Genomic DNA, 284,491 nt, shown 5'->3' on the forward strand with positions numbered 1-284,491 from the left:
TAAGAAAAACCCTTGCATTAGTAGGTGTGTCGAAACTTTTGACTGATACTGTACTTAAGTAGTTTCAGTTGAAGTCGAAAGTTTACACACACCTTAGCCAAATACATGTAAACTCAGTTTTTCACAATTCTTGACATTTAATCCTAGTAAAAATTCCCTGTTTTAGGTCATAGCCACTCTCCCGCGCCGAACAAGTATTAAAAGTATAAATAATTTTGAATTCAATTTAAGATGGTGCTGATAGAGATGGCAGCTTCGCTTATAGTCCTTAGGCAACTGTGCACTATTTTGTGTTATTTATTTGTTATTTCTCATTGTTAGCCCAGAAAACCTTAAGTGTAATTACATACAGCCGGGAAGAACTATTGGATATCAGAGAGACGTCAATTTACCAGCAGTGCGACCAGGAATACGACTTTCCCAAAGCAAATCCTTTGTCTGCACTTCCCAGGGCATTTATAATGATTCCAGAGGCCGCCCCAAAACAACGCCGTCGGAAGAGAGGGTGCCGGAGCGGTCTTCTAGTGAGGCTTCGGATGTGCACACACCACACACGGCTTCTGAGTATACTACTCGCTAATGTACAGTCCCTAGTTAACGAAGTTGACAGAATTAGGTCAAGAGTTGATTTCCAAAGAGATATCCGGGATTGTAACATACTCTGTTTCACGGAGACATGGCTAGCTGGGCACATGCTGTCGGAGTCCATACGGCCAACGGGATTTTCAGTGGGTGGGGGTGGGGGTGTATGTTTCATGATTAACGACTCATGGTGTAATTGTATCAACACAAGAACTCAAGTAATTTTGTTCACGTGACCTAGAATTCCTCACAAACAAATGCTGACCGTATTATCTCCCAAGAGAACTCCCCTCGGTTATCGTCACAGCCGTGTAGATCCCCCTGCAAGTGAATACCAAGACGGCCATCAAGGAACTTCACTGGACTTTATGCAAACTGGAAACCATATATCCTGAGGCTGCATTTATTGTAGCTGGGAATTTTAACAAAGCTAATCTGAGAACAAGGCTACCTACATTTTATCAGCATATCGATTGCAGTACACGAGCGAGTAACACACTCGACCACTGCTACTCTAACTTCCACGGCACATACAAGGCCCTACCCCGCCCTCCTTCTAGCAAATATGACCATGACTCCATCTTGTTGCTCCCCTCCTATAGGCAGAAACTAAAATAGGAAGTGCCCGTGCTTAGGTCTATCCAATGCTGGTCTGACCAATCAGATTCCACGCTACCAGATTGCTTTGATCACGTGGACTGGGATATGTTCCGGGTAGCCTAGACAATAACATTGACGTATACACTGACTTGGTGAGCGAGTTTACAAGGAGATGTTGTACCCACTGTGACTATTAAAACCTTCCCTAACCAGAAACCGTGGATTGATGGCAGCATTCATGCAAAACTGAAAGCACTTACCACCGCATTTAATCATGGCAAGGCAACTGGAAACATGACCGAATACAGTGTAGCTATTCCCTCCATAAGGCAAGCAAAGTGTCATTCAGCGGCTAAAATATCTACTTTGTGCATGACACAAATCATTTTTCCAACAATTGTTTACAGACAGATTATTTCACTTATAACTCACTGTATCACAATTCCAGTGGGTCAGAAGTTTACATACACTAAGTTGACTGCATTTAAACAGCTTGGAATATTCTAGAAAATTATGGCTTTAGAAGCTTCTGATAGGCTAATTTCATGGACTTACCTTCAAACTCAGTGTCTCTTTGCTTGGCATCATGGGAAAATCGAAAGAAATCAGCCAAGACCTCAGAATGTTTTTGTAGACCTCCACAAGTCTGGTTCATCCTTGGGAGCAATTTCCAAACACCTGAAGGTACCACGTTCATCTGTACAAACAAAAGTATAAACACCATGGGACCATGCAGCATCATAACGCTCAGGAAGGAGAAGCTTACTTTAATGCGAAAAGTGCAAATCAATCCCAGAACAACAGCAAAGGACCTTGTAAAGATGCTGGAGGAAATGGGTACAAAAGTATCTATATCCACAGTAAAATGAGTCCTATATCGACATAACCTGAAAGGCCGCTCAGCAAGGTAGAAGCCACTGCTCCAAAACCGCCATAACAAAGCCAGACTACGGTTTGCAATTGCACATGGAGGCAAAGATCATACTTTTTAGAGAAATATCCTCTGGTCTGATTAAAATGTTTGGTCATAATGACCATCGTTACGTTTGGAGGAAAAAGGGGGATGCTTGCAAGCTGAAGAACACCATCCCAACAGTGAAGCACGGGGGTGGCAGCATCATGTTGTGGGGCTGCTTTGCTGCAGGAGGGACTGGTGCACTTCACAAAATTGATGGCATTATCAGAAAGGAAAATTATGTGGATATATTGAAGCAACATCTCTAGACATCAGTCAGGAAGTTTAAAAAAACATGTGCGAGCAAGGAGGCCTACAAACCTGACTCAGTTACACCAGCTCTGTCAGGAGGAATGGGCCAAAATTCAACTCATTGTTGGAAGCTTGTGGAAGTCTACCCAAAATTTGACCCAGAGCCCCTCAGCCCAGAGGTGCCAGAGCCCCTCAGCCCAGAGCTGCCAGAGCTTCCGCCCCTCTGTCCCGAGCTGCCAGAGCTTCCGCCCCTCTGTCCCGAGCTGCCAGAGCTTCCGCCCCTCTATCCCGAGCTGCCAGAGCTTCCGCCCCTCTGTCCCGAGCTGCCAGAGCTTCCGCCCCTCTGTCCCGAGCTGCCCCTCTGTCCCGAGCTTCCGCCCCTCTGTCCCAAGCTTCCGCCCCTCTGTCCCGAGCTGCCCCTCTGGCCCGAGCAGCCCCTCAATCCAGTGGGGTCATTTAGAAGGGTCGCCGTGGTTAGGAGGCCACGGAAGCGGACAAGGTGGTGGACTAAGACTATGGTGAAGTGGGGGCCACGTCCAGCACCAGAGCCGCCACCGCGGACAGATGCCCACCCAGACCCTCCCCAATAGGTTCAGGTTTTGCGGCCGGAGTCCGCACCTTGGGGGGGTGGGGGGGTGGGGGGTGGGGGGGGGGGGTACTGTCACACCCTGACCATAGTTTGCTTTGTATGTTTCTATGTTTTGTTTGGTCAGGGTGTGATCTGAGTGGGCATTCTATGTTACATGTCTAGTTTGTCTATTTCTATGTTTGGCCTGATATGGTTCTCAATCAAAGGCAGGTGTTAGTCAGTCTCTGATTGGGAACCATATTTAGGTAGCCTGTTTAATGTTGGGTTTTGTGGGTGATTGTTCCTGTCTCTGTGTTTGCACCAGATAGGGCTGTTTTGGTTTTTCACATTTCTTGTTTTGTTAGTCTATTCATGTATAGTTTCTTTATTAAAGAACCATGAATAATAACCACGCTGTGTTTTGGTCCGCCTCTCCTTTGACTCAAGAAAACCGTTACAGACCCACTGGAAATGTGATTAAGTAAATAAAAGCTTAAATATATCATTCTCTCTACTATTATTCTGACATTTCACATTCTTAAAATAAAGGGGTGATCCTAACTGACCTAAGACAGGGACTTTTTACTAGGATTAAATGTCAGGAATTGTGAAAAACTGAGTTTAACTGTATTTGACTACGTTGTATGTAAACTTCTGACTTCAACTGTATGTGGCAGGGTCTACAGAATATCACGGATTACAAAAAGAAAACCAGCCCCATTGCAGACATCAACATCTCCCAGACTAATTAAACAACTTCTTTGCGTGCTTTGAGGACAATACAGTGCCACCAACACGGCCCGCTACCAAAGACAGTGGGCTCTCCTTCTCCGTGGCCGACGTGAATAAAACATTTAAACATGTTAACCCATGCAGGGCTGCCGGCCCAGACGGCATCCCTAGCCGCGTCCCCAGAGCATGCGCAGACCAGCTGGCTGGTGTGTTTACGGACATATTCAATCAATCCCTATCCCAGTCTGCTGTCCCCACATGCTTCAAGATGGCCATCATTGTTCCTGTTCCCAAGAAAGCTAAGGTACCTGAACTAAATTACTATTGCCTCGCAGCACTCACTTCTGTCATCATGAAGTGCTTTGTGAGACTAGTCAAGGATCATATCACCTTCACTCTACCTGTTACCATAGACCCACTTCAATTTGCTTACCGCCCCAATAGGTCCACAGACGATGCAATCAGCATCACACTACACACTGTCCTATCCCATCTGGACAAGAGGAATACCTATGTAAGAATGCTGTTCATTGACTACAGCTCAGCATTCAACACCATAGTACCCTCAACTCATCATTAAGCTTGAGACTCTGGCTCTCGACCCCGCCCTGTGCATTTGGGTCCTGGACTTCCTGATGGGCCACCTCCATGTGGTGAAGGTAGGAAACAACATCTTCACTCCGCTGATCCTCAACACTGGGGCCCCACAAGGGTGCGTTCTCAGCCCTCTACTGTACTCCCTGTTCACCCACGACTGCGTGGCCATGCACACCTCCAACTCAATCATCAAGTTTGCAGACGACACTGCAGTGGCAGACTTGATTACTAACAACAACGAGACAGCCTACAGGGAGGAGGTGAGGGCACTCAGAGTGTGGTGTCAGGAAAATATCCTCGCACTCAATATCAGCAAAACAAAAGAGATGATCATGGACTTCAGGAAAAAGCAAAGGGAGCACCCCCCTATCCACATCAAGTGGAGAAGGTGGAAAGTTTTAAGTTCCTCTGTGTACATATCATCGACAAACTGAAATGGTCCACGAACAAACAGTGTGGTGAAGAAGGCGCAACAGCGCCTCTTCAACCTCAGGAGGCCGAAAAAATGGGGCTTGTCACCGCAAACCCTCACCAACTTTTACAGGTGCACAATTGAGAGCATCCTATCGGGCTGTGTCACCACTTGGTACGGCAACTGCACCCCCCCACAACCCCAAGGCTCTCCAGAGGGTGGTGCGGTCTGCACAACGCATCACCGGGGGCAAACTACCTGTCCTCCAGGACACCTGCAACACCTGATGTCACAGGAAGGCAAAAAAGATAGTCAAGGACAATAACCACCCGAGCCACTACCTGTTCACCCCGTTTCCATCCAGAAGGTGAGGTCAGCACAGATGCATCAGAGCTGGGGCAGAGAGATTGAAAAATGGCTATCTCAAGGCCATCAGATTGTTAAACAGCCACCACTAGCACAGAGAGGCGGCTGCCTACCTACAGACTTGATGTCATTGGCCACTTTAATAAATGGAACACTAGTCACTTGAATAATGCCACTTTAAGAATGTTTACATATCTCGCATTACTCATCTCATATGTATATACTGTATCCTTCACTATCTATTGCATCTTAGCTGCTCTGTCACTGCTCATCCATATATTTTATACTGACATATTCTCATCCCATTCCTTTACTACATTGTGTGTATTAGGTTTTGTTGTGGAATTTGTTAGATATTAGGTTTTGTTGTGGAATTATTAGATATTACCTGTTTGGTACTGCTGCACTGTTGGATCTAGAAGCATAAACATTTCACTACACTCGCAATAACATCTGCTAACCATGTGTATGTGACCAATACAATTTGATTTGAATAGCCTGAATCCACAGAGCTCTTCTTGCAGGCTCTATTTCCCTACTTGGGAACATTGTGAACCGTAGGTCAGGATTTCTGACCTGGTTACATGTACATTGAACAACACAGTAGCTTTTCGGCATGTTTAGTTATTTCTGTATAACTATTAACCATTGTAAAAGAGTTGGCTCTTTTACAATTGGGGTCAATAAGAAAGAAAATGTGTTTAGTGGGTGTGGTTGAGGAGAATTCCTTATTACGTGATTCTCGAGTATACTGTGCATTATAGGGAAATAATAAATAATAATAAAATACATGTTTTGTCATACCTGTGGTATACGGTCTGATATACAGCCAATCAGCATTCAGGGCTCGAACCACCCAGTTTATAATCTATTCTACCTAGGATTTGTTTATATCATTTGATTGTGGCATTTAAATAGGTTGGTTTTGTTGTGTAGTCTTTCTTTTACACTGTTTTCATAAACAACGCTGTCTTCAGCGAGCAACCCTCATTTCTTCCTCAGTGGTCAGTTGCCGAGTGAGTATTTTTGTCCTTGAGCTCCCATTGGACACATTCGATGTCAATTTGATGAGGAATGTTTTCAAGAATGGAGCCGCAACGTAACATCTGCAAACTGTGAAGGTGCCGTGTTGATTTAGACATAACAGTTTACATTGATAAGGAATCGTGAAGAACTGGTCGTAAAAATGGTATGTAAACATCAACATATTAGATTTCACGGCGACATTTGATTGCCATGGTTATTTTGATGTGTAGTGGTGCGTTTTCCCGTATGAGAACGAGCTATCAGCCTATGGCTACAATATCTGTTCACTGTAAATTAACACTGAAATTCGTGATGCGAGTGCGATTTTATCATTCTAATATTCATGTTGCATCAATGAAAACATTATTTGTTGTTGAACAAGTCATTCCAATTTACAGTGGAATCATAACACTATCATCACTCTACATTTTTGACATACTTGTATTTTCTGATTTATGTTTCTCTATTTCTGTTTTATATCCGTTTTTAGTATGGTTTTGTCAATCACGCCTTGGAACTACTTGTATTACGAAATTATGGCGAAGACGTGTGGGAAGACATCAAGTGAGTTCAAAGATGTGTTTTGTATTTGTGATTGACACAGGGCATTTGCATACCATAATTCAAAGCAGAAAGTGAAAATAAAAACTAAATGTGGCCATGTTGCAAAATGCAAAACAAGGAATCAGCAGGTATGTTCAGTAGATAGATATGTTAGTAACACATTAAATTGCTCATATAACTGTGTGAAGCAGCATTGTAGTAACACACTTTACACACATGAACGCATAGATTTTGTATTGTAGATATGTGGTAGGAGAGTACCTTAGTGGCTTGAGGGCAGACAATGTGTTGTGAAAAGTGTTATGAAATGTACGATTTTAAATTGTAGATAACTGCCTTAATGTTACTTAATAAATACAAATTACACTACTGCTTAAGTAATTACCATGTAATAACAATTGCTTACTTTACATTGTTACTTTACATTTTAATTTAAGTTATTACAATTTAATTGTGTTTACTACATTGTCTTGACCACAACTTTATGTAACCTACCAATATGACATGGATAATAATGCAAAAATATGTAAATTAACCATATTATAGTTTTGAAATAACAATAATCTCCCCCTATTGCTAGACAGAGTGTATAACGAATGGCCATGTCATGACCAGCAGATATAGTGGGCCTATCTAACTTATACCATGTGACCATAAATCACCATAAATCACCAGCAAACATAAAAGAAAACTATATATATAATTCATCAATTCATTATTAAATGACACCACTATTATGGGAAGGCGAGCCATATTTTTACTCATCATTTCATTTTCATTAGCTTTCTAATATTGGTGATAAAGGGAGGTTGTTGCATTATGATAACAAAGTGCTCAAATATTTGGCAAGATCCACGTTTATTTTTCTTCCTCAGTCTTTGCTGTTCCAGGACCCAGACTTTCATCCCATCCTATGCTATAAGAACAGAGGCACAGCTGCCTCTCCAAAAAAAACGTGTTTTGAGGATTCTGGTCATTTTTATCGCCCAAAAACATTGTGCTGCAATATTTCTCAACCTTATCTTGGCTGACGTAATTCAACATTATTACATGCGTAAATATTCAAGCTAGGTTTTATTTTCAGATCTTGCATCTCAGAGCAATTGAAAAATTCATTCTTATTTTCACTACATTTTTATGTTTGTTCAGCAGATCACATGCTCAGAGAAAGTGGTTGCTAGCCAGCACAGCAAATCAGTATTGTTTTCTCAGATCAACTCGGTAATCAGGTCAAATAGACCTCATTAGGATATATAACAGGCTTATTTATTAGCATGCCAAATACATTTTCTCATTGTAACTTCTAAATATAGATAATCCTACGATGCAGTTAGTGCTCAAAGGTAGATTAAGGGTACTGCAACATTCATGAAGGTGTCATGACTGTTTTCATAACGTTGTTATGAATGCCTTATGTATACCCCCATAAAGTAAAGTGATACTGATTGTTTTTGATTGGACCAAATAAGTGTAGCTATCACTTTACTGAAGGACCCTTATGTATGATTCATTTAAGGCTTTTATAACAGCTATTTAAGATGTTATAACATCAGCCATAGGCATAAACAACGGCATACAATGTTATGAAGCTAGTTTTAATGGATACTACAGAGGACAAGCGAATATGTTGTCGTATGCTCTTGTCAACTGCCTCTTTATTACATAGGTAATAATCACATGTTAATATGATATCTAATAATTGCATTTTCTTCTTTCCTGTTATCAGGAGGGAGGCTCAACTCGATGTAGAGGGTCAGTTCCTTGTCAGAATCATATATGAAGATGCCAAAACATATGACCTTGTTGCAGCTGCAAGCAAAGTTCTCAGTATGTTTTTTAATCATGTTTTGAAATGCAAGATGCTTTACTTGAACCAGTTTATTCCTAACATAATTGTATGGCATCACTTTAAAATATGCTACCCTTTATAAAGGGTAACTTATTTTAAAGTGTTACCAATGGGACTGAGATGGTGTATTTTTTATCTTGCAGAGATTGATGCAGGGTGTATCCTACAGATGTTTGGGAAGATGTTTTTTGAGTTTTGCCAAGAATCAGGGTATGACACCATCCTGCGTGTTTTAGGCTCCAATGTCCGTGAATTCTTGCAGGTAAGCACTCCAGTTCCCTTCTTAATCTTTCTTTAATTAACAGATACTCATGTAAAACAATGTCCTCTTCAATGTCATGAATGCTTCAACGTAAGTTAAATATGACCTATATTTCAATTGTACAGTGCCGAAACAATTCTGTGACCGACCCCTCGTCTTTGAATATGGGGGAGTTGACCATGTAATTCAAATAGGACAGTGGCAGTTTGATTTGCCAAGACTGAACCCTCTGTTTACAAATACAAAATGTAGGGCTTCACTTTGGGTTGAAACAGAGATAAAGGAGTGAGGACTGGAGTTATGCAACCTTGTTCTAAAGGCCTGCTTTAGGCCTGCCTTGCCTGCTCCCAGATCAGTTTATGCTGTGTAGCCAACTCCTATGGTGTTTGGTATGACAATGACCACAGGAGTTGGAAGTATAACACAAACTGATATGGGACCAGTCTAAATGGAATCTTAATGGAGAGAAACTCCTATTTCAATCATTTATTCAACCCCCATACAGAATCTGGATGCCCTCCACGACCACCTAGGTACCATCTACCCTGGGATGAGGGCTCCGTCCTTCCGCTGCACAGACGCGGAGAAGGGCAACAATCTGATCCTGCACTACTACTCGGAGAGGGAGGGGCTCCAGGACATTGTGATCGGCATCATCAAGACGGTGGCCCAACAGATCCACGGCACAGAAATAGAAATGAAGGTGTGCTGTTTAAAATAAAATAATTGTAACGGCTTTCTTCCGTCGAAGGAGAGTCGGACCAAAATGCAGCGTGGTTAGTTCGATACATCTTTAATAAGAAAAAACACGAACAATACAAAAACAAGAAACGGAACGTGAAAACCTATACAGCCTATCTGGTGAAATACAAACACACTGAGACAGGAACAATCACCCACAAAATACACAGTGAAACCCAGGCTACCTAAATATGGTTCCCAATCAGAGACAACGAGAATCACCTGACTCTGATTGAGAACCGCCTCAGGCAGCCAAGCCTACTCTAGACACCCCTACTCAGCCGCAATACCTACTAAACCCCAATACAAAAACACACCACAACATAAACCCATGTCACACCCTGGCCTGACCAAATATATAACGAAAACACAAAATACTAAGACCAAGGCGTGACAATAATAACTATTATTACTTAAAAGGATTGGACCCTTTAAAAAAAAAAAGCCTAAAATGACATCTTGATGCCATTTGAAAGGAAACACTTTGAAGTTTGTAGAAATGTGAAATTAATGTAGAGACAAGCAGGGGTTCAAACTGTAGAAGCCATTTCCTACTTTTGAATTAAAAAATAGATTTTATCAAACAAAACTATGCTACATTTTATCTCTGGGACCCTCAGGATGACAAATCAGCATAAGATTACTGAATGTAAGTACATTATTTACCTTCAGAGGTGAATGTATAAAACCAGTTGCTGTGATACAAGTTTGTTGTTGTGCACTCTTCTCAAACAATAGCATTGTTTTACTTTAATAGCTACTGTAAATTGGGTAGTGCAGTTATATTAACAAGAATGTAAGCTTTCTGGCCATATAAGACATGTCTATGTCCTGGAAAGTTTGCGGTTACTTACGTCTTTCTAGTTAGCAACAACTGTCCCGGTATAGGGACACCAATCTCGTAGATCCTTAAGAAATTAAAGGGATAGTTCGGGATTTTGGCAATGAGGCCCCTTATCTACTTCCCCAGAGTCAGATGAACTCGTGGATACCATTTATATGTCTCTGTATTCAGTATGAAGGAAGTTAGAGGTGGTTTCGCGAGCCAATGCTAACTACTGCTAGACCTAACTCGGGCACTGTTTTTTGTGTGCCTTGGAAGTTATTTGGATTCTGTGCTGCTTGGGGTTCTTACCTTCAGTCCAAAATGGGACAGTGGCCGACTTTCAAATGCCCCTCTCCATTCAGGAGTTGTTTGGGTCTGAGCAACTTCTAGTGTTGGTCACTCAGTGGGCAGTTTTTGATCTGAGATGCTGGTGGGTCTCTGTTGACTTGGGTCAGATGTCTATGAAAGGGGCAGAATGTTAGTACACTCAGAAGGTGACGTAATACAACTACCAAATAGCTAGTAGTTATAGTGTAAGATACGGTATTTTAAAGTGTCTAACCATTATTAGACTGATATAAGCGTCATGATAGTTTTAAAGCTAGGAATATGTGAATAAGTTATGTACCTTCTTTATAGCATAGTAGTCCATCCAGCAAACACCAGGTGGAATTAGTATATACCATTGGTATAGACTTGGATAGTCCTTTCAAAAATCTTGTCTCTGAGCACATAGGTTACCTCCTCATTTTCAGAGAAAGCCAACTATACTTTCAATCCTAATCATATCGCAGAGATAGGTGTCCGTATGTATTTTTTATCTCCCAAGCTCGGCGTAAAATTAAATGGGGGAGCTGAATTGACAGACCCTGCAAATATGACACCATATTTTCTGGAAGTGTTATTCATTGTTGCCGCGGTAACCGTGTGCGTCAAGCCATTGACGTCAGTGTATAGACTAAAAAGGACTTGTTGTGGCCAGGCAGTAACCCTCACAAGAACATCACTGTGTTTAAAACCATCACACCTTAGATCACCTTAGATATTTACATAAAGACATACAGTATTTCGATGGCTATGCGTTTACCAATCACCCACCGGTATCTCTTACATTATCTCTTGCCATAATGGGTGGACTGGCGTACATTTTGAGTGTCCCCATAAAGTAAAGCAGGATATAAACACAGGAAGCATAGCATGCACTCATTCTAATTTTATGTTTGCACCTTCCTCCCTTTTATGAAATCCATTCTTCCTTCACCAGGTGATCCAGCACAAGAGTGAGGAGTGTGACCACATCAAGTTCCTGATCGAGGAGAAGGACTCGGAGGAGGAGGCCTTCTATGAGGATCTGGACGGCTTCGAGGAGAACGGCACGCAGGAGACCCGGATCAGCCCCTACACCTTCTGCAAGGCCTTTCCCTTTCACCTCATGTTCGACAGGAACCTGATGCTTACTCAGTGCGGCAACGCTATCTTCCGTGTGCTGCCGCAGGTTTATGTCTATTTATCTATAGGACATTGAGATTTTATGTGTGTAAATAACTACTCTTATACTGCATTATGACTGCATTATAACTCAGTAGGAGTGTGTTTATAATGCACTGTAGATATGGGCTTCACAGGTAGCCTGCAATTGTAATGCAAATATGTGGTTATAATCTATTGTAAGACTTGGCACAAATATGTATGACCCCTTATGAAGTGTTTTGCTGTTGTATTCCTTAGCTCCAGCCAGGCATCTGTAACCTGCCCTCCGTGTTCTCTCTGGTGCGTCCACACATAGACTTCAGCTTCCAAGGCATGCTCTCCCACATCAACACTGTCTTCGTTCTGCGAAGCAAGGTATGCCAAGAATACTCACTACTGAAACTTTTTGCATTTTAATTTAATGTTAAAATTCCATCACAAAAAAAATAGAGGAACTAGATAGAAAACTACATTTATATTTTCTGTGTGTCCTGGCTGCTTGTGTGTCCATGCGTGTGTATCTGTGTGTGTCTCTGCCTGTGTGTGTGTGTGTGTAAATTATGTCTTTCCAGGAGGGCCTCTTGAACGTGGAGACTTCGGAGAACGAGGACGAGCTGACTGGTGCTGAGATCAGCTGCCTGAGGCTGAAGGGACAGATGATCTACCTGCCCGAGGCGGAGAACATCCTCTTCCTCTGTTCTCCCAGGTTCTGCTGCTGTGATGTTAGACAAAAACAATGTGCTGTTCTAGGCTGCGTTCCAAATGGGCACATAAAGCTCTAGTCAGAAGTTGTGCACTATGTAGGGAATAAGATTCCATGTGCCCTGGTCAAAAGTAGTGGACTGTGTCAGGAATAGGGTGCCATTTGGGATGTAGTCCTAGACTTGGGGTGGATGGCTGGGCTGGATGGATGTCTCTTGGTTGGTGTGTGAAACCTAAATTGGATTCAAAACCACAGCTACTGTAGTGCAGCAGATGGTCTGGTCTTAAGGGGCCAATCTACAGTGGAAACAAAAGTCTAACCCCGCCTTTGCTTTGGTAAAAAGCTGAGGTATGGATCTAAAAATGTAACTACTCTCAGATTCAGACAGAGCTATGGCTGCAATGACTGACCATCCATTATATAAAAATTATAGTTTTAACTATGTTTTGAGACTATACAGTGTTTTTTTTACATTTACAATGTTTAATAACATTGGAGTAAAACAAGGTTCTATTTGGGTTCTGACAGGGTGTCACAGTTGAACTAAGCTCATTAGGATTTTAAGTGATATTCAAGAATAAGTGTATACATGCATACATGCATACATTCATACATACATACATACATACATACATACATACATACATACATACATACATACATACATGCATGCATACATACATACATACATACATACATACATACATACATACATACATACATACATACATACATACATACATACATACATACATACATACATACATACATACATACACACATACACACATGCATACATACAGTTGAAGTCGGAAGTTTACATACACCTTAGCCACAAGTTAGCCCATTCCTCCTGACAGAGCTGGTGTAACGGAGTCGAGTTTGTAGGCCTATTTGCTCGCACATGGTTTTTCAGTTCTGCCATCATATTTTGTATAGGATTGAGGTCAGGGCTTTGTGATGGCCACTGCAATACCTTGACTTTGTTGTCCTTAAGTCAATTTGCCCCAAGTATGCTTGGGGTCATTGTCCATTTGGAAGACCCATTTGCGACCAAGCTTTAACTTCCTGACTGATGTCTTGATGTTTGCTTCAATATATTCACATCATTTTCCTTTCTCATGATGGCATATATTTTGTGAAGTGAACCAGTCCCTCCTGCAGCAAAGCAGCCACACAACATGATGCTACCACCCACGTGCTTCACTGTTGGGATGGTGTTCATCGGCTTGCAAGCCTCCCCCTGTTTCCTCCAAACATAACGATGGTCATTATGGCCAAACAGTTCTATTTCTTTTCATCAGACCAGAGGACTGAAAAGGACGATCTTTGTCCTCATGTGCAGTTGCAAGCCGTAGTCTGGCTTTTTTATGGCGGTTTTGGAGCAGTGGCTTCTTCCTTGCTGAGCGGCCTTTCAGGTTATAGGACTTGTTTTATTGTGGATATAGATCATTTTGTACCTGCTTCCTCCAGCATCTTCATAAGGTCATTTGCTGTTGTTCTGGGAATGATTTTCACTTTTCTCACCAAAGTACGTTCATCTCTAGGAGGCAGATCGCGTCTCCTCCCTGAGTGTTATGACAGCTGGGTGGTCCCATGATGTTTATACTTGCGTATTATTGTTTGTACAGATGAACGGGGTACATTCAGGCATTTGGAAATTGCGCCCAAGGATGAACCAAACTTGTGGAAGTCTACAATTTTTGTTCTGAGGTCTTGGCTGATTTATTTAGATTTTCCCATGATGTCAAGCAAAGAGGCACTGAGTTTGAAGGTAGGCCTTGAAATACATCCACAGGTACACCTCCAATTGACTCAAATTATGTCAATTAGCCTAACAAAAGCTTCTAAAGCCATAACATAATTTTCTGGAATTTTCCAAGCTGTTTAAAGGCACAGTCAACTTAGTGTATGTTAGTGTATAACTAGTGTATAATTAGTGTATAACTTCTGACCCACTGGAATTGTGATACAGCGATTTATAAGTGAAATAATCTGTCTGTAAACAATTGTTGGAAAAATGACTTGTCATGCACAAAGTAGATGTTCTAACCGACTCGCCAAAACTATAGTTTGTTAACAAGAAATATGTAGAGTGGTTGAAAAGGACTCCAACCTAAGTGTATGTAAACGTCTGATTTCAACTGTATATAGTCATTAGTTGGATGTAGCAGCTACAGATTGTTAAAGGGACAATCTTTGGTAACACTTTACTTAAATCATCCATTTATATGTTGTCTTATAACCAGGCTTATGTCTCAAACTGTCCGTTACTGTATTTAGTTAACACATTTTCTGGTTGTAAAAGGCCTGTGGGTAGTAGTCATGTATACCATTTCTAGTCCCAGAAGTGACTAAAAAGTGTAATTAGGATAACATGAGTCATATAGTCAGTATTTTCCAAAAATAAAATGTCAGAGGGTTGGGTTTGATTTTAAGTTATGCCCACAAACATGTGGGTATTGGTTTGTAAATTTTCTCTTGGAATGCACACTGACCATGGTAAAGTTTGTTAGATGTTGGCTCTCTTTATGGGGCTAGTTAGGTACCGTCAATAAAGTGACATCATGTATATGGGACAATATGTTCACATTGCAATAGTTCCACATTTTAGTGACATAAAAACCTCAAACCAACTATAAATTGTATGAATTCATGTAAAATATTGAAAGCATTTAATAAGAAAACTAAAAGGTGTGCAACATGAAAATATTGTCCCATGCCAACCAAAAGCATAAATCAAATCAAAATCAAATCAAATGTATTTATATAGCCCTTCGTACATCAGCTGATATCTCAAAGTGCTATACAGAAACCCAGCCTAAAACCCCAAACAGCAAGCAATGCAGGTGTAGAAGCATAACCCTCCTGCATTCATAAGAGGACAAGCCTTTATGATGTCTTTATGTATAACATTTTCAACGGACCCAAATTACTTATTTAGTCAATTTATCACAACTCTGGAGAAGACTTTGAACTGTCTGCATCTGGGTAACAAAAGTTTATTACAAAAACATGGGGCAGGCAAACAACCGGTCAAGGGCAGGCAGAGGTCAGTAATCCAGAGCAGTACGAAAGGTACAGAACGGCAGGCAGTCTCATGGTCAGGGCAGGCAGAATGGACAAAACTAGAGGATAAAAAACGGTAAAAACGCTGGCAGGCTTGACAAGGCGAACTGGCAACAGACAAACAGAGAACACAGGTATAAATACACTGGGGATAATGGGGAGGATGGGCGACACCTGGAGGGGGTGGAGACGAGCACAAAGACAGGTGAAACAGATCAGGTTGTGACGCAATCATTATAAGATGATCGTTATTAGTTTTTATAAGAGGGGCATACATGCTAATCATAATGCATTATGTTGTCCCTACTGAAAACAGCCCCTGTTGAGTTGTGTTCAACCACTGTTCAGTCTCTGATGCGTCACCAACACTGTGTTCAGTGTGATGAACCTGGATGACCTGACGCGGAGAGGCCTTTACCTGAGTGACATCCCGCTGCACGATGCCACACGTGACCTGGTGCTGCTGGGAGAACAGTTCCGTGAGGAGTACAAGCTGACTCAGGAACTGGAGATCCTAACTGACCGTCTGCAGCACACCCTTCGGGCCCTGGAGGATGAGAAGAAGAAGACGGACAGGTTCGTAGAGACTCCCAACCCATCGCCCTCACTGTTTGATAGACCTCCTTCACCCATTTACTTTGTTTGTTTTAATGTAATGGGATGGTCCACTCCAAATAGACTTTCAGCAGTGTTGGAGTCTTTGGTGTAGCTTTCTAAACTCCTGATATGCTCAGTAGTGCGGATTGCCTCAGAAGGAACATGTACCGCTCTTCCATTGAAAATCAGAAAAGGGGTGGCTTCCCTTGATCCTTGACCCTCATGAACATTAACATATTTTTATAAAATATACTACACTACATTATACCTCATGTAATGTCAATAACTCAGTCTTTCTATTTTATTGCAATATGCCAATGAATGTGTGAGGTACAACTCATATCAAATATCAGTCAAAAGTTAGGACGCCCACTCATTCAAGGGTTTTTCTTTATTTTCACTATTTTCTACATTGTCGAATAATAGTGAAGACATCAAAACTATGAAATAACACAGTATGGAATCATGTAGTTTACCAAAAAGTGTTTAAGGTTCTTCAAAGTAGCCACCCTTTGCCTTGATGACAGCTTTGCACACACTTGGAATTCTCTCAACCAGCTTCATGAGGTCATCACCCAGAATGCATTTCAATTAACAGGTGTGCCTTGTTAAAAGTTCATTTGTGGAATTTCTTTCCTTCTTAATGAGTTTTAGACAATCACTTGTGTTGTGACAGGGTAGGGGTGGTATACAGAAGATAGCCCTATTTGGTAAGACCAAGTCCATATTAGAAGGCAAAAACAGCTCAAATAAGCAAAGAGAAATGACAGTCCATCACTTCTTTAAGACATGAAGGTCAGTCAATCCGGAAAATGTCAAGAACTTTGAAAGTTTCTTTAAGTGCAGTCGTAAAAACCATAAAGCGCTATGATGAAATTGGCTCTCAAGAGGACCACCACAGGAAAGGAAGACCCAGAGTTACCTCTGCTGGGGAGGATACATTCATTTGAGTTATCTGCGCCTCAGATTGCAGCCCGAATAAATGCTTCAGCATTCAAGTAACATCTCAACATCAACTGTTCAGAGAAGACTGCGTGAATCAGGCCTTAAAGGTCAAATTGCTGCAAAGAAACCAGTACTAAAGGACACCAATAATAATAAGTGATTTGCTTGGGCCAAGAAACAATGGACATTAGACTGGTGGAAATCTGTCCTTTGATCGGAGTCCAAATTTGAGATTTTTGGTTCCAACCACTGTCTTTTTGAGACACAGAGTAGGTGAACGGATGATCTCCGCATGCGTGGTTCCCACCATAAAGCATGGAGGTGGGGGTGCTTTGCTGGTGACACTGTCAGATTTATTTGGAATTCAAGGTACAATTAACCTGCATGGCTACCACAGGATTCTGCAGCGATACGCCATCCCATCTGGTTTGCACTTAGTCCGACTATCATTTGTTTTTCAATAGGACAATGACCCAAAACACACCTCCAGGCTGTGTAAGGGCTATTTGACCAAGAAGTCTTGTCATCTACAAGACCCTGCTAGGTAAAGTCCCCCCTTATCTCAGCTCGCTGGTCACCATAGCATCACCCACCTGTAGCACGCGCTCCAGCAGGTATATCTCTCTGGTCACCCCCAAAACCAATTCTTTCTTTGGCCGCCTCTCCTTCCAGTTCTCTGCTGCCAATGACTGGAACAAACTACAAACATCCCTGAAACTGGAAACACTTATCTCCCTCACCAGCTGTCAGAGCAGCTCACAGATTACTGCACCTGTACATAGCCCACCTATAATTTAGCCCAAACCTCTTTCCCTACTGTATTTATTTTGCTCCTTTGCACCCCATTATTTTTATTTCTACTTTGCACATTCTTCCACTGCAAATCTACCATTTCAGTGTTTTACTTGCTATATTGTATTTACTTTGCCACCATGGCCTTTTTTGCCTTTAACTCCCTTATCTCACCTCATTTGCTCACATCGTATATAGACTTGTTTCTACTGTATTATTGACTGTATGTTTGTTTTTGTCACGATCGTCGTAGTAAGGAGACCAAGGCGCAGCGTGATATGAATACATGTTCTATATTTAATGAAGAAAGAACACTGAAACAAACTTACAAAACAACATGACACGATATAATCTAAATGTGCAGACACAGGCAACTAGACATAGACATAGATAATAAACCACGAAATACCCAAAGAAGATGGCTGCCTAAATATGGTTCCCAATCAGAGATAAACAGCTGCCTCTAATTGAGAACCAATCTAGGCAACCATAGACCTACATAAACACCTAGATGGTAAACAATCCCATAAACCTTCAAAACCTCTAGACAGTCCAAAACACATACATCACCCATGTCACACCCTAACCTAACCAAAATATATAAAGAAAACAAAGAATACTCAGGTCAGGGCGTGACAGTTTTACTCCATGTGTAACTCTGTGTCGTTGTATGTGTCGAACTGCTTTGCTTTATCTTGGCCAGGTCGCAATTGTAAATGAGAACTTGTTCTCAACTTGCCTACCTGGTTAAAAAAAATAAGGAGAGTGATGGAATGCTGCATCAGAACCTGGCCTCCACAATCACCCGACCTCAACCCAATTGAGATGGTTTGGGATGAGTTGGACCAAAGAGTGAAGGAAAAGCAGCCAACAAGTGCTCAGCATGTGTGAACTCCAAGACGGTTGGAAAAGCATTCCAGGTGAAGTTGGTTGAGAGAATGCCAAGTGTGTGCAAAGCTGTCAAAGGCAAATGGTGGCTACTTTGAAGAACCAAAAATATCTTGATTTGTTAACACTTTTTTGGTTACAACATGATTGCATGTTTTATTTCATAGTTTGTCCTCACTATTATTGTACAATGTAAATAAAAAATGTTTAATGAGTAGGTGTTCAAACATTTGACTGATACTGTATGTAAAATCCGAAGTCCAATTTTATCAAGCATTTAGGTTAAAAAAAATGTACCCTTCTCGGATCTTGAAATTGAATCCATAATTCTAATCTGACAATGACAGAATCCGGTCATAATAAAAATAATAATAAATCAATACGTATCCGAGGTGGACCAGATTCGACCCAATATGTCAGAATGGAGGGAGAATCGAATCCAAATTGGATAATGCCTATCGGACTCAAATGGATCCGAAAGAAATTCATTATTGATGTGCAAGCCAGTAGAATTGTTTTGACTTGTCTGGCAGGTAGTGAATGTTAACATATATCTAAAATAATTGAGTTATGGTGTACACAAGAACTTAGTATTTTCATAAATAACATCCCTAATTTAAAATGTCAAACACAAGCGAAGGGGTGTGTGACGAAGACGCACTATAGGAGCTTCTCTCTCCAGAATGCGCTTTCTGCTCCTGCCCGTTCATGCTCATTCATTGTTTCATTGTGTGAATTGTTTGTCCCCTTGTTAATGTTTATTTTGCTTGAGCACGCATAGAAGTACCTGGGCTGACGTGCACTAATATAGGCCTATAAAAAAAGTTCCCATTTGGGAATGTCTGCTAGCATTTTTGTTGTTGTCATGACCTCACACAACAGAGTTTTACATCCATTTCGAATGACAATAGTTCCCCACTGTATTTGAAAAATCTTTCTAACACTCTCCTTCCCGATAGGCCTAAGTAACCACTGCACCTCGGTGTGCTATAGCAACATATTGCTGATGCCATATCTCCAGAGGAACGTCATAAAATAAGGCTACCTGAACACACCTACCGTGCGCAAAATCCAGCATTTTCTATTCTGAGCTCATTGGTGTGGGAAACCGTGAGAGCCCAGTTGAAACAATGTTGCAAGTTTGCTATGGCAGGAGTTCAAGCCAGACCAAGAGGCAGACATGCAGAGCACTAACTGCAATGCATAGCAAACATGATTTATGGAGGATATTTATTTTCCTCAGGATATGTTCTTCAAATATAATTTTACGATCTGGTCGGTATATCATATTTTCAGACAGATCCAAGGTCCGTGGCCACCAAGCATGATCCAATCTCAGTGGGTTAACTGCCTGTTCAGGGGCAGAACGACAGATTTGTACCTTGTCAGCTCAGGGGTTTGAACTTGCAACCTTCCGGTTACTAGTCCACCGCTCTAACCACTAGGCTACCCTGCCGCCCCAAGTTGAGATACTGGGGTGCAAAGGAGCAAGATAAATAAATAAATACAGTATGGGGATGAGGTAGATTGGATGGGCTATTTATAGATGAGCTATGTACAGGTGCAGTGATCTGTGAGCTGCTCTGACAGCTGGTGCTTAAAGCTTGTGGAGGAGGTAAGAGTCTTAGTGATTTTTGCAGTTCGTTCCAGTTATTGGCAGCAGAGAACTGGAAGGAGAGGCGGCCAAAGGAAGAATTGGCTTTGGGGGTGACCAGTGAGATATACCTGCTGGAGCGCGTGCTGCTATTGTGACCAGTGAGCTGAGTTAAGGCGGGGATTTACCTAGCAGAGACTTGTAGATGACCTGGAGCCAGTGGGTTTGGCAACGAGTATGAAGCGAGGGCGCCAAATTCAAAACAACAGAAATTCCACAATTAAAATTCCTCAAACATACATGTATCTAATACCGTTTTAAAGGTAGTCTTGTTGTTAATCCCACCACAGTGTCCGATTTCAAATATGCTTTTCAGCGAAAGCACCACAAACGATTATGTTAGGTCACCACGAAACCACAATAAAAACAGCAATTTTTCCAGCCAAAGAGAGGAGTCACAAAAAGCACAAATAGAGCTAAAATGAATCACTAACCTTTGATGATCTTCATCTGATGACACTCATAGGACTTCATGTTACACAATACACAATATATGTTTTGTTTGATAAAGTTCATATTTATATCCAAAAATCTCACTTTACATTGGCGCGTTATGTTCAGTAATGTTTTGCTTCCAAATCATCCGGTGATTTTGCAGAGAGCCACATCAATTTACAGAAATACTCATAATAAATGTTGATGAAAATACAAGTGTTATGCATGGATTAAAGATATACTTCTCCTTAATGCAACCGCTGTGTCAGATTTCAAAAAAGCTTTCAGCGAAAGCACACCATGGAATAATCTTGAGTACAGCACTCAGCCACCAAAACAACCATACAGATACCAGCCATGTTGTGGAGTCAACAGAAGTCAGAAATAGCATTATAAATATTCACTTACCTTTGATGATCTTCATCGGAATGCACTCCCAGGAATCCCAGTTTTATCATATATTTTCAATAATACTCCATCCGGACAATTCCTTTGTCTTTAGAAATTAAAGGGAACGCAGCTCACTCTCACGTCCGCACGCTTGATTTAGCTCATGGCATTCTGCCAGACCCCTTAGTCAAACAGCGCTTATTCGCTCCCCCTTCACAGTAGAAGCCTGAAACAAGGTTCTAAAGACTGTTGACATCTAATGGAAGCCTTAGGAAGAGCAGTCGAACCAAATTTACAATGTATCTTGGATAGGCCATTTCTTGAAAATCTACAAACCTCAGATTTCCCACTTCCTGGTGGATTATTTCTCAGGTTTTTGCCTGCCATATTAGTTATGTTATACCCACAGACATCATTCAAACAGTTTTAGAAACGTCAGTGTGTTTTCTATCCAAATCTAATAATAATATGCATATCTTAGCATCTGGGCCTGAGTAGCAGGCCGTTTACTCTGGGCACCTTATTCATCCAAGCTACTCAATACTGTCCCCCAGCCCAAAGAAGTTAATGCTCCGCCTGTCTGCCTCTCTCCATCTGGCTTGAGATTTTGGTATAGCAAACTTGGAACATTGTTTCAACTGGGTGGTCACCGTTTCCCACACCAATGAGCTCAGAACAGATACAGCTGTATTTGCTCAAGGGAGCTGTGTTCAGGTAGCCTATTTTATGACGTTTCCTCTGGAGATGTGATACACACTGGAAACTATTGAGTGTGAATGACAAACTGGCGGCCTACCACACCTTGTTCAAAGGCACTTAAATCTTTTGTCTTGCCCATTCTGAATGTCACAAATACACAATCCATGTCTCAATTATCCTTATTTAACCTGTCTCCTCCCCTTCATCTAGACCAGCTATTCCCAAACTGGGGTACGTGCAATGCCGTACGCCAAATAAAAATGTGATTCACATTTTCAAACAGTCCATTTAGATTTTCTAAATGATTCACTGCCAAAAATAAAATTAGGCGCTAACATGTCTGACAATGAATGGGCAACATAAACCAAATTGAAACTGATAATTGTGCATGATTTCAACTGAATGATGAGGATGAAGAAGGTGATATTCCTCTGTCCTGCACGCTCACCCAGAAAAACACTTTGTTACCACTCATCAGTGTTACTTACTAAAACTGTTATTACACTAAGGTTTTAATTCTAAGATAAACTTAGACTACAATTAGGGTGTGGAAATGTTAAGATTATTTTGCTCTTACTGTAGTACTGTAGCCTACTCCTGACCGGTCATGTTGTACAGTGCCCGAGTCTAAGACACTGCATTGCAGTGCAAACTGCATTGCTACAGATGCTGGTTGAAAACCTGTGTCGGACGCAACAGGGAGACCCATGAGGCGACGGTAGGCTTTTGGTTTCTCTCCCTCTAAAAACAGTAATAATTCTAAATAACAAACAGGCTTTATTTACAAATTAGTAACAATGTCTCACCTCAAGAATGGGCTTTTTCCTCGCTCACTTTAGGTTATTTGAAAATGAAATCTCAAAATATATTTTTAAACAAGCCATAGAAAGTTGTTTGCAATTTCAGTTTTAGTCCACCAGAAAGATAGAACAAATATGGTGAACTCAAATATGCTAATTGATTAAAAATATCTATTGGAACCTTTAACAAGTGGAAACGGGAAGAAGTATTATTATTAACCCTGTTTTTCGCAGGCTGTGAATTCTGCAAACGTTTCTAGGATGGGCTATTAGCAGGACTATATATTGGTCATATTGATCATGGCTCTCGAGTGGCATAGTGGTCTAGGGCACTGCATCGCAGTTCAAGAGGCATCACTACAGTCCCTGGTTTGAATCCAGGCTGTATCACATCCAACTATGATTGGGAGTCCCATAGGGAGGCACGTTGTTGTTATTATTATTATTTTTTTTATTATATATAAAAAAAACATACATATTCTCAAAGATCAGATTTGCCCTAATGACAAATCCCCCTTGGATATTATATTTAGAATCCTCCAATCCTCTAAATGTAATTTATTTCACTGAATCTCCTTTGGGGTATTGGTTAGACTACAACAAGGGTGTGGAAATGTTATGCTCTTAGTACTGTAGCCTACTACCGACCGTCACGTACATATTTTCTGTTCCATCCTAACGGAAACCCAGAGGGTTTCATTTTTCTTGGAATAGAAACATCATAATATTAATCAAATTAAGCTCAATTTCTTAAAATCAATCCCATATACTATGTTCTTACAAAAAAAAATGTTTTAAGTTCTCTTGTACAGCCAATATTGAAGGCTACCAAATGCTTCTCAAAGATGCACTCTGGTGGTCAAACTAGCACTAACTAGCATTAATGTTAACAATGGCTGACAATTAAATAACGTGCCATAGAATTCTGCGGCAGTATGACGCAACTTTTAAAGCAAGAACCACTGTATGTGCAAAAGTTCTATCTCTCAACTTGATGAAACCTTCACTCTTGCGCATACATTTATTTAGAAACAAGCGAGAATTAAGATGACTTAAGAGTAGTAAGACCTGTATAAAAGCAACAGATAACATTAATAAGTGGCTAGAAGCGTATTTTTGGGTGGCTACCAAGTGGCAAGGACAGGCAAGCGCCATACTATTGTGGAGGACTTAATTCTTCCTGCTATGGCTGGGATAATGCTGGGGGAAAAGGCAAAAAAAAAACGATACAGACAATACCTTCATCAAACAACACTTTCACGACGCACGTTTTGAAACAATTACTGCCTCGCATACAAGCCAGTAAATTATATGCATTACAGCTGGATGTGTCAACAGATGTGGCACAGCTCCTGGTATATATATGTTACGTTTATGGGGGAGTCAATTAAGGGGGAGTCAATTAAGACATCCTCTTTGCAAACCAGGACAACAGGAGAGGATATTTTTAAAGTACTGGACAGGTCAAGATGTGTTGGTATTTGTACTGATTGCGCAAAAGCCATGACAGGGAGACATAGTGGAGTGGTAAAGCACATGCAAGCGGTTGCTCCCGACGCCACTTGGGTACACTGCAGCATCCACCGAGAGGCTCTTGCTGCCAAGGCAATGCCTGACAGCTTGAAAGATATTTTGGACACTAGTGAAAGTGGTTCACTTTGTTAAAGGCCCCTGAACTCTCGTGTATTTTCTACATTATGCAATGATATGGGTAGCGACCATGTAACACTTTTACAACATACAGAAGTGCGTTGGTTATCAAGGGGCAAAGTATTGACACGTTGTTTTTTAAATTGAGAGACCAGCTTAAAGTTCTTTTACTGACCATAATTTTCATTTGTCTGACCGCTTGCATAATTACAAGTTTAACACACGACTGGCCTATCTGGGTGACGTTTTTTTGCGCCTGAATGATCTGAATCTAGGATTACAGGGACTCTCCGCCACTACAGTGGGGTAAAAAAGTATTTAGTCACCCGCCAATTGTGCAAGTTCTCCCACTTAAAAAGATGAGAGAGACCTGTAATTTTCATCATATGTACACTTCAACTATGACAGACAAAAAAAAAAATTAAATCCAGAAAATCACATTGTAGGATTTTTAATGAATTTATTTGCAAATTATAAGTATTTGGTCAATAACAAAAGTTTATCTCAATACTTTGTTAAATACCCTTTGTTGGCAATGACAGAGGTCAAACGTTTTCTGTAAGTCTTCATAAGGTTTTCACACACTGTTGCTGGTATTTTGGCCCATTCCTCCATGCAGATCTCCTCTAGAGCAGTGATGTTTTGGGGCTGTTGCTGGGCAACACAGACTTTCAACTCCCTCCAAAGATTTTCTATGGGGTTGAGATCTGAAGACTGGCTAGGCCACTCCAGCACCTTGAAATGTTTCTTACGAAGCCACTCCTTCGTTGCCCGGGCGGTGTGTTTGGGATCGTTGTCATGCTGAAAGACCCAGCCATGTTTCATCCTCAATGCCCTTTCTGATGGAAGGAGGTTTTCACTCAAAATCTCACGATACATGGCCGCATTCATTCTTTCCTTTATACGGATCAGTCGTCCTGGTCCCTTTGCAGAAAAACAGTCCCAAAGCATGATATTTCCATCTCCAAGCTTCACAGTAGGTATAGTGTTCTTTGGATGCAACTCAACATTCTTTGTCCTCCAAACACGACGAGTTGAGTTTTTACCAAAACATTATATTTTGGTTTGATCTGACCATATGACATTCTCCCAATCTTCTTCTGGATCATCCAAATGCTCTCTAGCAAACTTCAGACGGGCCTGGACATGTACTGGCTTAAGCAGGGGGACATGTCTGGCACTGCAGGATTTGAGTCCTTGGCGGCGTAGTGTGTTACTGATGGTAGGCTTTGTTACTTTGGTCCCAGCTCTCTGCAGGTCATTCACTAGGTCTCCCGTGTGGTTCTGGGATTTTTGCTCACCGTTCTTGTGATCATTTTGACCCCACGGGGTGAGATCTTGCGTGGAGCCCCTAATCGAGGGAGATTATCAGTGGTCTTGTATATCTTCCATTTCCTAATAATTTGTCCCACAGTTGATTTCTTCAAAACAAGCTGCTTACCTATTGCACATTCAGCCTTCCCAGCCTGGTGCAGGTCTACAAGTTTGTTTCTGGTGTCCTTTGACAGCTCTTTGGTCTTGGCCATAGTGGAGTTTGGAGTGTGACTGTTTGAGGTTGTGGACAGGTGTCTTTTATACTGATAACAAGTTCAAACAGGTGCCATTAATACAGGTAACGAGTGGAGGACAGAGGAGCCTCTTAAAGAAGAAGTTACAGGTCTGTGAGAGCCAGAAATCTTGCTTGTTTGTAGGTGACCAAATACTTATTTTCCACCATAATTTGCAAATAAATTAATAAAAAATCCTACAATGTGATTTTCTGGATTCTTTTTCCTCATTTTGTCTGTCATAGTTGAAGTGTACCTATGATGAAAATTACAGGCCTCTCTCATCTTTTTAAGTGGGAGAACTTGCACAATTGGTGGCTGACTAAATACTTTTTTGCCCCACTGTATATTCAATGTGCAGGACAAAATTGAGGCTGTGATTAAGAAGTTGGCCAACAAATTGGTGGAACAAACTCCCTCACGACGCCAGGACAGCGGAGTCAATCACCACCTTCCGGAGACACCTGAAACCCCACCTCTTTAAGGAATACCTAGGATAGGATAAAGTAATCCCTCTCACCCCCCCTCCCCCTGAAAAGATTTAGATGCACTACTGTTCCACTGGAGGTCATAAGGTGAATGCACCAATTTGTAAGTCGCTCTGGATAAGAGCGTCTGCTAAATGACTTAAATGTAAATGTAAAATGTAAGTTGGAGTTCTTCTGTTTGCATTAATAAGGACAACACACAGGTCCTTCCATCATTGTATGATTTTTGTGTGTGCAAATGAACAAGTTTACGGACAATGTCAAATGTGATATAGCGAAGCACCTGAGGGAGCTGGGTGACCAGGTACTTTCCCGAAACGGATGACGCAAACAACTGGATTCGTTATCCTTTCATGCCCTGCCTCCAATTCACTTACCGATATCTGAACAAGAGAGCCTCGAAATCGAAATTGCAACAAGCAGTTCTGTGAAAATTCTATTTAAAATCAGAAGCCACTGCCAGATTTCTGGATTGGGCTGCGCTCAGAATTTCCTGCCTTGGCAAATCGTGTTGTTAAGACACAGATGCCCTTTGCAACCACGTACCTGTGTGAGAGTGGATTCCTGGCCCTCACTAGCATGAATACAAAATACAGGAACAGACTGTGTGTGGAAAGTGATTTAAGACTGAGACTCTCTCGTACAACACAGCAGAGATATGTGCTTCCATTCAAGCACACCCTTCTCATTAACCTGAGGTGAGTTACTCAGTTTGATGAATAAATAAGGTTTTATATGTAAGATGGCTAAATAAAGAGAAAAATGATTGATTATTATTATTTGTGCCCTGGTCCTATAAGAGCTCTTTGTCACTTCCCACGAGCCGGGTTGTAACACTCACTCATTTTTTTGTTTAATAAATGTTTCGTATAGTGTGTGTGGCAAGCTTACAATGATGGCAAAAAACATTTGAGTGCACTGACCCTGGTGCTAGAGGGGGTACGCAGCTGGAGGTTTAATGTTTGAAGGGGTACGGGACTATAGAAAAGTTTGGGAACCACTGATCTAGACTGATTGAAGTGGATTTAACAAGTGACCTCAATAAGGGATCATAGCTTTCACCTGGTCAGTCTGTCATGGAAAGAGGAAACAGAATGTTTTGTACACTCAGTGTATAAGCCAGTTAGCAGACACTTTTATCCAAAATTATTTACAGTCATGCATGCATTTACCTATGGATGGCTCTGGGAATCAATCCCACAATCCTGGCATTGCAAATGCCATCCTCTGCCAACTGAGCCATACAGGACCACACTCAGTATCTTTTGGTGAAAAAAATGGGAATAAAAACATCTCCAGAAGACAAAATAATCTATACGAGACGTTTTCTTTTCACTTTTCTTTAGATTGCTCTACTCAGTCCTGCCACCGTCAGTGGCCAATGAGTTGCGCCACAAGCGTCCAGTCCCGGCCAAACGCTACGACAATGTGACCATACTCTTCAGCGGCATTGTGGGATTCAATGCCTTCTGCAGCAAACACGCGTCAGCCGAGGGTGCCATCAAGATAGTCAACCTGCTCAACGACGTCTACACCCGATTTGACATCCTGACCGACTCGAGAAAGAACCCCTACGTGTACAAGGTTTGAAGGGATATTTTGTTTTTCTCTACTCTTATTTACAGATCAAATTAAAACATTGACACGTGCAACAGTCAGATGCACCATTGTTTGAATACTCCTTTCTGATTGGCTTGAAGGGCATTCTAGAGCATGCATTATTTAAGTAATAATGCCCTCAAAGCCGGTGTTTGGAGGATATATTGGCACGTACCAATATATCCTCAAACACAGGCTTCTAGGGCATTATCATTTAACATTAACATTTAAGTCATTTAGCAGACGCTCTTATCCAGAGCGACTTACAAATTGGTGCATTCACCTTATGACATCCAGTGGAACAGTAGTGCATCTAAATCTTTTAAGGGGGGTGTGTGAGAGGGATTACTTTATCCTATCCTAGGTATTCCTTAAAGAGGTGGGGTTTCAGGTGTCTCCGGAAGGTGGTGATTGACTCCGCTGTCCTGGCGTCGTGAGGGAGTTTGTTCCACCATTGGGGGGCCAGAGCAGCGAACAGTTTTGACTGGGCTGAGCGGGAACTGTACTTCCTCAGTGGTAGGGAGGCGAGCAGGCCAGAGGTGGATGAACGCAGTGCCCTTGTTTGGGTGTAGGGCCTGATCAGAGCCTGGAGGTACTGAGGTGCCGTTCCCCTCACAGCTCCGTAGGCAAGCACCATGGTCTTGTAGCGGATGCGAGCTTCAACTGGAAGCCAGTGGAGAGAGCGGAGGAGCGGGGTGACGTGAGAGAACTTGGGAAGGTTGAACACCAGACGGGCTGCGGCGTTCTGGATGAGTTGTAGGGGTTTAATGGCACAGGCAGGGAGCCCAGCCAACAGCGAGTTGCAGTAATCCAGACGGGAGATGACGAGTGCCTGGATTAGGACCTGCGCCGCTTCCTGTGTGAGGCAGGGTCGTACTCTGCGGATGTTGTAGAGCATGAACCTACAGGAACGGGCCACCGCCTTGATGTTAGTTGAGAACGACAGGGTGTTGTCCAGGATCACGCCAAGGTTCTTAGCGCTCTGGGAGGAGGACACAATGGAGTTGTCAACCGTGATGGCGAGATCATGGAACGGGCAGTCCTTCCCCGGGAGGAAGAGCAGCTCCGTCTTGCCGAGGTTCAGCTTGAGGTGGTGATCCGTCATCCACACTGATATGTCTGCCAGACATGCAGAGATGCGATTCGCCACCTGATCATCAGAAGGGGAAAGGAGAAGATTAATTGTGTGTCGTCTGCATAGCAATGATAGGAGAGACCATGTGAGGTTATGACAGAGCCAAGTGACTTGGTGTATAGCGAGAATAGGAGAGGGCCTAGAACAGAGCCCTGGGGGACACCAGTGGTGAGAGCACGTGGTGTGGAGACGGATTCTCGCCACGCCACCTGGTAGGAGCGACCTGTCAGGTAGGACGCAATCCAAGCGCGGGCCGCGCCGGAGATGCCCAACTCGGAGAGGGTGGAGAGGAGGATCTGATGGTTCACAGTATCGAAGGCAGCCGATAGGTCTAGAAGGATGAGAGCAGAGGAGAGAGAGTTAGCGGGAGAGCTGGCCAAGGACGGCACGTTCAAGAGTTTTGGAGAGAAAAGAAAGAAGGGATACTGGTCTGTAGTTGTTGACATCGGAGGGATCGAGTGTAGGTTTTTTCAGAAGGGGTGCAACTCTCGCTCTCTTGAAGACGGAAGGGACGTAGCCAGCGGTCAGGGATGAGTTGATGAGCGAGGTGAGGTAAGGGAGAAGGTCTCCGGAAATGGTCTGGAGAAGAGAGGAGGGGATAGGGTCAAGCGGGCAGGTTGTTGGGCGGCCGGCCGTCACAAGACGCGAGATTTCATCTGGAGAGAGGGGGGAGAAAGAGGTCAGAGCACAGGGTAGGGCAGTGTGAGCAGAACCAGCGGTGTCGTTTGACTTAGCAAACGAGGATCGGATGTCGTCGACCTTCTTTTCAAAATGGTTGACGAAGTCATCTGCAGAGAGGGAGGAGGGGGGGGGAGGGGGAGGAGGATTCAGGAGGGAGGAGAAGGTTGCAAAGAGCTTCCTAGGGTTATCACTTTTATACAACGGGTTAGCAACATAATGAAAATGTCAATCATTATTTGAATAAGTTATTTGATTAATTTATTAATACCATTTCATCCTTCTATAAGATATAGTCCCGACCACAAATCTAGGTTTGCTATCCAAGCCGGCTGCCAGAGATGCAACCCAGTCGTTCAGTCTTTTTGTTCTGTCTATGGACCCGACCCAGTCATTAGTTCTAAATGTTCCATTGTCATACTGGCTGGCAACGTTCTTATCCCTTGCTTGCTAGCTAGCCAACTACAGCTAACTTACAGTCACGTCAAACACTGCAGCCAGAATAACAGCAGCAGCGGCATTTGCATTTGTTTAAGCTGTTTTCTAGTGAAATGTATTTGGACACATCCATAACAATGAGCTAATGAGGTGTGACTTCACCCGGCATAGAAAATATGCTCTCGTTCAGAGGAGCTGAACAACGAAGCTGGAAAGACTGCAAACTAGCTGCACTTCGATTAGTTTGACCTTTTTTGAATTGAAATGTCTTTGTATATATCCATAAAAATGATGCCAGCTGATTCATGATTTCAACAGGCTGAGAAACGCTGCCTGCCTTTGTCTCGTCCCGACACGTTCATTACTATGGGATAGTAGGAGATCGAATTTGAATATTGAAAGAATGTTGCAAATGTCGGAGACATATACAACAAGGTTTATACAAATCTCCGCTGTTAAAAACTAAATGTTATTCTAAAAGAAATGTGAGAATGCTTTTTATAGTGGAGATCAAGTTTATAATGTTGGGGGGGTGGGTTGAAACAGAATTTTGCATTACTGCTATTGGCCAATAGAAACACATTTAATAACAGATTCACTACATGGAACAACAAACAGTCCCCCAAAAATCTAAATTAAGTTTGTTCTGAAGTGTCTGTCCTATATCTGAAATAGCAGGAAACTATTTAAAAAAAACATTTGACATGCATTTATACCCTTATTTTAAGCACTAAACCATCTCTATATATGCTACCATATACAGTTGAAATCGGAAGTTTACATACACTTAGGATAGAGTCATTAACTTGTTTTTCAACCACTCCACACATTTCTTGTTTTTTATTTATTTATTTGATTTTATTTCACCTTTATTTAACCAGGTAGGCAAGTTGAGAACAAGTTCTCATTTACAATTCCGACCTGGGCAAGATAAAGCAAAGCAGTTCGACACATACAACGACACAGAGTTACACATGGAGTAAAACAAACATACAGTCAATAATACAGTAGAAACAAGTCTATATACGATGTGAGCAAATGAGGTGAGATAAGGGAGGTAAAGGCAAAAAAAAGGCCATGGTGGCAAAGTAAATACAAAATAGCAAGTAAAACACTGGAATGGTAGATTTGCAGTGGAAGAATGTGCAAAGTAGAAATAAAAATAATGGGGTGCAAAGGAGCAAAATAAATACAGTAGGGAAAGAGGTAGTTGTTTGGGCTAAATTATAGGTGGGCTATGTACAGGTGCAGTAATCTGTGAGCTGCTCTGACAGATGGTGCTTAAAGCTAGTGAGGGAGATAAGTGTTTCCAGTTTCAGAGATTTTTGTAGTTTGTTCCAGTCATTGGCAGCAGAGAACTGGAAGGAGAGGCGGCCAAAGAAAGAATTGGTTTTGGGGGTGACCAGAGAGATATACCTGCTGGAGCGCGTGCTACAGGTGGGAGATGCTATGGTGACCAGCGAGCTGAGATAAGGGGGGACTTTACCTAGCAGGGTCTTGTAGATGACATGGCATTGTAGTGGGTTTGGCGACGAGTATGAAGCGAGGTTCAGCCAACGAGAGCGTACAGGTCGCAATGGTGGGTAATATATGGGGCTTTGGTGACAAAACGGATGGCACTGTGATAGACTGCATCCAATTTGTTGAGTAGGGTATTGGAGGCTATTTTGTAAATGACATCGCCGAAGTCGAGGATTGACTGGATGGTCAGTTTTACAAGGGTATGTTTGGCAGCATGAGTGAAGGATGCTTTGTTGCGAAATAGGAAGCCAATTCTAGATTTAACTTTGGATTGGAGATGTTTGATGTGGGTCTGGAAGGAGAGTTTACAGTCTAACCAGACACCTAGGTATTTGTAGTTGTCCACGTATTCTAAGTCAGAGCCGTCCAGAGTAGTAATGTTGGACAGGCGGGCAGGTGCAGGCAGCGATCGGTTGAAGAGCATGCATTTAGTTTTAAATACTAGTTTTACTAGTATTTAAGAGCAATTGGAAGCCACGGAAGGAGAGTTGTATTGCATTTAAGCTTTCCTGGAGGGTTGTTAACACAGTGTCCAAAGAAGGGCCAGAAGTATACAGAATGGTGTTGTCTGCGTAGAGGTGGATCAGAGACTCACCAGCAGCAAGAGCGACATCATTGATGTATACAGAGAAGAGAGTCGGTCCAAGAATTGAACCCTGTGGCACCCCCATAGAGACTGTCAGAGGTACGGATAGCAGACCCTCCGATTTGACACACTGAACTCTATCAGAGAAGTAGTTGGTGAACCAGGCGAGGCAATCATTTGAGAAACCAAGGCTGTCGAGTCTGCCTATGAGGATGTGGTGATTGACAGATTCGAAAGCCTTGGCCAGATCAATGAATAAGGCTGCACAGTAATGTTTCTTATCGATGGCGGTTAAGATATCGTTTAGGACCTTGAGCGTGGCTGAGATGCACCCATGACCAGCTCTGAAACCAGATGGCATAGCAGAGAGGGTATGGTGAGATTCAAAATGCTCGGTAATCTGTTTCTTGACTTGGTTTTCGAAAACCTTAGAAAGGCAGGGTAGGATAGATATAGGACTCTAGCAGTTTGGGTCAAGAGTCCCCCCCCCCCTTGAAGAGGGGGATGACCGCATCTATGGGAATCTCAGACGACACGAAAGAGAGGTTGAACAGGCTAGTAATAGGGGTGGCAACAATTTCGGCAGATCATTTTTAGAAAGAAAGAGTCCAGATTGTCTAGCCCGGCTGATTTGTAGGGGTCCAGATTTTGCAGCTCTTTCAGAACATAAGCTGACTGGTTTTGGGAGAAATGGGGAAGGCTTGGGGGAGTTGCTGTGGGGGGTGCCGTGCTGTTGCCCGGGGTAGGGGTAGCCAGGTGGAAAGCATGGCCAGCCGTAGAAAAATGCTTATTGAAATTCTCAATTATAGTGGATTTATCAGTGGTGACAAGTGTTACCTATCTTCAGTGCAGTGGGCAGCTGGGAGGAGGTGTTCTTTTTCTCCATGGGCTTTACAGTGTCCCATAACTTTTTTGAGTTAGTGTTGCAGGAGACAAATTTCTGCTTGAAAAAGTTAGCCTTGGCTTTTCTAACTGACTGTGTATAATGGTTTCTAGCTTCCCTGAAAAGCTGCATATCACGGGGGCTGTTCGATGCTAATGCAGAACGCCATAGGATGTTTTTGTGTTGGTTAAGGGCAGTCAGGTCTGGGGAGAACCAAGGGCTATATCTGTTCCTGGTTCTAAATTTCTTGAATGGGGCATGCTTATTTAAGATAGTTAGGAAGGCATTTTGATTTTATTTTAAAGCATCCTCTACTGACGGGATGAGATCAATATCCTTCCAGGATACCCCGGCCAGGTCGATTAGAAAGGCCTGCTCGCTGAAGTGTTTCAGGGAGCGTTTGACAGTGATGAGTGGAGGTCGTTTGACCGCTGACCCATTACGGATGCAGGCAATGAGGCAGTGATCGCTGAGATCTTGGTTGAAGACAGCAGAATTGTATTTAGAGCGCAAGTTGGTTAGGATGATCTATGATCTATGAGGGTGCCCGTGTTTACGGCTTTGGGGAGGTACCTGGTAGGTTCATTGATCATTTGTGTGAGATTGAGGTCATCAAGCTTAGATTGTAGGATGGCTGGGGTGTTAAGCATGTTCCAGTTTAGGTCGCCTAGCAGCACAAGCTCTGAAGATAGATGGGGTGAAATAAGTTCACATATGGTGTCCAGAGCACAGCTGGGGGCAGAGGGTGGTCTATAGCAGGCAGGAACGGTGAGATACTTGTTTTTAGAGAGGTGGATTTTTAAAAGTAGAGTTCAAATTGTTTGGGTACAGACCTGGATAGTAGGACAGAACTCTGCAGGCTATCTTTGCAGTGGATTGCAACACCGCCCCCTTTGGCAGTTCTATCTTGTCTGAAAATGTTGTAGTTTGGGATGAAAATGTAAAAATTTTTGGGTGGTCTTCCTAAGCTAGGATTCAGACACAGCTAGAACATCCGGGTTGGCAGAGTGTGCTAAAGCAGTGAATAAAACAAATTTAGGGAGGAGGCTTCTAATGTTAACATGCATGAAACCAAGGCTATTACGGTTACAGAAGTCATCAAAAGCCCCACCCCTTGCTCCTTTAATAGATAATCAATTCAAACTTTTTTGAATGTCGTATTGTCACAAGTGTGATGCACTGTAAAATAGATTCATTTGGATGTTTCTCTATTCAATAGCCTCACTGGTTAAACTTGTTATCGAGCAAGATTTTATATTCGTCATCACTAGGGCACTTTAGGCTTTCAGACAAGAATGCACTTTAAGAAGTCAAATTGCACTATCATGACAATTTTTGCTCTGTACTTGTAGTATCTTAAGAGGCTTCTTAGATTGACGCCGGACATGTAAGTACGTTTAAGTATTTAATGGTAACTTAGAATAACATTCCCTAATACACCTGGCGTAAGCTACTGGGGGTTCTCTCAAGCATGGTTATATGGCAGACAGAAAACGGCTACCGATAGCAGAACGCAAAACCCGTCTTGAGTCAATACTGCCATCTATTTGTAAACAAATATACCAGGTTACTACATTCGACTCTTTAAAGCTAATAACACAATTCCTTTCTGAGCTAAAGCTGCCAATTTTCTCATAACAAATCACATGCTATTTTTACATGTTTTCCCGAACATGATCTCCCTTAGGATCTGAAATAGTCTGGCGGACGTCTCTCTAATAGAGTGTCTCTGAGGTGGTGTAGCTAGTGTCACCAGCACTTCACCCCTTGATTGTGAAAAAGTCATTTTGTGGAGACTTCACAGGAGGAGGTTGTCCCGGATTGGTGGGCTCAGGAAGTTGAGCCTTGGTCTGTTTGTCCAACTGCAACTCTAGGGAACGTTCCAATGTTCTGTCCTGCTCGTTTCAGCATTGATCCATGTCCACGGATGGAACTGGAATTCGAGCTCGGATCTGATCCACGTGTCTTCTTAGTCTTTGTCCACTTCCGATGATCCTCACAATCCTCAATTGTAGCTGGAATCCATTTAGGACCAAACCCATAGTTTCTTGTGTAGACAGGTGAGAAGTTTGTTCTCTGTCATGTTTCTATTTTTGATTCCATTGCTTTTGTTGTATTTTCACTTTTAGGTCTGGCCTGGTGAGATAAAAGGTTGACCGTAACCTCCTTGACATTTCTGCAGGTGACAACCCAGTTGTAGCTTGAGTGATCCTGTAGCTAAACACGAATCTTGACACCTTTCAATGCTGCCCCCTTGCATCTTCCTCATCCCCTCCTTCAAGGTCTGAAACGCACGTTCTGCTAATCCGTTTGAAGATGGGTGAAAAGGGCTGACGTTACATGCTGAATTCCATTTTGTTTCATGAAACAGTGCTTGTGAAACAAGTAGCGTTGTCGCTAACCAACATGAGGCAATCCCATGACACTGAAGCTTTGTCTCAACTTCTCAACCGTAGCCTGTGATGTCGACGTGTTCATGGGGTAGACATCCATCCACTTTGATTCTTATTCAATCAGCACAAGAAACATTTTTCCTAGGAAAGGTCCAGCGTAGTCCACATGTAATCATGTCCATGGTTTTTCTGGCCATTTCCATGGATGTAATGGCGCGGTGGAGGAGGGTGACTTCCTGTTACTCTGACAATCTGCACACCGGCTAACCTCATTTTCCACATCCTGGACCACCTTTGGCCACCAGACGTAGGACCTCGCTAGGCCTTTCATTCTCAACATACCTGAAAGCGACTGGTGCAACAACTTCAGTAGCATACCCCACTCTTGTGGTGGCATAACTATTCTTGATGCCCACAGAACACACCCATCTCAAATACTCAAGGCCAAGCGGCGAGCGTAGTAAGGCATGATCTGAGGCTCTGTCACGTTAGGCCATCCTTTCAGGATAAATTCATGCACTTGTGATAACTTCACATCCTTTGAAGTCCATTTCCTGATTTGTGCTGTGTTCACGGTTGGATCTTCTAACACGTTGATCATCAAGACTTGGTCATTTTCTCCTTCCTGAGCGACGCTTTCTGGAATAGGCAGCCTACTCAGAGCATCAGCATTCCCATGCTTTCTACTTGGCTTGTAAATTATTCTGTACTCGTAGGCCCTGAGCCACACAGCCCAATGTTGAACTCTTGGAGAGACCATTTGTGGTACTGGCTTTTGTTCATGGAACAGAGAGATCAGAGGCTTATGGTCAATCACAATAGTGAATGTTGTCCCGTATAAGTACTTGTCCCGTATAAGTACTTGTGGGATCTCTGTATTCTGAATATGACAGCCAGTCCTTCCTCTACTCCCAGCTGGGAGTATTTTTTCTCCGCTGGCGACAATGTTATTGACATGAACCTGATTGGTGCAGAGAAACCTTTCTCCATCCAGTGTGATAGCTCCGCACCCACACCATACAATGAGTCGTCACACGATAAGATCTCTGTCTGCTGAGTAGTGCACCAGCACTTCTGCTGATTGCAGTAATACCTTTGACTTTGCAAAAGCTTCTTCCTGTATTTCTGACCATTTCCAGGCCACATCCTTCCATAACAGTTGATTCAGTGGAGCTATAGAGGGTAGAGAGGTTAGGGAGGAAGCGATTGTAATAGCTCAGTAAGCCTAGATAGGCTTTCAGCTCCGTAACGCTTGTCAGAGCTGGAGCTTCCATGACAGCCCTCACTTTAACTTTGACTGTGTGTAACCCCTTGGCGTCCACCTTGTGACCCAGGTACTGCACTTCATCAGCTAACAGTGTACACTTGCTCCTCTTCAGCCGGAGAACAGCCTCCTCCATCCTCAAAACTTCACCCAAGTTACTGAGATGCTCCTCCTACGTGACAAGAATGTTGAGGTAAACTGCTACCTTGGGTATCTCCTGCAGAACTTCCTCCATGGTTCTTGGGAAGATAGCTGGTGCGGAAGCCCCCCCCCCCCCCCCGAAAAGGTAAACGTTTATAGGTAAACATCCCTCTGTGGGTGTTTATGGTGACACTTCATCCATTAGCACTTGCTGATATGTGTGACTCGTGTCCAGTTGTGAACTGTTGCCCTCCGGTTAACATTGAAAGCAAATCCTCCACTTTGGGTATAGGTTACTGCTCCAGTGATGACACTATTTAGTCTGCTTGTAATCACCGCATAATCTGATTGAACCATCTGGTTTGAGTATGGGAACAACTCGTGCTGCCCACGCAGAAATTGACAGGAATAATTATATCCTCTGCTACAGTAAGTGTCTGTCAATTTCCACATCCATTTTAGGCTTCATGGCATATGGAACTGATCTTGGCCTATAGAATCTGGGAGTAGCATCTGCAGCAACATGAATGGTAGCTTGGACAACTTTCAATATCCATAGCTCTTCTTTGAAAACACACTCATGATTTGAAAGCACCTGAAGCAGTGTCAATGTCTCTGTGGTGACATGTTTGATTTCATCCCAGTTCAATTGTATTTCCTCAAACCACTCTCACTAGTTCGCTGGAGCCAGTACCTTCCACTAGTAAGAGGCAGACTTTTATTTTGTCCATGATATTCCACTCGAACACGCACGAGCGGTGTGGGTTAAAATTAAATAACATGTATGTTTAAATTTATTTTGCAAAGCTCATGCACGTGACGCGAGTGGTGTAGTCAGCCTGTAATGCACCTAGAGTAAACTACCTGAGGCTTTCTCAAGCATGGTTATATATGATAGTGGAAAGCAAACCCCTGTCATGAGTCAATGCCTCCATCTATTGGTAAACATAAATATACCAGGTTACTACAGTACAGAAAGGGCTTCATCTTGACAACTTGACTATTGACATACACACTTGAGGATTGCATTAACAGTGGACTCACTAAAATATTACAATAATGAGTGTAGTATTATTTTAAGCACCTCACATTCCTTTAACACAAATACACACAAATACCCTCTAACATACTGTTTGCCAAAATAAGGAAACACCAACATAAAGTGTTTTAAAAGGGTGTTGGGCCGCCACGAGTTGCCAAACAGCTTCAATGCACTTTGGCATAGATTCTACATGTGTCTGGAATTCTATTGGGGGGGATGCGACACTATTCTTCCATGAGAAATTCCATGATTTGATGGTGGTGGGAAACGCTGTCTCAGGCACCACTCCAAAATCTCCCATACGTGGTTTATTGGTTTGAGAGATATATATACAGTGCCTTCAGAAAGTATTCACACCCCTTAACCTTTTCCACACTTTGTTGTCTTACAGCCTGAATTTGAATTGGATTCGATTTAGATTTTTTTGTCACTGGCCTGCACGCAATACCCCATAATGTCAAGGTGAAATTATGTTTTTTGAACTTTTTTACAAATGAATTAAAAATGAAAAGCTGAAATGTCTTGCGTAAGTATTCAACTCATTTGTAAAGGCAAGCCTAAATAAGTTCAGGAGTAAACATTTACTTAGCAAGTCACATAAGTTGCATGGACTCACTAAGTGTGCAATAATAGTGTTTTAATTTTGAATGACTGCCTCGTCTCTGTAGCCCAGACATACAATTATCTGTAAGGTCCCTCAGTCGAGCAGTGAATTTCAGCCACAAAGTCCAGGGCCTCTCAATGCCTCTCAAAGATGGGGACCTATTGGTAGATGGGTAAAACATAAAGCAGACATTGAATATTCCTTTGAGTTATTAATTATACATTAGATGGTGTATCAATACACCCAGTCTACAAAAATACACACGTCCTTCCTAACCTCGCTGGTATTTCACAATGACGCCAATGGTTATTTTAAAACAGTTAGAGATTAATGATTGTGATATGAGAACTGAGGATGGATCAACAGCATTGTAGTTACCTCACAGTACTAACCTAAATGACAGAGTGAAAAGAAGGAAGCCTGTACAGATTAAAAAATATTCCAATATATGCATCCTGTTTGCAACAAGGCACTTAAGTAGTACTTCTAAAAATGTGGCAAAGAAATGAACTTTTTGTCCTGAATACAGAGTGGTTATCTTTGGTGCAAATCCGGCACAACACATCACTGTGTACCAGTCTTTATATTTTCAAGCATGGTGGTGGCTGCATCATGTTATGGGTATCCTTGTCATTGTCTGCCATGTTCTACCAACTGAACCCATTCCAAAGACTAGCACAGTTCTGAGATCAGATAGTTCTAGTTCCTCAATGTTTTTTATTGAGTTACATGAACTTGAAATAGTCTATCCGACTCTCATTCCATCGCTTACGGCCATACCAGCCTGAATAAGGACTGGGCAGTTTTTCATGATAAACAATAAATGGAATGGAGCTGAACACAGGCAAAATCACTCTCCTTCTTGGTCAAATAGCCCTTACACAGCCTGGAGGTGTGTTGGGTGATTGTCCTGTTGAAAACAAATGATAGCCCCACTAAGCGCAAATGATGGTTAAGTGTGCCTTGAATTCTAAATAAATCACAGACCAGTGTCACGAGCAAAGCAACCCCACACATCACACTTGCTCCTTGCTTCACGGTGGAAACCACAGATGCGGAGATCATCCGTTCACCTACTCTGCGTCTCACACAGATACGGCGGATGGAACCAAACGTTTTACATTTGGACTCATCAGACCAAAGGACAAATTTCCACTGGTCTAATGTCCACTGCTTGTGTTTCTTGGCCCAAGCAAGTCTCTTCTTCTTATTGGTGTCCTTTTAGTCGTGGTTTCTTTGCAGCAATTCAACCATTAAGGCCTGATTCACGTGGTCTCCTCTGAATAGTTGATGTTGATAAGAGTCTGTTACTTGAACTCTGTGACGCATTTATTTGGGCTGCAATCTGAGGCTGGTAACTCTAATGAACTTAACTTCTGCAGCAGAGGTAACTCTGGGTCTTCCTTTCCTGTGGCAGTCCTCTTGAGAGCCAGTTTCATCAGAGAGCTTGATGGTTTTTGCGACTGCACTTGAAGAAACTTTCAAAGTTCTTGACATTGTCCGTATTGACGGACCTTCATGTCTTAAAGCAATGATGGCCTGTCGTTTCTCTTTGCTTATTTGAGCTTTTCTTGCTATAATATGGACTTGGTCTTTTACCAAAAAGGGCTATCTTCTGTATACCCCCCCCCCCCTACCTTGTCACAACACAACTGATTGGCTCAAACACATTAAGAAGGAAAGAAGTTCCACAAATGAACTTTTAACAAGGCACACCTGTTCATTGAAAGGTGACTACTGGAATGAAGCTGGTTGAGAGAATGCCAAGAGTGTGCAACGCTGTCATCAAGGCAAAGGGTGGCTATTTGAAGAATCTCAAATATAAAATATATTTGGATTTGTTTAACACTTTCTTTGGTTATTACATGATTTCATAGAAAATAGTAAAAAATGAAGAATAAAACTGGAAGGAGTAGGTGTGTCCAAAGTTTTGACTGGTACAGTATGTATGTATGTATGTATGTATGTATGTATGTATGTATGTATGTATGTATGTATGTTTGTATGTATGTACACACAGTGCATTCAGAAAGTATTCAGACCACTTTTTTTTACACATTTTGCTATGTTAGCCTTATTCTAAAATGGATTAAATCATTTTATTCATCAATCTACACACCATACCCCATAATGACAAAGCAAAAACACGTTTTTAGAAATTCTTGCAAATGTTTGAAACATAAAAAACAGATACCTTATTTAGATAAGTATTCATACCCTTTGCTATGAGACTCAAATTGAGCATAGGTGCATCCTGTTACCATTGATCATCCTTGAGATGTTTCTCAAACTTGGAGTGGAGTCCGCCTGTGGTAAATTCAAATGGTTGGACATGATTTGGAAAGACACACACACCTGTCTATATACGGTCCCGCAGTTGACAGTGCATGTCAGAGCAAAAACCAAGCCATGAATTGTCCATAGAGGTCTGAGACAGGATTGTGTCGAGGCACAGATCTGGTGGGGGAAAAAAAATTGCAATTGGGGGAGAAGGGCCTTGGTCAGGGAGGTGACCAAGAACCCTATGGTCACTCTGAAAGAGCTCCAGTTTCTCTTTGGAGATGGGAGAACCTTCCTGAAGGACAACCATCTCTGCAGCACTCCACCAATAAGACCTTTATGGTAGTGGCCAGACTGAAGCCACTCCTCAGTAAAAGGCACATGACAGCCCGCTTGGAGTTTTCCAAAAGGCACCTGAAGGACTCTCAGATTCTCTGATCTGATGAAACCAAGATTGAACGCTTTGGCCTGAACGCCAAGCATCACGTCTGGAGAAAACCTTCCACCATCCCTATGGTGAAGAATAGTGGTTGCAGCATCATGCCCTGGGGATGTTTTTCAGCAGGAGGGACCGGGAGACTACTCAGGATCGAGCGAAAGATGAACAGAGAAAAGCACAGGGAGATCCTTGATGAAAGCCTGCTCCAGAGTACTCAGGACCTCAGACTGGGGTTAATGTTCACCTTCCAAAGGGACAATGGCCCTAAGCACACAGCCAAGACAACGCAGGAGTGGCTTCAGGACAAGTCTCTGAATGTCATTGAGTAGTCCAGCCAGAGCCCGGACTTGAATCCAATTGAACATCTCTCGAAACACCTGAAAATAGCTGTCCAACGATGCTCCCCCATCCAACCTGACAGAGCTTGAGAGGATCTGCAGAGAAGAATGGAAGAAACTCCCCAAATACAGGTGTGCCAAGCGTGTAGCGTTATACCCAAGAAGACTTGAGGTTGTAATCACTGCTAAAGGTGCTTCAACAAAGTCCTGAGTAAAGGGGCTGAATACTTATTTCCGTATTTTTTATTTTTTATGCTTTTGTCATTATGCGGTATTGTGTGTAGATTGATAAAAACATGTATTTAATCAATTTTAGAATAAGGCTGTAACGTAACAAAATGTGGAAAAAGTCAAGGGGTTTGAATACTTTCCAAATGCAATGTATACAGTACCAGTAAAAAGTTTGGACACCTACTCATTCCAGGATTATAAATTATTTTTAAGCTATTTTCTACATTGTAGAATAATAGTGAAGACATCAAAACTATGAAATAACACATGGGAATCATGTAGTAACTACGTCACGTAGCCTAGTAGTTAGAGTTTTGGGCCAGTAACTGAAAGGTTGCTGGATTGAATCCCTGAGCTGACAAGGTAAAAATAGGTTGTTCTTCCCCTGAACAAGGCAGTTAACCCACTGTTCCCCGGTAGGCTGTCATTGCAAATAAGAATTTGTTAACTGACTTCCTTTTTAATTTAAATCATAGTTTTGATGTCTTCACTATTATTCTATAATGTAGAAAATAGTATAAATTAAAACCCTTGAATGAGTAGGTGTATCCAAACTTGAGTGTGTGTGTGTGTGTGTGTGTGTATATATAAAACACACACACGCTTTAACCCCCTATGCTTCTTTGAGATCTCTCTTTCATTGTCACTGAGATGTATTATTCCAACCATGGTAGCCAGAATAATGGGTAGCTAGGCATTCTATACATGACCCTAAGCATGACCCTAAGGATGTTTTAATTGCTTAATTTAGTCAGGAACCACACTTGTGTGGAAGCACTTCCTTTCAATATACAGGTACTATGTATCATTTACTCAAGTGTTTCCTGTATATCCCAACCTGTATATCCCAATGGATTGGTTAGAGATTTATTTTATGGTTTGTGGCCCCAAGTGGCACTTTATAGTTTGATGAACCATTGAAAGCCAAAGATCCTTTTCATCATAAGGATTTAAAGGGGAAATAATATTGTGTGATATCAAGATCTGCATCTACCTATAGATGGAAACAGTGAGTGATATAAAGTATTACAAATGACAGTTTTCTAGACCTCACGTCCCTTTAACATATAACGACTTACGTCACACAGTATTTTCTGATATAATGTTCTGCCTAGCGACCAAAAGATCTCTCTTTCTACAGGTGGAGACAGTGGGTGATAAGTACATGACGGTCAGTGGGCTGCCAGAACCATGTACCCACCACGCTCAGTCTATCTGCCACCTGGCCCTGGACATGATGGAAATTGCTGGACAGGTCAAAGTGGATGAAGAACCAGTACAGGTGAGGATGGGATATGTTTCCTTTTTCCAACATTTTTACCAGTATCAATTGAGAAAGGCAGCAAATGTGAAATGCTGGTGCTGGCTGAACCATTTCATCAGCCTTGTCTAGAAACAACCCCTAGGCCCTAGACGAGAACAACCCCTAGGCCCTAGCTCAAGGGCCACATGGGGATTTCAAAATTCAACTGAGGGCCACAGTTTTTGGGGGACCAATTTGTTTGTTAAAATCAATTTTGGTGCCAGAAAAAGGTTTTATTTCAAAGTATACAGTGCCTTCAGAAAGTATTCAGACTCCTTGACTTTTTCCTCATTTATTAGGTTACAGCCTTATTCTAAAATTGATTAAATCATTTTTTCCCCTAATCAATCTACACACAATACCACATAAAGACAAAGCAAAAACAGGGATTTTAGAAATGTTTGCAAATTAAAAACAGAAATAGCACATTTGGAATTTTTCCTATTTTGTTGCCTTACAACATGGAATTAAAATTGATTTTGGGGGGGTTTGTATCATTTGATATACACAACATACCTACCATTTTGAAGATGCAAAATATTTTTATTGTGAAACAAACAAGAAATGAGACAAAAAAACGAACACTTGACCGTGCATAACTATTCACCCCCCCCAAAGTCAATACTTTGTAGAGCCACCTTTTGCAGCAATTACAGCTGCAAGTCTCTTGGTGTATGTCTCTATAAGCTTGGCACATCTAGCCACTGGGATTTTTGCCCATTCTTCAAGGCAAAACATCTCCAGTGCCTTTAAGTTGACCGAATACAAATATGACCGAATACAAACAGTGTAGCTATTCCCTCCGCAAGGCAATCAAACAAGCTAAGCGTCAGTATAGAGACAAAGTAGAGTCGCAATTCAACGGCTCAGATACAAGAGGTATGTGGGGCGGCAGCGTAGCCTAGTGGTTAGAGCGTTGGACTAGTAACCGGAAGGTTGCGAGTTCAAACCCCCGAGCTGACAAAGTACAAATCTGTCGTTCTGCCCCTGAACAGGCAGTTAACCCACTGTTCCCAGGCCGTCATTGAAAATAAGAATGTGTTCTTAACTGACTTGCCTGGTTAAATAAAGGTAAAATTAAAAATTAAATGTGGCAGGGTCTACAGTCAATCACGGATTACAAAAAGAAAACCAGCCCCGTCACGGACCAGGATGTCTTGCTCCCAGGCAGACTAAATCACTTTTTTGCCCGCTTTGAGGACAATACAGTGCCACCGACACGGCCCGCTACCAAACCCTGCGGTTTGAGTGAGTAAAACATTTAAACGTGTTAACCCTCGCAAAGCTGCCGGCCCAGACGGCATCTCTAGCCATGTGCTCGGAGCATGCGCAAACCAGCTGACTGGTGTGTTTACGGGCATATTCAATCAATCCTTATCCCAGTCTGCTGTTCCCACATGCTTCAAGAGGGCCACAATTGTTAGAGCGTTGGACTTAACTGAAAGGTTGCAAGATCGAATCCCCAAGCAGATTAGGTAAAAATCTGTCGTTCTGACCCTGAACAAGGCAGTTAACCCACTGTTCCTAGGCCGTCATTGAAAATAAGAATTTGTTCTTAACTGACAACTGACTTGCCTAGTTATATAAAGGTTAAAAAAAAAAAATCCTGTTCCCAAGAAAGTTAAGGTAACTGAGCTAAATTACTATCGCCTCCCCGTCGCTCTCACTTCCGTCATCATTAAATGTTTTTGAGAGACTAGTCAAGGACCATGTCACCTGACACCCTAGACCCACTCCAATTTGCTTACCACCCCAATAGGTCCACAGACGACGCAATCACACTGCACACTGCCCTAACCCATCTGGACGAGAGGGATACTTATGTAAGAATGCTGTTCATCGACTACAGCTCAGTATTTAACACCATAGTACCCTCAACTCGTCATTAAGCTGGGTCTCGACCCTGGATTGTGCATCTGGGTACTGGAATTCCTGACGGGCCACCCCCAGGTGGTGAGGGTAGGAAACATCTCCATCCCACTGATCATCAACACTGGGGCCGCACAAGGGTGGCGGAAGGGACTTCTTTAAGCAATGGCTTTTTTCTGGCCACTCTTCCGTAAAGCCCAGCTCTGTGGAGTGTACTGTTTAAAGTGGTCCTATGGACAGATACTCCGATCTCCCCTGTGGAGCTTTGCAGCCTCTTCAAGGTTATCTTTGGTCACTTTGTTGGCTCTCTGATTGATGCCCTCCTTGCCTGGTCCGTGAGTTTTGGTGGGCGGCCCTCTCTTGGCATGTTTGTTGTGGTGCCAAATTCATTCAATTTTTTTATAATGGATTTAATGGTGCCCCGTGGGATGTTCAAAGTTTCTGATATTTTTTTATATCTCAACCCTGATCTGTACTTCTCCACAACTTTGTCCCTGACCTGTTTGGAGAGCTCCTTGGTCTTCATGGTGCCGCTTGCTTGGTGGTGACCCTTGCTTAGTGTTGTTGCAGACTCTTGGGGCCTTTCAGAACAGGTGTGTATATATATACTGCTATCATGTGACAGATCATATGACACTTAGATTGCACACAGGTGGACTTTATTTAACTAATTATGTGACTTTTTATGTGACCAGATCTTATTTAAACAAGTTATTGTTTTCTTTTCACTTCTCCAATTTGGACTATTTTGTGTATGTCCGTTACATAAAATCCAAATTAAAATCCATTTCAATTACAGGTTGTAATGCAGCAAAATAGGGAAAAAGCCAAGGGGGATGAATACTTTTGCAAGGCACTGTATATTTGGGAGTGTCTCCCATTCTTTCTGCAGATCCTCTCAAGCTTTGTCAAGTTGGATGGAGAGTGTTGCTGCACAGCTATTTTCTGGTCTCTCCAGAGCTGTTTGATCGGGTTCAATCCAGACTCTTGCAGGGCCACTTAAGGACATTCAGAGACTTGTCCCGAGCCCACTCCTGCATTGTCTAGGCTGTGTGTTTAGGGTCGTTGTCCTGTTGAAAGGTGAACCTTCTCCCCAGTCTGAGGTCCTGAGTGCTCTATAGCAGGTTTTCATCAAGGATCTCTCTGCACTTTGCTTCGTTCATCTTTCCCTCGATCCTGCCTAGTATCCCAGTCCCTTCCGCCAAAAACATCCCCACAACATGATGCTGCCACCACCATGCATCACGATAGGGATGGTTCTAGGTTTCCTCCAGACGTGACTCTTGGCATTCAGGCCAAAGAGTTCAATTTTGGTTTCTTCAGACCAAAGAATCTTGTTTCTCATGGTCTGTGAGTCTTTAGGTGCCTTTTGGCAAAATCCAAGCGGGTTGTTATGTGCCTTTTACTGAGGAGTGGCTTCCGTCTTGCCACTAACATAAAGGCCTGATAGGTGAATTGCTGCAGAGATGGTTGTCCTTCAGGAAGGTTCTCCCATCTCCACAGAGGAGCTCTGTCAGAGGGACCATAGGGTTCTTGGTCACCTCCATGACCAAGGCCCTTCTCCCCCGATTGCCCAGTTTGGCTGGGCGGCTAGCTCTAGGAAGAGTCTTGGTGTTTCCAAACTTCTTCCATTGAAGAATGATGGAGGCCACTGTGTTCTTGGGGACCTTCAATGCGGCAGAATTTTTTTCTTACCCTTCCCCAGATCTGTTCCTCGACACAATCCTGTTTCTGACCTCTACGGACAATTCCTTCGACCTCAACGCTTGGTTTTTGCTCTGACATGCACTGTCAACTGCGGGACCTCGTACAGACAGGTGTTCTTTTTCAAAATTAAGTCCAATCAATTGAATTTACCACAGGTGGACTCCTATTAAGTTGTAGAAACATCTCAAGGATGATCAATGCAAACAGGATGGACCTGAGCTCAATTTCGAGTCTCATAGCATATGGTCTGAATACTTATGTAAATAAGGTCATTTTAAAAATGTGTAATACATTTGTAAAAACCTGTTTTTGCTTTGACCTTATGAGGTATTGTGTGTAGATTTCTGAGGACTTAAAGAAATCAATTTTGAAAGAAAATGTGGAAAAAGTCAAGGGTATGAATACTTTCCGAAGGCCCTGTATGTTAGAATTTTACTTATTCTACTTGGGAAGGCAGATAAAGTATATCTTTTTAAATTTTATTTACCAAGAACAAACAACACTTTGCATGTGAACACTATGAATCCTAAATCATTACGCCACATTCTTGACATATGTCACTTTGTTTTGAGCCGACTTCGCCGTGGGCTTTTTATTTTATTTGTATTTTTTCTCCTTTATTTAACCAGGTAGGCTAGTTGAGAACAAGTTCTCATTTGCAACTGCGACCTGGCCAAGATAAAGCGTAGCAATTCGACACATACAACAACACAGAGTTACACGTGGAATAAACAAAACATACAGTCTATAATACAGTAGAACAAAAGAAAACAAAAGTCTATATACAGTGAGTGCAAATGAGGTAAGTTAAGGAAATAAATAGGCCATGGTGGCGAAGTAATTACAATATAGCAATTAAACACTGGAATGGTAGATCGGCAGAAGATGAATGTGCAGGTAGAGATACTGGGGTGCAAAGGAGCAAAATAAATAAATAAATAAATACCAGTAGGTAGAGATAGATGGGCTGTTTACAGATAGGCTAAGTACAGGTGCAGTGATCTGTAAACTGCTCTGACAGCTGGTGCTTAAAGCTAGTGAGGGAGATGTGAGTCTCCAGCTTCAGAGATTTTTGCAATTCGTTCCTGTCATGGGCAGCAGAGAACTGGAAGGAAAGACGACCAAAGGAGGAATTGGCTTTGGGGGTGACCAGTGAGATATACCTTTTGGAGCGCATGCTACGAGTGGGTGCTGCTATGGTGACCAGTGAGCTGAGATAAGGCGGGGCTTTACCTAGCAGAGACTTGTAGATAACCTGTAGCCAGTGGGTTTGGCGACGAGTATGAAGCGAGGGCCAACCAACGAGAGCGTACAGGTCGCAATGGTGGGTAGTGTATGGGGCGTTGGTGACAAAACGGATGGCACTGTGATAGACTGCATCCAGTTTGTTGAGTAGAGTGTTGGAGGCTATTTTATAGATGACATCACCGAAGTCGAGGATTGGTAGGATGGTCAGTTTTACGAGGGTATGTTTGGCAGCATGAGTGAAGGATGCTTTGCTGTAATGTAGGAAGCCGATTCTAGATTTAATTTTGGATTGGAGATGCTTAATGTGAGTCTAGAAGGAGAGTTTACAGTCTAACCAGACACCCAGGTATTTGTAGTTGTCCACGTATTCTAAGTCAGAGCCGTCCAGAGTAGTGATGCTGGACGGGCGAGCCGGTGTGGGCAGCGATCGATTGAAAAGCATGCATTTAGTTTTACTTGCGTTTAAGAGCAGTTGGAGGCCACGGAAGGAGAGTTTTTATGGCATTGAAGCTCTGGAGATTAGTTAACACAGTGTCCAAGGAGGGGCCAGAAGTATACCGAATGGTGTCATCTGCGTAGAGGTGGATCAGAGAATCACCAGCAGCAAGAGCAACATCACTGATGTATACAGAAAAGAGAGTCGGCCCGAGAATTTAACCCTGTGGCACACCCATAGAGACTGTCAGAGGTCCAGACAACAGGCCCTCCGATTTGACACACTGAACTCTATCAGAGAAGTCGTTGGTAAACCAGGCGAGGCAATCATAGCCATGTGGGTAGCCATGTGGAAAGCATGGCCAGCCGTAGAGAAATGCTTATTGAAATTCTCAATTATAGTGGATTTATCGGTGGTGACAGTGTTTTCTAGCCTCTGAGCAGTGGGCAGCTGGGAGGAGGTGCTCTTATTCTCCATGGACAGTGTCCCAGAACATTTTTGAGTTAGTACTACAGGATGCAAATTTCAGTTTGAAAAAGCTTGCCTTAGCTTTTCTAACTGCCTGTGTATATTTGTTCCTAACTTCCCTGAAAAGTTGCATATCAAGGGGGCTATTCGATGCTAATGCAGAACGCCACAGGATGTTTTTGTGCTGGTCAAGGGCAGACAGGTCTGGTGTTAACCAAGGACTATATCTATTCCTAGTTCTACATTTTAAAGAATAGCCAGGCATCATCTACTGACGGAATGAGGTCAATGTCGGCCAGGTCGATTAGAAAGGCCTGCTCGCAGAAGTGTTTCAGGGAGCGTTTGACAGTGATGCGGGGTGGTCGTTTGTTCGCAGACCCATTACGGATGCAGGCAATGAGGCAGTGATCACTGAGATCTTGATTGAAAACAGCAGAGGTGTATTTACTGGGTTGTACCTGGTAGGTTCATTGATAATTTGTGTGAGATTGAGGGCATCATGCTTAGTTTGTAGGATGGCTGGGGTGTTAAGCATGTCCCAGTTTAGGTCACCTAGTAGCACGAGCTCAGAAGAAAGATGGGGGGGGGCAATCAGTTCACATATAGTATCGAGGGCACAGCTGGGGGCAGAGGGAGATCTATAGCAAGCGGCAACAGTGAGAGACTTGTTTCTGGAAAGGTGAATTTTTAGAAGTAGAAGCTCAAGTTGTTTGGGTACAGACTTCGAAAGTAATACAGAACGCTGCAGGCTATCTTTGCAGTAGATTGCAACACCGCCCCCTTTGGCAGTTCTATCTTGGTGGAAAACGTTATAGTTAGCAATGGAGATTTCAGGGTTTTTGGTGGTTTTCCTGAGCCAGGATTCAGACACGGCTAAGACATCTGGGTTGGCAGAGTGTGCTAAAGCAGTGAGTAAAACACACTTAGGGAGTAGGCTTCTAATGTTAACATGCATGAAACCAAGGCTTTTACGTTTACAGATGTCAACAAATGAGAGCACCTGGGGGGTGGGAGTGGAGCTAGGCACTGCAGGACCTGGATTAACCTCCACATCACCAGAAGAACAGAGGAGAAGTAGGATAAGGGTACGGCTAAAGACTATACGAACTGGCCGTCTAGCACGTTCAGAACAGAGAGTAAAAGGAGCAGGTTTCTGGGCACGATAGCATAGATTCAAGGCATAGTGTACAGACAAAGGTAAGGTAGAATGTGAGTACATTGGAGGTAAACCTAGGCATTGAGTGATGAAGAGAGAGATATAGTCTCTAGAGATGTTTAAACTAGGTGATGTCATCGCATATGTAGGAGGTGGAACAACATCGTTGGTTGAGGCATATTGAGCAGGGCTAGAGGCTCTACAGTGAAATAAGACAGTAATCACTAACCAGGACAGTAATGGACAAGGCATATTGATATTAGAGAGAGGCATGTGTAGCCAAGTGAACATATGGGTCCAGTGAGTGGTTGGGCTGGCTGGGGACACGGCGATTCAGACAGTTAGCAGGCTAACAAGCTAACAGTTAGTAGGCCGGAGCTAAACAAGCTAGCAGCTAGTAGACCAGGGCAAGCTAGCAGTTAGCAGGCCGGGTTAGCAAGCAAGCAGTTAGCAAGGGCTAGCAGTTAGCAGACCGGGCAGGCAAGCTTGCAGTTAGCAGACCGGGTTAGCAAGCAAGCAGTTAGCAGGGGCTAGAAAGTTAGCCTTTGGGGGGGGGGTGTTGCGATGGGGGTAAGTCTGTTTTTGCCTCTTCGTGCGGTGACGTCGATAGACCAGTCGTGGAATTAGTAGGGTTCCAAGTAGCTCTAGGTAGCTAGCATGCCGATATTGTAGCCCTGGAGTAGGCTTCGGTGGTAGCACAGGAGCCCTGGCCGGGCTAGCTTCAAGTTAAATAGGTGCTTGCTCTGGGATGGAAAGCCAAGAGTAGTCATCCGGGATTGCGGTTAGCTAGTAGTGAAGATCCAGATAAAAATGTTCAGTTTGCGGTAGGAATCCGGGGATAAAAATAACAGGTCCGTTATGCTCTGGTTAGAGTCACGTTGTTCGAACTGGCGAGAGCTTTCCGAGCTGAAGGTTAGCTGATGACCGCTGGCAATGGTTTGCTGACTGATATCTGGTAGTTAGCTGGCTAGCTTCAGTTGAGAGATTCCAGATCCGAAGTAAATAGAAATACTTTAGGGAAAAAAAGCAGATCCACGCCACATTGGGTGAGGCGGGTTGCAGGAGAGTATTTAGATGATGAGGTTTAGCTAAATATTTTAAAGGATATGCGACTAAAAATATGTAAAACTATATATACAAGGGACATGACAGGACAAATACGTCTGACTGCTATGCCATCTTAGATTAACATCTTGGCCTGGGAGGCCACCTGGTTTTCAAAGCAATCACTTTTCTCCCGGTGCAATCTCCACCCACCCGGGCCAGCTTAATTGAATTCCCTCATTGTAATGTTGCTGTAGCCCTCAGTTACAGGAATAGGCATATAGGTGGTTGATAGAGCACATGAGGGTCACATCCCAATTCTCTTATGGTGTGCACTTGCCAACTCCTCATCATGGGAGTTAGCAAGTACACACTTCGGGCAAAGGGAGGAGAATCGGGACCCAACTCAACAACATGACAGCAACAAGTCCAACTCATTTGAGTACTGCCTATGAGAAGAAAGGGTGCTCCACACACGGTCTGTTCACATAGTGTCTTTGGGTGGCACAATCACTGCCAAGTAATGACTTGTAATGACTTGCAAACATACAGTATGCTGTATCTACCTCTGTGCTTGCAACCTCTGCCTCCTATCTATCCAAGTAGTAGTACCTAATATGGGATACTTACTTGTACATATTCTACATTAGCCCTTGTTCCACTTTGTTCATCTGTTCCATTACATTACACATAAGAGTAATTGGACAAATGCGTCTTCTGTACCGGGGGAGTTTTGTTAAGAGCCCCGACGCTCGGTCTGAACATTAACATGCATCACTTGCGGTACGGTTTTGGAAGCATAAGGACATTATCTTTCATATCAGCAAAAGATAATTTTCAAAAAACAAAAGGGTAAATTGATACACACCTTTTATAGGGCTAGGGTTAGTGTTCTCACACGGCAACATCTCCATGTTACAGCACGTGTTTACGGAAGAAGCAAGACAGAGGGACAACCTATCTAGCATCCTCCGAACACCTGTGTGTAATCGTAGAACCGCACCAGAAACGTGTTGTCACTGAAAATTACTGTTGACTGTACCTGTGATAGTCGGTTAAAACAGTGTAAAGTAACTATATTTAGCATTTGGGAAATTATTTTGATGTGATATGAAAGTTAAGGGCCTTATCTTTCTAGAACCGTATCGGAATTGATCATCCTTTTGTTCAGATGGAGTATAAGGCTGTTTTGGCTGCCAGAGCCCAGTACTAATGAAAATAACATACAATAACATACATGAGCTGAATATAACAAACATGAGCAGCTAAAGTATTTGGACAATCAAATCAAATGTATTTATATAGCCCTTCGTACATCAGCTGATATCTCAAAGTGCTGTACAGAAACCCAGCCTAAAACCCCAAACAGCAAGCAATGCAGGTGTTGAAGCACGTTGGCTAGGAAAAACTCCATAGAAAGGCCAAAACCTAGGAAGAAACCTAGAGAGGAACCAGGCTATGAGGGGTGGCCAGTCCTCTTCTGGCTGTGCCGGGTGGAGATTATAACAGAACATGGCCACGATGTTCAAATGTTCATAGATGACCAGCATGGTCAAATAATAGGTCTGGGACAGGTAGCACGTCCGGTGAACAGGTCAGGATTCCATAGCCGCAGGCAGAACAGTTGAAACTGGAGCAGCAGCACGGCCAGTTGGACTGGGGACAGCAAGGAGTCATCATGCCAGGTAGTCCTGAGGCATGGTTCTATGGCTCAGGTCCTCCAAGAGAGAAAGAAAGAGAGAATTAGAGAGATACTTAAATTCTTAAATTCGCACAGGACACCGGATAAGACAGGAGAATTACTCCAAATATAACAAACTGACACTAGCCCCCCGGCACATAAACTACTGCAGCATAAATACTGGAGGCTGAGACAGGAGGGGTCAGGAGACACTGTGGCCCCATCCGATGATACCCCCAGGCAGGGCCAACAGGAAGCATATAACCCCACCCACTTTGCCAAAGCACAGCCCCCACACCACTAGAGGGATATCTTCAACCACCAACTTACCATCCTGAGACAAGGCTGAGTACAGCCCACAAAGATCTCCGCCACGGCACAACCCAAGGGGGGGGCGCCAACCCAGACAGGAAGATCACATCAGTGACTCAACCCACTCAAGTGACGCACCCCTCTTAGGGACGGCATGAAAGAGCGCCAGTAAGCCAGTGACTCAGCCCCTGTAATAGGGTTAGAGGCAGAGAATCCCAGTGGAAAGAGGGGAACCGGCCAGTCAGAGACAGCAAGGGCGGTTCGTTGCTCCAGAGCCTTTCCGTCCACCTTCACACTCCTGGGCCAGACTACTCTCAATCATATGACCCACTGAAGAGATGAGTCTTCAGTAAAGACTTAAAGGTTGAGACCGCGTTTGCGTCTCTCACATGGGTAGGCAGACCATTCCATAAAAATGGAGCTCTATAGGAGAAAGCCCTGCCTCCAGCTGTTTGCTTAGAAATTCTAGGAACAATTAGGAGGCCTGCGTCTTGTGACCGTAGCGTACGTGTAGGTATGTACGGCAGGACCAAATCAGAGAGATAGGTAGGAGCAAGCCCATGTAATGCTTTGTAGGTTAGCAGTAAAACCTTGAAATCAGCCCTTGCCTTGACAGGAAGCCAGTGTAGGGAGGCTAGTACTGGAGTAATATGATCCAATTTTTTGGTTCTAGTCAGGATTCTAACAGCCGTATTTAGCACTAACTGAAGTTTATTTAGTGCTTTATCCGGGTAGCCGGAAAGTAGAGCATTGCAGTAGTCTAACCTAGAAGTAACAAAAGCATGGGTTAATTTTTCTGCATAATTTTTGGAAAGTTTCTGATTTTTGCAATGTTACGTAGATGGAAAAAAGCTGTCCTTGAAACAGTCTTGATATGTTCGTCAAAAGAGAGATCAGGGTCCAGAGTAACGCCGAGGTCCTTCACAGTTTTTTTTGATAGGACTGTACACCCATTAAGAGTAATTGTCAGATTCAACAGAAGATCTCTTTGTTTCTTGGGACCTAGAACAAGCAACTCTGTTTTGTCCGAGTTTAAAAGTAGAAAGTTTGCAGCCATCCACTTCCTTATGTCTGAAACACAGGCTTCTAGCGAGGGCAATTTTGGGGCTTCACCATGACAGTGAGAAATATTTTATTTTTTGGGCTCTGTACTCCAGCACTTTGGATTTAAATGATACAATGACTATGAGGTTAAAGTGCAGACTGATAGCTTTAATGTGAGGGTAATTTCATTCATAATGGGTGAACCGTTTAGCAATTACTGCACTTTTTGTATATATTGCCTCCATTTCATGGGACCAAAAGTATTGGGATAACTTCAATTATGTGTATTAAAGTAGTTCCAAGTTTTCTTTTTTTTTTCATATTCCTAGCACGCAATGATTACATCAAGCTTGTGACTCTACAAACTTGTTGAATATATTTGCTGTTTGTTTTGGTTGTGTTTCAGATTATTTTGTGCTCAATAGAATTGAATGGTAAATTATGTATTGTCATTTTGGAGTCACTTTCATTGTAAATAATAATAGAATAGGTTTCTAAACACTTTCTAAGCACACATTAATGTGGATGCTACCATGATTATGGATAGTCCTGAATGAATCATAATGATGAGTGAGAAAGTTAGATGCAAAAAGATCATACCCCTAAGACATACAATCCTCTCACCATTACAATAACAGGGGGGATAGTTTTTATTGGGTGGTATGATATTTGTGCGTCTAATTTTCTCAGTCATCATTATTCACCATTCAGGATTATCTGTAATCATGGTAGCATCCACATTAATGCAGACGTGTTTAGAAATATATTATATTATTTACAATGAAAGTCTCTCAAGAATTAGACAAATTAATTACACACAAAATACCAACAAAATCATCTGAAACACAACTAAAACAAAAACAGCAAATGCATCCAATAAATTAGTAGTCACAAGCTTGATATAGTCATGAATATGGGACTACATACTTAACTTTTGACTACTTTAATACACATACAGTACCAGTCAAAAGCTTGGAAATACCTATTCATTCAAGGGAGATGTTGCCGTGTGAGAACACTAACCCTTTTCTACATTGTAGAATAATAGTGAAGGCATCAAAACTATGAAATAACACAAATGGAATCATGTAGTAACCAAAAAAGTTTTAAACAATTCAAAATATATTTTATAATTGAGATTCTTAAAAGTAGCCACCCTTTGCCTTGATGACAGCTTTGCACACTGTCCACACTTTTGATTGATAGTGTATACAGTGTAAGTGAATCTGTCACAATACATTTGGTCCCCTAAAAGTGTGAGATATGCCCTCCCCCCCAAATTGTATTTTATTTTTATATTATACATGTGATGTTATACTATATAGTCTGAGGACATGTTTTCAGATGATTCCCTTGTTTACCGTTGTTGACACATACCGTTGTTGATCCCCATAGTGTAACTTTAATGCATCATAGCTTGCTAGCTATCTGTGGTAGAAAATAAATAACAATGATAGATATCCAGCTAATTGTTTCAATGCATCCAGCTAATTGTTTCAATGCATCCAGCTAATTGTTTCAATGCATCCAGCTAATTGTTTCAATGCATCCAGCTAATTGTTTCAATGCATCCAGCTAATTGTTTCAATGCATCCAGCTAATTGTTTCAATGCATCCAGCTAATTGTTTCAACAATAAAGCCACTTACAGAACAAATGTACAATGGTGGAAGTAGTACAATGAGAAAACAATCATTTCTGGGGGGCCTTTACCATGGTACTGGTGCAAATACCATGGTATCTTCCTGGTAGTGACCAAAAAAACATGATAGTACCATGATATTTTTTTCATTGTACTAACATGGTAGGAAAATACAATGGTATTTGCACCAGTGCCATGGTATTTCCCCTCATGGTAGTGACCAAAAAAACATGCTTATTTTTTCATTGTATTAGCTAGTATGGTACAAAAATTAACAATGTTAGTACAATGGAGAAAACAAATGTAGTGCACTCTCTTCAACGTTGGGACCTGAATAGGTCATGGTGAGAAGAATGCATGTATTCTGAAACCTTGAAGATTTAAAATAATAATTTTTTCTGGAGCTTCTTTCTTCAATACAGTTTTCAGTTTACTCTCTCATTCAACTGACTATGCTACTCTTGTGCATTTTTTAAGTAGCCAACATACTGTACCAAAAAAATATTTGTAAAATGGTATTATCATCTTATAAATACATTTTCATTTAATTCTCCACATATTCCTAAAAACAAGTTACAATGTTTCCCTTTATTTACACTCTGTGTGAACATTAATTGTCGCCATGACGGCAGGTAGCCTAGTGCTTATAGCATTGGGCCAGTAACCGAAAGGTTGCTTGAGCAAATCCCTGAGCTGACAAGGTAAAAATCTGTCGTTCTGCCCCTGAACAAGGCAGTTAACCCACTGTTCCTAGGCCATCATTGTAAATAAGAATTTGTTCTTAACTGACTTGCCTAGTTAAATCAAAATAAATAAAAAAGACTACGACAGGCTGTCTTGACTGGCCCTAACTTTAGCTGACGTTAGCGTCTATGCTAATGGTAATTTTATACATTTATTAAACTATAAAAACATTATAAAAATAACAATTATATCATTACACTCCGCTTAACTTGGTGTTTCATATCCTATGCTTTATAACTCGCTCACCGTGATGATAATGTTTAAAATAATTTGTTTATCTGGTGCTTCTCTCTTCAGTTTTCTGTTTGCTTTCTCATTCAACTGACTCACTGACTAGGTAGGCTAGCACGAGAGTGCGTGAAGCAACCAATAGAGCGGGCCGAAACAAGCTACAGTTGTCAGCGCTACAGTTGTAATGTGGAAATGTGCAAGTTTGTAGATGCATGTCTATGTTTGGTTTTGTTAGTCCTGTTAATAAGAACGTGAGATAAGTAAATGGTAAGGCAAGATACTTGATATCACAAATTATAAACCCAGGAAATATAATCATATTTCATTCACGAAATATGTGTCATATTACATTAAACAAATTATAATAATATTGAGATATATTGTCTCTTATTTAATCATCTCTATTTTATCGTCCCGTCTCAGAAATGAGTGAATGATTTGTTTTACCCCCTAGTATTTTTAAGCATCAAGTATTTGTCAACTCTTCTTCAAAAAAGCCACTGTCAACGTAAGACATTGTAAGAGTTGTAACTTTGATGTTAAACAGCAGACTTTTATCAGACTTTTATCATCTATCATGTTCTCTCTTTTCATGAGCTCATCTGCATAGGCACACAGAGCCAGTGCCACTTTTAAACAGTGTAAAGACTTATTTGTGAAATGAAATGGATCTTTGCGCAATAAGGGGTGGAAGGGGCTGGCACAGCCATATAAATATACTAATATACTCAGACCATGGCAAATTGACTAACACACGCAATTCCTAATTCTATGGGCACAGTCCCATCAGGGCCGGATGACCTAACGGGCACGCAGGGCAGATAGCATTTGAACACATCAGTTTAGGGCCCCTGGAAGTCGGGGCCCCCCCAGAGAGCATTAGAACACGTCATTAGCCATGGCAAAATGTCTGGAATTGCAGGAAATTATCTTTTAAAACTGCAGAATATGTATAGAATGACATTAGCTATACAACTACAAATTATTCTCTGCATCATAGCAAGTGTGTAGAATTAGCTCCTCCCTCAAAAAACATTTGCCCACTAAAAGTAGGTGCCCCGAGGCCCCAGATGTGGTAGCCTGGCCCTGAGTCCCATAGAGCTGTGGAGAACTATAAAGATCCTGAGAAAGCTTGACCTTGTAACACCTCCAAACTAATGTGCCAAAAACATGTTCACAGTTGTTCAACCTGATCACATTTAGACACATTGCAGAGATGTTAAAAACAACAACACTGCAGCAGATACATTGTTAAACATTCCATGACCAAGGACTAGTCATCTCGTCTCTGGTGTTTATCCATGTCTTTGTGGAACACATCAACCCTGTCTATTGTTTAACATTGGCTTAACATTTGGTTACAAAGATGTAAATGTCATGGTGGGTGTTTCGGCCTCGTATGTATACAGTACCTTTACTATAGACAGTCGGCTCCAAAATGGTTAGCTATATGGAAGTTATGATGGTAGGAATGTTGTGTGAATTATCTGATGCATACTGGGTTATTACATGGCAGGTGATCAGCCACTGAAAAGTCTAAACAGCTTGATGTGGTCAATAGATTCATGTACACTGTTCAGCATGTGCCAATATTATGGGAATCCCGCTCTACCTTTAGTATGTTTCATACTTTATTAGACAGACTTAAAACAGATGCTGGGACACAGGCAGGTAGTCATATGTATGACATTGAGTTTAAGCTGTCGTCCCTCCACACAAATGCAGATGGATTATCCAGACTGCCGTGTACAAGAGGGAGACAAAGGAGTGTGGATGCAATGGACATTTTCCATACCGCTCAGCTCGAGGCACTACCGGTCACAAGCACAGTTATCAAACAGGAGACAAGGAAAGATGTGACCTTGTCAAAAGTGTACACTTACACCATGTCAGGATGGCCAGCTACTGGCAGAAAGGAGCTGACTCCGTATTTCCAGCGGAGAAACTAAATTACAACGTACCAAGGATGTTTGATGTGGGGAATGAGAGTCATGATACCCCAGAAATGCCAACATCAGGTTTTGCAGCAACTACATGAAGGTCATGTTGGAATTGTCAAAATGAAGCTGCTCGCAATGAGCCAACTCTAGTAGCCCGGTCTGGACCAACAGATAGAAAACATGGTGAAGAACTGTAGCGGATGTTTGGAAACCCTTCACATGCCTGCTCCTGTCCCAGTCCACCCATGGGAATGGCCCACAGAGCCATGGCAGAGAATTCATGTGGACTACGCTGGTCCTTTTGAAAAGCACGTGTTCCTGTTTATAGTTGATGCCCATTCCAAATGGCCAGAGGTGTTTTGCACTGACTCCTCCAACTCAGCTCAGATGATAGAGTGTCTCAGAACTACGTTTGCACGCTTCGAATTGCCACTGCAGCTGGTAAGTGACAACGAACAAGCTTTTGTAAGTGATGAGTTAACAAGATTCATGTCAGTAAATGGAATCAAACACTCAACCTCAGCTCCGTACCACCCTGCCACCAATGGGCTGGCAGAACGCTTTGTGCAAACCCTAAAGCAAGGACTCCGTGCAGCAAAACGAGACGAAGGGACTTTGCAAACAAAACTGGCCAAGTACCTGGCCTCCTACCAAAATACCCCACATGCCACGACAAATGAAAGTCCAGCCGCACTGATGTTCGGGAGGCCTCTCCCCACACAGCTGGACATCATGAAGTCAAACAGGCGCAATGAAGTGCCGAACAAACAAGCCAAGATGCTCTCCCGTGGCCGGGAGCGCCATCTCCAAACAGGACAGGAAGTGATGGTGCGAGACTACAGAATGGGACCCAGACCTTACCAGGTTCAAGTGAGCCCAGACATAATGTGGCGGCGTCACATTAACCAAATGCATTCCACAGAAAACAGCACAACAATCGAGAGAGAACAGGCACAGAGAGCTCCTGAGAGTGACACATAGGGAACTGTAGAGGATGGTGGGGCAGTAAAGAGACCCCAGGCTGAAAGAAGGGAACGTGTTGATGAAGGTGCTGCTATAGCAGAAGCTATAATGGATCAAGCACACACTGAGGATGTTCAGGAGCCTCCAGACAATCCTAGGCGCTACCCAGAACGAAGGCACCGTCCACCAGACAGACTGGACTTATAAACAAACAAACAAAAATGAACTCTTCAAATCAAAAGATGCAAAATAACTACAACGAGTTCTGGGAAATGATGTGGTTTGGTAAAAGTAACTCTGATTGTATAAGAGAAGGAATGTTATGTTCTGTTAATTACTGATGTCACCTTTAAGAATGGAGCAAGACCATACAGGATCTTAAAGACCAGGTTTGCGTCTAAAGCTATCCAGACTAAATAAATGATGTTTATAAATTATATGACAATGGAGGTAACTGTTTGGTTTCTTATCAAAATTATTAAGTGTTTGTTTGTGGAATGATTAAATTGGTTTCAGACTAGTAGCTCCTGCTTGTGACCAGCATGTGAGGCAATATCTCAGATGTGAGAAGATCATAGCATGCATATATAGTTTGGTGGCCTCCAGAGGAAGGAAAGGTCTTATAAACCTAAAGTTGGATAATCCAAACCTAACCGTTATTCTGCCCTTGAATTGCGTTCCCATGCAAAACTAGACAGATAGCTAACAACTAAGTATTCAATAAAACTCCCAAGGCGTGACTTTTCTTGAATTAATATATTGAAAACATTTATGTTGTGAAAAAACAAATATTTTCAGAGGCTGAAGTGTGACAAGAAATAACTGCACTGAAAGACCTGCACCGTAGCGTTGTTTTTAGCTGCTTCTATGCGTGCAGAACGAATCATCCCCATTAACAAGAACAGCTCATTGGGAAGAATCAATGGATTTCTTAGAGAAGTACATACAAACATACAAACTTGTCGATATTTAAATGGAGGCAAGAATTAGTCATCCATTTAGAAACATGTACCATAGCTTCAGTTAACTTGTTAACAACCAATTGTTTATTTTTTGAGTATACATACAGAACTGTATTGTCTGCATACATCTGCATGTTAACTTGTGGGCAAGCAAGTGGGAGATAGATGGTAAACAGAAGGGGGCCTAATATTGACCCTTGTGGGACCCCAATGTTATAGTAAAGAGAGTCCGACTAAGTGTCCCCCAAACGAACCCTTTGACTTTGTTTGTCAGATGGGAATACATCCAACCAATGACTTCAGGTGGACACATTAAGGGAGGATAGTTTGGATAGGAGGACCTCATGATTCACAGTATCAAAGGCCCTTTTAAGATCCAAAAAGACTGCACTGACTTCACCACCTATGTCCAGTTTAGATTTAATGCACTCCATAAAATAGCAATTGGCTGTTTCAGTAGAATGGTTAGTTCTGAATCCAAATTGCATTTGATGTATGGAGTTGCCCTGAATGAGGTGATCAGTCAGATGACCAGCCATCCATCTTTCAGCTACTTTTGATAGCACTGGAAGAATGCTTATAGGTCTGTAATTTTCCACCAGTGTTGGGTCACCAGCTTTTAAAACAGGTGTCACTGCAGCAGACTTCCACGCATTGGGGAAGAACCCATATTTGATGGACAGATTAACTAGATGTACATTGGGGGCAATCAGAGAATATTTTTGTCTCTTCAGGAATACATTGTCTAGACCAAATACATATTTTGTTCTAGAGCTCCTGAAGAAGCTAATAATACTGTCCACTGCTGACGCTGACATTTCGGGAATTCTGAATATTGGTTTATTATTATCTATGGGAGTGATAACTGTGACCTTGGTTGAAAATCTTTTAGCCAGTTTGAGTCAGGTTGAAATAATCTGATCTGAGTTTTTTCCTGCAAGTTCTGTTTCCCCAGTTTATATTGAAATCGCTCTTGAAGATAATCTCCTTCTTATGATCACATTCTTTAAGCATGGCATTTAGATGGTCTTAAAACAAGATATCAGATGTTGATGGTCGATATAATCCAATAATAGTGAGAGACATTCCCGAGGAAGACATTCAGCCCCATACATTCAATGTCATTGGCATGTTTCCATATGATACGATTGCATTTAAAGTTATCTTTCATATACATAAGCAATCCACCCTGTCTGCCCTCTCCCCTGTCCCTCCTGAATATGAAATGTCCAGGGACATTAAAGTCAGAAATAGGAGAATATTTCTTCAGCCATGTCTCAGAGAAACAGAAAAAAATCTAGATTAGAGTCGTTCAATAAATGTTTTACCTGTTCACTCTTAGAAATAATTCTACGAATATTCAGAAGACCTCCCAATATTCCTCTAGGCTTGGAACGAGGGTCCCAGAGCATTTTAGCCCGATTAACAGTTTGAAAAAGTTTCATAGTACAATGTTTTCAAAAAAAAAAGCCATGTTAGTGACAGAGGTTATGCTCACATACACAGAATGTCCTTCTCTGAACCAGATAATATAGGTTGCTCAAATATACATTATTTCAATCCTTCATCAATGATTTCGGTCTGGATGGCTAATTAGCGGGACTTTTCTCTACTTCTCTACATCCTCCATATCAACCTTTTTATCTGCAGGTGACCTAACTCCAGACTCTGATGGGGAGCTTGGTACCCTGGGCCGCTTGGGTGTATGTTGATTCCGGATTGTTTGAATGAAGGCCAGCATTGATGTTTGGCTGCCTTCTATTGTACTCCCCAAAGAGTTGCGCTGTCTTCGGGGTCCCTTATTAACCTCAAGATTTTCTATTGGGTCATGATTGTCACTGGTCTCAGTAGCTACTTTCCCAGCTTAATTTTTTTTAGCAATTTTCCTTATTTTTCTCGGAATGAGAGGTCACTGTTGCAGACTCTGGCTCACCAGGTACCAACTCCAATGTTCCATTCACTCAGTCTTTCTCCTTGGGAGACGAGGAATTATCTTCTTCAACCTCAGTCTCACTGAGATCAGTCATTCAGCTGAGATATGTGATCCGTCTGCCCTACTCATGGGGACAGGATTGTTGTCCTGCACATAGTGTTACTTACTCGACCGTGGCTCTATATGGGAAACCCTGTTTTCTTGAGCATCCTCTTCTCTCCCTAGATAACCATTGGGATCCACACAGGAGAGGTGGTAACTGGGGTCATAGGTCAAAGGATGCCCCGCTACTGCCTGTTTGGAAATACTGTCAACCTCACCAGTCGAACAGAAACCACAGGAGAGAAGGGAAGAATCAACATTTCAGAATATACTTACAGGTAAGGAAAATAACGGCTTTATTTAGATGAATGAGACATTGCTGTGAAGTGCTGAACCATCCTTTGTAAGATTGTGCATGGCATGTTATATTACTGTTGCTGACACCTGTATGTGTGTGTCTTGGGGGTTGGGCTAAAGGGGGAAAAAACACCTTCTTTTGAAGCAGCCTTTGGGAACAACATATTGTTGAATTCTGTGAAAATGTGGGAAATACATTTTGATTTCAGGTGTTTGCAGTCAGCAGAGAATGCTGACCCCCAGTTTTGTTTGGAGTACCGAGGACCCATCACCATGAAAGGCAAGAAGGAGCCCATGAATGTGTACTTTCTGTCGCGCAAAAGTACTGAAAGCATAGCTTGATCATAAAAGCATTCCCCTTTCCCCAGTGGGCAAAATGCATAAAGGTGTAATTTTGGGGTTCTACTTTGGTTTTATGGGTTGAAGAGATGTCAGATAATGTCAAGAAGATGTCATTTTCTGGTCGCTAAAAAGAGATGTTAAAAAACGTTTTACAATCAGCATAAAACCGGACCATGACGTACACCTGAACAGTTTTGCTCACTGGGTCACTTGTCAGTTTCAAGAAGCTGAAGACATAACAATTTTACCATCTAGAAATATACCTTGTTCTCTCCTTCACCAACAGTTATTCTTATTGTTGGTATGTACAGTTGAAGTTGGAAGTTTACATACACTTAGGTTGGAGTAATTAAAACTAGTTTTTCAACCAGTCCACACATTTCTTGTTAACAAACTATAGTTTTGGCAAGTCAGTTAGTACATCTACTTTGTGTATGACACAAGTAAATTTTCCAACAATTGTTTACAGACAGATTATTTCACTTATAATTCACTGTATCACAATTCCAGTGGGTCAGAAGTTGACATACACTACGTTGACTGTGCCTTTAAACAGCTTGGAAAATTCCAGAAAATGATGGCTTTATAAGCTTCTGATAGGCCAATTGACATCATTTGAGTCAATTGGAGGTGTACCTGTGGATGTATTTCAAGTCCTACCTTCAAACGCAGTGCCTCTTTGCTTGACATCATGGGAAAATCCAAATAAATCAGCCAATCAGAAAAAATGTAGATATCCACAAATCTGGTTCATCCTTGGGAGCAATTTCCAAATGCCTGTACAAACAATAGTACTCAAGTATAAACACCATGAGACATTCTGTCTCCTAGAGATGACTATCGTTATGTTTGGAGGAAAAAGGGGAAGGCTTGCAAGCCGATGAACACCATCCCAACTCTGAAGCACGGGGTGGCAGCATCATGTTGTGGGGGTGCTTTGCTGCAGGAGGGACTGGTGTACTTCACAAACTAAATGGCATCATGAGGTAGGAAAATTATGTGGATATATTGAAGCAACATCTCAAGACATCAGTTAAAGTTAAAGCGTGGTCACAAATGGGTCTTATAAATGGACAATGACCCCAAGCATACTTCCAAAGTTGTGGCAAAATGGCTTAAGGACAACAAAGTCAAGGTATTGGAGTGGTCATCACAAAGCCCTGACCTCAACCCTGTAGAAAAAGCGTGTGTGAGCAAGGAGGCCTACAAACCTGACTCAGTTACACCAGCTCTGTCCGTCTTAGGAGGAATGGGCCAAAATTCACCCACTTTATTGTGGGAAGCTTGTTAAACAATTTAAAGGCAATGCTACCAAAACCTAATTGAGTGTATGTAAACTTCTGACCCACTGGGAATGTGATGAAAGAAATAAAAGCTGAAATAAATCATTCTCTCTACTATTATTCTGACATTTCACATTCTTAAAATAAAGTGGTGATCCTAACTGACCTAAGACAGGGGATTTTTAATAGGATTAAATGTCAGGAATTGTGAAAAACTGAGTTTAAATCCATTTGGCTAAGGTGTATGTAAACTTCCAACTTCAACTGTATGTTTGTTTCAAGTGACAAATGAGGTACATTCATAGGTTTAATTTAGTGTGATATGACACAGATGAAGAACCTTTTTTATGGATATACTGTAGGTACGGGCAGGTATTGAAATACAATGTCATGTATTTTTTTTCTCTATCCATTCCAGCATTTGAAGTAGTATTTTACACTCAAAGTATTCTGTTTTCTATGTATTTATTGACTGATGTTGTATCTGTGCACTGATTGTATTTGTTATTTTCATTTGTGGTGTAACATACATGTATAGGCCAAAATGTATAGGCCAAATCATAATCTCAGCTGTGAATTCCATATTCTGTAGGACACACTGAACTTTTGGTATTATGTATTAAACACATTAAATATTTCACTTAACCGTCCAAATACATTTTAACACCAATATGCAGTGTAGTTGTGAACTACATGTAGTTCAACAAGTAATTCAACTACATTTTGCAGTAGCTTGGTGGTAGTTGAACTAAATTAAAATCTAGGTAGTGTTTTCAGTAGTTAATGACATTCTTTGCCATGTAGTGGTGTAGCTAACTGCTAGAAGTAAACACTACTCTTTTTGCAAAAATAAAATAAAATATGGGGGAGGTAGGCAAACATTTACTTTCTTTTTCGGACCTCAGACCTGCCTAATTCTCACTTGAAACATAGTTTTTGTGTTTAATAGGCTAAATTACATACTCTGTTAACATATGACCCCAATGTGATCTGTTTTTGCAATTTGTAATCTATGACATTTCAGACTTGCGTATCGTAATTTTCACGATTTGGATGTAGAAAACTACTTTTTCAAAGTGACTTGAGCTCCCGAGTGGCGCAACGGTCTAAGGCACTGCATCTCAGTGCTAGAGGCTTCATTACAGACCTTGGTTTGATTCCAGGCTGTGCCACAACTGGCTGTGATTGGGAGTCCCATAGGCGGCGCACAATTGGCTCGGGTTTGGCTGGGGTAGGCCATCATTGTAAATAAGAATTTGTTCTTATCTGACTTGCCTCGTTAAAAATAAAAGTTAAGTACTAGATTTGTGCTAGATGTGTGCTCCTAGATTTTTCTCAAGGGTAGATTTAGTGTAGCTTAACTTCTTCCAGTGTGAAGTAATTGGTAGCTTGGTAAACTACTGTCTATTTTCAGAGTAGCTTCACTAACACTGTCAATATGTTGTTCTGTAAGTGTAACATTTATTTTGAACAACACTCACCCAAAAAATCTTGTTAATGTGAAAGTGCGTCACAACGTGGATACTATTGTGCAGGAGAAGACTATTGTTTTTACACAAATTAATTCACTGTTTGTTTCATTTATGATTTTTGTTGAATAAAAAGAGGCTACCAGAGCTGTGGTATTGTTTATTTGAGCAGAGGAATTAGAAAACAGTTCACGCATTTTGAACAAAGTCACTGTTTGCAACTGAAATAGTCAACCTTGCAGAAGCAGAGGAAGTCATTCTTGGTTAATGCGCTCTCAAGTGGCCAGTTGTAGAACTGTTGATACTGACAGATCAGAGCCTTGGCAAGGCTCCATAGCTTTAATTTGTGTTCTGTTGAAATAACAGAGTACACAAAGGAAATAAATGTTTAGCACCATGTGTCCTACGCTCCCTCCCACCCACCCACCTTCCCAAATGGTCCTCAATGATTTTAGTTTCTTCCTATCCCAGTATTGAGGTACACATCATATAGATATCTCAATCATTCAATCAAATGTATTTATAAAGCCCTTCTTACATCAGCTGATGTCACAAAGTGTTGTACAGAAACCCAGCCTAAAACCCCAAACAGCAAGCAATGCAGGTCTAGAAGCACGGTGGCTAGGAAAAGCTACCTAGAAAGGCTAGAACCTAGGAAGAAACCTAGAGAGGAACCAGGCTATAAGGGGTGGCCTGTCCTCTTCTGGCTGTGCCGGGTGGAGATTATAACAGAACATGGCCAAGATGTTCAAATGCTCATAGATGACCAGCAGGGTCAAATATCTACACTACCTTCAACAGTGAAGAGGCGACTCTGGGATGGCCTTCTAGGCAGAGTTGCAAAGAAAAAGCCATATCTCAGACGGGCTAATAAAAATAAAAGATTAAGAGGGGCAAAAGAACACAGACACTGGACCGAGGAACTCTGCCTACAAGGCCAGCATCCCGGAGTCGCCTCTTCACTGTTGACGTTGAGACCGGTGTTTTGCGGGTACTGTTTAATGAGGCTGCCAGTTGAGGATTTGTGAGGTGTCTGTTTCTCAAACTAGACACTCAACTGTACTTGTCCTCTTGCTCAGTTGTGCACCGGGGCCTCCCACTCCTCTTTATATTCTGGTTAGAGCCAGTTTGCGCTGCTCTGTGAAGGGAGTAGTACACAGTGTGGTAAAAGATCTTCAGTTTCTTGGCAATTTCTCGCATGGAATAGCCTTCATTTCTCAGAACAAGAATAGACTGACGAGTTTCAGAAGAAAGGTCTTTGTTTCTGGCCATTTTGAGCCTGTAATCGAACCCACAAATGCTGATGCTCCAGATACTCAACTAGTCTAAAGAAGGCCAGTTTTATTGCTAACATAATTACAAAAGGGTTTTCTAATGATCAATTAGCCTTTTAAAATGATCAGCTTGGATTAGCTAACACAACGTGCCATTGGAATAGGGAGTGATGGTTGCTGATAATGGGCCTCTGTATGCCTATGTAGATATTCCATAAAAAATTGTCCGTTTCCAGCTAAAATACTCAATTACAACATTAACAATGTCTACACTGTATTTCTGATCAATTTGATGGACAGAAAATGTGCTTTTCTTTCAAAAAGAAGGACATTTCTAAGTGACCCCAAACCTTTGAACGATAGTGTACACACGTCAATACAAATGAAAACTCAGGTACGTAATCAATCAGACAACAACATAAATTAAAGCTTGCCATGTCCTATAAAATAAATCAAATAAAATGTTATTGGTCACGTACACACATTCGGCAGATGTTATCGCGGGCGTAGTGAAATGCTTATGTCTCTAGCTCCAACAGTGCTGTCACGTGTGCTCCCTCTCCGGCCTCTAGGTCACCAGGCTGCTCATTCGGGCGCACACGTCACCAGTGTTACGCGCATAATGACACTCGCCTGGAATCCATCACCTCCGTGATTACCTGCCCTTTATATGTCACTCCCTTTGGTTTCTTCCCCAGTCGTCATTGTTCCTGTTTCATGTCGGTGCGTTGTTTGTGTCTCTTGTTTTGTTCATTTATTAATGAAATGTATTCACTCCCTGAACTTGCTTCCCGACTCTCAGCGTACATCGTTACAAGTGCAGTAATACCTAACAATACACACAAATTCCCAAAATGATCAAAACAATTATGAGGATGTGGATTTGCCTATTGTGCAGTTGATTATCTCCAAAGTGAGACTTTGTAACATGCTATTAACCCATTGACTGTAAGATGGTGGGTTTCGCCTTTTCCGGTGTTCCATGTTTCTGGCAATCAGACACACATATCCCAGGCATTTGATTCTGCCTTTTCTATTCCTGAACTACCAGAATTGTCCCAAAGATAGCTATCAGTGGGTCATGATTTATACAGTAAATGCCTGTGTTATATGGGATAGTGCATAAAAAATACCATCCAAATAGTCTGCTGTATGTGCAAACCAAAATATATGTTCATGAGTTGCAGCAGTATGCTGGCATCTTCCACATTAAGGGGTCAACTTGGGAGTAGAATTTAGCCAGTTTGGCATTAGTATAATGACTTCTTTGTATCACTTTGAAGTGTGTATGAACTTCCCTGGTACAGTGCATTCGGAAAGTATTTAGACCCCTTTTGTTACGTTTTAACCTTATTCTACAATCTTGGCACACCTGTATATGTGAAGTTTCTCCCAATCTTCTCTGCAGACCCTCTCAAGCTCTGTCAGGTCGGAATGAGGGAGCGTCACTGCACAGCTATTTTCAGGTCTCTCCAGAGATGTTTATTTGGGTTCAAGTCCAGGCTCTCGCTGGGCCACTCAAGGACATTCAGAGACTTGTCCAGAAGCCACTCCTGCATTGTCTTGGCTGTGTGCTTAGGGTCATTGTCCTGTTGGAAGGTAAATCATCACCCCAGTCTGAGGTCCTGAGCGCTCTGGAGCAGGTTTTCATCAAGGATCTCTTTGTACTTTGCTCCGTTCATCTTTCCCTCGATCCTGACTAGTCTCCTAGTCCCTGCGGCTGAAAAACATCCCCACTGCATGATGCTACCACCACCATGCTTCACCGTAGGGATGGTGCCAGGTTTACTCCAGACGTGACACTTGGCATTCTGGCCAAAGAGTTCAGTCTTGGTTTCATCAGACCAGAGAATCTTGTTTCTCATGGTCTGAGAGTCCTTTAGGTGCCTTTTGCCAAGTTCCAAGTGGGCTGTCATGTGCCTTTTACTGAGGAGTGGCTTCCGTCTGGCCACTCTACTATAAAGACCTGATTTGTTGAGTGCTGCAGAGATGGTTGTCCTTCTGGAAGGTTCTTCCATCTCCACAGAGGAACTCTGAAGCTCTGTCAGAATGTCACCTCCCTGACCAAGGCCCTTCTCCCCCGATTTCTCACTTCCTAGAGCAGCTAGCTCTAGGAAGAGTCTTAGTGGTTCCAAACTTCTTCCATTTAAGACCAGTATCCCTTCTTTCTTTTCTCTCCAAAACTCTTGAACGTGCCGTCCTTGGCCAGCTCTCCCGCTATCTCTCTCAGAATGACCTTCTTGATCCAAATCAGTCAGGTTTCAAGACTAGTCATTCAACTGAGACTGCTCTTCTCTGTATCACGGAGGCGCTCCGCACTGCTAAAGCTAACTCTCTCTCCTCTGCTCTCATCCTTCTAGACCTATCGGCTGCCTTCGATACTGTGAACCATCAGATCCTCCTCTCCACCCTCTCCGAGTTGGGCATCTCCGGCGCGGCCCACGCTTGGATTGCGTCCTACCTGACAGGTCGCTCCTACCAGGTGGCGTGGCGAGAATCCGTCTCCTCACCACGTGCTCTCACCACTGGTGTCCCCAGGGCTCTGTTCTAGGCCCTCTCCTATTCTCGCTATACACCAAGTCACTTGGCTCTGTCATAACCTCACATGGTCTCTCCTATCATTGCTATGCAGACGACACACAATTAATCTTCTCCTTTCCCCCTTCTGACGACCAGGTGGCGAATCGCATCTCTGCATGTCTGGCAGACATATCAGTGTGGATGACGGATCATCACCTCAAGCTGAACCTCGGCAAGACGGAGCTGCTCTTCCTCCCGGGGAAGGACTGCCCGTTCCATGATCTCGCCATCACGGTTGACAACTCCATTGTGTCCTCGTCCCAGAGCGCTAAGAACCTTGGCGTGATCCTGGACAACACCCTGTCGTTCTCAAATAACATCAAGGCGGTGGCCCGTTCCTGTAGGTTCATGCTCTACAACATCCGCAGAGTACGACCCTGCCTCACACAGGAAGCGGCGCAGGTCCTAATCCAGGCACTTGTCATCTCCCGTCTGGATTACTGCAACTCACTGTTGGCTGGGCTCCCTGCCTGTGCCATTAAACCCCTACAACTCATCCAGAACGCCGCAGCCCGTCTGGTGTTCAACCTTCCCAAGTTCTCTCACGTCACCCCGCTCCTCCGCTCTCTCCACTGGCTTCCAGTTGAAGCTCGCATCCGCTACAAGACCATGGTGCTTGCCTACGGAGCTGTGAGGGGAACGGCACCTCAGTACCTCCAGGCTCTGATCAGGCCCTACACCCAAACAAGGGCACTGCGTTCATCCACCTCTGGCCTGCTCGCCTCCCTACCACTGAGGAAGTACAGTTCCCGCTCAGCCCAGTCAAAACTGTTCGCTGCTCTGGCCCCCCAATGGTGGAACAAACTCCCTCACGACGCCAGGACAGCGGAGTCAATCACCACCTTCCGGAGACACCTGAAACCCCACCTCTTTAAGGAATACCTAGGATAGGATAAAGTAATCCTTCTCACCCCCCTTAAAAGACCTAGATGCACTATTGTAAAGTGGCTGTTCCACTGGATGTCATAAGGTGAAAGCACCAATTTGTAAGTCGCTCTGGATAAGAGCGTCTGCTAAATGACTTAAATGTAAATGTAAATGTAAAATGTAAATGTAAGAATGAAGGAGGCCACTGTGTGTTTGGGATCCTTCAATGCTGAAGACATTTTTTGGTACCCTTCCCCAGATCTCGACACAATCCTGTCTCGGAACTCTACAGACAATTCCTTCGACCTCATGGCTTGTTTTTTGCTCTGACATGCACTGTCAACTGTGAGATCTTATATAGACAGGTGTGTCCCTTTCCAAATCCAATGTCCAATCAATTGAATTTACCACAGGTGGACTCCAATCAAGCTGTAGAAACATTTCAAGGTTGATCGGTGGAAACAGGATGTACCTGAGCTCAATTTTGAGTCTCACAGTAAAGGGTCTGAACTTATGTAATTAAGTTATTTTTTTATTTTATTTTTTTTCGGTGCAATTTTTTAAATAAATACTTATTTCGCTTTGTTATTACGGGTTATTGTGTGTAGATTGATGAGGAAGTCATGTACCTTTCAAAGGGTCTGAATACTTTCCGAATGCACAGGGAGGCCTTTATGAAATGAGTCACATATTTTTGCCCTCCTGATGTGTGACTCAGGTTGTGACCCTGAAGTTGAGTCTCTGGTGTTATCCATCAGCACCAAAGATAACCCGAGGGGTCTCTCAGTCTGTCATATTGCTTAGCCTTTAGATAAGCAACACCAAATAGGATGGCAGATATTATACTTTTATAGTGTAACTCAGGCCATGATTTAATCCGATCTTTCCTTGTCAACAATTAACCTTTAAGGCAACGTTCCCGCGTTTGCAGAGACAAAATTCACTGTCAATTCTGCATATGTTGGCTCAATCGGAAATTACCTTTCAAATTGTGCATTGTTGAAAAAGCGCAATCGGATCGGTCTTAGTATTTTCTCCATTCACCATCTCCTGTAACTGATATATGTCAATAAGCAACTAAATTAAATAAAAAAATAGTAAAATGTTTTAAACCAGATGTGCACATTTATCAGCTTTACAAACATTCATATGAAGTATTATTATGTTTCAATGTTTCAATTCCCTTTTAATGTGCTGTGATTCACAATTTATAAAAGCACTCACACTTCTGAGTTATCTCGTTGCAGGTTTTCATGGGAATAATTCGATAACTTCAAAGAAAATAAAAACCAGCACGCTGTTCTTGCTAGTGTGACTTATTTATTCAAGCTTAGACTACGTGGCGTACTCTTGGCCTTTCTTCTGAGCTTTTTATGTGTCGCGCTCAAATGCAATTGGATGCTTGATATCGAAATCATTATTAAAATGATTTACACATAATCAATATGGCCTTTCCATATTGATGCCTATCACTACTACTGAGTATAATGCTGTTAATGATTAACCTCCCACATCTACGTTGTTGAGTAATGTTCCGTTGATTGATTGCATCACCACAGCTAAAATAGAAAGGTATCTTCCAAAAACAGCTTCTTTGAGGTGTATGTAAAGGTCATGTGAAGTTTGCTCATTTCAAACGGTGTCCATGTCTGCATATTGTACAGTACTCGTTAATTCATTCATTTCGAGACTTCTGGACTAAATCAGTGTGTACCATGGTGAATATGGTACAATTCTGTATTGGAAAGAACCTGACATACTGTAGGTAGCATACAAGTTTGAAATGGTGAGAGACAGGGAATCATTTTTCTATCTATTAACCTATATTTTCATTTTAAAGAAAGCTACACAAATTTGTAGAAATGGACAGTAGAAACACAGCAACCCAGTGCCACACAAACATCAATCTATTCATTACAGCCAATGTTCTCCTACACGTCAGATTATTTCCCCATTGGCTCTTATTGTGGCAGACCACCTAAACTGAGGGCATCTTAACAGGAAAGATCATCTGCTATTCTCCTATAGGACAGTACAGACGCCACAAGAGGTAATCTGTTAGGGTCTACACTATCCCTGTGCAATATTAACTGACAGCTACAAAGGTCATCATTTCTAGGTGAAGTAGTGGGAAGATTATTAAGGTTAAAGTCTTAATAGAACCAAACTTTATCAGAGATGCAGATGATTAAAAAAAGATTTTCACTGAGGTCAATGTCTATGGGTTATATTTCAGTATGATAACCACTTAGCGGAGGTAGCTAAATTGTGGTTATCTGTACATTAATGTTATGACCCCTTTCACATACAACAAGATCCATTGAGAAAGCATTTTAGTTATATAGAGTCATCATATATTTAGTCCATGGACTAATAGGGACATTTGATCTGCAGGCAGGATGACACAGCAAACTACATACAATCCAAACCAAAGAGACAATATAAACTATACATCATGTAAAATAAATAAACAATATATATATACAGCACATTGCTATTGAATAAATATACATGATTAGGAAGAAATAGTAAAAATATCAAATTAAATAATTTGAGGTGATTGGTTTAAGGTTTACTTGATTGAAAAAACACATTTATAAAGGTGTTTAAATGTAGTTTATGAACTGTTATTTATTAGTTTATGGATGAAATACTTATACATTCATGTTTTAAGTGTAACCAAAATATCTGGTCACAATGTGGTCACAGTGGACTGATAAAAGACACATTTTAATGCCAAGTGTAGGTATGGCAAATTTTGATCAGATTATGGTGATTGGATCATCTTGATTGGATGACGACAACCACACACGTGAGCACCAGGTGCAAACAGGGCTTTAGTTTGTACGTGGCCATGAATCTCATCCAACTCCAGATAGAGTTGATGTGAGTAGTGGGAAGGAATGAACTCATCAATCTTTCACCTACATTCTTGTGCTGTCCATTTCCTGAAAAGTTTCCATTGTGGAGATACAAGGTTTTCTTACAAATAAACAACAGACGCCAGCTGAGTGAATTAGTCTCTCTTTAAAATGTCTGTCTTTCAAATATCATCTGGTGGGTGATGACACAGTGGCCATTTTTGCACCAGGAAGTTCACCACACAACAGCTAACAAACACAAAAATGCAATACACATGTTTATTACCACTCCCAAAATAAGAACTGCTTTAGTATTCAATTTGTGTGATTGTTAGATGAGTGGTGAACTTTCTGGTGCAAAAATGACTGCAGTGGCATCACCCACCAGATGAGATTTGAAAGAGAGTAATGTGAAAGTGGCTGCAGCAGGGAGCAAGGTGGGGGGGGATACTGTGATAAGATCCAGAGGCCCATTGTGAGGCCCCTTTTTTTTAAGGTATCTGTGACCAACAGATGCATATCTGTATTCCCAGCCATGTGAAATCCATAGATTAGGGTCTAATGAGTTTATTTAACTGATTCCTTCATATGAACGGTCATTCAGTAAAATCTTTGAAATTGTTTAAAGTTGCGTTTATATTTCTGTTCAGTTGTCACAGCCGTCGAAAGAAGTAGACCAAAGTGCAGCGTTGTGAGCGTACATTTTCCTTTTATTTAAAATGTTGCCAACAAACATAGAAACAACCGTGAAGCTTACAGGGCTATAGTGCCACTAACAAAAGTCAACTACCAACACTGAAAGGAGGAGGGAAAAAAGGGCTACCTAAGTATGATTCCCAATCAGAGACAAAGATAGACAGCTGTCCCTGATTGAGAACCATACCCGGCCAAAACATAGAAATAAAGAAACATAGAAAACAAAACATAGAATGCCCACCCCACATCACACCCTGACCTAACCAAATAGAGAAACATAGTGACATCAGTATATAATGACAAACATATAACCAAAGAAAAAATGATATGACTAGTTTCTGAAAGTTAGTCCCACACATTTTCAATTTTCAATTGCTCACTTCTCACTTTAGACCCCTTTCAGCACAAATAACCAACAGACCCTAAAGGTGTGTGAGAGAGAGTAGGAGAGAGAGAGAGAGAGAGACAGAGAGAGAGAGAGAGAGACAGAGAGAGAGAGAGAGAGAGAGAGAGAGTGTCACGTTCTGACCTTAATTTCCTTTGTTTTGTATTTATTTAGTATGGTCAGGGCGTGAGTTGGGTGGGTTGTCTATGTTTGTTTTTCTAGGTTTTGGGAATTTCTATGTTTCGGCCTAATATGGTTCTCAATCAGAGGCAGGTGTCATTAGTTGTCTCTGATTGAGAATCATACTTAGGTAGCCTGGGTTTTCACTGTGTGTTTGTGGGTGATTGTTTCCGTGTCTGTGTTTGTTCGCCACAAGGTACTGTTTCGGTTTTGTTCACGTTTATTGTTTTGTATTCATTGAGTGTTCAGTTCATGTTTTTAAATAAACAACCATGGACACTTACCACGCCGCATCTTGGTCCGATCCTTGCTACACCTCCTCTTCAGACGAAGAGGAGGAAAACCCTTACAGAGAGAGAGAGAACGGGGCAGGGGAGGGGCAATATCTCCTAAAGAGAGCGAGAAAAAATGGGGTTAGGAGACACATCATTTTAACTAATATTTGATGTTTGTTTTTCAGAGGCTGTGATCAGACGATTCCAAGGTACCACCAAGGGGCAGCTTGGGACCGTAATACATTGTTAAATTGCTGAGCTCCGCTACTACCACTACTACACTACACTACTACTACTACTTGTCTACTACTACTACTTGTCTACTACTACTACTACTTGTCTACTACCACTACTATGTGTCTACTATTACTACTTGTCTACTACTACGTGTCTACTACTACTACTACGTGTCTACTACTACTACTTGTCTACTACTACCACTACTACTATTACTACTTGTCTACTACTACTTGTAGTAGGAGTAGGAGCAACAGCAGTACTGCTCTACTAAATAGATGGAAAACAGTGACCCATTGTTTATAACAAAGGAACTATCCTGTACATCCAAAGCACAGTACTTGTAAACAGATTATCTGCGACCACAAATAACTATGTGATAGTAAAGGGCAAAGAATGTCAGAACAATGCCCTTGCATATTGTATGATCATTAACGGAACTCCCATTATACCCAGTCACAGCTTTTGGAACTACACAGTGGGAGATCATGACTTGTGTAGCCTTGAGGAAATATGAGCTTTACACAGCCACATCAGCATATGAGATAAGAGCGATAAGAGAGTGAGCTAACACGGGACATGGTTTAAAAGGCCAGGTGGTAGGCTAAGGCAGGTCACTCCTTAGAGTAGAGCCAGTCCAACCCTTCCAGCAACCATGACCTACAACGGCACTTGGAAAGTAGACCGCAGCGAGAACTATGAGAAATTCATGGAGCAGATGGGTAAGAGATTGATCGTTTTTTGAAAATTTGTTTTGGGGGAAAGACTTTTGGGCACAAATGGCACAAATGCATTTGAAAGCAAAGACAAGTAGGCCTACAAAATGTATACATAAACAGGCATACAAAGTGCATTTAAGAAATAATGCAAATAATGTCAATTCACGTTTTGTACCACAGGCAAATTCAGTGTTTGTATAAAAGCTATTTTTAATGCATTAAATGCCTTTAGATTAGAGGACTGTGTGTGCACCTTGCACCTAAGGCACTGTCAAATGAATGCATCATCTCTAGCCAGGCGCTGCACTGTAGTACATGCAGATGAAATATCTTGTATAGTTGTTTGCGCATGGTTCAATGAGATTTGGTGTTGGACACATGGATTGTGTGTCTGTTCACAGAAGTCAACATGGTCAAGAGGAAGCTGGCCGCTCACGATAACCTCAAGATCATCCTTGAACAAACTGGAGACAAGTTTGTCGTGAAGGAGTCCAGTACTTTCCGCACGCTGGATTTGGAATTTACCCTGGGAGTCACCTTTGAGTATGCCCTTGCAGATGGGACAATGATATCAGTAAGCAATGCATTTATACAGTATTATATAGTATTATATTATTGCTGCCATACAGACAATAGCTGTGGAAGAGCCTAGGCATAGTTGTTATGTTGATGCATAGTGTATTCCCAGGATAATAAATTAGTAACAATATAATTGAATGGGTGCATACCACAATTCCACATATTTTATTCCTATCTGTTATTTCCAATAACAAACGTTTATTGCATTATTTTTCTGTGCTCAAAAGCTATTGAGAAGCTATTCAGTACTTGATAATGAATTGCAAAGTACAAGGCAATTATTCTTACTCAATGAAACAGTACAGTACCATTGGCTATGTTCCAATGTGTCCACACTAGGATACCGGTTAGAACACATTCACAATCCATTTATTTATTGTGTACAGTATACTACTGTGCATATAAAGTATAACCACAGACCTGATGAAGTATAAAACCTTTCAGCAACTAGATGAATATGATATAATCTTTTGAGATGTGCAACATGACTGCAACAACAATTACCTGGAATGTTGCCACTTGATTCTTGGACCATTATCATGATGAATTATTTGACCTTTCACCCCTCAGGGTTCATGGGGCATGGAAGGAGACATGATGAAAGGTACATTCACCAGAAAGGACAATGGAAAGGTGCTGACAACTACTAGAGCCATTGTTGGAGAGGAACTTGTACAGGTTAGTTACTCTCTCTGGAAAATGTTTTACACACCCTTAATGAAAACCTCCATAAAACTTATTTACACTTTTGAAGAAGAAAACAAGCAGCGGACCTTGGCCAAAGTACAAATCAAATGCTTGAAATTACCCATCTTGATTTACCTTTGAGTTTGCAGTGTTGGGACTATTCTATTGGTTCAATTGTACATGGAAACCAAATCAAGTGCAGCATTTGACAGAAGTGTTTGTCATGGATATGAATTTGAACCAGGTCTGGTTGTAAGATATTTTTGTTGTCATAAAATATATATATATATATATATATATATATATATATATATATATATATATATATATATATATACTCTTCCTCCAACAGAGTTACAGCTACGATGGAGTCGAAGCCCAGAGATTTTTCAAGAGGGGTTAGAGGAAACCGATCAACCAATCCAACCGCTAAGAACAAGAAGCGTTACCTTCAAATCCAGAATGATACCATTGTGACACTGAACATTTTACAACCTTTCCTAAGCCATTGGACCACTTCAGGTCTTTGTAACACCAACATAATTATTAGCTGTACAAAAGTAACTATTTGTAATAGAAATGTATAAAGCATGTTTGATTTGCACTTCAAATTTTGATATTTTAAGAAGTAAACACGTTTTAAAATTATTTATGGAGTCATTTTCTGAATTTCTCAATGTGCACATAATGTATACAGATATTTATGAATATTCACGATTTAGATGAGTACAAGCACAGTACTGCAATACGTTATTGCCAATGACTGACTCACTGTTGGCAATCATCAATGGAAATCAAGTGACTTCATAAACCAGATGCATACAAAACACGTTTAGTGATTGCATAATTTTAAGTTTATTAAACAATGAATAAGTATAAATGCATAGGCATCTCCAAAAATATAAAGTGTGCACAGTCAGCTCTACTGTACATGTTTCTTTTTAAATGGAACCTGTTCAACTTTCTCATGAAAAAAAAAAAATGCAAAGGCACTCCAGATACAACAGCAGAGCAATATATACGAAGTCCATACTCCCAAAAATAGCCCGTGAGAAGCAAGACTTACGTAAATGAATAATAAACTGTATAATACATGAATCATTTAATGTAAAGCATTGAAATAACCAACTTTACAACAAGCAAATAAAAACACTACCAGTGAGAACTGGGGACACATTTTCATGTTGAGCTACATTCAAAAATATAAATGGGGATTCATACAGTATTTCAACAGCCCAGGAACATTAGTGAACAAATACTATGACGTTTTATTGGAAGGTCCCAGTTTGTTGAGTCTTACCCCAAATTATTTGAAAGCAAAAATGTCAATAATCATTTTACCATTACAAAATGTTTATTTTACTAGAAGTAATGGCAAAACCGTGAATTTCAAAGCAGCATGCATTTAAATGACAGTACACAATTGGATTATGAGTCAAATAAATAGCATAATCCAGAAAGAAAAATAAATGTTGTTTTGCTAACTGAAAAATGACAGCCAAGATGCTAAGTATTCAATAGCTTTTTTCTCGTTAAGATTTTTGCCCATAGACGCTGCACTACATTTTATGCCGATGAGTCAACATGTAGGACCTGAAACGTGAACAATTCTAATATCAAGAATATTGACTTGCATTGAATTTGTGCCATACATGCTAAAAAGTTTGGAGACAGTGGCCAGTTAAACAAAACCAAAGCATGGATTGCTGTCTTACCTTGTCCATAGACTGCATAGACCAACATGTAATTTTGTAATTACTATCCCTGTAAATTATTTTTCTGAAAGTACCAGGGTACTCTGGGACATGGGGCAAGATTCAGACTCAAGTTTTGTTAATGCTTCTGCCCAACCATGCAATTGCTGTATATGTTCTTTGCACATATTGCAAATGGATAGAGGAACATTGCAATTAAAATAAATCATTATGTTAATATTTTTTTTTGGGGGGGGGGTTATCATTTAATTTACACAACATGCCTACCACTTTGAAAATACAACATATTTGTTATTGTGAAACAAACACGAAATGAGACAGAAAAATTGAAAACTTGAGTGAGCATAACTATTCACCTCCCCAAAGTCAATTCTTTGGGGGGGTGAAAAAAAAAGTTGAACCTCCGTCCCTGTCTCAAATCTCTGGAGGACTGAGACAGGTTTCTCTCAAGAATTTCCCTGTATTTAGCGCCATCCATCATTCCTTCAATTCTGACCAGTTTCCCAGTTCCTGCCGATGAAAAACATCCCCACAGCATGATGCTGCCACCACCATGCTTCACTGTGGGGATAGGATTCTCGGGGTGATGAGAGGTGTTGGGTTTGTGCCAGACATAGCGTTTTCCTTGATGGCCAAAAAGCTTAGTTTTAGTCTCATCTGACCAGCGTACCTTCTTCCATGTGTTCGGGGAGTCTCCCACATGCCTTTTGGCGAACACCAAATGTGTTTGCTTATTTTTTTCTTTAATGGCTTTTTCTTCTTCTGGCCACTCTTTCGTAAAGCCCAGCCCTGTGGAGTGTACGGCTTAAAGTGGTCCTATGGACAGATACTCCAATCTCCCCTGTGGAGCTTTGCAGTTCCTTCTGGGTTATCTTTGGTCTCTTTGTTGCCTCTCTGACAAATGCTCTCCTTGCCTGGCCCATGATTTTTGTGGGCGGTCCTCTTGGCAGGTTTGTTGTGGTGCCATAATCTTTCCAATTTTTAATAATGAATTTAATGGTGCTCCGTGGGATGTTCAATGTTTCGTATATTTTTTTATAACCCAACCCTGATCTGCACTTCTCCACAATGTTGTCCCTAACCTGTTTGGAGAGCTCCTTGGTCTTTATGGTGCTGCTTGCTTGGTGGTGCCCCTTGCTTAGTGGTGTTGCGAACTCTGGGGCCTTTCAGAACAGGCGTAGAAATATATATATATATATACACACTGAGATCATGCGACAGATCATGTGGCACTTAAATAAAGTTCACCTGTAGACAGTTTAACTAATTATGTGACTTCTGAAGGTAATTGGTTGCACCAGATCTTATTTAGGAGCTTCATAGCAAAGGGGGTGAATACATACGCACGCACCACTTTTCCGTTTTTTTATTTTTTGAAACAAGTAATTATTTTCATTTCACTTCACCAATTTGAACTATTTTGTGTATGTCCATTACATGAAATACAAATAAAAATATATTTAAATTATAGTTTGTTATGCAACAAAATAGGAAAAACGCCAAGGGGATGAATGCTTTTGCAAGGCACTGTACGTATCCCCAGTTAACCGCAAGTGGTTTTGTCCATTGATGACTTAAATACCATAAAACCACGATGTAGCTCTGTTGCAATTTTTTTTTATAACAGGCAATGGAGTTGAGATATCTGGAATGTGCCATTTTCCTCTCACAAAGAAGCCTGCTTGAGCAAACGACCTATAACATTTTCAATATGTAATGGCAAGTGATCCAAGGCAATGTCCAAATGCTGCAAAATTGCAACATAAATCATGAGCTGCAGTGTTCAGAAATCCCCATGGATAAAGTACCATCCCACCTATATAAAATAAGCAAAAGTGTCACTCTGTGAGAAGACAATGTCACCCATAAAGTGTTAAACTATGAAGTGTTAAAGGTTCAATGCAGCCACTCAATATCAACTAGTTTCTGTGATTGTTCTCAATTAAAATGGTCAAAAAGAAACAAAAATAGCTTGTTAGGATATAGTAATTTCTCAAGCAAGAAATTTCCTAGGACTGTCTGGAAGTGTTTGACTGGGGAGGGGAAAACTACAAAATGATGTTTCTGCTGTTAATGGCATAGAGATTTGGAACTCTCTTTCTTATTGGTCTAAAAACTAATTTACCGCATGGGGACGTCACCATGGAAGGCCAAAACTCCCTCTCACCAAAACTTTGAGAAATTTCAAACAGCTCAAAACAGCTCTTACACTACAATTATCACAATTTTACAGTATTATTCCAACCTCATAGTTTGGAAATATATATAGAACACAGGAAAAATCTAGACTACACTGGGCCTTTTATCACCAAAACTGAAGCCATTTACCTAATACGTAGGCGGGTAGCCTAGTGGTTAGAGCATTGGTCCAGTAACCAAAAGGTTGCTGGATCGAGTCCCCGAGCTGACAAGGTACAAATCTGTCATTCTGCCCCTGTACAAGGCAGTTAACCCACTGTTCTCCAGTAGGCTGAATTTGTTCTTAACTGACTTTTTAAAAAATGTTCCTATTTTCCAATCACAATGTGAAATATCAAAATGATGTATGTAAATAAATAAAAACATGAAAATAAGTAGAAGTTATGGTTCCTAGTTTTTGACAGGAAATGACCCGACTTATACAATGAAAACGGTATAAAATGAATTCTAATGTGAATGATATTTGTTTGGCTTCATTCAAAAACATCTAGAGGACAACTTGCTATCATCTTTATCAAAATTGTAATAAATTGCACCTTAAATTGCAACACTATGGGTGTCATTGACAAAAACATATTGACACAATCATGCTCGCATAGTGTCCCACACCTTGGCCCGGAATGAATCTGATCGCAGGTTATAGGCATTGACAAAAACATATTGACACCATCATGCTTGCATACATTAGTATTCCACACCTTGGGACACTGATAATTTTCAGATTGAGACAACATTATCAGCACTTACCGTGAATAGGATCTCCGTGAATGTGGGGAACATTGCCTTTAAAAGCTACAATATCTATAACCCGTGATCATATTGAATCCCTACCGTTATCTTCACTGAATAAAAAAATAATAATAATGACAACTTAAAGGTTATTTTCACTGTTTTCAGACTCTATTTATTCCACTTACTCTGAAAGTAGTCTACAGAGCCAGATAAACTGTCACCCACAGCTTTGATTTGTTTAAATAGCCACTACTAACAATGGAAGTGATAGGGGCAAGCTCACCATGTTCAACATTGCACGACAAAATCAACTCAAATACCTTCAAATCAGTGGTGTGAAGGTGAATGGCAAGGCACTGGAGTGACAAACCACCTTTGTTGTCTTTGCCTGGCTGGTTCCCTCTCTCCACTGGTATTCTCTTTGACCCAATTACTGGGGCTAAGTCACTGACTTCCCATGCCGTCCCTAGGAGGGGTCTAGCTTTTTTCACTATACTCGACGTCATCTTTGTGTCCGTTTTTGCACCCCTTGGGCTCGTGCGGGGGGGGGGGGGGGGGGGGGATATTTTTGGGCTATACTCCGCCTTGTCTCAGGGTAGAAAGTCAGTGGTTTGTTTATATCCCTCTGGTGGTGTGGGGGCTTTGGTAAAGTGGGTGGGGTTATATCCTGCCTCGTTGGCCCTGTCCGGGGGTATCGTCGGATAGGGCCACAGTGTCCCCCGACCCCCCCGTCTCAGTCTCCAGTATCTATGCTGCAATAGTCTATGTGCCGGGGGCTAGGGTCAGTCTGTCCTATCTGGTGTAATTCTCCTGTCTTATCAGGTGTCCTGTGTGATTTTAAGTATGCTCCCTCTAATTCTCCAATCTCTCTCTCGCTTTCTCCCCTCCCAGAGAACCTGAGCCCTAGGACCATGCCTCAGAACTAACTGACCTGGCGACTCCTGGCTGTCCCCATCCCCAGTCCACCTGGTTGTGCTGCTGATCAAGTTTCTGCTGTTCTGCCTGGAACCCTGACCTGTTTACCGAACCGGTTACCTTATGCCGGATCTACTCTTTCAACAATCTCGACCTGTGAATGCTCGGGCATGAAAAGCCAACTGACATTTACTCCTGAGGTGCTGACCTGTTGCATCCTCTATAATCACTGTGATTAATTTTTGACCCTGCTGGTTATCTATGAACTTTTTAACATCTTGAAGAACAATCTGGCCTTAACGGCCATGTATTCTTATAATCTCCACCCGGCACATTCAGAAGAGCACTGGCCACCCCTCAAAGCCTGGTTCCTCTCTATGTTTCTTCCTAGGTTCATGCTTTTACATCAGCATTGCTTGCTTTTGGGGTTTTAGGCTGGGGTTCTGTATACACACTTTGTGACATCTGCTGATGTAAAAAGGGCTTTATAAATACACTGCTCAAAAAAATAAAGGGAACACTAAAATAACACATCCTAGATCTGAATGAATGAAATATTCTTATTAAATACTTTTTTTCTTTACATAGTTGAATGTGCTGACAACAAAATCAAACAAAAATGATTAAAGTGGAGAACCACACTACAGGCTGATCCAACTTTGATGTAATGTCCTTAAAACAAGTCAAAATGAGGCTCAGTAGTGTGTGTGGCCTCCACGTGCCTGTATGACCTCCCTACAACGCCTGGGCATGCTCCTGATGAGGTGGCGGATGGTCTCCTGAGGGATCTCCTCCCAGACCTGGACTAAAGCATCCGCCAACTCCTGGACAGTCTGTGGTGCAATGTGGCGTTGTTGGATGGAGCGAGACATGATGTCCCAGATGTGCTCAATTGGATTCAGGTCTGGGGAACGGGCGGGCCAGTCCATAGCATCAATGCCTTCCTCTTGCAGGAACTGCTGACACACTCCAGCCACATGAGGTCTAGCATTGTCTTGCATTAGGAGGAACCCAGGGCCAACCGCACCAGCATATGGTCTCACAAGGGATCTCATCTCGGTACCTAATGGCAGTCAGGCTACCTCTGGCGAGCACATGGAGGGCTGTGCGGCCCCCCAATGAAATGCCACCCCACACCATGACTGACCCACCACCAAACCAGTCATGCTGGAGGATGTTGCAGGCAGCAAAACGTTCTCCACGGCGTCTCCAGACTCTGTCACATGTGCTCAGTGTGAACCTGCTTTCATCTGTGAAGAGCACAGGGCGCTAGTGGCGAATTTGCCAATCTTGGTGTTCTCTGGCAAATGCCAAACGTCCTGCACGGTGTTGGGCTGTAAGCACAACCCGCCACCTGTGGACGTTGGGCCCTCATACCACCCTCATGGAGTCTGTTTCTGATCATATGAGCAGACACATGCACATTTGTGGCCTGCTGGAGGTCATTTTGCAGGGCTCTGGCAGTGCTCCTCCTGCTCCTCCTTGCACAAAGGCGGAGGTAGCGGTCCTGCTGCTGGGTTGTTGCCCTCCTACGGCCTCCTCCATGTCTCCTGATGTACTGGCTTGTCCCCTGGTAGTGCCTCCATGCTCTGGACACTACGCTGACAGACCCAGCAAACCTTCTTGCCACAGCTCGCATTGCCATCCTGGATGAGCTGCACTACCTGAGCCACTTGTGTGGGTTGTAGACTCCGTCTCATGCTACCACTAGAGTGAAAGCACCGCCACCATTCAAAAGTGACCAAAACATCAGCCAGGAAGCATAGGAACTGAGAAGTGGTCTGTGGTCACCACCTGCAGAACCACTCCTTTATTGGGGGTGTCTTGCTAATTGCCTATAATTCACACCTGTTGTCTATTCCATTTGCACAACAGCATGTGAAATTTATTGTCAATCAGTGTTGCTTCCTAAGTGGACAGTTTGATTTCACAGAAGTTTGATTGACTTGGAGTTACATTGTGTTGTTTAAGTGTTCCCTTAATTTTTTAGAGCAGTGGATAATTGATTGATTGATTACTTAGAGGTGATTTTGCCACAGATTCTGAACATAGTGAGCTTTCCCCTATCATTCCTTTTACTTTTTGGTTGGCAGTGGCTAAAGTTGGTCAAGTTAGCAGTGGTTGAAATAAATGTCTCTCCATGCATATACTTTTTATGTCTCTCATGGCCTATAAAGTACATGCATGGTACTGTACGTGGAAAAATTGAGGCAGGTCCCCAAAAAATTGAAGATATAATTGAAGTAGACCCAATAACATAAACCAATTGGAATTTGGATGTCGGTTGGATACAAATGTAAAGTATGCCATGCGCATGCTCATACTGTACACATCACTATTGTTACCTCTTTATAAGTCCTCATGCAGGTTGGCTAACATTGTAACAGTTGTCTATTCAGCAGGATAACAAGTATGCAAACACAATGTTAGTGTTTGTATTCTGAGATTGCTGAATTTGGTGCTCATATTCGGAAATAAAATTTGTGTTGGCCACACAATCAGGGATGCACATTACCTTAAACCAAAAGATACACCTCTTGATCCCAGAGGTCAATGTCACACTGTAGCAAGTGTATATTCAACAGGTTATCATTATATTTGACTGTAATATGCCTTGGACTGCCCTTTCCAACTTCCAACTCATCTATCAACATACATAAACATTTTTCTCTCTGACAGTGGACTATCAAACTGTATCTTACTTCAAAATACATATAAGTACTTCTGTAACCCACAGTGCATCAGTGATTTGGCATTTGACACTGATTTCAATTGAAGTTCTAGGAGCAACACCTTTCCAGTCAGCAGACTCTTTGGCATCCAGTTCAATAGATTATTTTCCATGGACATCAGACCTATGAGTAAGAAGAGGATAGTAGATTACTATGATATAGATCATACTGTATGTGTACGCCATGAATACGCCATGAGTACATTTCCAAGAAAGAAATGCCATTTAGCAGACACTTTTATCCAAAGCATACATAAATTGTTTATGGGTTATTTGCCTTGCTCAGGAGTAGAACGACAGATTTTTAGCTTGGCAGCTCGGGGATTTGTCCAGCAACCATTCGTTACTGGCCCAACGCTCTAACCACTAGGCCCACTGTCCTGTGTTCAAAGCACAATGCTCTACCAGCTAAGCTACAGAGGCCCACATTACCAATGTGCTATAGAGCTTGTTACTAAAAACATTTCTTGTCCTTATACACTTCTTGTACTGCAGACCTGGGTAAAATTTATAATGTAAAATATTTTCAAATACATGGGAGTTTCATTTCATTTGGTTGAGTACAATGAAACCAACACAACAGTAAAAGAAGTGCACCACGCAAACTAAATATTTCTGATTAAAATATATTTTAAAGTATTCAACCTATGTATTTGACCCAAGTCTGGTTTATTGGTTGTGCATTTTTCAGCTCTTGTTTTTGCTTGTTTAAGTTGACATTTTAGTCATTTAGCAGCCACCTTTATCCAGAGCAGCTTAGTTAGTGCATTTCTTAAAGGCCCAATGCAGCTGTTAATTTATCAATATCAAATCGTTTCTGGGTAACAATTAAGTACCTTACTGTAATAGATTTCCATTAAGATGGGAAACAATTGCTTTTTAGTATAAAAAAAAACTTCTGAAACTAAAAATCTGCTCGGTCTGGGAGTGGTCTGAGTGGGGAGGGGGAAACTGAAAACTGGCTGTCACTGGCACAGAGGTTTGGGACTTTCTTTGTTATTTGTCAATTAATCAATTTACCGCATGGTGATGTCACCATGGAAAGCCGAAACTCCCGCCCATGCAAACCTGCTGATAATACGGTAATGTGTAGATTGTATTTTCAACCAGCAACTATCAGATACAGTGCGGGTAGTCTGTGCGGGTAGGCTAGTCTACATGATGAGATTATTATATATAAGAGCGAGAATATTTGTATTTGTCAAATGGCAGTCAAACATCGATCATCATGTCACCAGCATAAGACCTTCGATATATATCGGAAAGGAGCATCAAGATCAATGTGTACTTTCACCACCATGTGAAGTTCATCATCACTTATCACCTGTAGCCTAATGAACTTCATGGTTTTCCAAGCCATAGTGGGAGGACCACACACCATATCATCGCGTGACTCCAAGTTTACTTCCATATGATGGCTATTATATCAATACATGTCTATAAAGGCGTTTCCACCACCATTTCTCGCATGATACATTTTACAGACAAAAAAATGCCCAGGTCGAACAAACTGTCACACCCTGACCATAGTTTGCTTTGTATGTTTCTATGTTTTGTTTGGTCAGGGTGTGATCTGAGTGGGCATTCTATGTTACATGTCTAGTTTGTCTATTTCTATGTTTGGCCTGATATGGTTCTCAATCAGAGGCAGGTGTTAGTCATGGTCTCTGATTGGGAACCATATTTAGGTAGCCTGTTTGGTGTTGGGTTTTGGTGGGTGATTGTTCCTGTCTCTGTGTTTGCACCAGATAGGGCTGTTTTGGGTTTTCACAGTTCTTGTTTTGTTAGTTTGTTCATGTGTAGAGTCTTTATTAAAGAACCATGAATAGAAACCACGCTGCATTTTGGTCCGCCTCTCCTTCGACACAAGAAAACCGTTACACAAACAAATGATCTATCGGCATTTATAAAATTGTATTGAAACGGTTTCCATCACAGCTGGCATGTTTTTAAAATAATACGCTATCACTTTAGTCGCATAAAAATGGTTACTGTCAGCAAATATTTCCTCAATAAGTAGCAAAGTCAGTGCATGTCCTGAGTGGTGGTATTGAACAGCTTAAATCCTGGTATATAGATGAATATATATATTTTTACTGCATTAAATTAAAATAAGAAATGCCGTGCATTATCATCTCCAGGGAAATTAAATGATTTGGTGTCTGGCCTTCTCTCACTGATTTTGACTCAGGCGAGTGCAGCATGCCGTGCAGTAATGCTTGTACAAAATAAACTGCATCTGTATTCATAGAAGGACCTGGTAGCGGAGCCATTAAAAAAAGTGCTGAAAAGAGGAACTGTGTATCACTTACCAGGTAATACCATCACAAATAGCCACGCTCATCCAGTGCTTTGGCTGTCACTGGGTTCCATTTTGCAGTGGGCTTATTGCTGTTATGGCCTGTTTTCGAGGAAAAAAATAAAACAATATAGATGAAGATGAACTCAATGCAAAAACACACATGACATTTTATTTTATTTTTTTTATTTTTTTTACAGATGACGTCAAAGCAAATTTTGGGCAGATGCCAGCATTTAAAATATTTGGATGCTTTAATATTTATGCTTTATTACAGTTGTAATTTTACTGTTGAGACCACTTGTACAGTATGAGGAGAACATGTCGTTTTGGAACAGTGTACTGTACATGAATGTCCGTAGGTGTTTTTACAAGCCGCTGTGACTATACAAGCTTACCTGCATCAGGTCGGGTTTTGGGTGGGTCTAGCATGGAGTGTGTGTTTGCGGGGTGCAGGTGGTGGCTGGGATGTTCTCGGGGCTCCGTCGGTGCTCGCGGCACGATAGCCGAGAGTAGGAGGGGTCGCTGGTGATGGTACTTAAGTCTGTATGTGTCCGTCATGCAATTGTCCACGCTGAAGTACGTGGTGAGGGAAACCCCTTGGGCTGCCGCTGACTCGGCTCCAGGTGGCCTGCAGATGGGCAGCCTCTCCTCACTTTCGCCCGACGACGGGTTACTCCTCTCTGGGTCCGAGCCCGACTTGGAGCTGGCACCCGACGAGGGCATCTGCAGAGGGCCATTGGATTCCGACCTCCGGTTGGGGCTGGGGGTATGTGAGGCCGAGGTGGGCCGGACGCTGGGCCGGGGGCTGGTCTGGGAGGGCTCCTGGAGTAGCCTGGGATGGAAGCAGTGGCGGCCAACATCCCCCTGGTGAGGGGAAGCTCGCTGGGCGGCTTTGGGGTGAGGCAGTGGTGGCGTGATGGGCTGATGTTGGGATGAGGGCTCTTCCAGTTCGATAAGGGGGGGTTGGTGGAAGGCCAGGTGGTGGGGGGGACAGGGCAACTCGGACAGAAGGGGCTTGCTGTTGTTGGAGCGGTAGGCACTGTCCTCTGGTTCTGAGAGATTCCCAGTCAGGTTGTCGGAGCTGTTCCACTCCGAGCTGCTGGGTTCACCCAAGCGCCGCAGGGCGGGGCTATCGCCATGGTGACCACCTCTGTTGTTGTTACTCATCTCTGGCGATTCCATCATGTGACTGCTCCTGTTGTCTGAGGAGCTAGCGTCCCTCTCTAGACCAGCTCCTTTCTTAGAACTACAGGGGCTGTATCTACATTTCTGTCTGTAGAATAGAACACAATATACTTTCTAAATGCACAAAATATGGATGTACACATTGACAATTAACGACATTAAACATATCAACATAACATTACCTTGAACTTGGACTACTTTTCAGGAGATGTGAAACTTGATGGTCACAATTCTTTCCCTGAGTTGTCAGTTGATGTTTACCTAGAAGAAAAATAGACAAAGCTGAAATTAACACACTCACTGCTTAGGACAAAATGAAAATGAAACCCCAAAATGATGCAATCACCAACATTTTATGGAGTTATTTATTTACATTATTTATAAAGTATGGATAGTTTTTCCCCACGATAAATCTTGATATTTTGTCCAGAAGGGAAAAGTAATACAACTTGGGGGTGATTCCATTGAATAAATGACATCAACAGTTAATCAGGTCTATTTATTCATGATTTATAAATTAGGAATAAGTATTTGACATTTTCATTTAAACCACCATTTTCTTAGAGACACAAAGAAAATAACACCTAATCGCAGAGAAGAGAAAAAAACAAACATTAGAGAAGGGGAAAGAAAGAAAGAAAGAAAGAAAGAAAGAAAGAAGAGAGAGGGATGGACAAGCAGGTCGACACAGACACAGAGACAGAGAGAGAGAGAAAGAGAGCAAGAGAAATAGGGAAGGGCCTATCTTCAGGGAGATAGCCTATTTGTCTCACTGTGCCAGTGAGTTGGGGGAGTAAAAGCAGTTCTGTTTTTCTGACGCACGATGGCACCACAGGGTTGATCTCCACCGCCATTGACCCTGCTGCTGGATTGACCAATCGGCAGACGGTCAGCACAGCAGGAGGCAGTATTGCATGCTAAATGCATCCACTTTAAAAATAGAAGCGTAATTTTTTTTCCTTCCTGCCACTGAGGTCCATGCAAGGATAAAAGCTGTGGGAGTCGGTTTGGCTCTAGATTCACACAGGTTGACTGTAGAAGGAAGCATTGCTATAAGTTAACATATTCAGGTGAAGGGATAAAACATGTTCAACTCTATGCTCTTGTATAAAACTATGAAAGAGTGTTTGCAGCCAACACTCGATCACATGAAAATTTTAAAAAGGGGCCAGCACTTGATTCAGTTGCAATAAAAGCTTTGAATAGCTTAGCTTTTATATATTTTATGGGGAACATATCCTACTGGAGCACACAGCGCTCTACACACAAGCTAACATATTAACAACAATGACTAAGGTGGAAACAGTCAAGTCCAGCTGCGGCATCTGAACAAGCATTTGGGGATTACTGTCAGATTAATGAATGTGGAGGGGCTTAATGGGTGAACAGGTTAAATCAACTTTTTGGCATTCTAGAGACCAACAGTCAACCAGCGCACAATCCAAATTGACATTCTGTGTACATTTATTCACTCATACGGTGTTTAAAATGTTTATTTTTATGTGATAAAATGTCCTCTTTAGCCTCTGAACACTTGACAAAAATGCCATACTCTGGCCCCTCAAATACACATAAGATACAATGGCATAGAATATCATATTTTTCATCAAATACACATAGGATCAAATGTGAATAGAAGGTCATCTTTTCCCTCAAATTCACATAGGATTTGTGCATCCTGTCAAAAGATGTTGCGAGCACAGAATCTACAAATCTAGAATATAGCTATCAAGGCAGAGCGCAACAAACTCCCACTAGGAAACAAAGTCAATAGGGTCGAGTTTAGGCAAGGTTTAATAAGATCTCCCTCTCAACATGACAACAACAAATTATCAAGTCAGGATGTTACTGTATTTTTATATTTTGCCTACCCTCATTCTCAGTGTGGAAAATAGTCAGAGACCTACAGTACAACACAACACATATCCTACTGTACACTACACATGTCTGATAGATTTTGACGTGTTACTTACAGTACTGCTATTTACAGTAGCAACAGTAGGCCATTTGTTAGCTTGGCTCAAAATCTATTTCCACACTAGGTTTATTTAGCGTTTTCTTCTCGGATATCGTCATGTATTTTAAATAGCTAGTGCAGATTAGAACATAAGAGATTTGAAGGGCTTGATTTTGCATGACTCACCAGGGCTCTGACAATCATGACAAAGGTCCTTTGCGTTTAGGGCCTATTGCCCCCATATTCAGTTGGCCATAATCTAGCACCATTAAGTCAGGGGATCAAAATGAACAGTCCCTTAATCTGATTTTCCTTCTTTTTTAAAGCCTATGTTTCCCTGAAACGTTGGTATGGGGGAGGGCAAGATAATACTGGTATCTCTCTTTTCAAAACACTGAGGATTTTGTCGTTGCTCGGATGTATATACAAAGTCGTCTTATAATACAGTTTTATCAAGGGTTGCACTATGATAGTGTGATGGAAATTAAGTATAACATTTCCATCACAATAGATAGAAGATACATTACGTACTGTATTGATTTAGAACTATTACTATGATTTTGCAGGTATAACGCTAAACCTTTGTAAGAATAACACAATTTTTCAAGTGTTCTGAGAGATTTGGTGTTATGAACTCTTTAGGGACAGTTTGACATATGAAAAAAATACATTGCACTCCCTCCCCCTCAAATCAAAAATAATGATTTACCACCATAAATAACAATAACTGTAGCAACCCTGTGTTTATAAACGTGGATATCAACTTCAGAAAGTTGAGGGTTTGCCGACCACCACGGACGGACAGGCTCACTCTCCCTGCCTGTATCATTACACTACGACCAGAGCCGGCTGCAGACAACGATCAGCTAGGGGGAAATCGTATTTTCCACATGTTGATGCTATATTTATAATTATATAAAATATATGCAATTCATTTTCCATCAACAGGTTTCTTGCGCCAATGCACCACACACAACCAATAAGCAACATATAACTGCATACTGATTACCGACTTTGAGCGCTTATCATCATAGTTTGAGTCTTCAACACCAGAACCAAGAAGAGTATGTCAGTCTGGACAAAACAGAAATTACATCCCTCCCTACTCAGTATTGAAGGCTTGGTTTGACAATCTCCAAATGTCATGAAACCTTTGTGTGTTTTGTAACAGAAGTCTCTTTATATTAATCGAATGGCTGTCAATCAAGGAACCTACCAGGTACAACCCTAAATCTGTCAACTTGGGCACCCTCAAAGATATCATCCTGACCAACTTGCCCTCTAAATACATCTCTGCTGTCTTCAACTAGGATCTCACCGATCACTGCCTGCGTCCGTAAGGGGCCCTCGGTCAAACGACCACCCCTCATCACTGTCAACACTCCCTAAAACACTTCTGCAAGCAGGCTGTTACAGCAGCAAAAACGGGACCAACTCCATATTAATGCCTATGATTTTGGAATGAGATGTTTGATGAGCAGGTGTCCACATACCTTTGATCATGTAGTGTAACATTCTGAGAACCATGTTTCTTAAGAGGGAATTTAAGTACTTCAGCGTAACGTTTCCTAAAGGTTTCCTCATGGTTCTATTTAAAGTAATGTTCTCAGAATGTTCAGAGAACATTAAGAAACAACGTTCTTCTGTGTGAATTTCAGTACTCCAGGATAATGTTTTCTGCAGGTTTCCTCATGGTTCTATATGAAGTCATGTTTTCAGAACATTAAGAAAACTTTCCATAAAAAACACAAGAAAGTATTACTAACGTTCAAAGAGCGTTCTAAGAATGTAATTTAAAAATAGATGCAGTGCCTTATTTAGGGCTTGTTTCCTTTGAAATGGGGTCTGTTTGAATTGACTAAAATGAACAGCTTGGTATGAGTAAAAAAAACAAACAATGCATGCTAGCTCCATCCTGGTGGAAAAGTGGACTACTTCCATGGATAGAGAACATAAGGAAATGAATATAATGTGTACCATCTGTGCTTGGAGTTCAAAACAGCAGTGTTATTAAACGTCTTATTGAAACATGTTCTCAGATCATTATTTAATGAGCTTCAAATCATCTATAATTGCTGTTCTCACAACGTTAATAAAAACTCCAAGGAAAACTTTCAGGGAACCATAGTAAAACATTCTCAGAATCTCCCTGCAAGCTAAAAATGTAAGTTCCCAGAACAGGCAAAATATTAACTTCCGTTCTCTGAACGTTAATAAAACTTTCAGATTTACCAGTCAGGAAATGTATGGATTAGTCCCAAGAACCAATGGGAAACTAAAAATGTAATGTCCCCCAACCTCCAAGGAACCAAATGTGCTAGCTATAGGTATATTAACGTGTGGTGTAGTACCCGTGTGGAAAAGCGTAGTGCATAAGTGAAGTGCCAAAACACCTAGATAGGGAGGGCACATGCAAACAGATGAGGAAATTGGCTATATGGAAGACATGAAAACCTGCAAAATGGTGAATGTAAATCAGGGGAAAAAATGTACTACCCTCCCCTTTGCCCCCCCCCCCCCAAAAAAAAAACACAACCCTCCCCAAAACAAAACAAAAGTTAGACAACCTTCCCGTTTTGGAGCAGCCCTCCCACCCTAGTACATTTTCAAACTGTCCTTTAGAGAGAACATGACTCCGTTTCAGTTTAAACTACAAACAATGAACCTTCACTAAACATACTGTACTACAGCTGTAGGATATTAATGGACTAGTATTGTCGCAGCAAAAATAATCCTGCAGCATGTTGCGTGATCGGTGGTTAGGCTATATTAGTGGTTAGGCTATTAGCCGGCCAAAATTAGGCTTCATGAAAAGTGAAGTACTGTTAATATAACCATGTGTTTTTGCATGTTTTCAGCGAATTTATGTAAATCATGAAATCCATCTGCATTTCCCACTGTGCAGAAAAATTCTCAGTTACAAAAGAGTGATCAAATTAAGATCATACATCTGTACAACTTATATATTAAACACACATGCTCGAAAGCGTAGAACATCCACTTACCTGGATGCAAAGGGGAGCGTATCGCATCAGGTTTTGAATCGCACCTGTTTGGGTGAAGCTGACCCCTGCAAAAAAAAGAAAAGAAGATTTAAACTCGGAAACAACTCTGCCAAAATGGACTTCATAGAGTAAGATCATTGTGTTTCACCCAAGAGACTAAGTTTATGATGGACATTGTGGTACAACTATCCTTGTGTGACATTTAAAGTGTTAAATTCATTGTATTATTGTCTGGAAACACATGGGTCCCCTGAAAAGACAAAACATCTATATAAACAAATATAAGGCAAGTTTATTAGGTGTCAACACATGAACTCGAATTAAACTTAACAACATTACAGTCACTTAATACAAGATTTCAATGTAAACAAAGTCCACCTTTGTGAATGCACACCTGGCATTAATCTATGCTCCTAGATTTTAGCTCAGCAGGCTAAAGCCCGGTCTCTAGAGCTGGGTTTAAACCCCAGTCTGCCATCATACCTCTGAGACTGCACCTCTGGTGTCAACCGCTGCTCCTTCCCGGCAAAGCTGTCCACCCCTGGCGAGTCAGGGTTGGTGGAGCCGCTGCTCAGCCGGTCGCTGCTCTCGTATCCCGACTCAGTTCTCTGGATGGTCCAGGTGTCGCTGCGCAACAGGGCTTTGGCCCTGCCCTTGGCCCTACTCCCGCTGCTTCCATCCCCTCCACCGCCCTGGTCGCCGTGCCCACTTGCCCTGCCCTCCGATTCGAGGGAGCTGTGGCTCTCTGTCTCCTGCCGCTGCTCGTCCTCGTAAATTGTCATCAAGCACTTCTGCTGCTTGCACTCTTCCCTCATCCTGAGACGGTCCCGTTCCCGCTCTTTATCCTTTTCCCGCTCTGTTTCCCAGTCCCGGTTGTCCTGTTCGCTGCCATGCGGGATCTCCTGATAGGAGGTTTTAGCGAGCCGGGGGCTACCACCACCACCATAGTGCTGCTGTTGTTGTCGCCGTTCAAGGTCGTTCAAGACACTGTCCACATTCAGAACTTCCCGGATTGGCCTCCAGGAGGGTTTGGCTTTGTTATGGCCCGCTCCCAACCTGCTGCCCTTATCCCACGCGTCCTGGCTGCTGTCGTGTTCTTGGTGACCAGGGGAGGTTTCCTGTCTCCAACTGTGTCCACCAAGGGCACCGGATTGAGAGCGTGGGTCTGGGTCCTGGGAAGCTCTGCTCTGGTGGGAGGATGACAACTTGTCGGCCCGGGCTCCACTGCCGCCTCGCAACCTCTGGTCAGCGTGCTGCCTCAGCCCGCCCTCAGGCGGGGATCTGGCATAGGACATATCTAAACAGGAAGTGACATACAGATGTAGGATCTTAATGTGTGCCAGTTTGCAACAGCAGGACAATAATCCTGCAGCAACATGAAATGTGAATTATTATGTGGATTATAATTAATGGACATTTTTGTAGGGGTTGATACATTAGGGCAGATCAAGTCTGAAATTTCAAAGTGGAAATTACAAACTTTAGAAATTCTAAACCTCAAATACACTACACATTTACATTTTCCTAGATTGCTCGAAAGTTCTCCTGCAACAGGTTGATCAAATTAAGATCCTACATATGTAAGAAACAGCATTTTTCTTTTAGTGTGCCAAGCATGCATATTGTACTTGTGTAGCATCGTAAAATGTATTTAGGCCTACAATCTACGTATAAACTTATTCTAGGTGGTTTTTAAATATATTTCTCAGGATTGGATAAATGTTGAACAATGAATGGCTCGATTGAGAGAAGAAAATCTCCTGCACTTGGTCCAAGGTTTATATCGTAAAAGTTGAAGATATTTGATATAGGATACAATGCCTTCCAACATCGTCCAGATATTCCAAAAGACAATATTACATAATCTTTCTCTGAATATTCTGTTTTAGGTGGAATTTTGGGTCGAAAAATCTGATTGGAGAGGGCACTTTTGGGACAAATGTCACATGGTCTTCTGGGAAACACTGGCAAAATGCAAAGCACATTGTTTAGCTTTATCAGAAAACTTACCTCTGAACTGAAAATGTAAGAATAATAAAGTATGCTAAAATTTAGAAAAGCAGGTCACACAAATAAAAAAAACCTAGGATTAGAACTACACAAAAAAACTGAAGCACTCTAGAACCAATTATTTCCATCTTACATGGTCTATTTGCCCTGAGACAACTTTATCTGTGTAGAACAGATGGTATGCTATTTTCTTGGAGATTGGCCAGTCCTGTAAAACATTTCCTGACTCCATATTGCTACCCTTAGTTTGCCCTTTGGTTTGGGGCCACATCTAAAAAAACAATGCACCAAAACATTATCCAAGTGACCCTTCAGGCAATCTATTGGATGTGCACCGCATCATATCACATTATAGTCAATACTATTTGTGTCTATAAACAGTGTCAAAAATCATCCAACCAATCTTGAGAAGAAAACCCTTGTATCTTAATAATCTACAATCAGGTTAACACAGTCAAGTATACATTGATTTTGGTTGTAGCACTGGTTGGTTGAATAGTTCACTCATCACACACAACATTAAGTTTGTGGTAGTCAATGACAAGTAACTGCCTCTGATTCAATGAATAGTAATTTCAATTTTTGTACAAGTTATTTCTATCTGCCACTGTAAGCTAAAACTGTTTTGACAAAAAGAGTATGGACACAATATACTGGTTCTTACACATGTCATCAGCGCTTGTCATGGTTTTTCAAGGTACCCCTCAAAGTACAGTAAAATGTTACCTTATGAGTATAACAATCACTGTAGTGCACGTTACCTTTGTGTGGATCTGGTTTTCGACGCCCTCTTTCGGCCTCCTTCTTTATCCCCTCTACAACCCTCTGGGAAGTCTCCTTGGAAGGAACCCGGGATTTGTTGGGACTACAAGGTGGGCCTTTCACTATGGATATCAGGATTGGGATAACACATGAGTTACAACACAAGCTCATTTGATTTGATTTATTTTACAATTTAAAAACACAATTCAACCATACGATGTGGATACAATGCATTTAAAATCATATAATATAACACAAAAAATGTTTTATTAGGTTTTGAGTTTTAAAAAAAAATCTTAGTTGTCTTCCTCTGCCAAAATCCAAGTCTGTGTCATGTTCTGTACAGCACCCCGAAGTACAACGTTTTGAAATGGAAAACGAAAATGAGGTTCAATATGTTTCAAAGCATTTTCTACAGTTCTGTGCCTACTGGCCTCAACCCGGATCTTACCTCTTTTGTAGCCTGAGGTGGAGGGTGGAAATAGCATCTGCTTATAGGGCCCCTGGTTGGAGCGGAATGGGCCTGCATTCTCCCGGATGGCATCCAACTTCTTCATCCCTGCTGCAGAAGCAGAACATCAGATAGGCAGTCAGTGAGATGAGGTGAGAGCTAATGGCCACATTCCAGGCTGACAACATTTCAGATGCATGCCAGATCTCAGAACGCTTGGATGGGTGTTTAACATGTCAGCTATCCACATCATATGATATAGCAATTTGATGCTTAACTGCGCAGTGAATGATGTGGCACACAACCATTTGTTGTTGTAATGCAACATCTGCAATGCAGTTGGTCTGGAACGCAAACTATGTGTATGAATGCCTTTGTTCAAGCCCTACACTAACCCAGCTGATTGACTTTCTCAACCATTAGCAGAATAAAGTATGTTAAAGTAGGACTAGAATAAAATCCTGCAGTGGTGGCCAACTGCACAGGAGGAGAGCTGGCCACAGCTGCTGTAAGCTAAAATGCAACATTGGACAATGCATTTAAAAAAACAGTATAACAAAGTTGCACTTTTTCCACAAGTGTTTTCCTTTGGTTGTTTTTCTACGACACATGACATGACCCAGCTCAGTAGTTGGCCTGTCACAAAACTGTGTCTATCCTTGCCAAGGTGTTCTGCCTCACTAAAACAGCAACTGGCATTAGTTTACTCCATTTTTGGTAGCATCTAGCCAGCCCATGTTGCATACCAATTCTCTACCCTGCTGCTTTGTGTGTACGCATTTTCACTTGCCTTCACGGGTTTAAAAGGAGAAGACTGGTGCAAAGAATACGGTGGATGATCCCATGGCTCTGGAGCCACATCAGGCCTTCAAAATGCTTTCTTGTAAGGCCCAGACTAATATCTGATTCCTATTGGAATTAGGCCCTCTGTAAGGGTGTTTAACTGGCGGCAGAGAAGTCAGACGCAGGAGAGAAATAACTGTGTTTCCAACGGCGCATTTTTTTTTTTTTTTAAACCCACCGGAAAACATAATAATAAAAATCAATGGGTAACATAACCCGACGCACACCAGTACAGACGTACACATACACTTACAATAAACAATCACCGGCAAGGAAATGAGGGAAAACAGAGGGTAAAATACACAACATGTAATTGATGGGATTGGAACCAGGTGTGATGGAAGACAAGACAAAAACCAATGGAAAATGAAAAATGGATCAACGATTGTCACACTCTGACCATTATTTGAGTTGTTTGTTTCTATGTTTTGTTTGGTCAGGGTGTGATATGAGTGGGCATTCTATGTTACATGTCTAGTTAGTCTGTTTCTATGTTTTTTGGCCTGATATTGTTCTCAATCAGTGGCAGGTGTTTGTCGTTGTCTCTGATTGGGAACCATACCAGGTTTTTCGTTATCCATTAACTATGCATTCACACCACTCTGCGCGTTGGTCTCCTCCATACGACGATCGTGACAGCGATGGCTAGAAGGTCGGTGACGTCGACCGCCGAACACTGCCCGAACAAGGAGAGGGAACAACTTCGGCGGAAGTCGTGACACCCTCAAAATAATTTTCTTGCTTTTGGAATCAACGCACGTGCACAATTAGGTAAATTATTTCATAAGCTTTTTAGATCATGCTTTTAAATGCACGGGGAGGAGCGTCCACTTTGTGAGTGCACACTTCTGGAGAAAAGTAGAGAATTCGGACACCTAACCAGTGTTACAGCATACCAGCTACTCTTCATCAGTAGTCATCAAATCAAATGTTATTGGTCACATAAACATGTATAGCAGATGTTATTGCGGGAGTAGTGAAATGCATGCGTGACTACAGTATATAGGGCAACCAGTGAGGTTTGATTGTCCCATCACTCCCAAATCATTTTTGCTTTACTTTGTCACAGGTGCAGCAATATGACTGAAAAATTGCAGTCTTTGTTTACTTTACAAAATTAGCCAAATATGGCATGGTAACAGTGTATTTATATTAGATTGGATTTCAACATGAAACATGTATTTATGTAGTCTGTGGCGAGCCCACAATTTACGTTTTCCTGACCAGACAATCTGCAAATCGGGAAAAGGTTATTCTCAGACAAGAGCACTGCTAAGGCAGGTTAACAATGTCTAAAAAAAACTATCAACAGCATTGATAATCTGGCCAATACTGCCCAAAAGCATCCTCACAAATATCTGTCCTTATATAAACCAATAATCCACATCAAACAATAACGCAACACAATTACTTACGCTTATCCACATAACAATACAAATCAAATCCCATTCCAAAAGAGATGACCGGATACAACGCCCAGGCTAAAAGGTCCGTTTCAAAGGGCAGGGCACCATTTCCGAAAGCAAACGCACATTAGAGAATGGGAACAAACGCGGGATGGGAGATCACGGGAGTGGAGATCACGGGAGGGAGTGAAAGCTACCAAGCGCACTTGACCCGGGGAGCAGGGATAGCAGGGAGAGCAGGGATTAGGCAGGGAGGCGGGCGGTAATCTGCATGTCACAGAGGCATCGTCCTCGTATCAAGTTCAACTCTGCACACGACAAGGGAGGACAATCGCAACGCCCATCGCTCCGCCAGGGGAGTGCTTTTAAAAACAATGCCAGGCGCCATCACATTAAAAGGATGTTTTTTTCTCGATGACAGTGTTCGTTGTGTACTGTAGGCCTCTGTATTACGCATGTAGTGGAAGCAGAATAGTACATATTCTCTTTCCACAGCTACAATATTTGAGGGAAAATGTATTGTGGGTGTTGGATGTGTGATCTAGATAGAACCTTGTGTATGGGCAAGGCCATTTAGGAAAGACACTGAGCTAGCCACAGGACAATTGTGAAACAAAGTCTTACAATGCCTTATGATCACATCAAATGCCTTAAGTAAAGTTTTACCAACATTTTTGCACCAGGTTAGTTAAGTGAATGTTTAACGACCCTTCACCTACCACGCCCCACACCTCCCATAAAGGTCTGCTACACTGGAAACTTACATTTTGTCTGAACGTGAGACACTCATTAATTTCAATATAACCTAGAACCTACAAAACTTTGCATAAAATGATGCTCTAGTTCTATTTTCAAGAATTTGAAGTGCGGCACAAGGCCAAAAACTCTTTATAAAGTGGCTCACACTCTGCTCACGATGGGAAAAGTAACGAGTCCAGTGTAGCAGCTAAAAACCAACTGTTTTTGTGACGACTCATTGTGACACACATGTAAACCAACCGTTAAGGTTTCGTCTTACCTGGCACTTCCCCGTTGGCGTGGGCTTTGAAGCGGGGACACATAATCGTTTGTCTTGGCGCATCCTCGCTGGAGACTGGGGTCCCCTCCAGGTTAGTGTAGAACAGGAGCAGTGGCTGGAAATGTCCCCGGATGCATTTAGAGGCCACGTCTTTCCACTTGGATCCGATCTAAGAAGAACACAAAAATAACGTAAAAGTGAAAAGAATGTTTTAATGTGAGACTAAACGCTAGCAACTAGTATGTTGACGTTGTTATTTTCTTCTTTAATGTGAAGTACAGAGAATTTGCTGCGCATTTCTACGTGTGGTGATTCCAGATGAAACATGGTCTAGTGTCGTGTTTTTGATGGTGAGGCATAGACCTTGCATAACTGTCAGCTTAACGATGGATAGTTCAAGTAACATGTTAAAATGGCTTCCGTCTTTTGTGAACCTCTCCATTTTGCTTTCATGTTTCATCATTACAATTTGGCAGAGCTCTTGGGAGAGCATTGAGTTGATTGCTGAGCTTTTAAAATGTTTTGTTTTTATTTAACAAGGCATGTCAGTTAAGAACAAATCTTATTGCACCGCCCTATGGGACTCCCGATCACGGCCGGTCGTGATACAGCCCGAGATTGAACCCGGGTCTGTAGTGACGACTCTAGCGCTGCGATACAGTGCGCCACTCAGGAGCCAAAGGATAGATCAAAGGATAGCCCAGCTGTTAAAAGGAAAGCATTGCTTTTACGGCTCCTGTCAAAAGAGTAATATTGAGTAATAATAACCTACTTTCTTTTATTCATTAAACACAGATTATGTTTACCGGTCGGCAATGTTAAAGGAACATTAAACTCAGATGTTTTTGGACCTCAAATGTAGTCTAACAACAAGATGAATCCACGTCCCACGCCTTGGATTGTGGCAATCTGTATGCCAACACCAAATTAATGGAAAAGATAAGCACCGAATAAGATCTGGATATGATTTGGTCCTTAATGTTCCGATTCATTTGATGTGGCTGGATCTACTGAATTGATGGCCTGGGACTTATCTCCACATAAGAACACTTTTGAGGTGGTTTTCAAAGTTTTGACAAGAATTCTGCAACATCTGCACAAATAGATCATCTATGAGATATTAGAAGCATTTTTCTCAATTCATTTGAAACAGACACCAACACGTTCATTTGAACACTCACCTCTTTCACGGTGGCGTCATCAAAAAATATCCATTTTGAGGACTTGCTGTGATAAGCGAACGCAGAGTAATGTTTGCTGGAGAAACAAATCATTCCCACGAGATGTAACTCACTCCTTTTGGCGTTCTCATCAGTGACCCGGTTGAACAGCTGAAATATGACATACATGAAAGATGGCATACCGATGATCAATTAGGATAGGACTCTTCAACCAACATTGACATTTGCTTAATACTCAAGCAACGCTAATACGTATGCCAGATCTCACAAGACCTTGATAGGATTTAGCCAGACTGGAATGTGAACATAATCATTGGACAATCATGTTGTCTCTTTGAGTGTGAGCCATTTCCCATTTGAAATGTGTGTTCATAATCTTGTTCTTTGATCATACTTCATAATATGTGGCCCTAAATAACTATGCATTTAAATGGTAGTTACAAAGGCAGGTACAGTGTAATTACAATTACATATTGCTGCATACTACTAACAATTGTTATACCTGATTGTGGCAAGGATTTACGAATAATATCAAGGTCACATTTTACAATAAGTGTCCTTAATATATACAGTATGTATTTACATGGTACTTACATAGGCAGGTGCAGTCAGTGTAATTACACCTAAAGTTCCACTATACATGTAATTACACAGTAATAACTGTAGTAACATTGTAGTGCTGTCAGCTTTTTCATATTTTGTAATATCTCACATACATGCAAACGTTTGATTTAGAGTTTTTTGTTTTCTTTCATGATAAGATCTTTTAAGTTTTTAAGTCTTTTAAGATTTTTAAGTTGTTTTCCTCAAAATGGAGGCGTAGCTACTTTATTTTAGCGGTTAAAAGGGGAAACAGGAAATCTTACAGATGAAACTGTATATACTGTATCATGTATACTGAAGATTTGCCTCTGGGGTGCGTTTAAAACCAAAAGGGTCCACTGAAATGGGATAAAAAAAAACTGTGCAGAAATGACATAAAATGGACACCCACGTAAGAGTAAAACATATTCTAAAATGAAGGACTGTGTGGTTGAATGTGATTGGGGTGCTGTGTGATTCAGTTGGTAGATCATGGCACTTGCAATGCCTGGGGTTTGTGGGTATCGATTGGCAATGGGGCCACCCATACAAAAATGTGTGCTGCATGACTAAGTTGCTTTGGATAATAGTCTGCTAAATGATATATATATATATATATATATATATATATATATATATATATATATATATAGTTAGTATTATTGTTGTTATCTTACTCTGTATTATTATTAAAATAAATGGATTAATATTACATAATCATGTATATGAACCATACAGTCAACCCTCAAGCCAAATTTGAGGTAAACAATTAGCGACTAAACTTCCATTGTGCATCTTTAACTCTTACCCCCGAGAGGTTGAGATGTGGACCCAGTGACCTCACCACGTCCTCTGTAAGGTCAGACTGCTCTGCGTCCCACACAAAGCCAATGGTGACGATCTCTGGGCGGTTCATGAGAACCCGACGGATCTTGATGCTCTGGCCACAGTTGCTCTGCAAAGACGATGAGAAACGATCATCCAGGAGAGATAATTAAAAGCAGAAATCTACATATAAATCTATGTATTTTATTCCAGAAACCTTGTGAACTTTGCCATAAAACATGTTGCAACATATAGGAATCATACATTATAATATATACAGAACTATAGTAGTCCTTTATAATAACTCCACGGAATAAAGCATTTATAATGTTTAGTAAATAGTTTATTAATTTATTAATGATTACTCCCACATTTGTAAATGTTAGTAACCTAGTGAGTCATACATTTATGAACAACTTCTAAAGTATTTAATAATGATGTATAAGATTCTTTAATATAAGTCCTCATAAACCATCTACTAATCATTAGTTAAGTATTTTTTTGCAGCCTCATCTAAAGTGTGGGCTATATATACTTTATAAATGTTTTGAGTGACCAGTGTAATTTATCACAGGATATGCTATTGGTAGATATTCCAACGGTAACTCCTTAAGGTATCAAAATGGCCGATAGAATAGATCAATGGTTAAACAATAAGCACACAACACAGAGGATCCTTAAGAAATATATTGATTTTTTTTCTTCGAAAACACTCAAACTGTTGTAATACTGTGATGTGTATCTTCATACAAAGTCTATGCTGAGAAAAATAAGGAAAATGCTAATATATGCACATACAGTGCCTTTGGAAAGTATTCACTGCCCTTGACTTTTTCCACAATTTGTTACGTTACAGCCTTATTCTAAAATTGATTAAATATATTTAAAAAATCCTCAGCAATATAGACACAATACCTCATAATGACAAAGCGAGAACACGTTTAGAATTGTTTGTAAATGTTTTAAAAATAAAAAACAGAAATACCTTATTTACATAAGTATTCAGACCCTTCGCCATGAGATTCAAATTGAGCTCAGGTGCATCCTGTTTCCATTGATCATCCTTGAGATGTTTCTACAACTTAATTGGAGTCCACCTGTGGTAAACTCAATTGATTGGACATGATTTTGAAAGGCACACACCTGTCTGTATAAGGTCCCACAGTTGACAGTGCATGTCCGAGCACGACAAAACGTGGAGTGCCAGGAAACAGCCCTTAGCCGTGGTACATTGGCCATACATCACAAACCCCCTGAGGTGTGCCTTATTGCTATAATAAACCCGTTACTAATGTAATTAGAGCAGTAAAAATACATGTTTTGTCATACCCATGGTATACAGTCTGATATACCATGTCAGCCAATCACCACTCAGGGCTCGAACCACCCAGTTTATAATGATTAATAAACTATTTACTCATCCTTTATAATTATTATTTACACGTTGTTAGTTATTCTTAATGTTGTTAATATGAAAAATGTAATACAACTTTCATTACATAAAATACAAAATAGCTTTAATATCTATCTTTAATAATCCAGCGTGATAAGATTTTTTGATCCAGGAACAGTAGAAAGGGTTAATGGAACAAAGCACTTGCACCAGGGCTGACGCACATTGAAGTGGTAGACCGGTGCTAGCCAATCGAGATGAGAGAGCAACAGTGGATAAGCCTTAACTGCTATTTATATCCCTAACACTAGTCTGGCTGACTCTCCTTCAGGCCTGTTCCATCATAAAGTCACAAAGCAGAATGCAGTGAGTAGAAATCAGCTCGATGCGGGTTTGAATTAAATACTGTCTGGATCTGCATTCACTTGCTTTGGGATACTGCAGGTACAGTAACTATAATATATTGTTCTGATGGTCATACGTTAATGTTCAGTTCAATAAAACAGTATTGTAGTATTTACAGAGTAACATTTATGTGAAGATGTGTCCTATTGTTAATCAATCACAGAATGTTTTTGATACTGATAGAATAGCTGGTAGAATCCATTCATCGCTAGATCCTTTCTGTATTCAGAAGATGGACAGTGATTTATAAACAAATAACATCATGAACATTGCTACAGTTATGGACTTTCACAGTTCAAAAAGCACAATCTCCGTCCACTACATAATTGACTAACAGAGTGATTTGATTGGACAAGGAGTTCTATTTTGGTCAAAGATTACATAAAAAATCCATTGGAGTCATGTACTGCTAGAAGCTGGGATGACGGCACATTGCACTCACATTGTTCAGCACCAACTTTCTGGCTGCATTAGATAACAGCATGGCCACATGTCTATCAAAACCAAATACATCACATTGGATATTAGACATCAAACTGTGGTTCATAATGAAAATGAGCAACATACCGGACAGTTACGTAGGTCATCGATGGTGTTTGCCGCCTGCAGCAATTCCCCGAACATGTCCGACCGAATCCTGTCGTTCTGCCCCAAGACGCGGTCCACCTGTTGGCTGGGACACAGAGGGGCCGGGATATGAGGGGTGTCCTTCTGCACTGTAAATCACATAAGCCTTATCCAAACCTAACAGAAAGTGTATGTTGTGATCGCTTAGCAGGCTAGCACGGTCACACTTTACAGCACAGTTACAGTAAAGTTATTACACTGTACTGACACACTGTACTTACCCACAAGTTATACAGTTATAATCGCATTGTAGCGTAAAGTCTTACCTACCCCTAGCACATTATGCAGTTGTGGGACGACCAACTAGAGCAGTAGGTCTATCTACAACTAGCTGTGCGTACACACCTGGTACAAGGCATTCACATAGGTTATTGCCTTATAGTTATCATAGAATGATGCCTATGCACTGTAATATAAAATGTTGCTAAGTCAAATCAAATGTTTATTTTGAAGACCCCCTCATGGACACACAGTAGAGGGAGTGTAGATTTTCATGGATAACAAAGGAAATCCTTCCACCTCACAGAACTTGAGGTACGAACAAATGTCATTTTCCGGAGAAAGTATAAAAGATCAGTGAAGAATCCAGCTACGAACTAGTCCGTTTGTCACAACTTGGGAAGCTCATGGGAGACGGTGTGGCCACATTACCATAACGCTGTTTATATAATAGCCTCAGATATGAGGTTTACATCTAATTGTTGTATGAGATGAATGAGTGAATATTATACTGTTTGTATAATTGTGTAATATGATTGTGGACTGTTTAATGAAGAAAAATACAATTCCCTTTTGATTTGAACTAAATCAGAGGCCCGCCCCGTAGCCCAGTTAGGGTCAGACATCCTGGGACAGACCCTTTTCTGCCATTCCGAATAAAACCCAACTTTGAGAAATGATCAGCAGACCGAGCTTACCTCAATTACGAGATGGCTAAAGGTTGCAGACCATGTTTTTCTCCATTAGGAAGAGGACAAAGGTTGTAGACCATTGCTGAATCTTTGAACCATACCACGTGGTTAAACTCTTAAGACTATTAATACCGACCGAATGAGAACAAGTCTTTGATATTAATTACTAGTCTGCAGCTAGAAATTCGGTATCATTGAACGCGAAGAACGACAACCGCCGAAACATCCATTCTATAACGAATGTCACTCTGAACAATCCCCTCTAACCACAACCGAGAGAGGGAGAGAGACGGACTATTCTACAAAAGACACAAACTTTTCACCAGCGGTCAAGACGACACACTGAGAGTAAATATATATATTGATTGCAGTTGTTCCCGAATGAGTGAGCGTTCATGTGTAAACGATTAGCATTTCAATAATTATGACTCTGTAGTGACTTCTTAGTCAACCCCCACTTCCCCTTTGGTCTAACAAGCCGCCATGCCAGTTTAGCCCACTAGGGCACATCTTCCTATCATTACATTTACCTTGTTTGTTTGTTTGTTTATGCATTTCACATAGAAACAGACTAACTAGACATGCAACATAGAATGCTCTCTCATATCACACCCTGACCAAACAAAACATAGAAACAAACAACTCAAATAATGGTCAGAGTGTGACACCGATTTCAAATAGGCTTTACAGCGAAAGCACCACAAATGATTATGTTAGGTCACCAAGCCAAAGAAACTCTGCCATTTTTCCAGCCAAAGAGAGGAGTCACAAAAAGCACAAATAGAGATAAAATGAATCACTAACCTTTGATGATCGTCATCAGATGACACTCATAGGACTTCATGTTACACAATACATGTATGTTTTGTTTGATAAAGTTCATATGTATATAAAACAATCTGAGTTTACATTGGCGCGTTACGTTCACTAGTTCCAAAAACATCCAGTGATTTTGCATAGCCACATCGATTGAACAGAAATACTCATCATAAATGTAGATGATAGTACAAGGTATACACATGGAATTATAGATATACCTCTCCTTAATGCAACCGATGTCTTTACGGAAAAAGCAAACCATGCAAAAATCTGAGACGGCGCTCAGAAAATAAATACAATTTTCCGCCATGTTGGAGTTAACAGAAACCAGAAATCACATTATAAATATTCCCTTACCTTTGATGATCTTCATCAGAATGCACTCCCAGGAATCCTAGTTCCACAATAAATGCTTGATTTGTTCGATAATGTCCATTATTTATGTCCAAGTAGCTACTTTTGTTAGCGCGTTAGGTACACATATCCAAACGCTCGCGCAGGTCCCGTATAACTTCGGACAAAAACTTCAAAAAGTTATATTACAGGTCAAATAAACACTTCAAACTAAGTATAGAATCAATTTTTAGGGTGTTGTTATCATAAATCTTCAATAAAGTTCCAACCGGAGAATTCCTTTGTGCCTAGAGAAGCAATGGAACGCAGGTCGATATCATATGGAATGCGCATGACCAGGAAATGGCTCTCTGCCAGTAACCTGACTCATTCAGCTCTTATTCAAGCCCACAACACAGTAGAAGCCCCATTCAAGTTTCTAAAGACGGGTGACATCTAGTGGAAGACCTAGGAAGTGCAACTTCATCCATATCCCACTGTGAGTTCAATAGGGCCTGGGTTGAAAATCAACCAACCTCAGATTTCTCACTTGCTGTTTTGATTTCTTCTCAGGTTTTTGCCTGCCATATGAGTTCTGTTATACTCACAGACATCATTCAAACAGTTTTAGAAACTTCAGAGTGTTTTCTATCCAATACTAATAATGATATGCATATATTAGCAACTGAGACTGAGGAGCAGGCCGTTTACTCTGGGCACCTTTCATCCAAGCTACTGCCCCTGCAGCCATAAGAAGTTAAATCCACTTCAATCAGCGTAGATGAAGGGGAGGGGGGGACAGGTTAAGTAATGATTTTTAAGCCATGAGGAAATTGAGACATGAATTGTGTATGTGTGCCATTCAGATGGAGAATGGGCAAGACAAAATATTTAAGTGCCTTTGAACGAGGTATGGTAGTAGTTGCCAGGCACATCTGTTTGAGTGTGTCAAGAACTGAAATGCTGCTGGGTTTTCCACACTCAACAGTGTCCCGTCTGTATCAAGAATGGTCCACCACCCAAAGGATATCCATGCAACTTGACACAATTGTGGGATGCATTGGAGTCAACATGGGCCAGCATCCCTGTGGACCGCTTTCGACACCTTGTTGTCCATGCCCTGACAAATTGAGGCTGTCGATGTGCATGGGGTATGAGGTCATTTAAGTAGATGCACTATATATACAAAAGTATGTGAACACCTCTTCAAATTACTGGATTCGGCTATTTCAGCCACACCTGTTGCTGACAGGCGTAGAAAGTCGAGCACACTGCCATGCAATCTCCATAGACAAACATTGTCAGTACTGGTCTTACTGAAGAGCTTAGTGACTTTCAACATGGTACCGTCATAGGATGTCACCTTTCCAGCAAGTCACTTAGTCAAATTTCTGCCCTGCTAGAGCTGCCCCGTTCAACTGTAGGTGCTGCTATTGTGAAGTGGAAAAGTCTAGGAGCAACAACGGCTCAGCCGCAGTGTTAGGTCACACAAGCTCACAGAACGGGACCGCCGATTACTGAAGCACATAGCTACCAAGTTCCAAACTGCCTCTGGAAGCAACGGATGCTCAAGAACTGTTCGCCGGGAGCTTCATGAAATGGGTTCCCATGGCCGAGCAGCCTAAGATCACTATGCGCAATGTCAAGTGTCGGCTGGAATGGTGTATATGTCACACCCTGACCATAGTTTGCTTTGTATGTTTCTATGTTTTGTTTGGTCAGGGTGTGATCTGAGTGGGCATTCTATGTTGTGTGTCTAGTTTGTCTGTTTCTGTGTTTGGCCTGATATGGTTCTCAATCAGTGTTAGTCATTGTCTCTGATTGGGAACCATATTTAGGTAGCCTGTTTGGTGTTGGGTTTTGTGGGTGATTGTCTCCTGTGTCAGTGTTTGTGCCACACGGGACTGTTTCGGGTTTACACGTTTGTTGTTTTTGTAGTTTATGCATGTATAGTTTTCTTATTAAAAACAAACATGAATTTCAACCACGCTGCATTTTGGTCCTCCTCTCCTTCGACGGAGGAATCCCGTTACAGTATAGCTCGCCACCATTGGACTCTGGAGCATTGGAAATGTGTTCCCTGGAGCAATGCTTCACCATCTGGCATTCCAAATGACAAATTTGGGTTTGGCGGATGCCAGGAGAACGCTACCTGCCCCAATGCACTGTGTCAATTGTAAAGTTTGGTGGAGAAGGAATAATGGTTGTGGATGTTTTTCATGGTTCGGGCTGGGCCCCTTATTTCATACAATGACATTCTAGACCTGGCCTGGGCAATTATTTTCCATGGAGGGCCACATTAGAATATATCATTGCAGACCAGAATAATTTTACAGAATTATACATCATGTATATATATATGACTGTGTTGACAGATATATCTACTGTAAATCACGTCCAGATATGCTACTTATTTAACTTATTTAACTTTAATAAATAATAATAATAATAATAAACCATAAATAAATCACATACATGCTCCTTTTGGTAGGTATTTTCATTATTAAACATGCAATGAACTACACGGAGGGAAAAGTACACTGTGCATTCAGCACCACGGATAGAACTCTTGTTAACGGGTTGCACAATAACACAAGAGAGAGAGAGCGAGAGAGCTCAACATTACATTTAAATTACTCAATCAGTGTGAGGAGTGAAGAGTGAAGTCCCTGATGGGCATTGACTAGACGTCGCAATGCGCAGAATTGCTGAGAGGTGAGAGTCAGTAAGAGATGATCTGTCCCTTGACATCACATCAAATCGTTATTAGTCACATGCGCCGAATACAACAGGTGTAGACCTTACAGTGAAATGCTTACTTATGAACCCCTAACCAACAATGCAGTTAAAAAATATGGATAAGAATAAGAAATAAAAGTAACAAATAATTAAAGAGCAGTGGTAAAATAACAATAGCGAGACTATATACAGAGGGTACCGGTACAGAGTCAATATGCGGGGGTACCGGTTAGTTGAGGTAATATGTACATGTAGACAGAGTTATTAAAGTGACTATGAACACGTAATAACAACCGAGAGAGGCAGTGGTGTAAAAGAGAGAGGGGCCGGGGGGTTGCAACGCAAATAGTCTGGGCAGCCATTTCATTAGGTGTTCAGGAGTCTTATGGTTTGGGGGTAGAAGCTGTTTAGAAGCCTCTTGGACCTAGACTTGGCGCTCCGGTACCACTTGCCGTGCAGTAGCAGAGAGAACAGTCTATGACTAGCGTGGCTGGAGTCTTTGACAATTTTTACGCTGAGCTGTAGTCAATGAATAGCATTCTCACATAGGTGTTCCTTTTGTCCAGGTGGGAAAGGGCAGTGTGGAGTGCAATTGAGATTGCATCATCTGTGAATCTGTTGGGGTGGTATGCAAATTAGAGTGAGTCTAGGGTTTCTGGGATAATGGTGTTGATGTGAGACATGACCAACCTTTCAAAGCACTTCATGGCTACAGACGTGAGTGCTACGGGTTGGTAGTCATTTAGGCAGGTTACCTTAGTGTTCTTGGACACAGGCACTATGGTGATCTGCTTGGTATTACAGACTCGGACAGGGAGAGGTTGAAAATGTCAGTGAAGACACTTGCTAGTTGATCAGTGCATGCTCACATTACACGTCCTGGTAATCTGTCCGTTGACCTGTTTATAGGTCTTACTCACATCGACTGCGGAGAGCGTCATCACACAGTCTTCCGGAACAGCTGGTGCTCTCATGCACATTTCAGTGTTATTTGCCTCGAAGCAAGCATAGAAGTAGTTTAGCTCTTCTGGTAGGCTCATGTCACTGGGCAGCTCTCGGCTGTGCTTCACTTTGTAGTCAGTTAGGGCTTTCAAGCCCTGCCACAACCGACGAGCGTCAGAGCCAGTGTAGTACAATTCGATCTTGGTCCTGTATTGACGCTTTGCCTGTATGATGGTTCATCGGAGGGCATAGCGGTATTTCTTATAAGCTTCCAGGTTAGAGTCCCGCTCCTTGAAAGCGGAAGCTCTAGCCTTTAGCTCAGTGCGGATGTTGCCTGTAAACCATGGCTTCTGGTTGGGGTATGTATGTACGGTCACTGTGGGGATGGTGTCATCGTTGCACTTATTGATGAAGCCAATGACTTATGTGGTGTACTCCTCAATGCCATCGGAGGAAATCCATTAACATATTCCAGTCTGTGCTAGCAACACAGTCCTGTAGCTTAGCATCTGCTTCATCTGACCACTTTTTTATTGATCTAGTCACTGGTGCTTCCTGCTTTAATTTTTGCTTGTAAGCAGGAATCAGGAGGATAGAATTATGGTAAGATTTGCCAAATGGAAGGTGAGGGAGAGCTTTGTATGCATCTCTGTGTGTGGAGTAAAGGTGGTCTAGAGTTTTTTTTCCTCTGGTTGCACATTTAACATGCTGATAGAAATTTGGTAAAACTGATTTAAGTTTCCCTGCATTAAAGTCCCCGGCCACTAGGAGTGCCACCTCTGGGTGAGCGTTTTCTTATTTTCTTATACAGCTCATTCAATGGTGGCTTAGTGCCAGCTTCTGACTGTGGTGGTTTGTAAACAGCTACAAAAAATACAGATAAACTCTCTAGGTAGATAGTGTGGTCTACAGCTTATCATGAGATACTCTACCTCGAGCAACAGCTCGATACTTCCTTAGATATTGTGCACCGGCTGTTATTTACAAAAATACATAGTCCGCCGCACCCTTGTCTAACCAGATGCCGCTGTTCTATCCTGCCGATGTGGCGTATAACCAGCCTGCTGTATGTTGATAGGGTCGTCGTTCAGCCACGACTCCGTGAAGCATAAGGTATTACAGTTTTGACTTGTTATACTTCATCACTAAAAATGTCTGTACACATACATAGGTTGATCCAAACAGTACATACATCTTCTGAGCATGACTCCTAATCTTTGGAGTTTTGTTTTCATCGAGATATGCATATAACCTCGTCAGTCACATTGTTTTGAATAGTTCTCTAATCACTGCATCAGCCTGAAAATTGATAAGCTCAAGTTGCATGTCAGTGGGAGTGTTATCCACATTGGAAATGAAAGGAGAGGAAACCAACTGCATGTCACTTTCCAACACTTCGAAATCCTCAAAACGACAAGATAACTCACTGTTCAAAGCACGCAGTAGCGATGTATTCTTCTCCCGCTGGTCATCTGATAGGGAACAGACTAGTAGTGTCGGAAGGTGGGTGAGATTGTTGGCTTCTATTTGGCGGGTTGGGAGGACTAATTTTCGCTTGAAGGCTTTGATACATCTGATGTGAAAAAAAGGGCCTTCGCTTGTAGTTTGGAATTCAGTTTGTTCATGACGGCCACGATGTCCACGGTGAAGGCAAAATCAGCCAACCATTTTTATCTTGCAGTTGAGGGATATCCACATATTTTTCTGCTAAATGACTTAAATGTAAATGTAAAATTTTCCTTTCATTTGCAAAAACTTCAGGTCCCACACCCTTTAAGCACCTTCCCCAAACTCAGCCATCTCAGGTTTGTGTTGTAGGGGAGATCTGCATGATCCGACTGTCTCTTCCAACAGTGACAAGAACTGCCTGTGGTTTTAACGATTTTGCTCTTCTGAAGTTTAGTGACTGTATCCACCTTAGTGACTGTATCCACAACATGGCTCATTTTCAGAACACATTTACAGAGCACCTCCTGATGAATAATGCAATACAGGAAAATAATTTTCTGATCTGGGTTCAGCTTAGCTACTTGATCTTGTATCCTTTTCAAAATGCCAATGTTTTTCCCTGTCAAGTTTGGGCACCCATCAGTGGTCACACTGGAAAACTTTTCAGAACTCAGTCCCGGCTTTGCCACACTTATTAACCTCCTCCAAAAAATCTTCCCCTGTGTTTGTGCTCTTCATTGACTGCACTGAAGCAAGCTCCTCTGTAATTTAAAAGTCTGGGGTTATGCCTCATAAGAATATCAACTGCTCTCATCCACGGCAAAGGAGAAATAGGTGCCAATTCATACCCCTGCAACTGTTGTTCCATATTCTTTGTGATGTCCTCAACACGCCATATCGTCTTGACAGAGAAACATTTTCAAACAGCTCTTTCTTGTCGGGGCAAAGTATTGCTGCAGAGTCAATTAAACATTATTTAATAAATTCACCCTAGGCTAAATGGCTTGCTATGCTTAGAAATTTTGTGAGACGGTACATACTGAAGCTAGTTCAATTACGTTGTTTGCTGAATGCAGTTTTGTGAAATCCTTGCTGCTTTTGCAACTGAGAAAGCAACTCTTTCGATGCACTTGCCCTCTGCTCAGAAGACATATTCCTATATTTCTCTGCATGCTTCGTCTGGAAGTGTCAGAACAAATTGTGGTCTTTCAAGACAGCGATGCTCTCTTTGCACACTAAGCACACAGCTTTCCCTTGATACCTCAATAAAGAAATATTTTGATGTCGACTCTTGCTGGAGGTGTTCATTCATTGTCTACTTTCCTTTTTTTTAATCTTTGAAAAACACATTTTGGGCAATTTATAGCTAGCTACTATTTGTAACTGTGACGTGTGTGTCAGAATGTTAGTCACTGTCTGTCCTCGTGCAGTTGTTAATTATACGAGCCTTCAAAATAAATGTCCCACAAGCGGTGGGAGTTAAATCATTAAACAAAGGTGGGTATTCATTTGGGCTTTTAATTTGAATAACAAATACGTTTTTCAAAGCTTTACTATCGCAAATTCTTTATGTGATCTGAGCATTATTCCACGGGCCATATTGAATCAGGTCGCGGGCCCGGGCCGGCCTTTGCCCTGTTCTAGATGATTCTGTGCTTCCAATTTTGTGGCAAAGGGAAAGCCCTTTCCTGTTTCAGCATTTCAATACTCCAGTACATGCAGTACATGCAGGCAAGAGCGTAGGTAAAATGTATTCAATAGGATTGGTTGCTGGGAAAGTTTAACCGAAAACTATTTTTGCATTCGTTTCCAAATATATTTTTAAATCATTTGTCATATAGTTTTGCTCTCGCTTTAAAATGATACGTTATAGGGTTTTGCTTTTGATGTCTTATTTTTCTTTACAATTCTATACATTTTGCTTTCAATTGTTTGGTTTTTGATTTCAACATTCATTGTTTCACCCGTTCTCGAAAATGTAATGTTTACATTCTCAACTTTATTTTTCATGTTCACGATTTATTTTATTTTGAATTCAATACATATGGCGTGAAATTGACCCCATACACAACCCTCCCCCTCTCATCTTACCCGAAGCTGCCGTCCGATCTTGACGATGCATGGAAAAGCCAGCAAGGTTTATATTATCCAAGTTCTTGTTCAGTCATGACTTCAACAAACATAGGATATTACAGTTCTTCAGGTTCCGTTGATAGGAGAGTCTCGAACGGAGCTCGTCCAGTTTGTTCTCTAGTGATTGTACGTTCGCCAACAAAACATTGGACAATCGCCTCTTTCGAGTCCCGGGGATCAGGGCCTGGTCTGGGGTAACATAACGTCCAGAAATGCCGACTCGTTGAAGTAGAAATCTTCATCTAAATTGAGGTTAGTGATGGCTGTTCTGATGTCCAGAAGCTGTTTTCGGTCACAGGAAATGATGGTGGAAATAAGTTAAGATCAGCGTAAAAAAACACAATATCAGGAGCCCGTAAGACGGCAGCTATCCACTTCAGCGCCATCTCACCAGAAAATCCCCTTTTGGCTTAGAACAAAGATTTAGTTCTGTTTGTCAAGTTTCTTAGAGGAAGTACTTACCATAGGGCTGTGGTGGAGACATAATGCACTAGCTCTGTGAAAGGAAGGGGGTCCGAGGAGGCGCCACAACTACGACATACAAACTGCAGGGGGAGAAAATCAAAGTTGCATTTCAAATTAAAATAACAGAATAACTAACAGAAAGTTGAAATTGGAAATCCGATGATATGTGTATAGGCCTTATCAGATTGGCTTTCGGGTCAAATATATTTTGGCAAAATCGAATTTATGCTGTATGTATGCTTTTATTTATGCATGTATATGTCTTTCTTAGGTGGCGCAAGAATTCCCCTACGGGGACAGGAAAGATCTATTGAATTGACTTGGTTTTACAATCTTTTTGTTGTTAGTATGTCACTATTGGGTAACACTTTACTTAGGGCATAAAAGATTTAGATGCACTATTGTAAAGTGGCTGTTCCACTGGATGTCATAAGGTGAATGCACCAATTTGTAAGTCGCTCTGGATAAGAGCGTCTGCTAAATGACTTAAATGTAAATGTAAATGTTGTTACAAGCATGTATAAGTCCTTAGAAATGCTTTAGAAATGAACTTATAAAATGGTACGTCTTTTTATATGGAAATGTATCAAATGGCTGAACATGGCTGTTTCATTATAAGATGATAACACATTATAAACACTTCATAGATACTGATGGCTTATAATGCATTATGAACGTATCATGATGCATTATACCTGTATCCCTTAAGTAGAGTGTTATACCCACTAGTCTATATGTCTCTCTTTTTCCCTCTTTCTAATCAACAGTGGATGAAATAAATCACATTACCTGTTCATAAAGTATCATGGCAAACTTCTGGTGGGTAATGCAGGACTTGGATGTGCAGGTCTCATTTGCCGTGTCAGAAACTATGTGCAGGTGAATCCTCTCCAGAATGTTCTCCTTGTGCACCAAGAATGAAACAAAGTGAGGTCAGACATCTGAAGTCACTGTTTTCCATGACATCTTTAGCATCTGTAGCCCAAACTATCCTGATACACATATCTGTGAGTCGAAACATAACAGTGTACACTGAGTGTACAAAACGTTAAGAACACCTTTCTAATATTGAGTTGCACTTGTAGTCCACGCCTCCAATTTGTCGGAGCATGGACTATAAGGTGTCGAAAGCATTCCACAGATGTGATGGTCCATGTTGACTCCAATGCTTCCACAGTTGTGTCAAGTTGGCTGGATGTCCTTTGGGTGGTGGACCATTCTTGATACACACAGCAAAGTGTTGAGCATGAAAAACCCAGCAGCGTTGCACTCAAACCGGTGTGCCTGGCACCTACTACCATACCCCGTTGAAAGGCACTTTAATCTTTTGTCTTTGTCATTCACCCTCTGAATGGCACACATCTGTCTATAATAAAGCACAGCTCTGCCATCTTAACAACACTATCAACAAGGCAGGTCCTACAGGCCCTAGTTTTGTCACACCTGGACTACTGTTCAGTCGTATGGTCAGGTGCCACAAAGAGGGACTTTGGCTCAGAACAGGGCAGCACGGCTGGCCCTTAAATGTACACGGTGAGCTAACATTAATGATATGCATGTCAATCTCTCCTGGCTCAAAGTGGGGGAAAGATTGACTTCATCACTACTTATTTTTGTAAGAGGTGTTGACAAGCTGAATGCACCGAGTTGTTTAAACTACTAGCACAAAGCTCGGACACCGATGCATATCCCACGAGAAGTCTCTTCACAATTCCAGAACAGATTGGGAGGTGCACAGTACTACATAAAGCCATGACTACATGGAACTCTATTCCACATCAGGTAACTGATGCAAGCAGTAGAATCTAATTTTTAAAACACATAAAAGAAAACATTTTATGGAACAGCGGGTAGTGTGAAGAGACACACATATACAGACAAACGTATATGCACACAGGCACGAGCACACACACGCCACACACGTACATTGTAATATTGTTGTATGCGTTATATATACCCCTTTGCAGCAGCTAATGGGGTTCCCTAACAAATACAAATACATACACAATCCATGTCTCAATTGTCTCAAGGTTTAAAAATCCTTCTTTAACCTGTCTCCTCCCCTTTATCTACACTGATTGAAGTGGTGACATCAATAAGGGATCATAGCTTTCACCTGGATTCACCTGGTCCGTCTATGTCATGGAAAGACAAAATCAAATGCTCAAAATTATAAACAGATTTTTACAGCACATGAGAAATGTAGTCTTGTCTTACCCTGGCGTCTTCCTTACTTCCATTTTGGTTGAATAGGGTTATTATGGTCTTCAGCTACTGTAAGATGGTACCATTGGACAGCGCTAGGAGAATCCCCAAATACCTCAGTTGAAGGTATAACCTCGTGTGTGCTAAGCAGAAAATACCATCTGACCTCCTAGCTTCTGTTCCTTTAGCTCAGTGTTTCCCAAACCTCTCCTTAAAGTACTCCCAGCCGTTTCCACTTATTTGATTTATTCCAGAACTAGCACAGCTGACTTAACTGGTTAAGTGACTAGATGAATCAGGTGTATTTGTACTGGGTTAGGGTTGCAAAATTACTTTTGGGAAAGTTACTGGAATTTTGCAAATTTAAGGGGTACCAACGGGGAGTTTTGGGAACTGCTTTAGTTCAATTAAAAAGGCTGATTTAACATCTTGATCGCTAAAAAAGAAAGTGCTACGGTTCTAGACTTACAAAGCACTCTGCAGCGTCGTCCATGTGGCCAAGTTGGAAACGCTGCTCGTCCTTAAAGGTTTCTGCGAGGGCGTGACGCAGGCTATCCGAAGGCAATGCTCGCTCTTGGCTTTCCTGGAACTGGCTGAAAATACTCTGCAGGGGGAAAAAGCGTTGTAGAGAATTGAGGGGAGGGGGGTACTGTAAGTTGCCTTAATGATCAGGTCTCTAAGAGCTGGTTTCCTGAACCCAGATTCAGCTCAGTCCTGGACTAAAAAGAATGTTCAATGCAGTCCAGGATTAGACTTAATTCTAGGTCCAGGAACTCTGCCCACTGGAGACAGACGTATATTCCACGTTGATTCAACATTATTTAATTGAAATGACGTGGAAACAATATTGATTCAACCAGTGTGTTTAAAAGATCTTCAAATATCAATGGCTATTTTTGTTTAAATAGAAACTAAATAACTATTCTAATTTTTTCATGAGTGGAACGGTGAACTTGGACATCTTGTGAATCTCTTGAATAAGTAATTAAACTAGGTGTAAGATGTACAGTATTGTGATGATGATATTATATACAAACCTTTAAAGCGCAAAAAATGCAGGCATCCCCTAGACAAAAATGACCAGGAAGCTGTCTCAAACTCCTCCTGAAAATGTCCAACTGCCATAACACCTGTTCAGGTGAAATGACAGCATTGCACTGATCATATTCAAATCACAGGTATATGTGTATTAATCCAACAACATCTATTAACATCATATTTTAGTCCTACATTACGTTCTACATGAAAAGTAGAACTAAATCCTACATAGAAAAAAGCATGGACATCTTAATTTTAGTAGTAATCTTGCCCCTTAGATTATTTCCTACGGAAGGCTATGTTTACACTATTGCATAAACCTGCATATTGACAAGTTTTAGCACTCACCTGTACGGCACTGTTGAGGAAGCAGCTATTCTGGCCTGGTTCGTTCAGCAGGCCTTTGGTTAGAGCCAGAGACAACATGCTCCCAGGCTGATAGGATTTCCCCAGACCCCCACCACCACCAACAGCTCCAGGCTTTTTGAAGAGCTTGACCCATGCCAGAGAGTTAGAGGCTGCCACTGGGGAGAGAGCAGTCACCAGCTGTTGTTATGCTCTAATGGGAATTGGATATACAAATGTGGCTCCTGGACCAGAAGTTTAAGACTGCTGTTATGAGATATATCCATAGAGAACACTAATCATACAATACAATACCTTGTTTTACCAGGTAAGTTGACTGAAAACACATTCTCATTTACAGCAATGACCTGGGGAATAGTTACAGGAGAGAGGAGGGGGGATGAATGAGCCAATTGTAAGCTGGGGATGATTAGGTGACCGTGATGGTATGAGGGCCAGATTGGGAATTTACTGTACATCCTGAGGGGTAAGTCCTTATGTGTCCATGCACATCTTAGAGAGTGAATAGCACTTGGCCACTGGTTATGATCAGACATTGGGTTAGGTAGGATTTAGTGACTTGTGTGATGGGAGCTGTTGTTTACCTTCTCCGGAGAGTGGGGGAGGTTTGCCAAAGCTGGACATACTGGGAAGAGGGAGCTAGCAAGCCATGGGACCAATCCATGACATCCCTGCCTCGCACTTCCAAAAAGATCCATTGAAGTCATTCCCAGGCTCATCCATAGGGAAGCTTTTGAATGGCACTATTGGACATTGAATGACAATGGGACCAAGTCTAAAGAGAGAAAAAGAGATGGGACAAATCATTGGCTTTAAATAAAACTTTGGGCAACGACGGCACAATCAGCACAAACCGTCATTCTGTTACCAAACTTTGCACTGTGGGGATTGTTAAAAGTATTAAATGTGCATTTAGTTGTATGGTTTAACTTTGCAATCATTGGTTTTTGTTTGACATACATTTTAAAGTGAGTTGCCCTACTGCTTTCAAAGGTTGATAAAATTCAATACCAGTGAGTTACCACTTAAGTTAACATGTATCTAACTTGAATATTTTCCGTGTGTGCATTTTCAAATCGATTTTTTGGAACATATTAGGGGCAGATACAAATTAACAGTTGAAATAGTTTTTCAATAAAACACATCATAGTTCAAGCCAATTGTCAACACTATATGTGATACAGTTTCCTGAGTTCCCATGGCACCTGACTGGTGCTTGTTCCCCCTCTGGCCCCCCATAAAAATACATCTTAAAATTGCCCCTGCTATTATGTTGCGTTTACTGCCATTGTTTTATCCCATGCCTTCATACATTGTTTATGACTTTCTCAAAGTCTTATGATTTTAATTTGCATACACCTAAATAGAATCTAGATGATGATTGTTATATAAGTGACCATAGAGACTAGGCCTACGGTTGCAATAGCTTCTCTGTGTTGTGATTGCCTTGAGCTGGGTGGACAACGTTACAATCGTATAGGCTACTTGGGCACAGATTCAACAGCCAGTTTACAGGCATTTGCTGCTTTTCAAGTCACGGGTTGTCACAGCACTGAAAAATACAGTACCCCCTGGCATTTCATCACATTATTTAATCACATTAGGACTGTGTGAAAGTCTGGATACTCCCCATACCAAAACAGCACATATAGCTAGCTAACTAGGCCAATGAGGCTCCCTGCAGGGTTGGGGTCAATTTGAATGGAAGTCAGTCGATTCTGGAAGTAAACTGACATTCCAATCCAATAATTGAAAAAAGGGCATCTATTTACAATGACTTCTCAATAAACTGAAAAGTAGAAGGTACACTACATGACCAGAAGTAGGTGGACACCTGCTCATCGAACATCATGGGCATCAATATGGAGTTGGTGCCGCCTTTGCTACTATAACAGCCTCCACTCTTCTGGAAAGGCTTTCCAATAGATGTTGGAACATTGCTGCGGGGGACTTGCTTCCATTCAGCCACAAGATAATTAGTGAGGTCGGGCACTGATGTTGGGCGATAAGGTCTGGCTCGCAGTCAATATGGAGTTGGTGCCCCCTTTGCTACTATAACAGCCTCCGCTCTTCTGGAAAGGCTTTCCAATAGATGTTGGAACATTGCTGCGGGGGACTTGCTTCCATTCAGCCACAAGATAATTAGTGAGGTCGGGCATTGATGTTGGGCGATAAGGTCTGGCTCGCAGTCAGCATTCCAATTCAACCCAAAGGTGTTCGGTGTGGTTGAGGTCAGGGCTCTGTGCAGGCCAGTCAAGTTCTTCCACACCAATCTCAACAAAACATTTCTGTATGGACCTCGCTTTGTGCACAGGGGCATTGTCATACTAAAATGGGAAAGGGCCCTCCCCAAACTGTTGCCAAAAAGTTGGAAGCACAGGATCGTCTAGAACGTCATTGTATGCTGTAGCCTTAAGATTTCCCTTCACTGGAACTAAGGGGTCTAGCCCGAACCATGAAAAACAAACTTTACAGTTGGCACTATGCATTCAGGCAGGTAGCGTTCTCCTGGCCAGATGGTGAAGCGTGATTCATCACTCCAGAGAACGCATTTCCACTGCTCCAGAGTCCAATGGCTATACACCACTCATGCGCATGGTGATCTTAGGTTATGTGCGGCTGCTCGGCCATGGAAACCCATTTCATGAAGCTCCCGACGAACAGTTCTTGTGCTGACGTTGCTTCCAGAGGCAATTTGGAACTCGGTAGTGAGTGTTGCAACCGAGGACAGACGATTTTTAAACGCATCAGCACTCGGAGGGCCCATTCTGTGAGCTTGTGTGGGTACCACTTTTCTGCTGAGCCGTTGTTGCTCCTAGATGTTTCCTCTTCACAATAACAGCAATTACAGTTGACCGAGGCAGCTCTAGCAGGGCAGAAATTCGACGAACTGACTTGTTGGAAAGGTGGTTGTCAGGATTTGGCCAGGGTTGTTCCGGTTTTTGGTCACTAGATGCCCCCATTGTGCCTTTTGACCTTTTGTTTTCCCTTGATCCCCATTATTATTTGCACCTGTGCCTCGTTTCCCCTGATTGTATTTAAACCCTTTGTTTTCCTCAGTCCTTTGCTCTGTGTTTGTATGTAAGCACCCAGCCCTAGTACTCTGTGAACTCTTGTTGATCCCGGTGGACTCTCTTGTGGAATTCTGTTTTTTGTTCTTGTTTGTTTGTTTTTGAGTATTTTTTGAGGCTTTTTGTGCTATACCTTCCACCTTGTGGATTTACCTTTTTGTCTTGGAGGATTACCTTTGTTCTTGTGGAATTCCTTTTGAAGTTGTGGAGTTACATGTTTTCCTGAAGAACTTCATTTTTTACTTCATTAAATACATCGTCTCAAGTACTGCTGTGTCTGCCTCATCTTCTGGGTTCTGCCAACTATTCGTGGCTCAGTTGGTTAATTGACTGTTTCTCACTCCGGAGACCCGGGTTCGTAACCGGGTCCTGACAGAAACACAGAGCCAAAAAATTAACCCAGAGGCAGCCAGTTCCCAGGACCTTGTTGCCAGGCTGTTCCACCACCAGGAGCCTGTCCAACGCCACGAAGCTGCCCTGGTTCAGCAAGAGGCCTTAATGGCTAGACATTCTCATCTTCTGTCGGAGATGCTGACTTCCATAAAGCAGATATCTGATCGACTTACCTCGGCAACAGTTCCCGTCCCAGTACCTCAGATTCACGTACCCATGGCAGTTAACCCTCTGGCTGAACCTCGTCTTCCACCTCCCCAACGGTTCTCAGGTGATCCAAGTGCTTGTAAAGGTTTTGGAAGGCCTTCTGCCAACTCATGGGTGCTTCTGCCAGTCTATCTTCAGGGTACCATCCGGAGTCCAACGGCCAAACAGAGAGGATGAATCAAGAGCTGGAAGCCACCCTCCGATGTATGACTCGTAACAACCCGTCCACATGGTCGTCCTTCATTGTTTGGGCCGAATACGCGCACAACACCTTGCGCTCCTCCTCCACTGGTATGTCCCCGCACGAGTGTCAGTTTGGCTATGCCCCTCCATTGTTCCCGGACCAGGAGGCAGAAGTCAGAGTGCCTTCAGCCTTGAAGTTCGTCAGACGCTGTCGGCTTATGTGGAGGAAGACCCGTTTTAATCTTATGCGTTCCTCACAGAGGTACCAACAACAAGCCAACAGACGTCGCCGTCCCGGGCCTACCCTGCGCCCCGGCCAGAGAGTCTGGCTCTCCACAAGAGACTTACCACTACGGGTGGAGTCTCGCAAGCTGTCCCAAAATACATCGGTCCCTTTAAGGTTGCCAGGAGAGTTAACCCAGTTTCTTATCGCCTACACTTACCCAGATCCCTTAAAATTAATCCCACATTTCACATTTCCTTATTAAAACCTGTTGTTTTTCTCCCCTTGTCCCGGCAGACAGACCTCCCCCTCCGCCTCGTGTCATTGGAGGCCAGCCGGCTTATACCGTCCATCGGATACTGGATTCCCGCCGGGTGCAGCGGTCCTGGCAGTATCTGGTGGACTGGGAAGGCTACGGTCCCGAGGAGCGCTCCTGGGTTCCTGCCAAAGACATACTGGACCCTGACCTCATTCGTCAGTTCAGGGCTCTCCACCCTGAGAGAGCTGGTAGGAACGTCAGGAGCCGTTCTAGGGGGGGATTCTGTCAGGATTTGGCCAGGGTTGTTCCGGTTTTTGGTCACTAGATGCCCCCATTGTGCCTTTTGACCTTTTGTTTTCCCTTGATCCCCATTATTATTTGCACCTGTGCCTCGTTTCCCCTGATTGTATTTAAACCCTTTGTTTTCCTCAGTCCTTTGCTCTGTGTTTGTATGTTAGCACCCAGCCCTAGTACTCTGTGAACTCTTGTTGATCCCGGTGGACTCTCTTGTGGAATTCCGTTTTTTGTTCTTGTTTGTTTTTGAGTATTTTTTGAGGCTTTTTGTGCTATACCTTCCACCTTGTGGATTTACCTTTTTGTCTTGGAGGATTACCTTTGTTCTTGTGGAATTCCTTTTGAAGTTGTGGAGTTACATGTTTTCCTGAAGAACTTCATTTTTTACTTCATTAAATACATCGTCTCAAGTACTGCTGTGTCTGCCTCATCTTCTGGGTTCTGCCAACTATTCGTGGCTCAGTTGGTTAAGTGACTGTTTCTCACTCCGAGACCCGGGTTCGTAACCGGGTCCTGACAGTGGTATCCTATGACGGTACCAGGTTGAAAGTCACTGAGCTCTTCAGTAAGGCCATTCTACTGCCAAAGTTTGTCTATGGGGATTGCATCGCTGTCTGCTATCTGTCAGCAACAGGTGTGGCTGAAATACCTGAATTGACTAATTTGAAGGGGTGTCCACATACTTTTGTATATATAGTGTATATATTTCAAAATGTTTTCAATGTTTTTATGTTTTATTTAAATCACTTTCGGAATTGACTGCCTTCAATTCAAATGGACCAAAACCCGGTTTCTCTGCACCCTGAAACATTACAGACAGGACAGGTTACTGATATTGTTGCTGAGCTGTGATGCTGCTGAGTCATGATGCTTTCCTGGAATCCACAGAATTAATTCCATATGAAGTAGGATTAGGCATCAACCCAAGTAATATACCTGATATCCTACTGGTAGGTAAAACCAGAAGCACATTATAAAGCATCAGGTTACTCTTATAGGAGTGTAATAACACTGTAATTACAATTGATTCTATATTGAACTCCATCTCTATCCCTGCGTGATTGTAAAGCATTACTAAAACAATATGTTATTACGATGTTATTGTAGTAAGTACAGTAATACACAGGTATAATTGCAAATTAAAGCAAAGTGTTACTGGTAAAACTTTTCTCATACTCTTCTCTAAGACTTGGCTATGCGCTACTGTACATAACACATAATAGTTTATATTCTATAATATTTGCTGGGTCCAAACGGCCACAATTTCCTTGAAAGATGGTTATTCTCCTCCTGTCTGACAATATAAAGTTGAAGTTGGAATTTACATTTAAACTCAACTGACATTTAATCCTAGTAAAAAGTCCCTGTCTTAGGTCAATTAGGATCCCAACTTTATTTTAAGAATGTGAAATGTCAGAATAATAGTAGAGAGAATGATTTATTTCAGCTTTTATTTACTCGCATTCCCAGTGGGTCAGAAGTTTACATACACTCAATTGGTATTTGGTAGCATTGCCTTTAAATTGTTTAACTTGCGTCAAACGTTTCGGCTAGCCTTCCACAAGCTTCCCACAGTAAGTTGGGTGAATTTTGGCCCATTCCTCCTGACAGAGCTAGTGTAACTGAGTCAGGTTTGTAGGCCTCCTTTCAGTTCTGCCCACACATTTTATATAGGTTTGAGGTCCAGGCTTTGTGATGGCCACTCCAATACCTTGACTTTGTTGTCATTAAGCCATTTTGCCACAACTTTGGAAGTATGCTTGGGGTCATTGTCCATTTGGAAGACGCATTTGCAGCCACGCACCCCCACAACAAGTTGCTGCCACCCCCGTGCTTCACTGTTGGGATGGTGTTCTTCAGCTTACAAGCCTCCCCCTTTTTCCTCCAAACATAACGATGGTCATTTTGGCCAAACAGATCTATTTTTGTTTCATCAGACCAGAGGACATTTCTCCAAAATTAACGATATTTGTCCCCATGTGCAGTTGAAAACCGTAGTCTGGATTTTTTTATTGCGGTTTTGGAGCAGTGGCTTCTTTCTTGCTGAGCGGTCTTTCAAGTTATGTCGATATAGGACTCGTTTTACTGTGGATATAGACACTTTTGTACCTGTTTCCTCCAGCATCTTCACAAGGTGCTTTGCTGTTGTTCTGGGATTGATTTGCACTTTTTGCACCAAAGTACGTTCATCTCTAGGAGACAGAACGCGTCTCCTTCCTGATCGTTATGACAGCTGTTTGGTCCCATGGTGTTTATACTTGCGTACCATTGTTTGTACAGATAAACGTGGTACCTTCAGGCATTTGGAAATTGCTCCCAAGGATGAACCAGACTTGTGGAGGTCTATTTTATTCTGAAGTCTTGGCTGATTTCTTTTGATTTTCCCATGATGTCAAGCAAAGAGGCACTGAGTTTGAAGGTAGGCCTTGAAATACATCCACAGGTACACCTCCAACTGACTCAAATGATGTCAATTAGCCTATCAGAAGCTTCTAAAGCCATGACATCATTTTCTGGAATTTGACTGTGCCTTTTGTTTAAAGGCACAGTCAACTTAGTGTATGTAAACTTCTGACCCACTGGAATTGTGATACAGTGAATTATAAGTGAAATAATCTGTCTGTAAACAGTCGTTTGAAAAATTACTTGTGTCAAGCACAAAGTAGATGTCCTAACCAACTTGCCAAAATTATAGTTTGTTAACAAGAAATTTGTGGAGTGGTTGAAAAACAAGTTTTAATGACTCCAACCTAAGTGTATGTAAACTTCCGACTTCAACTGTAGTCAGATCTCAGATGTGCCATGGAAACAATGAGCAGGAAGTAGTGTAACTCCCATTAATACTGTACCTGTGTCCCAAATGGCACCCTATATTCCCTTTGAAGTGCTCTACTTTTGACCAGGACCCATAGGGCACTATATGGGGATTAGGGTGCCATTTGGGATGCAACCAATACCTCCTGATAATGGTAATGTGTTAAACAAGAAGCCCTGTATTAAGACAAGTAAATCCCAACCCAAAGTGCTCTACAAACCTACTTCAGAGATCATACAAGAGCCAGAAGCAATAGCTCCATCTTTCCATCTGATTAGTGGGTGGAATTCTAGCCACATTGCCTCATAACTACATAGATGTAGGGGCTAGATGATGTTTGTTTCTGGATAGGGCTGCTGCTTGGTTTTAAAAAGCTATAGTCTTGTCCAGAAACAACCTGTTAGGCAGATCTGAATGGTTTGGATAAGAATAAGCAACATGACAGAACATCCCACCTACCGATACATTCATTTATGTTATGCGTGAAATGAGATGGGTTTTCGGTGAACTATCCTTTCACATTCTGTTTGCCATCACGAACTTCAGCATAATATCTGACTGCACCTGTAGCTGACCCATGTTTGTCATTACTTCTACTATTTGCAAGTGAGATGTTTTTGCTTGAAACAATCACATATTTACAAAATGTACAAAATGTTTACTGTATACACTGCCTTCAATTCGAATTGAGCCCACACCTGGTATCCAGGCAATTGTATCCAGCCCACGTTGTGACCAAAAAGTGGTATACATATAAACCTGAATAATCACAAGCAAACATGAACAAATATGATTACATTTGCTTATCTGCACACGTGGTGTATTCTTAAAATAGAAAAAGGATCCGTATCATAGCCCTATAATTATAACCTAAAACTTCATATGATTTAATTTAGCCTATAATTCGCCATCCACTGTATTATTCTAAATAGCGAGGGGTTTACACGAACATGAGGGGTATTTTCTACCATGCATAGGGCTACTTCAGATGCCATTGCATATCGTGCAATTTACACCTGTTAGGACGCATATGCGTGTTATGGGGGAACGGAGTTATTTACCGCAACTCGCATCACTGCATCAAAGGAAAAACATACCCGTTAGATAAAAATGTTATAACACACATGCAATACTCACTGTATCTCGTCGATAATATTTGGCCGATATAAAATATCTCCCAAAACAGCTAGGCTGTCAACATTAGATTCCCACAAGTTGTCACCTACAAACCGTTGAAGCAAAAATTACTGCAATAGACTACCCGGACTCGCTCGTGGATAATGTCAGGCAGTACTGGTGGATGGAATCTGTGGGCAAATGCAGTATTAAGGTCTGCATAGCTACAATAAATTGCAACGCCAGTGCAGTGATACAATGCCAACCGGCATTTTAACCGTCATACCCGAATACGTTTTGTCTATTGTCTTATTCTAGCCTGATAATGTCCTTGCTGTTTTTACGTTTTCGGTTCAATAGCGGAAATAATTTCTGGAAATAAATCCAGTAGTGGTCTATGCATGAATGTCATCCGCAGATTAGTGATGCTTCGAGAGTAGCGAGGTCAAAATCCGCCCCGAGTGTACAGTAGCCTACTGCAATTCACAAAGAGATATCTCGGCCGCATGGGTGCACTTGATGGCAAATCGCTTGTCTCGCAGAGCAGACACAAGCATTCGGCGTTTGGTTTGTCCCATTTGAGGTGAGAGTAGAACTCACATGACTCTCAAAAACACTGTTTCGCTATCAGGCTGACTGCAGCATGTAACGTTGTAATTGTCGAGGCTTTCTATATTAAGCTTTGATGTTTGCAATTATCAAATACAATTATCTAAAGACCATTTTCCTCGAGATAAAAACATTCAGGGGGGAAATAAAGTCCATGTCTATAGCTAGGAGACAGATTTGCATGCGAATATTCTAAAATACGCATAAATAATATGCACACTTGTTGATAAAAGTTCAATGTGCTTCCATCACATTTTCACCTCTACATATAGTTTTGTCACAAAACTGTTGCATAAAATAGCAAATGCGCCTACTCTGGCCTTGGCATTTGCGCTCTAGCCAACAGTTTACAAATACAGTGCAGGTAGACTATGCGGGATGGCTAGTCTACATGATCAGATTATTATGGATAAAAGCGAGAATATTTTATTTGTCGAATGGCAGTCAAGCATCGATCATAATGTCACCAGAATAAGACCCTCGGTATTTTATTGGATAGCAGGATCACACTCATCACGTGCACTTTCCTGTGAAGTTCGTCACATTTTATTTCATCTGTAGCCTAATGAACTGCATGGTTTCCCAAGGTGGTAGTGGGAGGACCACACACCATATCATCATGACTCCAAATGTACTTTTATATATGATGGTTATTATACCAATATTTACCCATAAAGACGTTTCCACCGCCATTTCCAGCATAATTAATTGTACCTACACAAAAATATCCCATGTCTAATGAGCAAAAACTTCCTGTTTTTGTCAAAGCTGTCATTATTTTTTTTTAAAATAAGATATGACTTTATTTGCATTAAAACTGTGGATGAAAACGTGCTTAGTATCTAGGATTTCATTCAATTGGCAACAGATTTTCATGCTAATATTCAAAATTTTTCCCACCAGTGGTGTATTTCCACCAAACTGACTTGTTGAGGATAAAAATCAGTGCGTGATGACGTAGTGAACACAACATGTATTATTTAGCTTTAGTTCTCAACTCTATCGATTGTCACAAAAACAAAAAAATTACATTTTTTTTTAAGGATAAATATTTTTTTGCAGTGTTATTTTTTGTTGTTGCTGCTTTAGTTGAGAAATTAGAGCGAGAGAGACAGATTCAATCCTGTGTTGACCAGTCAATAGAGTAGACCAACCTCCAGCACTCCTAAACAATACAATTAAATTGAATAAAATGGCATATGCAGGCCCATGGCCTATATTTCAGTCCCCTATCCACAACTCAGGAAGCACCGTTGCATTTGTTGTGACTAGTACGCCTATGCTAATTTCCCACAAAAATGCACGGTGCAGGACCACTGATCGGGAACATGTCTTCCTTCCCATTAGATCTTGAAACGTGGCAGATGTAAAGGCAGAACCATTGTCTGACTCTGACACAATTATATTTGACAGGCTCTCAAGTTGAAATCAATGTTTGAAATGTTTAAAACGATTTCTAGACCAAATTTTGTAAATCTCTTTATGTGCATTTTCCCCTCATTTTTAAGCTTCTTGTTCAGCCTTGGGAGGCAAGGGAGAGGAGCTCTTGTCCAACTTTTGATCGTTTCAAGTATTGATTTGTGTTCGAAAGTATTTCTTATTAAATGAGATCTACGGAAGCTGTAGTGATATCATACCATCATGAAATACAATCAATGTTCAATATTTTTCTGGGTATAGCTAAACGAATGAATGGAATCCAATGGGATGCTAATATTAGCAATATGCTGACATGACCTACTGAAACAGCTGATTCCATGGACTCCTTTTGAGAAGAAAACCCATGAAGGAATTGCCACAATAACCACGTTTCCATCCACAGTTTTTATGGTAGTAAAGTCATATCGCATAAGAACAAATTACAACAGCTGTGATGGAAACAGGAAGTCTCGGTGTAATTTTATAAGTGCTGACAGATCATTTGGTTGTTCAACATGGTGGGATCTTTTTGTGTCGGTAAAATGTTGGTGCAAACTCCTTTATGCGTAAATTTTGATATAATAACAATCATACGAAAATAAATTTTGAGTCACACAATGATATGATGTCTGGGCCTCACACTACGACTTGGGAAGCTACACAGTTTATTAGGCTACAGATTAAATAAATTATGATGAACTTCATAGGATGGTGAAAGTGCACAGTGATGAGCTTGATGCTGTTTTCCAATAAATATTGAAGGTCTTATTCTGGTGACATGATGATGATCGATGCTTGACTGCCACTTGACAAATCAAAATATACTCACTCTTATCCATAATAATCTCATCATGTAGACTAGCCAGCCTGCACAGCATACCCACACCGCATATGCGAGCTGTTGGCTAGAGCACGGGTGCCAAGACCAGAGGAGGCACATTAGCTATTTAATGCAACAGTTTGTGACAAAACTATTGGTGGAGTTGAAAATGCAATGGAAAATGACCTTCTGCATTTAATGCTAACAACATTGCAATGGATAAAGCTATTTGCTAATTCAACCCAATCCAACTCTCCAGGTGTCACCTATCTTCCCCATTATCGCCGGCATATTTATACCTGTGTTCTCTGTTTGTCTGTTGCCAGTTCTTCTTGTTTGTCAAGTCAACCAGCGTTTTTGTGTCTCAGCGCCTGCTTTTTCCAGTCTCTCTTTTTCTTGGCCTCCTGGTTTTGACCATTGCCTGTCCTGACTCTGAGCCCGCCTGCTTGACCACTCTGCCTGCCCGTGAGCCTGCCTGCCGACCTGTACCTTTGCCCCATTATTAAACCATTGTTAATTCGACATTGTCTGCATCTGGGTCTTACCTTAATACCTGATTTTGTGTGTGTGTGTGTGTGTGTGTGTGTGTGTGTGTGTGTGTGTGTGTGTGTGTGTGTGTGTGTGTGTGTGTGTGTGTGTGTGTGTGTGTGTGTGTGTGTGTGTGTGTGTGTGTGTGTGTGTGTGTGTGTGTGTGTGTGTGTGTTGATCAGACATCATCAACTGTTGTTGGTGTATGGTTGTTGGTCTGTAGTTGGTCATACAGTTCCTGGGTAGTACCCTGAACTAACTAAGAATTGTCCTATCTTTAAAAAAAAAAAATGAATTCAGGGAATTGGTACGAAGTCAGTGAAACTATTTTCCGATTCAATTTGGTATGTGTTGGTTCTTTAATGTTAGCATACTGTAACTCGGTATTGTTTTTTCTTCCGATAGGTACAGTACATATGACGTTGCTTAAGCAATACTTTCATAATGAATGATGTATTGTTACTAATTAACAAATAGCATGTACACTGTAGCCCACTTACTTTCTTTTAATCTGCAGGAATTGTGTGTTTCAAGTCAAAGTACTGTACATAACAAGTTCATTTGTTCCACATATCCAAGCCACACATTGATTTACATAAGCCAATTAATTATACAATGTCATGAAAAGAGATATACATTTTTATTTGCACATCGATAAGCCCATTCTAAAAGATTAATCGGCAACATGTCTACATAATTAATGACAAAGATACTTTTGTATCTGATATCCAATATAAGCCAAAAGATGTATTGAAGTTTCAATGTATTACTCATATTTTTTCTCTTAGACATTTCAATAACATTTCTGCCATGTGTGCTATTTATTTACACGTTATTCTCTGAATAGACAATGCAAAACTAACCATCAGTATCATTACTCATGCAAATGGCACAGAATTGAAACAGGACAGCAGGGAACCCCTATTTGAAACCATCAGTTCGTCGTCGGTTGCACATATTCAATAATCATGATTTAGGCTTCAGCTCCGACTCCTATATCACAGATCAGGCAGTAAGGTTAGAGGTACCAGCAGTGGATCTTGTTGGACCGGTGCTCTCTTGTCTTTCCAGGAATTTATGGGTCATTTAAAGGTCATCTAGAGGTCATCGGACTCAGGGATGGGCATAGGTTCCAGAGGCACGGTGATGCCGTCGGTTATCCATCCCTGGGCGACCCTGTTGAAGGTGGGCCGTTTCACCCCTGGGTCCTGGAGCTCAGAGTAGTTGGGGAGGTTCAGGTCGATCTCGGGGAGCTTGAACGTGATCCCACTGCTCTGGGGGGCTTTGTCGAAACCACCAAACGGTGTGGCCACCCTGGAAATCAGATGTAGAGATACAAGAGTGAATGCAAAATCAAAATGAAGATCTTTAAAGATGTGACGGTTGCATAGAATATAGAAAGCTGGCTTTTTATGGAGCGTTACAGGAGTGCATCCATGTAACAGTGAATCTGAACTGTTTTATAAGAAAACCATTTAATTCCATTGAAATGTTTGCAATATCAATGTCATTATAAGTACTGAGGATCTGATCTACTGAGAGTACTATCCCAACCTTGAAATTTGCATACTTAACTCAAAGTCTGCCATTGAGAGAAGTGCATGGCTGATGCAGTATGTTCAAGTAGCTCGGGAATCTTTGGCTTAAGTTGTTGAATAGCAGTTGTCTGAAAACTCTCCTCAGAACACTTCACCTGTTAAAGCTCTTGTATTCAGGAGCCTCTGGTCTGGGTTCAGGGACAGGCATCCTGATATTGAGGGTCTCGGCCAGGTTGGGGTCGTTAATGATAGCCTGCTCCCACGGGGAGTGGTAGCACTTGGGTATTGCTGTAGAGTTGAACGTCTCTGCAGGGACATCCTTCAAGGGGCCTCCATATCCTGAGATACATGCCAAGAAGATATGATCATAAGACCAACAGTGCAGTGTATAGACACTCACTTATCCTATCAACACATTAGTATATCTGTGCGGTTGGACTTTAGTGCGATACATGATTACTGGCAATTTCTTGCTTGTCGTCCTTGCACAAGAAATGTGAAAAAGTACTAGGGCATTGAGCCTGTATTTTGTCCAGACCAGGGTTCCCCAACTAGCGTCCCGCCAAGTTTTTTTGTGTTGAATTTTCATTGCTGGACATAAAAGACTCTACAAACACCAGGAAATCAGCTCCAAGTGATTGTAATTTTAGAAATCTGTTCCCAAGTATTCCCAAGCATTATAGAGAGGCATGGGATCATATACAAATGTAAGCAAGGCTGGAATGATTATGTTTTAGTCAAACATTATATCTGTTTGGGGTTCGTGCAGTCAATTTGCAGTCCACAAATGATTTGTAATTCTGTTCCGGCCCCCCGACCATCCACTCCAGGAAAAAAAATCAGCTCACGGCTGAATCTAGTTGATGATCCCTGATGTAGACAGAGCAAGGTAACAAACACGACACTTTAGTCATTCCGTTGTTCCCACCTGTTCCTCCATGCTAATTTCATCAAGACATAACACAATTTTTTTTAAACATTTTTGTTTAGTATTACCTGTTTTTTATTGCTTGTAAAACAAAATAGGTGTCAAAGTGACTGTGGCGGTGCTGTTTTATAAATAGCCACTATAATCTAATAATAGTATAAACTAGAGCAGTGAAAACGGTGATGTAGACGCAACACTTGCAGATTGAGACAATTTGGTCCATCATTAGCTCATGTCTTAAAATAGTGCACACCATAAGTGTGCGTTCATCCTTTGTGTGAAAAGCGGGTTGGTCCAGTTGATATGGGTTGACACCATGCTTGGTCACATCAGATTCTATAAGAGTGTTCTGTTTGTATCTCCTGCTGACAATTTAATGCAGGGAAAGGAAATGCTTCTCATGTATCCTGCTTAAAGGCCAGAGGTCTGCTGAGTCACTATGGGGAATTAGACTGGTCCTTAGAGGTAACATGAACATCCTAAATAGGGCCTTAAAAATGCATTCACAACCCCTTCATAAGCAGTACATAAGCAGTTCATAAATGTTCATGTCAACAATTGTAAGAAACAGCATACATATCAATTTCTAGTTGTTGAAAAGTGACATTTACTTATGAATGCAGTATGCATGAGTTATGAATGTGTTATGAAGTCCTTATGTAGGATCCCTTCAAGTGAAGCGTTACTCATGCTTAACACTACGTAATAATGAAATAAAGATATTTTAATAAGCCCTTATTATTCCCTTAAACTATATTATTCCGCCTTATAAGCATTCATAGATTTTGAATATTGATGTGGTAGCTACATACCTGGTGCAATGCTTTCTGGATTTGAAGGGTTTCCTGGGGCGGGTGTGTAAGGAAGTGTTTTTGATCCCTCTGTGTTGTCGGCACTGTCTACATTCTCAGCTAGCAGATCCCTCTGGAAAAAAATGGAAAGTATTTTGTTATCAGCAAAGCTTTACCCTTTTGCTTAGTTCTGAACCTATCTAATTTATTCATTTGGGGATTAGCTGCAATGAATTGTTCACTTTGAGTAAATGAGACCCACTAGGTAAATGGGTAGATCGATCACAGGTTTTACGACCATGTTAACTTAGCACACTGAGCTAAAGCTTGGGCATAACATCAAAGCAGGATCAGCTACCACCAAAATGCCCATCAAAAAACTTGAAATAGCAACTAATGCATGTTTGTTTGCAATGTTGAGAATTGATGTGCAATGTTGAGAACATGGCACTTTATGTGCAATGTTGCTCAATTTGAACAGTTGCCAAAAGTAAAAACAGTCATTTGCAACCAGATCCCACCATGCTTGAAAATATGAAGAGTGGTACTCAGTGAGGTTTTGTGTTCGATTTTCCCCAAAACATAATACTTTGTATTCAGGACATAAGTTAAACTGCAACAAAAATTGGCTAAGAAATGAACTTTAAGCGCTTTATTGCAAGCAGAATGCATGTTTTGGAATATTTTTATTCTGTGTAGGCTTTCTTCTTTTCATTCTGTCATTTAGGTTAGCATTGTGGAGTAAATACAATGTTGTTTATCCATCCATTCTCCTATCACAGCCATTAAACTCTGTAACTGTCTTAGTCACCATTGGCTCATGGTGAAATACCTGAGAAGTTTCCTTCCTCTCTGCGACTGAGTTAGGAAGGACACCTGTATCTTTGTAGTGACTGGGTGTATTGATACACCACCCAAAGTGTAATTAATAACTGTACCATGCTCAAAGGATAGTCATTTTCTGCTTTTTTTTCTCTCTCTTTTTTTTTTACCCATCTGCCAATGTTGCCAAGCATTGGAAAACTTCCCTGGTCTTTGTGGTTGAATCTGTGGTTGAAATTCACTGCTCGACTGAGAGACCTTACAGATAATGTATGTGTAGGGTACAGAGATGAGGAGATGAGGTAGTCATTCAAAAGTCATGTTAAACACTATTATTACACAGAGAGTGAGTCCAGGCAACTTATTATGACTTGCTAAACTTATTTGAATGAAGGGGATGAATAATTATTGACTCAAGACATTTCACCTTTTCATTTTTTATTAATTTGTAAAAATGTCTAAAAACATTTCCCGAATTAACTCAAGAATATATCAGAATATATCGTTATCCTACCAGTCATCCATTAGTTATTATTATTACCCCATATCAGTCTCATTCTGAACAACGTTGACTTCAAATCTGCACGAACCCTAGTCGAAAATGATGATTCAGCGATACACATATTTTTTACTAATATTTACTAACTAACTAAATAATCACACAGAATTACATAAACACAAACACAGGATAGAGTGTATGTTGATTACTAACATAATGCAATGAAAAGTCCCTAGTGGACTAACCTGATATGACGGCTTGTTACACAATGGCGAGGGGGTGGGCACAGATAATAAACAAGACCCTGCCTGTCACAGCTTTTTCTGCTCCAGTCTCACAGCGGTGGAACAAGCGTCCCGCAACACTATCCATCTGACCCGTCTATCAAAGATGGCTGGTGTGGCATAACCCAGATGTATGATATTGGTAGTGAATGTGAGTTGTGAGGTGTGTTTGTATTTTGTGGTTGTATAAGTCTCCATATTTGCATCCACTTATTGTTGGTCTTTGGGATAAGAGCGTTTAGGTTGCTGAATTACACAAATGTACATGTAAAAGTCCTTACACTCAGCTGCGCGTTTGCCTCATTTTGGATCCTTTCAAACGTGTATTTCTCTGATCTTCGCTGGCGCATTTTGAAAAGACGAGAGCCTCTGTTGGATTGCAGTGACAACTCCTCCAGCATGATGTCTTTGGGAGTGCTAACCTTTATCCCCAGGTCCATGGTGTCCCCTGGAAAATAATTCAAACAAGTTCCAGTAGATGCCCATGACTGACTTTACATTGAAGGTAGACTCAGCAATGTGACATCATCTAACACAGTAGGGCAACTTCCTGTTTACAGATATAAATAACAACATCATTTAAATCTGTCCAAAACCGCCACTATTGGTTCTTTGCAATTTGTGCCATCCTTTGAGATACTGTATACCCATATTAGGATGAGCTAATAGTGCAGTATTGGCAGTCGGATTTTGTTATTGGGCATTGTAAACCGGATGTTTTCCAGCTGTATAATGATGTCATATATGGTGATCTCATGAGTCTACTGCTCTAAATTAAAGCAACCGTGACCTTCAAGATTCCCCCAAGACTGTATTTTTATGTCTTTGTTGCACAAAATATAGCGTCTCCCCAAATATATACAGTATATATATTTTTTCTGACACTCTCCCTAAGACATAATGTACATAGCATGCATTTTTAATAATTTATGATTACAGCGAGACCTTTATCAGAGGAAAGGTTCATTGACATTATTATTCTGATATCATCTGAAGGGATAATATCAATGACATAGCGTAACTTCAAAATGCTTTCTGCTGAGCAATTAGCATACCTAAATCAAATGAACGTAGCTTCAAACCAAGCTGTATAGTAAGCATCACAATATGATAAAAGGTTGCACGTGTTTAATAATAATTGGTTGCCTCAATATACAGTATACTGCAATAGTTAATTCTTCATTGTATGGTTATTAAACAAAATTGTGCGTTGAGTTGATTTTGGTATGCTCTTTGGACAATGCAACCACAGCCTTGTGAATTTCCATTCATTTGCACTCAACAGTGCTAACGCTACTTGCTATTTGCGGCTCTAGAAAGTCTAGGTGAATTTTGTGAATTTTCAACACCCCGATTGAGACAAATGCAGTCTTACAATTTTGTATGTATTATTTCTTATTGAATTCAATTTGTATGATGTTATTGTTCCTATTACTTGTTGAAGGCTGAACATGATGCTGCTTCAATGAGCTATACCCAGACAGAATGTACTTCAGCTGTCGCAAACCCCCAGTCCCCTAAATTGCTACGCGCAGTTGTCCAACTCTGTCCTGCACAACTCTGCCCTGCACAACTCCCCACCTCACCCGCCCCAAAATAGCAGTTTCAAAAGGACAACGACAGAAGGATTTGTTGCCATAGGTAGTAAAACATCCCCATTAGCTTTAAATGGAAACCGTTAGAGAAACGGCCCTGACATGTTCAATGAATGACTGCCCTCCGCCAGAAGAAGTTTGATTCTCTTTGATGTTGAGGCTGTCGTTGAGCCCCGGCCCAGATCATACAATTGGCACAGTGGACCTCTCGAGACATAGCCTCTGCATGCACCTTCCTCTCTCCAGCTGGCATTGTACAGAATTGCGACATTTTGGCTTTGGGAAGGGTGGCACACGATTTTCCCCTGGGAACTGGAAACACATAAAGGACACAGGATGTACACTCTGTTCTACCCCAGCGGAAAATCTTTTCAAATTGTGGTGTTGATATGAACTGAACATTAGAGAGCCAACATACTGTACTTCTATAAATAAAATAAGATTACTGTTAGTGAGGGTTTGTGGTAAAGAGTTATTGCTCACATGGCACATGCAACACTGGTTGACCTATCGGATAACTACTGCATGCTGTTTAGACCGCATTATGATATTCCATTAATGTCCTGTGAGAAAACAGTCATAAAATATTATGATGGCCTTCATATGTCAGGTTTATGATAGCATTAGCTTGGCATTATGGCATTTAATTCAAGGACAGGGTTTCTGTCAACCCCAAACCAAAACATTACATCTCACTCATATAACTCAGATTGGCAGGTGTAATTCCTTGTTTGCGCTTGAAGAGCAAAGTCAACACTTACTTTAAAATAACCTTGTAACGAATGCTAGATGATGTGCATTAAGGTGTCACATGGCATTCAGCGTTGGGAATCATCAGTGTTGGGTGAGGGGTGAACATTGCGTCCCAGGGTTGACAAAAATGTAAAAAATCATTCGGCATGATGGCATTTGACAAAATAAAATTAAAAAATTTGGCACGATGGCATTTGAAAAAAAAAAATAATTCTGTGACAAATATAACAGCCTAGTTACCCTAAATCTAATTCCAGAAGTCCTAAAAAATCACAACTTAACTGTAAAAAATGTTTTTACTCTGCACATTTATTTTCTTTGCAAACAAATGAAACAAAACAGCAATGCCCTTTTGTATTCACATCCCAACTTTCACTACAGCTCTCAATGTTTCCCCAGCATGTTCATATCCTTTCCTATTTGCATTTTCCATGTTTACAGACATGTTGTACAAAATGTTTTACTCTCAATGTTATGACTAAAATGTACATCATTTATAGTGCTTTAATTGTTTACAATTAAAAATAACATTTGGAACATGAGAAATATAATGAGAACCTGAAAGACAATATTGAACACAATGTTCATAATCTCAGCTCTTAATAAAACATAGAAACATTATTTCAGAGTGACTATGGTAGAACCTAACAGTTGTATTTATTTTGTAGCTTCTTGTTAAGTTTTCGTAAAAAAATAAAAAAGTTTGTTAGTAATGGATTTGAGATATTGATTAATGCAAAGTTAATATGACTGAATACATCAGAAAGTAGCATAATCAGAGTTACTCGTTGTGAATGGTCAAAGCACAAAACATTGACACTATTATTTTGCCATACCTCGGAATCACAACTGCACACCTTGATGGGACTTGTCCATACCTGTGTGTGTGTGTCCTGTCTGTCTTGTCTTTCAAACAAACTGGATCCTTGATTGGAAGGCAAGGAGGCTCAGGGGTCGACCTAGGTAGTTTCGATCCAACCTGAACTTCACACTCCCAGCCACTGAAGCCAATCTGTTGGGGGGTGTGTCTCTGTGTCTGTTGTCAATGGAATGTAGCTTACATCAATAGGCTAAATTTAGCAGGCCAAACACTCAAAACCACTCACAAAGCAATGGGGACGTGGGGAGGATATCAGAGAGAGAGAGAGATTGGGGCACCCGAACTGTGCCACCGGGCCCACACTGAGGGAGGGCTCTCCCCTCATGAGCACTTGTGTTTCCTGGAGCCTAGGAATGTCTAGGGAAGACATGACTCTGGAAGTGGTGTTGGAGGGCCGGTTGGAGGCACTCTTTCCTCTGGTCTAAAAAAATATTTACAGTACCAGGCAAAAGGGGTTTTCTTTATTTCTTTCTATTTTCTACAGTGTAGAATAATAGTGAAGACCTCAAAACTATGAAATAACACATGTGAAATCATGTAGTAACCAGAAAAGTGTTAAACAAATCAACAGATATTATATATTTTAGATTCTTCGAAGTAGCCATCCTTTGCCTTGATGATAGCTTTGCACACTCTTGGCATTCTCTCAACCAACTTCATGAGGAATGCTTTTCAAACAGTCTTGAAGGAGTTCCCACATGCTGAGTACTTGTTGGCTGCTTTTCCTTCACTCCGCGGTCCAACACATCCCAAACCATCTCAATTGGGTTGAGGTCAGGTGATTGTGGAGGCCAGGTCATCTGACGCAGCACTCCATCACTCTCCTTCTTGGTCAAATAGCCCTTACAAAGCCTGGAGGTGTGTTTGGTCTTGTCCTCTTGAAAAACAAATGATTGTCCCAACCAGATGGGATAGTCTATCTCTGCAGAATGCTGTGGTAGCCATGCTGGTTAAGTTTATTCTAAATAAATCACTGACAGTGTCACCAGCAAAACACCCGCACACCAAGCACCCCCACACCATGCTTCACGGTGGGAACCATACATGCAAAGATAATCCGTTCACCTACTCTGCGTCGCACAAAGACACGGCGGTTGGAACCAAAAATCTCAAATTTGGACTCATCAGAGCAAAGGACAAATTTCCAAAGGTCTAATATCCATTGCTCATGTTTCTTGGCCCAAGCAAGTCTCTTCTTCTTATTGGCGTTTTTTAGTAGTGTTTTTTTTTCCCACCAATTTGACCATGAAGGCCTGTCTCCTCTGAACAGTTGATGTTGAGATGTGTCTGTCACTTGAACTCTGTGAAGCATTTATTTGGGCTGCAATCTGAGCCGGGTAACTCTAATGAGCGTATCCTCTGCAGCAGAGGTCTTCCCTTCCTGTGGTAGTCCTCTTGAGAGCCAGTTTCATTATAGCGCTTGATGGTTTTCGCGACTGAAATTTTCCGGATTGACTGACCTTCATGTTTTAAAGTAATGGTGGACTGTCTTTTGTCTTTGCTTATTTGAGCTGTTCTTGCCATAATATGGACTTTGTCTTTGTCACGACTTCTACCGAAGTCGATGCCTCTCCTTGTTCGGGCGATGCTCGGCAGTCTTTGTGTGGCATTGTTAATTCTGTTTCATGTTATGCGCACGTTAATCTGTTGCGCTGGGTTATGTTAACCCAAATTGTTATTTCGTGTTTATTTTGCCATGTGCTTTTGGTTCCCTAAATAAAAGGCTCCGTTGGCTACCCAATATCTGCTCTCCTGCACCTGACTCCCTTACAGGCATTTACGCATACCTGACAGAATACCACACCCATTATGGAGTCAGCAGAAGCAGGTACCTATGGTAGGGGAGTTGATGAGCACGTCCAGGAGCACACAGCTTTGATTCACCATCTCGGCACTGCCATGTACCGCGTCTGTCACACTAGGGTGGGCATTCTAACCAAAATAGAATAAAAAGCCTCTCTATGGTCAGGGCGTGACAGAATGCTCCATCAGTCTTCCAAGCCTCTGTAGATGAGATTTTCAGGGACCTGCACGGGCAGAGTGTAGTGGTGTATATACAACTTGCAGACTTGTTTACGTGTTGCTGTGCGTTTTGTTGCCAACCTTACTTTGCTACCTGACAACTTAAGGTTTTTACTTTTTAATTACCGTTTATATTTTGTTTTTCCCTCACTCAACTTTTTTTCGTAAAACTTTTTCACTCCGGACGCTTTATCTGGACATGGTTCGTCAGGACTTGCAGCAGCCGAAGCTAAGTAGTAACATTAAATGATGCCTTCTAATTGCAGTCGCTGTACTCATAATATACAGGAGAACGATCGCCTTACTGTGAGGATAGCTGTGCTGCAAGCCCAGCTTCAGACGCAATCGTTAGGCAAGGGTAATTTGGTCCCGATTTAGTCCTGTCGTACATACCTACACGCGGTCACAAGACGCAAGCCTCCCAATTGTCCCTAGAATTTCTAAGCAAACAGCTGGAGGCAGGGCTTTCTCCAAAAGTGCTCCATTTTTATGGAATCGTCTGCCTACCCATGTGATAGACGCAGACTCGGTCTCAACCTTTAAGTCTTTACTGAAGACTCATCTCTTCAGTGGGTCATATGATTGAGTGTAGTCTGGCCCAGGAGTGTTAAGGTGAACGGAAAGGCTCTGGAGCAAGGAACCTCCCTTGCTGTCTCTGCCTGGCCGGTTCCCCTCTCTCCACTGGGATTCTCTGCCTCTAACCTTATTACAGCGGCTGAGTCACTGGCTTACTGGTGCTCTTTCATGCCGTCCCTAGGAGAAGTGCGTCACTTGAGTGAGTTGAGTCACTGACGTGATCTTCCTGTCTGGGTTGGCGCTCCTCCTTGGGTTGTGCCGTGGCGAGATCTTTGTGGGCTATACTTGGCCTTGTCTCAGGATGGTAAGTTGGTGGCTGTAGATGTCCCTCTAGTGGTGTGGGGGCTGTGCTTTGGCAAAGTGGGTGGGGTTATATCCTTCCTGTTTGGCCCTGTCCGGGGGTATCATCGGGTGGGGCCACAGTGTCTCCTGACCCCTCTTGTCTCAGCCTCCAGTATTTATGCTGCAGTAGTTTGTGTCGGGGGGCTAGGGTCAGTTTGTTATATCTGGAGTACTTCTCCTGTCTTATCCGGTGTCCTGTGTGAATTTAAGTATGCTCTCTCTAATTCTCTCTTTCTCTCTTTCTTTCTTTCTCTCTCTCGGAGGACCTGAGCCCTAGGACCATGCCTCAGGACTACCTGGCATGATGATTCCTTGCTGTCCCCAGTCCACCTGGCCATGCTGCTGCTCCAGTTTCAACTGTTCTGCCTGCAGCTATGGAACCCTGACCTGTTCCCCGCGTGGGCTACCTGTCCCAGACCATCTGTTTTCAACTCTCTAGAGACAGCAGGAGCGGTAGAGATACTCTTAATGATCGGGCTATGAAAAGCCAACTGACATTTACTCCTGAGGTGCTGAGTTGTTGCACCCTCGACAACTACTGTGATTATTATTATTTGACCATGCTGGTCATCTATGAACATTTGAACATCTTGGCCATGTTCTGTTATAATCTCCATCCTGCACAGCCAGATGAGGACTGGCCACCCCTCATAGCCTGCTTCCTCTCTAGGTTTCTTCCTAGGTTTTGGCCTTTCTAGAGTTTTCCCTAGCCACCATGCTTCTACATCTGCATTGCTTGCTGTTTGGGGTTTTAGGCTGGATTTCTGTACAGCACACCTCCGCTCCCCCTACCTCGGGCTTCCAGTGGGGAGACCTGAGGTCAACCTACCCCCTGCCCCCCTCCCCATCTCGTACTTCTGAGTGGGAGAGCTTCCCAGGCAGTAGCCTGCTTAGCTCACAAACTAGAATCAGGGCACCCACTCCGACAAGGTTAATTGACCCACTGTCCCACACGTTGACATGATATCATTGACATGACGTGCAAATGAGCGATAGAAAACTGATCGTACAAACTTCACCATCCCAAATTATTTTGTGTGGACACTTATACCTAAACCCATTACATTTCATTTACATTTAAGTCATTTAGCAGACGCTCTTATCCAGAGCGACTTACAAATTGGTGCATTCACCTTATGACATCCAGTGGAACAGTAGTGCATCTAAATCTTTTAAGGGGGGGAGAGGGATTACTTTAAAGAGGTGGGGTTTCAGGTGTCTCCGGAAGGTGGTGATTGACTCCGCTGTCCTGGCGTCGTGAGGGAGTTTGTTCCACCATTGGGGGCCAGAGCAGCGAACAGTTTTGACTGGGCTGAGCGGGAACTGTACTTCCTCAGTGGTAGGGAGGCGAGCAGGCCAGAGGTGGATGAACGCAGTGCCCTTGTTTGGGTGTAGGGCCTGATCAGAGCCTGGAGGTACTGAGGTGCCGTTCCCCTCACAGCTCCGTAGGCAAGCACCATGGTCTTGTAGCGGATGCGAGCTTCAACTGGAAGCCAGTGGAGAGAGCGGAGGAGCGGGGTGACGTGAGAGAACTTGGGAAGGTTGAACACCAGACGGGCTGCGGCGTTCTGGATGAGTTGTAGGGGTTTAATGGCACAGGCAGGGAGCCCAGCCAACAGCGAGTTGCAGTAATCCAGACGGGAGATGACAAGTGCCTGGATTAGGACCTGCTCCGCTTCCTGTGTGAGGCAGGGTCGTACTCTGCGGATGTTGTAGAGCATGAACCTACAGGAACGGGCCACCGCCTTGATGTTAGTTGAGAACGACAGGGTGTTGTCCAGGATCACGCCAAGGTTCTTAGCGCTCTGGGAGGAGGACACAATGGAGTTGTCAACCGTGATGGCGAGATCATGGAACGGGCAGTCCTTCCCGGGAGGAAGAGCAGCTCCGTCTTGCCGAGGTTCAGCTTGAGGTGGTGATCCGTCATCCACACTGATATGTCTGCCAGACATGCAGAGATGCGATTCGCCACCTGGTCATCAGAAGGGGGAAAGGAGAAGATTAATTGTGTGTTGTCTGCATAGCAATGATAGGAGACCATGTGAGGTTATGACAGAGCCAAGTGACTTGGTGTATAGCGAGAATAGGAGAGGGCCTAGAACAGAGCCCTGGGGGACACCAGTGGTGAGAGCACGTGGTGTGGAGACGGATTCTCGCCACGCCACCTGGTAGGAGCGACCTGTCAGGTAGGACGCAATCCAAGCGTGGGCCGCGCCGGAGATGCCCAACTCGGAGAGGGTGGAGAGGAGGATCTGATGGTTCACAGTATCGAAGGCAACCGATAGGTCTAGAAGGATGAGAGCAGAGGAGAGAGAGTTAGCTTTAGCAGTGCGGAGCGCCTCCGTGATACAGAGAAGAGCAGTCTCAGTTGAATGACTAGTCTTGAAACCTGACTGATATGGATCAAGAAGGTCATTCTGAGAGAGATAGCGGGAGAGCTGGCCAAGGACGGCACGTTCAAGAGTTTTGGAGAGAAAAGAAAGAAGGGATACTGGTCTGTAGTTGTTGACATCGGAGGGATCGAGTGTAGGTTTTTTCAGAAGGGGTGCAACTCTCGCTCTCTTGAAGACGGAAGGGACGTAGCCAGCGGTCAGGGATGAGTTGATGAGCGAGGTGAGGTAAGGGAGAAGGTCTCCGGAAATGGTCTGGAGAAGAGAGGAGGGGATAAGCGGGCAGGTTGTTGGGCGGCCGGCCGTCACAAGACGCGAGATTTCATCTGGAGAGAGAGGGGAGAAAGAGGTCAGAGCACAGGGTAGGGCAGTGTGAGCAGAACCAGCGGTGTCGTTTGACTTAGCAAACGAGGATCGGATGTCGTCGACCTTCTTTTCAAAATGGTTGACGAAGTCATCTGCAGAGAGGGAGGAGGGGGAGGGGAGGAGGATTCAGGAGGGAGGAGAAGGTGGCAAAGAGCTTCCTAGGGTTAGAGGCAGATGCTTGGAATTTAGAGTGGTAGAAAGTGGCTTTAGCAGCAGAGAGAGAAGAGGAAAATGTAGAGAGGAGGGAGTGAAAGGATGCCAGGTCCGCAGGGAGGCGAGTTTTCCTCCATTTCCGCTCGGCTGCCCGGAGCCCTGTTCTGTGAGCTCGCAATGAGTCGTCGAGCCACGGAGCGGGAGGGGAGGACCGAGCCGGCCTGGAGGATAGGGGACATAGAGAGTCAAAGGATGCAGAAAGGGAGGAGAGGAGGGTTGAGGAGGCAGAATCAGGAGATAGGTTGGAGAAGGTTTGAGCAGAGGGAAGAGATGATAGGATGGAAGAGGAGAGAGTAGCGGGGGAGAGAGAGCGAAGGTTGGGACGGCGCGATACCATCCGAGTAGGGGCAGTGTGGGAAGTGTTGGATGAGAGCGAGAGGGAAAAGGATACAAGGTAGTGGTCGGAGACTTGGAGGGGAGTTGCAATGAGGTTAGTGGAAGAACAGCATCTAGTAAAGATGAGGTCGAGCGTATTTCCTGCCTTGTGAGTAGGGGGAAGGTGAGAGGGTGAGGTCAAAAGAGGAGAGGAGTGGAAAGAAGGAGGCAGAGAGGAATGAGTCAAAGGTAGACGTGGGGAGGTTAAAGTCGCCCAGAACTGTGAGAGGTGAGCCGTCCTCAGGAAAGGAGCTTATCAAGGCATCAAGCTCATTGATGAACTCTCCGAGGGAACCTGGAGGGCGATAAATGATAAGGATGTTAAGCTTGAAAGGGCTGGTAACTGTGACAGCATGGAATTCAAAGGAGGCGATAGACAGATGGGTAAGGGGAGAAAGAGAGAATGACCACTTGGGAGAGATGAGGATCCCGGTGCCACCACCCTGCTGACCAGAAGCTCTCGGGGTGTGCGAGAACACGTGGGCAGACGAAGAGAGAGCAGTAGGAGTAGCAGTGTTGTCTGTGGTGATCCATGTTTCCGTCAGTGCCAAGAAGTCGAGGGACTGGAGGGAGGCATAGGCTGAGATTAACTCTGCCTTGTTGGCCGCAGATCGGCAGTTCCAGAGGCTACCGGAGACCTGGAACTCCACGTGGGTCGTGCGCGCTGGGACCACCAGATTAGGGTGGCCGCGGCCACGCGGTGTGGAGCGTTTGTATGGTCTGTGCAGAGAGGAGAGAACAGGGATAGACAGACACATAGTTGACAGGCTACACAAGAGGCTACGCTAATGCAAAGGAGATTGGAATGACAAGTGGACTACACGTCTCGAGTGTTCAGAAAGTTAAGCTTACGTAGCAAGAATCTTATTGACTAAAATGATTAAAATGATACAGTACTGCTGAAGTAGGCTAGCTGGCAGAGGCTGCGTTGTTGACTATGTAGGCTAGCTGGCAGTGGCTGCGTTGTTGACACTACACTAATCAAGTCGTTCCGTTGAGTGTAATGGTTTCTACTGTGCTGCTATTCGGGGCTAGCTGGCTAGCTAGCAGTGATGATTACGTTACGTTGCGTTAAAAGAACGACAATAGCTGGCTAGCTAACCTAGGAAATCGCTCTAGACTACACAATTATCTTTGATACAAAGACGGCTATGTAGCTAGCTACGATCAAACAAATCAAGCCGTTGTACTGTAATGAAATGAAATGAAAAATGTGATACTACCTGTGGAGCGAAGCGAAATGCGACCGGGTTGTTGAGTGCGGAAGTTCTGTTCGGTAGACGTTGGCTAGCTGTTGGCTAGCTAGCAGTGTCTCCTACGTTAAGGACGACAAATAGCTGGCTAGCTAACCTCGGTAAATTAAGATAACCACTCTAAACCTACACACTCTAAACTACACAATTATCTTGGATACGAAGACAGCAAAGACAACTATGTAGCTAGCTAACACTACACTAATCAAGTCGTTCAGTTGAGTGTAATAGTTGTGCTGCTAATCGGTAGACGGTGGACGTTAGCTAGCTGGCTAGCTGCAGGGCAGATAGCAGTGTAGACTGCGTTAGGACGACAAAATACGATAATTACGCAATTATCTATGATACAAAGACGGCTATGTAGCTAGCTAAGAAGAAATTGCTAAGATTAGACAAATCAAACCGTTGTACTATAATGAAATGTAATGAAATGTAATACTACCTGCGGACCGAGTGCGGATGCGAACGCTCGCTCCAACCCGGAAGTTCACCCGGCACCAACCCGGAAACCCCCGGCACTTATACCTAAACCCATGTCGCCTATACCTAAATCTCCCAATGCCTTATGCCATAGTTTTAACATCTCAATTGTCAGTAGAAACCACATTTGTTTAAGCATGTCAGCCATATCAGCTATGTTTTTTTTAAAGGCAGCATATGAGGCTGAATGAACTGTTTTGCTGCCAGACAAGGCTCCGCTGATAGCCAGGTGTAGCGGTTGTAACGATTCACTCCAAGATGTTGAAAAAAGGTTTGTGTAGACCATTTGTCACCATTAGAGTGCAATTCATGTATTGTTTAGTGTTGTGTTGTGTAGTGTAGTGGCTTTGCTGGCATGCATCTAAAAAAAATTGGGGAGTTTTCCCAACCAAGATTTACATGTTAAAATCGCCACTGTAGAGAAACCTATTTTTAACACTGTATTGTAGCAACCAAGCAAACAACTTAGCGGGAGTAATGTTACAGAAATGACTGTATGTTCATGGGGCTTCTAAGATAAGTGCTGTCAGGATTAGAGGTTGACCAATTATGATTTTTTAATGCCGATACCGATACTGATTATTGGAGGACCAAAAAAAGCCGATACCGATTAATTGGACGATTTTTAAAATGTATTTGTAATAATTACAATGACAACAATACTGAGTGAACAATAAAAATCCATTTAAAATAAAATAAATAATGAAACATTTTCAATTTGGTGTAAATAATGCAGTAACAAAGTGTTGGAGAAGAAAGTAAAAGTGCAATAAGTGCCATGTAAAAAAGCTAACATTTTAGTTCCTTGCTCAGAACATGAGAACATATGAAAGCTGGTGGTTCCTTTTAACATGAGATTTCAATATTCCAAGGTAAGTGGTTTTAGGTTGTAGTTAATATAGTATTTATAGGACTATTTCTCTCTATTCCATTTGTATTTCATATACCTTTGACTATTCTTATAGGCACTTTAGTATTGCCAGTGTAACAGTATAGCTTCCGTCCCTCTCCTCGCCCCTACCTGGGCTCGAACCAGGAACACATCGACAACAGCCACCCTCAAAGCAGCGTTACCAATGCAGAGCAAGGGGAACAAGTACTCCAAGTCTCAGAGCGAGTGACGTTTGAAACGCTATTAGCGCGCACCCCGCTAACTAGCTAACCATTTCACATCGGTTACACCAGCCTAATCTCAGGGGTTGATTGGCTTGAAGTCATAAACAGCTCAATGCTTGAAGCACAGTGAAGAGCTGCTGGCAAAACGCACGGAAGTGCTGTTTGAATGAATGCTTACGAGCCTGCTGCTGCCTACCACCGCTCAGTCAGACTGCTCTATCAAATATCAAATCATAGACTTAACTATAACATAATAACACACAGAAATACGAGCCTTTGGTCATTAATATGGTCGAATCCGGAAACGATCATTTTGAAAACAAAACGTTTATTATTATCGCATATACCCTGACTCTGCGTGCAATGAACACAAGAGAAGTGACACAATTTCACCTGGTCAATATTGCCTGCTAACCTGGATTTCTTTAAGCTAAATATGCAGGTTTAAAAATATATACTTCTGTGTATTGATTTTAAGAAAGGCATTGGTGTTTATGGTTAGGTACACGTTGGAGCAATGACAGTCCTTTTTCCACGAATGCGCACCGCATCGATTATATGCTATGTAGGAAATGCTAGCTAAACTAGTAATGTCATCAACCATGTGTAGTTAACTAGTGATTATGATTGATTGATTGATGGTTTTTATAAGATAAGTTTAATGCTAGCTAGCAACTTACCTTGGCTTCTTACTGCATTCGCGTAACAGGCAGGCAGCTCGTGGAGTGCAATGTAAAGCAGGTGGTTAGAGCATTGGACTAGTTAACTGTAAGGTTGCAAGATTGAATCCCGAGCTGACAAGGTAAAAATATGTCGTTCTGCCCCTGAACAGGGTATTTAACCCACCGTTCCTAGGCCGTCATTGAAAATAAGAACGTGTTCTTAACTGACTTGCCTAGTTAAATAAAGGTGTAAAAAAATATATATATATATATATATATATTTATTTATTTTTATGAAGACTTGAAATCGGCCCTAATTAATCGGCCATTCCGATTAATCGGTCGACCTCTAGTCAAGATACTAAATAATTTATCTTCATAGTGCTGCCAAGAAACAAACTTACTGCTTGAATTGTCTAACTACTTCTGAAATGATTGGTTCTTCTTATGTTATTCAATCCTAATACAGACTTGTTGTCAGCTATCGGGGAGATTTGTGTCAATAGATTTTAATATTAAAACATTCAGTGTAAAAATGAAACTACAAAAGTACACTGAACAAAAATATAAACGCAACATGTAAAGTGCTGGTTCCATGTTTCATGAGCTGAAATAAAAGATCCCAGAAATGTTCCGCACGTACAAAAATCATATTGATCTCAAATTGTGTGCACTAATTTGTTTACATCGCTGTTAGTGAGCATTTTAGCCTCAAAATAATCCATCCACAGGTGTGGCATATCAAAAAGCTGATTAAACAACATGATCATTACGCAGGTTCACCTTGTGCTGGGGACAATAAAAGGCCACTCTAAAATGTGCAGTTTTGTCACACAACACAATGCCACAGATCTCTCAAGTTTTGGGGGAGCGTGCAATTGGCATGCTGACTGCAGGAATGTCCACCAGAGCTGTTGCCAGAGAATTATATGTTTATTTCTCTACCATAAGCTGCCTCCAAAGTTGGTCTTTCTGTCTGTAATAAAGCCCTTTTGTGGTGAAAAACTCATTCTGATTGGTGGGCCTATGGGTGGGCCTATGCCCTCCCAGGCCCAGTCACGTGAAATCCATAGATTAGGGCCTAATTTATTTATTTAAATAGACACATTTCCTTATATGAACTGTCCCTGAAAAATCTTTGAAATTGATGCATGTTGCGTTTATATGTTTTATCACTATAGAATTAAATGGTTAGGGTGTCATTTGGCTCTCTTCACACCTAACAAAAATGTATGACAGTGAGACTCAGTTTTTAGATTTTTCTCATATTTAAAATTGTAACTTTCTCTTTTCGACATCATTTACGTTTTCACATACAATTTTATTTTAGTATGAATCGTCTACCACTGTTCATCTCCCACTAGTCATCTCCCAATAGCTCAGTCTGTGATTATGTAACCATCACTTTGGTTACTATTCCCTGGATGGACCTGTGGAGATGCTTAGTGACAGATGTCAAAGCAATAACCTGACATGTTAGCAAAACAAACACTTTAGCTGCAGTGAAGTGTACACTTTATAAAAGTACTCTCTCTACTAACTCTCCACATTCCACTCCATTTCTATACATGTATCTAATATATTCATAGAGTTGTTATTGGTATTCAGCAATTGTTTGTTTCTCAACGAATTCAGCATACCAAACATTTTGAATGGATAAAAAAAAGTCCAATATGTAAGAAACATTTCACAAATCCTGCATATCTTACATACATGTTCATTAAATAAAACGTCAGAGGCCCGGCGTACTCGACAACGTGAACGTTTTATTGGAAGAGTGCAATATTTATCTTCAGTGCTTCAACAAATTAACAACACAATCAAGTGGTAGAAGTGACAATATCTTCAACGCATTCACAGTCCATATTATATGAAAGTGTAACACATTTCACATGCCTTTCACAGAAGTGCCAAACCAATCACAGGAACTTCAACCTCTTCAATGGCGTGGTCTTGAATATAGTGTGTGACTATGTTTTGCAAACTGACTGAATTATATGAATAAAAACACTGTTCATTTGATATATTTCAGCAATAAAATCAGACATTTGAATGATTATTTTAAGACATTTCTAAGTTTCCTTAATTTTCATAGTAACATAAGGGATTGTCTGAACGTGAACATGAATATTGATTGTTTTCATCAGCATGTGCACTTGGTACTTGCTATCTAACCTGCTACACATGCTATTGTGCATATTACACAAACCATCAAGGAACCCTAGCAATACATTTGAAATACAATTCACTGTATTTCTATTTTAGATGCTTACATCACATACTGTTACAGTACTCAATCAATTGTTCAATTTAGTTTTCATACTATGTGGAAAATAAAACATGTAAGGTTCATATAGGTTCAACACATCTAACTTTCCTTTCCCGGCCATCGGTCATTTTCTCACTCATCACCTTGCACACCTCTTACTTTTAGAGGTAAATCAATGTAAAAACACATGCAAATAAATAATAGGCCTATCATGTATCCATTTCTACAAATGCATAAAACTTGTTTTGAATTTGAACTTTTCTGGTACAGAACATCCAATGGAACATACATTAGAACATATTATACATGTGTGTGAATGCACTTCACTGATCAGAATTATAGTAGAGAATGAGATACTAATTATTTGCCCCCCTGTGGCCACGGGACAGTACTTTTTCCCAGAAACGAAAACCTTTAAAGCTAGAATCCACAGTGGTGAAACTGCCACGTCCGTTTGCAATATTGCAACAACTACATTAACACTGTTTTTGCGTTCATGACACTATACCCCTCTTAAAAAAAGGAAACACTACATTGATTCAATTGTTAATTATAATATGCTGGCCCTATTGATTACATATGTACATCCAATTACATTTTCTACGTTTGTTCTTACAGTGTTTTTTTGCAGTGCAGTGTTTTCTTGTGTATGTCATCTAGCTGAGGATGTACAGATAGCTGTGCGAGATTACCTTCTCATAGTTGTGCGTGGCAAGGTAGCGTAGAGGGACTGACACGGGTGGCCTGGGCCTCGACCCATATGTCCAACGGTAGCACTCACCCATGACCACAGAGGCTGGGCCTGTCTGAAGGGAGGCCCGTAAACAGGGGCAGAGGTCAAACTCATAGACCTAGTATGCATTGCTGGGGGTGGAGCATGATAGTAACCACCACTGACACTGGGGGCGTCCAATGACACCTTGCGCTTCCGTTCGTCCGGAGGTTCCGGAAGAGATCGTTGGTTGGCGGCGGAGTTGACTTTAGTGGAGATGGACTGAGGGAAGTTCTGGAATCGGAAGGCATCGTCCACCAGACCCAGGGGGCTCCGGGAGGCAGCCTCCCAAGTGCTGGGGGGCTTGAGGGTGACTTTTTCCTGCAAGGAGGTCTGTCTCCCGAGAGATGGATGGAACACAGGGGTGGTCACAGGGGACATAGATGACTGTGAGGGCATGTAGGACATGGAGCACATCCGTCTGGGTAGGGACAGAGAGTAGCTTCTGCCAAGACCCTGGGAGAAAAGGACATTGTACTTGATTGATGTGAATCTGCTATTATAAAGCATACTGTACACATTGGGGCTCAGGGTCGAAATATAAAATACCAAAAGTAGTGTAATGCACATGTATTCATGAGGCACTAAATAAATGTGTTCATGACACTGTATCCCTCTGTTTCCAACCAACATTAGTTCTATACAACTTGCTTTGGCCTGGAATGCTTGAGCAGAAAGGAGAGAAGATTCCTCATCCAGTGCAGTAAGGTGATTCATTTTGCGGTCCAATAAAACACATACACACACGCACGCACGCGCACGCACGCACACACACACACACACACACACACACACACACACACACACACACACACACACACACACACACACACACACACACACACACACACACACACACACACACACACACACACACACACACACAGTGTCAGAGGGCATTGCCTCCCGTGAAAGAGCAGGATATCCACTTTCAATCTCTTCATATGGACACAGGCCAATTCTACTAAACTGGGTGTTCATCACCATCCATGACCTTTTCCCATGATTATTGCAATTTTTTTTCACAACATAGAAGTCATATCACTCTCTCATACAGTAGCATTGTGGCCTGGAGATGAATGCCTATAAATAATCACAGTAGTGAACAGGCCCTCAAACCTGATGATGCATTATCACTGCACATGTTGTTCAGTGTTCATGTTCCAAACATAGCTGGGTGACGTAATGGGGTCGTTTCTCCTTAAAATACACAAGTCCCCTTGGCTAATTAAGACCAATGGCTGGGAAGAGGGTTTGTTTTCAGCACTTACCTTTGGCAGGGGTTGATCTTATCGGGTCTCTGCTTAGCAGAGCTAACTTTTCAAAATGGATAGCATGTTTTAAAGATGATGAGTCTGAGCTATATTTGGAAACGGTGAGCCCTTTGCTCATAGCAGGTCTCCATGCAAACTTTGGGTTTCAGCAAATACCTGTTTAGTGGACAGTAACACATTGCCTTAACAAGTCATTGAAAACATAAACCTACAAACGTGTCTTAAACAGGTGGAAAGGACTTTATCATGATTGTTTTTAACCAGACATTGCTTAAGCTACCATGAATTGGCAACATTAGCAAATACATAGGCAACATTAAAATAGAAGAGGTATTACAATATGAGTGTGTGGTACAATAATTCAAGCGTGATGCATTCATAAAAGAAAACGTTGCAAGAGTCCATGCAGTAGTAATGAAATATAAAAACATACACAGGGAAAGGGAGATATTTAATAGCAAGATTGTGCCACGAAACGTGCAATATACAATGGAACACATAAAAGAGGAACAATAAACGTAACAAAGGACAGAAAAGGTCAAGTCAGCAATCTGATTGGAAATTACAAAAGGATTATTTGTAACATATATATCAATTAACCTGAACATAAAACATGTTTGATTAAGTGTTCAAATGAATATGTTGATAAAAACCACTAAGTGACTGGCCATAATTGACAATAAAATACACAATTCCACATTGTCAACAACACAAAGATGTAGTGGGGGCTTTAAAAACATAATTAGGAAAAGCTTTGAGCTGTATCACACTATTAAATATGGTTTGGAATGAGACTGAAGGAATTGTAAGAGGTCTGCATCCAAATATAGTGCCTATTATTGTTATTAGTATATCTCTTCTAATCATAGTCATCATAAAAGTATGAACAAACCCCCCTGTTTTTATGTTAGGCACTATCATTGCTATCATTTTGCATACATTTTGACTAGCCTCCAACCTACCCACACTGTTTAACATTTCCTATGGGTATGAACATTACTGTTGCAATAATGATAATGGTGGTGTCATGTGGTCATGACACCACTGGTGAATACAGGCTACCCTAAACATAAATTAATTTACACAAAAAAAAAGGCGAGGCAAGGCACCATAGACAAACTAGAAATGTTTCCTCTTTTCAGTTGCACACACAACTGATCCCAATTTCCTGAGAATACTCAACACGACGTATCCCTAGTGGGACCAAAACTTCAGCCAAGGAGGGGACTTTTTTGTTGAATTCTTCCTCTTATGCCTAATTGGGTATAGAACTTTCCCCTGCTAGTATCTGTATCTTCACTAATGATCTAGCGCTGCAGACAACAATATAGCAGCTACCCCGACTTGCTAAACTGTGTATCAATAGATAGCAAAATTAGCTAACTCAGCTTCATTGGCAAACACTACATTGGTATTAGCAGTAGCTAACATTAGCTTCATTCACAGCTTCATTAACAACACCTGCAATAGTCTCTCATTCTCAATAGTTTCTCCTTCTGAAACACTCATGTACAGCTAGTCTCTAAATTTCATTGTTTTACAAGCTATGAAGCAAACAGATAGCATTATGAAGTTGAAGTGGGGCGTTAACTCAAGCAAAAGAGGTAGATCGAGGCAGGGTGGCAGAGTGGCCAATTAATGATAACAACCATACGCAGTGATACCTACTGAAATATTTTATCTGTATAAAAGCACTGGTATAACACAGGTGGTTGGTCTGGAAAATGACTTCCATAAGACAAAGACAGAGGCATTTGTTTTCTCATGTTAATTTACTATACATCTAAATGTTCTGCAATTTGTAAAAAAAAAAATGTGTAAAGCTAGAGAGAGGAACATAATGAAAATGCATTCATTGGTTTCCCTTGTTGACCTGTCATGCATAATGTATATTCTTTAAATATTGAATTAATTGTTTAGTTTTACTGTTCTAAGTTGTCATGTAAAATGTTTTGTGATGGATTTGCATACTACCGTATGTATAGTAGAAAGTGAGAAGATATAGGGTGACAGTTTGACACTGCAACAATGCAGAGATATTACCAAAAATAAGTATATTATTTGAAATACTTGGCAGGACACATCTAATTTAATTTAAACCATTTTAAATAAATGGGGCTTTAGAAATGGTAAGAAATAGTGTATCATCTCTGCATGTTCTGCAACATCAAAATGGGGCAGTGGGTTGGGACTAATGTTGCAGAATGACATGCCTCCACTGTTTGGTTGTTACCACTTGCTTTTTGGCAGAAAATGTAGGCCGAGGAGCCATTTGAATGGTACCTCTAGAGAGGACATCAGCATCAAAGGGTATAGAAGACATAGATTCTGAGTTGACACTGAGAGATAGCTGACGGGGAGTGCTTGTGGGTATAGGGCAGTGGGTGCTTGGAGCTTGGGTAGCTTTTTTGGGGATATCATGCAGAGCAGGTGAAGCATTATGCTTCCAGTACAGTTGCTTGCTAAATGGGAGTGGTTCACTTGACTGTGTAGATTGACAGCCGAAGGGGTATAGGACACTCACCGATCTAGTAGACTTAGCAGGAGCTATGGGCTTGCATGGTTGGTTTGCTGGGGGAAGATCATGGGCAGCGTAAAGAGAAATGCCAAAGGCAGGTCTAGGGCTGACAACAGGGGCAGGTTTAGGGCTCAATGGTGGGTTTGACTCAGGGGTTGGGATGGGAGCCATTTTGAGGCTAGGTCTAAGGCCTTCAGCCTCAGTGCCTACGTTATATCTAAAGAGTGATGAGTCCAGCTGGTAAGGCTGATGTTTCAAGACATCTAGGGCATCCAGGTGCTTGTGGGGTGGTGGTTTTGTTTTCGGCTTGGTCTTTGGCTTGATTTTTGGACTTGTTGAAAGTGGCTGCTTAGCTCCTGCAGGGGGATAGCAAGGAGCATGACGGGGATTGTATGACAAAGGAGATGGGGCTCGAACGTTGGATGAGTATCTCCAAGCACCTGGAAAGGAGGTGGTGGGGGAAGGAGACTTTGCTTTGTTGGCCTGAACTGTTTCGGCGTCCACCACATATTTCTCCATACGGGTCTTCCTCTTGGCAAAGAGTTCGGCACCTCTTCCCCTCAGAGTTGGACCATTTATGGCTGGACTAACATGGCCCTCAGAGATGTGACCCATTGGAGATGTAGACGGTGCCGTGGCTGCGTGGCTGTAAGAGATCTCTTGTTGGGGTGGGCAAGATTCCACCGAAGGATTTGGGGACTTATTCTTTGAGACTGTGGGTTGGCGAGGTGCCGTGTGATTTGGGTTCGGGGCCTGAATACTCACTGGGGACCGCGATGGCTGTGGACTCCAGCTATTCATGGTTGGCTGAAGTTGAGAGGGTGATGTTGAATTGGCTGGTGCCCCGGTGCTCATTGGTGGCTGCGGTCGTGCCTGAGTTTGGGATGGTTCACGGAGGTTCACCATTTGCTGAGGCAAAAGCCAGTCTTGTTGTTTGAAGTATTGCTGAGGAGGAGCCCCCACTGGACTTGGGAAAGATGCTGGGATTGGACTCCTTGCCGGGTGAAGTAGCACATTTGAAGAACTCTCCTTCAGCCATGGTGGACAGGCTGGGTTGATGCTAGGCTTTGGTGCAACAGGTGGGGGATACTTGTGCTTGACTGTTCGGGGCTGCATAAAGTTGCATGCCTCAGCACCAAGACTAAAGTAGTCGTCCTCTTCTCCTGACTCAATGTATGATCTTCTTTCCCCTCTGTTTTGAATATAGGCATTGGATGCTTGATCAGAGGATGCTCTATTAGCACGTCTTCTTTTTGAGTCTAGTAGGATGCCAGTCTTGATTGCTGGTATAGATATGCGTTCATCACGCGACGCTATGAAGTCCCCAGTTGGGGACCAGACCTGTGGAACTGTGTGTATAGGGACTGATACCTTGAATTTGAGTTCATGATGCTTCACTGGACTAGTGACACCACTAAGAGGAGAAAATGGGATAGGCACTCTGTTTTGGGATCCCAAGAAGGGCTTCGCTGTTCTGTTGGGCACAAGAGGCTTTGGTATGGCACTAGATAGGTGGTTGGGCATTCTGTTCATCATGTGAGCACATTGTTGCACCTCCTGTTGGTTTTCTTTGCACTGCAGTTGTTGATTGCCATGAGCATGATTGGATTGCACGTAAGTTTCATCCATTTTGTAAGACTTGTGCAGTTCTGTGTCTTCAAGCTCTACAATACCTTCGCCTGGTAAGCCTTTGCACCTAATTTCCTCGTGCTCTAAGGCAATCTCATCCATCCTCTGGCGGCGCTGAGCAAACATTGCCACGCCCTTGCCTCTTGTCTCTGGCAGTCGCTGCATCTCTTCCAGGTGCTGAAGTATGTTGGCTATTCCAAGGTTCTCCTAGTTTAAATTGACGTCTCGTTCTTGTACATTCATTGAGTAGTCTTCTTCAAGTTCTGCATAATCTTTAGTGGTCAAAGTAAACCTGACCGTTTTGCCGTCTTCACTTTCTATGTCTTCGTCGATTTTGTCGTCAAACTGGTGCTAACCTGTCCCGTAGCTGACAAGTGTATAATTCTTAACCCTTTGCCACTGTTTCTTGAACATCAACACCCCTCTGTTTCTGGGATTTGGTGCATCGGTCAACAGCAAAGCAATGCTTTTAGACTTGGCTTCCTTCACCTGCCTGTCTGACTGGCTCTTGCTCTGTCTGGGCCCTGGAGGGGAGATATGAGGAGAGAGGACAGAGATAAAAAGAGAGAGAATTTAACAATGCAATGTAAGTACATAAACTATTATTTTTTGCTACCTCAGAATGATGCATATGTAATGTCAGGAGGTATCACATGAAGTACCCCACATAAAGGACATTACAAGAGCACTGTCTACCCATTTCAAATGATCTGTGTCCTGAGAATGTCATCAACCGATTACTTTTAGGGTGTAGCTTTCTCAATTGCCATTTAAGTTACAGTACATTCGGAATGTATTCAGACCCCTTCACTTTTTCCACATTTTGTTACGTTACAGCCTTATTCACATAACACCCCATAACGACAAAGCAAAAACTGTTTTAGAAATTTTTGCAAATCTATTAAAAATAAAATACTGAATATCACATTTAAATATGTATTCAGACCCTTTACTCAGTACTTTGTTGAAGCACCTTTGGCAGTAATTACAGCCTTGAGTCTTCTTAGGTATAATGCTACAAGCTTGGCACACTTTCTTCTCTGCAGATCCTTTCAAGCTCTGTCAGGTTGGATGGGGAACGTCGCTGCACAGCTATTTTCAGGTGTCTCCAGAGATGTTGGATGTGACAATTGGCATTCAGGCCAAAGAGTTCAATCTTGATTTCATCAGACCAGAGAATCTTGTTTCTCATGGTCTGAGAGTCCTTTAGGTGCCTTTTGGCAAACTCCAAGCAGGCTTTCATGTGCCTTTTACTTGGGAGTGGCATCCGTCTGGCAGAGCTGCAGAGATGGTTGTCCTTCATGAAGGTTCTCCCATCTCCACAGAGGAGCTCTGTCAGAGTGACCATCGGGTTCTTGGTCACCTCCCTGACCAAGGCCCTTCTCCCCTGATTGTTCAGTTTGGCTGTGCGGCCAGGTCTAGGAAGAGTCTTGGTGGTTCCAAACTTCTTCCATTTAAGAATGATGGAGGTCACTGTTTTCTTGGGGACCTTCAATGCTGCAGACATTTTTTGGTACCCTTCCCCCGATCTGTTCCTCGACACAATCCTGTCTCGGAGCTCTACGGACAATTCTTTCGACCTCATGTCTAGGTTTTTGCTCTGACATGCACTGTCAACTTTGGGACCTTATATAGACAGGTGCGTGCCTTTCCAAATCATGTCCAATCAATTTACCACTGTTGGACTCCAATCAAGTTGTAGAAACATCTCAAGGATGATCAATGGAAACAGCAAACGGTCTGAATACTTATGCAAAAATGTCTAAAAACCTGTTTTCGCTTTGTCATTATGGTGGATTGTGTGTAGATTGATGAGGAAAAACAATAATTTAATCAATTTTATAATAAGGCTGTAACGTAACAAAGTGAAGGGGTCTGAATACTTTCCGAATACATTGTACATTGGGTTAGCTGCAGAATATAATGGATATCGAATAGAAATATCTATTCAACTTAGTTGCTTCTGACTTGATGCTCTCAGCACCTATGGTAAATCTAGCCTTTTTTGTCTTGAATTTAATTGAATTGGTATGGTTCACATATCATCCTTTGCCCTTCTGCAAAACAGTTAGTGTTTATGAATATCATGCTAATATCATGACAGCCTACATGATTCATGAGGAAAGGAATTTATCATGTACAGTACCTTAGTTTACTACATTATAAATAGAAGGCTTGGAGACAGACAACTTTGGAAGTCACTTTCCAAACAACGAGCTCCATCATTTCATTATGTATTACAAATCATTCAAACATTAATGGCCAATATTTTAGAATAACCTTTTTCTTGAAGTTTAATTCCAGACTTATTTATTATCTTGTCACGATGGCTCCTGACAAATGGCTTGTATTGTATTATAGCAAACACTTCAATTTACTTGAAGCTTCCACAGGTCTACAGAACACTGTCGTCTATTGATGTGATGGATGTCATGTAAACTGACTACACAGTTGAAGAAAAACCCATTATAGCTACCTAGCCAATTACATGTGGCTTATAGAAAGACCCGGTGCAGTCTAGTAATACTTTTAAATAGTCATATTATAAGTAGAAAACTAATACAAATAATAGAAATATGATACTTTTTAAGTTCAATTTTAGTCCGTTGACATTTTGAATTTATTTAATTTTATCCGAAGAGCTGTAAAGTTTTTATAGTGTCCATAGATGTTAATATATGTATTTTTTGCTGACAGATATATCCAATTTACATATTAGGATTTGCAACATTAGACAACAGACACAACCTGTAAATATTACAACTTTCATCTTTACATTAAAATAATACGTTACTTACTATACTCCTACATTGTCGCTAAATTAATACTTTAAATGTTAAAAGGGATGTTCAGTATTATACTATACAATAACTAAAAATCTATGGAAGTAATGGCAGCATGCATGCAGTGCCTGTTAAAATGTTCACAGCCAAATCAACTTTAATCAACGTAGTTATTTGGTTTAAAGTTACTTAAAGGTGATCCAGTTTTTTTAACATGCACCACATGCCCCCATCACTCCCATTGTTTTCAGCTAGCGGTGGCTAAAGTTAGCTGACGTTTAAAGAAAACCGAACCAAGGATTCATGTTTTTTCCTGGGCTATAGACTACTTTCAGGATGAGGAACCATCTAACGTTACATTTTAAAATACTTCTCCTTTAACTCTTCAAATAAGTTACTGTTAAATGTCTTGAAGCACCAATTTATGTTTGGTCAATCTGATTTATCCATGTTTTTCTGTTATTGTCCATCTGCCAGTGTTGTAGACTGAATGAACTCAAATGATTTATTGCATTTGATATAGTTGAGGCTTTACTTGGAGGATTAAACTAAAAAGAATAACAATGTATAAACACATAATGACACTTTGTGTTCATTTAAAATAATATTTATCAAAACATCTGACCCCATTTAAAAAGTCAAATGTAATAATAAATATAGAGTTTGCATGGTCTTTGTAACAAACTGTTTGCTTTGTGCATATAACATACATTGACAGCAAATCCAATGAGGGTAAACATTCACCAAAGTCGGACAGCTACTTTCAATGTGCTTTAATTTCAGTATTGCCTGGACCTGCAGACTCTGCAACTGTGTACTTTTATTTTTAGGTCCACATTGCAAGATGCAATTAAAGCACTCATTTTAGAGCTAACTTAGGGGGGGTCTCTGAGGCAAGGAAAGTGAGGAGCTAACTTTCCATTACACAGTCAAGGCTAATGGTTTGAAAAGGGATCGGGTGTCAAGCCAGGATGACACATGGTGGTGTCCGTCAAATTCCCTTCTGCCAGTCTCATCAGAGGCATGGTCGTATTTTATTCTGATCCACTCAGACGATTAAATGCACAGGAGAGTCAGCCTGTATGCCCACTTCCAATAAGCACACATCCCAGCAGTCATGCCCTTTAGTCCAAATTCAAACATTGCATCATTATCTATTTTGCTTTATAAACGTCACTGTACTTTGTAGCAGCAATAACAGTAGTTCCTTTACAATACAAATAACATGATTTAAGTGACAACAAGCCAATTATATTTGACATGCCTTTTCTTTTCAAATTGTTGTGTTAAAATAACAATTCTAATATTGTTTTATTTCATTGTAAGCCAAATGCAACACAGAGAAAATTACCACATAGTTTTGAGTTGCACAGATTTACATTGGTACTCGATCTACAGTAAATGAATGACGGGGTGGAGGGAGGAGGAGGGTGGCTACTTACGTGCGTGCCTCACCCTGTGTCTGCTGGGACTGGGGAGATCTCTCTCAGACGCAGAATCCCACTCCTCTGCCTGCTCAGCACCCTGCGCTGAAATTACAAAGTATAGATAAGCAGGAGGTGTTTCGCTGTGCCCTCCTTCTTCCGGAGACTCAACACTCCCATTCCCCCTGGCCCCAGTCCCAGAGCCCAGCCTCCTGTCGTCCCCCCTGGGTTGCCCATGGGTAAGAGTTAGGGTCATCTAACTCCGGCCAATGGAGGAAGAAGAGGTGGACCATTGGAATGATATTTGACACAAGTTGGGGTTCGGGGCGGGGGCTTGTGGGGTCTTTGGGGGAGTCGGTGAAGGGGTGCTTGAGTAGAATTCGGCATAGGAGACCTCGGATTCTGCCGGGTTGACGCTACATGGCCCCTGTGATAAAGTGTCTATTTCTTGGCTTCTGCTGGGGCTCAGTCCCCTGACCGGGCTACATTCTTCCGGGCTGTAGTCGGAGGGTGGTCTCTGATGTTCCACCATGGCTTTCTTGGTGTAAGGTTCAGGGCTCTACAGAATGGGGGGACTCAACCTGTCTAATGTGGGTGTGCTGGAGATCTATGGGGAGCTCTGTATCACTCTTCCTTTCTTCATTGTAGGATCCATCCCGTCTCTGAGATGTAAAGGTCGTCAGAGGAGTGGCAGTACTCAGAGACTGACCAAGCATCCATGACAATGATCTCCTGGTCCTCTGTTTCTGACTCCATGTCTTGCATGTTACAGACACAGATAGGGTACTGGAAGTGACAAATGCAACATTTAGAACAAGAGAGGAGACGAGAGAGCATGAAAAATAAGAAGAAAGGGAACTTCCACTAAGAAATTGATCATGAATACATTATTAAGTTTTCAGTATCATTGTCAACAAAATCACCTTGCAGCTGTAAACAAAAAGCAGCAAAGCAATGTGATACAATTTGAACACGCACACAGACACATGCACACATGCACATGCATCCACGTACATGAGCATGCATGCACGTACATGCACACACACATCATCATCATTGTCAATTCTGATGAGAGAACAGTGCCTGTGTTTCTTTAACTATATCAAGCTGTCAAGTTAATATTTTATGTTTCAATTCAATTTGGCGATAATCAGGTAGCTAATGACACCAAATAACAACAACTACAGTTATAACTTGTGCAGCCGGTTTAGCCACATATTTCACAAGGAATATTTTCACATATTTCACAAGTTTGCAATCCAGCTACTGTGTGATCAATGCATTCCTTATCCCCAATAGGAAGTCGCAGTGGCTTGCATCAGCAATTTCTTCTGCACTGCCACCACTCTAAATGGAATGGTATGCAATATCACACTGGAAACAGCATTCACATCCAAGGCTGTTTTCCAAGCTATGATTTATACAAAGAGAGTTTTTCCCCCTCCTCTATACAAACATATCACTTGGCTCTGCGGATCTGGAGTGCTGGCATTTCCATTTAAGAACTCAATCCTAGATGTGTTTGATTAAACGTTGCCAAAGAAAACTCTCAAAGTCAACTAGAAACAAAGCCACTGCTACTTAATTACAGTTAAGGGTAGCACTTTATCTGACAGTACTGTTGCTAAGGAAGCTCTTTCTTTTTTCTTTTTTATTAAGGGAACTCTTTCTTTCATAATGCCGCACAGTAAAATGGCATAGTAAAAGTGTCATATGTAAGAAATGCATGTGCAAATAGCGCTTCTAATTTCCCATAACCCGAAAACAGCAATACCACAAATTACCTCAAAACAACCCCTACATGTTAGAAACTACCCAAAACAGTTACTACAAACAACTTCAATACCAGAGAAGACCCCAAAATACTCGAAACCAAAGATAACAGACACCCCAGACTACCTCAAACATCCCAAAAATACCAGCTACTCCAACCTCTTTTGGGTGTTTTGGGGTATGCTGTGTTATTTTTTTGCATAGTTTTGTGGTAGCTGTTTTGAATAGTGGTAATTTGGGGTAAATAGTAGTAGTAGGACCTACTTAAAATAGTAGGACCTACTTAAGTATATTTGAACAATTACATTTACTTTTGATACTTATTTAGCACCAAATACTTTTAGATCTTTACTCAAGTAGAATTTTATTGGGTGACTTTCACTTTTACTTGAGTCATTTTCTATGACAATTGGATACTTTTTCTACCAGGTTGCCATAGATTCTGATTCAAAAACACATTGAGGGAGCTCTCTTTCTAGAGCATGAAATTCACTTCTTATTCAGAATTTAACAGAGGTTAAAGGGACATTTTGCTCCAAAATCTAATTTAGTCCAATGTTTTCAGAACTCAAAAGTAGTCTAATGTCAAAATGAATCCATGTCCAGTTATAGAGTTGTCAGAAGTTTGCATACACTTAGGTTGGAGTCATTAAAACTCGTTTTTCAACCACTCCACAAATTTATTGATAACAAACTATAGTTTTGGCAAGTCGGTTAGGACATCTACTTTGTGCATGACGCAAGTAATTTTTCCAACAATTGTTTACAGACAGATTATTTCACTTATAATTCACTGTATCACAATTCCAGTGGGTCAGAACGTTAAATACACTAAGATGATTGTGCCTTTAAACAGCTTGGGAAATTCCAGAAAATTATGTAATGGTTTTAGAAGCTTCTGATAGGCTAATTGACATCATTTGAGTCAATTGGAGGTGTAGCTGTGGATGTATTTCAAGGCTTACCTTCAAACTCAGTGCCTCTTTGCTTGACATAATGGCAAAATCAAAAGCAATCAGCAAAGACCTCAGAAAAAAATTGTAGACCTCCACAAGTCTGGATCATCCTTCGGATGACGGTAACACGTTCATCTGTACGAACAATAGTACGCAAGTATAAACACCATGGGACCTCGCAGCTGTCATCCCGCTCAGGAAGGAGATGCATTCTGTCTCCTTGATATGAGCATAAAAGTGCAAATCAATCCCAGAACAACAGCAAAAGACCTTGTGAAGATGCTGGAGAAAACAGGTACAAAAGTATCTATATCCACAGTAAATCGAGTCCTATGTCGACATAACCTGAAAGGCCGCTCAGCAAGGAAGAAGCCACTAATCCAAAACCGCCATAGACTGCGGTTTTCAACTGCACATGAGGACATTGATCATACTTTTTGGAGAAATGTCTTCTGGTCTGAAGAAGACAAAAATAGAACTGTTTGGCCATAATGACCATGCTGCAGGAGGGACTGGTAAACTTCACAAAATAGATGGCATCACGAGGATAGAAAATTATGTGGATATATTGAAGCAACATCTTAAGACATCAGTCAGGAAGTTAAAGCTTGGTGGCAAATGGGTCTTCCAAATGGACAATGACCCTAAGCATACTTCCAAATTTGTGGCAAAATGGCTTAAAGACAACAAAGTCAAGGTATTGGAGTGGTCATCACAAAGCCCTGACCTCAATTTTATAGAAGCTTTGTGGGCGTAACTGAAAAAGCATGTGCGAGCAAGGAGGCCTACAAACCTGACTCAGTTACACCAGCTCCGTCTAGAGGAATGGGCCAACATTCACCCAACTTATTGTGTGAAGCTTGCGGAAGGCTACCTGAAATGTTTGACCCAAGTTAAACAATTTAAAGGCAATGCTACCAACTTCTAATTGAGTGTACTTCTGACCCACTGGGAATGTGATGAAAGAAATTTAAAGCTGAAATAAATCATTCTCTCTACTATTATTCTGACGTTTCACATTCTTAAACTAAAGTGGTGATCCTAACTGACCTAAGACAGGGCATTGTTACTAGGATTAAATGTCAGGAATTGTGAAAAACTGAGTTAAAATGTATTTGGCTAAGCTGTATGTAAACTTCTGACTTTTATGCCAAAATCCAAAATTAATGGTAAATATAAGTACCATATAATTTGCAGATGTGCTTATATTTTCCATTAATTTGCATTTAAGACATCATTTGGATATACATGACATATGGCCGGAGATGTGGACTCTTCTTTAAGATATGTTGTACTATATCGCATTAACTGGGACTAACAGACTCCATTTAAAGGTCTCCAAAGCTAGTCAGTCACCTCTTAATTAATCTTGGTTACCAATAAGTAAAATATCCGCAAAATTGTCACTTCCTACATGTGAACCTGTCCACGAGAGATGAGTCACCCCTAAACGCTGGTACTTTGAAATAAAGCATATTTTTGTATTTCCGAAGAAGTGCTTACTCTTCACAGCCATGCTTTGATATTTAAGTCTTCAAGCCAGAAGCCAGCCTGAAGCCAGCCTGAAGCCAGCCAGAAGCCAGCCAGAAGCTAGCCATTTTACTGGCTAACGTTAGTATTCAGCTAACTACGGTTTGTGGTCATCAGCCATCCTTTAGCTCGAAAAGCTATCGCCAGTTTTGTACAACGCGACTCAGATCAGAACATACTGGACCTATTTTTTTCTCCATAGTCCCGGATTTCAACCGCAAACTCTGGACATTTACACCTGGATCTCGCAGCTAGATGGCTGCTATCTGTGTGACTATTGGCTTACGTCGATCCCGGAGCAAACATCATGTAAATGTAGCCAGCTGAAGAGTTCCATCAGCCACTCCTGGGCTACAGTCACCTATCCGGACCCGTTTTACTGCCGATGCAGAGCCCCACCGGGCCTTCACGACTGGAATACCGACGTTATCTGCCCGAGGGAGTTATCCAACTGGTCATCCCGTCGCAACATTACCTGAACGCCCATCTGCGGCCCGCTAATCGTTTGCTGTCTTATCGGCTGCTATCTGAATAGGTCTATCGGACCATTTTTCTTGGGTCACTATAACTATATCTATATTGCAAATTGGATTGATCCCCTCTACCACACGGAACCCCACTAATCTACCGACAGAAACACATAAGGTGGATAAAAACAGACCTCCATCCTATGCTAGCTTGCCACCGATGGCCTGGCTAGCTGTCTGTATCGCCGTTACCCCAACCAACCTCAATACTCACTGGACCCTTATGATCACTCGACTAAGCATGCCTCTCCTTAATGTCAATATGCCTTGTCCATTGCTGTTCTGGTTAGTGTTTATTGTCTTATTTCACTGTAGAGCCTCTAGCCCTGCTCATTATACCTTATCCAACCTTTCTGTTCCACCACCCACACAGGCGATGACATCACCTGGTTTCAATTATGTTTCTAGAGACAATATCTCTCTCATCATCACTCAATACCTAGGTTAACCTCCACTGTATTCACATCCTACCATACCTTTGTCTGTATATTATACCTTGAAGCTATTTTATCGCCCCCAGAAACCTCCTTTTACTCTCTGTTCCGGACGTTCTAGACGACCAATTCTCATAGCTTTTAGCCGTACCCTTATCCTACTCCTCCTCTGTTCCTCTGGTGATGTAGAGGTGAATCCAGGCCCTGCAGTGCCTAGCTCCACTCCTATTCCCCAGGCGCACTCTTTTGATGACTTCTGTAACCGTAATAGCCATGGTTTCATGCATGTTAACATTAGAAGCCTTCTCCCTAAGTTTGTTTTATTCACTGCTTTAGCACACTCTGCCAACCCGGATGTTCTAGGCGTGTCTGAATCCTGGCTTAGGGAGACCACCAAAAATTCTGAAATCTCCATCCCTAACTACAATATTTTCAGACAAGATAGAACGGCCAAAGGGGGCGGTGTTGCAATCTACTGCAAAGATAACCTGCAGAGTTCTGTCCTACTATCCAGGTCTGTACCCAAACAATTTGAACTTCTACTTTTAAAAATCCACCTCTCTAAAAACAAGTCTCTCACCGTCGCCGCCTTCTATAGACCACCCTCTACCCCCAGCTGTGCTCTGGACACCATATGTGAACTGATTGCCCCCCATCTATCTTCAGAGCTCGTGCTGCTAGGCGACCTAACTGGAACATGCTTAACACCCCAGCCATCCTACAATCTAAGGTTGATGCCCTCAATCTCACACAAATGAACAATGAACCTAACAGGTACCATCCCAAAGCCACGAACACGGGCAGCCTCATAGATATCATCCTAACCAACTTGCCCTCTAAATACACCTCTGCTGTTTTCAACCAAGATCTCAGCGATCACTGCCTCATCCTCGTTCTATATTAGCATTGAAAAGCCCCCGTGATATGCAACTTTTCAGGGAAGCTAGAAACCAATATACACAGGCAGTTAGAAAAGCCAAGGATAGCTTTTTCAAGCAGAAATTTGCTTCCTGCAACACAAACTCAAAAAGTTCTGGGACACTGTAAAGTTCATGGAGAATACGAACACCTCCTCCTAGCTGCCCACTTCACTGAGGATAGGAAACACTGTCACCACCGATAAATCCACTATAATTGAGAATTTCAATAATCATTTTTCTACGGCTGGCCATGCTTTCCACCTGGCTACCCCTACCCTGGTCAACAGCACTGCACTCCCCACAGCAACTCGCCCAAGCCTTCCCCATTTCTCCTTCTCCCAAATCCGGTCAGCTGATGTTCTGAAAGAGCTGCAAAATCTGGACCCCTACAAATCAGTCGGGCTAGACAATCTGGACCCTTTCTTTCTAAAATTACCTGCTGAAATTGTTGCAACCCCTATTACTAGCCTGTTCAACCTCGCTTTTGTTGTTGTCTGAGATTCCCAAAGAAAGAAAGCAGCTGCGGTCATCCCCCTCTTCAAAGGGGGGACACTTTTGACCCAAACTGCTACGGACCTATATCTATCCTACCTTGCCTTTCTAAGGTCTTCGAAAGCCAAGTCAACAAACAGATTACGAATCCCACCATACCTTCTCCGCTATGCAATATGGTTTCAGAGCTGGTCATGGGTACACCTCAGCCACGCTCAAGGTCCTAAACGATATCTTAACCGCCATCGATAAGAAACAATACTGTGCAGCTGTATTCATTGACCAGGCCAAGGCATTCAACTCTGTCAATCTCCACATCCTCATCGGCAGACTCGATAGCCTTGGTTTCTCAAATGATTGCCTCGCTCGGTTCACCAACTACTTTTCTGATAAAGTTCAGTGTGTCAAATCGGAGGGCCTGTTGTCCGGGCCTCTGTGGCAGTCTCTATGGGGGTGCCACAGGGTTCAATTCTTGGACCGACTCTATACATCAGTGATGATGCTCTTGCTGCTGGTGAGTTTCTGATCCACCTCTACGCAAACGACACCATTTTGTATACTTCTGGCCCTTCTTTGGACACTGTGTTAACAACAGCCCTCCAGAAAAGTTTCTATGCCATACAACTCTCCTTCCGTGGCCTCCAATTGCTCTTAAATACAAGTAAAATTAAATGCATGCTCTTCAACCGATCGCTGCCTGCACCTGCCCGCCCGTCCAACATCACTACTCTGGACGGTTCTGACTTAAAATATGTGGACAACTACAAATACCTAGGTGTCTGGTTAGAATGTAAACTCTCCTTCCAGACTCACATCAAACATCTCCAATCCAAAGTTAAATCTAGAATTGGCTTCCTATTTCGCAACAAAGCATCCTTCACTCATGCTGCCAAACATACTGACCATCCGACCGATCCTCGACTTCGGCGATGTCATTTACAAAATAGCCTCCAATACCCTACTCACTAAATTGGATGCAGTCTATCACAGTGCCATCTATTTTGTCACCAAAGCCCCATATACTACCCACCACTGCGACCTGTACGCTCTCGTTGGCTGGCCCTCGCTTCATACTCGTCACCAAACCCACTGGCTTCACGTCATCTACAAGACCTTGCTAGGTAAAGTCCCCCCTTATCTAGGCTCGCTGGTCACCATAGCAGCACCCACCTGTAGCACGCTCTCCGGAAGGTATATCTCTCTGGTCACCCCCAAAACCAATTATTCCTTTGGCCTCCTCTCCTTCCAGTTCTCTGCTGCCAATGACTGGAATGAACTACAAAAATCTCTGAAGCTGGAGACTCTTACCTCCCTCACTAGCTTTAAGCACCAGCTGTCAGAGCAGCTCACAGATTACTGCACCTGTACATAGCCCCTCTATAATATAGCCCAAACAACTACCTCTTTCCCCACTGTATTTATTTATTTATTTTGCACCCCATTATTTCTCTCTCTACTTTGCACATTCTTCCACTGCAAATCTACCATTCCAGTGTTTTACTTGCTATATTGTATGTACTTCACCACCATGGCCTTTTTTTTGCCTTTACCTCCCTTATCTCACCTAATTTGCTCACATTGCATATAGACTTATTTTTCTACTGTATTATTGACTGTATGTTTGTTTTACTCCATGTGTAACTTTGTGTTGTACAGTATGTGTCGAACTGCTTTGCTTTATCTTGGCCAGGTCGCAATTGTAAATGAGAACTTGTTCTCAACTTGCCTACCTGGTTAAAAGGTGAAACATTGCTAAGATGATCTATGTGTAAGGGTTTTCTGGTGAAAGAGAAGCGGACCAAAAAGCAGCATGGTGGTTATTCATGTTCTTTAATTTATAAAGAAACTACACATGACATAACTAACAAAAACAACAAACGTGAGAAAACCTAAAACAGTCCTATCTGGTGCAAACACAGAGACAGGAACAATCACCCACAAACACACAGTGAAACCCAGGCTACCTAAGTATGATTCTCAATCAGAGACAACTAATGACACCTGCCTCTGATTGAGAACCATACTAGGCCGAAACATAGAAATTCCCAAAACCTAGAAAAACAAACATAGACTGCCCACCCAACTCACGCCCTGACCATACTAAATAAATACAAAACAAAGGAAATAAAGGTCAGAACGTGACACTATGACAATGTTTCTCAGGAGTGGGTCAAGAGACCTGTCTTTCTTTTCCACGGAGGGATGAACAGTGGCGCATTCAGCAAGACACAACATTTTGTAACATTCAGATAGAAATATGCCATGTAGCACAAACAAGCCTCTCTGACATGTAGAATAAGGAATCACTTTGGCTCTATTAATTTGTATCTTCACCATTCGACAACGTTTGGCTACTGAACAGGACCATGGAACTAATTAGGTGCACATGTCTACAGTCCAAGACCACAACAGTGAAAGAAAGAATGCAGCTCAATGGAATAAGAAGCACTTTTCATACATACAGCTTATGTGCTATGAAGATGACACAATATGGCATGGCCAGTAACACATTAACTTACTCTCAACCATAAGGCCTACTGTACACACCGTAACTGTGTCATTACAACAACAATGTCAAAACAGATTTGATAAACGTTCATTTCAGCTGTTGACCTTTTTTTTAATCAGCAATTTGTTCTTATATGGGTTAATTAAAAAAAATGTTTGTTGTCTTTGTATTGGCTCTATTAATCCAGAGCCAATACATATATATGTCACTTGGCTCTGTCATAACCTCACATGGTCTCTCCTATCATTGCTATGCAGACGACACACAATTAATCTTCTCCTTTCCCCCTTCTGATGACCAGGTGGCGAATCGCATCTCTGCATGTCTGGCAGACATATCAGTGTGGATGACGGATCACCACCTCAAGCTGAACCTCGGCAAGACGGAGCTGCTCTTCCTCCCGGGGAAGGACTGCCCATTCCATGATCTCGCCATCACGGTTGACAACTCCATTGTGTCCTCCTCCCAGAGCGCTAAGAACCTTGGCGTGATCCTGGACAACACCCTGTCGTTCTCAACTAACATCAAGGCGGTGGCCCGTTCCTGTAGGTTCATGCTCTACAACATCCGCAGAGTACGACCCTGCCTCACACAGGAAGCGGCACAGGTCCTAATCCAGGCACTTGTCATCTCCCGTCTGGATTACTGCAACTCGCTGTTGGCTGGGCTCCCTGCCTGTGCCATTAAACCCCTACAACTCATCCAGAACGCCGCAGCCCGTCTGGTGTTCAACCTTCCCAAGTTCTCTCACGTCACCCCGCTCCTCCGCTCTCTCCACTGGCTTCCAGTTGAAGCTCGCATCCGCTACAAGACCATGGTGCTTGCCTACGGAGCTGTGAGGGGAACGGCACCTCAGTACCTCCAGGCTCTGATCAGGCCCTACACCCAAACAAGGGCACTGCGTTCATCCACCTCTGGCCTGCTCGCCTCCCTACCACTGAGGAAGTACAGTTCCCGCTCAGCCCAGTCAAAACTGTTCGCTGCTCTGGCCCCCCAATGGTGGAACAAACTCCCTCACGACGCCAGGACAGCGGAGTCAATCACCACCTTCCGGAGACACCTGAAACCCCACCTCTTTAAGGAATACCTAGGATAGGATAAAGTAATCCCTCTCACCCCCCTTAAAAGTTTTAGATGCACTACTGTTCCACTGGATGTCATAAGGTGAATGCACCAATTTGTAAGTCGCTCTGGATAAGAGCGTCTGCTAAATGACTTAAATGTAAATGTAAATGTATTGTTATTGTATCATTGATGTTTTGAATAGTTATTTTTTGTGGGATCGTAACAGTTAATTAATAGGGATCCAAATACACAAATAAACTGATATTAAACTGTAACACCTAATTTTATACCTTGAAATACCTACAGGTTTTTTTGGACAATTTGTATCTATTATGTGTGATACGAATTTACTGACTCTTTTTATAACATTGTACATTTGCTCCCTCTAGCTGTCATGATCGAAAGTCACATAATTCATGCTTCCCTTAGTGTACTGTACTCAATGACACATATGAAAGATATCTCTACTTATAGTCATAGTTTTATTTGATACTTTTTTTAAACTTAAAACATCGAGGTGAACATAGAGGTGAATTCAATTCACTGTTTTCACTGTTTAATTTAGAGCAATATGACTGTAAAGTACAGGTACAATTGAATCCATATACACTATATGCCATTTGTTATGAACCTTTGGTTGGTGATTACCCTGTAGCAGAGTCGCAATGTTTGTCAGAGTGCTATTGAGAAGAATGGAGTTCTATCAATGCTTAGATATATTTGGAACACATTTATTTGTATGTTGAGTGTATAAGAAAAAGCGGGATTCGACTCCAAAACATAACTTTTCAGATCTCAAAAGTAGTCTAAAGTATATATAATTTGAAGGAGTTTCCACAAATGCTGAGTACTTGTTGGCTGCTTTTGCTTCACTCTGTGGTCCAACTCATCCCAAACCATCTCAATTCAGGTGATCGTAGAGGCCAGGTCATCTGATGCAGCACTCGATCACTCTCCTTCGTGGTCAAATAGCCCTTACACAGCCTGGAGGTGTGTTGGGTCATTGTCCTCTTGAAAAACAAATGACAGTTCCACAAATCCCAAACCAGATGGGATGGTGTATTGCTGCAGAATGCTGTGGTAGCCATTCTGGTTAAGTGTGCCTTAAAATCAAAAATAAATTCCCAACAGCGTCACCAGAAAAGCACCCCCACATCATCACACCTCCTCCTCCATGTTTCACGGTGGGAACCACAAATGAGGAGATCATCTGTTCACCTACTCTGTGTCTCACAAAGACAAGGCGGTTGGAACCAAAAATCTCAAATTTAGACTCATCAAACCAAAGGACAGATTTCCACCAGCCTAATGTCCATTGCTCATGTTTATTGGCCCAAGCAAGTCTCTCCTTCTTATTGGTGTCCTTAAGTAGTGCTTTCTTTGCAGCAATTCGACCATGAAGGCCTGATTCATGCAGTCTCCTCTGAAAAGTTGATGTTGAGATGTGTCTGTTACTTGAACTCTGTGAAACACTTATTTGGGCTGCAGCCTGAGGTGTAGTTAACTCTAAAGAATTTTTCCTTTGCAGCAGAGGTAACTCTGGGTCTTTCTTTCCTGTGCCGGTCCTCATGAGAGCCATTCTCATCATAGCACTTGATGGGTTTTGCGACTGCACTGGAAGAAACGTTCAAAGTTCTTGACATTTTCAGAATTGACAGACCTTTAAAGTAATGACTGTTCTTTCTCTTTGCTTATTTGAGCTGTTCTTGCCATAATATGGACTTTGTCTTTTACCAAATAGGGCTATCTTCTGTATATACCACCCCTACCGTGTCAAAACTCAGGAAGGAAAGAAATTTCACAATTTAACCTTTAACAAGGCACACTTGCTAATTGAAATGCATTCCAGCTGGTTGAGAGAATGCAAAGAGTGTGCAAAGCTGTCATCAAGGAAAAGGGTGGCTACTTTGAAGAATCTAAATACTAAATATTTGTTGATTTGTTGAACATTTTTCGTGTTACTACATGATTCCATATGTGTTATTTCATATTTTGATGTCTTCACTATTATTCTTCAATGCAGAAAATAGTAAAATAAAGAAAAACTCTTGAATGAGTAGACGTGTCCAAACATTTGACTGGTACTGAACTGTACATGTTCGTAAGAGTCTCACCTTTCCACGGAAAGATCGGTTGTACCGACTTCAGACTAGTGGGGGTGGTAGAGCAAAACGGAGTAAACACCATCGTGTTCATGAGAGTCTCTCCTTTCCATAGAGGGAATAATAGCCTGTATGCCAAACCATTAGAAAGCTACAGATGATTTTCGGGATGTCTCATAGTCTGACAAACACCGCTCCAGCTCTGTCACCTTTCACCGCAGATGCGGAAGTGCGATATAGGTGAATGCTGTGGATTGAGACGCATCCCATGCAAAAACTGTCTCTAGTTTAAAGTTTTTTTTTAATGCTAATTAGATTTCCGCGGGGGCATGGACATTGTCGTTAGGGGGTTAATGAATGACTCTCCAATATAATCAAGGTAGAATCAACCATTTCCCGGGGCAGCTGTCTAGGCCCTTTAATTTTTTCAATCTTTACTAATGACATGCCATGATTAATGCCAGTGTGTCTATGTTTGCAGATGACTCAACACTATACACGTCAGCTACTACAGCAAGTTAAATCACTGCAACATTTAACAAAGAGCTGCAGTCAGTTTCAGAATGGGTGGCAAGAAATAAGTTAGTCCTAAATATTTAGAAAACTAAAAGTATTGTATTTGAGACAAATCATTCACGAACCCTAAGCCTCAACTAAATATTATTATAAATAATGTGCAAATTGAGAAAGTTGAGGTGACTAAACTGCTTAGAGTAACTCTGGATTGTACACTGCAATGGTCAAAACATGTTGATGCAACAGTAGCTAAAATGGGGAGAAGTCTGTCCAATATAAAGCGCTGCTCTGCCATCTTAAAAATACTATCAACAAAGCAGGTCATACAGGCCCTAGTGTTACCTACACTGCTGTCCAGTCTTGTGGTCAGGTGCCACAAAGAGGGACTTCGGAAAATTGGCTTAATGTTGCTGGACCCCAGGAAGAGTAGCTGCTAGCTTTGGCAGCATCTAATGAGGATCCTTAATAAGAACATTCTTATTTGCAAAAGGTTCCAACATTATTTCATACACCCAGCTCTGACTAAACAAACGCCCAAACTGTGTACACGTTTGAATACAAAATCATATTTCTCAGGCAAAAGAAATTCGTGCAGGAGGGGACATATTGACACTTCAAATACTCTTTATTGCATTTCAGATAGACATATCCCAGCAGGTACATTAAAGGGAAACTCCAGCAAAATCTGGAAAACAGGTATTACAGTACATATTGTCAGTTAATGTTCTGGTCATTTCAGCAACCGTTGCTTGCTCTTGTCGAGTTGAAGGTTCTGATTCATGTCCTTTCTCGGCGACCATCTGGAGCTGGGGCTGGGGCTGGGGCCAATGCTGCAGGGGCCGGAGCTGCAGGGTTTGGGACAAGACCAACTCTTTGCAGGAGCAGTAGTTAGTTGTACTGCTGGAGAAAGTTCGGAAAGCCACGGACACCGCCACGCTAGAAGAAGGAGGCAAAAAGAAGGATAATCAAAACTAATGTAGTTACTGGAGTCTCAATTGTGTACACTGTACACAATAACTATACATAGTTTATTTGAGTACGTTTTTTTTATAACTGTGTATAGCAAGGGCCAAGCAGATACTGATACCATATCAAGTCAAATGTATTTATATAGCCCTTTGTACATCAGCTGATATCTCAAAGTGCTGTACAGAAACCCAGCCTAAAACCCCAAACAGCAAGCAATGCAGGTGTAGAAGCACGGTGGCTAGGAAAAACTCCCTAGAAAGGCCAAAACTTAGGAAGAAACCTAGAGGGGAACCAGGCTATGAGGGGTGGCCAGTCCTCTTTAGGCTCTGCCGGGTGGAGATTATAACAGAACATGGCCAAGATGTTCAAATGTTCATAAATGACCAGCATGGTCAAATAATAATAATCACAGTAGTTGTCGAGGGTGCTGCAAGTCAGCACCACAAGAGTAAATTTCAGTTGGCTTTTCATATCTCTACTGCTCCTGCTGTCTCTAGAGAGTTGAAAACAGCAGGTCTGGGACAGACATTTTAAATCAAATTCTACTACATTTTGGTTAAGTGTGAATTTCTTGAAATTTTTTATGTGTCCCTAGTTTTGATAGTTTGGATACCCATACTCATCTGGTTTCCAGGTAAGTGTCTTATGAACCTTTAAAACTTCTTCGGGATTGGTGTCCCGTCCACAGGATGGTTGTGCTAACGTAGGCTAATGCGATTAGCATGAGGCTGTAAGTAACAAGAACATTTTCCAGGACATAGACATATCTGATATTGGCAGAAAGCTTCAATTCTTGTCAATCTAACTGCACTGTCCAATTTGCAGTATCTATTACAATGAAAGAATACCATGATATTGTTTGAGGAGAGTGCACAATTTTGAACATGAAGAGTTGTAAATAAACAAATTAGGAACATATGGGCAGTCTTGATAGAACATTTTGACAGAAATGCAATGGTTCATTGGATCAGTTTAAAACTTTGCACGTACACTGCTCCCATCTAGTGGCCAACATTTAAATTGCACCTGGGCTGGAATAATATACATTATGGCCTTTCTCTTGCATTTCAAAGATGATGGTACAAGAGAAATACAAAAGAACAGTTGGTTTTTTCTTTGTATTATCTTTTACCAGATCTACTGTGTTTATTCTTCTACATTCCTTTCACATTTCCAAAAACTGCAAAGTGTTTCCTTTCAAATGGTACCAAGAATATGCATATGCTTGCTTCAGGATTAGGATTTGGGTATGTCAATTTAGGCCAACATTTAAAAAATTGGGCGGATCCTTAAGAGGTGAAAATATTTGTTATATATTTACAATGCTGAACGAACAGAGAACAAGTTGATTTTAAAATTAGACTAATAACAAAAATGTTTGTTATTTGTCTCAATTCCAGCCTTACCTGAAGCTCATCTACAACCCTTCAGCTACAGTATGTAAACATTTATGTTTTAACATGATCAAAATATCACAATGTTAACAGAAAATATTTTGTGAGCGTTTTTATTTTAAAAAATTATTTTATTTTTATTTCACCTTTATTTAACCAGGTAGGCTATTTGAGAACAAGTTCTCATTTGCAACTGCGACCTGGCCAAGATAAAGCATAGCAGTGTGAGCAGACAACACAGAGTTACACATGGAGTAAACAATTAACAAGTCAATAACACAAAAGGAAGAAAAAAAAGGGGAGTCTATATACATTGTGTGCAAAAGGCATGAGGTAGGCGAATAATTACAATTTTGCAGATTAACATTGGAGTGATAAATGATCAGATGGTCATGTACAGGTAGAGATATTGGTGTGCAAAAGAGCAGAAAAGTAAATAAATAAAAACAGTATGGGGATGAGGTAGGTAAAAATGGGTGGGCTATTTGCCGATAGACTATGTACAGCTGCAGCGACCGGTTAGCTGCTCAGATAGCAGATGTTTGAAGTTGGTGAGGGAGATGAAAGTCTCCAACTTCAGCGATTTTTGCAAGTCGTTCCAGTCACAGGCAGCAGAGAACTGGAACGAAAGGCGGCCAAATGAGGTGTTGGCTTTAGGGATGATCAGTGAGATACACCTGCTGGAGCGCGTACTACGGATGGGTGTTGCCATCGTGACCAGTGAACTGAGATAAGGCGGAGCTTTACCTAGCATGGACTTGTAGATGACCTGGAGCCAGTGGGTCTGGCGACGAATATGTAGCGAGGGCCAGCCGAATAGAGCGTACAAGTCGCAGTGGTGGGTGGTATAAGGTGCTTTAGTGACAAAACGGATGGCACTGTGATAAACTGCATCCAGTTTGCTGAGTAGAGTGTTGGAAGCAATTTTGTAGATGACATCGCCGAAGTCGAGGGTCGGTAGGATAGTCAGTTTTACTAGGGTAAGTTTGGCCGCGTGAGTGAAGGAGGCTTTGTTGCGGAATAGAAAGCCGACTTGATTTGATTTTCGATTGGAGATGTTTGATATGAGTCAAGAAGGAGAGTTTACAGTCTAGCCAGACACCTAGGTACTTATAGATGTCCACATATTCAAGGTTGGAACCATCCAGGGTGGTGATGCTGGTCAGGCGTGCGGGTGCAGGCAGCGAACGGTTGAAAAGCATGCATTTGGTTTTACTAGCGTTTAAGAGCAGTTGGATGCCACGGAAGGAGTGTTGTATGGCATTGAAGCTCGTTTGGAGGTTAGATAGCACAGTGTCCAAGGACGGGCCGGAAGTATATAGAATGGTGTCGTCTGCGTAGAGGTGGATCAGGGAATCGCCCGCAGCAAGAGCAACATCATTGATATATACAGAAAAAAGAGTCGGCCCGAGAATTTAACCCTGTGGCACCCCCATAGAGACTTCCAGAGGACCGGACAGCATGCCCTCCGATTTGACACACTGAACTCTGTCTGCAAAGTAATTGGTGAACCAGGCAAGGCAGTCATCCGAAAAACCGAGGCTGCTGAGTCTGCTGATAAGAATATGGTGATTGACCGAGTCGAAAGCCTTGGCAAGGTCGATGAAGACGGCTGCACAGTACTGTCTTTTATCGATGGCGGTTATGATATCGTTTAGTACCTTGAGCGTGGCTGAGGTGCACCCGTGACCGGCTCGGAAACCAGATTGCGCAGCGGAGAAGGTACGGTGGGATTCAAGATGGTCAGTGACCTGTTTGTTGACTTGGCTTTCGAAGACCTTAGATAGGCAGGGCAGGATGGATATAGGTCTGTAACAGTTTGGGTCCAGGGTGTCTCCCCCTTTGAAGAGGGGAATGACTGCGGCAGCTTTCCAGTCCTTGGGGATCTCAGACGATATGAAAGAGAGGTTGAACAGGCTGGTAATAGGGGTTGCGACAATGGTGGCGGATAGTTTCAGAAATAGAGGGTCCAGATTGTCAAGCCCAGCTGATTTGTACGGGTCCAGGTTTTGCAGCTCTTTCAGAACATCTGCTTTCTGGATTTGGGTAAAGGAGAACCTGGAGAGACTTGGGCGAGTGTTTAAATGTTTATCTGTTATTTTCCCTGCAGACAAACATCTAATTTGAATATGGGATAACAAGTATCTTATTCAGATTTTAATTTTTCCATTCAGCTTTAGTGTCGTCATGAATAAATATTGTCAAATGTAACAATATTGCTTATTTTTCAATCAAATGTCACTCACAATACCATCTAAAACATGCATTATTTTAATCTTTCAACCTATACCCAAAGCTCCCATCATTCATGAAGGTAAGAAATTACTAATAACATTGCTATATTCTTACTAATAGTTCTACTAATAACATTGCAAAATATTCTTCCTAATATGATGTGTTGTATCTGTATTCTTACAGTACACTAATATATTTCCTACTTGAACCATGTTATGACTGATATATCTGCAGGCTGAGGAGACAGAGACTTGGGAGGGGGAAGGAAAATGATATGGCGGATACAAGGTGTGGAAGGTGAGGCTATCCTGACTTGTCAAGCACTTTGGCTTCAAGTACTTCTGTTTCTGTTTACAGGGAGAAGAAGCCCAAGGCTTGCATCTGGATTAGATTGAGATGACAAATTTACATATCTTTCTGGAGTATATTAAACTTTAAAGATGAACAATGGATTTTTAGTTGCTAATATTTTTCCTAAATACCAATCAATTTCTTAACTCATGAGACCACACAAGTTTTAGGCTAAAAATATATAATTTTACTCATTGGTATGGGTATGCAGTGAGGTCATTTCAGGGCGATATTTCTGTCTGTTCAGGGGACCCCTTTTGGCTCAAGAGCACACCAGTGGCAAGTTATGTGTGACCTCTTTAGATCCTCTTTATATCTATACAGTACATGGCAGGTGTTGGTGGAGGTTACTTCTGTGATGTAATTGGACACCTTCTCAATCAATTGCTATCTAACATTCATTAAAACGTCCACCATGCAAACTAAGAGCTCTTGTTTTTGTGTGCCTACAAAGTACAATTGACAACTGGGACTTTTCTTGATAATGGATTTATTTGACAATAGAAAATGTATCATATTGTAACTGAAAACAGATCTTAAATATTGATGTGCCGATCCCTGAAAATTAAACAAAAAAAGAAACACTTAAATGGAAGTACAGTATATTCCTGATATGAATACATTTCAGATTTTCAGTTGAAAATATGTCTCCTTCCCATATTAAAAACCTGGAAATGGCTCTAATGTTACCCTACCTCAATTTTCCTTGCCCCCCCACATACAATTCTATTGCTCAAACAGGAATGAGAAGTTGGGACGACCCTGTAAAAAATGTTTAGCATGATGACATGATAACAAGAACAATATATGTTTCATATCACATGTTAATCTATATAGACAATGTATACATACTATAATATATTATATTAGTATGGTTATAGTCATAGTATAAGAAGTAGAGGTCATACCTCGTCTATGCCAGGGTCAACTGTGTCTCCACGGTGATCTGGTGGAGGGTTGGCAGCCTCTGTCTGGAATCTTTTAGGCCATGTCTATCAACACAAAAATAGTTGGATATCATACAGCACAGTCTCCATCAGCAGCCCTCACAGAGGCCACATTAATGTTATCCGTCCGTACATGATTCAAACACAGTAGTAAGAGATGATTTACCTTTCCTGGTGCCTGAGGTTGAGCAGCCTGTTGCAATTTTGAAAGGGAAAATAATAATAATTAAGATACTCTGTCTGGCCTATAAAATGATTGTTAGTTTAAAATGAAACCAAAATCATGAAATGACGACATACTATCGGTTCATTGTCTCTAATTTCCTTTCTTTTGAGAATATTTCACCACACTTCAAACTGCCACAGTCAACTTTTGTATTCTCCTGGAACCGTGCCGCTTATGCATAGATTAATTGAAATTAATTGGAGCGTCTCACACTCTGCAAAAGTCATGTATCTAGTGTAGCAGGCCAGTATCAGGGGAAGGGAGGACACACCGATCTAATGACCACTCCTCACCTGTAGTGGGAGCTGTGGTTTCTGAGGGGTCTTCTCCGAGTTCTGCTGGTTCTGCCCGTTCACCTGGTTCTGGTTAGGCTGGGGGTAGTTGGGGTAACCATAAGACGTGTAGTAGGGGTTGCCCTAGGGAAGATACACTTGTGAAAGTTAAGAGTCGTAAACGATCAAAAAGTATGATGTGTTTTGCATCATGTTATTCAAAACGCATCATCTAGCTTTTTAAGTGCTTTATCTTAACTTGACATACACACTTTGTGGGGACCATATCAACAGTGGACTAATTAACACAATTCAACACAAAATGGGGGGTAAAGTGATCCTTTAATATGAATAAAGAGTATATATCATTTCTTACAGTGAATACCAGATGCACATTGAGGAACAAATCACATCGAAAGAGAAACTCCACTGTACCTGCATTCTTGGTTGCTGGGGAAATGAAAAGGATGGGTAGTACTGAGGGAACTGGGGAACCCCCTTCAGGAAAATATCAAAGAAATACAACTTCAATCAATACTGGAAATTACCTGACACATGGTATTTCATTGACTTACATTTGTATAAAAACAGACAAACTGACTTCAGGAAATACACATGTCTATTCATTAGTAAAAGCTGGGAAGCCTTTTGTCATTGGTATCCATCGAATACATTGGTATTTCAATGAATTTGTGTATAAACATACATAGACTAACTGACTGATCTACCTGTGCAGGGTTTTGAGGTTGCTGGTGGTTAATTTGGATATTGTGGTTGTTGGGGTCCTGGGAGGCCCCAGGATGCTCCTGTTGGGCATTGGTGTACAGCACGGGGGGCAGCTGGTTCCCCTGTGTAGGGAACGTCTTCTGGGGGCCGAAAGGGCCTCCCACCTGGGGGTTAAAGTTCACCATCTGGGGGAGACCCAGTTCAGGTTGCTGCTGGATCACGTACTGGGGCATGAACGGAGACGCCTGAGCAAACAAGGTTGGGTAAAGAAATCTGTCTCTGACCTAAGATCATGTCAAAGCTTTGCTGACCGAAGTTGTTCAAGTGGTGATGAGCAATTGAATGAACAATTCAGCTGATGTGCCAAAGCTGAAAATTAGTGTAGTTCAAGGTGTAGTGGGAATGGAAGCTGCTCCTGAAATACATTACTGGAGACCATTTTAAACTATTATGCCGTCTACAAATGTGGCTAATGATATCAATCATTTTGTTCTACAGTATGTCTTTAGCATTATCATGGCTAATGATTTCTATCTCGATTGAGTTTGATTGGATTGGTTCAGTACCTGCATTTGTCTTTGCCCAAAGCCTACACCTGTCAGGGTCAGTCCATTGAATCGCAAGATCTGTAAAGGATGGATGAGCAGACAGAAAATGTTTCTAACAAACATTACTCTACATTGCATTGTATTTTACTAAACATCAATTTAAAAGGCAAAAATAATGAACTACAAATGCAATGTCAAGAGTTGCAGACAAAAACATATGGGGCAATTCAATGTACCTCATTGCTGTTACTTGCGAGGATTCCAAATTGCTGTTGATATAACTTTAAAAAAGCAACAAAAACAGATTGTTATGATTCATTTTTAAGTGTAGTGCTATAAATGACGGAATATTCAAGTAACGTGTGAAACTCACAGGAAGTGAAAGGCTAGCACCAAAAAGGCAGACCAAAACAGTTACAGTCTGCAGCTTCATGATATCCTACAAAAAAAGACAGAACAGATGTTGTTGATTATCTGACATTTCAATACATGTTACCATCTTGAGCATATTGTATGTGATACAAACTTATTTTTAACTGTTTTTGTTGACACAAAAGCAAGTGATAGCCCATGACAGTGTTACCTTATCAGAGAACGCCAGCTCAGTCCGTCTTCCTTTTTTCCTGTGTGATCTTTATATCTCCGTGCAGCCTACTGTGTCTCTCCTACTTTTAAACTATCTCTATCTTCCCATTGGAGCTGTCATGTCCCAAACACACACAGACTATGGTTAATATGACGCATAGGCTCTTTGAGATGACATCACTCTCAGACTCAGACAGTTACGGTGCAGGTATATGCAGCTGTATCATTATGGACTGACCATAAGTCAAAATGAATCTCATGGCTGGACATTATCTATCAGGGGTGTCATACTCCATTTCTCATGTTGTTGTCTAATATGTTGACTCTACAGTATGTGACACAGACTAGGTGGATAACAGTCAACTCTTCTCCCATTATTCCAATGGGTATTCTGCCCCTACAGTATGTTCACAATATATACATCATCTCCTATTATACTTCACTTTCCCTATATTAGCCAAAAGACCCTTGAACTCAATGCCTATTATGTAAACGATGGATCTGCATTTTTTTGTAAACCTTTCAGAGAGACCTGTGATTATAATGTGTCATTGAAAGAGAGTTTGCTGCAGGTGGTCAAGAGTTTTCAGACAGATGATTTTGTCTATGGACTGGTGTGGGGTTGATATGTGTAAATGGAAGTATTTTGATTGACATTTTCAGTGTTGATTGTGTCCTGTAAATAAGGTATTATAGGCAGGTAGCTGTAAGGCTGCTGAACTGGCAACAGGAGGGCTGCTGAACTGGCAACAGGAGGGCTGCTGGTTTTAGATCCTAACCGCCATCATTTGGTTAGGATAAAACCAATCTCTAAAAGAGATTGAGGAAGTGTGAGACGTGCCATCTACAGGAGAACACTTGCCCTTGTTCTTCATCAGGCCCAGTTCCCCTCAGTTTTAGTTCTATGTCCCTATATAAAAATAGCCCAAAAAGTTTAAATGATTAAGTGACAGGTTGGTGCAAAATCTGTATCTCCACTGTTCTGTGTCAGCAGAGCGGACAGAGAGCATGGGGTGTGTGTATGTGTGTGTGTGTGTGTGGGGCCAAAGTACCCAACCAAGACAAAAGATGGAGGAGAGTGATGAGCAGCAGCATCAAACCAACGAGGCCACCGTTGGCCACCAATCTCCAGCTAGCTTCGCAGGCAGAGCCTACCCACCCTTCCACAAGCACTGCCAGGATATTGGCTCCACAGCCCCCTCCACCTCTGACTGTTCCTGACAATCTTGGAACAGAGGAGCCAGCCCAGGTTAATCTAGAACAACCCTAGCCGCAGGTTCTGTCCAAAAACTCTCATTAAATAGCATTTGGTTCATAGGAAGAGTTTCTGGAATACTGGGTTACTGCAGAATTCAATGTAAATCCAATGCAAGATCCCAAATGATGCCCATGGGTATAGTTACAGATCGGTATGTTTCATCATAAAAATAGATACATTCTATTATGGTTTTCCTGGTTGTAAATGGAACTGTGAGTATTGGAAACATGTTCATGGTAGGCTGGCATTGCTTAATTGATCACGTTGGGTTGAATTTAATCCACAGAAGTGTATTGTGCCATATCACGTGTTGCTGTACACATGAGTGGCATGATTTTCCATGTCTGAAGTCTTTTTTGGGGGGGGCAAGACAGCGCTGCATGGCTGCTTCTCACTGTAGTAGGTTGTAGTCTATATTTTGGTTATTCGGATCTCCATTCGCCTGTTTACTGTGTTTGGTTACTGTTAATGTAACCAGTCTAAATATAAATTGTTTCATGTCTTTATCCATCTGATAGTTTGGTTACTGTTAATGTAACCGGTCTAAATATAGATTGTGTCATGTCTTTATCCATCTGATAGTTTGGTTACTGTTAATGTAACCAGTCTAAATATAGATTGTGTCATGTCTTTATCCATCTGATATTTTCTCTACCAGGCCTACTTGGTACAGTTGTTTTGTTCTGCTCTCATTCATTTGTTTTTGTATTCACAGTTTAGCAGTATTCTAAGCCAAACTGTTATTAAGTATTTGTGTTTGCATGCATAAATAAATAACTAGGCTACTACTTTCAGCATTTGGATTGCATTATCTTGGTAAGACAGCTGTGTGTATGGCTGAATTCACATAGGTTGTTTGTAATAGGTGAATGACCCTATCTATCGTGTAGCCTATATTCATTACCAAAGTGTAATTGCTTTAGTGTGTAGGGCGCTGTCCATTGTGCAGATACATTGCAGTGGGGACAGGCTACAGATTTTGCTCCTTCCTGTCACTTCAAAAGAACTCATTCAATGGTCTCAGTCTTAGCATTTGAACTTTATGTTTATTGTGGTATAGCGTGATATAAGCAGAATTCAATATAATTCCATTGCAAGAACCCCACAAAATTGTGCCTCCTCCCTGATTTCAACTGCCCCCTTAGTCACTTTTTCATGGCACTGCGTCTGTTCTTGATAGAGCCCTGGAGTCACTTGTAGCCTGTCTATGTACTTCTTCACCAACAGTTTCTGCACTTTCTCCGGTCCTCACAAATGATTAAACGTCTGGTTTCCTGGACAGAAATTCAACCTAGTCCTGGACTAAAAGGCATACTCAGTGGAGATTCTCCATTGAAAGTGCTTCTTATGGAGTAAACTTAATCTGAGTCCGGTAAACTGGGCTCATAATATGCATTTCATTCTGCCACTAGATGACAATATTGGCCAAAAGTAGATTCTAGAAATCCTGGCAACATGCCATACATTTGCATGATAAACATAGAAGGGACAAAAATCAACCCCTTTCATGGGGTGGAAAACCATTTCAAACCAAACAAGCAAACAACTTTTATGAAGGCTAATAGTCATGTTTATTGATATTTTAACAAATATACATGGACAGAGGCAGGTAGCCTAGTGGTTAGAGTGTTGGGCCAGTAACCGAAAGGTTTCTAGATCGAATCCCTGAGCTGATAAGGTTAAAAAATCTATCGTTCTGCCCCTAAACAAGGCAATTAACCCACTGTTCCTAATTCGCCATTGTAAATAAGAACTTGTTCTTAACTAACTGGCATAAGATCTGCATGTATACAATCTTAGAAGACAATATACGTTGTCATTTAGCAGATGCTCTTATCCAGAGCGATTAACAGGAGAAACTAGGGTTAAGTGTCTTGCTCAAGGGCACATCGACCGATTTTTCACCAAGTTGGCTCAGGAATTCGAACCAGGAACCGTTTGGTTAATGGCCGCAAGCTCTTAACCGCTATGGTATCTGATATGATTAACTTAAAGCGCTGTGGACAATTTGGTGAAATTCCCGTGTCCATGTTCTAGAGCAGACACCTGTAAATAAATGGCAAAGATAGTTCTTGTTTATCATTTTTTTTCAATAATGAGATATTGCACAATACCACAAATGTAAGCAGATTGTTTGTATTTTGATGTATACCTTGTTCCAATCCAATTTGTCCACTCTAAACTTGAATATTGTCTAAACAAGTAGTTGGGGATGGAGTTGTGGTTGTCTCAGTTGAAATCTGAATGAGAAAAGATAGCCAACAAGTATAAATACAAATCATTAAAACCCTTCTGATAAACAGGAGCTATCTTGTCGTTTATAAGTTCATAACACATTCATAACCCATACATAACACATTCATAACCCATACATAACACATTCATAACCCATACATAACACATTCATAAGCAGTAGTTAAGCATTTCATAACTAATGTATGTATCAGATTAAATGTGCATAATTCTCTACCTGAATGTCCAAATCAGGTTTCATGGTGTGAGCCCTCCTTATCAGAAAGCGCTAAAGGTGAAAATCGTATGAACAAACGCATATTAGCTAGATTCCTTTCCTTACACAGAGTTAATTACATATTGAGATACACTATTGACCATGAGGCACGTGCACTGTACAGTCAGTGACCATTACTGTACCTTGAATCTTCTCACTGGCTCTGCTTGTGGAGGACCCTGCTGTGACTGCTGCATCAAGGGAATCCCACCTGCACCTTGGACTCCCTAACCAGAAGGAAGAGTTATTATTATACATTTATTATAAATTGTAAATGATGGAATGCTCAAAATGTTCAAAAAAAATGTATTCATGTATTTTCCTGGTATGTAATACCCTCTCGCCCTCCGGTGATCATGTCGCATTCACGTCAAGTCGGAAACTCAGGACCTCCGAGTTAAAATTAACATAAGTTATTTGCGTAGAGCTTCCTATTGGTTAATTCTGATACCTCCCAAGTAGGAAACTCACATTCCAACTCTTCCGCCTAGGTTAGCAAATTTGAAATGTCAGCGTTTCCCAGTTTCCGACATCAAATGAACACAGCATAAGTTTGAATACATAGAGTCGACTATACCATGACTTGCTGTTGTGTAGGATTCATTCCTGTCATTTGAGGGACGCCCATGTAGTAAGGCAGCTGTTTAAGGGAGAATTGACATATTAATTACTGCAAAGCATTTCCCATTGTTTCTTCTCATATAATACCATAACAACATCAAAAGACAAAAACATCATGTGCAATATAAACATGCAGGTCAAAAATGTGCAAAATGTATTTTCCATTTTTAGATCTCATAAAATGTTAAAATAACAGAAAATAATATATGTAGCAGAATAAGAGTATGAAAGTGTATTTATTTTGATTCATACCCCATTAGCTGGTGGGCCAGGATACTGGTACTGCCCAGGGAAGTTAGGGAACGGTTGAGGCTGCTGCATCCCGACATTTGAGAATCCATAGGGACCAGCGGGGACAGCTTGGGGCTGCATGACATAAGTGGGGACACCTGGAACCATCTGTATGAGTGAGGGGAGAAAGTCGTGCCAAATTATTGAGCACTTAGATAAAAATATTATTTTCCCTCATTTCTCCCTAATACACAATTGACTGTCTGTTGCATAAACTGTTATGTGAAATTATTTATAAAAAGATGTATAAGTAGTTTAAAAACAGTTACTTATTTGTTTATCCATCTGTAGTGAACAGTTACAGTATAATACATTTCTTGAAATAGAATGAAAATGCAAACAGAGATATTGATGACTGACCTGGGCAAACATAGGCTGCCCAATCAACCCAGTGCCACCAGTGAGGCCAGGGTTCAGGCCCCCCACCACCAGTCCAGGGTTAACCCCAGACACAACTCCACCATTTAGACCTCCCAGCAGCCTCAGCTTCTGAGAAACGGCAAAAATAGATATGATATGACCTTTAATTCTATCAACAGCTTCTTCTGAAGTGTGCTCTCATTCAATACTTCCCATCAACCTTATAGCATTGGATTGGTGAAGGATAAATATGTTTTTAGTGTCCAGCATCCTACCTTGCCAGCATTGACCTAAAAAGAGATCATTGAGAAAAAAAATATTGGCTGAGTCATTTTGAACGCTAACATTAGATGTTGTACATTGTTGTGTGATGATCATGTGATATACTCACATTGAAGATGGTGGCCATGAAGGCTACAAAAAGAAGAAGCTTCATTTTGCAATCTGGAATCTTGACAGACAGACCACAAATGTGATTACTGTTGCTAAGCTACTGGGGCTACTGTACTATATACATTATATAGATTATTTGCTGCTAACAAAATTATCAAATCATATATAATGTTTGAATATGAAGGCAAAAATACAGACCTTAAGGTGGTGAAAATGGTTTCGTTTCAGGTGCTGTCCTCCAAGCAGTATTCTCAGTTGCCCTCTGACATTTGAACATAGCCTTTTATTGACATTTGATCTTCTAAAGTAACCAATTAGAACAGAGCCCAGAAATGAGAAATCTTCATGTTGGTCACCTAATGCACATAATAACAGAAGGGACCAAATTAAAATAAAGCCAAAGGCATTGTGTGGTTTTAATCTTCAATGACACCAATACCTCGTCCCCAAAATTAGATCATTGTCCATTGTTCCAAATATTACTAAGTGACCACTAGTGACCGCAGTAGGACCGTGAAAGGTCACAAACAGATTAGACAACCAGGTTGTAATCCTGGAGCCCCGTGACCTAAGTAAAGCATGAAATCCACATGGGTAAAGAATCTAAGAATGCAAATCAACATAATATGTTTGTAGATTGCATCTGTATACATTTAACTATATGTACTATCACAATTGTTGTGGTTTTAACAAATAATGTACTCATGTACTTATGTACACCCTTAAGCAGGGTAAATGCATACTGTACTTATTGCTTCCTAAAGAGATTGTGAACGGACTTGTGACATTGTTAAACCTTAAACTGCCTATTTTCTTTCACATGCTGTAACAGCCATACACGTATGCATATGTTCACAGGACCCATGCTTAGTTACGACACTTCTCCATTGTGATTGGATAGGAAGGGTGTCATGCAGCTTATAGGTTGTCTGAGATTGGTGTATCCGACTACAGTATTATAGGTAAATACCACCTAGGTGAGTCTGTGGCTTTATTGTGGTAATAGAATCTTATGTCGTTTGTGAAGTATGAGACCAAATGCCCCTACTTTGTTTTAATTATATGTTACGACTAATGACTCATCCTTTTTGGTTATACACACATATTGAAAAACAGTTAGACTATTGTCCAAAATATTATAGAATATAATACGTTTTTTGATTAAAAAATGTCCCATAGTATGGTTCAATCCATAATGGCTTGTGTTTGTCTTGAACATCTTACTGAAAATGTGAAACATTTTAGTGACATATTTGTGGGTTCATGAATGAATGGGCAGGGAAAGTTCATAATGCAGTATGTGAACTTCACGGTCGTACGAAAGCATGTGCAGCTTGTTCATTGCATAGGAGTAATATTCTATGAAATCAGTGATCATTTTTAACATTTTGCACAAGGAGAGTTTTTAAAGATATTTAAGTGCCACGAAACTGTTCGAATTAGAGCACTCAAAACATAATGTGAGAAAATGCTTAGTAGGAAGCAAGAGGGTAAAATTGACTGGTCACTTGTGCTGGACAGTATACGGGTAGACAGTGCCTGTGAAGCCTTTGAAGTCAGTAGTGATGTTGGACGGGCGGGCAGGTGCAGGCAGCGATTGGTTGAAGAGCATGCATTTAGTTTTACTTGTATTTAAGAGCAATTGGAGTCCACAGAAGGATAGTTGTATGGCACTGAAGCTCGACTGGAGGGTTGTTAACACAATGTCCAAAGAAGGGCCAGAAGTATTCAGAATGGTGTCGTCTGCTTAGAGGTGGATCAGAGACTCACCAGCAGCAAGAGCGACATCATTGATGTATACAGAGAAGAGAGTCGGTCCAAGAATTGAACCCTGTGGCACCCCCATGGAGACTGCCAGAGGCCCGGACAACAGGCCCTCCGACTTGACACACTGAATTCTATCAGAGAAGTAGTTGGTGAACCAGGCAAGGCAATCATTTGAGAAACCAAGGCTATTGAGTCTGCCGATGAGGATGTGGTGATTGACAGAGTCGAAAGCCTTGGCCAGGTCAATGAATACGGCTGCACAATATTGTTTCTTATCGATGGCGGTTAAGATATCGTTTAGGACCTTGAGCGTGGCTGAGGTGCACCCATGACCAGCTCTGAAACCAGATTGCATAGCGGAGAAGGTATGGTGGGATTCGAAATGGTCGGTAATCTGTTTGTTGACTTAGCTTTCGAAGACCTTAGAAAGGCAGGGTCGGATAGATATAGGTCTGTAGCAGTTTGGGTCAAGAGTGTCCCCTCCTTTGAAGAGGGGGATGACCGCAGCTGCTTTCCAATCTTTGGGAATCTCAGACGACACGAAAGAGAGGTTGAACAGGCTAGTAATAGGGGTTGCAACAATTTCTGCAGATAATTTTAGAAAGAAAGGGTCCAGATTGTCTAGCCCGGCTGATTTGTAGGGATCCAGATTTTGCAGCTCTTTCAGAACATCAGCTGACTGGATTTGGGAGAAGGAGAAATGGGGAAGGCTTTGGCGAGTTGATGTGGGGGGTGCAGTGCTGTTGACCGGGGTAGGGGTAGCCAGGTGGAAAGCATGGCCAGCCGTAGAAAAATTCTTATTGAAATTCTCAGCCAAACTCTTTTTCTTTTGCAAAGGTAGCAACAGCCAAAGTAGCCAGAATGCTAGCAGAGCTTGAATGCTCCAAAGCCACAGGCCTGGATAATATTCCTGCAAGGATTCTTAGAGATTCTGCTGAGCAAATTGCCCTTGTATTAGGCATATCACTAATCTCTCTCTTGAACAATACCTCTGTATAAGAAGAGGATAATGTCACGCCCTGAGCCCTTGGCTCTCTATGATGTTGTAGGTCAGAGCGTGACTAGGGGGTATTCTATACTTTTAATTTCTATGTTGGTGCTCTTGGTATGGTTCCCAATAAGAGGCAGCTGATGTTTGTTGTCTCATACTTAAGTTCTCCATTGTTCCCACCTGGGTTGTAGGATATTGTTTGTGTTAGTGTGTTTAGCACTACGGCTTTCACGGTCGTTTTATGTTTGTTTATGGTTTTGGTAGTTCCACTTTGGATGTGGAACACTAAAGATGTGGAACTCAAATAACGCTGCGCCTTGGTCCGTCCTTGTTAACGACCGTGACAGATAAAGTCTGACCCTGGGAATTATAGGCCTATCTTCAGTATAACATCAAAGATCCTGTAGAGAGTTGTACATGAGCAAATGCATGAATATGTCAACAAAGTCTAACCTTTGATTTTCAGTAAGGGTTTAGAAAAACATACTCATGTTTGCTTTACTTACTATCTCTGCACTTAAGTAAAACTGAGGCAATTATTTTTTTGGTCCAGACCTTGTGTACCTCCTCTGGAGACAGAGTGGATATAGCGGGTGAGGTGCTGACTACCAGAACCTGTGTTAGCTATCTGGGATGCATCCTTGATGGAAGCTTTGGGGCATGGTCACTAAAGTGTTAGGGAAGGTTAATGCCAGGACCATATTTTTTTGCTAGAAAGTCCAAGCTGCTTGATAATGACTCCATTTTGACTACACTACTAGTACTTCCTGGTTTGAGGGCTTATCTAAGCTTTTGAAGGGGAAGCTCCAGATAGCCCAGAATAAGCTGATCAGGGTACAACGTAACTGCAATGATGAGATAGATGTTGATCTTCTTTGTTTTTATGTTTTATTATCTCTCTGCCATACTGTGATCAACCGTGTTCGATCTTGCCTAGCTCAGAGAAATTAAGGCTGGCTATAACCAGAATAGAAAGAGTGGGAGGCCCCGGTTCACAACTGAGCAAGAGGGGAAGTACATTAGAGTGTCTAGTTTGAAAAACAGATGCTTCACACGTCCTCAAATGGCAGCTTCATTAAATAGTACCCGTAAAACACCAGTCTCAACTTCAACAGTGAAGAGGTGACTCCGGGAGGCTGGTGTTCTTTTGCCCATCCTAATCTTTTCTTTTTATTGGCCAGTCTGAGATATGGATTTTTTCTTTGCAACTCTGCCTATATGGCCAACATCCCGGAGTCGCCTCTTCACTGTTGACGTTGAGACTGGTGTTTTGCGGGTACTATTTAATGAAGCTGCCAGTTGAGGACTTGTGAGGCGTCTGTTTTTCAAACTAGACACTAATGTACTTGTCCTCTTGCTCAGTTGTGAACCGGGGCCTCCCACTCTTTCTTTTCTGGTTAGAGTCAGTTTGTGCTGTTCTGTGAAGGGAGTAGTACACGGCGTTATACGAGATCTTCAGTTTCTTGGCAATTTCTCACATGGAATAGACTTCATTTCTCCGAACAAGAATAGTCTTACGAGTTTCAGAAGAAAGGTATTTGTTTCTGGCCATTTTGAGCCTGTAATCGAACCCACAAATGCTGATGCTCCAGATACTCAACTAGTCTAAAGAAGGCCAGGTTTTATTGCTTCTTTAATCAGAAAAACAGTTTTCAGCTGTGCTAACATAATCGCAAAAGTGTTTTCTAATGATCAATTAGCCTTTTAGAATGATAAACTTGGATTAGCTAACCCAATGTGCCATTGGAACACAGGAGTGATGGTTGCTGATAATGGCCTCTGTACGCCTATATAGATATTCCATAAAACATTTGCCGTTTCCAGCTACAATTGTCATTTACAACATTAACATGTCTACACTGTATTTCTGATCAAGTTGATGTTTTTTTAATGGACATTTGTTTTTGCTTTTCTTTCAAATACAAGGACATTTCTAAGTGATCCCAAACTTTTGAACGGCAGTGTACATGTTCAAAAAAGGGAGAAATATTTGTATCGGGGTCCACCTGACATTTTAATACTCTTCTCTTAGTCATTCTGATCTATACAATATATTTCTACATATAGAATATATTTCTATCCATCTGAATGTTCTGTAAAGTTGTTACCCTCATCAACCAGGCATCTATGATGCCAGTTGTCACGCCCTGGTCTAAGTATTTTGTGTTTTCTTTATGTATTGGGTCAGGCCAGGGTGTGGCATGGGGTTTTTGTATTGTGGTGTGTTTTGTCTTGGGGTTTTGGTGTGTATGTATTGGGATTGTAGCTAGTGGGGTTATCTAGCAAAGTCTATGGCTGTCTGGAGTGGTTCTCAATCAGAGGCAGGTGTTTATCGTTGTCTCTGATTGGGAACCATATTTAGGCAGCCATATTCTTTGAGTTTGTCGTGGGTGATTGTCCTTAGTGTCTTTGTTCCTGTGTTGGTTGACAAGTATAGGTTGTTTCGGTTTTCGTTACGTTTATTGTTTTGTAGTGTTTGTGTTATTTCGTGTTTAAGTTTGTTTGATTGAACATGGATCGCAATCTACACGCTGCGTTTTGGTCCGACTCTCCTTCACCACACCTAGAAAACCGTTACACCAGTCTTGTGTTGCCCCCGCTGTTGTGTTGGCATTTAGTGAGAATTTGGTTTAGACAACAGTGGTGTTTCATTCAGCTATCAATGAGTCTTAGGGAATTTCCTCTCCAACACCAAATTAACAATACCTATCTAGATCTCTCCCATATTCCCAAGAAAGCAGTTTCTTCTGGTCAATGGTCACTTATGTGTGTAATTATCAATCACAATAGTTTAATAGGGAATGAATAGCAATTAGATTGCAGGACATGGAGAGATAGAACGTGCAAAGATTGACATCCATTTAATAAATGTATTCAAAGACATCAGCTGTGATAACATCATTTCCAGTATATCGGGAACGCCGTTACAAAACATGTATATGGACACATAGTCGAGATACAGTCAGACCTGTCTGTTAATCTAGTTTTAGTTTTTGTCAAAGGAGACTGGAATAACACTTTTCTTTCATCAAGTTTATTCAGAGATATATTTTGAAGTAAGGGGGGCAAACAAGAAGGCAACACAGCAAGTTAAAGTAGCGCACCCAGGAATTGAACCCCCGCCTGTGGAGGTCATTTGTCATCTGGAATTGGCAGCTTGACGAGATTCTGGTATTTGATATTACAGGTTATATAGTTAATTTTGGGTTGCACAATTCTGTCAACTTTCCCACTTTCCACACATCCCAGTTACCAGAATTTTGCAACCCTAGTTAGAATGCTGTCCAGGTTTGAGATGCTCAGCCTCACTTCAGCATTCACTGGTGAGTCAGAGCCAGAGGATTCTTCCACCTCTCCAGTAGTCACCTTTGTCTGATGGGCAGAATGGAACATGATAGAAGCATTATTAGCTACTTTGTACATTTGTTATTGTTACCTCAAGTGTTATATTAACAACAAATGTATTGCTACAACCTTAGTTTATTAGTGACGTATTTAAATGCATGTTTCATGAAAATACATGTTTCTTGAAGTACATCTTGGACAAGTAAGCCTTGTCTGAGCCGTAACAGCCCATAGGGGTAGGAGACTAGAGTATGTCTTGATGTACAAGACGCTAGTCTTTTGCATGTACCAGACACTAGTTGTCGCAAGGCCTTACCCGCAATACATCTCCTTAATGCTGAGTGCCAAGAAGAGAGGCATCAGTTCCCATTTTTAGAGTCTTTGGTTTGGCTTGACTGTGGGTTGAACACCCACCCTTCCAATCTCAGAGTGGACACTAATCGAAGACAGTATAGATTAAAGATTGGAAAAACAGTATCTGCCTATAGGCAATGTCATGGCGACTTTGGCTAGCTAAACTCATGTTCAGAAACAGGTAATCGGGTCTAACAGCCTTCTGCGGTCGAACTGTGCATGTCCAGGCCATCAAATCAAAGGCACTCCTTCGTTTATAAAGTTATTTTTGACGAAAAAAATGAAAAAGTGTCTATTTGTCACTTCCACTAGGTTGGAGTTATAACGTGTTGAACTTAAGAAATTGGCTCGAATCTAGGTTGTCCTTTACATTAATAGAAAATTAGCGATGGAAACATTTTTAAAAACTTCTCTCATTGACTTCTCAAACCCCAAACCCCGCTCTGGTCTGCTTGGTCTGTTTCGCAAGCGTTCCCGGATGACACGCGATGTTGCGCCTCTGGATTTAGAAACTCTGTGCTCTAACCACAAGGCCACTGAGTTGCCTCATGTTTCATGAGAAAACGTCATTAAAACGTGAACAATGGATAAAGGTTCATTTGAGAGATGCCTTGGTAATTTGGAAATGAGTCATCTTTATTTGAGGGCAATTCATTCAAATACATGATGAGGGTTATAAGGGCAATCACACTGTCAGAAATGAAGTTAAGAGGAGGAATAACTGTGAGAATATACCAGTGGAGTATTTGTTCTTGTTGATGTGGCCATTCCATGGAAAGGGACAGAATGCTGTGAAAGGGATTTAAAATGAGAGAGCAGGTGAAACACTTGCAAAAGTATATCAAGGTCCATAATACATTTCTTTGTGACTGCGATGTAGTCTGTGCAATCTACAGTTGTGAGCACTAAAACCTTTTTATAATCTGGTGCCACAGTACATGTTTTTGTGACAAACTATTACTATACTTATGCCAAACTACTGTATATTATTGGATACTACAGTAGTTGTTCCTGCCAAAGCCAGCACCTGGATCTAGGCGCGCTCCTGTGCACAGGATTTTATATTGATGCATTGCTAGGACATGTTAGGGCCGTGTTGCACACACTTGCATTGTGGCAATTGTTCTACTAATACCACAGAACAACCCAATCTTATTCACCGGATACTTAAGCCATCTCCACTTAGCACAGTCAACCTGGGGAACTTTTTAGTGCCCTCAACTGTATGACTAACGAGTAGAGGTGGCCCATCATGTTACCTTGACTCTAGCTTTGCCTGCCTTCCCTCCAGCAGCTGGCTGCTGGATGTTGTTTCCTCCACCCACAGGAATAATCTGACAGGAGAGATTATGAGGAGAGGATGAGAGAGCCTGAATCACCATCATGGGTCATTGACATCAAGGTGTGAACACTGTTAAATGGGATGTATTTGGTGCATTGAGATATCTAGGTGTATGACACTATAAGACATACTACTGATACAACAGCAATGATATACCTGCATCAACATTGAAGCCTGGGGGCCTCCGATGCCATTTGCCTGTGGCAGAACTGCAAATAATGGTACAACCTGTAAAGATATGTTTACACAGTCACACTGTAACACAGATGATTTTCAATAGAAACTCCTGATATCTCTAGGCTTCTGGTAAATGTTAGAGAAGCGAAGTTGGACAAAGGAGACAAACCCCATTGGCTAGTTGAGGAAGCTGTCCCTGTTGTAGTGGTATGCCATTGGCTGCTCCCACCTGTTCTACAGGAAGTGCCCCACCCTGCTGAAGAGCACCAATGGGAACCAACTGGGGAATAGTTTAGACCAGGAGAAACAGTTTATATTAGAAATATGACATGTTAGAGAGGTAGCCCCATAGTACAGATGCTGGTTCAAAAGTTACTTTTTAAAATGCCTGTACTGCAGCACCAGTGCATCGTCTATATGACTCTCTAGTAAGTTTGCTTGCAATCATCTAACAAAAACCTATGTAATTAAATATATAAGTTAGATTTCTGAAATATGCCACTGATGGTGTAGTTATATTCACTTTGCAGTTAAAAAAAAAACCTGTGCTGCAGCGCAGGGACACTTTTTAACCACCCACACTGTATACGTACCTGTGCCAGAAAGGGTCGCCCATTTAAGGAAAGCCCATTCATAACCCCTGGGTTAACAGCATTACCGACCATGCCTCCATTCACAACTCCTCCATTGCCACCACCACCACCACCCTGGGGAGTAATGCACATTATCCTATTACTTAGCTCATGACTTAACTTCTCTCACTGAGTCATACTGTCCACACTATTTCTTTATACTGTATATGTATTGATACATTTCTGTGTATTATATTGTATTTATGTATAACATTATTGTAAAATATACTCTCAGTGATTGTAAAGAAGCTCAGAAAGTAAATGTATATTAAGACAATTTTATCAACAATATCTTATTGTTAAGATGTTTAAGAAACACACAATACCTCACCACTACCTGAAGACTGTCCTCCAGCCGCCACCTACAAATGAAACCAGGAAAGCACAGTGGACGCTATCAGACCTGGGTCTCAAATTCTTGAAAAATAATTTCAAATACTTTGTGCCTGTTTGAGCTTGCCTACATGTAGTTAAATTAACTTTAAAAAGTCCCAAAACTGGAAACCCTGAATCTGACAAATCTGGCACTACTAGCAAACTCGAGCAAACGCTCAATGTATTCGAAAGGATTTTCAAGTATTTGAACCCAGGTCTGGACGCTATGGTAGCTACAGTATTGAATAAATATTTAAATGTGTCTTACCAAGAGAGCCATTGTCTGAAAGATGATCCACAGCATACAAAACATGTTGCTCTGCTTTACCAAACAAAAAAGAAAATCAGAAAAGCATCTCATTGTTGGAAACATATAACCGATAGGAGCAATAACCCTGTGTCATGAATTTTCAATCAATACAAAATCAATACTTGAAATGTGATTAAATTGCATGAAGGCTGTTCCATGAAAATGGTTAAGTTGTCATCTGTCATACCTCTGTGAATGATGGCAGTTCTTCAGCTCACAAAGACACTTCTGAAGATGACATGTTGTTTCTAATTTTGCTCTTATAAAGAGCCACTTCCTCCATGTCCACTGGTAACAGTCCAATCAGAATACAGCTCTAAATGTTGATCTCACAATTGTGGCTTGCTGACCCAAAGAGGGCCTTATTCAAAATCACATGGATTGCAAAACCCAGACCAGGAATCTGAACCATATTATCATATTACGATTATGTCCTTATTATAAGCCTTTGTTGGATGAGTCAACTGTTCACCTGTGGTGGCTGTGTAAAATAGATGCCGGTTATTATTTTCATTTAAACTAAAAGAGACAAAGCATCACCACTGACGTGAAAGTGACATCACCAACCACAACTTATTACAGTTACTTCCCTATTATGTCATTGTACAGTACAAATGATCAAATAAGAATATAAAGAAGGCTTGAGTGTAATTCAGTGTAACCTAAAAACTAAATACTGGAGTAGTTTCTCTTCATTGTATAAATTTATCATAGTGCATGAAATAACTTTATTGATGACATTTTCCTCGTGGGGGGGGGGATCAATAAAGTTACATTCAATTCAATTGTGCATGAAGTAAAACAATCAAACAGGAATGTGATGAGATCCGATGAGGTCAACATTACTTTTATTAGAATGGTTAGTGAAGTAGCTATATATATCAGGCAAGACATAAAAAAACAGTTACAGCATTCAACTCTTAGTAATTCTGTCAACATCATATGTTCTACTACATTTACTGCCATTAAAATGTCTCTTTTTGACATAGAAATAAATACTCTATTCAAGCTCAATTTATTGTGAGAGTCAATTATAAATGGTTTCCATACAAAAAAATGCACCCGCATAAAACTATAGCTTTTTTATGTTTAAAATAAATACTGTAATATTTTGGTCAAAAAGTAAAGTGATTTGTTTCACCTGCATAGAAGTCCATTTTTGTTTTGTTTATTGTCATCTACAAAAAGCACTCGTAAACTTTCCCCCTCTTGGAATGTGTTCATAACACTGATATCATTGTTAATTGTTTAAAAAATACAATCTCATCACCTACTCTACTAATACCACTATCAGCTATACAGTATCTACATACAGTATCACAGAACATCCACATATTTATAGATCCAAATTTGCTTTACCTTGGTGTGATTAAATGATCAGACTTTTTATTTATTTTTATTTTACATTTTCACCTAAAATGACATCTAACTGCCTGTAGCTCAGGACCTGAAGCAAGGATATGCATATTCTTGATTCCATTTGAAAGGAAACACTTTGAAGTTTGTGGAAATGTGAAATTAGTGTAGGAGAATATAACACATGAGATCTGGTAAATAATACAAAGAAAAAAGCATGTTTTTTTCATCATCTTTGAAATGCAAGAGCAAGGCCACAATGTATTATTCCAGTTTAGGTGCAATTTAGATGTTGGCCACTAGATGGCAGCAGTGTATGTGCAACGTTTTAGACTGATCCAAAGAACCGTTGCATTTCAATTCAAAATGTTGTATCAAGTCTGCCCAAATGTGCCTAATTGGTTTACATTTTCTAATTCATAACTCTGCACTCTCCTCAAACAATAGCATGGTAGTATTTCACTGTAATAGCTACACTGTGTGGTGGATGAATCATAATTAGTTGGGTAACAGATAATAAAGATGTCTTATCTGCATAATATGCTTACTTGTTATTAGAATGTTTCCCTTCGGACTCTGGTGTTGGCAGTTGCACTTCTTCCCTCTGCTGGGTTTCAGACAACTGGGGCCCAGAGAGGGGAGAAGTCAGGCTTGTCTTTCACATGTCCCTGGTGCTATGCAGAATATCAGAAAGGGAAGAGGACAGGAGGGAACATTGTCTTCATATGTGAATGTATCTGTTAAACCATGTGAAGGGATGGTGTGATTAATGGGGAACCAATTACTGGTTTCCATAATGTCTGTGTGCCAGTCACTCCCTCCTTCGGCCTTGGGGGATGTGTCTGGTAGTGTCTAGAGTTGACAATTGATTTATGCCATTGGATGAGTTGGTGTTTTTGTGCTAGGAGTAACAGGAACAAGATAGCAACCTCATCTTAGGGGCCAAACTGAACAATAATTTATAGCGAATGTTATCTGGCTACGGGATACTCCTTTCTCATTTATAAAGTCTCACTTTGTGAACTGTTCCTAATATCTGTGGTTTGTTATGTCGACAAGGGGGTGGATCTTTGCTATAAAAAATCTCAGTAGCCATTGTGTTGCCACTCTCAACGGATCATTAGAAATGGTGAATCGTTACATTTACATTTAAGTCATTTAAAAATTAAAAAAAAAAAAAAAAAAAAAAAACTATTCAAAACATCAATGATACAATAACAATACATTTACCAGTCATTTAGCAGACGCTCTTATCAAATTGGTGCATTCACCTTATGACATCCAGTGGAACAGTAGTGCATCTAACTCTTTTAAGGGGGGAGAGGGATTACTTTATCCTATCCTAGGTATTCCTTAAAGAGGTGGGGTTTCAGGTGTCTCCGGAAGGTGGTGATTGACTCCGCTGTCCTGGCGTCGTTGAAGGTCATTGCTATTGCAAAGCTCTTATTATTAAAGATTTAGTTAAAGTATAACTCTGACTTGTGTGATAATTTTGTCTCTACTCATTTGATAGGAAAGAAATTATCCACCACAACTGTAATAAGACAACATGAACTATCCTCCTCTTCCATCTGACATAAGACATGGAAGGACAGTGGTCCATCCTCACTTTTACTTTTTAGTCAATTGTACTTTGCAGTAGCATGGTGGAACCGGCCGGATTACTGCACATATACATCTGGGCTTTCTCCAATAGATGGGAGTTTTGGACAAACCAAGAAATTACTGGTCAAATCAGCATCCTCTCAGAAAACCCGCCCCCAAAATACTATGCTTTGAATTAGGTCGTCCTCTGATTGGTTAAAGGTGATCTCATCACTGACAAGTTAGTTTTGAATAATGCCTCTCATTACAGACATAGGCTCAAACAGTTTCAATAAGGAGCAATGCCAGACTGATATGTGAAGTTAAATACAATGGTGAACACAGAGATCAGGCTGGTTCCACCGGGCTAACTTTACAGAACATCCCAAAAACATACAATTGAAATCAACACAAGTGACTCTCCAATTAAGGTATGTGGTTCTGCCATGATTGAAGGTTATTTTGTTAAATGCTTATTTAAGCTGGTTGCTTGATGAGGTACTGATTGGACTCAGAAGAGCAGGTTGACATCCATGTCCTCTGCAGAGGGGGGAAATGGAAAATCACAAGAGATGACATCTTTACAAGAGTTCACAATGCAGGGTCATACTATCAAATGTGTGAAAGCACATGACCATGGTCCTTCTGTAAGCTACAGTAATGCAGCATTCATTCATTCACTCACATGTAACTACTACAACTATCACAACATTGCCAATGTCAAGCAAGCCTCATTCTTTGGTCAATGAATTGCTTTCACTTTGTATAAGACTGCCACTCTTACCATCCTTGATGCCGAAGCAGTGGGTCCACTCCCTGAAGGACACCTGTTTGTCTTTGTCTGCGTCACACTCCTGGAAGAAGCGGGAGGTACAATGCTCCATGGGGACTAACGGGACCCTCAGGGGGGCCAGCTCAGAGTGGGACAGAAACCTGGATAGGAACACCAGTGTCATGTTCTTAAGCCCATGCAATGGAGAACGTTTTTAAACATTTTGCGACAGAAAACAAAAATTAGTGTCTCTAATTGTGCATTACTGGCACCTAGATCACCAACAAACTAACATGGTCCAAGCACACCAAGACAGTCACGAAGAGGGCACGACAAATCCTATTCCCCCTAAGAGGACTGGCATGGGTCCTAAGATCCTCAAGGGTTTTACAGCTGCACCATTGAGAGCATCCTGACGAGTTGCATCACTGCCTGGTATGGCAACTGCTCGGCCTCCGACCGCAATACACTACAGAGGGTAGTGCGTATGGCCCAGTACATCACCGGGGCCAAGCTTCCTGCCATCCAGCACCTCTATACCAGGTGGTGTCAGAGGAAGGCCCTAAAAATTGTCAAAGACTCCAGCCACCCTAGTCATAGACTGTTCTCTCTGCTTCTGCACGGCAAGCGGTACCGGAGCGCCAAGTCTAGGTCCAAGAGGCTTCTTAACAGCTTCTACCCCCCAAGCCATAAGACTCCTGAATAGCTAATCAAATTGCATCCCAGACTATTTGCATTGCCCCCCCCCCTCTCCTTCTACGCTGCTGCACTCTCTGTTATTATCTATGCATAGTCACTTTAATAACTCTACCTACATGTACATATTACCTCAATTACCTCAACACCGGTGCCCCTGCACATTGACTCTGTACCGGTACCCCCTGTATATGTCCCCGCTATTGTTATTTACTGCTGCTCTTTAATTATTTGTTATTCTTATCTCTTACTTTCTTAATTTCTTCTTATAACTGCATTGTTGTTTAAGGGCTTGTAGGTAAGCATTTCACTGTACCTGATGTATTAGTCGCATGTGACAAATACAATTTGATTTGATTTTGAAATAGTGCTTACCTGTTTCACTCCATTTTATTCCATTGGGGGTTGAATATGGGGGAGTCTGACCCCAAAACTGGAACCGATTCACACACAGTCTGAACCTGATTTACCCAAAGGGACTAATTCCAGTAATATCCCAGCTGTGCTTCCACTTGTGTTACCCACTCTATGGGCCTTTAAGAAGGTATACTCAAATGTGAAATGTTCAGTTAAACTGATTCTTAATATCATATTAGATTCAGACCCACCATGTATCTGATTCACAATGAGAACCGTAATCAGAGAACCGAACCATAATGTCTTGTGTAGATGAACATCTACAAGTGAAGCTATTCACTCTTGAATCATATCAAAGACATATAGCTACACTTCTTTAATATTGGCCTGCTGCACTAGGCGTGTAACTTTTTACAGACGCTCACATTCATTTCAATGAAAGCTTGGCGTAAGCAAGAGGCTCTTGCTTCTCAGTGTAAAATTACGTTCTGGTTCTTTTTCATGATTATGACATCAACAAACAAATGCGTCTTTCTCCTGAAGTACTGTACCTGTCAGAAGGGTGCTGGTCCATCTGAGCAAACTGCCAGTGCACGGGATAGATGTACATGTTGTAGTTCTTCTCAAAGTCCTGGGCCAGCAACTCAATGGGGTGGTCGCCGGGGTGGAGGCGCCTCTCACTCTCGTGGATCTTTCTCACCTGGGAGATTGACATCATCATTTATGGTCACACATGAATATTAAAGTTGTATTGGATTGAATATGAATATGTGCTAACAAGAAAATCAGTTGTGAGGTGCTGGTGATTTTATGTCTTTGAGATGTATACTATCAATCACTAAGAATGCAGTTGGTTCAACTTCATAAAGCCCCTTTATATGAATATAAATTATTTAGAAAATATAAATAATTAAACTACTATAACCCCTTTATAGACGGTATGTCTAATGTAAAGCATTACCCTCATATTTTAAGCTTATAGTTAAGTGTGTCCATAAGAGAGTTTTTTCAAATCTATGGATCCAATGATATTCAATTAAATAAAAATGTATAAAAATGAAATCCAAATTAAAAAAAGATGTTTACTCACTCTGATGCGTTGCTTGGGGGTGAGGAAGCCAGGGGACATGGAGTCATGTTCATAGAGATGCAGCAAGACGTTCTTCAGCCAGTCGCGCATACGCAGAGGAAACTGGACCAGTTCGCCAGTCATACACGGTCCTATGACTAACAGAGAGAGTAAGGTAGGGGAAGAAAGAGAAAGAGTGAGAAAGAGAGGAGAGGAAGAGACAAGGTAAGATGAGGGAATTATATAGAGTGTGAGAAACAAACGAGAGAGAGAAATAAAAATACAGGGAGTAGAAGAAATTGACAAAAATGTGTTATACTTTAAGTAGTTATTTCATGTTAGTTACTGTATTGGTCAGAAACTGTAGAGGTGGTCTGACTATAGCTGTCTTACATTTGCAGACTCCAGTGTAGTCCAGGTGAAGTATATGGCCTCTCTTGGTGCCTTCCAGGTTGCACTTGGTGGCAAAGAACTCACAGGGTGTGTAGGTGACATTGTCACTTCCACATACCTGCATGAAAGACAAATGACTTCATGAGTTATGGATTTAACAAAGAACATGCTTCAGATAAAGATATTGTAGTGATCCTGCTCTTGGTAAGCAACTAAGCATCACATATTTCCAATATAGTCAACTCTATCGGAACTGAGGCTAGTGCACCTGTCTTAGGAACAGAGGTCTGCAGATACAATTCTAGACAGAACCAACAGCTCCCCAATGTTGCTAGAATATCATGTCAGGGTTGTACCTACCATTGCCAGATTCGTGGCATGTTTCCTTCAAGTTTCCTCGAAATACAGATGTAGGATCAGAATACTTATCCAAATCTGAACTTTTATAGAGGCATAGTTCTGTGGTACCGATCTTATCAATTGCCACAGTTATCTCTGGAACTTTCATTGCGCACACCTGTCCCCTGTTCCCACTGATTGTATTTGTATATATGTGCCCTTTGTTCACCATAGTGGGGTCGATTATTGTTATAATGTCCGTTTGGTGCGTGTGAGTACCTGTGCTGTGTGTTTTGGGCTTTCGTGCCCTTGTGGATTGCGCAGATGATTACGGGTCTCGTCCCGTGTGATAATCATTGTGCGTTAGTGTTATTTATTTTAGGTACTCCTCGCTCTTTTTTTGGGTTTCAACCCTGTGTTTTTGTTACGTGTTTGTTTGGTCTTCGCCCCCGTGCCTTTACACCACACGCTGTGAGCCTGTCTCCCGACTCTCTTCATACCAACGTGACATCAATTTCCATGGCCTGACCCTAATAGCAACTTTTCCCAAATGTTTTTAAAGGAACTCCTTTCGTATTGTTTATGTTTATTCGACAGGATAGAGAGAACGTGCTAGAGCAGTGGGTCAGGTTCAACCCATGCTCGCAGCAGTACATACGGTATAGTATTGTAACATACTGTATAGTATTGGGTTTATAAGCGCGGATATCGACTCTGCCGCTCAAGCATGGTTTTGGGGCACAGTCGATAGCGTGCTGGACTTCGGGCTAGAAGGTCGAGGGTTTGAGACCTGCTCCCTGCCTGTTTCATTACAGTATATATGATTCAGAGGCAACGATTTAAAACTCTGAAACGCACCCGGCACCCCAATGACCACTGTTCATACTCACATGATCATAGTCAGTGACACTCTGTGGGCAGGCAGAAGGCTCATGACACACACACACAGGCTTCTTCTCCTTGTTGAGTTTACAGGTCTTTCCATGTTTACAACGGAAGTTCTCACAAGGCTCTAAAAGAGGGAAAAAAATACCTAAACACACTCATGCCCTATAATTTTATATCAGTGGAACATTGATGTGAACATTGATGTTTATTTTCTCCTAGATTCTCTAAGTCATTGTATTTATACTTTGTTCATGTGTTATTAATGTTTTAATCATGTCTTAATTATGATTCACAAGTATGTACTTTCCATTGGTTATAGATGTCAATGGAAACCCAAGCACTACCACCACAGCCATTACCCCCTGCATTCCATTGCCATTTGAGTTTGTACAGTGCTCGAATTCAACATGAGCTCGCTCATTGACCCCTTAATCCAGCGGAGACGAGAGGGGGTTTGTTTTGGTAGCGTGGCACTATTCTTCTGGGAGTGTTAGTGAAAAGGCCCAGTCAGCAGATTCCTGGTGTGTATGTGTATGTGTGTGTGTGTGTGTGTGTGCCTTGCTGAGATTTACACTTACCGGCAGCGGATGCTTGGGGTCTGTATAGGCTGGCCGCCAAAGAGGGCCTGATGCTGGGGTAGAGGTCCACTGTCGCCCTGATCTGGACCGGGTTCATTCCCACCAGAGGAGCCTGGGTAGGAAACAGAAGGTGAAATCTCAATAGAGGTCAACAAACCACCCACAGATGTTAATAGATAAATGTGGGCTGCATTTTAAATTACACCCTATTTCCTATATTGTATAGTACACACATTTTGGGAAGCTCTGGGAATAGAGTAGATCCATCCATGGATCATCGGTTTAATTTCAAATAGGTCACCTGCAGAAAAGGGCCTAGCTTTATATAGAGGTTACATGGTTCAATGTAAGTTGAAGTTTTAGGATGACATTGCATTATAGCTAATGGGCGATATGTGATGAGTGTTACCCATTTCCCTGCTCTTCTCCTCTTGGGCTTGTATACAGCACTGTCGGTGGTGCGGTAGTGCTCCTTCACGCCCTCATCCCCCTGGTGGTCTGGGACTCCCTCTCCTGGTGGGGCCTCATCCCTCTGTAGCGGGTGCTTCCTCACTCTCTGGTTCTTCCTCTGTTTCCTGGCTTTGCCTCTGGTGTGACTGGCACTCTTGTTTATGTTCTTCTCCTCCTTCTCTTCTCCCCCTTCTACTGAAAGATGTGTCCCATCAAGATCCACACTGTTCTTTGTCTCTTGGAGTTCAGTGTCTGTGTCTGCGTCTTTTTTATTGGTCCCCTTTTCTTGGGAATCGTACTTGTACTGGCCAAGCACTTCCTGGCTCTCAGTGAACTCGGCGTCTTGTATGTCTGGCTGGGACTCATAGTCATCAGTGGCAGTGGGGATTTCGTCATCCTTGCTAGCTTGTTCTTCTTTCCTATCCACCTCGGCCTCCACTTTCTTATTTGAAAGGAACTGGGCGTCTTCGGCGAGGGGTTTCCCTTCCTCAAGCTCGGTTTCAAGATGCTCTGTGTTGTCGCTGTCGCTGGCGTAGTCCAGATCCTCTGGAATCTCAGGCTCGGTGTTGCTGTCCGTCTCTTCAACTTGAACCTCTTCCTCTACTCCTCTGTCCCCGACCACATGTTCCTCCTCGTCCTCTTTCTCTCTCTTCTCCTCATCCTCAACTGACTCCTCCTCATCCGCCATCGCCTTCACCTTTTCCGCCTCTTTCTCTGCCTCCACATCCACCTCCTCCTCCACCTCTACCACCTCCTCATCTTCCTCCTCCTTTTCCAAGTCTCCCACCTCTTCTTCTCCCTCCTCCTCCTCCTCCTCCTCTTCAGACTTTGTCTCCTCAGACTCGATATTTCCCTCCTCCTCCTCCACCTCTTCTTCCTCTGACTCCCCCTGGAGGAGGTCCACCAGTGCCTTATCTCTCAGCAGGACGGGGGTGCTCCTCTCACCACTGTCGGACACCTCAAACACCCCTCCCTCATTGGAGTGATCCACATTAACATTAGCATTGTCCTCGTAGCTTATGTCCTCGTCCTCCTGCTCCTGACTGCTAGACTCAAAGGTCATGAAGGTCGGCAGGACCTCCCCCTCATTGACCTCATCTGGAACAGTGTCCTTGGAAAACGAAATGAAAAGTTTCTGGAAAAACATTTTGTAAATATAACAAAAGATATAGCTTCTGGACAAACTTTTGCCAGTCATATAATGAAATGTAAAGTTTCTGGAGAATCCTTGTCAATGTGTTCTATTTTTATAGAGATGGGGTTTATTTACAGTATGGAACCTATTTAAAATACAGGAGTTGGATGCACTTTACCTTCTGTTTAGCTATGTGTGAGGACTTGGACAAAGCTTCATGTTTGTCGTGAGGTTTGCCTTTGACCTTGGGAATAGCAAATAATTCTTTATAAAACATCATTAGACTTGTGGTTATTCAACAGGGCTACAATGATTGGCATCATACATTTTTATTAAAAAGCAAAAAAATAAAGTAAGAGTGGATTTATCAGTACTTACAGACACAGCTAATGCTGAGGCCAATAGCCAAAGGAATATTAAACGGGTCTTCATACCTATAACGACATCAAATTAAATGGAATATATTATTTATTAGTATTTATAATTGAGTATAAAGTTTAAAAGACCAGTGCAGTCAAAATCATTTTTCCCTTTGTTTTGTATCATATGAATACCACGAGTGGGACTTTTTATTGCTCAATCTCATTTGAGCTGATTTAATATTTTCAATAGGCCTAACGGACGCATGCTCAAACTTGTGCACTTTTAATTGACTGAAATTATTGAGATATCAAAGTGTCACAAACAAAATAATTTAACAATAGGCCAGGTACAAATAGACATTTTCGGGAAGTGCTCAAGGCTTGCCATTCAATGACAACAGCACTTCTTTTTCAAAAATGTTTTGAAGCAATGGGGCTTATCAGTCCTTTACAGCAAAAATATAAACAGAGTAGGCTAATAAGTCCTTCGTTTTTGGGTCATGTTCAGTTAAAAATATTTTTCTAATCAATATTTCCAAGTCATATTCTTGAAGATCAAGGGGTATGTATTTAATCAACTGAAATGACTAGAAATCTGACAGATGTAGTTTTTTAACATAAAGATATTAGCCCAATCGTATCATTATCTGTATTGAAGTAGAAAGCAATGGGTTAGAAATATACCTAACCCATAAAGTAAAATACAACATCCATTATTGGCCAGCTAAACTCTAACATTGATTGATCCTGAAATAGATGTTGTTCAATTGGTAATATTCCTTTGTGTCTTCTACTAATACCTCTTAATAGGAAAGTAATCAGATTATGTTACTGAGTTTGGGTAATCCAAAAATGACATTACTGATACAAGTCTGGACAGGTAACTAGTAACTTTAATGATTTCTATTTAGAAAGTAACCTATCAAACCCTGTCGGTTTAACACAACTATGGAGAATTCAAATCCCGCCCCAAGCCGGCCCCAATGGATACCAACTGAAATGGCCCAGACCTCCACCCGCAAGGTAGTCTGGGTATTATGCACACTGTGCGCTGCCTAATGACCCTCTCCTGTCCCAGCTGTAAACACACTGTGGGCTACACTGGGAGAAGTGACATCCAAGCTATAAAACCTCACAAATGTGTGTGGTGATGCCCAACTTGCCGCAGCGCAAATATCCCCTACAGTCAATCCTTTAAAAAGAGCCCAAGACGCTGCCAAACCCATGGTCGAGTGGGCAGGTACACCGCTAAATAACCCTTACCACTTGCTGCTGTATGCCAGGGAGATAGCCTTCACAAGCCAGTAGGCGAGACGTTGCTTAAAGAGCGCCCTGCTACGAGCTGGATTAGCTAAACAGACAAAAAGCTGGTCACATAACCGGTTATCTCGAGTCCGCTCAAAGTGCGTGCAGAAAGCTAGTACTGGACAGGGCATGAAACCTCTGTTGCTCTACAGAAGCAAAAGGAGGAGGTGAAAAGGAAAATAAGCTCAAAGGCTAAAGACATGTAAGTCATAACCATGAAGGCCACATTAGGACACAACGTCACCTTAGAGTCGCCAGGGGTGAACAGGAACGCTGTACGGAAAAGGCGTGGAGGCCCCCAACACATTTAGCCGGGGCCAAAGCCAAGACTAGAGATCTCTTACAGGAGAGGCTCTTCAGATCCACCAACTCCAGAGGCTCAAAGGGGGCAGCACACAATGCCTCCAAAACCAGAGCTAAATTCCATGTGGGCCCAATAGGTACAGCAGACCACCAGACCACTGGTGCGCAATAACTTTTGTTTTCTTGCGTTGCGTAAAGATCTACATCGGCCCTGGCTAACCACTCCCATATCTGGGCAGCCACCCAGGGGTGTAGCCTCCACTGACCAGCACATACCAGCCCATCAAACGTGGGAGGAGGTGCATGAACGCCAATTACATCCTCTGAAGCTCCAGGTAATTGAAATGTCGGGCAATCTGTCCACCGTCCATACCCCCGATTTGAGTAGCTATCACACAGTGTGCACGTCTATTATGACCACCTTGCGGAATAACACCTGTCCCATGAGCGCCCCTTGCAACAGTACCCCACTGGGCCAGAGCCTGCAGGCATGCCGGGGACAACCGGAGCGGCCGGTTAAGGTGGCAGAAGATAGCTCTATTTACCAAGTCCATATTATGCAAGAAAAGCTGAAATAAGCAAAGAGAAAAAATAGTCCATCATTACTTTAAGATATGTCAATATGGAATATTTCAAGAACTTTGAATGATTCATTTTATTTAGAATTCAAGGCACACTTAACCAGCATGGCTACCACAGCGTTCTGCAGCAATACGCCATCCCATCTAGTTTGGGCTTAGTGCGACAATCATTTGTTTTCAACAGGACAATGACCCAACACACCTCCAGGCTGAGCAAGGGCTATTTGAACAAGAAGGAGAGTGATGGAGTGCTGCATCAGATGACCTGGCCTCCACAAACCCCCGACCGCAAACAAATTGAGATGGTTGGGATGAGTCGGACCGCAGAGTGAAGAAAAAGTAGCCAACAAGTGCTCAGCATATGTGGGAACTCCTTCAAGACTGTTGGAACAGCTTTCCAGTTGAAGCTGGTTGAGAGAATGCCAAGAGTGTGCAAAGCTGCCATCAAGGTAAAGGGTGGCTATTTGAAGAATCTCAAATATAAAATATATATTTTTTGTTTAACACTTTTTTGGTTACTACATGATTCCATGTGTTATTTCATAGTTTTAATGTTTTCACTATTATTATATAATGTAGAAAATAGTAAAAAGGCAGTGCAACATCATTCATATCTCAAGGGGATTTCATTGGGGACTCAGATTTATGACTTCCTGTTTTGATTTCAACTCAGGATTTAGCCTGCCAATATGAGTTCTGTTATACTCACAGACATCATTCAAACAGTTTTAGAAACTTCAGAGTGTTTTCTATCCAATACTAATAATAATATGCAAATATTAGCAACTATGACTGAGGAGCAGGCCGTTTGATATGGGCACCTTTTCATCCAAGCTACTCAATACTGCCCCTGCAGCCATAAAAAGTTAATGATGTCTGTGAGTATAACAGAACTTATTTGGCAGGCGAAACCCCGAGGACAAACCATCCAGGATTTTTTTTCCACTGGATGTCAACAGTCTTTAGAAATTGGTTAATGTTTTTCCTTTGCGAAATGAAGAAGTAGGGCTGTTCAGAACGAGGGTCAAGTCTAGTGTACTGTTGTGGTTGGGGCGCGCGACCTGAAAGCTTGCTCCACTTTGTTTTTATCCGCTATTGAATGCAGTTTATCCCATCTTAAATTTGATTGATTATTTACGTAAAAAATTGTATTAGGAAAGTTGTTTGAAATGTTTGGACAAAGATTACAGGTAACTTATCAGATATTTTGTAGTCATGTTGCGTGAGTTGGAACCGGTGTTTTTCTGGATCAAACTCGCCAAATAAATTGACATTTTGGAAATATAAAGACAGAATTAATCGAACAAAAGGACCATTTGTGATGTTTATGGGACATATTGGAGTGCTAACAGAAGAAGCTCTTTAAAGATAAGGCATGAATTATATTGTTATTTCTGAGTTTTGTGTCGCACCTGGCGGGATGAAATATGATTATCTGTGTTTGTTTGATGAGGTGCTCAAACAATCGCATGGTTTGCTTTTGCCGTACAGCCTTTTTTAAATTTGACACCGTGGCTGGATTAACAAGAAGTATAGCTTTATATTTACAATTCTGTAGTTTGAATTTGGCGCCCTGCCCTTTCACTGGATGTTGGTCAGGTGGGACGGTAGCGTCCCATCTAGCCTAGAGAGGTTACATTAAATAAGACAACGATGTGCAATCAGTTGAGATTGAGTGAGAGATTATTTCACTGGCACCAAACTCCCAGGGCCCTCGCCTCCTCTCTGTAGGCTGTCTCATCATTGTTGGTAATCAGGCCTACTACTGTTGTGTCATCTGCAACTTGATGATTGAGTTAGAGGTGTGCGTGGCCACACATTCATGGGTGAACAGGGGGTACAGGAGGGGGCTGAGCACGCACCCTTGTGGGGCCCCTGTGTTTAGCATCAGCGAAGTGGAAGTGTTGTTTCCTACCTTCACCACCTGGGGGCGGCCCGTCAGGAAGTCCAGGACCCAGTTGCACAGGGCATTGTTCAGACCCAGGGCCCTGAGCTTAATGACGAGCTTGGAGGGTACTATGGTGTTGAATGCTGAGCTATAGTCAATGAACACCATTCTTACATACAGTGGGGAGAACAAGTATTTGATACACTGTCGATTTTGCAAGTTTTCCTTTGTTTGCAATTGCAGAGATCATATGTTTCCTGTAGTTCTTGACAAGGCTTGCACACATTGCAGCAGGGATTTTGGCCTACTCCTCCATACAGACCTTCTCCAGATCCTTCAGGTTTCGGAGCTGTCGCTGGGCAATACGGACTTTCAGCTCCCTCCAAAGATTTTCTATTGGGTTCAGGTCTGGAGACTGGCTAGGCCACTCCAGGACCTTGAGATGCTTCGTACGGAGCCACTCCTTAGTTGCCCTGGCTGTGTGTTTCGGGTCATTGTCATGCTGGAAGACCCAGCCACGACCCATCTTCAATGCTCTTACTGAGGGAAGGAGGTTGTTGGCCAAGATCTCGCGATACGTGGCCCCATCCATCCTCCCCTCAATTACGGTGCAGTCGTCCTGTCCCCTTTTCAGAAAAGCGTCCCCAAATAATGATGTTTCCACCTCCATGCTTCACGGTTGGGATGGTGTTCTTGGGGTTGTACTCATCCTTCTTCTTCCTCCAAACACGACATGTGGAGTTTAGATCAAAAAGCTCTATTTTTGTCTCATCAGACCACATGACCTTCTCCCATTCCTCCTCTGGATCATCCAGATGGTCATTGGCAAACTTCAGACGGTCCTGGACATGCGCTGGCTTGAGCAGGGGGACCTTGCGTGCGCTGCAAGATTTTAATCCATGACAGCGTAGTGTGTTACAAATGGTTTTCTTTGAGACTGTGGTTCCAGCTCTCTTCAGGTCATTTTCCAGGTCCTGCCGTGTAGTTCTGGGCTGATCCCTCACCTTCCTCATAATCATTGATGCACCACGAGGTGAGATCTTGCATGGAGCCCCAGACTGAGGGTGATTGACCGTCATCTTGAACTTCTTCAATTTTCTAATAATTGTGCCAACAGTTGTTGCCTTCTCACCAAGCTGCTTGCTTATTGTCCTGTAGACCATCCCAGCCTTGTGCAGGTCTACAATTTTACCCCTGATGTCCTTACACAGCTCTCTGGTCTTGGCCATTGTGGAGAGGTTGGAGTTTGTTTGATTGAGTGTGTGGACAGGTGTCTTTTATACAGGTAACGAGTTCAAACAGGTGCAGTTAATACAGGTAATGAGTGGAGAACAGGGGGGCTTCTTAAAGAAAAACTAACAGGTCTGTGAGAGCCGGAATTCTTACTGGTTGGTAGGTGATCAAATACCTATGTCATGCAAGAAAATACAAATTAATTTTTGTTTTAGATTCCGTCTCTCAGAGTTGAAGTGTACTTATGATAAAAATTACAGACCTCTACACGCTTTGTAAGTAGGAAAACCTGAAAATTGGCAGTGTATCAAATACTTGTTCTCCCCACTGTAGGTATTCCTCTTGTCCAGATGTGATGCGATGGCGATTGCATCGTCTGTGAATCTATTGGGGCGGTAAGCAAGTTGAAGTAGGTCTAGGGTGTCATGTAAGGTAAGGTAAGGTAGAGGTGATATTATCCTTAACTAGCCTCTCAAAGCACATCAGGATGACAGAAGAGAGTGCTCGGAGTGATGGTCATTTAGTTCAGCTACCTTTGCTTTCTTGGGTACAGGAACAATGGTGGCCAATGGTGGCAAGTGGGGACAGCAGACTGAGATAGTAAGAGATTGAATATGTCCGTTAACACTCCAGCCAGCTGGTCTGTGCATGCTCTGAAGACGCGGCTAGGGATGCCGTCTGGGCCGGCAGCCTTGCAAGGGTTAACACTCTTAAATGTCTTACTCACATTGGCCATGGAGAAGGAGAGCCCACAGTCACTGGTAGCAGGCCTCGTCGGTGGCACTGTGTTATCCTCAAAGCAGGCAAAGAAGGTGTTTATAGCTTGTCCGGAAGCAAGACGTCTTGTCCCCGACGTGGCTGGTTTTCCCTTTGTAGTCCGCGATTGTCTGTAGATCCTGACACATACATCTCATGTCTGAGCCATTAAATTGCGACTCCACTTTGTCTCTATACTGACGTTTTTCCTGTTTGATTGCCTTATGGAGGGAATATCTACACTGTTTGTATTCGGCCATATTCCCAATCACCTTGCCATTGTTAAATGCGGTGGTTCACACTTTCAGTTTTGCGTGAATGCTGCCATCAATGCACAGTTTCTGAATGGGGTAGGTTTTAATAGTCACAGGTTCTAATAGTCACGGTCAATATATCCGTGTATTCGTCAATGTTATTCTCAGAGGCTACCCGGAACATATCCCAGTCCACATGATCAAAACAATCTTGAAGATTGGATTGCGATTGGTCAGATCAGCATCGAATAGTCCTTAGCACAGGTACTTCCTGTTTGAGTTTCTGCCTATAGGAAGGGAGGCGCAAAATGGAGTCGTGATCAGGTTTGCCGAAGGGAGGGCAGGGAAGGGCCTTTAATGAGTAATATACTCGGATGTGGAGAATGGTGTGAGGACCTCCTGAGTCGGACTAGAAGTTCACTCCGAATCCTTCTTCTCTGCCGGCGGTGATTTGGATCAGCCTCTGGAATCAGTTCAATTGCCCTGGGGGGTATGAACAAAGGATCCAATTCGGGAAAGTCGTATTCCCAGTCGTAATACTGTTGAGTTACCGCCGCTCTGATATCCAAAAGTTATTTCCGGCTGTATGTAATAACACAAAAAATGTCCTGAGTTAATAACGTAAGAAATAACACACACAAAAATAAATACTGCAAAGTTGCTTCGGAGCTAGAGGCAGAGCTGCCCTATCTGTCGGCACCATCTTGCAGCCTGTATCCTGACTGCATCCTCACACTGCGCATGGTCGGAGCAGGCAGTGAGTCTCCCGTAAAGTGTCATCTGAGGGGGCATAATGCCCTCTCGTGGACTGGGATGGATTGGTTATTTTTTATTTCCACCACTCTCGACAACTGTGTGTCTAAGCAGGTCAGCTTAGCTGGTAGGGCTCCGCCTGTCTCCTTTCGGGAAGGTTCTCCACAGTCAGCCCCGAAAGACCTCAGAGTGAGAAAACCATGCTGCGCCTCTTCCTGCTTCTGTTTAGCCTCAAACTGGGCCGGAGAAATCTTCTCATCAAAGTACATCTATCTGTCCCTCTCTGGCACCTCCGAAAGAGTCAGCTAAAGATGGCACTTTCCCACCACAATAGCTCCCATACTTTCCCTGAGCAACAGAACAGTGCACCAGGACATGAGTAGAATGAAATGTGTGGGGCTACCTGGCAGTCAAAGTTGCGTCCTACTCTGCCAGCAGCTCGGTCTGGTAGTACTGTAGAATAGTGACGGACGAAAGGGAATGTGGCTTGGACCAGGTTGTTGCCACTTCCTTGCCGAAAACCGGAAAAAGAGGCAGGTGGTGCTTGACTGCGGCAATCATAGGGGGCGGGTACGTGGAAGATTTCTTCAGCGGGAAGGACGGTCACTTCTGCGGGGAAGGACGATCACTAGCGTGAGTAGGTAGCTGCCCCGGGAATTAAGTCCTCAACCAAGATCCCCCCTGAGCCCGCCAGAGACAACATGTCGTCATCCGAACTTGGGCCCAGTGAATCTCTGTGGGAGACCGAATCAGCCAGTTCACTATTGCCCTGCTGGGAGGCTATTTCTATTTGCTTTGACCACAGCCCCAAAAACCCTCCCTACGTCCTGCAACTTGGCAAGTACCGGCATCCGGCAGAGGAAGGTCGCCAATGTTAACCCCAAGCTTTCTCAAGAATGCTATATGTCTTTCTAAGGAGTTTGCATGCAGCCGCTGGACTGGTTTTGAAAGAGTGCCCCCTGAGCATGTTCCAAGCAGAACAAAAGAAATCATGAGTATCTATGGGAGAAATACTACAACCGCATGACTGGAGACATGGTCGCGAACCTGAACCCAGCTTAGCCTTCATCGTCTCGGTCAAATGTTTTGCTGTCTTACTCATTGCTGAAGCATATTGAAGAATAACGCATTTTTTGTGACAAGAAAACTCTGAGAACAAATACATACCCCAGCACACAACGAGTGAACATTACAGTTTAGTTGGCACAAAGTCAGATAATCTCATGAACGGTATTTAATTTTTTTGCGGAAGCGTGAATTGTTCCTGCTCTTATCGAGGTGAAGAGTGAAAGAATTGCAGGAATGAATTCGAGGCCTCAGGGTTATCGTTATCGCCTGTAAAAGGTTATCGTTTTCAGAAAGGCACAGATTTCATTAGCCTTGTCAGGCATGATTCCAGTTCTTCAATCGAAGTCGCAAAAGTGAGTTGTGTTGTACCGAGAGTGCAGACTGAAAGGAAACCCTTCCTCTCCCGACACATTCCTAGCAAAATTCTTGCTTGAGAAATCATTTTTTAGTTATTTTTTATGAAAAACTATTGCAGTAAGGTACTTCATATTTACCAATAAATGTTTTGATAATGAGATAAAAACAGATGTATTGGGCCTTAAAAGAGGCAAAGTGCAATTAGTACATACAGTTGAAGTCGGACGTTTACATAGACCTTAGCCAAGTAGATTCAAACTCAGTCTTTCACAATTCCTGACATTTAATCCTAGTAAAAATTCTGTTTAGGTCAGTTAGGATCACCACTTTATTTTAAGAATGTGAAATGTCATAATAATAGTAGAGAGAATGATTTATTTAAGCTTTTATTTATTTCATCACATTCCTAGTGGGTCAGAAGTTTACGTACACTCAATTAGTATTTGGTAGCATTGCCTTTAAAAAGTTTAACTTCAGGTAGCCTTCCACATGCTTCCCACAATAAGTTGGGTGAGTTTTGGACAATTCCTCCTGACAGAGCTGGTGTAACTGAGTCAGGTTTGTAGGCCTCCTTGCTCACACACGCTTTTTCAGTTCTGCCCACACATTTTCTATAGGATTGAGGTCAGGGCTTTGTGATGGCCACTCCAATACCTTGACTTTGTTATCCTTAAGCTATTTTGCCACAACTTTGGAAGTATGATTGGGGTCATTGTCCATTTGGAAGACCCATTTGCGACCATGCATTAACTTCTGACTGATGTCTTGAGATCTTGCTTCAGTATATCCGCATATTTTTCTATCCTCATGATGCCATCTATTTTATGAAGTGCACCAGTCCCTCCTGCAGCAAAGCACCCCCACAACATGATGCTGCCACCCCTGTGCTTCACAGATGGGATGGTGTTCTTTGGCAAACAGTTATATTTTTGTTTCATCAGACCAGAGGACATTTCTCCAAAAAGTACAATCTTTGTGCCCATGTGCAGTTGCAAACCGTAGTCAGGCTTTTTTATGGTGGTTTTGGAGCAGTGGCTTCTTCCTTGCTGAGCGGCCTTTCAGGTTATGTCGATATAGGACTTGTTTTACTGTGGATATAGTTTATTTTGTACCTGTTTCGTCCAGCATCTTCACAAGGTCCTTTGCTATGGATCTGGGATTGATTTGCACTTTTCGCACCAAAGTACGTTCATCTCTAGGAGACAGAACGCTTCTCCTACCTGAGCGGAATGATGGCTGCGTGGTCCCATGGTGTTTATACTTGCGCACTATTGTTTGTATAGAAGAACGTGGTACCTTCAGGCATTTGGAAATTACTCCCAAGGATGAACCAGACTTGTGGAGGTCTACAATTCTTTTCTGATGTCCTCGCTGATTTCTTTTGATTTTCCCATGATTTCAAGCAAAGAGCACTGAGTTTGAAGGTAGGCTTTGAAATACATCCAAGCTGTTTTAAAGGCACAGTCAGCTTAGTTTATGTAAACTTCTGACCCACTGGAATTGTGATACAGTGAATTATAAGTGAAATAATCTGTCTGTAAACAATTGTTGGAAAAATGACTTGTCATGCACAAAGTAGATGTCCTTACCGACTTGCCAAAACTATAGTTTGTTAAGAAGAAATGTGTGGAGTGGTTGAAAAACAAGTTGGACAAACCATTTTCCCCAACTCTAGAACATTTCAATCTTGACCCTCCTCCCACGCCTCCTCTCGGTTGCCATAGTGTTAAGCTCTCCCTTCAGAGATGCGCCAGTCTCTCAAAAGCCACATTGAGAGTTCAGAAGACGCTAAAGCAAACACCAGAAGCTACTAGATAGAGAATAGAGTCGATTGAGTCCACAAACTTTTTTGTCTCTGGGTTTGGAAGGGAATGACAAAAATGATAAATCACTTGGAAAAGATTGAAACGGGATGATTCTGTTTTAGCCATTAAATATAAAATATCCAGTGTAATATAAATATCACGTAAATGTTGTCTTTGTTGGTTTTACTAGCTACATAAGGTAATGGGATTACTCTTTGGTCAAACTTTGTGGAGATTTTAAAGTTTTTTTTAACCCAGTAATTACATGAAATGCTCTCTAAAGCATGAGGGGGTATTGCATGCTAAAAATGATAAATCACTTGGAAAAGATTGAAAAGGGATGATTCTGTTTTAGCCTAATGATATAAATATCACGTGAATGTTGTCTTTGTCGATTTTACTAGCTACATAAGGTAATGGGATTACTCTTTGGTCAAACTTTGTAGTGTTTTTAAAGTTTTTTTTTACCCAGTAATTTAATGAAATGCTCTCTAAAGCATGCATGCTAATGTAAAATCATAAAGGAAAAAACGGAGTTATAGACGTCTAGAACATCCATAACACCTAATACAATCCTGCAGATGCACCCTACGCAACACAATGGGGCCAAAAAATACGCATCTGAGCAGATTGACTGAGCAGTAAACATAACACAAAATCACTCTTCTCAGTGCAATACATAACCACCCCAGTATCAATTTCCTCAGTAAGACAATAAATACATTTAGAGGGTTTAGTTTTGCGACAACAAAATATGTCTTCAAGGAATTTAAAATGATAATTTCAAGTGGATGTAGCTAAGAGAGAAGAAGATAAAGTTGTTACCTGATGTTGGCAGCTGCAAGGAGAGGTCTGAGACTGGGTCACACAGACGCAAACACACATACACACACAATGTACTATCTCACCCAAGACAGTGCACACAGTGCACACACCAAACCTCGTCTTTCGTGCCTTCTGTGTCAAAGGAAACAGTGGACAGTGGACCACAGCAAAGGAGACGGTCAACTGAGTATAGCCAAGCAGGGAAGCGAGAGAGAGCTTATTCAATCAAACCTGTATGGCGGAATATTACGCGCAAGCTCTTATTTCCTATGGTCAACTAAAATCACCCAAAATGGTTTACAATCACAAGAATGGATGATACACTGACGCGTAAACCACAGGAGGCCGGTGGCACCTTAAAAGGGGAGACGGGCTCATAGTAATGTCTGGAATGGAATCAATGGAATGGTATTGGACACATCAAACAGATGGTTCCCATGTGTTTGATCCACTACTTAACCAAAAGTATGTGGACACCTGCCTGTCGAACATCTCATTCCAAAATAATCGGCATTAATATGGAGTTGATCCCCCGATTGCTGCTATAACAGCCTCCACTCTTCTGAGAAGGCTTTCCACTAGATGTTGGAACATTGCTATGGGGATTTGCTTCCATTTAGCCACTAGAGCATTAGTGAGGTCGGGCACTGATGTTGGGCGATTAGGCCTGGCTCACAGTCGGTGTTCCAATTCATCCCAAAGGTGGTCGATGGAATCATCTAGAATGTCATTGTATACTGTAGCGTTAAGATGTCCCTTCACTGGAACTAAGAGGCCCAGCCCAAACCATGAAAAACAGCCCCATACCATTATTCCTCCTCCACTAAACTTTACAGTTGACACCATGCATTGGGGCAGGTAGCATTCTCCTGGCATCCACCAGACCCAGATTTTTCCGTTGGACTGCCATATGCTGAAGTGTGATTCATCACTCCAGAGAACGTGTTTTCACTGCATCGTGCATGGTGATTTTAGGCTTGTGCTGCTGCTCTGCCATGGAAACCCATTTCATGAAGCTCCCGACTAACAGTTATTGTGCTGATGTTGCTTCCAGAGGTGTTTGGAACTCAGTAGTGAGTGTTGCAACATAGGACAGACGATTTTTACGTGCTAATCGCTACAGCACTCCGCAGTCCTGCTCTGTGAGCTTGTGTGACCTACTACTTCGTGGCTGAGCTGTTATTGCCCCTAGACGTTTCCACTTCACAATAACAGCACTTATATTTGACCTGGGCAGCTCTAGCAGAGAAGAAACTTGACCAACTGACTTCTTGGAAAGGTGGCCTCCTATGACAGTACCAGGTTGAAAGTTATTGAGCTCTTCAGTAAGGCAATTCTACTGTCACTGTTTGTCTATGGAGTTTTCATGGCTGTGTGCTCACTTTTATAACCTGTCTGCAACTGGTGTGGCTGAAATAGCCAAATCCACTGATTTGAAAGGGGAGCCAGATACTTTGCTATATATAGTGTACCTTTCCATTCACTCCATTCCAGCTATTATTATGAGTCACCCTCCCCTCAGCAGCCTCCTGTGGTGTGAACACACATAAGCATTGCGTTATGTAGTAGGTGGGTAAGAGGGGAAGGCCACAGTCAGGACCAAGTTAATGTAGGGGTTTACCGGGACTGAAGTCCCTCTGCCCAGGAGACAGCAACAAATATATATACACAGTATATATTATATATGTACTGCAACTGCCAACCACAGAAGAACTCAGGAGCCCAATCTCAATGAGTGTTGACAGCCTGTTGCTGCCTGCTGCTGCTCTGCGAATCATCAGATGGGGGAAGGAGAGGAGTTAGGGGGCCCACGTGGGTAACTGGGGGTCCTGCCTTGATTGGGTAACTTATTAATAAAAAGTTTAAAAAATAACTGCAAAATAAGTACATGTGACTGGTCAATTGTGTGAGTCATGTGTCATTCATAATCCAATCAGAAAGCATAAAATAAAACAATAGCACGAGCAACAACTTAAACAAACAATACTCGAACTGACTGGTTATTTTTCTGCTCAACACAAAGGCACGACAACCAAAATGCCTGCAATCAAGCATATGAAAGATCAACCAATTGGCGGAGTGGGTGCCTTGAGCTGCACATACTTTGAATTTGGTTGGGGTAAATACTGTAAACTGCTGCCTTGAGACAGATTCATGCTTGTGCAGTCAATATTTAACTTGCTCCAAATCCACTATGAAAATAGTTTAATTGAAATCCACAAAACTCTTTCTGGTAAGATGTGGTCTGCCCATGCACAAGCCACAAAAGCATTATGACTCAATTATGCCAATGTTAGTCAGTCTCTTCTAAACTCAGCAAAAAAATAAACGTTCTCTCACTGTGAACTGCGTTTATTTTCAGCAAACTTAACTTGTAAATATTTGTATGAGCATAACAAGATTCAACAACTGAGACATAAACTGAACAAGTTCCACAGACATGTGACTATCAGAAATTGAATAATGTGTCCCTGAACAAAGGGTGGGGAGGGGGGGATCCAAAAGTAACAGTCACTATCTGGTGTGGCCACCAGCTGCATTAAGTACTGCAGTGGATCTCCTCCGCATGGACTGCACCAGATTTGCCCGTTCTTGCTGTGAAATGTTACCACACTCTTCCACCAAGGCACCTGCAAGTTCCCGGACATTTCTGTGGGGAATGGCCCTAGCCCTCACAGACATGCTCAAAGCTCAGTCTGATGATGCTGTAATACACTGCCCCAGACCATGACGGTCCCGCTCCAGAGTACAGGCCTCGGTGTAATGCTAATTTCTTTGACGATAAACTAGAATCTGACCATTGCCCCTAGTGAGAAAAAACGTGACTCGTCAGTGAAGAGCACTTTTTGCCAGTCCTGTCTGGTCCAGCGACAGTGGGTTTGTGCCTATAGGCAATGTTGTTACGGTGATGCCTGATGAGGACCTGCCTTACAACAGGCCTACAAGCCCTCAGTCCAGCCTTTCTCAGCCTCTTGCGGACAGTCTGAGCACTGATGGAGGGATTGTGCATTCCTGGTGTAACTTGGCCAGTTGTTGTTGCCATCCTGTACCTGTCCCGCAGGTGTGATGTTCGGATGTACCGATCCTGTGCAGGTGTTGGTACATGTGGTCTGCCACTGCGAGGACGATCAGCTGTCCGTCCTGTCTCCTTGTAGTGCTGTCTTTGGCGTCTCACAGTACGGACATTGCAATTTATTTCCCTGGCCACATCTGCAGTCCTCATGCCTCCTTGCAGCATGCCTAAGACACGTACACAGATGAGCAGGGACCCTGGTGATCTTTCTTTTGGTGTTTTTCAGAGTCAGTAGAAAGGCCTACGTTTTCATAACTGTGACCTTAATTGCCTACCGTCTGTAAGTTGTTCATGTCTTCAACCGTTCCACAGGTGCATGTTCATTAATTGTTTAGGGTTCATTGAACGAGCATGGGCAACACTGTTTAAACCATTTACAATGAAGATCTGTGAAGTTATTTGGATTTTTACGAATTATCTTTGAAATGTTTCTTTTTTTGCTGAGTTTAGAAGTGTCTGAGGTAGAAAATCGCACTCTGGTCTTGCATAACAAGGCTCTAATGCACTATAGCCAAATGGATAAACTTGAGATGACTTTTCAGTGTAACTTGTGGAACACAATACTCCAACATTTTAAGAATACAAGCATTTCACTTCAGGCAGTCCAACTGGACCTCTCGAACGCTGTTCATTTGGTGGTCTCAAGATATTTTGTTGCTGGGCTCCGGGATGGATCCGTTTGATAGCTTTGAGGCAAAAGGAATACTCCCAGCCTGTGTAGTGATTCGGTCTCAAAAGTAGGCCAAGCAAGTACCGGCAAACCCCTCAAAGGATTGAGAGGACCCAGCAACCCAGTTAGCAGACACCTGGTTTTCTATCCAGTTACAGTTATGTACAATAAAAAATATTACATGACATTACATTTCAAAACACTTTTTACAACACATTAAGTGTGTGCCACTACTCTACCACCACATATCTACAATACAAAATCCATGTGTACGTGTGTGTAGCATCAAATATCAAATCAAATAAAAGTTTATTTGTCACGTGCGCTGAATATAACAGGTGTTGACCTTACAGTGAAATGCTTACTTACAGGCTCTAACCAATAGTGCGAAAAGGTATTAGGTGAACAATAGGTAGGTAAAGAAATAAAACAACAGTAAAAAGACTATATACAGTAGTGAGGCTATAAAAGTAGCGAGGCTACATACTGACACCGGTTAGTCAGGCTGATTGAGGTAGTGTGTACATGTAGATATGGTTAAAGTGACTGTGCATATATGATGAACAGAGAGTAGCAGTAGCATAAAAGAGGGGTTGGCGGGTGGTGGGTGGGACACAATGCAGATAGCCCGGTTAGCCACTGTGAGGGAGCACTGGTTGGTCGGCCCAATTGAGGTAGTACATGAATGTATGTACATGAATGTATTGTTAAAGTGACTATGCAAATATGATAAACAGAGATTAGCAGCAGCGTAAAAGGAGGGGTTGGGGTGGGGAGGGAACACATAATGCAAATAGTCCGGGTAGCCATTTGATTACCTGTTGAGGAGTCTTATGGCTTGGGGGTAAAAAAAGCCTTTTTGTCTTTGACTTGGCACTCCGGTACCGCTTGCCATGCGGTAGTAGAGAGAACAGTCTATGACTGGGGTGGCTGGGGTCTTTGATTATGTGTATGTGTACAGTGGGGAGAACATGTCACGTTATGACCTTCTGCTTTTGGTCTGGAAGCCCGAGAGGCAGCCCCAAAAATGTATTGGGGGGGTGGCACAGGGAGTGTGGCTAAGTCATGTAGGAGACCTGCACCAACTCCCCGTGCTTACCGTAGAGAGAGGTGGACCGGGCAGGCACTGTGTTATGCCGTGAGGCGCACGGTGTCCCCGGTGCGCAGGCATAACCTGGTGCGGTACATAACAGCGCCTCGTATCGGCCCGGGCTAGCGTGGACATCGAGCCAGGTGCAATGAAGCCGGCTCAGCGCATCTGGTCTCCAGTGCGTCTCCTCAGGCTGGGGTACATAGCACCAGCCCTACGCATGGTGTCCCTGGTTCGCCAACACAGCCCAGTGCGGGCTATTCCACCTCGCGGCACTGGCCTGGCTACGGGGAGCATTCAGCCAGGTAAGGTTGGGCAGGCTCGGTGCTCGAGACCTCCAGTGCGCCTACACGGTCCGGTCTATCCGGTGCAACCTCCACGCACCAGCCCTCCGGTGGCAGCCCCCTGCACCAGGCTGTCTCTCCGTCTCCTCCCTACATGTGCTCCCGCCTGTCCAGTGCTGCCAGAGTCTTCCTCCTGCCCAGCGCTGCCAGAGTCTCTCATCTGTCCTGAGCTGCCAGAGTCTCCCATCTGTCCTGAGCTGCCAGAGTATCCCGTCTGTCCTGAGCTGCCAGAGTCTCCCGTCTGTCCTGAGCTGCAGGAGTCTCCTGTCTGTCCTGAGCTGCTGGAGTATCCCGTCTGTCCTGACCTGCCAGAGCCGCCCGTCTGTCCTGAGCTGCCAGAGCTGCCCGTCTGTCCTGAACTGCCAGAGCCGCCCGTCTGTCAGGAGCTGCCAGAACCGCCCGTCCGTCCGGAGCTGCCAGAGCCGCCCGTCAGTCAGGAGCTGCCAGAGCCACCCGTCAGTCAGGAGCTGCCAGAGCCGTCCGTCAGCCAGAAGCTGCCAAAGCCGTCCGTCAGCCAGGAGCTGCCAGAGCCGACCGTCAGTCAGGAGCTGCCAGAGCAGTCTGTCAGCCAGGAGCTGCCAGAATCGCCCGTCACGCCGGCGCTGCCGGAATCGCCCTTCACTCCGGAGCTGCCGGAGTCTCCCACCTGTCCGGTGCTGCCGGAATCTCCTGTTCGTTCGGTGCTGCCAGGAGCTGCCAGAATCGCCCGTCACGCCGGCAGTGCCGGAATTGCCCTTCACTCCGGAGCTGCCGGAGTCTCCCGTCCATTCGGGACCCGTGGCTTGGGTCCCCAGTCCGAGGTCGGCGGCGAGGGTTGCCGCTCTAAAGAGGCCACGGAGGCGGTTAAAGAAGCAGAGAAAGACTATGGTGGAATGGGGTCTACGTCCCGCGCCAGAGCCGCCACCGTGGACAGACAACCACCCAGACACCCCTCTATAGGATCAGGTTTTGCGGCCGGAGTCTGCACCTTTGGGGTGGGGGGTTACTGTCACGTTCTGACCTTAGTTCTTTTGTTGTGTATTTGTTTTAGTATGGTCAGGGCGTGAGTTGGGTGGGTTGTCTATGTTCCTTTTTCTATGATTTGAGATTTCTGTGTTTGGCCTGGTATGGTTCTCAATCAGAGGCAGCTGTCATTCGTTGTCCCTGATTGAGAACCATACTTAGGTAGCCTGGTTTCACATTTGAGTTGTGGGTGATTGTTTCCTGTGTCTGTGTTTGTACCATACGGTACTGTTTCGATTTTCGTTTGTTCATTCACGTTGTTGTTTTGTATTTTTGTAGTGCTCAGTTTTATATATTAAAATGGACACTTACCACGCTGCACATTGGTCCGACTTCTCTTACTCATCATCAGAAGAAGAGGACAATCGTTACAGAACAAGTATTTGATACACTGACGATTTTGCAGGTTTTTCTACTTACAAAGCATGTAGAGATCTCTAAAACAAAAATCCAGAAAATCACATTGTATGATTTTTAAGTAATTAATTTGCATTTTCTTGCATGACATAAGTATTTGATCACCTTCCAACCAGTAAGAATTCCGGCTCTCACAGACCTGTTAGTTTTTCTTTAAGAAGCCTTAAACTCATTACCTGTATTAACTGCACCTGTTTGAACTCGTTACCTGTATAAAAGACACCTGTCCACACACTCAATCAAACAGACTCCAACCTCTCCACAATGGCCAAGGCCAGAGAGCTGTGTAGGGACATCAGGGATAAAAATGTAGACCTGCACAAGGATTTTTGTTTTAGATTCTGTCTCTCACAGTTGAAGTGTACCTATGATAAAAATTACAGACCTCTACATGCTTTGTAAGTAGGAAAACCTGCAAAATCGGCAGTGTATCAAATACTTGTCCTCCCCACTGTATGTGTGTGTCTGTGCCGGTGTGTGTGTGTGTCTTCGCAGTCCCTGCCGTTCCGTAAGGTGGATTTTAGATCTGATTCTACTGCTTGCATCAGTTACCTGATGTGTAATATAGTTCAATGTAGCCATGTCTCTATCTAGTAATCTGCGCCTCCCATAGTCTGTTCTGGATTTGGGGATAATGAAGAGACACCTGGTGGCAGGTCTTGTGGGGTATGCATGGGTATGGGCTTCACATATTTGGGCATAATGGTGGATGGTAATCTGAACAACCTCTATAAACTCAATCTGGCCAGTCTGTTGCAAAAGATGGAGGGTGACCTTTGTGAATGTATGGACTTACCTCTCACTCTACTGGGTAGAATCAATGTAATTAAAATGAATGTCCTGCCCAGATTTCTATATCTGTTTCAATCTCTCCCTATCCCTATCCCTGTTCCCATTTTCTTCCTCTCTCGACAAGCTGACCAGATGGTTTATTTGTCGCGGCAAAACCCCTAGGGTTGGCCTGGGGGTTCCCCAATTTTAGAATGTACTACTGGGCTGCACAGTCTAGGTTTCTGGCTCAGAGGTTTGACAATGGTCCCTCTCCCTCATGGTTGAACATTGAAAAGCTTGAGGTAAATGATGACACTGGGGCAGAATTGTTTTACAAATGGGACAGAAAATCTATAAAAACCATCACAGACAACCCTTTAATCAGGGTCCTGGCATGGTGCAAACTACATGAGCTGTTCGGAGGAGGGGGATTCCTTTCCCCTAAAATCCCTTTATGGAACAATAGATTGATTCCTATGTTTTTCCAGAATAGTAACTTTAGACCATGGTCTGATAAGGGGATCACTCTTCTGGAACATTGTTATGAGGAGGGAGTTCATATGTCTTTTGATCAGCTGAAACAGAAATACCACTTGCCTAACAGGGACTTCTTTAGCTACCTACAACTACGAAACTTTATTAGGGTGACTCTCAAGGGACAATGGAACCTACCTAAGATGTCACCTATTGAACAACTCTGCCACGCAGACCAACGACTGTTCAATACCATTTCCCGTGTATACGATGCTCTTATGTCAGGACTAACACTGCCTGGGCTAGATAAACCCCGACTTAGATGGGAAAAAGATCTGGGTATTGATCTTGATGAGGGACTATGAAGTGACCTATGCAGGGATGGTGTTACATCCACATTGAACTCCAGATACAGACGGATCCAGTTTAATTTCCTCCATCAGCACTATATCACCCCATCTAGACTGCACAAGTTCAACCCTGATATCTCCTCCCTATGTTTTAGGTGTGGCTCAGATGAAGGAACATTCCTCCATTCCACTTGGCAGTGTTCAAAATGACACGGTTTCTGGCAGGGGGTATGCGATACCATATCCTCAATTCACGGGGTTGCATTCCCTTTAGACCCGGAGGTCTGTCTACTGGGCAACTTTACTAACACCAATCTTAGGCAAAGCCATACTATAAAGCTAACAGAAATATTGCTAGCGATTGCCAAGAAATGTATTGCCTTGAAATGGAAATTGGATTCCTCCCTGCCAGTTGCAATGTGGCTATCGGAAGTTAATAGTTGTATCCCTTTGGAGAAAATCACTTACTGCTTGAGGAATAAGTTAAAGACATTTTACAGAATTTGGCAACCTTTTATTGACTATATGGAGAATCTCCCCCCACATCTCATTGATTGAATCTATATATAATCCTCACATAATGTTTCACACGTAACGTATAATATGTAGCCTACGGCAGGTGATCCATTTTTTTTTTTCTTTTTCTTATTGTATGTTTGTATATATAATTATAATTATAATTATTTTTTGTTATGCTCATCTGTTACTGTTACTTTGTCCTATCATTGTCTAATATCTTTTCAATTTTGTTTTGAATGTTCTTAACTGGAAAATGCAAAAATAAAAAAATATATTTTTTTAAAGACAGCTCGGCGCATTCAGCATGTCAACACTTCTTAGAAAAACACTAAACGATTTGTATCCAATTCCCCGGCTGGAGGATTACATTGATCGGTTTGGGAGGGCTCAGTATGTCTCAAAGTTGTATTTGCTGAAGGGATACTGGCAGGTATCCCTGTCAGAACATGCTAAGGAGGTATCTGCCTTTGTGACACCAAGAGGGTTTGTATCGGTGTCTGGTTCTTCTGTTTGGGATGAAAAATGCCCTAGCCACATTCCAACGTTTGATGAATACTGTGACGGCAGAGTTGAGCAATGTGGTCACTTACATTGACAAAGTGCTAGTGTACAGCGACTCATGAGCAGAGCATGTGGACCATATATGTGGATTGTTCCAGTGTTTGGAGGGGGCAGGGTTGGTGGTAAACTTATCCAAGTGTGAAATTGCACAGGCCCAAGGTGACCTTTTTGGGTCATGTGGTGGGGTTGCAGAAGGTGAAGCCAAGGGCAGCCAAGATCCAGATTGACTTGCCGGTGCCACGGATACGGAAACAGTTGTTGAGAGTTCTGAGAATGAGTGGGTTCTATCAGAGATGTTTTCCCAACTTTGCAGCGGTGACTGAACACCTGACAAATTGAAGAAAGGGGCCAGGCTTTGCTGGACAGAGCAGTGTCAGCAGGCACTGGAACAGGTCATGGCCATCTTATCATGGGAGCCGGTGTATGGGGCGCCAGATTTCACAGTACCATTCAAGCTGTTTGCTGTTGCATGTGATGTGGGGGGTAGGGGATGTGTTGCTGAAGAAGGACTCGTCTGGATTCGAAAAGGTTATTAGCAGTGGTTACCAATCAGTCGAGTGCGATCGACTGGTCGGCTTTCCTAGTCGATCGCCAAACATTTCTATAAAAAGCCCAACAATAAAGCCTTGTGTTCCTATTTTTGTATTTGTTTCTGGCTGTTTGCTGTAGGAGCATTTGATTCAGCAGAGAAGATACTCCACAAGTTGTGGTTCGTCGCCGCCTCAGACTCGCTCCCCACATTGTCTGGTCGGCTATGAGGTAAGCTTCGAGTCAAGGCAGACAACCCCACACACACACAATAACACACCACTCCAACGAGGGACCACAAGCAGAGGGTGCTGTGAGTGGAATTAATTACTCTCACCCCATGACCAGTAGCAGCTACCCTCCTGTACATGATGAGAGAGAAACCTGTTCTTCTTCCAAAATAGTCATAACGTGCCTGATAGGAAAGGAAACTGAGGAGTTGACACGGGAGATACGGGAGCTATAGGAAGAGCTTAATTCAACTGCTTCAATGGATCCCCAACAGTCACTACCCAGGCTGACCCGCAACAGTGAGGATGGAGCCTCACCTTCATCGGTTGCCAACTCACTGGCCCCCCATAGCAGGCGCACCTCCACTAGAGATTGTCATCATCAAAGTCAGCTTGAGCGGGCACAGCTGGTGACAACCAGAGATGATAAACTGCAGTCACAAAGGTAGATAGAGCAGCTCATTGAAAACCTTGGGATCAGAGGGCTCTCCTTCTCAGGCCAGTCATCGTCATCATCTACTCAGTCAACCCCTCGCCGTCGAGAGCCATCGCACCAGCGAGACCGGTCCTCATCTCATTGCAGGACTCGTAGCCCTACAGCACCGCTGACAAGGTCAAATCTGTTGTTCCGCCCCTGAACAAGGCAGTTAACCCACTGTTCCCTGGTAGGCCCTCATTGTAAATAAGAATTTCCTCACTGCACCAGAGTCCATTAGAGCTGGAGACGGTGCCCCTCCTGGTCGCAATAGGGACACAGCTCCATCTGTCTCCAGCGACGTTCCTCTGTCGCAGGGAGGTGTGTGACCCTTATCTCCATGGGTTCAACTCTGCCCCAGGATGGACAACGGAGGAGGGTGAGGAGAGCGCCGGCGCTCCCAAAGAAGGTTTTCCAAACAGATGGCCATTGCGATGAGCGCGTTCAGGGAAAGGTTGTCGTCTCTGCACGCCAACTCCTCGCACAGTCCTCTTTCGGAATAGGGTGTGTAGCGCCAGTTCATTCCATCCGCTGGAGGCTGCCCTGAAGAGAGCCATGAACCCCTCGTAGGAACCTAGCTCTTCCTCTCCTCTCTCCCAGAGACCCATAGCCCACTCCAACGCCCGCCCAGTCAGCAGGGAATTGATCGTGCAACCATGGACCTCTCACTGGTGGGGGCTCCTGTCTGATGAGCGAAATAGAGGGAGCACTGGAGTAGGAAGCCACAGCATTTGGAAAGAGTCCCGTCATACTTGTCCGGTAGGGACAGTTGGGAATCACTGACCTGGACGGACTGGTAGGCTGGGGTACTGGCTCACTAGGATAACTCGTGGTAGAAGGCCCTCCGCTAGTTGTAGGTGAATCTTCTCGGGTGATATCGAGACGGTATGGAGGTGGAGGACCTCATCCATAGCCGCACCCAGTTACGCCAGCTGATCGTGATGTTGGCGGATTAGGTGTCCTTGTTCGGCGACCATCTGAGAGATGTCCTTATCCTCTGCTGCTTCTACTCTTTTGAAGAGGCAGTGTTCTTTACCACATACGCAGGGAGTCAGGAAACAGGTGCAGAAGCTGAGTTTAATAATAATAATCATGAAGATAATACAAAACAGGAGAAGCGTACTGAACGTAACCAAAACCAACACTGCCTGATGACTGAGGCTTACTGTGGGCAATATGAAGGGAGAGTACGTGGGTTACATGTCACACCGGAGCTGTCCACCTGAATCTCCGGGAAGCAAACACGCTGTCCCCCAGGTACACCCACATCCAACACCGACCTCCCATTAATACTTTCACGTCAATGCACACACTTAGTCAGGTTACCGGACAACTAGGCAAGCCTACACTGGAGTATGCTTCAGGGGTTCTTCAAATTTAAACTGTGGGGTATCCTCTATAAGTTCTTAGGAAAGAAACGTTCAAAATGGTTATTCAAAGAACCCCTTTTAATAGACCCTCGAAGAACCTTTTGAAGAACCTTTTTGGGTACATTTTTTAACTCCCCCCTCCCTTATTATTAATAATATTCATAACAATAACAACGATGTCACAATATTTCAGTTGTCAGTGTTTATTATGATATTAGTGGCAAAGCGAAATGTAAAAATCCAAACATGAGGTAAACTCCCAGCCGAGGCCCAAGTCCAATGGATATATCCTTTTGCTTGTTCATGTTAATGTGTTGATGTTCTCCGTATCCATAGCCAGAATGATTTTGCAGTGCATGGTGATCAAGCAGGTTTCCTGTTATATTCATCAGAGGTGTAGGGAGGGGGAAGTGTGTGAATCAAAAAACTGCAATTACACAGATGTACAAATGTGAATGAATGTAAGGGTGCGTGCTGGTGGTAGGGTGTGTGCTGGTGACAGGGAAGTCAGGCGCAGGAGATCGAACTTATAAAACGGAGCAGTTTAATAAGTTCTCAAAAACTCAGAAAACCAAAATATACAAAATATAACAAGTGGGTACAAAACCCGTCGTAAACCAGAACATATCTTGCACAATGCTTACAAACGAAACAATCACCAACAAGGACAATGAGGGGGAACAGAGGGTTAAATACACAACATGTAATGAATGGGATTGGAACCAGGTGTGATACAAGACAAGACAAAACCAAAGGAAAATGAAAAGAGGATCAGCGTTGGCTAGAAGGTTGGCGACTTCAACCGCCGAACAAGGAGAGGGACCAACTTCGGCAGAAGTTGTGACAATGAAAAAAAAAAACACTTTTGATCATGTTTTTTATACAAATACCTTGTCCATAAGGAGGCTGCTGTGACTGGGTCCTATAAAGGTTTTGGAGAAACCAAAATTAACTGTAGATGATACATGTGATCTGCACAACATACCAATACAAATTGTGCATACCTTTGTTTGCCTCCTGGTCAGTATACCTGCAGACTCAGACACACACAAAAGTGAGCAGTTTGGTCATCTGCACCCAATGCAGCTATAGCCTTTAACATATTCTTACCTCTTTGTTGACTGATATCTATTGAATTGTGTCCATTTTCTGTTTTAGAAATCATTTTTAAAGGGAGAAAGTGTCAAACAACACTACCATTTGTACAAATACAAAAATATAGATGGTATCATCCTAAAACAATATCAATTTAGATCATACAAGGGGGAAACCTTACCTTACATTGAGGCAATCTTTCCATTTTTCAGTTAAGTACCTGCACCTGCTGTCCAAATGTTTCAGTTGGGCAGTTAGGTTCCTACAAGAACCCCCACCAACTAAGGAGGTTCCTCGATGAACCCCACCTCCTTTGGGCTTCTTGGAGAACCTTTTGATGTCAAGGTTCTTCAAGGAACTTTTAGGATCTTAAAAGAACCCTTGCTGGACCCCACATTTTTAGAGTGTAGAGACCATAGACTTTGCGAGTATGGTGTAATAGTAGGTTTGTCTAGTCCAGGTATTCCCATACTGGGGTATGCGCAATGCCGTTGGGGGTACGCCAAATAATAATGTGATTCACATTTTGTTTTAAAGAAATACAGTTATATCTTCCAACGGGGCTATACATTTGGGTGAGGTTTTATTATCACCTGAGTAGACTCGTTTCACTGCCAAAAATAAAATTAAACCATCTAGTGTTCAGCAAAATAACAACACAATTTCAAATACAGGTAGCCTAGTCAAATAATTAACATCCAATCACATTAACGGTTACGCTCTCGCAGGAATTCCACTAACCGTCCATATGTAGCCAAACATAGCTGCTGCTCATTCCATTTCCTCGAAAATTGATGAATTATTTTAAAAAGGCCTCGAAAATTGATGAATTATTTTAAAAAGGCCCGGGTCCATAGAGACACATACCAGCTTTACTGGTAGTACTGCTACTACCAGCAGTACTACACCTGCACCTGTTGATGACACAAGTTGTTCTGCTTCCACGAGCACATCCAATGCTAGCATCAGTAATTCTACATTTGTTGTTAGCCCAGCTAGCATGGACACTGACAGTTGTGAATATGATGTAGCCGAAGAGCTACTGCCCCCTAACCCAGGAAAGCACCGAACAACAGACAGGGACGTTGGACCATCGAATAGGCAGAAATATGATGAGAACTTAATTGATTTGGGGTTCACTTATATTGGGAGTAGTGCCTTTTCTCAGCCATAGTGTGTTATACGTGCAAAAGTACTATCTCACAACTCGATGAAACATTCACTTTGACTTTCAAGTAGTAAGACATGTATTACAGCAAGATATTCCATTACTAAGAAGACACTAGAAATGTCTTATATGGTGAGCTACCGAGTGGCTAGGACAGGCAAGCCCATTACTATTGTGGAGGACTTCATTATTCCTGCTGCCGTGGATATGGCTGGGACAATGCTGGGGCAAAACGCCCAAAAAACTATACAGACAATGCCTTCATCAAACAACACTTTTTCACGATGCATCAGTGACATGGCAGGAGCTGTTTTGAAACAATTACTGCTTGGCATACAAGCCAGTGAATTCTATGCGTTACAGCTGGATGAGTCAACAGATGTGGCGGGCTTAGCACAGCTTCTGGTATATGTCCGTTACGTTTATAGGGGTCAATTAAGGAAGACATCCTCTTCTGCAAACCACTGGAAACCAGGACAACAAGATAGTATATTTTTTAAGCACTGGACAGCTTTGTGACATCAAATGGACTTTGGTGGTCAAGATGTGTTGGTATCTGTACTGATGGCGCAAAAGCCATGACAGGGAGACATAGTGGAGTGGTAAAGCACATGCAAGCAGTTGCTCCAGACGCCATTTGGGTAGACTGCAGCATCCACCGAGAGGCTCTTGCTGCCAATGTAATGCCTGACACCTTGAAAGACGTTTTGGACACTACAGCGAAAATGGTTAACTTTGTTAAAGCAAGGCCCCTGAACTCTCGTGTATTTTCTGCACTATGCAATGATATGGGCAGATATCTCTCACCTGAATGACCTGAATCTAGGATTACAGGGACTCTCCACAATTATATTCAATGTGTGGGACAACATTGAGGCTATGATTAAGAAGTTGGAGCTCTTCTCTGTCTGCATTAACAAATGAACTCAAGCTAACGGACAATGTCAAATGTGATATAGCGAAGCACCTGAGTGAGTTGGGTGCGCAATTACGCAGGTACTTTCCCGAAATGGATGACACAAACAAATGGATTCGTTATCCCTTTCATTCCCTGCCTCCAATCCACTTACTCCACTTACTCCACTTATATCTGAACAGGAGAGCCTCATCAAAATTGCAACAAGCGGTTCTGTGAAAATTGAATTTAATCAGAAGCCACTGCCAGATTTCTGGATTGGGCTGCGCTCAGAGTATCCTGCCTTGGCAAATTGGGCTGTTGGCAAATCGGACTGACACTGCCTTGGCAAACCGCCTTTGCAACCACATACCTATATGAGAGTGGATTCTCGGCCCTCACTAGCATGAAAACTAAATACAGGCACAGACTGCGTGTGGAAAATGATTTAAGCCTGAGACTCTCTCCAATACAACGCAACATTGCAGAATTATGTACATCCTTTCAAGCACACACTCCTTATTAACCTGTGGTTAGTTATTCACAATGAACAAATAAGGTTTTATATGTAATATGGTTAAATAAAGAGCCAGGTTGTGACAAAAACTCACACTCATTCTTATGTTTGATAAATGTATCGCTCCCGCGCTGAGGTCTGTTCAACGCTGGTCCGACCAATCTGATTCCACGCTCCAAGACTGCTTCCATCACGTGGATTGGGATATGTTTCGTATTGCGTCAAACAACAACATTGACGAATACGCTGATTTGGTGAGCGAGTTCATTAGAACGTGCGTTGAAGATACGGATGCGGAGACACCTGAAACCCCACCTCTTTCAGGAATACCTAGGATAGGATAAAGTAATCCTTCTCACCCCCCCCCCCTTAAAAGATTTAGATGCACTATTGTAAAGTGGCTGTTCCACTGGATGTCTTAAGGTGAACGCACCAATTTGTAAGTCGCTCTGGATAAGAGCGTCTGCTAAATGACTTAAATGTAAATGTAAATGTAAGATGCCGTTCCCATAGCAACGATTAAAACATTCCCAAACCAGAAACCGTGGATTGATGGCAGCATTCGTGTGAAACTGAAAGCGCGAACCACTGCTTTTAATCAGGGAAAGGTGAGCGGAAACATGACCGAATACAAACAGTGTAGCTATTCCCTCCGCAAGGCAATCAAACAAGCTAAGCGTCAGTATAGAGACAAAGTAGAATCGCAATTCAACGGCTCAGACACAAGAGGTATGTGGCAGGGTCTACAGTCAATCACGGATTACAAAAAGAAAACCAGCCCCGTCACGGACCAGGATGTCTTGCTCCCAGGCAGACTAAATCACTTTTTTGCCCGCTTTGAGGACAATACAGTGCCACTGACACAGCCGCAACCAAAACATGCAGACTCTCCTTCACTCTCCTTCACTGCAACCGAGGTGAGTAAAACATTTAAACGTGTTAACCCTCGCAAGGCTGCAGGCCCAGACGGCATCCCCAGCTGCGCCCTCAGAGCATGCGCAGACCAGCTGGCTGGTGTGTTTACAGACATATTCAATCAATCCTTATCCCAGTCTGCTGTTCCCACATGCTTCAAGAGGGCCACCATTGTTCCTGTTCCCAAGAAAGCTAAGGTAACTGAGCAAAACGACTACCGCCCCATAGCACTCACTTCCGTCATCATGAAGTGCTTTGAGAGACTAGTCAAGGACCATATCACCTCCACCCTACCTGACACCCTAGACCCACTCCAATTTGCTTACCGCCCAAATAGGTTCACAGACGATGCAATCTCAACCACACTGCACACTGCCCTAACCCATCTGGACAAGAGGAATACCTATGTGAGAATGGTGTTCATCGACTACACCTCAGCATTTAACACCATAGTACCCTCCAAACTCGACCCCGCCCTGTGCAACTGGGTACTGGACTTCCTGACGGGCCGCCCCCAGGTGGTGAGGGTAGGTAACAACATCTCCACCCCGCTGATCCTCAACAATGGGGCCCCACAAGGGTGCGTTCTGAGCCCTCTCCTGTACTCCCTGTTCACCCACGACTGTGTGGCCACGCACACCTCCAACTCAATCATCAAGTTTGCGGACGACACTACAGTGGTAGGCTTGATTACCAACAACGACGAGACGGCCTACAGGGAGGTGAGGGCCCTCGGAGTGTGGTGTCAGGAAAATAACCTTGCACTCAACGTCAACAAAACTAAGGAGATGATTGTGGACTTCAGGAAACAGCAGAGGGAACACCCCCCTATCCACATCGATGGGACAGTAGTGGAGAGGGTAGTAAGTTTTAAGTTCCTCGGCGTACACATCACAGACAAACTGAATTGGTCCACCCACACAGACAGCATCGTGAAGAAGGCGCAGCAGCGCCTCTTCAACCTCAGGAGTCTGAAGAAATTCGGCTTGTCACCAAAAGCACTCAACTTCTACAGATGCACAATCGAGAGCATCCTGTCAGGCTGTATCACCGCCTGGTACGGCAACTGCTCCGCCCACAACCGTAAGGCTCTCCAGAGGGTAGTGAGGTCTGCACAACGCATCACCGGGGGCAAACTACCTGACCTCCAGGACACCTACACCACCCGATGTCACAGGAAGGCCATAAAGATCATCAAGGACAACAACCACCCGAGCCACTGCCTGTTCACCCCGCTATCATCCAGAAGGCGAGGTCAGTACAGGTGCATCAAAGCTGGGACCGAGGGACTGAAAAACAGCTTCTATCTCAAGGCTATCAGACTGTTAAACAGTCACCACTAACATTGAGTGGCTTCTGCCAACACACTGACTCAACTCCAGCCACTTTAATAATGGGAATTGTAAAATATATGTAAAATATATCACTAGCCACTTTAAACAATGCTACTTAATATAATGTTTACATACCCTACATTATTCATCTCATATGTATACATATATACTGTACTCTATATCATCTACTGCATCTTTATGTAATACATGTATCACTAGCCACTTTAAACTATGCCACTTTGTTTACATACCCTACATTACTCATCTCATATGTATATACTGTACTCGATACCATCTACTGCATCTTGCCTATGCCGCTCTGTACCATCACTCATTCATATATCTTTATGTACATATTCTTTATCCCTTTACACATGTGTGTATAAGGTAGTAGTTTTGGAATTGTTAGTTAGATTACTCGTTGGTTATTACTGCATTGTCGGAACTAGAAGCACAAGCATTTCGCTACGCTCGCATTAACATCTGCTAACCATGTGTATGTGACAAATAAATTTGATTTGATTTGATTTACTGCAATCAACAGCGGAGCAGGGAAGTGCACACAGGTGGCTGGCGGGAAAGGCAAACAGTCTATGCATCACACCAATAGGGTTAACTCACGCCAATAGGGTTAACTCACTTTGTGTGAATTGTAATGTGGCTCATATAGCAAACATTCCTAAACTGACCCCTCCGAACAGAGAAGGCGCATCCCACTCTGACACCAAAGTAGCAAACAGCTGGGTAGGAAAGCAAACCAGGTCACCGACTTGAAAGGCAAACACCCTACAGCAGGGAATTATAATGGGGGCGGCAGTGTAGCCTAGTGGTTAGAGCGTTGGACTAGTAACCGGAAGGTTGCGAGTTCAAACCCCCGAGCTGACAAGGTACAAATCTGTCGTTCTGCCCCTGAACAGGCAGTTAACCCACTGTTCCCAGGCCGTCATTGAAAATAAGAATGTGTTCTTAACTGACTTGCCTGGTTAAATAAAGGTAAAATTAAAATAACATGGCTCATTTAGCGAGAATGAAGTGTTGATGTTGCCACTTTGCACCACTAGATGTCCATCTGTATCAAGTTTCTCAGTCACCAAAAAAGTAAGTGGTCAGCTAAGAAAGTTTCCTTTACATCCCATTTCATATAATTAAGCAATTAGTTTTGTGCAATTAATTCTTACAATAAGATAACTGTTTCCAAAAGGATATGTGGTGACATGTTAATCTAAAATGTTTAATTATGTTGTTTACCAAAGAGACCAACAACAACATAAAATGTGTGAGCTGTGGGTTTTTTAAGCATTGAATAATATAAGCATTGAATAATGTACTATCGACATTCAGAAAGAAAACAATAAGAAAACAATAAACTTAAAGTAAATTCGTCCAACATTTTCTGTGTGACCAACATTTTCTGTGTGACCAAAATGTACCTTTTCAGTCGTTCATACATTCATATTTTTTGTTAAGACAAGGATACCAAAAGGATACCAAAAATTCTGAACCATTTTGTTTTCTGTGTGCCAACAGCCCGATTTGCCACTCACAACCAGTGCAGGACAGTGGTGGGAGAAATTAAGAGGACAGGCTCATGGCTGGAATGATGATCTGTGCATGTTCAATGTGTATTCACTGTATTTCTTTGAAGTCTGTAAGGGGGAGGAGGAAGAAGAAAGACTGTGTGCGTGCCTGTGTGTGTGTGTGTGTGTGTGTGTGTGTGTGTGTGTGTGTGTGTGTGTGTGTGTGTGTGTGTGTGTGTGTGTGTGTGTGTGTGTGTGTGTGTGTGTGTGTGTGTGTATTCAGCATCCGGCACCAATACATGAAGCGAGTTGCCTGGGAGGAAGTGAAGCAATCATGTTAATTGGCATTTTAATCCGTATTCAATTCATACAATAAATTCTACATTTAATTAACACAGTACAGGAATACAGCTTTATATCATTGCAACCATAAGAGCACTATAAATATTATCCGCAGAATTGTACCTTTTGTGGATCACAATGATTTACTAATATGGGATTTCTCTTAAAACACAAGGAACTTCAGTAATAAGTAGCGCAAAATATATAAACTGTTGCCAAACTTTTACTTCTACGACAAGGAGATTTCCAGCCCTTACAGACAGTTTATGATTTATGGTAATAACAGGTCCTGCAGTGACACTCTGTGTGATTCGTCACCGGTAAACCATCCTTGGTGGTGACCTGAGAGAGGAGAACGAGAGAAAGAATCAAGTGAAAAATAGATGGTTTAAAATAAAAACATTCAGGATAATTTGAGTTGTTGTTAAATTATACGTTTAGATATCATGTGCATTATACTAGGAATGTCGTTGTGTCAGATGATCAAACTGTGTAGCAGAGAATATCAATCGCAACTACCTTATTAGCTAAATATTGTCTTACCCTTTCCCCTTCTTTTGCAACGCAGCATGTGGCTTCAGAGGTGATGTTCTTGGGGACCAGCATGGTTTGCTTTGACCGTAGTGGGGTTGGATAAGCTCTGGAGAAGCAGCAACCTGTACACTGCATGATGTTGGGGAATATTGTGTTCGGTTTCAGTGTGCATTCCTCACAACCCACTGTGAAGATAATGAAGACATAAATTATTTGAGAATCTATTGAATAGTATGATTTTAAGCTGCACCATGCATCACCAATGTGTGGCTCTCTTCCTTGTGGCTCTCTTTCACAGTTTGGGAATAAGGAGGTAATATAGCAATTTATATTCTCTCGCTATAATGACAACAGAACAACTCACTGGTCATTGTGTTTCCAGAACACATAAACCATCAACAAAAAGAGTTCTTGTAACGTAAAATTTACTGTTTGTCTTGTCGCTGCTTGGGTAAGAGTCTGCGATGAATAGAAGTATGGACAGGATGAGGGATACTCCAGTTGATTTCAACAAGCACATTTTAGTGACAGGTGGCAATATCCTGACAGGAAATATGAACAAAATCATTCAAAACCAGCCTTATTCATCTCAAAAGTTGAAAACTAATGAACACAAAAAACAGCAGTGAAACACTACATTGGAAACACAACATAGTGAATGGAAAAAGCATTACCTGTGTATGTTTCTCTTGGTGGAAGCCTGTTCAGTGTTCAGTGTAGACCCTACTTCTTCAGTGTAGACACCCTTTCAAATGAGTGGAATCGGCTATTTCAGCTACACCTGTTGCTGACAGGTGTATAAAATCGAGCACACCTCCATGCAATCTCCATAGACAACCATTGGCAGTAGAATGATCTTACTGAAGAACTCAGTGACTTTCATCATGGCACCATCATAGGATGCCACCTTTCCAAAAAGTCAGTTTGTCAAATTTCTACCCTGCTAGAGCTGCTCCGGTCAACTGTAAGTGCTGTTATTGTGAAGTGGAATTGTCTAGGAGCTCACAGAACAGGACCGACGAGCGCTGAAGCGAGTAGCGCGTAAAAATCATCTGTCCTCAGTTGCAACATTCAATACCATGTTCCAAACTGCCCCTGGAAGCAACGTTAATACAAAAACTGTTTGTTGGAAGCTTCATGAAATAGGTTTCCATGGCCGAGCTGCCTCACACAATGTCAAGCGTCGGCTGGAGCAGTGTAAAGTTTACCGCTATTGGACTCTGGAGCAGTGGAAACACGTTCTCTGGAGTGATGAATCACGCTTCACTGTCTGGTTTGGTGAATTCCAGGAGAACGCTACCTGCCCCAATGCATAGTGCAAAGTGTAAAGTTTGGTGGAGAAGGAATAATGGTATGGGCTGTTTTACATGGTTCGGGCTTGGCGCCTTATTTCCTGTGAAGGGAAATCTTAAAGCTACAGCATACAATGACATTCTAGACAATTCTGTGCTTCCAACTTTGTGGGAATAGTTTCCTGTTTCAGCATGACAGTGCCTCTGTGCAGAAAGTGAGGTCCATACAGAAATGGTTTTTTGAGATCGGTGTGGAAGATCTTGACTGGCCTAGACAGAGCCCTGACCTCAGCCCCATTGATCACCTTTGGGATGAATTGGAACACTGACTGCGAACCAGGTCTAATTGCCCAACATCAGTGACCGACCTCACTAATGCTCTTATGGCTGAATGGAAGAAAGTTAGCGCAGCAATGTTCCAACATCTAGTGGAAAGCTTTTGCAGAGGAGTGGAGGCTGTTTTATCATCAAAGGAGGACCAACTCCATACTAATGCTCATGATTTTGGAATGAGATGTCTGATGAGCAGGTGTCCAGGTACTGTATTTACCTCAGAGATGCGTTTCAATGATATGTTTATATTCATGTAATAACATTAATGAGTCAGTGTATCTTCAATTAAATTAGATGTATGCTAATGAATGTGTACTCTAAATTAAATGTGCACCATGTGGAAATCTCTCTGCCATTTTCTGTTTGCTAAGATTCTTACAGTTGGCCTAATTTCAGTTTATGTGACAAAACAAGCAAGTACAGTGTAGAGAATTATAACATTTACCCGGTACAGTTGAAATTGGGATTCATCTGTGAAAAGCACACCCGCAGTAACATCTGCTAATCAAGTGTATGTGACCAATAAAATCTGATTTGATTTGAAAAAATGTGCATGAACAGCGTTTGTGTGTGTTTACCCTCCACTACACTACTGGTAACATTCTGTAAATTATATGTTATTTACTCTTCTCTAAAACCGCTCTGGATAAAGGCAATCTACAATTTTCTCAGTACAAATGAAAATCGCTTTTATTCCCCAAAAATGTTAACATTTTCAATGGTATAGCATAGCATCTTCAATACATTGTTTACAGCCCGATTAACAATCAGTCCAGACATAGCCATTGAAAGCAGGCCTAGAGCAACATTGGTGTGACACGGCAGCAACTGAGGTTGCACAGGGTCCCTGAGGAGCTTCACTTGTGGTACAAGGTCCAGGCCGCGATGAAGATCCTGTAGTTGAAAATGAAGAGGAGGCCATTGGGATGTAGAAGACCATAATGGTGGAGAAGATGGTGTGGACGATGTGGTCATGCTCTTGGAATCACGTGTGGTGTGTGTGCATTTGGTATCCGGCACCAATGCACTTTCACAAAAAGTGTGGTGAAGCTGAGTTGGCTGGGAGGAAGTGAGGCGATCATGTCAATTGAGGGTTCTGGTTACTACATAGCCGTGTCTGTCTCCTCGACTCACCACATCCACTTAATCCCGCTCATATTGTATCAACATCCAGTGGGATAGTAGTGCCTGGTGTTCCAAACTACTACTGTACACAGTACATGGACCATTGGCAGATTTGGGTTTACAGCTAGAAGCATCTGATTCTGGTGGAACTGGGGAAAAAGTAAAGGACCGTGGCTGATTTCAACACATACACAATACACAGGTTTAACACAGGATTTATACAGTGGAGTGTGTATTGTTGTAGTATATAGAGTGAATGTAGCTATAGTATATAAAATGTATATGAAAAAACTGCATGTGGAAAATGAATTGCACTGCCTAAGAGACTGTTGGCTTAAGATGGCACCGGAGGAGGTGGCTGCCGTTTTACCGTCTCCTAACCAATTGTGCTATTATGTAGTTTTTTTCGCGTTGTTTGTAAATGATTTTGTACATAATGTTTCTGCAACCGTATTTTACGGAAGAAAATAGCTTCTGGATATCAGGACAGCGATCACTCACCTCGGATTAGACAAAGATTTTTTCAACAACAAGCAGGACTCACACGATATTCTCCAAACACCCCACAGGGCAGACATCCCAATTATTCGCAAAAGGAAGCGACGCAGAGGACTAAGAGCCGGATGCCTCGTCCGGACCTGCAGAAGGCGAGTAGGAAAGCTGCCGTTACCGTCAATATTACTCGCCAACGTGCAATCATTGGACAATAAACTAGACGAGGTACGATCACGAATATCCTACCAACGGGACATCAACAACTGTAATATCCCATGTTTCACGGAATCGTGGCTGAATGATGACATGGAAATTCAGCTAGAGGGATATACGCTGCACCGGCAGGATAGAACAGCACACTCCGGTAAAACGAGGGGGAGGTCTGTGCATATTTGTAAAGTTTAAGGAAGTCTCTAGACTTTGCCCGCCTGAAGTAGAGTATGTTGTGATAAATTGCAGGCCACACTACTTGCCTAGAGAGTTCTCAGCTATACTTTTAGTGGTTGTTTATTTACCATCACAAACAGATACGGGCACTAAGACCGCACTCAGTCAGCTGTATAAGGAAATAAGCAAACAGGAAACCGCTCACCCAGAGGCGGCGCTCCTAGTGGCCTGAGACGTTAATGCAGGGAAACTTAAATCAGTTCTACCAAATTTCTATCAACATGTTAAATGTGCAACCAGAGGGGGAAAAATTCTAGATCACCTGTACTCCACACACAGAGATGCGTACGAAGCTCTCCGCCGCCCTCCATTTCGTAAATCTGACCATAACTCTATCCTCCTGATTCCTGCTTATAAGCAAAAATTAAAGCAGGAAGCACCAGTGACTCGGTCTATAAAAAAGTGGTCAGATGAAGCAGATGCTAAACTACAGGACTGTTTTGCTATGACAGACTGGAACATGTTCCAGGATTCTTACAATGACATTGAGGAATACACCACATCAGTCACGCGCTTTATCAATAAGTGCACTGAGGACATCGTCCCCAAAGTGATTGTACGTACATACCCCAACCAGAAGCCATGGATTACAGGCAACATTCGCACTGAGCTAAAAGGTAGAGCTCAGTGCGAATCAAACTATGCCCTGCGACGCACCATCAAACAGGCAAAGCGTCAATACCGGGCTAAGATTGAATCATACTACACAGGCTCCGACACTCGTCGGATGTGGCAGGGCTTGAAAACTATTACAGACTACAAAGAGAAGCACAGCCGCGAGCTGCCCAGTGACACAAGCCTACCAGACGAGCTAAGCTTGCTTCGAGGCAAGCAACACTGAGGCATGCATGAGAGCATCAGCTGTTCCGGACGACTGTGTGATCATGCTCTCCGTAGCCGTCGTGAGTAAGACCTTTAAACAGGTCAACATACACAAGGCTGCGGGGCCAGACGGATTACCAGGACGTGTGCTCCAGGCATGTGCTGACAAACTGGCAGCTGTCTTCACTGACATTTTCAACATGTCCCTGGTTGAGTCTGTAATACCAACATGTTTCAAGCAGACCACCATAGTCCCTGTGCCCAAGAACACAAAGGCAACCTGCCTAAATGACTACAGACCCGTAGCACTCACGTCCGTAGCCATGAAGTGCTTTGAAAGGCTGGTAATGGCTCACATCAACAACATTATCACATAAACCGTAGACCACTGACATGGAGCAGGTTGAGAGCTTTAAGTTCCAACAGCCTAGAATGGTGCAAACACACCAAGACAGCCGTGAAGAGGGCACAACAAAGCCTATTCCCCCTCAGGAAACTAAAAAGATTTGGCATGGGTCCTGAGATCCTCAAAAGGTTCTACATCTGCAACATCGAGAGCATCCTGACCGGTTGCATCACTGCCTGGTACGGCAATTGCTCGGCCTCCGACCGTACATCACTGGGGCAATGCTGCCTGCCATCCAGGACCTCTACACCTGGCGGTGTCAGAGGAAGGCTCTAAAAATTGTCAAAGACCCCAGCCACCCCAGTCATAGACTGTTCTCTTTACTATCGCATGGCAAGCGGTACCGGAGTGCCAAGTCTAGGACAAAAAGGCTTCTCAACAGTTTTTACCCACAAGCCATAAGACTCCTGAACAGGTAACCAAATGGTTACCCGGACTATTTGCATTGTTTGCCGCTCCCAACACCTCTTTTACGCTGCTGCAACTCTCTGTTTATCTTATATGCATAGTCACTTTAACTATACTTTCATGTACATACTACCTCAATTGGCCCGACCAATCAGTGTTCCCGCACATTGGCTAGCCGGGCTATCTGCATTGTGTCCCACCACCCGCCAACCCCTCTTTTTACTCTACTGCTACTCTGTTCATCATATATGCATAGTCATTTTAACCATGTACATACTACCTCAATAAGCCTGACTAACAGGTGTCTGTATATAGCCTTGCTACTCTTATTTTCAAATGTCTTTTTACTGTTGTTTTATATCTTTACTTACACACACACACCTTTTTTTGCACAATTGGTTAGAGCCTGTAAGTAAGCATTTCACTGTAAGGTTCTACACCTGATATATTCGGCGCATGTGATAAATACATTTTGATTTGACTCACTTGTTTGGGTTGTGTCGTGGCAGAATCAGAAACCTTTAGGTAACATTTATAAATAAGATGTTTTTATTAATTTTCATATGTAAACGCATCTTTTAAACCATGTGAAGGGATGATTGAAGGGGAACCAATTATCTCTTGGCTCCACAATGTCTGTGTGCCAGTCACTCCCTACTTTTCCCCTTGGGGAGAGGCTAGGCTTGTCTTCTTATGGGAAGATGTCTAACTATTTACATGTCCCCTCTGAGGTTGCCCTTATCTTGATTTAGTATATGGCCTAGGAGGCTCACTGTCTCTGTGATCTTGTCCAGGAGGAGGTGTATTTGATATATGCCATTGGGTGAGGTAATGGTGTTGGTCCTGAGTGGTACCAAGAGCGAGATAGGAACATAGTTTAGGAGACCAAAGCTGAACGATAATTTATAGCCAATGCTGTCTGGCTATGTGTGTCTTTGCTATAAAGGATCTCAGTTGCAATGTATAAGCACTCTCAGATAATTCATTTATAGACACTGAATTGATCTGAGAGTCACAGGGTTGTGATGGAGCTCATAATAATTAAAGATGGACTTTATGATAACTCTGACTTGTGTGGTGGTTTGCTCTCATGATTTGGTAAATACAGGAAATTTCCACTACAGTTGGCAACATTTTTATGCTTTTTTCTTTTAACAGCACACCTACGACAAATATTAATGGTTTTATTTAGATGCTTGAATCATGTTATTTGAAATATTTTTTTAAATTCCAGTAGGGTTAATGCATCAATCCACAGTTACTAAAATCAACAATGTTAATATGCTGTGTTCATTGTAGAATTAAGATTACAATAGTATTTTTTTGCTCGGTGGGGGCTGTTTATGCCAACCCAGTAAGTACCCTTGTTTTTTATTGAACAGTCTTAATTTATTCACAATAAAAATGTAAATGATGAGTTGAAATAGATTTAACACATCAGACATTTGTATTCTCACATATTGTGTTCTCCTTGTTACGGCTTTCTTCTGTGGACGAAGGAGAGGACCAAAGCGCAGTGTGGTTAGTGTTCATTATGTTTAATCAAGACGATAAACGTGAACACTACAAAATACAAAACAACAAATGTGAAAAAAACGACACACGAAGACAACCACCCACAAAATAGGCTACCTAAATATGGTTCCCAATCAAAGACAATGACTAACACCTGCCTCTGATTGAGAACCATATCAGGCCAAACATAGAAATTGGAAAACTAGACACACAACATAGAATGCCCACTCGGCTCACATCCTGACCAACACTAAAACAAAGAAAACACAAAAGAACTATGGTCAGAACGTGGTGGACCCCACTCCACCATAGTCTTTGTCCGCTTTAGTGTCCTCCTAGGAACGGTGACCCTCGCCACCGACCTTGGACTGGCAACCCTACTAAAGGGCCCCACTGGACTGAGGGGCAGCTCGGGACTGAGGGGCAGCTCGGGACTGGCTGACTGCTCTGGCAGCTCCTGGCTGGCTGGCGGGTCTGGCAGCTCCTGGCTGGCTGGCGGCTCTGGCAGGTCCTTGCTGGCTGGCGGCTCTGGCAGGTCCTTGCTGGCTGGCGGCTCTGGCAGGTCCTTGCTGGCTGGCGGCTCTGGCAGGTCCTTGCTGGCTGGCGGCTCTGGCAGGTCCTGGCTGGCTGGCGGCTCTAGCAGCTCTGGACAGACGGGAGACTCTAGCAGCTCTGGACAGACGGGAGACTCTAGCAGCTCTGGACAGACGGGAGACTCTAGCAGCTCTGGACAGACGGGAGACTCTAGCAGCTCTGGACAGACGGGAGACTCTAGCAGCTCTGGACAGACGGGAGACTCTAGCAGCTCTGGACAGACGGGAGACTCTAGCAGCTCTGGACAGACGGGAGACTCTAGCAGCTCTGGACAGACGGGAGACTCTGTAGACAAAGAACGGAGAGACAGCCTGGTGCGGGGGGCTGCCACCGGAGGGCTGGTGCGTGGAGGTGGCACTGGATGGACCGGACCGTGAAGGCGTACTGGAGATATTGAGAGCAGGGCTGGCACCATCCAACCTGGCTGGATCTTCACCCTAGCCCGGCAGATGTGGGGAGCTGGGATGTAGTGCACCAGGCTAAGCACGCGTACTGGGGACACCGTGCGGTCCACCGCATAACACGGTGTCTGACCAGTACAACGCCCGCCACGGTTAGTACTGCTAGGAGCACTGTAGCGCTGAGCTGGCACAGGACGTGCAGGGCTATGGAGGTGCACAGGACGCCTGGTGCGGGAGGCTGGCAATCTTCACCAGATGACTAGCACGCACCTCAGGACGAGTATGGAGAGCTGACCCCGGTGCCATCAAATCTCCGACACGCTCCGTCGGGCGAATGTTGTGCCTCATGCACCAACATAGCACCTCCCTCAAAACTCTCTCCTCCAATTTCCCCATTAACTCCTTCACTGTCTCTGGTTCGCTCACCTCCTTGGCTCCTTACAGTAAACAGGGGGAGTTGGCTCAGGTCTGACTCCTGACTCTGCCACACTCTCCCTGTGTCCCCCCCAAGATTTTTTGGGGGCTTCCTTGCCATCCGTGTTCCCTCATATCGTTGGCTCCTCTCTCCGGCTGCCTCTGCTCTCCTAGCTGCCTCCACCTGTTCCCATGGCAGGCGATCTCTTCCAGCCAGGATCTCCTCCCATGTGTAGCAACCCTTGTCGTTCAAAACATCCTCCCATGTCCAGGAGTCCTGATATCGCTGCCTCTCCTGCTTCTGCTGCTGCCTGTTACCACGCCGCTTGGTCCTTGGTTAGTGGGTGGTTCTGTAACGGCATTCTTCTGTGGACGAAGGAGAGGACCAAAGCGAAGCGTGGTTAGTGTTTAATCAAGACGATAAACGTGAACACTACAAAGTACAAAACAACAAATGTGAAAAAACAAAACAGTTCTGTCTAGTGCAGACACACGACGACAGAAGACAATCACCCACAAAACCAAACACAAAACAGGCTACCTAAATATGGTTCCCAATCAGAGACAATGACTAACACCTGCCTCTGATTGAGAACCAAATCAGGCCAAACATAGAAATGGGAAAACTAGACACACAACATAGAATGCCCAATCAGCTCACATCCTGACCAACACTAAAAAGAAAACACAAAAGAACTATGTTCAGAACGTGACACTCCTACTGTATATGTTTTTTTTACAGCTTCTGTACAAAGTTATTTTGGAGCAGAGCGAACTGGATTCATCAAAGGTGGTAAGTGCTATCGAAACAAACAATTAAAAGTATCTGCAGTTTGATTGTTGTGTTGGGGTGTGGGTCTGAAAAATGCACACAAACGCAAGCCTGTTGACTGCGATCACGCAGTCCAAGTCAGAAGATCTGACAGTTATGGTAGTTCATTATTCCTGTGCCAAACCTCAAGTTTAGATAGCATTCGAGGTAGAGCTCATTGCACTGTATCCACCCATATTCTCTACTTACAATGGGTTATTTGGGCAATGGTGGACTTGTTAAGATTTTAAATGAGCATGATTTGATTTGATTGTCGATGCTGGCACACAGATTGTCATTAAATGCATTGCGGTTTTCTGCTGGCATTGTGTTTCAGACTCAAACGCAAAGGCTAAATTCATCTGCCTCGCAATCTTCAGATCAAAGTGACACTTGACACAAAGTGACACAGAGCTTGAGATGGGTTGAATGGAATAACATTAAAATGTCACCAGGTGTAGAATGTTAAACATACAAGTGTGAGTGCATTGGCGAAAATCAGAATAGGTCTTTATGTAACACATATCCGTTACACTTTATAATTACCGTCATGAATAAGACATCATTTATACTTTTTAAATATTCATAAATATACTATGTTTATTAATTGTAATGCATATAAATGTTTATAATAATCTCTTTTCTTATAGAGCTCTGAAGAAAGTACCTCAGATGACCAAGTAAGTTAATCTTTTAATTAAAACAGGTGTATTCTTTTCTACTCAAAAGTATTGAGCATTCAAGCAATGCCTAGAATGTATCTGGGGCCGTATTCACACAGCATTTCAGAGCAGTATTGCTGTTCTAGGATCAGGTCCCCATTGTCCATGTAATCTTATTCATTAGGATCTACAAGCCAAAACTGATCATAGATCAGCATACACTCAGACGCTTGATACATACGCTTGATAATGTCACCCCTGTTCTCCTTTATCAAGTGGCTCTAATCTTGAATATTCTATCTTTGTTAAATTGGGTTTCAGAATTCAGAGTCTGATTTATTGGAATCCAAATCAGAGATGAGTGACAACAACAGTATTCCTACTCAAGTATTATCCTTCCCACATGAAGAAATACTATATTATAAACTGGGTGGTTCGAGCCCTGAATGCTGATTGGCTGACATATGTGACATAGCAGACCGTATACCACGAGTATGACAAAACATGTATTTTTACTGCTCTAATTACATTGGTAACAAGTTTATAATAGCAACAAGGCACCTCGGGGGTTTACGGTATATGACCATTATACCACGGCTAAGGGCTGTATCCAGGCACTCCGCATCGCGTCCTGCATAAGAACAGCCCTTAGCCGTGTTTATATTGGTCATACACCACACCCCCCAGGGCCTTGTTGCTTAAGTATACTATGGTATAAATACTATAGTATTCACTGTAGTGTTTACTGTTGTATACTGTAGTATTCACAGTAAACTATAGTGTAAACACTGTAGTAAAATAAAACTGTAGTATATACTATAGTAATTAATATAGTGTTTTTGCAGATTATATTATACTGTAGTATTTACTGAAGTGTTTTTGCAGACTGTAGTATACTGTAGTATATACTGTAGTGTTTTTGCAGACATTAATATACTATTGCTATATTGCAATATGGGGAGTGGAATGGGCAGAGTAAATGCAAATTAAAAAGTGTAGTATTTTTTGCTGACTGTAGTGTTTTTGTAGACATTACTGTAGTATTTACCACATAGAGTTTTGCAGATGATACTGTAGTATTTACTAAGTAAAGTATACTACAATGTTGTATAGTAAGTACTACATATGATTGAGGGATACTACAGTGTGTAGTATAGTATTCTACATTATCCTACAGTTTACTATAGAATTCTATAGTGAGTACTGTAGTATTCTATAGTAAACTAGTATTTAATGTGGGTTGTTCTGGTTGTGCACATACTTGGGCTGTTAGTCGATACAAAAATAAATACATTGTAAAATACCTCCTTGGTCCATTTTGTTGTAATCTGTTCCCCTTCATAGAGTCTTCCGAGAGCCATTCTTGGGGGAGAGTGAGAGCCAATCACTGGAGGACAGGATAAAGATCCTCAGAATGATATAATTCCACACAGTGCATATCAAAACAATAAAATTAGAAGGATGCAATCAATTTCCAATATGTCAGCCAAATGACGATGGTCGCATTTACTGTATATTCTGTTGGTTTGTTTCAACAGACTGACCCCAATACTATTGTGGATACAAGAGACAAAAGCCAAGGCAGTGATGAAAATGTTCAAAAGGTTAGTCGTGCAATGCACTTGTCATAATATCCTGTGTCATGTTATGTCATACACTTATAATAAGAACGCATTTTTACACAATACTAAGCCTGTCAAAATCTTAGTTTGACATTTATATTTTTGTCCGCACATTTAGAATCTACTAGCTCGTCATTGACCCGAAAAGGGTCCATCAGAGAAATACTCGAAAAATTGCCAAAGACTCCAGCCACTCAAGCCAGACTCTTCCCTATGCTACCATCTGGCAAACGATACCGGAGCATCGGTTCCCAGACCATCAGGCTTCGAGAAAGCTTCTAACCCCAAGCCATACGACTGCTAAATCACAGGAGGCTGCTAAGAGGAGTACAGCTCATAATAATGTCTGGAATGAAGCGAATGGAATGGCAACAAACACCCGGAATCCATGTGTTTTATGTATTTGAAACCATTATCCAGCTGCATACCACCCTGTGTTCTTGGGCACAGGGACTATGGTGGTCTGCTTGAAACATGCTGGTATTACAGACTCAGTCAGGGAGAGGTTGAAAATGTCAGTCAGGACACTTTCCAGTTGCTCAGTGCATGCTCGGAGTAAACGTCCTGGTAATCCGTCTAGCCCTGCGGCATTTTAAATGTTGACCTGTTTAAAGGTCTTACCCACATCGGCTGCGGAGAGCTTGATCACACAGTTGTCTGGAACAGCTGATGCTCTCATGCATGTTTCAGTGTTACTTGCCTCGAAGCGAGCATAGAAGTTATTTAGCTCGTCTGGTAGGCTTGTGTCACTGTCACTTTGTAGTCTGTAATAGTTTGCAAGCACTGCCACATCCGACGAGCATCAGAGCCGGTGTAGTACGATTCGATCTTAGTCCTGTACTGACGCTTTGCCTGTTTGATGGTTCGTCGGAGGGCATTTCTTATAAGTGTCATGACGTTGGCCTGGGGGTAGGTTTATGACAGTCATAAATACCTCTTCCCCCCTTTTTCCTCTCTCTACCCTACTAATGTTACATTTGCAAAACCCTTGGTTAACATAGAGATTCTGGGAACATCAGAAGGTGGGGGGAAATGAACTATATTCTGGTAATGCGACCAATTGAACATATGCGGTGGTACTTAATGAATATGATGTCAGTTCGGTTGTCATCTGAGACATTCTCATCAATGATATGATGACATAAACTCTACAGTGGAAAGTCTACACATCAGAGTTATCGGATTCACATGGAATTGTTGTTCAATTTAAATGTTTGAATATGAAATTATTTGTGATGGGATGAAATGTGATTTTAGCTTCTAAAATGTGAGATTTGGGTTTTCATAAGATGGGGCTCTGCTCAATCAGTGGCCCACCCCTGTGAAGGGACATGGGCTATAAAACTTTCCCCTTCCTATATAAGCCCTTGACGACAATATAACCTCCTGTTCCGAGGACGTGAGGTTGATGGTCCTATGTCAGAATGGTTCAGATAATAACTACAGAACGAAGCCAACATCAGCGTGAGCTTTGGTTGTGAATGGTATGAACTTTGAACTCTTATTCACTACAGAAGTGATACCTGCTAGCCGTTAGGTTAGCAACAGCAGATGCAAACTAGGGTTTGGAAGGAACAGACAGAGAATCCCGTCTATCACCCAACGACGTTACTACAACATATACAATTGACAACCAGAGACATTCTTCAAAGGACTCGGTTGGGCAACACGGCCTTCCATCTACCACCAACCTACCGAAGCGCAGCTCTGAGTAAATATTTATTGCATTTTCCTTTTCCAAATGGGCGGTAATTTAGAATGCATAAGATACTGTATTTGCGATAGAACAGCTTCTTCCCTTTGTTCCTCAGTCTTCCCGCTCTTTCACTCAAACCCAGACCCTTTTCTTTTGTGTAACAAGCTGTCATATCTGTTCCACCCGCTAGAGACGTTTTCCTTTATGACGTAATTTGTAATCAAGTTATGATTTAATTATGTGTATGTGTAATTCTGTGTGATTAGTTAGGTATTTAGTAAATAAATAATTCAACCCAATTTTGTATTGCTGATTCAACTTGTGAGCCAGGGTTACAACTTTCAGATGAGACTGAATTAAGATGACAATTAATATTGACTGCTATTGATGTAAAATATTACTAGGTCTTTAAGAGTTTATTCAGAAGATAACAGCTCTATAAATATTATTTTGTGGTGCCTGACTCTAGTTAATTACAATTAGATGATTAGCTCAATCAAGTGGTATTAATTACGGAGAAATTATTTTATAGAATGGCATGTCATATCACTTAATCCGGCATAGCAAAAGACACAACATAAGCTACCAGGTTAGAGTCCCACTCCTTGAAAGCGGCAGCTCTACTCTTTAGCTCAGTGTGAATGTTGCCTGTAATCCATGGCTTTTGGTTGGGGTATGTACGTACAGTCACTGTGGGGACGACGTCCTCAATGCACTTATTGATAAAGCCAGTGACTGATATTGTGTACTCCTCAACGCCATCAGAAGAACATAGTCTGTGCTCGCAAAACAGTCCTGTAGTTTAGCATCTGCTTCATCTGACCACTTTTTTATAGACTGAGTCACTAGTGTTTCCTGTTTAACTATTGCTTGTAAGCAGGAATCAGGAGCATAGAATTATGATCAGATTTGCCAAATGGGGGGTGAGGGAGAGCTTTGTATGAGTCTCTGTGTGTGGAGTAAAGGTGAACTAGAGTTTTGTCCCTCTGGTTGCACATTTAACATGTTGATAGAAATGAGGTAAAACTGATTTAAGTTTCCCTGCATTAAAGTCCCCGGTCACTAGGAGCGCCACCTCTGGATGAGTGTTTTCCTGTTTGCTTATGGCGGTATACAGCTCATTGAGTGCGGTTTTAGTGCCATCATTGGTCTGTGGTCTGTGGTGGTATGTAAAATACAGATAAAAACTCTCAAGGTAGATAGTGTGGTCTACTGCTTATCATAAGATACTCTATCTCAGGCGAGCAAACCTTAGAGACTTCCTTAGATATCATGCACCAGCTGTTGTTTACAAATATCCATAGGCCCCCGCCCCGTGTCTTGCCAGAGGCTGCTGTAATATCCTGCCGATAGACTGTATAACCCACCACCTACAGTGGGGCAAAAAAGTATTTAGTCAGCCACCAATTGTGCAAGTTCTCCCACTTAAAAAGATGAGAGAGGCCTGTAATTTTCATCATAGGTACACTTCAACTATGACAGAAAAAAATAGAAACAAAATCCAGAAAATCACATTGTAGGATTTTCAATGAATTTATTTGCAAATTATGGTGGAAAATAAGTATTTGATCAATAACAAAAGTTGATCTCAATACTTTGTTATATACCCTTTGTTGGCAATGACAGAGGTCAAACATTTTCTGTAAGTCTTCACAATGTTTTCACACACTGTTGCTGGTATTTTGGCCCATTCCTCAATGCAGATCTCCTCTACAGCAGTGATGTTTTGGGGCTGTTGCTGGGCAACACGGACTTTCAACTCCCTCCAAAGATTTTCTATTGGATTGAGATCTGGAGACTGGCTAGGCCACTCCAGGACCTTGAAATGCTTCTTACGAAGCCACTCTGTCACGGCTTTCTTCTGTTGAAGGAGAGGCGGACCAAAACGCAGCGTGGTTATTGTGATACATCTTTAATAAAGATGAAACTAGAACAATATACAAAAACAAGAAATGTTAAAAAACAAAAACAGCCCTATCTGGTGTAACAAACACAAAGACAGGAACAATCACCCACAAAACCCAACACCAAACAGGCTACCTAAATATGGCTCCCAATCAGAGACAATGACTAACACCTGCCTCTGATTGAGAACCATATCAGGCCCAAACACAGAAACAGACAAACAAGACATCCAACATAGAATGCCCACTCAGATCACACCCTGACCAAACAAAACATAGAACATACAAAGCAAACTATGGTCAGGGTGTAACACACTCCTTCGTTGCCCGGGCGGTGTGTTTGGGATCATTGTCATGCTGAAAGACCCAGCCACGTTTCATCTTCAATGCCCTTGCTGATGGAAGGAGGTTTTCACTCAAAATCTCACGATACATGGCCCCATTCATTCTTTCCTTTACACGGATCAGTCGTCCTGGTCCCTTTGCAGAAAAACAGCCCCAAGCATGATGTTTCGACCCCCATGGTTCACAGTAGGTATGGTGTTCTTTGAATGCAACTCAGCATTCTTTGTCCTCCAAACATGACGAGTTGAGTTTTTACCAAAAAGTTATATTTTGGTTTCATCTGATCATATGACATTCTCCCAATCTTCTTCTGGATCATCCAAATGCTCTCTAGCAAACTTCAGACGGGCCTGGACATGTACTGGCTTAAGCAGGGGGACACGTCTGGCACTGCAGGATTTGAGTCCCTGGCGGAGTAGTGTGTTACTGATAGTAGGCTTTGTTACTTTGGTCCCAGCTTTCTGCAGGTCATTCACTAGGTCATGTGTGGTTCTGGTCATGTGTGGTTCTGGGATTTTTGCTCACCGTTCTTGTGATCATTTTGCCCCACGGGATGAGATCTTGCGTGGAGCCCCAGATCGAGGGAGATTATCAGTGGTCTTGTATGTCTTCCATTTCCTAATAATTGCTCCCACAGTTGATTTCTTCAAACCAAGCTGCTTACCTATTGCACATTCAGCCTTCCCAGCCTGGTGCAGGTCTACAAGTTTGTTTCTGGTGTCCTTTGACAGCTCTTTGGTCTTGGCCATAGTGGAGTTTGGAGTGTGACTGTTTGAGGTTGTGGACAGGTGTCTTTTATACTGATAACAAGTTCAAACAGGTGCCATTACTACAGGTAACGAGTGGAGGACAGAGGAGCCTCTTAAAGAAGAAGTTGCAGGTCTGTGTGAGCCAGAAATCTTGCTTGTTTGTAGGTGACCAAATACTTATATTCCACCATAATTTGCAAATAAATTCATTAAAAATCCTACAATGTGATTTTCTGGATTTTCTTTTCTTCATTTTGTCTGTCATAGTTGAAGTGTACCTATGATGACAATTACAGGCCTCTCTCATCTTTTTAAGTGGGAGAACTTGCACAATTGGTGGCTGACTAAATACTTTTTTGCCCCACTGTATATGTTCTTAATGTCATCGAAATGTTAGTCATGCAATGCACTTGTCATAATATCCTGTGTCATGTTATGTCCTACACTTATAATAAGAACGCATAAGATATAATAAGAAGGCATAACATAAGATATTACAGTATTTAACGTCCTGTTGGTAGGATATACGTGCTTTCAGTTCATCCTATTTATTTTCCAGCGATTGAACGTTAGCTAGCAGGGCGGAAGGAAAAGGCAGTTCTGATGTCCAGAAGCTCTTTTCGGTCATAAGAGATGGTAGCAGCAACATTATGTACAAAACAGGTTACGAACAACGCAATTTTTTAAAATAGCATGGATGGTTAAGAGCCGATAAAACGGCAGCCATCCCGTCAGGCACCATCTTTAATCATGTCACTCCTTTTTAAAAATGTTTCATTTAACCTTTAGTTAACTAGGCAAGTCAGTTAAGAACAAATTCTTATTTACAATGGCGGCCTACACTGGCCAAACCAAAACCAGGCTGGTCCAACTGTGTGCCGCCCTGTGGCACTCCCAATCACGTCCGGATGTGATACAGCCCAGGATCGAACCAGGGTCTGTAGTGACGCCTTTAGCACTTAGAGGTAGTGCCTTACACTGCTGCACCTTAGACCGCTGCGCCACTTCTCAGTAAAAGGCACATGACAGCCCACTTGGAGTTTGTCAAAAGGCACCTAAAGGACTCTCTGACCATGAGAAATAAGATTCTCTGGTCTGATGAAACCAAGCTTGAACTCTTTGGCCTGAATGCCAAGTGTCACGTCTGGAGAAAACCTGACACCATCATGGTGTGGCAGTATCATGCTGTGGGGATGTTTTTCAGTGGCAGGGACTGGGAGACTAGTCAGGATCAAGGGAAACATGAACGAAGCAAAGTACAGAGAGATCCTTGATGAAAACCTGCTCCAGAGTGCTCAGGATCTAAGACTGGGTTCACCTTCCAGTAGGTCAACAACCCTAAGCACACAGCCAAGACAACACAGGAGTGGCTTCGGGACAAGTCTCTGAATGTCCTTGAGTGGCCCAGCCAGAGCCAGGACTTGAACCCGATCTAACATCTCTGGAAAGACCTGAAAATAGAATTGCCGCGACGCTCCCCATCCAACCTGACAGACCTTGAGGGGATCTGCAGAGAAGATTGGGAGAAACTCCCCAAATACAGGTGTTTTTTATTTATTTTATTTTATTTCACCTTTTTTTAACCAGGTAGGCTAGTTGAGAACAAGTTCTCATTTGCAACTACGACATTGGCCAAGATAAAGCAAAGCAGTTCGACACACACAACAACACAGAGTTACACATGGAATAAACAAACATACAATCAATAATACAGTAGAAAAGTCTATATACAGCATGTGCAAATGAGGTAGGATAAGAGAGGTAAGGCAATAAATAGGCCATGGTGGCAAAGTAATTACAATATAGCAATTAAATACTGGAATGGTAGGATGTGCAGAAGATGAAATGTGCAAGTAGAGATACTGGGGTGCAATGGAGCAAGATGAATAAATAAATAAATACAGTATGGGGGTGAGTTAGATTGGATTGGCAATGTACAGGTTCAGTGATCTGTGAGCTGCTCTGACAGCTGGTGCTTAAAGCTAGTGAGGGAGGTAAAGAGTCTCCAGCTTCAGAGATATTTGCAGTTCGTTCCAGTCTTTGGCAACAGGGAACTGGAAGGAGAGGCGGCCAAAGGAAGAATTGGCTTTGGGGGTGACCAGTGAGATATACCTGCTGGAGCGTGTTCTACGGGTGGGTGCTGCTATGGTGACCAGTGAGCTGAGATAAAGTGGGGCTTTACCTAGCAAAGACTTATAAATGACCTGGAGCCAGTGGGTTTGGCGACGAGTATGAAGCGAGGGCCAGCCAACGAGATCGTACAGGTCGCAGTGGTGGGTAGTGTATGGGGCTTCGGTGACAAAACGGATGGCACTTTGGAAGACTGCATCCGATTTGTTGAGTAGAGTGTTGGAGGCTGTTTTGTAAATGACATCGCCGAAGTCAAGGATTGGTAGGATGGTCAGTTTTACGAGGGTATGTTTGGCAGCATGAGTGAAGGATGCTTTGTGTGAAATAAGAAGCTGATTCTAGATTTAATTTTGGATTGGAGATGTTTAATGTGAGTCTGGAAGGAGAGTTTACAGTCTAACCAGACACCTAGGTATTTGTAGTTGTCCACATATTCTAAGTCAGAACCGTCCAGAGTAGTGATTCTGGACAGGCGGGCTGGTGCGGGCAGCGATCGGTTGAAGAGCATGCATTTAGTTTTACTTGCATTTAAGAGCAGTTGGAGGCCACGGAAGGAGAGTTGTATGGCATTGAAGCTCATCTGGAGGTTAGCTAACACAGTGTCCAACGAAGGGCCAGAGGTATACAGAATGGTGTCGTCTGCGTAGAGGTGGATCAAAGAATCACCAGCAGCGAGTGCGACATCATTGATGTATACAGAGAAGAGATTCGGCCCGAGAATTGAACCCGGTGGCACCCCCATAGAGACTGCCGGACAACAGGCCCTCCGATTTGACATACTGAACTCTATCGGAGAAGTAGTTGGTGAACCGAGCGAGGCAATCATTTGAGAAACCAAGGCTTTTGAGTCTGCCAATAAGAATGATGTGATTGACAGAGTCGAAAGCCTTAGCCAGGTCGATGAATACGGCTGCACAGTAATGTCTCTTTTCGATAGCGGTTAGGATATCATTTAGGACCTTGAGCGTGACTGAGGTGCACCCTGAAACCAGCTCTGAAATCAGATTGCATTGCGGAGAAGGTACGGTGAGATTCGAAATGGTTGGTAATCTGTTTGTTAACTTGGCTTTCAAAGACCTTGGCTTTCAAAGACCTTGGCTTTCAAAGACCAGTGTCACCAGCAAAGCACCCCCACACCATCACACCTCCTTCTCCATGCTTAATGGTGGGAACCACACATGTGGAGATCATCCGTTCACCTACTCTGCGTCTCACAAAGACACGGCGGTTGGAACCAAAAATCTCCAATTTGGACTCATCGGACCAAAGGACAGATTTCGACAGGTCTATTGTCCATTGCTCGTGTTTATTGGCCCAAACAAGTCTCTTCATCTTATTGGTGTGCTTTAGTAGTGGTTTCTTTGCATAAATTCGACCATGAAGGCCTGATTCATGCAGTCTCCTCTGAACAGTTGATGTTGAGATGTGTCTGTTACTTGAACTCTGTGAAGCATTTATTTGGGCTGCAATTTCTGAGGCTGGTAACTCGAATGAACGTATCCTTTGCAGCAGAGGTAACTCTGGGTCTTCCTTTCCTTTGGCGGTCCTCATGAGAGCCAGTTTCATCATAGCACTTGATGGTTTTTGCGACTTCACTTGAAGAAACTTTAGAAGTGTCACGTTCTGACCTTTATTTCCTTTGTTTTGTATTTATTTAGTATGGTCAGGGCGTGAGTTGGGTGGGCAGTCTATGTTTGTTTTTCTATGTTTTGGGGTATTTCTATGTTTCAGCCTAGTATGGTTCTCAATCAGAGGCAGGTGTCATTCGTTGTCTCTGATTGAGAATCATACTTAGGTAGCCTGGGTTTCACTGTGTGTTTGTGGGTGATTGTTCCTGTCTCTGTGTTTTGCACCAGATAGGGCTGTTTTTGGTTTTCCACGTTTATTGTTTTGTAGTGTTCATGTTTATCTGTTTTTATTAAACATGAATCAATATAACCACGCTGCGTTTTGGTCCTCCTCTACTTCACCACAGGAAAACCCTTACAGGAAGTTCTTGTCTTAAAGTAATCTGTCGTTAGACTGTCGTTTCTCTTTGCTTATTTGAGCTGTTCTTGCCATAATATGAACTTGGTATTTTACCAATTAGGGCTAGCTTCTGTGTACCATCCCTTCTTTGTCACAAAACAACGAATTGGCTTAAACGCATAAAGAAGGAAAGAAATTCCACAAATTAACTTTTAACAAGGCACACCTGTTAATTGAATTGCATTCCAGGTGACTACCTCATGAAGCTGGTTGAGAGAATGCCAAGAGTGTACAAAGTTGTCATCAAGGCAAAGAGTGGATACTTTGAAGAATCTCAAATATAAAATATATTTTGATTTGTTTAACACTTTTTTTGTTTCCCACTTGATTCCATATGTGTTATTTTGTAGTTTTGATGTCTTCACTATTATTATACAATGTAGAACATATTTAAAAAGAAAGAAAAACCCTTGAATGAGTAGGTGTGTCCAAACTTTTGACTGGTACTGTATAGTTGTATTGTATTTTTTGTATTTTGTGATATTTGCTGTATTTTAAATGCAATTTTCAAATTGTATTGCACTGTAATCAGAATGGTGTCGATATTATTGTGTAGTTTATCTAATAATCACTGATTAAAATACAATTAATTACCAATCCATCCGTGTTCTTGCATAAACTTAACCGCATTTAAAGAGCATTGGGATGCCATGATTCTCTCCACCTCGAAAGAACATAGGCATAGACCAGGGGGGGTGTGTGTTATAGGGTAGACCTATAACCTGTAATAAACAACTTGTGGGATATTGGGTTATCCACCAGTATACCACCCTGCATCCCACTGCAGGCTTGCCTCTGAACCTGAGCAGAGTCTGTCCTGGTCAGTGCATGGATGGGAGACCAGATGCTGCTGGATATGGTGTTGGAGGTTCAGTATGGGGCACTCTTCCCTCTGGTCTAAGGAGAACCCAATGCCTCAGGGCAGTGAAGTTCACATTGCCCTGCATAGGGTGCAGTCTTTCGGATGGGGCTTTAAAACGGGCGTCCTGACTCTCTGTGGTCACTAATGATCCCTTGGCACTTATACTAAGAGTAAGGGTATTAACCCTGGTGTCCTGGCTAAATTCCCAATGTGGCACCCATGGCCTCCTAATCATCCCGAGCTTCCAAATGTCTCATTCATCCACTCTCCTCCCAGTGGAAACTCTTCCCCAGGTTGTTGCTGTAAAAGATAGTACATTCTCAGTCATCTTACCTGATAATAAGGGTATTTAAATAAATCTGTCTGTCTGAACCAATTGTAGATGCTTGACTCATTTTTGACTCATCAGCTGTCAGAGCAGCTTACAGATCACTGCACCTGTACACTAACTCTAAAAAGTTCTGGGACACTGTAAAGTCCATGGAGAATAAGAACACCTCCTCCCAGCTGCCCACTGCACTGAAGATAGGAAACACTGTCACCACTGATAAATCCACCATAATTGAGAATTTCAATAAGCATTTTTCTACGGCTGGCCATGCTTTCCACCTGGCAACTCCTACCCCGGTCAACAGCACTGCACCCCCAACAGCAACTCGCCCAAGCCTTCCCCATTTCTCCTTCTCCCAAATCCATTCAGCTGAAGTTCTGAAAGAGCTGAAAAATCTGGACCCCTACAAATCAGCCGGGCTAGACAATCTGGACCCTTTCTTTCTAAAATTATCTGCCGAAATTGTTGCCACCCCTATTACTAGCCTGTTCAACCTCTCTTTCGTGTCATCTGAGATTCCCAAAGATTGGAAAGCAGCTGCGGTCATCCCCCTCTTCAAAGGGGGGGACACTCTTGACCCAAACTGCTACAGACCTATATCTATCCTACCATGCCTTTCTAAGGTCTTCGAAAGCCAAGTCAACAAACAGATTACCGACCATTTCGAATCTCACCATACCTTCTCTGCTATGCCATCTGGTTTCAGAGCTGGTCATGGGTGCACCTCAGCCACGCTCAAGGTCCTAAACGATATCTTAACCGCCATCGATAAGAAACATTACTGTGCAGCCGTATTCATTGATCTGGCCAAGGCTTTCGACTCTGTCAACCACCACATCCTCATCGGCAGACTCGACAGCCTTGGTTTCTCAAATGATTGCCTCGCCTGGTTCACCAACTACTTCTCTGATAGAGTTCAGTGTGTCAAATCGGAGGGTCTGCTGTCCGGACCTCTGGCAGTCTCTATGGGGGTGCCACAGGGTTCAATTCTTGGACCGACTCTCTTCTCTGTATACATCAATGATGTCGCTCTTGCTGCTGGTGAGTCTCTGATCCACCTCTACGCAGACGACACCATTCTGTATACTTCCGGCCCTTCTTTGGACACTGTGTTAACAACCCTCCAGGCAAGCTTCAATGCCATACAACTCTCCTTCCGTGGCCTCCAATTGCTCTTAAATACAAGTAAAACTAAATGCATGCTCTTCAACCGATCGCTACCTGCACCTACCCGCCTGTCCAACATCACTACTCTGGACGGCTCTGACTTAGAATACGTGGACAACTACAAATACTTAGGTGTCTGGTTAGACTGTAAACTCTCCTTACAGACCCATATCAAACATCTCCAATCCAAAGTTAAATCTAGAATTGGCTTCCTATTTCGCAACAAAGCATCCTTCACTCATGCTGCCAAACATACCCTTGTAAAATTGACCATCCTACCAATCCTCGACTTTGGCGATGTCATTTACAAAATAGCCTCCAATACCCTACTCAACAAATTGGATGCAGTCTATCACAGTGCAATCCGTTTTGTCACCAAAGCCCCATATACTACCCACCATTGCGACCTGTACGCTCTCGTTGGCTGGCCCTCGCTTCATACTCGTCGCCAAACCCACTGGCTCCATGTCATCTACAAGACCCTGCTAGGTAAAGTCCCCCTTATCTCAGCTCGCTGGTCACCATAGCATCTCCCACCTGTAGCACACGCTCCAGCAGGTATATCTCTTGTCACCCCCAAAACCAATTCTTTCTTTGGCCGCCTCTCCTTCCAGTTCTCTGCTGCCAATGACTGGAACGAACTACAAAAATCTCTTAAATTGGAAACACTTATCTCCCTCACTAGCTTTAAGCACCAACTGTCAGAGCATCTTACAGATTACTGCACCTGTACATAGCCCACCTATAATTTAGCCCAAACAACTACCTCTTTCCCAACTGTATTTAATTTATTTATTTATTTTGCTCCTTTGCACCCCATTATTTTTATTTCTACTTTGCACATTCTTCCATTGCAAAACTACCATTCCAGTGTTTTACTTGCTATATTGTATTTACTTTGCCACCATGGCCTTTTTTGCCTTTACCTCCCTTCTCACCTAATTTGCTCACATTGTATATAGACTTGTTTTTTTACTGTATTATTGACTGTATGTTTGTTTTACTCCATGTGTAACTCTGTGTCGTTGTATGTGTCGAACTGCTTTGCTTTATCTTGGCCAGGTCGCAATTGTAAATGAGAACTTGTTCTCAACTTGCTTACCTGGTTAAATAAAGGTGAAATAAAATAAATAAAATAAAACCTGTACATAGCCCATCTGTAAACAGCCCATCTACCTACCTCATCCCCATACTGGTATTTATTTATTTTGCTCCTTTGCACCCCAGTATCTCTACTTGCACATTCATCTTCTGCCGATCTACCATTCCATTGTTTAATTGTAATTACTTCGCCACCATGGCCTATTTATTTCCTTAACTTACCTCATTTGCACTCACTGTATATAGACTTTTTGTTTTCTTTTGTTCTACTGTATTATTGACTGTATGGTTTGTTTATTCCATGTGTAACTCTGTGTTGTTGTATGTGTCGAATTGCTATGCTTTATCTTGGCCAGGTCGCAGTTGCAAATGAGAACTTGTTCTCAATTAAATAAAGGTGAAATAATTCAAATTAAAAAAAAGTGTGTTTATTTGAGCTCATGGCCTTGGGCAGTGGTGGAAAAAGGACTCAATTGTCATACTTGAGTGAAAGTAAAGACACCTTAATAGAAAATTACTCAAGTAAAAGTGAAAGTCACCCAGTAAAATACTCCTTGAGTAAAAGTCTAAAAGTATTTGGTTTTAAATATACTTAAGTATCAAAAGAAAATGGAATTGCTAAAATATACTTAAGTATCAAAAGTAAATATAAAAGTATAAATCCTTTAAAATTCATCATATTTAACAAACCAGATGGCACAATTTAGTTTTTATGTTTATTGACAAGTGTGTGAATTGAACCATTTTCCTGTCAAAATGTAACGAGTACTTTTGGGTGTCAGGGAAAATGTATGAAGTAAAAAGTACATTATTTGCTTTAGGAATGTAGAAGTAAAAGTTGGCAAAAATATAAATAGTAAAGTACAGATACTCCAAAAAACTACTTCAGTAGTACTTCAAAGTAGTTTTACTTTTACGAGCTCACAGAACAGGGCTCCGGGCAGCCGAGCGGAAATGGAGGAAAACTCGCCTCCCTGCGGACCTGGCATCCTTTCACTCCCTCCTCTCTACATTTTCCTCTTCTGTCTCTGCTGCTAAAGCCACTTTCTACCACTCTAAATTCCAAGCATCTGCCTCTAACCCTAGGAAGCTCTTTGCCACCTTCTCCTCCCTCCTGAATCCTCCTCCCCCTCCCCCCCCCTCCTCCCTCTCTGCAGATGACTTCGTCAACCATTTTGAAAAGAAGGTCGACGACATCCGATCCTCGTTTGCTAAGTCAAACGACACCGCTGGTTCTGCTCACACTGCCCTACCCTGTGCTCTGACCTCTTTCTCCCCTCTCTCTCCAGATGAAATCTCGCGTCTTGTGACGGCCGGCCGCCCAACAACCTGCCCGCTTGACCCTATTCCCTCCTCTCTTCTCCAGACCATTTCCGGACATCTTCTCCCTTACCTCACCTCGCTCATCAACTCATCCCTGACCGCTGGCTACGTCCCTTCTGTCTTCAAGAGAGCGAGAGTCGCACCCCTTCTGAAAAAACCTACACTCGATCCCTCCGATGTCAACAACTACAGACCAGTATCCCTTCTTTCTTTTCTCTCCAAAACTCTTGAACGTGCCGTCCTTGGCCAGCTCTCCCGCTATCTCTCTCAGAATGACCTTCTTGATCCAAATCAGTCAGGTTTCAAGACTAGTCATTCAACTGAGACTGCTCTTCTCTGTATCACGGAGGCCCTCCGCACTGCTAAAGCTAACTCTCTCTCCTCTGCTCTCATCCTTCTAGACCTATCGGCTGCCTTCGATACTGTGAACCAATCAGATCCTCCTCTCCACCCTCTCCGAGTTGGGCATCTCCGGCGCGGCCCACGCTTGGATTGCGTCCTACCTGACAGGTCGCTCCTACCAGGTGGCGTGGCGAGAATCTGTCTCCTCACCACGCGCTCTCACCACTGGCGTCCCCCAGGGCTCTGTTCTAGGCCCTCTCCTATTCTCGCTATACACCAAGTCACTTGGCTCTGTCATAACCTCACATGGTCTCTCCTATCATTGCTATGCAGACGACACACAATTAATCTTCTCCTTTCCCCCTTCTGATGACCAGGTGGCGAATCGCATCTCTGCATGTCTGGCAGACATATCAGTGTGGATGACGGATCACCACCTCAAGCTGAACCTCGGCAAGACGGAGCTGCTCTTCCTCCCGGGAAGGACTGCCCATTCCATGATCTCGCCATCACGGTTGACAACTCCATTGTGTCCTCCTCCCAGAGCGCTAAGAACCTTGGCGTGATCCTGGACAACACCCTGTCGTTCTCAACTAACATCAAGGCGGTGGCCCGTTCTTGTAGGTTCATGCTCTACAACATCCGCAGAGTACGACCCTGCCTCACACAGGAAGCAGCGCAGGTCCTAATCCAGGCACTTGTCATCTCCCGTCTGGATTACTGCAACTCGCTGTTGGCTGGGCTCCCTGCCTGTGCCATTAAACCCCTACAACTCATCCAGAACGCCGCAGCCCGTCTGGTGTTCAACCTTCCCAAGTTCTCTCACGTCACCCCGCTCCTCCGCTCTCTCCACTGGCTTCCAGTTGAAGCTCGCATCCGCTACAAGACCATGGTGCTTGCCTACGGAGCTGTGAGGGGAACGGCACCTCAGTACCTCCAGGCTCTGATCAGGCCCTACACCCAAACAAGGGCACTGCGTTCATCCACCTCTGGCCTGCTCGCCTCCCTACCACTGAGGAAGTACAGTTCCTGCGCAGCCCAGTCAAAACTGTTCGCTGCTCTGGCCCCCCAATGGTGGAACAAACTCCCTCACGACGCCAGGACAGCGGAGTCAATCACCACCTTCCGGAGACACCTGAAACCCCACCTTTTTCAGGAATACCTAGGATAGGATAAAGTAATCCTTCTCACCCCCCACCTTAAAATATTTAGATGCACTATTGTAAAGTGGCTGTTCCACTGGATGTCTTAAGGTGAACGCACCAATTTGTAAGTCGCTCTGGATAAGAGCGTCTGCTAAATGACTTAAATGTAATGTAAATGTTTTACTTATGTACTTAAGGCCCCCAGTGCCTAGAAAATTGTGATGAGCTGTTAACCACTCAGATCTTACTTTCTTTAGGTCAGTGGCCTACATCGACAAGGAAAATACATTTGAAATTGGTGGCCGATTTAAAAAAAAATCATGATTTGTTTCGCTTCTGGTGCGACCTGGCCGTTGTTACAATGTATCATTACGAACTGGGCTTGCAGAATGGATACATGTTTGCTTTAAATAACCACAACATTCCATTGCTGATTTCACCCAGCCGGTTAGCTCAGTCCTACTAATAACGCGAAGGTCGCGGGTACGATACAGGTACTGGCCACAGACTTTTGGTCAAAATCCCAATTTAGGCTAGGTAGATCTGAGGTTGATAATTCATTGCCTACGGGTAAACTCATGTATAGGCTAGCCTACGTCCCACTGCTGGCACATTTACAACTGACGCTTTTCCATAATGTTGAATAAAACATGTTTTGTAAACAAATGAATTAAACACACCAGATTAGGGCTACATAATAGCAGACAACCTTTCATGAAATTATTCGGAATTGTCATTAATTCAGGAAAATAGAGCTACCGGCAACTCATTTTACATTCCATCCGATAAAACAGAGTTGCTTCACTGATTTTTTTACCAAGGCGGATTACTCAAGCAAAGGCCATATGTTTAGAAACCGTCAAAACCAGAATTGCATGATCTGTGGATATACGCAAATCACAAGAGGGAGGTAGTCTAGTATGTTACCGGAAATGTTGTACGCATGTGCAAATAGTTATATCAGCTGCGTTTTTAAAATTTTACTCCTGTCAAACTGTCAATTTAGTCCAGTCTACTTTATTATTAGACGATTAACGAAATCATATTATTTAGATTGTTACTGGAATGGATGTTTGAACAACTCGGAAAGGAGTTGTCAATTTACCCGACGTTGTTTAAAAAGTAAAGTACAAGAAAAGTCCGCCTATTGTTTAGGGGAAGTCCCTCTAGGAAATCCCCTGCAGTTGTCGGAATTATTTCTTTCCAAATTCAGATGAGCCACATCCTTTAGGCTACATAGTTGACATCCTCCTCAGTCTAATTGTGAAGACATGTTGCATAAACTACGAACACGAACTCTATCGAACCAATAAGCAAAATAATTTATTAAGAAATTGATGGAATATTGAAGATTTTTCCCAATCCCCATCTATCAGAAGCAAAGGTGTTACCTCTGGAATAAGGAACATGACTGGAATAAGGAACGCGATGGATGTCCATTTGGATAATGATACACTGAAAGCAAAGATAAGGAGCTGCAATACATTGAATACTTTCTACCACGAAACTCTGCTGGAGATTGACACATTAAGTAAGAAAATCTACAAAAGGGACAATTTAATCGCAGATTTAAAGGCTAGGTTGGGCAAATACGAGAATACCTGGATCAATGTGGAAGGGTATGACCATGTTGTCATAGCACCGTCCAAATCTTTGCTGGAAAGTTTATGCAAAGAAATCTGCAAACTGAAGCAAAAATGGAAAGACACAGAAATGAATACGGCTCAGCAAGCAGAGTTGAGCCAAGAAGTGAGTAGAATTTACTGAATTGTATGTGTTCTAAATGTGTATCATGTGGAATTTAATATTTAGACTAACCCTGTGAAACATAGTTGTGCCCTACTTGAAATTTCAACGTCAATGATTAAAAACGATCCTTTATGACAGATATGTCCTTTCTTTCGTTTTCAATTGGCACATTATGAAAGAAGGGTATTTTAGGCCTACTGTAAATGGTCTTCTCTGAAAATAGCCACTAGCCTACACCATGCCTATATGCACTTGGTTTGAAACCCTAACCCTACACTAGTTCACAACTGAGGTCTATTGGAAATACTACTAATGTAGGCCTAACCAACCACCAAACTTGCCAACTAGGCTTAATGAAATGTCCCTGCTTCAAAACCACCTTGCAGTGCATAGAGGATGTTGCTATAGCAATAACCTCTCTTTTCCATTTCAATGTGTGGTGGGGGTGCAGGTGACAGTGTTGTTTCGCCTTAACTTCACGAAACAAACACAAATCTGTATCACATAAAAGTCATAATTCAATACAATTAAACATCACAAAAAGCTATATTGTCCATCAAAAATAATAATAATTTTAAAAAGTATCTTTGGAACACTCAAGCCTATTCTATTCTATTCTATTCTCTCACCCCTGAAGGAGATACAGAGGTTGCGACAGCAGCTGAGGGTGAAGGAACGAGAGCTGGAGAGTGTGACCCGTCAACCGGACCACGAGAAGGACCAGGTTATCCAGAGGCTACGCTCTGCCTTGGCCGAGAGGGACCGAGCACAGGCCACCCGTGCAGTTCTGTGCACCTCGCTGGCTGAAGAGGCCGACCAGCTCCGGGGCCAACTGGGAGCCACAGTCAGGGTGTGTCAAGAGTTACTGGGCCGACTAGAGGGAGAGAAGAAGGGAGGAGAGAGAGTGACAGAGGAGGTGAAAATGCAGCAGAAGGCAAAAGAGGTGTGTATGAAGGTTGTATAATTAAGAAATAAGGCCCAAGGAGATGTGGTATATGGCCAATATATCACGGCTTAGGTGCTGTTCTTATGCACAACGCAACACGGATTGGCCCTGGACACACCCCTTCGCCGTGGTATATTGGCCATATACCACAAACCTCCGAGGTGCCTTATTGCTATTATAAACTGGTTACCAACGTAATTAGAGCAGTAAAAATACATGTTTTGTCATACCCGTGGTATACGGTCTGATAATACCACGACTGTCAGCCAATCAACATTCAGGGTTCGACCCACCCATCTTAAAATAAGTGTGTAGTAGCATGGTTATCAAGCGCTTTTATCCAATGCAAATTATAATTAACCCCTTACACTCGTAGGAATTGGCTTATATAGATAGGACTAAATTGAAATGTTTTTAACAGAAGAAACGTGGAAAGAGTATATGCATAACCCTGGTAGCAATCAAAAGGGAACAGTTTGGAGATTATGGGAAAATAATTATTAGACTAAAGGTGATGACAAAACAGTTCATCTGACACAAGACTGAATCCAAACATTATTGTGTTGATTTTATGTGTGTTTTACATTTACTGTTCTGTTTGCCCCAATTGGGGGCGGCAGGTAGCCTAGTGGTTAGAGCGTTGGGCCAGTAACCGAAAGGTTGCTCGATCAAATCTCTGCGCTGACAAGGTAGAAATCTGTCGTTCAGCCCCTGAACAAGGCAGTTGACCCACTGTTCCTAGGCTGTCATTGTAAAATAAGAACTGACTTGCTTAGTTAAATAAATAAAATGAACTCTGAAAATACTCTGGTAGCATGATAAGGATATTCATGGTCATTTGGGGTAGGTGCAACATAAGACAAAGAAATTACAAGTGAGAAGTCCAACTGGTGTCTCCATGTGGCAACACACCTCTCCAAAGTGTGCATAGTTCCTACTTAATTTCAGTGCACGTTTATGACTCAAAGAAGAGTCTTCAACTATAAGGTGATATTTTGAGCGCTCCTAGCTGTACCGTTGAAGAACCAGAGCAAGCAGACTTGCACAGTAGTTGTTTTCTTTGGAACTCAGCCCTGGATCTCTGCCTGTACACAATTACTGTTGTTGTTTACGCATTCCAAAAATGGTCCATTTAAAATCGCAATCTGGTCAGGTGGGCATAATTTGAAAGTGTGTTCTATTGCGAACATGGCTAGCTAAGTTACGAAATATGATCTTACGGTGCTTTCACAAGGCCATTCAGAAAAGCAAATTGGCATTTTGGTGCGACTAGAATAGAATCACGAGTTCCCGGCAAATGTCTTCGCAATACACCAAGACATACTGTAACTGTACATCAGCATACTGATCATAAACGTTGGCATTGTATATTACATGAGTTCTGTGATATGAAATGGGGAAGTGCACATTTGAACTAACGGGTGTTTGGCTTGCTTGTGTGACACCAAAGTGGTAGTATAATTGTTAACGTCTCATTTTTCAAAGTACATAAGAGTACTCTTTATTGACAGCATTTCCCTCACTCAGACGACACAATTTGTGGGAGATATGGGGGTAACTTCTTGTTCATGTTCAGAACCGCCGTCAGTCAAAACCAATACTGCGCTGGGAAGCAGAGACCTTGCGCTTTGACGTCACATATAGCATGTTAGTGTACAGCCGCTGCATTCCAATTTATGTGTTTATCATCACCCAAATCCGCTATTTTGAACCCATAGAAGGGTACGAGTGTAAAGAGCTAACTCATATCCACAAACTGTATATACTGAATGTTATGTTCAGTATATGTGGCCTATGCGGGAATCGAACCCAAAAGCCCACAATCAAGCACTGAACTCCAACTGAGAGATTGGAACAGCAGTGGCTACATCCAAACAACATCCCCATCAGCAAAATACATTGAAAATACGTATGTGCTCACTGGGAAAAGCTTTTTCACTGTAACTGTCTTTCAAAACCAAAAATTTAAACCAAAAGAGGTTTGTGTACTAAAGAGTTTGGAATCTCTCTGTCTCTGCCATTATGTGCTTTTCAGCCAAGTTGTTAGTGTTTGATTCTGTTGTATTTCCAAACAGTATCATTTTGAGCTCTTTGTTTCCCCTTTTCATGGTCAGATGTCGGATAATACGGAAGCGGGTCGTGGTGACACTCTGGTCAGCAAACTCCAAGTAGAGAACCAACAGCTAAAGCAAAGAGTGGCATATGTAAGCAGGAACACACTGTAGAAACTCCCTTCTACCTACATTAAAAAATATTATAGTATACTATGGTATTCACTGTAATGTTTTTGCAGACTTTACTGGAGTATTCACTGTTAAGGACTAAAGTCTGCAAAAACACAACAGCGAATACTGTAGTATTTAATATACATGACTGTAGTATACTGTAGTATGTACAGTAGTAAACTGTTGTATATGTATACTATAGTAATTACTCTAGTGTTTTTGCAGACTGTACTAATCCAACATTGTCATAGCAAATGGGCTATCAGAACCCAAGTGGTGCAGCGGTCTAAGGCACTGCATCTCAGTGCTAGAGGTGTCACTATAGACACCCTGTTTCGAATCCAGGCTGTATCACTACACCGGCCATGATTTGGAGTCCCATAGGGCGACGCACAATTGGCCCAGCGTCGTCCAGGTTTTGCCGGTGTAGGCTGTCATTATAAAAATAAGAATTTGTTCTTAAGTGACTTGCATGGTTAAATAAAGGTTAAATATTTTATATTTTTTTGAAAGAACCAAAGTTGAACAGCCGTGTGTGTGTGTAAGAAGCTGTGTGCACAAGTGTGTGTACGTGTTTGGGACTAATGTCTCCCTCTTCCCCTCCCTCCTTCATTTTCCCAGGTGGAAGGTCTGAACTCCAAATGGCAAAAGTATGACTCGAGCAGGGAAGAGTTTGTGAGGAGCCTGTGTAAGAGGCTGAATGAGTCTAGTGCCCTGACTGCTACCTCCAGCCCTGCTCCAGGTGTGGGGCCTAGGCTAGGGCCCAGGCCTACACAAGAGCCTGGGGCTGGCCTGGGCTTGTTACCTGAGTTGGCCTCAGCCAACGCTGGGTTGCTTCAGCAGGAGATAGCCAGGCTCAACGGCCTACTGGAGGAAAAGATGAGGGACTGTGGGAGGTTGGGGAGAGAGCTGGATGAGAACAGGAGACGATACCAGGAGAGCATCCAGACGCTAGAGCAACAGGTTAGTGTGGTGTAGGATCGTCTGACACCTCTCTCTTTCTTTCTCTTTGTCTCTCTCACATTCTCTTTCTCTCTTTTTCGCTTTCTATCTCACTCTGTTTCTCCCTCTGTCTCCCCACTTTTGCCCTCCCTCTTCCTTCTCTTTCTCTCTGTACACATGAATCCACGCAGCACATAGCACAGTCTTTAAAGAAAACCCCATTGAATCCAGAAACCTCTCTCTCTTCTCTCTCACATACAGTTCTACCCTATTCAGTTGAATCAGAAACATACCCCTCTCTCTTTCTCACACACCATCACCCTTTCCCTCTCTCCTTCACAGGTTCTCATCTACACAGATGACTTTAAGTCGGAGCGGGCAGACAGGGAGAGAGCGCAGGGCAGGATCCAGGACCTGCAAGAGGAAGTATCTCAACTACAAGAGCAGCTACACACACAGGCACAGGTAAGGCCACACACACAGTCATTACTAACATACATAATATTCAAATGTGTTACAGGAGACAAAAATATCCATGAAAAGGAAGCTTTTATGTCCGTCCCCTATTTGCCATTTATTGAGGATTGATGATACAATGATATTTCGACAGACATGTTCTTCATACAGTTCGCTAACGGCTAATAAGATACTTATTTGTATTTGTTAGGGATCCCCATTAGCTGTTGCCAAGTCAGCAGCTACTCTTCCTGGGGTCCAAACACATTAAGGCACTTACATTACATATAAAACAAAGATAAAACATTACATCATATAACATTACTACACCACTACATATCTACAATACAAAATGTATAATACAACAATATTACAATATACGTGTGCTAGCACTTGTATGCGTGTGTCTGTACCTTTGTGTGTGTCTCTTCACAGTCCACGCTGTTCCATAAGGTGTATTGGTACCTGTTTTTAAAAAATCTGATTCTACTGCTTGTATCAGTTAGTGGGGCAAAAAAGTATTTAGTCAGCCACCAATTGTGCAAGTTCTCCTTCTTAAAAAGATGAGAGAGGCCTGTAATTTTCATCATAGGTACACTTCAACTATGACAGACAAAATGGAAAAAAAAAAAATCACATTGTAGGCCTCTCATCTTTTTAAGTGGGAGAACTTGCACAATTGGTGGCTGACTAAATACTTTTTTGCCCCACTGTACCTGATGTGGAATAGAGTTCCATGTAGTCATGGCTTTATGTAGTACTGTGCGCCTCCCATGGTCTGTTCTTGACTTGGGGATTGTGAAGAGACATCTGGTGGCATGTCTTGTGGGGTATGCATGGGTGTCCAAGATATGTCCTAGTAGTTTAAACAGACAGCTCGGTACATTCATGTTGTCAACACTTCTTCCAAGAACAATTACTGATGAAGTCAATCTCTCCTCGATTTTCAGCCATGAGAGATTGACATGCATATCATTAATGTTAGCTCCCAGTGTGCTTTTAAAGGCCAGCCATGCTGCCCTGTTCTGAGCCAATTGTAATTTTCCTAAGTCCCTCTTTATGGCACCTGACAACACATCTGAACAGTAGCCCAGGTGCGACAAAACTAAGGCCTGTAGGACCTTCCTTGTCGATAGTGGTGTTAAGGTAGAGCAGCACTTTAGCCTTCTCCCCATCTTAGCTACTGTTGTATCAATATGTTTTGACCATGACAGTTTACAATCCAGGGTTACTCCAAGCAGTTTAGTCACCCCATTTCCACATTATTCATTACAAGATTTAGTTGAGGTTTAGGGTTTAGTGAATGATTTGTCCCAAATACAATGCTTTTAGTTTTAGAAATATTTAGGACTAACTTATTCCTTGCCACCCATTCTGAAATGCACTGCAGCTCTTTGTTAAGTGTTGCAGTCATTTCAGTCGCTGTAGTAGCTGATGTGTATAGTGTTGAGTCATCCACATACATAGACGCACTGGCTTTACATGTCATTAGTAAAGATTGAAAAAATTGCCAGTTATAATTGTAATGGTTTAGCAGATAATAAGAAAAGACAATCAGTATTTACCTGGCTAAAAGAGAAGGAATGTAATATCTATTGTTTACAGGAAACCCATTCAACAGTTTTAGATGAAGTTTTGTGGAAAAAGAACTGGGGAGGCGCGAAATATACTTCTCCCATGAGCAAAGAAATTCAAAAGGGGTGATGGTTTTAATTAACAATAATTTTGATCCAAATGTGCAAATTGTCAAAACAGATCCTCAAGGTAGATGGATTATTTGAAATATGTTATTGGACAATAAACAGATATGGCTTATTAACCTATATGGTCCAAATAATGATGATCCAAGCTTCTTTGAAAATATATATAAGAATTTATCAACTCTACAAGCAACACTAGACTCTATTATTATGGTGGGAGATTTTAATACGGTCTTAAATACCTCTATGGACCGGAAAGAAAATCACACTACAAACTATCACCCCCAGGCACTTAAGGAAATCATGAATGTCATGGATATATTTGAATTAGTGGATATATGGAGACTTAAATACCCTGACCTAGTGAGATATACATGGCGGAGGCTTAATCAAGCTAGTCGCCTTGACTACTTTCTTATACCATTCTCTCTGGCACCAAAAGCTTTAAAAGTTTTGATAGGGGACTGACTGCGGTCGAATCATCACATATTGGCATATATATTACTCTTACAGAATTTCCACGTGTGCGAGTATATTGGAAATTTAATCAAAGCCTACTAGATGATAAATTGTTTAGAACTAGGACTGACTTTTTTAGACATAACATAGGTACAGCAGATCCCCTTACTGTGTGGGACACTTTATTATATTTAAAAAATGGGAGACCTCTTACACTTCAGTGTTGTGATGCAAAAATCCTAGCAAAATGCTTGGCACATAGAATTAAGAAAGTATTGTCAGATATTATTCATCCTAATTTTTTTACATGGACGACACATTGGAGATAATATAAAACAAGTACTGGAAACAATAGAACACTATGAAATATTGGGGACACCAGGCCTGGTTTTCATAGCTGATTTTGAAAAGGCTTTTGATAAAGTACTACTGGAGTTTATATATAAATGCCTAGAACATTTCAATTTTGGGGAATCTCTTATAAAATGGGTTAAGGTTATGTATAGTAACCCTAGGTGTAAAATAGTAAATAATGGCTACATCTCAGAATGTTTTAAACTATCTAGAGGAGTTAAGCAAGGTTGTCCACTATCGGCATATCTATTTATTATTGGCATCGAAATGTTAGCTGTTAAAATTAGATCAAACAATAATATTAAAGGATTAGAAATCCGTGGCCTAAGATCTAAGGTGTCATTGTACGCTGATGATTCATGTTTTCTTTTAAAACCACAATTAGTCTCTCCACGGCCTCTTAGAGGATCTAGATACTTTTGCTATCCTCTCTGGATTAAAACCAAATCATGATAAATGTACAATATTACGTATTGGATCACTAAAAAATGCACATTTTACATTATCATGTAGTTTACCAATTAAATGGTCTGACGGAGATGTGGACATATTCTGTATTTTTATTTTTTAAACAAGCCTTAGAAAGTTGGTTGCAATTTCAGTTTAATCCACCTGAAAGGGCAGAACAAATAGTACAACAAATATTGTGGTTAAATTAAAATTATACTTAATTGCAACAACAAAAAACTGTATTTATCGAAGAAAAAAAAAGTATAATTTTAGTGAATGATTTCATAAATAGGACTGGTGGAGTTATGTCACACATGCAGCTAACACAGACATATGGAAATGTATGCTCTACCCAAAATTACAACCAATTAATTGCAGCATTACCATAAAAATGGAAGAGGCAAGTAGAAGGGGAAAAAAGTAAGGAACTTGTATGTCGTCCCTGTATTAAAGAACATAAATGGTTAAAGAAAAGTGTGATAAATAAAAACATATACCAATTAATTTAAGGACCAAAAAACTGACAGCTGTGCCATATAAATGGCAAAATAGAGATTTTCGATGTACCCATTCCATGGCACATGGTTTATGAATTGATACGCAAAACAACGCCAGATTCAAAACTTTACATTTTTAAATTTAAATTACTATACAAATTTCTTGCAACTAATAGAATGTTATATATATGGGGGATACAATCTTCCCAGCTCTGTAGATTCTGCTGTGAGGAGGCAGAGTCATTCGATAATTTATTTTGGTATTGTCCATATGTAGCTCGTTTTTGGTCACAGGTCCAGGAATGGCTGAAGAATTGCAACATTTGCCTAGAACTAACGCTACAGATGTGAAAAGCCATAGTCAATCAATCAATAATATAATAATTATTTTAGCACATTTTTTAAAATTTTATTTACAATCTGTAGAAGCTATGAGAATAGGAAGGCTCAATTATTTTGTGAAGCATCACAGCACAGTTGAAAAATATATGGCAAATAGAAATCCGAAATGGGTGATGTTGAGAGATAGATGGGAGGGGTTGAATGGAGCTGAAGGGTGGGACTAATAACAAGATAACCAATGTAAAACATACGGGATCTGTAAAATGTATATAGCATAGTTACAAATAGAAATCAAACTGGATGGACATCAGAAATAGAGGAAGGACTAAGAACAAACAAGAGAGAACTATTGTAAAGTAGACTGTGTATGTAAAATGTGTATAATACGTATACATTGAAGGTAAAAGCAGAAGTGTTTATTAGTTTACTCCAATTGGGGGATCGGCGGTAGGGTTTGCGGGGAATAATAATAAAGGTATATTCTTTAAAAAAAGTATGTATGTCTATATATCTATGTGTATGTATATATGTGTATATGTATGCATGCGTGTATGGATATATATATATTTACCCAAAAATGATGGGGGATTGGAAATGATGCAGACAATTACATTGGAAGCAACATTCTTTCAGCAATATTAAGCTGATCCACCCCTTAAAAAAAAAGATTGAAAAATTCCTGATTCTACCTGGATTATGTTGGAGAGCTTTCCATTAAAGACCAACCTCTGTTCTGTTAGACAGGTAAATCTTTATCCACAATATAGCAGGGGGTGTAAAGTTATAACACATACGTTTTTCCAATAGCAGACTATGATTGATAATGTCAAAAGCAGCACTGAAGTCTAACAAAACAGCCCTCACAATATTTGTATCATCAATTTCTCTCAGCCAATCATCAGTCATTTGTGTAAATGCTCTGCTTGTTGAATGTCCTTTCTTATAAGCGTGCTGGAAGTCTGTTGTCAGCTTGTTTACTGTAAAATAGCATTGTATCAGGTCAAACACAATTTTTTCCAAAAGTTTACTAAGGGTTGGTAACAGGCTGATTGGTCAGCCATCACATTAGGGAACAACAAAGGGCACTTTCCTAAAATAATAATAATGATATAGTGATGGGAGGAACACTTTTACTCATGATCATCATTCATTTCTATTCCAGAGCCCTACTAGAGATGTCGACTCCACGTTCCGAGTCCATATGGGACACCGGATCTCCCCACGTATGAGCACGGACTTGGCCGAACCACTGCTGAGGAACAGCGTTGATCCACCTGCGACAAAACTTCAAAGTGGGACATCGCCTGGGGCGGCGTCGGCGGTATTAGCACCCAGTCCCACCTGGACAAAGTGTCAGGGTTCGTCGGATCTCCAATGCCCAGGATGCTTCACCACGTATGATGACGCACATGCGGTGGAGTACCTCAATCACTGTGAGGAGTGTGCCAGACTATGAGCTCCGGCGTGAAGTTTCCTCTAGGTACAGATATAGGATCAGCTTCCGTTCCCCAAACAAAACCATAAAGTGGGGAAAATGCTAAACTGACCCAAGATCAGTGTCTAGGGGCAACTTTGCCCTACTCCCAAGCTATGAGTTACTACCCCGCCCACCCCACTGGGGTGTTAAGACAAATATCACTAACTGATGATAATTGAGCACTGAAGAAAAAGCACTACATTCACCCTAAGAAGGGTTGGGACCGGGGAGCTTAGAAAACTGACTAGCTGTGTTCATTAGGCACTAAAATGGAAGAAAACGGACTGAAACAGGGAGGTACTACCTGGGCTTCAGACGCTACCATGTTTTTTGGTTGTTAAAGGACAGAATCTAATAGATTATCGATGCAGAGTTGGAATGTCAGTACTAGCTTGGTGGTCGTAGTGGGAGAAATATCGGTAGAACTTTATTTTACAGTACATAAAAGACCAGGTATTTACCAGGAAACTACATGGTGAAATGATAACACAGTAATGACTTTGAATGACCTGTTTGTTTCTTTCGGATTCGTAACAACAAACACCACTGGCCACCATTTGAATGGGTTGAGCTCCTAGTAGGTACCTGATAAATACCAGTGGAAAAAGTACGTGTGTAAAATAAAGTTTTTGTGAAATAGCTTTGGTTTGGCAAGCCGAAGCGATTTCCAGTGCAAAGCCACTCATGTTTGACTACATGATCCATGTCAACTATCACATGATACTGCATGGGTGTGTTTCTGATTGCGTGGTCTGTAGAAAATCTAGATGGAAAATTGGATGTTAATTGCAATATTTGAATGTCACAAACCTCAATTCAATATTCCGGCATCAAATTGTTAATCTGTTGCACTTTCCTAACCTGTTTACCAAAGTAATCGTTAATGTACAGATGCATTTATTGGATTTGAAATGCATACGCTTCTTTCTGGTTTAAGATAATGTATGAACGTTGCCTTTCGTTACCATGGTGCTATTTGTTGTACTGTATATTTTGATGTTGTTGACATGTTTTGTGTAAGTAATCTATTTTCAATTGAACCTATATATATTCACCTATGTGCCTGGAAATATGTATTCACAGTATTATATACGATTGAATATTTATTTGCTATTATTGGGGCTTTTTCAAATTGGCAAATCTTTACCGTGCTGGGTCAAAATGAACATCGCCATCATGTTTTGAGGTGTCGTCTGAATCCTGGCACACCAAAGTAGTATGTTTCCCACATCCTGGTAAGATAAGACAGTGTGGGAGACAAATTCTCCATAACATGGCACCTTAAAAAAAAAGTGCCATTTCAGATCTGACATTTGAAACTACATTAGTAGAAATTACCTCTGAACTGACAAGTTTTATTTTTCTAGAAGCCATTGATTTATAAACATGTGATTATCTGTTTTAACCTGTTTAATGGAAAGGATATTTTTGTAATAAAAAAAACTGTTGTTTGACCAATCATGTGGAGTGTTTGTGATACAAACCAGGCAACATCTCAGCTTGAGGAACTGTTGCTGGATTTTTGTTTGCTTGGTGGATAACTGCTTGTCAAATTATAGTTTGGGGTGCAGAGTCAGGAGGAGTGAGGGTGTGAGACAGCGAGAGGCTCTGACCATAGATTAACCATTGAAACTCAGGTCCCACAGGACCCAAAGTGTGTGTGTGCATGTGTCCGCACGTCTGTATCTGCATTCGTGTGTGTCTGTATGTGTGCTCGTATGTGCGCATTTGTGTGACTGTACGTTCCTTGTCTGACTGTGTGTATGTTTGTACACACTTTGGAAAACCCCTTCCCAGAGTAGCCTGAATGGGCACGCTGTCCTGTGTGTCAGTGCCACATTCCCAGCTGTCCTGTGTGGCTGAAGTGAACACAGCAAGGGGACTAGAGACCAGTGAGACAGAGGCTCTGGTTACATCCTGCTCCTAACTACTGATTTGGGATCAGTTGTATTCAGACTAGTTCTCAATTAAGTAATTTTGAGCTAAACAACACAAGTCCAGGACCAGTTGTTACGGGTACAATATGGCCGCAGGGAACTGGACATTCCCTGTTATAAAGTCGCTATTTAAAGGGGTGGCAGATGAAGCACCAAACAAGGTCTTTGTGTGTGTGTGTGTGTGTATTGTCCATGTATTTCCGTGATAGAGACACTTAAAGTAGCAGATCATTGGATCATTAAGCTCCATTGTTTTTTAAATTTTATTTAGTGGGTAGATCAGCTTTAATATTGCAAAGCTCCATTGTTATTGGAGTCCTAGTTTATATTGAAAGAGAGAGAGTTCCATGTCACACTGTTCTGTGTTCTGGTATGATTAGAACACAATTTAAAAACCTACTCAATTATTTAGCAATTCAAAGAGGTATAGGTGTTACTTTGTTTTTGTACCTTACTACATTTCTATTGACGATTTAGCCTAATGAATTATGGCTGATATTGATATAGTGTATTATGACTGCCTACGGAGGATTATAGTGTCACATACAGTATATACACTATGTTCTTTAAGTCTGTAATAGGTATTACTGTTGTAATATTGTACAATGACAGTTCAATATAATTTTAAACTCTAAACTAAACTAAAAGTGTCCATAACAGCCTTTAATAACTATGTCCTATATAGAGAGTACATACACGAGGTCACTCTTGCTATACAGATGCAGATGGGGCCTCACTTATAGGAACTGTGACCTACAAGAAAGGCCTCGCTAATTGTGTCAAGGGACTACAGCAGCTGAAAGAGATAGAAACTCCATCAGAAGTTTCAAAGTCCTCCAAAGAGCTAAGTCACAGACTGTGTTCCAAATGGCACTCTATTCCCTATATAGTGGACTATTCCCTCAAAAGTAATGCACTAAACAGGGAATAGGGTGTCATGTGAGACTCAGTCTCAAGATGACATAGCACGCCGCATGCTCACATACTCATATGCAGTCTGGGGAAGATGTTTGTGGTTGGACCAGTTCCTATCATTCTCACACATTTGCATCTGTTCAGTAAAAAGAGGGTGATTCTATGAGAAGTTTAATTCAAGAATTCAATTGGTTGTGTTTCAGATTGTAGCTTTGTACAGCAATCCTTATTTGACTGTTGCATAAGACCCACACACATAGTGTCACACACACGGCCCCCAAATAAGCTATGGTTGGGGTTGACAGGAATCCCCCCCCCCCCCCCCCCCCAAACACCTACACAACTGCATGGTTGGTCTATATGTGAACACACAGCCCACCTGCATGGAGTGGAAAAAATATGGTGTCACAAATCCCTTTAGCTGAACTCAGCGCCCTTTTAATAGAAACAATGGCTGACTACCTACATTTACAAATCCATGAATTTCAAGTCAGATGACGTGGCAAAACAGTTCCTGGCGCCACTAGGTTTCCATTAACCGGGTGTCTACGAGATCTGTCCAAGTCATGCATTTTTTCAGCAATGGGAAAACTTAGCCTGACACTTATCTAGACAGACTACAGAATGGATAAATGGGGCCTTTAATCTCATGTGTATCCAAAAATAATGGGAAATTCCCATAGAGGGAATTCCCAACACGTATGGTTTGCTATGCGCTCTGGTTCACTTGAAAGTGGAGCGTGGCAGCTCTATACTAGGGAGCTGTAGATCATTATTAGTTATAGGGGGGTGGAGGTGGTTGATATTATTGTCAATTTCTTTTGTTTGTTTATTTTATAAGAAAGACCAGTTCATTGGCTTAGAGTGATTTTCCACTTGCTGGTACAAAACGCCATTGTAGAGTATAATAATGAACCCCCTCCCTACTGATTACAAGCTACAGGCAACCTTCAGGTCTGATTCCCTCTAATATCCCTATTGCCTCTCGCCCCTGTCATAATTAGAGCCCTGCACCGTGTACTAAAGACTCAATAGCACCATGATATTTTTTAACCCCAGCCATCACGGGCTAGGGATAGAGACCAAAGCGGAGGCCAAAGCCAAGGATTGTCAGGTTTCTTCAAAGTAATAGTGATGCAGATAGGGTTTTAAAAATTATTTTAGCTATATAAAAAATGTAGAATAAGAGTAATGTCATACATGTGGTCCAGTATGGCTCAGTTGTTAGAGCATGGCAATTGCACCGGGGTTCTAGCGTCGATTCCTGGGACCACCCATACGCAATGCTTACATTTAATTTACCTTTATTTAACTAGGCAAGTCAGTTAAGAACAAATTCTTATTTTCAATGACGGCCTAGGAACAACTGCCTTGTTCAGGGGCGGAACGACAGATTTTTACCTTGTCAGCTTGGGGATTTGATCTTGCAACCTTTCGTTTACTAGTCCAATGCTCTAACCACTAGGCTAACTGCCACCCCATGACTGTAAGTTGCTTTGGATAAAAGTGTCTGCTAAATGGCATATATTATGTATCATACATGTTCATTTTCGTGAACTTTGGACACCGAGGGATTCCTGAAAAAGGAAATAAATAATACTTTCATCAATGTATTATTGTATAATTTACAGTAACTTAAATTATGTTTCACAAATACCAGAGCAAATGTTAATGTCCTTGTCTAGTTCAGGTAGTCTTTCTTGTATGCCCTCGCTTACTCAAAAGCAGATGTCCGTTCTTACATCATTGGTGATTGATAGCAAACACACTGTACAGGCAGGCAGTCAGTCGGTCAGCTATTCATTACAGAAATAAACAATGACTAATTTCAGCTGTGCTGTCTCTTCAATCCATAATGTTTTTACTTCTCTCTGATGAAAATTTCCCGCATTTCTTTCATCTGACAAATGTGTATGAATAGTGACTATTCATTGTGAAACCCATCTGTGATAAGAACAGTTGATCCTTGAAAAATATGAGGAAGCAAGCAATAAGGGAGAATGTCCTACTGTTAAGGTCATTGTTATTCAATTCCTCTTCCTCTCTTGAAATGTTTGATTAAGTCACTCCAACTTGTTTTATATTTTAGTCACTTAGCAGACACTCTTATCCAGATTGACTTACATTAGTGCATTAATCTTAATCTTAAACTAGGTGAGACAACAACATATGACAATTGTTGGAAGTACATTTACCCTCAACAAAGTAGTTTTCATCAAAGTAGGAAAAGACAAGTGCTGTGGAATTTATTTAAGATACTCTTTAAAGAGGTAGGTAGTTTTAAGAATTAAGTTTATGGGGGAAAATCTATATTTGATGAGTATGTAATGTTATGAGAACACTTTACTTACAATGAGCATTATAATGCACTGTAAGACCTGTCATAAACATGTATGGCCCATTAGTCATTTGAGGCAGTTGAAAATTTGCTACAAAGATTGACATAATATATTTTTTATCCTTATAATACGACATCAAAAAGGCTCATACATGCTTATAACAAGTTATAAAGCCTTATACCTGTCAGTTTTAAGTAGGTGTTAGTCTGCCTCACAGGAAGTCTGCCTCACAGGAAGTACATACTGGTTATTGTGTGACTGTGACCTCATTCCTGTGTGAACCCTTAGTGCAAATGTGCAGTTCCTCATACAGTAAAACAGAGAGCTAATCTACCTAATAACTAGTTTGTCTAGCTATTCATATGGAAATGAGCTCAGATGATCAAGCACTGTTGAACGAATCTCGCTTGGTGTCATGTGACATCAAGGGTGCTTGCTCAACCGCGCACTATGACGCTTGGCAGGATGTTAAACAAAAAACAAAGGAAGTTCAGAAGATGACAGAGAGCCTCAAAAAGGTCCCTTTTTGTAGGTGTCATTTGAAAGAGAAAATAAAATGAATGGGGGTTGCCATTGGGGGCTAAAAATCATGTGGTTTGTCATTTCAAGAGCACATCTTTCTGGGCCCCCTATGAATGTGCACTGCGTTCATTTTAGGTATGTTAACAAAGTATTCATACCCATTGAGGTATTCCACATTTTGATGTGTGACAGTCTTAATTCAAAATGGATTAAATTGTTTTTTCTCCCCCATCGACACACAATACCCCATAACGACAAGGTGAAAACATGTTTTTATACATTTTTGTAAATTAGCACACCCCTGAGTCAATACATGTTAGAATCACCTTTGGCAGTGATTACAGCTGTAAGTCTTTTTGGATAAGTCTCTTAAGTGCTTTTCACACCTGGGTTGTACATTATTTACCCATTATTCTTTTCAAAATTCTTCAAGCTCTGTCATTGCTAGATAACCATTGGTTGTTGATCATTGCGAGACAACCATTTTCAAGTCTTGCCATGGATTTTCAAGCAGATTTAAGTTAAAACTCAGGAACATTCACTGTCTCCTTGGTAAACAACTCCAGTGTAGATTTGGCCTTGTTTTTTAGGTTATTGTCCTGCTGAAAGGTGAATTCATCTCCCAGTGTCTGGTGGAAAGCAGGCTGAATCAGGTTCTCCTCTAGGATTTAGCCTGTGCTTAGCACCATTCTGTTTATTTTTTATCCTGAAGAATTCCCCAGTCCTTAACAATTACAAGCATGCCCATAACATGATGCAGCCACCACTATGCTTGAAAATATGGAGTGGTACTCTGTAATGTGTTACTGGAATCACCACAAACACTGTATTAACAAAAAGTTAATTGCTTTGCCATTTTTTGCAGTATTAATTTAGTGCCTTGTTGAAAACAGGATACATGTTTTGTAACGTGTTATTCTGTACAGGCTTCCATCTTTTTCCTCTGTCAATTAAGTTAGTATTGTAGAGTAACTACAATGTTGTTGATCCATCCCGTCTTCTATCACATCAAATAAACTCTAAATATTTTAAAGTCACCATTTGCTTCATGGTGAAATCCTTGAGCAATTAACACTTATTTTTTTACTGCACAAAGAGTGAGTCCATGCAACTTAAGCACATTTTTACTCCTGAACTTTAGACTTTCTATAAAAAAGGGGTTGAATACTTGACTCAAGATATTTCAGCTATTCATTTTTAATTAATTTGTAATAAATTTCTAAAAACTATTCCACTGTCATTATGGGATATTTTGTGTAGGCCAGTGACAATTTGTTTAAATTTAAATACATTTTAAATTCAGGATGAAATGTATAAAAAGTCACGGGTGTGAATACTTTCTGAAGGCACGTTCACACATATTACATTTAGAGTAAATATAATTTAATAAGAATATAATAAGAGGGACAGACAACACTAACAGTGCCATACATTAGTTTGGTATGTGGGCATCTAGGACCTTCATTTCTACCAGACTACCACGTCATTCCACAAACACACAACCATTTACCCTCCAAGGGAAAACCATCAATTTCATAACACCATCATCAACCACGTTTTCCCCAGAGTTCTGTAAGTATCGAAGAGCGACTTATGTTCTTCTAGAGGACTGAGGGTAAATAACTCACATTTCACCACTGACTGTCATGATAGTCAAGTCAGCCCCTTACCTTTTCAGTCACTGCTACGAGAATATGGGGTCCCACAGGACTCAGTCATAGCTCCACTACCGATTGGTACAATCAGTGGTAGAGATCCAGGAAAGCACACGGTACTCCACATGACTCACTGTCCCGTAGTATAGTGTGGCTGCACACCCCAAATGGAGAAGCATCAGTGATGTCTTTAAATGCCAAACATTCCCTGAGAGCACAACCAGTAAATATGAATCACCTTGAGGAGGACGGTAATGGTGAACAGTTAAAATCAC

At 42.1% G+C, this 284,491-nt stretch overlaps 9 protein-coding genes and 1 pseudogene across 14 annotated transcripts; 3 read left to right on the top strand and 7 right to left on the bottom strand.

Annotated features, from left to right (window-relative positions):
- Window positions 1-6,148: 6,148 nt before the first annotated feature.
- On the top strand, window positions 6,149-66,353 carry LOC115145808 (guanylate cyclase soluble subunit beta-1-like). Its single transcript, XM_029687352.2, has 13 exons — window positions 6,149-6,253; window positions 6,581-6,654; window positions 8,381-8,481; window positions 8,647-8,765; window positions 9,271-9,468; window positions 11,597-11,827; window positions 12,061-12,177; window positions 12,375-12,508; window positions 15,953-16,150; window positions 27,806-28,043; window positions 43,173-43,313; window positions 62,939-63,093; window positions 63,322-66,353. Exons 1-13 carry the CDS (start codon window positions 6,251-6,253, stop codon window positions 63,452-63,454), a joined length of 1,842 nt encoding a protein of 613 aa, XP_029543212.1. The 5' UTR covers window positions 6,149-6,250; the 3' UTR covers window positions 63,455-66,353.
- Window positions 66,354-76,152: 9,799 nt separating this feature from the next.
- LOC115145807 (fatty acid-binding protein, intestinal-like) lies at window positions 76,153-85,783 on the top strand. Of its 2 annotated transcripts, none has more exons than XM_065004066.1 (4): window positions 76,153-76,283; window positions 76,682-76,854; window positions 77,430-77,537; window positions 83,084-85,783. In XM_065004066.1, exons 1-4 carry the CDS (start codon window positions 76,217-76,219, stop codon window positions 83,090-83,092), a joined length of 357 nt encoding a protein of 118 aa, XP_064860138.1. In that variant the 5' UTR covers window positions 76,153-76,216; the 3' UTR covers window positions 83,093-85,783. The 2 variants fall into 2 exon arrangements, with proteins under 2 accessions (XP_064860138.1, XP_029543211.1); XM_029687351.2 differs by lacking the exon at window positions 83,084-85,783 and adding an exon at window positions 77,899-78,194 and having other exon boundaries at window positions 76,154-76,283.
- Window positions 77,946-128,238, bottom strand: LOC115145806 (inactive ubiquitin carboxyl-terminal hydrolase 53-like). Its single transcript, XM_029687350.2, has 19 exons — window positions 127,773-128,238; window positions 119,775-119,965; window positions 119,173-119,348; window positions 118,824-118,916; window positions 118,256-118,390; window positions 116,371-116,484; window positions 115,579-115,661; window positions 105,731-105,836; window positions 103,349-103,495; window positions 101,959-102,108; window positions 100,778-100,946; window positions 97,511-97,621; window positions 97,059-97,181; window positions 94,771-95,584; window positions 94,288-94,352; window positions 89,508-89,586; window positions 88,536-89,413; window positions 88,151-88,239; window positions 77,946-85,962 (listed from the first exon to the last, which is right to left on the bottom strand). Exons 2-18 carry the CDS (start codon window positions 119,812-119,814, stop codon window positions 88,163-88,165), a joined length of 3,360 nt encoding a protein of 1,119 aa, XP_029543210.2. The 5' UTR covers window positions 119,815-119,965; window positions 127,773-128,238; the 3' UTR covers window positions 77,946-85,962; window positions 88,151-88,162.
- Window positions 128,239-131,745: 3,507 nt separating this feature from the next.
- On the bottom strand, window positions 131,746-139,361 carry LOC115145805 (myozenin-2-like). 2 transcript variants are annotated; one of them, XM_029687347.2, is made up of 5 exons: window positions 139,174-139,361; window positions 136,271-136,437; window positions 134,406-134,517; window positions 132,821-133,004; window positions 131,746-132,441 (listed from the first exon to the last, which is right to left on the bottom strand). In XM_029687347.2, the coding sequence occupies exons 2-5, from the start codon at window positions 136,427-136,429 to the stop codon at window positions 132,225-132,227; spliced, it is 672 nt and encodes a 223-aa protein (XP_029543207.2). In that variant the 5' UTR covers window positions 136,430-136,437; window positions 139,174-139,361; the 3' UTR covers window positions 131,746-132,224. The 2 variants fall into 2 exon arrangements, with proteins under 2 accessions (XP_029543207.2, XP_029543206.2); XM_029687346.2 differs by having other exon boundaries at window positions 139,216-139,360.
- Window positions 139,362-150,758: 11,397 nt separating this feature from the next.
- Window positions 150,759-161,937, bottom strand: LOC115145803 (synaptopodin-2-like; annotated as a pseudogene).
- Window positions 161,938-180,181: 18,244 nt separating this feature from the next.
- LOC115146564 (activating signal cointegrator 1 complex subunit 2 homolog) lies at window positions 180,182-182,832 on the bottom strand. The gene is made up of 9 exons (XM_065003266.1): window positions 182,757-182,832; window positions 182,547-182,612; window positions 182,410-182,454; window positions 182,192-182,251; window positions 181,628-181,870; window positions 181,335-181,397; window positions 180,921-181,043; window positions 180,568-180,594; window positions 180,182-180,446 (listed from the first exon to the last, which is right to left on the bottom strand). The coding sequence occupies exons 2-9, from the start codon at window positions 182,604-182,606 to the stop codon at window positions 180,357-180,359; spliced, it is 711 nt and encodes a 236-aa protein (XP_064859338.1). The 5' UTR covers window positions 182,607-182,612; window positions 182,757-182,832; the 3' UTR covers window positions 180,182-180,356.
- A 10,961-nt stretch (window positions 182,833-193,793) lies between these two features.
- On the bottom strand, window positions 193,794-197,723 carry LOC135561556 (uncharacterized). 3 transcript variants are annotated; one of them, XR_010459556.1, is made up of 10 exons: window positions 197,671-197,723; window positions 197,442-197,492; window positions 197,125-197,160; window positions 196,760-196,873; window positions 196,336-196,446; window positions 196,146-196,217; window positions 195,907-195,981; window positions 195,383-195,436; window positions 194,610-194,729; window positions 194,231-194,320 (listed from the first exon to the last, which is right to left on the bottom strand). XR_010459556.1 is itself a non-coding variant. In XM_065003267.1 (9 exons), the coding sequence occupies exons 2-9, from the start codon at window positions 197,484-197,486 to the stop codon at window positions 194,198-194,200; spliced, it is 630 nt and encodes a 209-aa protein (XP_064859339.1). In that variant the 5' UTR covers window positions 197,487-197,492; window positions 197,671-197,723; the 3' UTR covers window positions 193,794-194,197. The 3 variants fall into 3 exon arrangements, 2 of the variants coding, with proteins under 2 accessions (XP_064859339.1, XP_064859340.1); XM_065003267.1 differs by lacking the exon at window positions 194,610-194,729 and having other exon boundaries at window positions 193,794-194,320; XM_065003268.1 differs by lacking the exon at window positions 194,610-194,729 and having other exon boundaries at window positions 193,794-194,320; window positions 197,442-197,495; window positions 197,671-197,721.
- Window positions 197,724-200,159: 2,436 nt separating this feature from the next.
- Window positions 200,160-218,848, bottom strand: LOC115146562 (SPARC-like protein 1). The gene is made up of 11 exons (XM_029688649.2): window positions 218,591-218,848; window positions 207,479-207,534; window positions 207,279-207,344; window positions 205,925-207,076; window positions 205,516-205,627; window positions 204,940-205,061; window positions 203,711-203,828; window positions 203,339-203,475; window positions 202,800-202,948; window positions 201,208-201,356; window positions 200,160-200,963 (listed from the first exon to the last, which is right to left on the bottom strand). The coding sequence occupies exons 2-11, from the start codon at window positions 207,530-207,532 to the stop codon at window positions 200,935-200,937; spliced, it is 2,088 nt and encodes a 695-aa protein (XP_029544509.2). The 5' UTR covers window positions 207,533-207,534; window positions 218,591-218,848; the 3' UTR covers window positions 200,160-200,934.
- Window positions 218,849-238,511: 19,663 nt separating this feature from the next.
- Window positions 238,512-239,301, bottom strand: LOC115146561 (glycoprotein hormones alpha chain 2-like). Its single transcript, XM_029688648.1, has 3 exons — window positions 239,211-239,301; window positions 238,791-238,966; window positions 238,512-238,589 (listed from the first exon to the last, which is right to left on the bottom strand). The coding sequence occupies exons 1-3, from the start codon at window positions 239,299-239,301 to the stop codon at window positions 238,512-238,514; spliced, it is 345 nt and encodes a 114-aa protein (XP_029544508.1).
- A 26,909-nt stretch (window positions 239,302-266,210) lies between these two features.
- On the top strand, window positions 266,211-278,306 carry LOC115145802 (TNFAIP3-interacting protein 2-like). Of its 2 annotated transcripts, XM_029687342.2 has the most exons (6): window positions 266,220-267,000; window positions 267,638-267,943; window positions 270,061-270,150; window positions 270,793-271,134; window positions 271,456-271,578; window positions 276,534-278,306. In XM_029687342.2, exons 1-6 carry the CDS (start codon window positions 266,659-266,661, stop codon window positions 276,825-276,827), a joined length of 1,497 nt encoding a protein of 498 aa, XP_029543202.1. In that variant the 5' UTR covers window positions 266,220-266,658; the 3' UTR covers window positions 276,828-278,306. The 2 variants fall into 2 exon arrangements, with proteins under 2 accessions (XP_029543203.1, XP_029543202.1); XM_029687343.2 differs by lacking the exon at window positions 276,534-278,306 and having other exon boundaries at window positions 266,211-267,000; window positions 271,305-271,548.
- The last annotated feature ends 6,185 nt before the right edge of the window (window positions 278,307-284,491 follow it).

The sequence above is a fragment of the Oncorhynchus nerka genome, linkage group LG18, assembly GCF_034236695.1.
Source record: "Oncorhynchus nerka isolate Pitt River linkage group LG18, Oner_Uvic_2.0, whole genome shotgun sequence".
NCBI classification, from domain to species: Eukaryota; Metazoa; Chordata; class Actinopteri; order Salmoniformes; family Salmonidae; genus Oncorhynchus; species Oncorhynchus nerka.

What these genes read in the sequence shown, in the direction of transcription:
- LOC115145807 (XM_029687351.2), top strand. Translation starts at nt 76,217, where the DNA reads ATGACCTACAACGGCACTTGGAAAGTAGACCGCAGCGAGAACTATGAG. An exon ending in GAAATTCATGGAGCAGATGG is followed by an intron (nt 76,284 to 76,681) that starts GTAAGAGATTGA and finishes GTCTGTTCACAG; the next exon opens with AAGTCAACATGGTCAAGAGG. An exon ending in CAGATGGGACAATGATATCA is followed by an intron (nt 76,855 to 77,429) that starts GTAAGCAATGCA and finishes TTCACCCCTCAG; the next exon opens with GGTTCATGGGGCATGGAAGG.
- LOC115145805 (XM_029687347.2), bottom strand. Translation starts at nt 136,429, where the DNA reads ATGGACCTGGGGATAAAGGTTAGCACTCCCAAAGACATCATGCTGGAG. An exon ending in TCCAGAAAGCATTGCACCAG is followed by an intron (nt 133,005 to 134,405) that starts GTATGTAGCTAC and finishes CATGTATCTCAG; the next exon opens with GATATGGAGGCCCCTTGAAG. An exon ending in GAATACAAGAGCTTTAACAG is followed by an intron (nt 132,442 to 132,820) that starts GTGAAGTGTTCT and finishes TCTGATTTCCAG; the next exon opens with GGTGGCCACACCGTTTGGTG.
- LOC135561556 (XM_065003267.1), bottom strand. Translation starts at nt 197,486, where the DNA reads ATGTTTTGTATGCTGTGGATCATCTTTCAGACAATGGCTCTCTTG. An exon ending in TTCCTCAACTAGCCAATGGG is followed by an intron (nt 196,218 to 196,335) that starts GTTTGTCTCCTT and finishes ATATCTTTACAG; the next exon opens with GTTGTACCATTATTTGCAGT. An exon ending in CAAGAACAAATACTCCACTG is followed by an intron (nt 194,321 to 195,382) that starts GTATATTCTCAC and finishes TCTGCCCATCAG; the next exon opens with ACAAAGGTGACTACTGGAGA.
- LOC115145802 (XM_029687342.2), top strand. Translation starts at nt 266,659, where the DNA reads ATGACTGGAATAAGGAACGCGATGGATGTCCATTTGGATAATGATACA. An exon ending in AAGCAGAGTTGAGCCAAGAA is followed by an intron (nt 267,001 to 267,637) that starts GTGAGTAGAATT and finishes TCACCCCTGAAG; the next exon opens with GAGATACAGAGGTTGCGACA. An exon ending in TGCAGCAGAAGGCAAAAGAG is followed by an intron (nt 267,944 to 270,060) that starts GTGTGTATGAAG and finishes TTTCATGGTCAG; the next exon opens with ATGTCGGATAATACGGAAGC.
- LOC115146562 (XM_029688649.2), bottom strand. Translation starts at nt 207,532, where the DNA reads ATGAAGACCCGTTTAATATTCCTTTGGCTATTGGCCTCAGCATTAGCT. An exon ending in CCTCAGCATTAGCTGTGTCT is followed by an intron (nt 207,345 to 207,478) that starts GTAAGTACTGAT and finishes GCTATTCCCAAG; the next exon opens with GTCAAAGGCAAACCTCACGA. An exon ending in GACCAGCACCCTTCTGACAG is followed by an intron (nt 201,357 to 202,799) that starts GTACAGTACTTC and finishes GTTCCTATCCAG; the next exon opens with GTTTCTGTCCCACTCTGAGC.
- LOC115145808 (XM_029687352.2), top strand. An exon ending in CTCTTCCTCTGTTCTCCCAG is followed by an intron (nt 12,509 to 15,952) that starts GTTCTGCTGCTG and finishes CACTGTGTTCAG; the next exon opens with TGTGATGAACCTGGATGACC. An exon ending in ATTTCAGAATATACTTACAG is followed by an intron (nt 63,094 to 63,321) that starts GTAAGGAAAATA and finishes TTTTGATTTCAG; the next exon opens with GTGTTTGCAGTCAGCAGAGA.
- LOC115146561 (XM_029688648.1), bottom strand. Translation starts at nt 239,301, where the DNA reads ATGTGCTTGTTGAAATCAACTGGAGTATCCCTCATCCTGTCCATACTT. An exon ending in AAGCAGCGACAAGACAAACA is followed by an intron (nt 238,967 to 239,210) that starts GTAAATTTTACG and finishes TTATCTTCACAG; the next exon opens with TGGGTTGTGAGGAATGCACA. An exon ending in TTGCAAAAGAAGGGGAAAGG is followed by an intron (nt 238,590 to 238,790) that starts GTAAGACAATAT and finishes CTCCTCTCTCAG; the next exon opens with GTCACCACCAAGGATGGTTT.
- LOC115145806 (XM_029687350.2), bottom strand. Translation starts at nt 119,814, where the DNA reads ATGTCCAGCTTTGGCAAACCTCCCCCACTCTCCGGAGAAG. An exon ending in CACCTCAGGCTACAAAAGAG is followed by an intron (nt 97,182 to 97,510) that starts GTAAGATCCGGG and finishes TGATATCCATAG; the next exon opens with TGAAAGGCCCACCTTGTAGT. An exon ending in CCAGAGGTGCAGTCTCAGAG is followed by an intron (nt 94,353 to 94,770) that starts GTATGATGGCAG and finishes TTTTTTTTGCAG; the next exon opens with GGGTCAGCTTCACCCAAACA.
- LOC115146564 (XM_065003266.1), bottom strand. Translation starts at nt 182,606, where the DNA reads ATGAAGCTGCAGACTGTAACTGTTTTGGTCTGCCTTTTTGGTGCTAGC. An exon ending in TCGCAAGTAACAGCAATGAG is followed by an intron (nt 182,252 to 182,409) that starts GTACATTGAATT and finishes CATCCTTTACAG; the next exon opens with ATCTTGCGATTCAATGGACT. An exon ending in CCCAGCAACCAAGAATGCAG is followed by an intron (nt 181,044 to 181,334) that starts GTACAGTGGAGT and finishes TATCTTCCCTAG; the next exon opens with GGCAACCCCTACTACACGTC.